We start from the raw sequence: 209,152 nt of genomic DNA, 5'->3' as shown, positions 1-209,152 counted from the left end.
TCAGCCAACTCCACAGGGAGACCTGGAGCTGCAGTGGCCCCACAGAGTCATCCCAAGTGGGGACAAGGGAGATGGGCCTTTATCCCACTATCTTGGTCAGGGGATACGGGCTACTTCTGGAAGTAGGGGAGACCCAGAACCAGGCAGTTTTCTTCAGGTGAGGCAATTCCCAAAAGGGCTGACAGCTGGGGTCATCTTGGGGCGATATTCACAGCAGCTGAGAAAATAGCTCTTCGTTCCTGAAGTGGGACCTGGGCAGTGCCTCACAGCACCCACAAATGCATCCAACACTGCCGACCCCTCTCTCCTGTTAGAAGCACTCTTACCTTGTCTAAAGAAACAGGATTCCAGGTTGGTTTTCCTTGAGACCATCCCTATGGTTCGCAAGCAACTTCACTGGCTTCTCAGCCCTGTCCACACTCTCCAAGTTCATCCACAGCCTTTTAGCTACCACCCTGGACTGCTCTGCTCACAATTTCCAGCTCTGATCTCTCTCCTGAGTACATGCATTTCCACTTTCCTACTGGACATCCCCACTGGGACTTTCCATAAGCCCTTTGCACGCAACATCTCCAAACTGAACACAAGCTTTCTCCAAAGAAACCTGCTTCTCATGACTCTATGCTGGCCAATCGCACCACCATGTTCACGGTTACAAACCAGAAATCTGGAAATAATCCTTGACTTTCCATTTATAACCCTGCTCCTTCCCCACAACCATATCCATCTAAAGAAATGGAAGGCCAGCAATTCCATCCTGCAATTCTATCAAATATGTCCATGATTGCTGACATCCTACCATCACCTAGTTCAGCGCCATCACCTCTCACCCACCCTGCTCAGTAACCTTCTACGTGATCTGCCTCTTACTGTGCTTCCTTCTGACCCGCTCTGTACTGTACACACCCCACCGCCTTTGGTAAATAAAATTGTACTGGAACACATACACACTGATCCACTGATATATTGTCGAGTACTCTTTCACACTACAGTCTCAACCTCTGCTCTATACTGCTGGGGGGACTCTATACTTCCAGGGGGCTCTTCTGAAATGGACAGCTTACCATGTTACTCTTCTGGAGGCAACATGATCTTGTTGAAAGAACATTGGCTTTGAAAACAGGCAGACCTGGATCTAAAATTAGGTTCAGCCACAAACTAGCTACATAACCTTGGGTAAAATATTTCTCTCTCTAGGCCTTAGTTTTACCATTTGTGAAATGAAACTCCTATACATCTTATGGGATTGTTTTAAGAATTAACTCACATGACAAACATAGGAGCTCTGGAGCGAGTTTGCACCAGCTCCCAGGAGCCAGTTGTCTCCATCTCTTCCCAACTCCGTGTTCAGTGATGTCACACTGGTAGCTTGAAATAGGTCATGTTGGAAGCATTCACAACACAGAAATTAGCATACCCTACAAATCAGGACTTTTTCCCCTCTAGAGAGCCAGTTGTTAAAGATTACCAGCCCACCACGGTATATAACATACCATTAGATGTCTACTAGAACACTGCTATGTATACTATATATAGTTGCCCAGCAGTCGAGGAAAATTAATCTTCGCCTCCATACACACACACACACACACACACACACACACACACACACACACACACACACACACACACACACACACACACACACACACACACACACACACCCCTCACTCCTCTTCTGTGGCTCTCTAATACTTGCAGCTTAAAGTCTAAAGTCCAAAGCCCTCCAAAATCAGTCCACTGGGCCTCTCCCTCCTCATGTCTTGTCATTTATGTAAGACATACGTTTTACATCTTATACCGTTGTTGTTTCCAATACTTTTGTTTATTTGAACCAAGCGTGCATTTCACAGCTCTGTTCTGTGCCAATACGCAATAAACTCAGTAAGCATAGCCTCCCCTGCTCAAAATACCCTTTGTCCTGTGGATCCTCACTCCTCCTTCAGGTCCCAGGCCAACTGGCTCTTTCCTTCTCCATGAAGACTTAGATGCAGAAACAGGAGGTTGGCTCCCTCACCCTCTTGGAGCAAGACTTACTGAAGGCCAGAGACACAAGAGCTGGAGGCCACATTTCCCAGATTTCCTCACAGCTTGGGTGCCACATGAGGCCCAGCTTCTATCCGTCCCACTGAACACTCTGGAAGGCGGAACTGAGGCCCAGGCACGCTTCCGCCAGCAAACACAGTACTAGAGGCATTTGGTTTTACTCTAAGGGCATCTGGTCTCTAGCTTCCTGGGGGCCAGGAGGCCATGTGAGGGTCATCCACTGTGTTAGCAAGGATCACAGCTGAGGCAACAGGATTCTGTTGCCCACAGTTGCGGCAGTGGCTTTCCAGGGCCCTGACTTTCTGGTCGCTGAAGGGCAGCAGCTCCCTCAGTGGGCCAGTTCTGCAACATTCTGAGATTTATTCCCAGAAACCCTGCCTGCAGCCTGCTCCTCCACTCCTTCCAACACGTTTGCAAACAACCTAACTCCCTACCTTAAATCCCTTTCTGTTTAGCCAGAAGGGAGTCAGTTATCTGCAACGAAACCAACCAAGATACCTGCCACAGCCTCCTCCCAAGGCAGAGCTGGCAATGCTATCCTGTGTGTTACTGAGATCCTTTCTGCAGATCCTCAATAAAAATTTTATTACCTCTATTACAGTGATTGGTTTCCATGTCTGTGTGGCCTTCTGAGGCGTATCGTATTTGTGACACATTGCTTGGCTCTGATTATACCCTCAAGAAATATTTGTTGAATTCATTTGAATGAAGAAATGAGGTGTGAGGATTCTTTTCCTGAACTGCTGCACTGCTGATGTTCAACCTCACAGCCCAAACCATAAATCTCAAAGTCCTTTTGTTAAAGATCGCCTGGTATTATTCTTGAGGTGAAAGGCGTTAGCTCACCTGGGCAGGCCAGGTTCCAATTTAAAGCACAAAGCAGACTAGGAGATTGTAAATGAAATGGGTTGTGCATTATCTAGAGAGTAAAGAGAGACTTAAGCAGAGAGAAAATGTATTACTTACAACCTACTAAGATGAAAATACTTTTAGTGACAGATGATTACTATTATTATTGTATAATTCCTTGGATTTTAGGCAAGTGCTTTGCAATCACTTGCATTACTTGTTCCTTTCAACAACTTTAGTAAGTGGTGAGTTGGATGGTTCCCTGACTTTCCATAAGGAAACTGATTCTTGCATACAATGGTACTAAAATAGATGTTTCATGAACACTGCTTAGGCATATCCAAAGCAACTAGAGATTACTTCCATAAATGTCTTGACAATTGAGATTTCTTTTTTAGCGGCCATGTTTATACTAATTATTGTTTACAACATATGCTGAATGTTTCATGACCACAGTAATTTTTGCTTCTCATTCTCTGTTCACAGAGAACATCAGGTTCATTCTTATTTTATGACTGAAGAAACTGAGGCATAAAAAAGCCACCCAGGTACTCCAGGGCCACACGGGGGAGAGAAAGTGGAACTTCCTTTCTTCATTAAGTGTTTTTCAAGAACCTACTATGTTCCTGGCATGCTTGCCAACTCCTGAGCAGGCTCTTTGCCATGTGGGTGGGCACCTCACCAGCTTGCATCAGAAGTTCCTTCCTCTACATGTGGCTAATGTGCCTCATCCCTGTACCTTCCAAATCACTGGGATCTCAGAGGTCATCAGTCATGGTTAAAGATGGCCCACGTCCTCTGGAAGAGGAGGAGAGCTGTCAACATTTAATGTTCAACTACCATCCTTTTGACTTGAACCTTTATTTGGGTGGTTGTTACTGACTCTCCCCACACAATCCCAAATACCTAAGTTTGCCACATAATCATGAATGTGCACCACCATAAAAAATGGTTTAACTGGACCCTAACAACCCTTGACCATGTAGCTCTTCTGCCTAGCCAATCTAATAAGAAGTTCAAAAATAAAAAGTGATTCAATTGTGGCCCAACAGATACTTCACATAAAATGCAGCAGAGGACCCCAGACATGGAAGAGCCATGGATTTTACCCTCAAGGACCTAAGAGTCAAGGAGGGGAGAAAAACAAGTACACAAAGAACCGAAACTCAAAGCTGAATGTAGAGAGTGCTTGAGGGAGGTGTACCCTGCCAGGGAAGCCTGACTTTTCACTGTGGGTGTGGACAGGATCAGGGTAGGTCTTATGGAATATATAACGTCTGAAATAACCTTAAAGGATGGGAAGAATGCATACAGGCCGAGCAAAGGAGGATATTGGCTTTCCAGATGAAGAACAGAACACAAGCATCTACACAGAGACAGGAAACTTCCAAATACGTTTGATTGGGGGGAATGGAGAGGACAGACTGTGTGATGGAGGTGGGAAGGTTGTAGGTCAATAATTATAATAGCTAATATGATTCAGTGCTTAGCAAGTGCTAGATACTGGCCTAAATGTTTTCCATAGTTTAGCCCATTTAACCCTCAAACTCTGCGAGAAAACAGAGCCTTAAATGAATTAAGTAACTTGCCCTTGGAATTTCAGACTCAACAAGAATAATTACTTAGGGGCTCTAGGGATTTGGGTACTTGAGAGAATTGCTCACCCAAATGGGTAAATAAAACTGGCCCAGATGAAAGCACTATGTGAGTTGAACTGGAAAAATTCATCAAATCATCAGCCCTTACTAAAAAGGGGAGGGCTAATGTCTACTGAGTGTACAGGAGCCATGCTAGTTGCTTTCCTTACATACATCTCATTTTCTCTCCACATCTATTAAGATGGGCATTACCTCCATTTTACAGGTAAGAACACTGAGGATCTAAAAGCATAAGAACCAGCTCTGGCTAGTAAAGTGGCAGCTCTGATCTCGCCTCCAGCTGAGTCCACAACGTTCCTTGCTACACCAGTGAAGAGTGGGGATTAAAAGTAAATCTCAGTGTAATTTCTTTTAATTCTTCATAGCTTACATTGTGATTACTATTTAAAGTGTGTGCAATGCTGAAGAAAATTCAGAACGTGTAAATGCAGATTTTGACATTTCAGACTCAAGAAACAAGCAGCCTCGTGTTAGTTCCACTATATATTAAATTATAATCTGTGTAGGCAGCAGTTTTGAAAGGTATCCAGGCAAGTAAGTTGTGCTTTTGACTGAAGTCAGACAGGTAGATGAAACTTTGATGACTTAATTCCCCCAACTATGAAAGGTATAAGCAGACCAGGACCCTGAGTTGGAGAGAGGCTGCCAGAAGATTTATTGAGAGCAGTAAGGTGTAGGGCCATAATTTCAACAGGTTATCTTGCTTCTCTAGCTAATTGTTTTCCAAGGTTTCTCAGCTCAGAACCATTCAGCATTCTTAGCACCTGGGAAATGTGATGCTCCTTAGGATATTTTCCAGCGTGCAGCCCCCTTTGTCCTCCAGTCACGGCTATATTTTTGCTCAAAGACCCGCTGATTAGATTTAAGAGCCGTCCCAGCCCCACAATGCTCAGTTTTGCTGATCTTCAGAGAGACGGTGGCATCACCTTTGATTCACAGAGAGTGCAGCTCAAACCCAGCCCTGTGCTTTATTAAAGCAGCTTTTAGTCATATTATACCTTCCCAGTCTCGAGCTCCAAAAGCCTCCACCACCTAGGAGTCAAAATCCCCTCGATAAACAGCATTTGGGGTGATCGGAAAGGAGGGCCTTTGCCTTGTACCCTCCCAGCATCTGCCTCCGACCCGCCAGGTGTGAGATGGCAGGCGGGGAGGAGGTGATGGAGACCCAGGCAGAGCCCTGCTCTCCAGGTGGCCTTTCTCTCTCTCCTGACCCTCTCTTGACCTTCTCAGTGTGGCAGTGTTTGGCCTGGGGCTGTGCCTCTTCAGGTGATTTTTTTCCATTCAGGCTTTAAAGGGGAAGCCTCATAGAGGTGCACCACACTGCTCTGGGACCCACTTTCAAAGGATCCTGTTCTCTGGGCTGTGTTCTGCAAAATCAAGCAACAGGATGCAAGCCCTCCGCAGAGAACACAGTAGAGCAACTAGCATATGGGTACCTGCGGGTAAATCAACTGTCAGAGGTGTCAGATGTGTGAAACCTGGCTTTGTCCCAGAGCACAGAACTTTGCCTCTTGTTATACCAGCCCCCTCCCCTAACACACAAGCCAGGCGTGTGCCACGAAAAGCTGGGGGTGGGGAACCTGAGCATCCTTGGCGGTGAGTGCCAGTGTGCCCTATGGAAAAGCAGGAGGCCCTTCCCAGGGACCCGGCATCAGGATATCCCCGTCCTTCCTTGGAGGTGTCCCCAGCTGCCTCCGGGGTCTTCGCTAAGACTTCACTGCTCTCTGCCACTCGGATCCTACACCATCACCCTGCCCCAGCCAACTCACCGGAGTGGGGTTGATGAGCAGAGTCACGTTGGGCCAGGGCTGGGGTGTACTACCCGGCAGGTGCACCCTCCACCCTCCCCCACTTCTCAGTGGGGGACAGGCCATCCTAGAGGCAGGCACAGTGGTGGGTGTGTTGCGAGTGGCTCTTGTATTGACAAGCTGCGGGACCCAGCTAGTTACTGACCATCTCTTGGCTTCAGCTACCTGTTTCTAGAGTGGTGATGATCATGCTGACCTCATAGGATGACGTGGAGAGTACACGAAACAATGCACATGAGGCATTTATTATATCAGCCGATAGAAGCTCGATGTTACTTACCATTATTAGCCCTGATTTTTGCAAAGAATCTGACTCGAGTTAGAACTTAAATAGCACACCACCACCATGAGAAAGTATTCCTTTCCAATTCTATGCTTCCTACAAGAAGAAAGACTGGGTCAGGTGCTTGTTTGCCTTCAAAACCCCTTTACAACTTGTTAAGCTCTTCTATTAACAGAGGGCCTGCCTCAGACTTCTGCGGGATCCAGTTTGAACTTTATAACTTTGTTTTGTTTTTACTGTATTTATTATATAATTATCTTGTATTTAGTAAAAAATGATCCTGGGTTTTTTCCACTTACAGTAGTGAAGTAAGTTTTCATTAAAAGCAAAATGATTTAGGTAAATATTAAGTAGATAATGGCACAAATGTGTACAGTAACAATCACGGAATGTTTAAAAAAAAAAATAGTGATGTTCAGAAACACTGTGCTAAGCCAGTGGCGGTGCCCCAGGGGCCTCGGAGGCTTCCAGAAGACAGGGCAACTTCTGTAGGATGCAAGCTGTTGGGCTGAATCCTAGGACCCCACGGTAAGTTACAGAGGAATGACAGGAAGCCAGAATGTTCTGAGATAGGGATTGTGCTGACCAGGTTGGTTTCCCTCAAAGGGGATCTTCCTCAGCCTTCTGTCCCTCCTTGTTCCTGGCTGGAACAAGGGACCCACCACGTCCCTATGGGTCCTTTCCTTTCTCTCACTTTCCAGCAGTGGTGACAGCAGGGGCGTTCGGATGATTCTTCCCCTAGACCCAGAAACAAACCAGACTGCACCCAGAAAAGTTTTCTTTTCCCCAAACATCAGTGTTAGTGTAGACATCAATCCCTGCCTCCGTCATTACATGGCATCCTACCTGTGTGCCTTTTTGCCCAAATTTCACTCTTCTTATAAGTATGCCAAGCATTGAATTAGGGCCTCCCCTAATCCAATATGACCCCATTTTAACTTGACTATATCTGCAAAGACCCTATTTCCAAATAAGATCCCATTCACAGGTACTGGAGTTCAGGACTCAGACATACCTTTTGGAGAGGCACAATTTAATCCACACACTACCCCATGTATAGAGGCTCTCCCCCTAACTCTGCACCTCCCACGAGCCTCCCATCAAAATCTTCGTCCAATGTGCGGCTAAGACTCATGCACACTGAAGTACCAATGACAGACTGCACAGACCCTGCTGGTACCTTCCTATGTTCCTTTTTCCCCCTTTTTCCTGAAGAGGTCACCATTTTCTTGGGACTGGGAATAAGTCAGCAAGAGATGGGGACGACGTGTGTCTGCCCATCCAGATTCCATATTCTATTAAAAAAAAACTTGCTTTCCTACACTCTCCTTCAACATAGGGGAGGTCACAGACCACTGTTCCAGCCAATGAGAAGTAAGCAGAAGTAACTGAATGTACTTTGGGAAGTGTCTGATTTCCATATACAAATAGCACTCCTGCCTCCTTCTCCCTTACTTGTCTCTTCTCTTTCCTGCCCAGCAACTGAATGTGATGACTAGAAGCCCAACAGTGATCTTGCAGCCATGAGGTGATAAGCATGAAGATATTAGATCAAAACCCAACATGTTAAGGATGGTGATGCAGAAATAATGTTTAAAATAGCCAACAGTTACTGAGCATTTAATATATACCAGGCATAGTTTTGGGCACATTAAATGTATTAACTCATTTACTCCATCAACCCCATTGGCTAAGTATGTTATTACCCCTATTTGCAGAGGATGAAACTTGTAAAAACCACACAATGGGCCACAGGGTCTATGCGATTAACTACCGTTGTATTCTCACTCTCAGCAAAGGTAGAAAGAGTCTAGGATCCTGACGGCATCACTGAGCTGCTCTGTAGATCATTTCCTTTTAAAATAATAAGCCAGTGTTGGTTGGGGTTTATGTTACTTGCAGCTGATTGCATTCTTGACTGACACTGATATTACCTCATAGGGTCATCGAAAGGATTAAATGAGAAAATATGTCTGTGGTTGGAGAAAAACACACCTACAGACAGTTAATATTGTCTAAAACACAATTCTCTACCAAGGTTCTCCATAAGTAGTTGGTTTCAACGTTTAACCATTATTTTAACAAATAATTAAGTCAATAATGTGGTAGGCAGAAGAATGTCCTCCCAAAGACGCCCTCATCCTCATCCCAGGAAACTGTAAACACCTCACATTATTTGGCAAAAGGGAATCTGCAGATGTGATTAAGGTTAAGGACCCTGAGCTGGGGAAATGATTTTGGGATTATCCAGGTGGGTCCAATCCAATCAGTCACATGAATCCGAAAAGCAGAGAACCTTCCCCAGCTGGAGCGAGACAGAGATTCAGATGTTGCTGCTCTGAGGGGTGAGTCTACACAGAGAGAGGCCTCCAGGAGCCACGAAACAGAGACCTCAGTCCTACAACACTTGGAACTGAAGTCTGCCAACAGCTGAGTGAGCCAATACACGGATTCTCCCCTAGAGCTGACAGAAAGGGACACAGCCCTGCCAGCCTCTAGACTGTGGCCTGGGAAGACCCATACTGGACTTCTGATGTACGGGACTGTAAGATAATATATTTGCATTACGCCATTGTTTGTGATAATTTGTTATAGCAGCAACAGAAAACGAACACAGAAAACAACGGAACTTCAGGCAACATCCAAAGCGTTAGCTTAGGGGCTTTAGGGAAGAAGCCGAGGAACTGCTCACCAGGTCAGTGAGAATCTCTCCACAGCATGGAATTAATCACGACAGTTTTTTTTTAACACCTTTTTTGGAGTATAATTGTTAGTTTCAGCTGTATAACAAAGTGAATGAGCTATATGTATACATATATCCCCATATCCCCTCCCTCTTGCGTCTCCCTCCCACCCTCCCTATCCCACCCCTCTAGGTGGTCACAAAGCACCGAGCTGATCTCCCTGTGCTATGCGGCTGCTTCCCACTAGCTATCTATTTTACATTTGGTAATGTATATATGTCCATGCCACTCTCTCACTTTCACCACGATTTTTGTATGAAGTCTTCTGGCCTGGTGGTGTGACTGAGCCTGTTTTAATGCAGCCTGCAGGGTTCTTCCGATAAAAGATTCAAGGGGCACCACTCACATAGCCCTGGGGGTGGCACTCATACAGAACACAGTGTAAACAGTGCCTCCTACAGCTGTGCAGTGCGACAGTTCTGCTAGTGAGAGGGGCCGTGTGGGATCACAGCGAGAATAAAGCTAGAGCTGGGTGGGCCAGGGATAACCAGGGCAGTGTCTGTACAAGGCTTTGTACAGCGGCCTCTCTGAAAAACACCTGCTAGCCGTCCAGTGATTTTGGTATTTGATAATGAGTGTAAAATGCCACCTTGTAATGTCAAAAACTCCATTTAAAAAGGGAACAAAAAGGAACGCTTTGGGGTTTTCTCCTCTCAGCTGAGCCTCTGCAGTCAGGTGAGCTGGTCAGTGTGGGCCTTGTGTGGCCCCATCACTCTCTCAGTCACAGCTAACGAGGGGCATGCCTTGAGAGGAAGACAGTTCGTTTTAAACCTGAAGGTTAAGTTGAGGACAAATTTGACCGTCCGATGACAAGAGTCTGCATTTTGAATAAAAATTTGGTGAAAGAAATATTCAAGCTCTTGAGAAGCACCTGTCCAATTTAACCTTCTTCCCAGGGAAGGTGTGTCCTCCTAGTCAGAGATGCGGAAACGCACCAGGGCCCACTTCCTGCAAGGATGCAGATTCCAGGGCTGCTGTGTCAGATACAGTTCTATCTGCTGACAAGAAACCAGTCATGTAAAGACGCGAGAAGTGGAAACGCTGCACCAATTTTCCAGAACAAAATCTGCCTCTAAAAAGGTGTAACTTCATGCAAAATACGCTTCATCATCTGAATAACAAAATAAGATACGCAAGGAAATAAGACTTCTCAAAGAGCTACTGCATCCAGGTTACAGCGAGTACAAGCGATACGAGGAATATTTCTTGTACTATATTTAAAATGTCTTCTGAGAAAATAATGTGCTTTAGAAATGGAGCTGAGATAATGCCACAGACTTTGCTTTAGTGACTATCAAATAAGTTTCCAGGCTGTTTTTTTTTTGTTGTTTCTTATGGATTCCTAGAGGTAATGGTGAAAGCTGCCCATTAAAATTCATTAGATGAAAAGTAAACATATTACAATTGATGACATTCTCCTCTAAATTGTTAGCCCTATTAGTGAGAAAACCTCTTGCCTGCCAAACTCTATGGTGTCGGCTTCTCTCTAAACAGTTCTCTTGCGTTTTAATCTCAGGAATGTTCCTTCAATGTTAAATTTCTTCCATGCGCCATATACCACCCAGGGCGTTCCATGAACTGTCCTGAGATGCTCCCCAACTTTTAGAAACAGGATGCTGAGGTTGCAAGGGAATTCTTCTAGCCTAGGCATCAAGGTTGGAAAAATTACTTAAGGATGACAGGAAGAGGTTTTTTTATAGGCCCAGTTACTAAGGTCTGAAACAGCAATCCATTCAGCTGAAAAAATATTCCCGTGAGCTTCCCTCAAGGCACACTGAAGAGCCATTTGCAAGGCCGTTCTTTGGGTTCAAAGCAATTCGAGAGCAGCGGAAGTAGAGGGGAGGCTCTGCCTCTGCCTGCTTGATCCTCAGTCCTGTTCTTTTGCAGTCAGACCCCTCCCTGCCACGCCTGCCATGGGTCAGATCAGGAGGAGACTAGAAAGTGACCAGAACTCACTGATGCAGTGACCCCCTGTTATAGACTGAATGTGTTTCCCCCAACTACCCGCCTCCAAAATCAAATGTTGAAGCCCTGACGCCCAGCGTGATGGTATTTGGAGGTGAGGCCTTGGGAACTAATTAGGTTTCAATGAGGTCATGAGGGTAGGACCCTCACAATGCAATTAGTGTCCTTATAAGAAGAAGACAGACAAGCGCTCTCTCCCCCTCCCCCTCCCTCCCTCTCTCTCTCCGCCTCCCTCCCTCCCTCCCTCTTTCTCTGCAATGTGAAAAGGCAGCTATCTCCAAGCTAGGGAGAGGGGCTTTGCCAGAATCCTAATACGCCAGCACCTTGATCTGGGACTTCCCAGCCAGAACTCTGAGACACAAATGCCTTTTCTTTAAGCTGCCCAGCCTATGGTATTTTGTTATCACAGCCCGAGCTAAGACACCTCTCACCCACAAAATGTGGCATGATCATTTCTTCTATGGTCATTTTGTTTAGATGCTTGTGCTATGACAATCTGAAGAGCGATTTTCAAATCTGCAGAGTGCAGTTTGGCGAGAGAAATATTCTATGGGTCAACACTTTTCTCTAAAACATAACGCTGGCTCACAAAAATGCATCACTCAGCTTGGCAAGCCCTAAACTAACCGGCTCTCCTCATGGAAAAGCCAATTTCAAACTATCTTAGGAGAGGCAGGTGACACCAAGCTCCTTCTCTGTCCCCAAACCTGGCTGCACCAAGAACTGTAGGCACAGAAATGGAACAGAAAGGCTCTTCCCTGTTCTTCCATCTGCCTCCTGGCTTCACCACGGTGACTGGAGGGAATCGCCCAGCAGCTCCAGCGGGGCAGCAAAGGTGGCGCATCAAGTCAGATGGGCGCGGGTTGAATCCCTGCTCCATCGCCAACTAATTGTATGACCTTGAGTAGATTATAAAAACTCTCTGAGACACAGAGTCTTCATTAATGAGGCGGTAGCCTCACAGGATGTTTAAGATGATGAATAAGATACCTGTGTAAACATACCTAGCACAGCAGCCAGCCAGCTTTCTTCCCACGGCCCCTCCCTCCTTGCCTCTCTCAACATGGATTAGGAACTCCCAGAGTTGGTGTGGAATCTCATCCTGTACTACCAGCCCTCACTCTTTCCCAGACTATATCTGAATGGCTCAGGGTTTGAGGCTATGTTGCAGAAGTTCACAGAGGCAAAACTAAACACCTGGATAGCCAGCCTCCCTCGAGGAAGAACCTAATGTTCATGGTGGGGCATTCATAGAAGACGTACTGGTCTCCATGGACCTGAAGTTTCGTTGTGGAGAAAGTGGCATGAACCTATACTACACTAAAGGGAACAAGAGTTGGCCAAACCAACGGACAACAACAAAATAAAAACTCAAGCTCAGGTTTTTTCTGGCTTCAGAAAACAGAAAATTAAATATAGGTGAATCATTTCTGCAAATCAGAGCTTAAAGATAGTACTTTGCTTTCTCCCCACTGAAACTGATGAGCAGAAGTTTGGGCCCTTGGTATCAGCTTCATACTGGCAATAAACCTAGCATAATCTATTAATAACCCAGCTCTGAATCTCTTCCCCTCAAAACTTACAGCAATAAAATAATAATAATAATAATAAAACCAGGGAGGTAAGGGTGAAGCAATCCAACTTATTTCATTATCTTGGATTTTACACATCTTGTCTGCTAGCTTAATAAGGGATGCTATAATCTTCTATGATACCAACACCCCTTTTTTTTGTGCTAGATGGTAGGGGAATTGCCCCAAAATTAATAAAAACCATATGCTGCGTTTTGATTAGAGATCACTTTGGAAGAAGGATTGATCTGGTTTGGGAATGAGAATAAGTTTCTCTCGCTCCTTTTCTTTTTTAATCATATGCCTTTCACAGTCCCTCTTGTCTCCTTCCCACCCCCACCTTTGCCTTTATCTGCAAAACCAGGGTAAGAAAATGGTCTTCTAAATCTCTGGTGTATATATTTGTTACCAAAACTTGCATTGTCATCTGAGCTATTGGCCCATCCAATCCTGTCTCTATTGCACTGGGGATAGTAATAACAGCACTTCCTGGTTGTGTCTGAATGTGTTGGGACAGCTGATATATGTGATGCGATTGGTCCTCTGAGCATGTGATGTGTGGCACTGGCAGGGACCCATCCCTCGAATCTCTAGAGAAAATGGGAAAATTCTTCATACAGCAGTAGAACGTAGAAAGTCTCCCAATTTGCTAGCCGCAACCCACCTAAGAGGATGTTCTCAAATTTTACGATGTTTCTTTTCAACAACATGAGTAATTGAAACCTACCAACAGCCAAGATGGTCCACTTTTGAAAATTCTTTCCTTTAGTCTCCACTTCAGAGTATGGGACTACTATGGAATACATAAAAATACCTGGGAAACTTGTTAAAACTGATGGATCCTGTCTCTAAAAATGTACTTTCACTAGGTTTGTGGTTGGGCCCAGGGATCTGCATTTTTAACCTGTGCAGAAGGTAGTTCTGATATAGATGGTCTCCAGACCACCCATGAAGAAACACTACCCTTACAAGGGACCTTCAAAATATCTCAGCTGTGGGACTTCCCTGGCGGTCCAGTGGTTAAGACTCACTGCAGGGGCAAGGGTTCGATCCCTGGTCAGGGAACTAAGATTCCCACATACCACACAGACAAAAAAAAAGACAAAATATCTTAGTTGTGTTTAAGAGCTTTCTCTCTGGAATAAAAAGGCACTAGGTACAAATGCCAGCTGTGCCATTTACTAACTATATGATATTGGCTATATATTTAGCTAACCACTCTTAACCCAGTCTCCTCTCCTAGAGGATAAAGATAATACCTACATCATAGTGTTGGTGTAAGGATTAAGTGATATACTATATAAACAACGCTAAGCACTGGGCCTGGTGATTATAAGCATTCTGTATAGAAAGCTATTCCTAAGGAAAAATGTTCCAAGGGGAGCATCAAAGAGTTAGCTGCTGTCTTGCTGTTAAGTTGATTTTATATCACAAAAACTATGGGAATAAACCAAGAGGAATATTGGTCTTACAGAGATTAGTGGGAGAGATTTGAAGAAAGTGAAGGTTAACAAATTATAAAAGAATGATAGTAAGATTGTGAAAGGTGATACAGGGAGTCAAGTTGTACAGATTTCACAACTGTTTTCCGTTGTCCGCTGGTGAGTTATATCGTGTTGGGTGGAAGCGTGACTTAGCTGATGTCTTGATTTGGAGATTAAGTGTGATTTAAGGAGATGTGTATGGGTGCCACGTTGACAAGAAGTGGACTGTGAGAGCTTTCTGATGCGTCAGCTTAGCTAAGCTACAGCCCCCACTTATTCAATCAAACGCTAATCTGGGGCTGCTGCAAAGGGATTTTATAAATGTAATTAAAGGCCCCAATCAGCTGACCTTCAATGAGAGAGGCTGTCCTGGTAGGCCTGGATTAATCAGTTGAAAGGCCTTAAAAGCAGGCTGAGGCTTTTCTTAGAGACAGAAGAGATTCTCGCCTACAGACAACAGTTTCAGCCTGTGGAGTTCTAGGTTATCTGTGATCTTCCCTTCCTGAGAGCCTGCCCTATAGATTTTTGGATTTGTTTAGTCGTATCCGTTATGTAAGCCAATACCTTGTACTAAATCAATATCTGTATATCTATATCTATACACACATATTACACATAAATATACATACATATATAGTCCATCCATCTAAATCAATCCGTATGTATAAAACCTGTCCTTCTACCTATCTACCTCCCTACCTATCATCTCCTACTGGCTCTGTTTCTCTGAGTGGACCTGACTGATACAACTCTTTACCTGGTCCATGTTGTAGAAACTGGATTTAAAGTAGAATCAAATTATATGACTTATAAATAGACACTCTCCCCTGCCCCTCTGCCAGTGTCTAACAGGAGAGATGAGAAATGTCTCTTTTGCCTTTAAAGTGGTTTATTTTTTTTCAAATGGTTTTCTAGAACCACAGCTGGGAATCCTGTCATAAGTACTAAGGAAATAACAAGTGCCTTGGATTTTTTAAATCACTCTGTCTCTCAGTAATCTAAAGATATTTGCAGCTTTTATCCTAACAAAACTCCGGAAATATCTCCGTGAGTGTGTTAAGGGCAAGCATGATTAGTTTCATCCTAGAGATAAAGAAACTAGAGGGTAGAGAAGGGACCAGCCTTTCTCACTTTGACTCAGCAAGTCAGCAGGTGAGACCCAACAAAACCGGGGAAATTAATTGCCAGACCTGGTTTGTCACTGATTTATGAAGGCAAATTAGAAAAAGGAAGAAAGGAAGAAGCGGGGGGGAGAGAGGACAAAAAGGCACCTCATTTTGCTTGAGGAGGCAAGGTTAAAAAGAAGTCACTCATAGACAATGGATTTTAAGGAGAGAAATCCAACAGGTTATCATGAAAATGTACACTACTGGAGAAATGTAGTTGCTTGAAGAGAATTTTCCAGTGCACTGTGGAGTTCTTTTTTCCTTCAAAATGTTAACATCTTATTACAATTATGCTTCTGTCTTTTTCCCCTAAAATGCATAGGAGAAAACATCTGAAAGGGCCTACACCAAAACGTTAAGAGTAATTGTAGGTGAATTTCATCTTGGTTTTGTTCCTGTCTTTTCTCAATTTCTCTGTTGAATATATATATATATGTGTGTTGCTTGTATTTTTAAAGATTTGTTAAACAAATGTTCTATTTTCTTGTGATGCTTATTACTCTATTGCAATTCAAAGAAGGAGCAATTGGACATAGGGACCTAATACTTCAGCTGCTTCAATGTGCCCTGAGCATCAGCTATAAGCTTGATAGATGCCAATTCCTGGGCTCCCCACCACTACCCCTCCAGAGCTTCTGATTGAAGAGGCCTGGGAAAAGCCGCAGAATCAACAGTTCTAACAAGCTCTCATGGTGATTCCATTATAGCCAATCCAGGGATACTTTGAGAAACGCTCTGATATTCATTACTCCTCATTGAGAGGACGTCTCTTCTAAGGTTACAAAACGCTCTATGTATTGAATATGGGTAAATGTGGGAAAACCAAGTGTCACCTTGGTCTGCCTCCAAATAACTGAAAGCATTTTTAAGAGTCCTGAATAAAACATGCCCTCACAGCTGTAGCCTCAGGCCCCAGCACCTCACTTCTGCATCTCTACATTTGTGCCAAGCACATTTTGCCATCCAAGGAGTGGTCCACAACCAGCAGCATCTTATTACCTGGGAGTCTGTTAGAAATGCAGAATCTCAGATCCAACCCCAAACCTACATTTTAACAGAATTCAGAAGCACTGGACTGGAAGACCTAGAGCCACCAGAAATGAGGGTCACAGTCCCCAGTTACAGACTCTCCAGACAGCCCCCTACTCAGAATCCCTGTGGACAGATTCTCAACGGGCACAGCAAATGCTCCTTGACCACCAAAGGGCGTGCTTGCAGGAGCCTGACCTTGGTCTGGGGTTCAGAGGCCAGGTCAAGGACATCCTTCCTGTGTTAGATGTGCCTGTTTTCTTTGTGTCAGGCCAGCCAACTTCCTCCAGTGGCCTCCCTCATTCAACCAGCCAGAGAGCCGAAGGACGCCCTTCAGAGCAAGGCCCTGTGACTAAGCAGGCTCGGTCCATTCAGTTCCTTAGCCCCCTCCTTCCCGCCTTCTAGAAAAACTCAGACAGTTTAAGTCATCCTTACCATCATATGAAGAAATGTGGCAGTGGGAGGGCAGAAACACAGGAAAAGACCAAGACAGAAAGAAAAAAACAAAACCCAACACCACACACACACATAAACACACACACACACATAAACACACACACACACACACACACACACAAACACACACATAAACACACACACACAGTACACACACACAGTACACACACACACACACAGCACATACACACACAGCACACACACATACACATAAACACACACACATAAACACACACACATACACACAGTACACACACACATAAACACACACACACAGTACACACACACAGTACACACACGCATAAACACACACACACACAGTACACATAGTACACACACACACACACACACACACACACACACACTCTAGTCTCTGCAAAGCCGGGTGTTTCTTTTTCTTGCCTAGCAGGATATGGCATCTCCGGCATATTTTTTTCCCCCTATTTGTGCTCTTTTCTCTTTTCCTTTTTAAATAGACACATTTCAAATGTCAGTGGGTGATAGGAGGGCCAAGTCAAAATGGATTCAGGAGACCGAATAGCTAAAGGGTTTGATCTTTGCAGCTGCCTCTTCAAGGGAGGCTCCGGGAGACTGACCAATGGGGGAGAGTGGCCGATAAGCTCAAGTGGGCATTTATTGTGCTCACTCGGGCTCCCTCTCAGTTTAACCTTTATTTACAGACTTGAACTGAAATGGTTAGACGTGAAAAGAAAAGTAGTCTTTCCCCCTCTTCCCCCTCTCCCCTTCCCCTATCCCCAGAGGGGATGGAAAAGAATCAAGGCAGAGGTTAAGTGAGGGAGACAATAAAAAAGGAGGGAGTCCTTATCTAAAATCGGAGTGACTGACAGTGAGTGGCAGCTCTGTGGCCAGTTTTCGTTTTTTTTACACCTTCCTCCAAAAATCCCAAGAGAGAGACTTATCCATATTGGTCCCTACCTTTCCAGGTCAGCCAAATGGAAATTAGACTCCAAACATGTCCCGGCCTCCAGAGGGGCCAAGGCTAATCAGATATCCTCTCAGAGGGACTGAGTGTCCAGGGACATCTCATATTTTAGCCACATAATTCAGACTTACTTGCCTAAAGCCTTACTGAATCTTGTCATCACAGGAGCCAAGTAAAAATTATATCTGCATGCCATGTGGAGCTGTAAATCCTGGGGCTGTATTCTCAGTCATTCCATATTTCAAGACAGGGAAGCTTATTTCTACAAGGCCATTAATAACCGAAGTGACTGGATAAGTAAGGGAAAAGTTTGTGTCTACCGTTGGTGCCCTCACAGATCCGTTCTGGGGACGGGAGGGAGCTTGTGAGGTACAATGCTTTCATGGGACTTGCAGCTGGGGCAGTGCTGTGATCCAACAGAATGTCCGCGGAAGGAGGCTCCAGTGTCCATGTCTGCATGGAAACAGGAGGTGCTTCTTCGTTTTTCAGAAGAGACTGAATGGCCTTTCAGTTTTAAAATGACCCTGGGAATCATCAAAGTTTGCCTGAGGGCAAAGGGAGCTGGAGGAAGGGAAGAGGACCACCAGGCCAGAGCATGTAACAAGGACGGAGGTGAAGATGTTAGGATCTGAAGAAAAGGCTAAGACTTCTTGGGTAGATCAGTAAGGCCAGGTGAGCCAGGCCAGAATACCGGACAAAAAGAAAGGTCTGTGTGACTCGGCCCAGCCTTCCCCAGACCCCGCAGGGAGACTGGAAACCGAGACAGGCTCTCCCAAGGTCAGTCCCATACCCTCCTTGCCCCGCCCCCTCAAGACTCACAATGCTGAAGCCTCAGGAACGGCCAGATGTTAAGGAGAGGGTAAGAAAAAACAGAAGACAAAAGAAAGGCAGAAGGGAAAGAGGGGGAGAGGGAGAGAGAGAAGCAACAGAGGAAAAAAAAGAGAGAAAAAAATCTGTTTAACTCGCCTAACCTGGGGCTTCCAGCTTTATTAGACTAGGAAATCATCTTCCCCTCGTAACATCTGTGATCATTACGCTGATTTACATGGATCTCACGTAAGTATCCCTAAGGAACCCACTTTGGGGAATTAATTCTGCATCTTATCAACATTTTTTCTTAATTTATTCTAAAAAGTATAGTGGAATATATCAATTTTATTTTAAGCAGGATGTGCACACTTATGTGTGTACCTTTAGGTCACTTGGCTCAAATTCTCACACAGTGTGTTAAATTTCCCCATAACAACTGCTCAGTTAAGTATCAAGTACTAACCAGTTTACATTAAAGTGTGAAATACATAATTTACATTAAGCTATAAAACACATTAATTAATGTTTCTGCATGCCCCATTTATTCTGTGTGTGGGCTATTTTCAAGGTTAAATGTTTAATTAAAGCTCTCTGCATTGACCAGAGGTGTTCCCCCTGAAAATGTTTGCTTAGCCAGGGATAGCAGACCCTGGCAGCTCTGGCCTAGCTTCTCCCACTCTCAAGCTGTGTGACCTTTGACAAGTCCGTTAGCGTCTCTGGGCCTCGGTTCCTTCAGTGGCAGGATGAGAGTATTGAACCACATAATCTCTAAGACCTATACAGCATCAACATTTATATTTCAAAACCCTCACCATAGCAAACCTCACTAACCATTACTGCCTCTCTATGATCTAAATATTAGACTTGTAAAATGCGAACAGATTTAATTTACTAAAAGCCTCTAATCAAGACCAAAACCTTTTACTTAAACAATTAGAAAACAATTAGCTGGGGAAATAAAAACAATTTTAATTTGCTAAATGGGCTTCCTCCCTCCTAATAGATATGGATAAGACCCTAACTAATGCTTCTGACCACATGGAAGCCACACGGGCATCGCTGAGTCTATGGGCAGAGGCGAGGGCTGGCTCGATTTTCTATTAGGGAAGTGAAAGGCTCTCACATTAACCTCAGCCTTTTTGCAGTGATTCATGTTTAAACATATGCCTAATGTTTTCGGGCCTTAGTGCTCCCTCATCATTGATCTATCCTGATGCCTACACACAGATGGATCCTGCACAAGCCCAAGACCATGCACACCTTTGTCATCATGCCTCTCGAACCACTGTGAACTTCTGTGCCTCTCCGCAAGACCAAACCCCCTGAACGTGCTTCTAAGTACATTGCGATACCCGACAAGAGCCTTTTTAATTAATGCAATGTGCGAGCATCTGGCCCCAAATTCCAGAAAATTTCAGCTAGAAAATTGCTTGATTACATGGCGCTCAAAGGGATCAATCAATAGGCAAACCTTCCCTTTTCACCATTACACAATAGCAGTAATAGAGAATACACTTCATAAACTGTGTTTATTTAATAGAAAGTAATTTTTCTTTCAAGTTGTAACACAAAATGGAGTATTCTCCATTTTAGAAGTTCTTTCAGGCAAGTTCCTCTCATTGTTTTCGTTCCTTTACCTCATCCTCTTTGAAGTACACATATTTTAATCTTGGGCAAGTCATTCCATCCCTCTCAGGGGCCGTACAGCAAAACAAAGATTTGCACCATCTCCATTTTAGAAGCTCTTTTAGTTTTCATTTTGCCTTCACTTAGTCTCTCAAAATACACATATTTTCATCTTGGGCAAGTTTCTCACTGCTCTGGGCCTCAGCTTTCTCCTTGGTGAAATGAGAAGCCAGATTCTCTGGGATCCCTCAAGCTCTATGGAATAGAGTATGATAGACTGATTTATCAGGCAAACATTGGGAGCTGGGGAACTGCCTTGTTTTTCTTTTGTCTCCCTTTTTATATTACTTTTCTGCCCATTTCCAACTTTTCTTAAATTTTCCTCTCCTTTTTCTTCCTCTCTGTCCTATATCACAGATTGAGCTCAAGGAAGGCTAGGAGGGTTAACTTTGAATTGAGACCACGCGTATGTGAAGAGCAGCTCTATAACTCACCATGCGTAGGGCCTGGAGCAAATCTCTGAGGCCCTTTGAGCCAGTTTCCAAGTCCATAAGAAGTAGTGATGATAGGAGGAGCACCTGTCTCACGGAACCATTGGGAGGATTCAGTGGCTTAGCTCATATGAAGTAGTTAAAACAGTGTCTGGCTCAATAAATGTTGGCTTTTGTCGTTCAGTTGGGACAAGACTGTTGGGTTGGCCATTGAGAAGTTAACTTGCATGAGTAGGAGTTCAGGAGAACTTCTTGTGGAGAGAGAAGGTTTGAGGGAGCCAGGGATGCATGCGTGGGAGACCCTCAGGTGGGGAGGCTAGCCAAGCGTCTGTTTCAGGAGTGGGCCCCTCAGTCAACCTCATAGAGGCCCATGGAGAGGGAGGATGCAGCCAGCAATGGGATGTGAGGACACACAGAGCTACTTTCAGGCTAGACAAAGCATGACACAGAGTGGAAGAAAAGGAAGTCTTCCTGATACTTCTGCACAGAACATGAAATTACTCTTGTGCAGTGAGGCCTGAAGAGAACCCAAGAAGGATGGACACAAGGATGGTAACTTGAGGGGCACCCTGAGAAAATTCCACCAGGACAGATATCAGCTCTCCCAGGGAGGACTCCACCCCGCCAGGGGCACTGAGGAACTACATAAGCAGGGACATCACGGCAGGCAGAAGCTGTATGTACATGAGCCAAGGGTGAGAGCAAGAGAAATGCTCCCTAAGGTCTCTCTGATTTTCAGGGAGGGGGGTTTTGCACAGGGCTGAAGTCCTCACATATTGGTGAGGGAGCACGGGTCAGTGACACTGGGGCCCACGGGTGTGCATGCATCCATGAGGATGGGAGAATCTCAGGCAGCACTCGGGGTAAGAAGTTTGCTGTTCCTAAGCTAGACACACATCAGCTCGTAAACTGCATACTAACTGTAGCCTTCACCACTGGAATCACAGCTCTCACTTTTTCTGAACTAAGTATCAGGATACCTGATGGAAATGTCAGCTTGCCAACTGAATAAAGCCAACTGAAAAACGTGACTTGAAACTGCAGCCAAGTCAGCTTGCTAACATTTCACCCCTGAATTAGGCCAACATGACCTCCTGGGTGCAGGCAGTGATGGACAACCTCAGTGGTCTCCTACAGAGAGAACCCTCACCTTTGGGTGAGAGCAGAGCCATTAGGGATCCTCCTGTAGGCAGGCAGGTCTGAAGATGCAGGGGCTGAGCTGGGCATGCCTGGGTCCTTCTTCCAAACGTACTAATTCAGGGGAAGGAGAGAAACCAGAAGTGTCACTCAGAACTTTCTCCATGTAGAAACACGAAAGTAGGGAGGTGATGTGCTCCCCTTTTCTACCTGGGGTCACAAACTCAAATGCTTCCAGTGTGATAGTGTGACTATGTGAATGTACAAGAGTGTAAGAAGATCAAGACCGGCAGTGGGCAGAGGTAGGGTCTGGGAGAAGATGGGGCAAGGGCAGAGGTCATGTTTAGGGAACAGGAGTACCCAAGCCCCACCCAAGGTGGCACCCCTACTCGACTCTGACCAACTGTAGGACCAGGTGTGGTTGAGCTTCTTAAACAGTGAAACTTCCCGATGGTTACATGATGACACAGAATTCAACCTCACACAGCCCATCCGAGAGCTGCCAGCTTGTGGCCTATTTTATAGCAACCAGGTAATGGCCTGGGAAGGGATGTATTTCAGGGATAATGGAAAACCAAGCCTGAAGGCATTTGCTCTCTCATATAAGGGCGGGAGAGAAAGGAGGGAGATTTCCTGAACAATAAACAGGAGGAGCCCAGGGCACTGGGGCCCAAAAACAGGGTCTCATAGGGACTACCAAGACCAGGGCATCTGAGAGACTGTTTTGTGGCCCCAGTGGGGGGATTATAGCCCTCGAACCATAAATATAGGAGGATGAAAGGGCTCCCGTCCAGGAAAGAGGGAGACCCTGCCAGAATCTGCCTTGCTCTCCAAGCCCACGCCCTCCACTGTTCTGTCCCTTCAAATGCCTACGGAGAGGCAAACCCAGCAGCCAAGTGAGTCACCCGGTCTGGAAGGACTTTTCTTCCGTCCTTGCTTCCCTTTGGCTCCCTTCCCCTCACTAGTTGTTTCCAGGGCCGGTGCTGGGGGCAGACACCATCCAAAGACCTGCTCTGTCCCCCCCCTCCCCCTCCTGAATGGGCCTCACAAGCTGCCCTGTGTTGCTAGTGCCCATTCATCTGGAACTAGCTGTTCACAGCCCCAGCTAAAAAGGCCTTTCATCCACTCATTATCCCTCCACCACAACCTCAAAGAGGAGGAGACTTCAAAGTATCAGGGCCGAGTTTGATTTCCAGTCCGCAGCAGCTCTCCCACAAGCAAAGGCAGGAGGGAAAAGCAGCCCCACTGTCCTCAGGTTCTACCTCGGCCGGCGCAGTTGTCATCTGTCCGTAGTAACACCCAGTGTGCTGTGTCCCTTCCCTTTTTGGATCCTTCCATGATTGTGTCTATTAGAGAAACAAAGCCTTCAAAGGAAGGCTCTCCCACAGTTCTGAACAGCCCCCTTGCTCTGTTGAGAATCCCCTTCTAGCAGCACGAGCTGAAATGTTCTGTCTTGGAGCTCCCAGTGAGTTGGGTCTTGAAACGAAGAGGCCCCCGGCACAGCTCCTGGATTTCTCCATCTTATCCTCCTCTTCCCCCTCTGATTTCATTTCTGATCAGAACCATATTTCTAAGAGCAGATCTAAAACAGGGCTCTGAACAGCAAGTAGAATGGTAAAGTGGTCATTTCCCCATCGTGATCTTAAGGGTCATGCCAAAGCCACCTGGTCTTTTTTTTTTTCCTGGTTTTTAAATTGAGGTGGGGATGTACTTTGTAATTTATGGATCTTTGAACATCTGTCGTATGGTCCTCAAGTCCCAGTAGAACCAAACATACACCAGGGTTTCTTCCTTACTCCTCATCACCACCTCACTTTCTTTAGTGAGAGATGCCCAAGTTGGTTAGCAATATTCCTAGACAGAAACGTATTCTCAGTTTGCCAACTGTCTAGACCAAACATTAATGAAAAGTCTTGCGAAGCTTTGAGCAGGTGCGTACAAGCTGTCCACGGGATGACCTTAGGCCTCTGGAATCTTAAGCAACCAATGTATGAGCTGTTTGGTAAACTGAGACTTGAAGGTAGCCAGTCACTAAGAGGAATTTACTATGTGCCCCACGAGCCAACTAGAGACTAGAACACAGACTTCTGACTTATTTAGTGTATTTATCCCCACTCCAACCCCACCCCATCCCCCATCCTAAATCTAGCCCTTACAATTTCTGCTTGGGAATACCCACTGAACTTGAATTGAATTATGTGGCTCTCTTTTGCCACAAAACAGTTGCTATTTACTTCTAGCACAAGCTAGAAATGCCTTGAATCCTTAGGGCATTCAGCACTATTACTCTCTGCCCATGGCTTCAACCACTGGTGCTTCTCCATTAAAGATAGCCGTTCTGTCCCTAGGAGTCCAGCCAGGCCCAAGGTGAAGGGAAGGTCTCCGTGTCCTCTACTGCTATTGCCTTTTCTCTCATACCAGCTTGGGTGATTTGACATAAGGTGACTCTAGAAGCCCTTAGCTCCAAGACTTAGATTGAAAAGAGTGCCTCATGCATTTCATGAGCTGGCAATCAGTCCCCTTTCTCAGCAAATGTGTCCAAGCCAGGTCTAAACCATCATTTGATAAGTTTAGAGCTTAGACTTATGAGTGGGTGGGACTAGAGTCTATGTTCTCAAATAGGTGTGGAAATCGGGTGTTCAGCTCAGCGGGGGGTCTGGGGGGACACTCAAAATCACCAGATATACATTGCACAATGTTCTGATAATTTTATTCAAAGACTTATTCTTGGAAGAAGAGTTCATTACAAGTTTAGAATGAAAAATGCTTCATGAATTTTTAAGCTAGAATCTGAGCCTTGACCAAAAAAGAAAACTACAGGCCAATATCTTTGATGAAGATAGATGCAAAAATTCCCAACAAAATATTAGCAAACCAAATCCAATAACACATAATAGAGATCATACACCACAACCAAGTGGGATTCACCCCAAGTTCACAAGGATGGTTCAACATATGCAAAGCAATCAATGTGATATACCACATCAACAAAAGACAAAAACCACATCATCTCAATAAATGCAGAAAAAGCATTTGACAAGATTCAACATCCATTCATATAAAAACTCTTACCAAAGTAGGTATAGAGGGAACATATCTCAACATAAAAAAAGCTATTTATGACAAACCCACAGTCAATATAATACTGATCAGCGAAAAGCTGAAAGACTTCCTGCTAAAATCTGGAACAAGACAAGGATGCCCACTCTCACCTCTTCTACTCAACATAGTATTGGAAGTCCTAGCAACAGCAATCAGACAAGAAATAAAAGGTATCCAGATTGGAAGGGAAGAGGTAAAATTGTCATTATATGCAGATGGCTTAAAACTATATATAGAAAACCCTAAAGACTCCACGCAAAAACTACTAGAACTGATAAATTCAGCAAGGCAGCAGGTTACAAGATTAACATACAGAAATCTCTTGCATTTCTTTACACTAACAATGAAATATCAGAAAGGGAATGTAAAAAAACAATACCTTTTAAAATCTCACCCCCCAAAATAAAATAATTAGGAATAGAGCTGACCAAGAAGGTGAAAGACTTATGCGCTGAGAACTATAAAACATTAATAAGGGAAACGGAAGATGATTCAAAGAAATGGAAAGATATCCCATGCTCTTGGATTGGAAGAATTAATATTACAAAAGTGGCCATACTACTCAAAGCAATCTTCAAATTTAGTGTGATTCCTATCAAATTAACCATGACATTTTTAACAGAACTAGAACAAATAATCCTAAAATTTATACGGAACCACAGAAGACCCAGAAGTGCCAAAGCAATCCTGAAGAAAAAGAACAAAACAGGAGGCATAACCTTCCCAGACTTCAGACAATGCTATAAAGCTACAGCAATCCAAACAGCATGGTACTGGCACAAAAACAGACATATGGATCAATGTAACAGAATAGAGAGCCCAGAAATAAACCCACACACCTGTGGTCAATTAATCTTCAACAAAGGTGGCAAGAATATACAATGGGAAAAAGACCCTCTCTTCAGCAAGTAGTGTTCAGAAAGCTGGACAGCCACACGTAAATTAGAACACACCCTCTCACCATAATAAACTCAACCAAAATAAACTCGCAATGGCTTAAAGACAAACATAAGACATGACACCATAAAACTATGAAGAGATCATAGACAAAACATTCTCTGACATAAATTGTACCAATGTTTTCTTAGGTCAGTCTCACAAGGCAATAGAAATAAAAATAAACAAATGGGACCTAATCAAATTTACAAGCTTTTGCACAGCAAAGGATACCATAAACAAAATGAAAAGACAATTCACAGAATGGGAGCAAATATTTGCAAATGATGTGATCAACAAGGGCTTAATTTCCAAAACATACAAACAGCTCACACAGCTCGATATCAAAAAAAGACAACCCAATCAAAAAATAGGCAGAAGATCTAAACAGACATTTCTCCAGAGAAGACATACAGGTGGCCAAAAAGTAAATGAAAAGATGCTCAACACTGCTAATTATTAGAGAAATGCAAATCAAACCTACAGTGAGGTATCACCTCACACCAGTTAGAATGGGCATCATCAGAAAATCTACAAACAACAAATGGTGGAGAGGGTGTGGAGAAAAGGAAACCCTCTTGCACTGTTGGTGGGAATGTAAGTTGGTACAGCCATTATGGAAAACAGTATGGAGGTTCTTCAGAAAACTAAAAATAGAATTACCATATGATCCAGCAATCCTACTCCTGGGCATATATCTAGACAAAACTCTAATTCAAAAAGATACATGCACCCCCATGTTCATAGCAGCACTATTCACAGTAGCCAAGACATGGAAACAACCTAAATATCCATTGACAGAGGAATGGATAAAGAAGATGTGGTACCTATATACAATGGAATATTACTCGGCCATAAAAAAGAATGAAATAATGCCATTTGCAGCAACATGGAGGCAACTAGAGATTATAATACTAAATGAAGTAAGTCAGAAGGAGAAAGACAAATACCAAATGCTATGACTTATATGTGGAATCTAAAATATGACACAAATGAACCTATCTGCAAAACAGAAACAGATTCACAGACCTGGAGAACAGACTTGTGGTTGCCAAGAGGAAGGGGATTGGGGGAGGGATGGAGTGGGAGACTGGGGTCAGCAGATGTAAGCTATTATATAGAGAATGGATAAAGAACAAGGTCCTACTGTATAGCACAGGGAACTGTGTTCAGTATCTTGTGATAAACCATAATGGAAAAGAATATATATAAAAAAAAGAATGTATATATAAGTATAACTGAATCACTTTGTTGTAGAGCAGAAATTAACACATTGTCAATCAACTATATTTCAATAAAAAATAATTAATTAATTTTTTAAAAAAGAATTTGAGTCCTGAAAGATGTTTTCTTGCCTGAAGCTGAAGACCCAAGCCAAACACTTCCACCTCAAGGCCAGCTCAGCTACCTTGCTTTGCCCCAGGGTTAGAAGTCTGGGAAACCTTGATAATCAGGATGATCATTAAAATCTGTTCCAGCTCTTGGATTCTAAATGTACCTTCTCCTTTCCTGGGGCACTTATTTTTTCAGAGATGAGGCAAAGGTATTCCATTAGGTGAAAACTACTTCTCCCCATGTTCATGCTGGACCATCTAAACCAAAAGCCACCCTGATGAGACACTGTGAGAACTGTGGATTCAAGGACACATAAAGCCCTGGGTGGTGAGTGCCCAAGGTCACTGGAAGCCGGGGTTCATTCAGTTCACCATCATCGGATACCGCTTCACGCAGAGCCACCACTTCCAGCTGTGTGACCTCAGGCACAACCCTTAACCTTGGCTGATCTCAGCTTCCTCGTCTGTAGAATGGAGATAATGATAATAGAATGCACCTCATGCGGCTGTTAGAGGACTGCATGACTCTGTAAGAAGTGCTCAGAACAGTGCATACATCAAGTTCTATAAAAGTGTTTCGATGAGTAAATAAAATTTACTTTGGACCAGCTCCTTTCTCAAGATATTTTCAAATCTTTAGTTCCAATAAAAAGCCTGCCCTTATTTACTGCTCCCACCAGAATTCCCACAGCAATTATTATATGCATGAGTGGCAGGACAGAGTTCTTACTCCCCGCTCACCATCTGCATTTTTTCCTCTCCTTACAGGCGGTGGGGTGGAAAATTTGCATATCAGCTTCTGCTAGTTATCCTAAGCAAGGCTGCCCATATTAGCAAGAGAAGGATGTGTTTGACTTATAGATGCTTGTGACAGGCCTGAGTAATGGCCTCCTAAAGATGTCTACATCCTAATCCCCAGAACCTGTGAATATGTAACTTTATACGGCAGATGTGATTAAGTTAAGGAATTTGAGATGGGGAGATTATCCTGGACCATCCTGGTGGGCCCAGAGTAATCACCAGCATCTTTATAAGAGGAAGGCAGGAGGTCAGGGAGGAGAGAAGATGCTATATTGCTGGCTTTGAAGATGAAGGGAGGGGCCACAAATCAAAGAATGGAGGCAGACTTTAGAAGCTGGTAAATGCAAGGAAACGGATTCTCCCCTGAAGCCTCTAGAAAAAGTGCAGCCCTGATTTTAGACTCCTGACCTCAGAACTATAAGATAATAAATTCGTGTTGCTTTAATACACTAACTTTGCATTAATTTGTTACAGTAGCAACAGGAAAATAATACAATGCTCTACACTAAAGTTTTTATCCAGATGGAACCTGGAAAGTTCAGAGGCCCTGACCTTGCAGCAAGATGCCCAGAGTGAACCACAGCACAAGTGCAAAAAAAACCCAAGAAGACAACTTTTTTCAAAGAAAGATTTGGTATCATCCTCTGGCCTCCGTTTCGTGACCAACTAAGAAAGAGATCATTTGCCCTCTGGTCACAGATTGTACCTGCAGGAGTTTCCAAACATAGCAGGAAATGATTTCCTTAGAACATACTTGAGAACGTCTCATTTTTCCTTTGTGCCATTTCTTCCACTGTTTTTGTTGACTGTTACCTAAATCTTTTAGTTACATTTTTACATATTTATATAACAGTACTGACAACCATCATGTATCACAGGCCTTCTATGTATCAGGAACTGGCCAAAGCATGTACATGAATTCATTCATTTAATCTCCACAATAACCTTCGAAGTATGTACTGCAATTATGCCCATTTTACAGATGAGGAAACTGAGGCATTGAGAGAATCAGTAACTTTCCCAAAATGGCACAGCTAGGAAGAGTGGGAGCCATCCTTCAAAACCAGGTCACATGGCTCCAGAGTCCACGAGCCTAACTGCTGTGCTACCTTGTCCCTCATAACAACGAGCTTCCTCGGGGCCAAGACCCAGTCTTATTTCCGCAGTGTTTTTACCTCCCCAACTTCCACCCTGCCATGCCTAGCACATTTATTGAGCTCCTGTTATTGCTAACGCGGTGGCAGACACGTCCACTTATATTACTTCACCTAATCTCTACTATAACTTCAAGTGCCTTGTCCAAGGCCCTACAAACACTAAAGTGGAAGAACACCAACTCCATGCTCTTTCCAAACCACCATGCTGAATTATAGAAACGAGAGCACGTGAGTGCTCTCTCTGATTGGAGCCTTAGCTCTTCCATTTATTACCAGCTGTGCAACTTGTGCCAATCACTTCACCATTTGGGCCTCTGTTACTTCACCTCAAAAAAATGGAGGTGATAAAACCTACCATTTCAAGCTCCTCCCAATGGGGCTTGTGGCACATCACAGCTGGAAGACAGAGCTGGCTCCCCCCCAAGGCAGCAACAGGTGTCTGAGGCTGGCTGATGGACCAGAGCTCTGGAGGGCACTCTACCCTTTTCCCAGTGAAGCCCAGCTCCGGTCCTCCTTCCTTGCCTTCTCCAAAAGAAGCCACCATCCGGTTGGAGAGGTTAGAGATTACTTCCTCCCTGGGAGCAGCACTGCATCACCCACCCCAACTCCCATACCATTCATTTGATGCAAATGCTGTTTCTCCCTCCCTCCACCCCCCAACCAGGGTCTCACTGACACAGGCATCGGCAGCAATGCAGAGAGCCTCACTGTCAAGTGGGTATGGGGCAGGAGGCTAATGCCCTATGCGACCCTTTCCTTCACCATGGTCCCAGACACCTATCCAGGCACTGAAGGAAATTCCAAAATGAAAGCTCTATAGGACCTTCTAGTTTGAAATGAGGGAGAGGGTCCCAGTGCCTGGGAAACAGACATGCCACCAGTTTCTACTACTTCTCCAACTCAATGACTAGGGAGAAAGGAAGCAGCCCAGAGCAACCTCCAACCTCAACTCCAGGAACCACGAAAGATTCTCAGCTACCTACCAAATTATTTAAAACATAATTCAGGAGAGATCAGCCAAAATGGCGGGGGAGAAAGACCTAACCTCACCTCCTCTCACGGGCACATCAAAATCACAACGCAGAACCACCATCGATGAAAAAGACCAGAGCCGGGGCTTCCCTGGTGGCGCAGTGGTTGAGAGTCCGCCTGCCGATGCAGGGGACACGGGTTCGTGCCCCGGTCCAGGAAGATCCCACATGCCGCGGAGCGGCTGGGCCCGTGAGCCATGGCCGCTGAGCCTGCGCATCCGGAGCCTGTGCTCCGCAACGGGAGAGGTCACAACAGTGAGAAGCCCGCGTACCGAAAAAAAAAAAAAAAAAGACCAGAGCCTACCAGAAAAGATCTTCTACAACTAAAAACATAAAGAAGAAACCGCAACGAGACAGGCAGGAGAGGTGGACTCATAATCAAATCCCTTTACCCCCTGGGGTGGGCGACACACAAACTGGAGAATATATTGCAGAGGTTCTCCCACAGGAGAGTTCTGAGCCCCACGTCGAACTCCCCAGCCCAGGGCTCCTGCCCTGAGAAGACGGGGCCCCCAGAGCATTTGGCTTTGAAGAGCAGCAGGGCTTACTTGCAGGAGCCCCACGAGACTTGGGGAAACAGAGACTTCACTCTCAAGGGTGCACACACAATCTCATGTGTACCGGGACCCAGGACGAAAACAGTAATTTGACAGGAGCCAGACCTACCTGCTGGTCTTGGAGAGTCTCCCGGAGAGGAAGGGCGGCTGTGATTCACACTGGGGGCCCTGGCGGCAGCCATATTTGGGAGCGCGTTCTTCCACGTGGATGCTGCCGCAAGCCAGGTGGGTTCCTCCTTCTCGCTCATTAACACCAAATTAACGCCAAGACCTGGCACTGCTCAACAGCCTGCAGGTGCTGGGATGCCTCGGGCCAAACAACTAGCTGGGTAGGGCAACAGCCACAGACACCTGCAGACAGGTTGCCTAAAGACTTCCTGAGCCCACAGTCGCCTCTAGATATGGGCCTGCCCATGAGAGGGCCTAGGACCCAGCTCCACCCACCCGTGGGCCCGCAGCAGTCCCAGAATCCCCTGCGTCCCGGCCCTGCCCACTGGCAGGCGAACGCGAGCTTCAGGACACTGTGAACCCTGTAACCAGCTGTGTCAGGAACCACCCCCCACCCCGCCCCCCACCCACCAGCGATCTGACACCAGCTCTGGGATCCCTGGGCCCTGCAGCCAGACTCCAGGAACCAGCTCTGCCGGCCAGTAGTCCGGCACCAACCCCAGGAGGGAGGGGGCAACAGCCCCAGAGTCTTCGGGACCCTGACTCCACCCGCCAGTGAGCCAGCACTAGCCCCGGGGCCCGCTAGGGTTCTACAACCAGCCTCCTCGTGATCAGGCCCCACTAAACAGCAGACAGCAACATCCACACAGGGCAGGGCCTGGCAACCAACCAGACTAGGGGCCAACCAAGTCTACCAGACCACCCAAATGGTCAGCCCACTACAACGGAAGGAGCCACGCAGCCCTCTTAGGGGAAATCCCTAGAGCGCACAGCTTGAGTGATGAGAGGGGAGGGCACTGCTAGGATGCATAGGACATCTCCTACAGAAGGCCGCTTCTCCAAGGTTGAGAAACATAACTAACGTACCACATACATAAAAATACAAATAGCAACTTAGGCAAAATGAGGCAGCAGAGGAACACATTCCAGATGAAGCAACAAGATAAAACCCCAGGAGAAGAACTAAGTGAAGTGGAGATAGGCAATCTACCCAAGAAAGAGTTCAGAGTAATGATCAGAAAGATTATCAAATAACTTGGGAGGAGGACGGATGCACAGAGTGAGAAGTTAGACGTTTTTAACAAAGAGTTAGAATATATAAAGAATGACCAAAGATGATGAATATAATAACTGAAATGAAAAACACACTAGATGGAATCCACAGTAGACTAAATCATGCAGAGGAATGGATCGGTGAGCTGGAAGACAGAGTAGTAGAAATCATGCCACAGAACAGAAAAAGAAAAAATAATTTCTTTTAACGAGGACAATTTGATACCTCCGGGACAACATCAAGTGCACTAATATTTGCATTACAGGGGTCCCAGAAGGAGAAGAGAGAGAGAGAAAGGGGCTGAGACCATATTTGAAAACATAATAGCTGAAAATGTCCCTTAACCTGGGAAAGGAAACATTCATCCAAGTCCGGGAAGCACAGAGAGTCCCATACAGGATTAACCCAAAGAAGAGCACACCGGGATGCACTGTAGTTTTAAAATGACAAAAATTAGAGAATATTAAAAGCAGCAAGGGAAAAGCAACAAATAACATACAAGGGAGCTCCCATAAAGCTATCAGCTGATTTCTCAGCAGAAACTCCACAGGTCAGAAGGGAGTGGCACAGCGTATTTAAAGTGATGAAGTGGAAAACCCTGCAGCCAAGAATACTCTACCCAGCAAGGCTCTTGTTCAGATTTGATGCAGAGATCAAAAGATTTACAGACATAATTCAGGATTTAAAATTGTTTAGCTCTCTGGACATTATAATATGAAATCCTATGGCTTGCTTTTTGGACATTTTCCTTTTAAACACATTTTCAGTTCTCATTATATGTGAATTAAAATAGAAGACTGCCTCTACCATATCAGGTAGGTGATTCGTAGCTACTCGTGGACTTTACGAGGGCAGACTACAACCCCTTGGTTAAAACTGCTATAGCAGGAGCAATATCGTCTGGCTCAGTGTTTCTCAGTGCTGGCTGCGTATAGAATCACTTGGAGAGACTAAAGGAGGTATCAATGCCCAGATCCCACCCTGACTAGGAAAATCAGAAAGTCTGAGGCCAGGCGCGAGTATTTTTTAAAATTCCTCCACTGGTATTAATGGGCAGCCAGGATTGGAATTCCTGCTTAAGAGCTCAGTTTTTGGAATCAGAAAGACCCACATTATTACTCACTAGCTGTTTAGTAACAGGCAAGTCACCTGAGCATTCCTTGCCTTAGTTTATTCATCTGTGGGCCAATAAGTAGAGCAGCCCTTCCCAATTTTTTTCATGTCATGGAAAACAGAGAAAATACAAATATTTGTAAGAGCATCCCAGGAACTCTAGGAACCAGTAAGCAAATAAGGGGAGGCGACCTTCTCAGGTGCTTCGACTCTCTCAAGGGCTGAGGGGATCAATAGGCTGAGTACCTATCCACACTCCGTCCCCTTCGAGGCATGCCGGTTGGGAGGCTTTGCAGAGAAGAGGAAGTAGGGGGATTTTTACCCAGTCATCCCACCACAGACCATTCAAGCTAAAAGGGGACCTAAGAAAATGATCTGTTCTAACTCCTTCATTTCAAAGAGGAGGAAACTGAGGCTACAGGAGTGGGGTGACTCACTCAAAGAGTATGCCAGATCTGTATTGGGGATTGCCCTTGGTCCAAATCCAACCCCCAGCCAGGAGGTGCTTACCCTCCCTTTGATCCCAGGGCAGCCATGAAACAACGCTTCCATGTCTTGTCAGGGGCTCTGACTTGCATCACCCTGGCTGATTCGCCACGTCGATTCCTCAGTCCCACGCTCTCCTTGCAGCCCAGGAGGCCGGCTGAGAGACAACTGTCTTAAAGCGTGGGTGCCCGTGCAGAATGACAGCAAGCAAGTATCTTTGCTCTTTGTTTTTTCCTTTTCGATTTGAAAAGCTGCAGTCAATGAATGTGTGCAGAATTAAAGCCAGGAGTACGGGAACAGAGGTATAATCAGAGAGCCACTCAAGACTGACAAGTCCACAGCTCGGCATGTTGAAATCATTTGTCTAGCTGGAGGACTGTCTTCCCCCTTCAGGTTTACTTCAGTGGCGGGATGGTTGGGGTTTGGGGGAGCTGTTTGGGACCTGACACTTGAGCTGCTTCTGCACTGCTCATTTGTAACAGATGCTTGATTCTGGAAACGCTGGTTGCCCGGTTTACATGCAACTCAGAATTCCATCCCCCGCCCACCCCCCTCAATTCCATTTCCCCATGCTGCATGGAGATGAAAACCCCGAATGCAGAATAGAAAATGTGCTGGTGACAAAGAAAGGCCAAGAAGCCACGGGTTACACAGGTTTGGAAGTAGAAGCCAGGTGCACCTCTCCAGTATGGCTGCAGACTGCCTTTGAAACAGATGTCACCCGCTCCTCTGCCATTCTCTCTGCGTAAGGGAGATGCCGAGCTCCAGAATGGGAGACAATAGGCATTAATATCCATTGGAATGACAGCTGTTTATGACTCGCTTTGCTCAGGACACGTGTCCCCCAAGCAGAATGATTAGCGCTCCGGCAGAATACGATATTTGTGGGTAATCAAAAGCGAATGGCAAATCGTTTGGACTAATGGGAAGCAGGGTCCTCATCAGCCTTTCTGGAAGCTCTCACCAAGAATAAATAATAACGTGAGCTCATAGCAGTAGCCTCCTTCCCACTTATAACACGGTGGATTTGTTTAGTATATCCTGGGGAAACTTGCCTACCTCGCCAGGGTGTTATAAGAATTAATTAATGTTTATAAAGTGCCTGGAATTCCACTGAAGAAATGTACCTTGTCGATGCAGATTATTATCATTCTATAGTGCCTTTCATCCCAGAATCTCAAAGTGCTTCCCCAACAATTAATTAAGCCTCGCTACACCCCTGTGAGGAAGGAGAGCGTCCTTCTGCCCTCGCTAATACAGCAGAGTTTCTGCACCTGAGTCACAGAGTCTAATGTTCAAGTCTCCCTCCAGGAGGGAGAGAGACCCCATTAGCAAGCATCCCTAAGTGCTTCATAATACATGACTTGCTAACAAAGCAAGGCAAAGCACTATGCCCGATTCTCATGGCCATAAAGACTTGTTTAATTTTATTTGGTCCCTAATCGTCTGGGCTGCTTGTTTTATTTTTTTCTCCCTCCCCTGTAAAGCAGTAAGGTGCTTTTCAGATGAGAGCCCAATTAGCAGCTGTAATGAGTTACAGTGTTCTGACTATACCACCTAACCCTGTTCCTTAGCCTCTGTAATTCCAGTAACAGTTTGTACCTGTCTCTCACCGTGCATATCCCAGAAGTTGACTTACCTTTTGCAAAAGATTTAATGGGATTATTAACAGGATGGACAGTCAGACGCCATGTTAGCAATCTAGAAGCCGCAGGCTTGTCTAACATATGAGCAGCTCAAGCATGTTCTGTGATTCCTTCTTCATTACAAGTGCAGTAATTCGTAAGCACAAATCTCTTGTATTGGCTCCTTTTAAAAGGGGCCTGGAAATCAAGTGAGCATGGGTAGCATTCCAGTGAGTGCTGGAGACAAATGAGCCTGCGGAGTCCTCACCAAATGTGTTTTGAAACAGAACTTCTGGCATCAGATCTGGACAGGTTTTAAGTCAGGAATTTCCTCAGGAGACCAACGTTCTAGTCATGAAAACCTGGGAGGAAAATCATGGTTTCCAACTCTAATCCTCTCTAAGGGGTTGAGTCGCTGTGTGATGTCAGAAACATTCCCTGAGCTCACATAAAACTCCCAATTTCTCTGATGTTCATCTCGGAGCTGTAAGACCTGGGTGTTCAGATGAGTTGACCACTTGCCAGGTATGTTACTCTGGATAAGCCACTAACCTCCCTGAGGCCCCGTTTCCTCATCTATAAAATGGGAATAATTATGGCCGTTCTATGTACTTTTCATGTTGTTGCGTGGATGAGATCATTTTTATGTGGAAGTGCTTTGTAAACCATGAAAACTGCACAAATGTAAGTGGCTGCTAAGAGCGGAAAGCACGTCATCATAAGAAACCCACAGCTATATGAGGACAAACGTGTTCATCATCATAATCACACAGAGGTAGCCATCTCCAGGTGTGGCACACTATTATCCATGCTAAGCAGCCCTGATAAGGGAAATGGAAGAGCTCTAAGACTTGAAATCCTCAGGCATTGTCAGATGGATCGTAGCAGTTATGGTTCTGTTGATCTAGCTTCTTTCCTGCTACCCCACACCAACCGCCCTCATCTCCTAGTCTCCTAATTCTGTTGAGAATTCCTTCCCAGCACTGTGTCGTCATGGTGGGGCTTTCATGTATGGAGTCTCATCCTCACCCTCCTATGAGAGTGAGCACGTGACACAGGCTGGCCAATCAGAATGCTCCATCCTCTGGCCTAAGAAATGAGCATCAACTCAGGCATGGCTAATTAGAGCCTTTTCGACGATTGGTGTTCAGATGTTAGGAAAGAGAAGTCCTATTTCCATTGAGATTGCAAAGCTGGAAGGATGTGGGTTGCCTGCCACCTGAACAAAGCCTGTTTGGGAATGTTACCAAGCAGAAACAAGCTGAGGCAAGAGAGGAACGTTACACATAGTACATGTGTGTACTGCGGGGCAATGACAGTGCCTTGACCACATTAGCTGGGTCCTGGCCCAGGTGCACAGGGAGACTCCTGGTTTCCTGATTATATGAGCCAACGAATTCCCATTTTACTTGAGCTAGTTTGGGTTGGAGTGAACTTACCAATGAAGAACAGACAAGGACTTCCCTGGTGGCGCAGTGGTTGAGAGTCCACCTGCCGATGCAGGGGACACGGGTTCGTGCCCCGGTCCGGGAAGATCCCACGTGCCACGGAGCGGCTGGGCCTGTGAACCATGGCCGCTGAGCCTGCACGTCCGGAGCCTGTGCTCCACAACGGGAGAGGCCACAACAGTGAGAGGCCCACGTACCACAAAAAAAAAAAAAAAAGAATAGACAAGATTTATCAGTTCACCGTTGGAAGGGAGGTGAGCCGCATAACCCCAACCTCTATGATTGGTGGAAGCAGGTGCTTTGTGAATCTTTTCACGGTACCTATAAAGTAGATAGAAAAGTGATTTGAAATGACCTTTTCATTTAAGAGAAGTTAACCTCCTCACAGGTCAGTTGCGCATCATGAGAAGTTTGGGGTCCACTCTCTTTGCCTGCTTCTTGCAATTGAAGCCATATTGTCAACCAGTAACTATTCTCCTGATATGAGGTCCTCTGTTTGGGCCTCCCCGTCTCTTCTCCTCTTACCCCGTCAGAAGTCTTTGTTCTCTCTGTTCTGCCATTTGCATCATATAATTCTCAATAGGGTTTGGTGCTGTCTCGTGACTAGATTGAAAGCTCTTTGGGAACAAGGTTGTTGCCCCTAAAAGTATACCATGCTGCCTGATACGTAGTGGGATTTTGCATTTATTAAATTGACATTGGCTGTGACATACTGCTCACTAGATTTAAGGGAAAGCTAAGGCACAAAAGAATGACTTGTTTATTCTGAGATTAATCTGATTGGTTAGACCAGTCAAGATATCTAAGGGTAACTGAAGTGTGTGTGTGTGTGTGTGTGTTTTAACTCACAGGCTTTTTGGTGACTGGATTGGGGTATATGTATACTGCATGGGTGCATGGTTATAAGCTCCATCTCTGGTTCCAGATGGCCTGAGTTCGAATCCTGCCATGCTGTATCATTTAGGGCTAATTATTGCCTCTCTGCATCCCACTCTCCTTATCTGTAAAACTAGGCAAAAAAATAAACCCACCTCATTATTGTGAAATTTAAATTGATTTGCACCAGTAAAGTAGTCGGAACAGTGCCAGGTCATAGCAAATATTTAATAAATGGAAGCTAGTATGAAGAGTGCAATCTGGCCTGTAATACTCATTCAACTGTGGGAGGGTGTGTAGAGACAGAATCGATCAGCACCTCACTGCTACATACAGCGCACTGAATAGTTTCTGTGACTGCTTTGCCTGTGAAATCAGGTGCTTGTTTCTCCACACTGAATCACTGTCCTTTGGGGTTGGGCAGCAGGTGGCAGGCTCATGACAGCATACAATGGTGTGTCACCACCATGGCGAGTCACAGATGGTGTCTGAGACGCGGTTCTGAAAACCAGCAAGAGGAGACGCATCAGGTTTCGGTTAAGAATCACAGAGCTCTTCTTTTCGTGCTTGTCAATGTTTTTCTGGCTTGTTCCCTTCGTGAACGTTTATTTTTCTTTATCGTGTCCCAATGGTAAGTGTTCACTCTCTGTTTGGGACATATCACGTTTACTTTTTCGCCAGTTTCCCTCCCCACTAGCACTCATCTGATCTGCCTTCGCATCCCCTTGCTTGCACGAGAAACAGTTGTTCACGAGTGTCAAACAGACGAAACGATTCACAGGGAAAGTTTATGTGTCCTCGGAGGCCTCCCACAGGGTAACTTCTGACCCCCATGCACTCTATTCACAGAGCTGTGAAATTTGTTCAGCTTGCTAACAAGTCAGACAGTATTTACAGAGGAGGGATAAGTCAAATGGGGACCATGAACAGATGAAGAAGAGCCAGTTGTTATGCTTCAAGTACATTTCCCACATTGGAACGCATGCGTCAAAGCCTAGCGGTATATACTGCATGCAAGGCACCCACGTAGGATAAAACTTGGTTAATTTACTACCAAGCGCTTTGTTTCTCCATTGCATAATCACTAACGTGCCCCCAAAGAGACAGCTCCTTCCACTTTCCTGCCAACGCTCAGGGTCCATTCTGATCTGTGATAGGGACATACCTTGATGCCACTCTTGTCTGTTGACTTGTCTTCCATGTACCTCACTGGTGAGGTGTGTGTGTTACTAGCCAGATTCCAGAGCAAGCTGGAGACATACAAAGGGTAACTGACCTGATGCCTTTGGGTGTGGAAGCGACTTCCAGCCCCGCCGCCCCATATTCTGCCTTCTCCCTTGCGAAAATCTCTGCTCTGAAAACACAACTCAGTGCAGCTTGAGAAGGGCCTGGAGAGGACGACCCTTGCCGCATTTCCCTCCAAGGCCTTGCTGTTAAATCTCCCGTAAGCTCTAGGAGCCGATTATCAGCGATCCACTTAGCTGGGCCTAAACACCTCAGCTGCCTCTACTGGATGAGGGAAATTGCTTTCAGGGATAGATGCATCTCAACAAAGTTGGCTACCAAATGGATTTCTATGAAGAGAATTCCATTTTCTCCCGGCTTCCATTACAAAATTGGAAAATTTGTCACACTGGGGGGAAAACCCTCTCAGGAGACTAAAATGAACTTTGGGGGTGAAAAAAATTCATGTAAAGCCACAGCAATGGCATGTCTCTCGTTGCAATGCACCGGGGCCTGCTGTGAACCACCTAATGGTTCCCTGTTCCTTTGAATCATTGCCAGCATGTTGTAGAAATGTTGGAACTCATGAACCACACACACACACACACACACACACACACACACACACACACACACACACACACACACACACACACACACATCAATCTTTTTCCCTCCTCGCCCAAATCTATTAGAATTGTCCCCATGACTGAAGGTCCCATTTCCATGTTCTCGCACCTCTCAAAACTTGGACTGTTTGCTCAAATTAGTCTGAATGTGGCATTAGGCTGCAACATAAGATTTTATTCATTCATTCACTTATTTATACCCTGCTTCATTCCTATAAACAATTTGAGGTGGCTTGCAGGGATAAAGATGATAAAATGGTATGTTTGCATTTCAGATTTACTTCTACTTGTTTGCCCTAATTAAGTCAATTTTGACATTTTATTGTCACAAGTTATAGCATTAAATAATAAATATTAATCTATTTGAGTTGCAAGAGTTTGTGAGGTTATCTGGCCCTTCCTCCCTCCCAATATAGCTCCTACCATAACTTGTCCAGTGAAATGGGGAGATATTTCTACCTACACTCTGTAACAGATGACTAAGAAACTGCACAATACTTTTCTCATGAAATGATCTATGAGAAGCCCTCATTTAGGACACGAAGCTTGGTGGGTTTCCTAGTGAGTGAAGAAAAGTTTGAGTCTATCTGGGAAGACTCTGTCACAAATAACCCAGATCATTTCCCACTGCCACTATCAGACGATATAGCATTGTTTTCTCTCGATAGCAACACCTGAGGCATTTCTAACTCCTCTTTCAGGTTTTCTTTCTTTTAAGAAAGTTTCCTGGAAAAGCAAATCTTTGCTCTCTGAACCCCAGCTCCACCACCATCCCCTGACGCCTGACAAAAACTGCTTCTCTCGTTGTCACCCACTCTCTGATTCAGTAGAATTTCCTGGACTCTGGCCACAGAATCCCCCTGCCCCAAAAACTTCCCCTTTTCTGGGTCAATTCTCCCAGTTATTTGAAGACTTTGTAACTATGAATAAGGTCCTTCTCTTACCACCTCCTGACTTCCCTGCCCACTCTGTGGGCCAAGGACACCTCCTTCTGGCAAGGACACATCCTCCCTCAGAACTGTAGTAAAGCCCATCCTATCATGTTGTTCCAGGATCACAGGGGCATCCTCACAATGTACAGTGGATTTATATAATCCGAGTTCACTAGATTATGCTGTTTTCACCCCAAGGTCTCCGTGACTTACAGCGCAAAGGTTTGCGTTCTGCTCACAGCATGCGCCAGCTCATATCACCTGCGGCTCAGCTCTGCTCCTTGTGTCCTCTTCGTGCTGGGATGCAGGCTAACAGGCAGCCCTTCGCCGACACATGCCATTCTCGCTCATGGCAGAGGCAAAGGGCAGTGGCTGAACCTCACGATGGATCTCCAAGTGTCTGCTTGCAGGTGACATAGGTCACTTCCACTCTTGTTCCAATGGCCAAGGCACATTCATGGCTGAGTCTGATATCCAAGGGGCAGAGACATAACCACACCTTAGAGAAGGCACTGCACACCACAGAACAAAGAGGGATGTAACCCTTTCGCAGCAAACGAGGTGGATAATTGGGACCAATAATATAATGTCTCAGCTGGTGACATTAAAGCTTGGGGAAGGCTCCCACAGGGGCGCTAACTTGTTTATTCCAACTATAAAGTATCATGGAGTTTCACTGTCTAGCTTTTGGGGGCATCAGCTCACTGCTATTTCTTCAGGCAGCATCGCGTGTCCTCCACAGAATTTCTTGTCCCTTCTTTATGCCACACTCTTCACTCCCTCCCTCCTCACCACACACACACACACACACACACACACACACACACACACACACACACACACACACACACACACATGCTCCCTCCCCTTCATTCCCAGGATCTAGTCCTTCCTCAAGCCTCCTCCTGTGCCTTGGAAATCTTTAGGGGTACAAGGCACAGATGCTCTTGCCTGGCCCCATTTCCTCTGTTGGATGAGGTAAGAAGAAAGCCTCAGGTCCTTCTGGTGAAGGAAGGAAGGACACAGTGTGGGCTGGACTCTAGGAGACAGCTTAGACAGCTTGCTGTCCTTCACACACTCCCTCTGAATGTCTTTGGTTATGGTCACTTTTTAAATAAATCAAATATCTCCCGCTGCAAGACCTTATCTTCTGCCAAAGGGTTTCCCTGAGTTTCTAGATGAGACTCATATTCTCCCTACTAGCAAAGCTTTTGTACCTTCTTAGGCTAAAAGGATACCTGTCTCCTTCACAACTTTGGTTACATAAAAATTACTTTTCTGTTAATTTATCCTTGAGAAATGTGCCCAGTAGTTGCACTTTTAAGATTTCTCAGTGTGTGTATGTGCATGTGTTCCTTTTTTTTTTGCTCTTTGTACATTTTTTTTCAGCAGTAAATGAAATCCCTTCTGCCTCTTGGTCAAATGGGAGCCCAATGCAGGGAATCTTCCACATCCGTCGAACTGTCTCACCCCTCCACCACCATCACATTTTCTCCTCTCTGCCAAGAGTGCCACTATTTCTTTATATTCTTCAGGATTTTTCTCCTGCCCAGAAGGTGCAGGTACAGGTGAGTATCTTCAAAGTCCTGTGCCCACGGGTGCTTCTCACAGCATTGCACTGTTCCCTGTCATTCAACCATGACCTCACATCACTGGTTAAGACCCCACATAGTTTAGGCAGATAAATAGCCTGGGATTCTTACCACCCTCTGACACTTCTAAATCATCTCCAAAACAATGCATGTGTGCACCAGGACTTTCCCTTTTCAGTCTGCCAAATTATATTTCTAAAGTCACGTAAAGAACTCCAGCCTGAGCACTGCTTACCCCACCCAGTCTCCCCTGGTGCAGAGCCCTCTATACCCGAAGTGGAAAGGGACCTTGAGACTGGCCCAGAGCAAGACCCTAGGACCGCTCAGGTATGCGGTTGTCTCAGTTTCCATCCAGAAAGATCATGATCTTTGACCTTCATGATGTTTGCAGTCCTGCCCCTGTGTCTAATCCTGCTGCTTTGGGACAAAGAGTGCTAACCTATGAATTGCCAGGCTTTTTCTTTTAAAGGATGAACGACGATTTGAAATAATGTAAAGCCAACCACCTAGTGAAAGAACACACATGGAGAGAGGGCTGTTTATACAAATGTCCATTGGGCTCACGCTTATAGACTCATGGAGGAGAAGGAAGGCGAATCTTCTAGGGAGACCAGTCTATTCCAATCCCCTCGTTTTATAGAGGAAGATACAGATACAGATGCACAGATAAAGCATTGAGTAAAACTCTGCTTGCAAGGCTGATGAATGACAGAAAGACTTCTCATCCCTTAAAGCAACACTTTCTGCTTTACCATGCCTCCTCCTTGGGCTAATTTTTTCCAGTAATTTTTTTCAGCAACAGGAAACTAACAAAAAGATATTTGAGATATTTCTATTTCTGAAACTGTTACGTGATAAATAATGGCAACTTGTTCCCATTTAGATAGGAGTCGGTTTATTTAACCTAGTTCCCAATGGAGCTAGTAGAAAAAGACATTCAGTGGTTCCCCTCACCCAAGCACACCCTATCTGCTCGTTCCTGGAGAGATCTGCCGCACCAACAGTAGGCAAGTTATCACTCGGGTAGGCGTGTGTATCTTACTATCTGGCAGGCCTGGGTCTTTCTCCGTCTTGCTCAATCTAACTCTGTGTCACGGATACCCTGAAGGACAAGCCGTCTCTTAGCATGGCCCCAACCAGGGAGCAATTAGGTGCTTAGTAAATGCTATTGCTTGGCAACATATTTTTACTACAGTGGTGATACTGTCTTTTTAAAAAAAATCAGCATCCTGGTGACAGACCCCGTTTGGCCAGCTGATGCTGATTTGCGGTATGTTGCAAGATTTCTTTTGGCATCTATCCCCAAGTTCTTTTGCAGGCGTGTGGGTAAACAGACCACGTGGAGAGAGATGGGGAGAGCTGGAGCTTGGACTCTGAGTGTTGCCCTGCGGTGGAAGTACAGAACTCGGTGTCAGAAGTTTAGAGCTTAATTTCCTGCTCAGCCAACAAGTCTTTGTGTGATAAATAGACTGGCGTCCCGTACCCATAGGCAGGCAGAAAGACTGTCTACACAGCTCTGGAGCAGGGGGATCTGTTGATTTTGCAATTAGCGAAAGGTAAAGAGTCTTGTCTGAAACATTTAGTAAGGATCCCAGACTTGACACTCCTTCCACTGACCGTAAGCATTGTCTTCCTCTTTAAACAACCCTCCCGCCGCCACATTTTAAGAGAGCCTTAGAATTTTTTTTTTAATCAACTCTAACGAATATCACAGCAGCGTTTGCACACATTGACTTTTTAAAAATTGTTTTCATTGGATCTGGGTTTTCTCTGAACATGTTCCCCTTGAACAGAAAGGATCAAAATACAAAAGCGATGATAACCGTATTTCTGATGGAATTGGCCGGGTGAGTATTTTAAAAATAGTAGCAGAGGGCTTTCCTGGTGGCACAGTGGTTGAGAGTCCGCCTGCCGAGGCAGAGGACACAGGTTCGTGCCCCAGTCCAGGAAGATCCCTAAATGCCGCAGAGCGGCTGGGCCTGTGAGCCATGGCCACTGAGCCTGCGCGTCCGGAGCCTGTGCTCCGCAACGGGAGAGGCCACAACAGTGAGAAGCCCATGTACCACAAAAAAAAAAAAAAAAAATAGTAGCAGAAGAGGCTTTGATTCTTCCCATCACGATGTTGCAAAAGAGTTTAAATACAGCTTTACATTCGTTTAACTGAAAGCTGCCATTTCTCAGTGTTGGTTGGGTGTTGCATCTCAAAATGATGAGCACAGTTAACTTCAGTTACCAAAAAATATATATATATGAGTCTTAGCATATTTACGTGAGACTGTCATTGTTAAAATGATCCTATGAAAGATTCCACAAGGAGAAGATCTGCAAAAACTGGAATTACATAGAGAAATGTATGGGATGGGTTTGCATTTGATATGACTTATATTTGGCAAAAACAAGAAACATGAATACATTGAATTTTCCCGACCTGGGAAAAATTTGTCATTAATAATGGGGGTAATAACAACAATAACAATACAAATAAAGATTGCCATAAAATGACGCAAAAGCCCTTCATGATTTTTACACCTTTTGATCTAAACAGTAGTAGTTTCGGAGCTGATTCCAAGCAAATAGGTAGTTCCAGGTCAATCTATACTTATTGCACTGGGGTCCTTACTCACTTAAAAAATATGGACTCCCTTCAAACAGTGTCTTCTTTTAGATTATTTATAATATACTTCGATTCACAAAAATGTGATCTCCTATGTTCTAGCTCAAGAGCACGTTTTTGCATGAGGCAAGGTACCCCATGATAGAAACACAACCCCATGGCCGTTGCATTGGGCTGCCCTGGGTAAGCAGCTGAAATGTGACTGGGATGTCTGGGCGCTGATGTTTCTTCTAGGTATATGTGTGTCTGCTCTGCTTTGGGAAGGCGGGAGGGGATGGACACAAAAGGTTGGGTATAGCAATCCTAAACTCTGAGTCAGCTTGCCTGGCCACGGATTTTCAGGCAATTAAGTAAATGGACTTGAAAATTAACTCATGGGCATGTGCAATGGGCCCTGTGCGGGTCCACTGGCGCTTGCCTTTCTTAAGGATGATGTGTCATTGATTCCTCAATGGGATCGCCTCGGTCTGGTTCTCCCATCTCAAAGGATGTCAACTCGGGTTCCAGGCAAAGAAGGATGGAAGACTTGGGTCATCTATTTCCAATCAAATGCATAATTTTAAAAAATTATTCTGAGACAGAGAAGCCTACTACTTAAGCCACAAGTAAGGAAAAAATAATGTGTGTAAAAGTAAGATTACTGCTGCTTAGAAAAATGTGACTTAAATGAAAACTCACAAGACTAGTTTTAGGAAGCCAGAATTATCTGGATCCCCAGGGACAAAAAATAGAAAAATTTCCCCACTAATTCTTTTCTTTCTGTAAACATCCTAAATGTTTATTGAATTACAGTTATAAGTTGAAAGAAGGCAGTTTGCCCTACTTGGAAGAAGAACATGTTAAGCTTTTTTTTTTTAAATTGTAACAGAGTTTCCGAGAATTCTAAGAAAAAGCAATTCCTAACACTGTAAGGGCAATATAAGTTTGAATTTGGTTTACAAGGTTGACATTTTGGAAAAATATAATAAATTATGTTGATACTCTGGTAAGTTATTTGGTAATTCATGTTGCTGTAGTTATTTTAAGACCTAGTGCATAAATATCATGTTTCCATTCATTCAAAAAGCATTTACCCAGCACCAATCATGTGCCTGAAACTGGGTTAAACCCTGGGATTCTCTGATGAGCAATACTACTATTTATTTGATAAAAAGTAAAATCAAGCAACAACTATGCTCCATTGGGCCCCTGCTATAAAAATTGAATAGAATCACAGAATTTGAGGGCTTGAAAATATTTTAGAGATCACCTAATCCACTGCAACCCACAGAAAGAAATATATTTTACACGTGACCTAGAACACATGTGTTTATGTGTGTATGAAATATATGTATATAAATGGAAACAGGTATCATGAAACAATAAATGCTCTTATTTCATTCTGATCTATTGCATTTTTTAAAAAGTGTTGATCACAAATTTATAAGTCGATTTCATAACCCACTGATGGATCTCAAACTGGACTTTGAAAAACACCAGTGTAACAAAACTCCTTATCTTAAAGATGAGAGATTAAGCCTGAGCTAGGTTACTTGCTTATTATAGAGTCTTGGTTAATGGAAAGACTAACCCACATTCCCTGTCTGCTGTTTATTGGTCTCTATCACATTATCTTGTTTTGTTTTCCTCTTAGAACTCACTATCACCATCTGAAATGACCCAGCTCATGTTGATTTGGGTGTTATCTATCACTCGTACTAGGAGGTAAATCTCCTGAGAACAGTCATCTTCACTGAGGTGCTCACCATTATTCCACCCATGCAGAACTTGGCATATAGTACCTGCTCAATAAATATTTTTTGAGAGCTCTAAACTGGACCCTGCTTTAGATTCACCTGAATAGTTTGATAAGGCCATTACTTTGGAATAACAACATGGCTCTGATGAGTAAGGAAACAGAATCACAGAGAAATGAAACGATTTGACATAAAACACACATGGCATTAACAGAAAAGCAAGAACCAGAAACTAGGTCTCCTGACCCAGTTCAGAGCCCTGAGTTTCCTCTGACATGTCTGTCATCTTACATTGTTAATTCAATTATTAATGTTATTAGTCTGACTTGCCCTAGAATACTCCTCACCCCCAAAGCGCAACTTTTCTATTTTCCAAGGGCTAGGGTAGCTCAGTGTCAGAGAAGATGAGGCCTGTGTATAGGGTATAGCAACATGAAAACATGCTTCCAAATGTGTTGAAAGGTCAAAAATTACATTTCCTTCTTCAAAATTATGATCAAATCAAATGGGAAATCAAATGGGAAGTGTTTTTACATCCTAGATCCTAGTCAAATTCTAACAAAGAGACAAACTTGCTTTGTAATTTAACTTTGGGGGCTTGTTTAAAGGGAAGTAAATTGCTTCTGGTCAGAGAGGTTTTTGTTTGGCCAAGTTTCCAGTATGACTTTTAAACCTTGTTAGAAACTAAACTCCAGGACTCCATGTCAAAGAAAAAGAGAATAAGAGAGAGAGAGAGAGGGTTGGAGAGTCTGACTTTAGGCTACAGATGAAAGCCCAAATTCTGCCAAACGACCACTTTTGAAATAACTCATACGGCAACTTACCCCAACTCACCAAACCTCCAGTGCCCACTTGAGAAAACCCAGCTTCATCTGGCATAGGGTTAAAGGGCTCCTCATGGCAAGTGCACCCCAGGCTTTTTCTGAGTAACCCCAGCAAGCCCAAAGCGTCCCCTGCCCATCCTGGGTCTTCAGTAATTCAATGAGTCTAACATCAGAGGCGAGTGATTGAGAACAAGTGCCTTTGATCCTAAACGGAAAGTTTCCACTGGATTTTGATGAGTGACATTGGGTGTAGGGTTTGGGACAGGCTGGGAATATTCTGTCTTCTGAATCAGACTCAGAAAATAATAAATACAAGATGCCAGGCATGCCATGTTTTATACAGTGACCCTAGACCAGGGTTTCCTCAAGTTTTTGTTGCCTATTTCAAAGTTGGGGAGGGGAAGTTTGGAGACTAAATGAAAAGTGATCATATTAATTGTGCTCTAGAAGCAATTTTCCATTTCATATTATCCCAGCATAAATGTGGCCCCTGCATTCCATTCACAATGAAAAACATCAGGGTACAGAGCTCCCAAGAGGGCTGGTTTCTGACTAATGTACCCAGGGGGAAAGCCTAGAAAACATTAAAGCGGTAGCTAGGAGTTTTAATGAAGTTAACCTGCTGAAACCAGGGGAGGTTTGCCTGAACAACACCTGAAAGCACTTTGATTATGGCATCGGCTTCAAAAGAAACGTGGTCCCTCATTTCTGAGCTCTGCTGCACTGAGAAATAGAATTGCAACTTTATGTTCAGGCTAATTTCGCTGCCTTGCTGAGGGCCAAAAGCATTCTTAAGCATTCTGAGGATGGAAGGGATGGGGGCTGGTCCTCTGTCCCCACCGTCCACATCATCACAAGCCCAAATGGACAGAGGGTGCTCTGAACCCCTCAGTTTGGAACAGGTCCTAAGAATGTAAAGTCCAGCATGATAAATGCCTTCCGGTTCAGAAGAAAATAACCTCCCACTTTCTGCTAACATTGAGCCAATTCAGGTTCTACAGGTTGGCTTAAAAAAAAAAAATTCAAATAATCCCTAGCCTTTATAAATTTCCCCTCTCTTAACACATAAACTCCCCTTAGCTTTTTAATATTACAACTTCCTGCTCCATTTCCTTTTATTTTGTGATGTGTTGCATTTGTTCAGTTCAGCTTTCTTTTCCATTTTTCTCTTCTGCTGGTCTCTCTCCTAAATTCCTTTCCTTTCACATCTCTTCCTCTTGGATTTTAGCTCTGCATTTGCTCCTATTGTTTTCTTTTCTGGTCACAGCTGCCCCCTAATGGTTTGGGCTGGAGAAGGGAAGCTGGGGAAAAATATAAAATGTACTTTTGCTTTTAACTTGGAATGTAGTCTCGGTATCTCTGGAAGGATCCCCCAAACCTGTATCAATGGGGAGGTGAACAGTAGAGGTGAACTGCAAAACTGAGAGACAGGGTGGGAGGAAAGTTTAAGTTTTCACTGAATACATTTGGCTTTAACTTTTTTTTTTTTTTTTTTTTTTTGCGATATGCGGGCCTCTCACTTCTGTGGCCTCTCCCGTTGTGGAGCACAGGCTCCGGACGCGCAAGCTCAGCGGCCATGGCTCACGGGCCCAGCCGTTCCGTGGCATGTGGGATCCTCCCGGACCGGGGCACGAACCTGTATCCCCTGCATTGTCAGGCGGACTCTCAACCACTGCGCCACCAGGGAAGCCCTTGAAAAATTTTAAATGATGTACATGTATTAATTATTCTCTTTTTTAAGTTTAGAAAATAAATAGAATCCAAGTCTGGAGATGGAAAAGGAGACCGCCTCTACAAATCATTTCTTGGTCCCTGCAGAAAGCAAGCATCATTCCAATCCCCCTCCCCATCAGGGATCTCATCCGGAAACTAAGAGTTGATTGGCAGCTCAGTAAACTGCATAAGAGTAAATATGAAGTAGGAGAGTGGGAACTAATGACTATGGTGGGTGTGAATTAACCCACCCTGGAGTATCCTCAATAGCAAAACGTCAGCTCCCTGACACTTGCCTTTCTGTCAGGACTTTCACGCTCAAATTAGCAACTATTGCCATCATAATGTAACAATCACCTGACATGTAGATGTCTAATTAAGGCACCTTAAGTCACAAGCTTACAGATCTGAAAACAGCAGTAACAAAAAAACCAAAAACAAAAACACCAAAAAAACCTTACAAATCAGTGGGACTTTAAGAGTGTAGGTATGCATGTGAAGGAAGGAAAAGGAATGCACACTCATGGAGGCAGGATGCACGTTTCCAGGAATTTTAGTCTATGAATTTAGTGAGAGAATGGGAATCCTCAGCTCAAAATATGATTTTCCTTACTGGTAACACATTTCAGATCATAACCCTAAAATTTCCCATCCTATCACCTATAAATGCCACGAAGTTACAAATAAGTTATTGGCCTATGTTGGTGATTGTCAAGAAGAATCTGTATTTTTTTAGGGGCTAGGAAAGGCCTTTGTCCAAAAATCCAAAAATATCTCCTCTGAAAACCCTGCCAAGATGCCTAACATACTTACTTTCTCTTTGTGAAAAGATACCCAATATAAATACTATGAAAACAGAATATCCAGTTAAGCCCCATCCATGCATTTACATCTTCTTGGGGGAAAAAAGGTTATCAGTTTCAACTACTGATCTGTCTATGAAATTAAGACTAAAACCAGCTTTAAATTCATGAATGAGGATGAAGTGCAGGAAGGTCCCAAGCCAGAATACAAAACTGAAAAGGGGTGGAAGTCATTCAAACCAACCCTTTCATTCCACACGTGAGGAAACTGGTTCCAAACTGGCTATCAGATTTTTCAAGGGTGGGGGAGACCTAAGGCCCATCCGCCCTGACCTCAGGTTTCTGCTGCCCCAACCTGCTTCTCTCCACTGTGGGCTGGAGCTGAGGCCAAGAGCCTGGAACACCGTGAAGGCGCTGATCCCTGGTGAGTGCTCTGGAAAAGCTGTCCAAGAGAGCAGAGAAGGGGCGCGTATAATACAAGCCAGCCCTTCTCTTCCACGCCAAACAGACACCATACATTTTCAAATGATACGTCTGCTAATACCGGGGTTCCCTTTTGGGTGAACAAGTGAGGTAGTCTCAGAGACTAACAAGGGTATGAATTTCTAGGACTTCTATGGGTAATCTCCTGCTCTGGTCTTTTGATTATCTAAACCCGAGCTGTCCAATACGTTCAATAGACCTTAAACTCATGTGGAATCCTCTTTTTTTGAGAGGCTAGGAAATTAAAATTGTTTAATAAAATTAAATACAATTTAAAATTCAGTTATCAGTCACACCAGGCATATTTCAAATGCCTAATAGCCAGGCGAAGAGCACAGATACCTCCTTCATTGCAGAAAGTTGTACTGGAGAATGCTGCTTTAAAGTGAAGGGTGGGGGCTTCCCTGGTGGCGCAGTGGTTGAGAGTCCGCCTGCCGATGCAGGGGACGCGGGTTCGTGCTCCGGTCCGGGAAGATCCCACGTGCCGCGGAGCGGCTGGGCCCGTGAGCCATGCGCGTCCGGAGCCTGTGCTCCGCAACGGGAGAGACCACAACAGTGAGAGGCCCGTGTACCGCAAAAAGAGTAATAAAGTGAAGGGTTGACAGGCTCCATTTTGAAGCACTGGTGGCTCAAATTGTATAAAAATGAGTGTAGCAGAGGAAGAGCTGCCTCATGCTTAAACCAAACAGTAGCGAGAGCATTATGACTTCTATATTTTTCTTTGCCAAGGATTTCAGGGACGTTTGAATGAATTTTGCACGTTTCACTCGTTTTGGGGTTTTTTCCTTATTTTTCATTCACAAGTCTCCCTTCTACCTGATCTAGTGTCTGTGTCTGAGAAAGAGATGAGACACACACACAGTTTAGAGTGAAGGAGATCTCAGTACTTTATGGAAATCTGCGAGGATTCTGGAAACCCACCAAAAATAATATCAAATAGAAACTATGAGGTGGTGTTGATCGTTTAAAGAGTGAGTAGGAAAAAAGCCTATTGACCAGAAACCTGGTCTTCAGCTTCAAACAAAAGAGAATAAAAAATGAAGACCTATTACATTTTAACTGAAGCTTTGCCTCTGAGACAGATGCAGCTAAACATTAACTAGGGCAGTGTAGTGAATTATAGATTAAGATGCAATTATGTCTCTTATCTCCCTCTTTCGGGGTGAGAGCTTGTCAATGTCAGGGCTCAGATAAGGGGAAGCACCATGTGACAGGTGGTATCTATTGTAGAAGCATGAAACTTCTGGAACTCTTAGATCTTGTGTTCCCAGGAGGCAAGACCCCAATGTCTTACTTGCTTGCATACCTCCTGCATAGTCATGCTTCCACGAGCATTTAATAAGCACACCGCAATAAACACAGATGGAAAACCACACCTGAAGCAAACCTCTAGTAACAACCAATGGTTGAGTGGGTGGGTGGTGAAAGGGCTGGATCCAGCTCCATAAACCCCGCCAGTTGGTAATTTGAACACGTTTTTGCAAACCTCTTGCACCCATGAGGTGAGGTTCTTGGTGTTTTCAAAAGGCTCTTTGCTGTCACTTCTAAATAAATGTTACAAGGTAAACCTGGAAACACCACCACTCTGGCATTTTAAGGGACATGTTCTTAGGGGCTTTTCCCAGATACTTGAAACATCTGCTCCCTATCTGAAAAGTTCCTGGAGTGGAAAAGTGAAGAAATACTTGTCCAGGGGTCCTTCAATGGAAGGGCATATATCAAAGGTTATGTGAAAACACAGTGTCTCAGAACAGAGGTTCTCAATTCTGGCCTGGTGAGCATTTACATCAGAATCACCTAAAACATGTGTTAAAAATAGAGATTCCCAAACCCAAGGAATCTGATCTGCAGGAGGATGCTGCCCAGGGATCTGAATATTTACCACTTTCCCTAGGTGATTCTGATGTAACCTTGGGTTGGGACTGTCGAGCTGGAAATGCCCATCTTTCCACTGGGGTGTGGCTAGGTTACAGCTTTCTCTTAGCATCTTTTACAAACCTGTTTTATGTTCCCCACATCCCTTCTTGTCAAAGGAATGGAATGTAGGATGGGATTATCTATTATTATTTCACAATGAAGGATAATGACGTAAAACGTCCTAGGTGAGTCAGTGATTCTGCCAGGAATCTCGACTTCACTAGTTAGCTGTTTTCTAGTCAGTTCAGTGTTTCTGTCAACTAGCCCATTGTTTCTGTCAATGCTACTAGTCTTTAGTAGGCAGGCTTCTCCATGGGACTCACACGAGTGAAAAATATGGACTCACAAAATAATGAAAAGTACGGTGCCTGGCTCCTCACCCCTGCACCTCTGGTCGAAACCAAACCAATTGTAGCCAAACCCCTGAGATTCCAGTCTAGACAAAAACTGGGGCTGGCAGGTCTGAGCCAGTCCCATTCTGGAGAATTTCCCTAAAGATTCGTTTTCCATAGGGCACAGGTGGGATTTGCGTTTAGTCCCCAGAGTTCTTGGAAGTCCTGAATTAAAGCAATTCTAAGTCCCCCTGAGTCCATGGGCTCTTGTTCAGAGTGGGCTGGGGGAGATCTGGTCTCAGTCTAAATCTTCCCTGGTCTGGTCTTAAAGGGCTGTGAGCTCCTGGAAGTAAAAGCAACGCCAGAAGTGCTACTGCAGGTACTGTTACCATTATTTATTGAGTGCTGCCCCCTAGAGGATTCAAAATGGTCTGGCCGCTGGGAGTCCCCAGGGCTCTGAACCAAAGACTCACCCTCTACCCAACTGCAGGAAATCAGGACTTGACTCAAGTGGACTGATTACAACTCTTGCAACAGTCCTACTGAGGACTCCCAGGAAGTAAGTTAGCTCCTTCTTAATGACTCCTCTGAAAAATTAAAATCCATGATGCTGGGAATCAGGTCCAGGAACGGAACACTGAGACTGACCCTTCTCCCTACCAGACCAAAGACCCTCGAAGCATCCTGATAGGCACCTCCAACCCTGAGAACCTGAGGGCAGAAGTCCACAGTTTCCTTCTTATGGTTTCCCAATGGGCTTCAGTTTACTTTTTCTTTGTCTCCCCTTCACCTGAACTCTGACTATAATGTTCTCAGAAACAGAATTCTTCCATGTCCGGCACTTGCTAGATGGGTTGGTGGTGGGGAGGTGATCCTAAATGACTCTCTTTATGAAACCTGTGTCACTGTAGATAATGTTATTTGTCCTTAAGTTAGTACCTTGGCAATGATAGAAGCCGAGATCACCATGTAAGTTTCAAAATCCAGACTGCCTCTTTACTCCATTAAATATTAGGGAGCAGTGGTCTTTCTTTACAACTGACATTTAAACAGGAAAAAAAGTAAACTTGGAGTTTTTAATAATACGGATGTGCTCTCAAGGCCAGGAAGGAAGGGGGGAAAGAAGGACAGGAGAGAGAGAGAGAAAATGAAAGGAGTGAGAGGTAGTCTTTAGGCCCGCCAGGGAACATGCTCACTGGAAAAACTCACCAGGCCTCGGTTAAATGCCCTTTAAAACCAGGCATCTAAGATTAACAGTGTGATATGCAGCCAGTGGATGTACACAGCACTGTAAAATCCTTGCACGGCTTGGCTCAACTATTTGCAAATGGCTTCTGATTCAATTTTGTTTTGGTTATCTCAGTGTAAATAACAGTTAAGTGGGAGTTACAGATTTTTCAAACACTAAAAGTGATAAACAAAGCTAATGGCAAGTCCAGATAAGGAGGAAAACCACCCAGAAGAATCCACAAGCACAAGCAAAGAAATAAATGGGAGAGTCAGATGCGTGTGTGTTTCTTGTCACCGAAACTTTATTTTTCTTAATCTGCAGAGTGGCAGAAAAGGTATCCGCAAAGTGTTATTTAGACTGTTCCTGTTAAGAGTCTGTATGATAATGTAGTAATAGGTGCCTAGTGAAGCGAGACGCTTTGAATCCACAAAGCCATCCCTAGAAACAAAGATACAAGTGTCTTCCCAACTGTTAGCTCGAGGCTCCCTCTAAACAGGCTTCACGCCTCCATTGAAAAATAGTTGGCATAATGCTGTTTTCCTTCTCTCGGCGTTGTGTCCACATCTCCGTGGGGAAGTGTGAATAGAAGTAGTTACAGTAGCATTTCGAGAAACCTTCATGTACCTGGACTTTTTTTGGAGAGTTGGGGGAATCCAATTTGTTTACCTGAAAAATTTCTTTGAAGAATGTCTTTCCTCTTCTTCTGATAGTTACAAGTTAGGAGCGCAGGGGAAACTACATCCTCACCCAGAGGAGAGGAGTATGTTTGGGACACAACAAAGGATCCGAGTAGTAAACGCAGGCAATGTTTGGGGTTTTATTCAGCCGGGGCTGACCGTGTGTGTCGCCGCCACGCACTGCTGCCTGTGCGAACGCATGGCTGAGCTGCCGCCTGGCTCCCTACTCCAAACACCGTACGCCACCCAACTCCTCTTGTAACGCCATTGCGCGTGGCATGGTGTTGGGTTCTACGTGTGTGGCACGGGAGTCGGGGAATCGGGGGAGAACAAGAATTTCCTCCGTTTCCCGCGGAGTCTTCCTCGGGCGGGGGCCGGGCGGCCAAAGGCAGCGCGCCCTGGAGGTGCCCGGGGGCTCTCCTTCTCCAGGGCATTACGCACGGGCGGCCCGGCGCAGCCAGGCGCGGAGGTGCCCAGGGTGGGAGAGTGGTGGCCTGGTGGGAGAGTGGTGGCCGGGTGGGAGCTGCCTTAACTTTGATCCGGCCGCGGCCGAGGGGGAAACCGCCGCCGCCCCGCCCGAGCCGGGTGCCGCCGCGCTCTGCTCTTCGCCGCGCGTCTCCGCGGCTGCCTCTTTAATCAGGAACACAGAAGGGGCGGGCCCTGAGCCGGCGCGTAATCGGATAGCTCTGCCGCGGCTCTGACATCCACCCGCTGCTCGGCCTGAAAAGGCAGGGGGGAGACGGAGGGGAAGCAGAGAACGCGAGCGAGGCAGCAGCCCGCAGCCCGCCCCCAGCACATCCTCAGACGCGCAGACACTCGGCAAGGCGCTAGGCGAGGTGGAGGTGAGGGCGGGCGCGAGCGAACTCGGAGAGGGGCTCGCTCGCTCCCAGGCGATCCCAGCCGGCGCCGCCGCCGCCGCCGCCGCCGCCGCAGCAGCAGCAGCCGCCGCCGCAGCAGCTTCCTTCCTCAGACTCCCCTCTTGAGGCTGGCCAAGCGGGTGTAGCCTTTGGGGGAGGCTCCCGCTAGAGGAACCCGGTGAGGGCAAGAGCTGGGCGGCCGCCTCCCGCTCGGGCCGTCGGGTGGTCTGTGCCTCCACCAGCGTGTCGGTCCCGAGTGCCGGGGGATGTGTGTCAGTTTACGCCTCTGAGATCACACAGCTGCCTGGGGGCCGTGTGATGCCCAAGGCAAGTCTTGGCTTTTATTTTTATTATATTTTCCTCTTTTTTTACTCTTGGCTTACGGAAAATACTCGTGATGTTGTAGGATAAAGGAAATGATACTTTGAGGAACTGGAGAGGGCATAGATGCGTTTTGTTTTTAAGAGAGGAAACCCGTCCTCTCTTCCCGGCTTGCTCCCTCTTTGCTGATTTGAAGAGCTACCCTCCTCCTGGTGAGGTGGGGATCCAGCAAGGATAAAGGTGAAGACGGGCCGCCAGGACCCAGGAGGGAAACACTGACCAGTAGAAGCCTTTGCAGAGGACACTGTAAGGAAGAACATAAGAGAGAGAAAAATACAAAGACTTGTAATTAAACAAGAAATCTACAAAAACAGCTCTGGAGAAAGCTTCCTTCTCCAAAATGGATATGTTTCCTCTCACCTGGATTTTCTTAGCTCTCTACTTTTCAGGACATGAAGTGAGAGGCCAACCAGGTAAGCCCCTGAAAGTTGTTGTTTTTTGTTTTTTCTATTCATTTCAATATGCCTTTACCTTTAAAAGCAACTGCTAATGCAGGGGGCCACACGCAATGGCAAAGAAGGAAGATCTCTCAATACTGAATAATTTAGAGAGAGATCCCAGCCGGCCCTCCCTACACCACCACCGCTGCTAAAACCCAACTTTTCTCTCCTGCTAGGAGTGTGTGAGTGTGTGTGTGTGTTTTGAAACATAGACAGAATTTGGCGGTGTTCAGATGTCACATATGGACTGAATCAAAGGTTTAAAAATACTACAAAGCTTTTGCATTACAGTTTCGGGGAATTTTTCCCCCCTGTCTTGAAGCAGAACACATCTCCCTTGAGTTTCTTCAACCTAGCCAGTGAAATATAAATCATTTGCGTTCCCTCCCCTTAGCCACAGTGAGCAATGTTAACTGAAGGGCTTGGGAACTGCAAGAGTCTAGTTTGGGTTTTCCAGTGCTGTAGCTTGTTTGCAGAACGTGTGGATGGGTCTCAGGATCACTGGGCTGAGGCTGATGGAGCAAGTGGTCCTGTGGCTGAGCTCGGGGCTTGGGGCTGGGTGCTTCTGGCAACCGAGGCGTTTGGTCATTCAGCTCTCTTTCCTGCTGTATTTTCTGGGGAAGAAAATCATGTGTTCTTTTAAAAATTATTATTAGATAACACAAAGTATGTGGCCCTCAAAGGTCTCTCATTCTTGTGAAGTGGTCAGAAACTTTTGAGTGGAATTTGTTCTCAACCACTGCCAAAAAGGGTGCGTGGACAGACTGCAGAGATAAGTACTGCAAGGCCCAGAACAGTGTGGGGCCAGTACTTGTGAGCTAGGGGCACACTCTCGGAGAAGGGCTGGTTCCAGGGAATCCAGTGGGGCATGTTCTTGCTTCCGCATACCACTCTCCCGGGTGAGCCTCTCTCCCCTCTGACAACAGTGTCGCAGTCTGACAAAACTCTTAAAAGCTGCTACAGGTGATTGAGAGTGGGGAAACCATGCCGGGAGGAAATGGGGAAAAGAAAGAGAGGAGAAAAAGCCTTCCTGAAGTGCCCTTACCCGCAGGTACTTCGAAGTCTGCCACTGCAGCGATAGCACCAACCCCTTGCAGCCTCCCGGGCCCTCCCCCATCACAGCGGGCTAGTGGGAGCCCGCTGGGGGGGCCCGGGACTCTGATTCTCACTCCCCAGCACTGGCACGCACCCCACTCGAAGCTTCGGTGATTATTTGAGGGGGAGAAAGATTCGCGAATGCCCTTGTTATCCAAATCCACACGTTTGCTGCGTCTTCTCGGCCATAACTGGTCTTCAAAGCAGTTGAAAATCGTATCAAAGAGATGGGTGCAGGTCCCACTTGGGGAGATTTCCTGTGGCTCCCCATTCCCTGTTGCCTTAATTCTAAGTTCCCAGCTTGAAGCGAAATTAAATTACCTCCCACAGACCTGAAAGCTGCATAAATTATGTATGTTTGTGTGATTCGCTGTGTGTATATATGTGTGTGTGTGCGTGTGTGTGTGTGCGCGCGCGCGCGCGGTGAGGATGCCCACGGTACATTATGTATTCAGGCACGGACTCTGGTAGGCCCCGGCGCGCGCGCACACACACACACACAACTTCAGGTTCCGTGTGCTCTGAGGGGCGGGGGGGGGTAGTAAAGCCTCGGGGGCCATCTCCTACCCCAGATGTTCTGACATCTGTCCCCGAGCACTGCGCGGAGTGTGTACGTGTGTGTGCGACGTCCGCTCAAACCCACTCCCGCTCTGCCACCTGCCTTCCGCGCTCTCTGCAGAGCCCCCTCCCACCGCAGCCCCGGGCCGCGCTGCGTCACTTCTAGAGAAGCCCAGAGGCGCGGAGCACAGGGCTGGTCGCCCTCTGTGAGGCCTCAGGCAGCCTCGGACCCAGGGTGGGACCTCCTGATGGGACGCGGAGCTGGGACCCGCCCGGGGTGGGTATTCTCACCCGAAAAGGCGATCGCAAGCCGCGGGCCGTTCCGGCTTTTCGTCGGAGCAGCGGACTGGCACCGGGGGAGCCGGCAGCGGGTGGCAAAGGGCGAGGCCCAGCTAGACCTCTGACTCACCCGGTGCGCGCCGGCCGGGAGGGGGCCGTGCCGGGGAGCAAGTGAGCAAATAACCTCGTGGCCAAGGCGGGCAGCTTCTTGCACTGGCGGGCGGCTGGGAGGCCCAGTGGGCGTCGCGCACCAGGCTCCCCCGTCCTTGCCACACCGACCGCCTTGCCAGCTCGCAGCGCCGCCGCCCGCCTGTCTCCCTCCCGCCCCGGCTCGGGGGCTCGGGGACTTGGGACCGCTCGGAGGGCCCTGCCCGGAGCACCCCCTCCTGCCTCGCGCACTCCACTTTGCGCTGCATTACCCCTGCTGCCCCCAGAGAGCCGGCTTTGAGGGGCTGGGGGCCCGAGCGCTGGACGAGCTGGGTGGCGGGAAGACTGGGTGGGATTCGGAGCGGAGGTTGGAGGCGCAAAGGAGGCAGCTTGAGCCGCGGGAATGAGAGCAACTTGCGCGGCCTCTAGTAGCGCTGCGCGCCGGGCGCCCGCGGGTGCGCGCGAACAGGTGAAGCGCACGCGGCGCGCGGGCATTCCACGTGGTGGGGACGTGGTGGCCCCCCAGCCTCTCCCCTACCCCGCGCTGTTTCTAACGCCGCATCGATTTGTTTGGGCTACGCAGCAGAAACAGAGTCGAGCGATCCATAAACATTCTATTAGGCAAAAATATTCCCAGCGAAAGCAAAACCGAAGCTCAAGCCTGGGCTAAGTGGGCCGCCTCCAGCTCCTGCAGCCTTGTCCCCTCCCCCTCCTGACTAAGGACACCTCCAGGGAGAAGCTTGCGGCATTTCCTTAACGCTGCCCATTGCCAGAAAGTTAAGTCGCCGCTGCGGTTCTCCGCCTGGGAGAAACCTCTGCAGTCGCCGGCGAGTTCTGCCTCCCCTCCCCCACCATCTCGCTCTTTGCTTTTCCGCTAGGGAAAGAGAAATATTCACGGCCAGTGCTTCATTTTCACTGATTGATTTCTCTTTAATATCAACAGAAGTTAATGGAGGCGGGGCGAGCTGTGATTAAACGGCTGCCTCCAGCCTTCGCCTCGGGCTAGCGCACCTCCGTTTTTCCCACCAGGTCCCCGGCGCCCGGCGGCTGGATGGGGGGGCATCCACAAAGCTAATATCCAGGGGCTGGCGGGGGTGGTGGGGTGGAATGAACCCCTCGCCCCTCCGGGAACCTCTGCGGTATGGGGGTGGGAATCAGCTTTCCGGGCCAAGCTTAGGGGATCTGGCTCAACCATGTCACCGCTTCTGCGGCTCCGGTTGAATTTCTCTGGAATGGGAGGAGATCGGCGCTCTGGTTTACTGGCGTGTGCTCACCACTCGCCTCCCTCCCACCACCTCCCTTCCTTTCGGTTTCAGACGGAGAGGAGAGCCCCCTGGCGCTAGCCATTCCCCGGTCAGAGCCTGGCCGCGAAACTCCCCTTTGCTGGACTTAATCTCGTGGTCAGCGGGGGGACGGGCTTTTGCTCAGGAAATCATCAGGCCCTGACAATGGGTTTCTTCAGATAGTGGCAACTCCCAGCCCTAACGTTTCCGCACCTCCGGGACACGCTGCTTGGGGCCAAAAGAGCCCGGACCCTGTAACCAAAAACCGCCCCTCCCTTACCCGCCCCCCCGCCCGCCCCTTGCCTGGAGAGCTTTGATCTGTGCTTGAGTTTAACACCATTGCCACGGACACTGGCAAACGCAGTCAATTCAACCTTCCGTCTGGACTGGATGATCAGATAAGAGGTGTAAATTAGCTGTGGGGGACAGGTCTGGTTCAAACAAATGCTGAAAGAGAAGCAACGGCAGTCTAGGCTCCGGATAAGAGTTTGAAGAGGGTTCCCTTTTTAGCCTGTCTCCACGAATGGCGGGATGGCTGTGGGCAGGCATAAAAATTTGCCAGCAGATCTATAAACTCCTGGATTCGGCACAGACAGCCTGCTCTAGGCTCTGGGGACTGGTCCCGTGCCCGCATTCAGTGGGTACCCGGTCAACTTTATCCCATAAGCAGCCACTGGAGGTAGTGAAGCTAGCGCCAGTTGCCAACAGAGCACACAGTGCAAAACAGTGGAAAGAGAAGAGCTCCCCATGAGGGCTCCAGGGCAAGCTCCTTCTTGTCCAAGTTGTGCCTGGTAGAATTGTGTATGCCCAGGCAGTACCGCAGGTCTGGACTTTTCATGTCATGCCGTGGAGCCCTCAGATGAAGCCACAGAGCACCCAACTGGCAAAATGAAATGTTGGAAGGCTGCAGTGACTGAGAACCCCAGGCTATCCAGACACGACTCCTGCTGTCTACTAAATGGCTCTCATCTCCTGCTGTTGAATGTATAGTTCATATTCTGCACCCAAAAGGTCAGTTCCTATCTTCACAGTGTAGTCGAGTCTAGGAGTCGAAATGCCAGTTCATATGCAATGAGGCATGAAAGCAAATAACAGTTGGGGAGAGGCCTCCGGGGATCAGTGGGGAGAGACACCATAGACTGGATGGTTCTGAGGGCCCTGTCTGGTGCTTTTCATTTGACTCAACTGCTTATTGAAGGAGCTGACTTTGGGTGACCCAAGTGTGAGACAGTTCTGAGTTGACACAATTCAGAGCCAGGTTCATCGGTAAAGAGTTTTCAGAATATATTCCCCCGAAGTCCAGTTTGGGAAGACTTCAGGAGCAGAAGCATAATATCTTTTTAATTGCTTGCACTGATGAGAAAAGACTTGAAAAGTGACATCTGGGCAGTAGTTTGTAGTATCATTAACATATTTGAGGTATTTTATCATCTGACCATCATTTGCCACTGGATAAGCTGTGAGGCACCCTCTTTGAGTGTCAGATTTGTGTTTGATCCCTGGAAGTTAGTCTTTGTATGGTTCCTTCCAGGTAAGGCATTCACTTTTTTTTTTTTTTAATTAACCCATTCGTGGTATTGCGGAAGTTTGTCCTAGAGAGCCTACAGCCTTTTCCAAAGCTATATCAGCTTCGATGAGAAATGGCTGAAGGCTTAATGGTCTCATTACCTAACAGGATTCAGTGGGGTTGGATTCCAGGACACAGTGGCCTTGTAGCATGGCTGGCCCTCCAGGAGAAAGCATCTTCTAAAGGTTTAGGAAGCTGTCAAGTTTAGATAAGGCTGAGCTCTGATCCTAGGGGACCTTGGTTGTATTAATAAGGAGAAATTAATTTTTAACCACTGGGAACATTGCCAAATTATGTGACCTTTGGCAGACCAGCTGTGCGGTAAAAATAAATCCCCCATCTTTGAAAACGCTGCTCTTCTCAAGTAGAACAATACCAACGTGGCATTTAGGATGGGGAAGAATGGGGTTGAGGAGACAGGAGAGAAATGGCAGCTGCGGAGGAAAAAACCCTCTGATGTTGTGACACATAGTTTCAGACTTGAGCCATCTAGTCACACCCCTACCACACCCTCCCCCCAGACACACACCCTGGTTTCCAGGACCCAGGAAAGAGGGCCAGGATGACAAGCTCCTGAGGTGCAGGGAGTGGAAACTGTTAAGTGCTTGCAGCTCACTCACACCCCAGCCTCAGACACATCTCTCATTGTTCACACACAGATTCCTGGCACGGGGGAGAAAAAGGAGTTTTCAAACAGGCAAAACATTTTTCTTGCCCTAAATGCCACTAAATAAGTTTGTCACTGAAATGTTTTGGGGAGACCTTCATCGGACTTCCCAGCTTCTGAAGCATTGGAGCCAGACCACCTGGATTAAAATCCAGCTCAGCCACTTGACAGCTCGGCGATCCAGAATCCTTAATCTCTCTGTACTTCAGTGTCTTCATCTGTAAAATGTATTTGATGATAATAGCTGATTTCTAGGGCTGTTGGGCTATGTCAGGTTACATAGAGTACTGTTTAGTACATGTTAAGCTGTCTATGCAGAAGTCATTTAATCTTCAAAACAGCTTCAGTGGGGTTAACAGTATCTGGTGATCATAGGAAGATAGAAAGGACACTAACACCCATGTGGTAAGTGGATGTTACTTTTATGAGTTTTTTTTTTTTAAATAAATAGATAATTTACGCATTCTCAGCTCTTACCCCACTAAACCTTTGTCTGGTTTCATAAGCGTCAGATGATCTCTCGGCACACTGTTCTTCAGAGACGGATGTTCTCTGCTGGGTTCTCATCTTAGATTTATGTCTGTTCTTTGCATTTTTTTTCTCACCTGGGTTTTCTACTTTCAGTGTTCTCACCTCTACTGATTTTTTAAATCTCTCTCTTTCCCTTCCCTCCTCTTCCATTCTTCATCCCTGAAAGGGTGCTCAGCAGGGAGTGCTGCGTGGAAGGGGCTCCCTGAATGTGTAATAACTTCTACTCTGGCATTAAGGCCCCTCAACAGCTGAACTCAAAAAAGTCGTCATAAAGACAAAATAGCTTTTACCCAGCAAGATTCTTGATAATCCCATTTCCCTCTGGGTCTTCATAAAGGAGTCATGATCTAATCCAGAAAGAAAAGGGAGGAGGCTGGGAATAACAAAAGGAAGGCGTGCAGTGGGTAGGGCTACTGGCCAGCTGAATGCACACAGCCAGTGATACCCTGCTCACTGCCTCTCGAGATCCCGTGATAGCCAGGGATCCGGGTTCTGGCCAATCTTTCAGCGAAGAAGATAAAGGGAATTGCAAATTACTGGACCAAGCAGCGATAATAATTGTTTTGATAAAGGGGAAAAATAAAACAGATGTGCCTAAAAGGCATATTGGGGGCCAGGGAGGGGAAGGGAGCCGGGGAGGGATGGGTAGAGAACTAAACTGACACCCAGCAAGAGTCTAGTGATGAAGGAGTAGTTTGAATCTTCTTGGTACTACTGAAAACAAATATCTAGAGCTTGCCTTTGGGAGGTAGGGGATGGAGTGAGGGGGCAAGAAAACCCTCAGATAAATTAATTTTACCATTATTAGAATTAAAATGTAATCTCTTTTGAACTTCATCATTATTATCTGAGGTTATTGTGTCCTATGAGATATAGTTCACACCAGCTCTACCCTGATCTGTGACTAGGTATTATCCCAGACAAGTCCTCTAAAGTCTCGGTTCACCAATTAAAAAACATTTGCATTTACTAGGAGCTGTGGGTCGGGAAGGAAGGGTAGTAGCTGGATAAGCAGAACAATCTGTGACGAGGCTTTCTTAGAATTTGTGATACCTACGGATACTTTTGGTGCTACGCCAGTCAGTTATTAATTCATCAAGCCTCATTGAGTCTGACTTCTGGGAAAGACTCTGGATTTGATGCTGTGTGGTTTGCCAAAGATAAACAGGTGGTCCAGCAGCATGGATAAGGCTCTCTCACCTTAGAAGATGCTAAAGAGCCTCAGCCTCAGAGGTTGGGAAAGGTCACTCGTGGTGTGGGGAGATCAGGGAGGGCAGAGGTGCCGTGTGAGCCTGGATTGAGAGGATAGATGATTTAGAGCTGGGAAAGGCATACCAGGGGAAGGGGAACTGGGAGCAGAGAAGGGAACACTTCTTGTCTGGGGAATACTCAGAAACTGCAGTTTAGACGGTGTGGAGGCAAATAATTGCAAATCAGGTTGGATATAGTAGCTTGTGCCAAATGCAAGGCCCAAATTGCTGTGCCGGGGGGGTGGATTTCATTTACTAACCAATGGGGAGCCATGAAAGTTTCAACAGAAGCCTTTAGTTAATCAAAATAAATGAAAAAAATTATATTACCTTTTGGAGAGGCCCTAAAATTATTCTTCTTCTATTTCCTTCCCCAAATGTCTGTTGAAAGGGTCCGGAATTGTAATCCCAGATCTCTCATGATTGGCATCAAAATTGCATTTGCAATGAGGGCTGGGAAAGAGTGGACATAAATATAAACTAATGATATTATATTGGCTGCCCTATTGGAATTGTGTTTGCTTATGATATAAGATGACAAATAACGAGGTTACCACAGGTGGCATGATTTGAGGTCAGGGAAGGTAATCGCCTCAAACTACATTTTAACGATTAAATGAAGGTTCATTTTTCGCATCCAGACTGAGGGGAAGAGACTTCCCAAAGGCCCTATTTCCAGACCCAACTTCCAGTTCTCTCCTTGGTGAATTCATCGGAGGTGTTTCAGAAGAGGAAGTTTGCCTCATTCCTCACTTCTTTTTCCATGCTCATCTGCTGGCTTCCTGTCCCCCTCTCTGATTCCCTCCATCCTGCCCTCCCAGACGCTTCTTTTATTCAGATTTTGAACCTTATCATTGCAGAAGTTCACAGGGATTTGCATTTGCTGCGCCTTCAAGAGTGGATCGCTCACTGCCACCCAGCCCCATAAATTGAATAGATTGCATCCCTTCCCAGTTGCCTTAGGAAGTGGTCAAACAGCCACATTCCTGGGCTGATGGATTGGCTCATTTCTTCCCAGCTTAAGCCAAGATACAGATTTTATGAGACTGTCTTGTGACAGGCTGAAGTCGCTTTGAATAAAACAAAATCCAGCCTCAGCCCACAGAAATCACTCTTTAAAAGCAGCTTATCCAAGGTTAGTGAGCAAAATTTGGTTCAAACCCTGAGCACAGGACTTAGATGATTTGAGTGAGAGATTGGAAGAAACTTTTTTTCTGTCTTTCTTTTCATGCATCACTGTTGTTGAGATGCTCACACACAGAACTGTGTATCCCTAATATTTATAAATATACAGCCACAGCCTCAGTTAAGAAAAGAAACCCACGTCTGTAGAACTAATGTGATTGAAAGAGACATTTGAACTCTCCATAATGCAGGACAGATACTTTCATCTGAAGAATCCTGGAGTTTTGTTTCAGGCTTACTAAGCAAATGAAACAGAAATTAACACCTTGCATAAATATCTTATTGTCTAGGAGGGTAGAGAATCTTTTAAATTTCGGGTTCATCTACGGGTTACAGGATTTTTACCCCCTCCTCATTATACAGGCTTTGAACTTTAGAACTGCAACTGACTTTTAGAACTACTCCCCTCCGTTTGTAGATGAGAAAACAAAGGCTCAGAGTTGTTTACTAACTTACCCAAGGTCACACAGCTTGTCAGTGGGGAGACCATACTTGAATAGCAAGGCTTCTTATTAGTTAAGTGGCAAGACTTCTCTTTTGAAATCATAGAAAGAGCTTCTTCTTTTCCTTGCTACCAATAATTAAATAAAAACAATGCTGTGGAAATAGGAACAGGATGGGATTGTGTTGTGAACAAAGGATAAATTATAAAGTAAATAAAGCGTATTATTTTTGGGGGAAATGAGACTGCTTTTCTCCACCAGGTGCCCTCAGGTATATATATGAAATTGATGTCTTCTAATCCTTCTACTCTTTCTCTTTTCTGTGGCATTTTAAAGTAACAAGGAAACTGAGATTTAGTGGGTTTCAAACCCAGTTCCAGGAAGTCCTGATGTTCTTACAGAGAAGCCCCATCAGAGAGGAGGGGAGGGACTTCATGGCGGGGATACTGCACTGATTCTGGTCACCCTCCATCCCCACACCCAAGAAGAGCTCCACTTTTAGCTGCTTTGCCCATTGGAGTTCTGGATAGAGTTCTGATCAAGGAAAACACAAACACTTCTAAAAATAACTTTGAAAACTACACACTTAATTCAATCCTCTCAATGAATTACAGTTTAGGAAGCTGAGACACAGGAAGGTCACAGGGAGTTGAGAGTCCACGTGCTGCGGGATACCCTCTTCTTGCTAATGTCAGCCCCCCTCCCCTCCTAGTAATCTGGTCCCCTTACCCCAGACCCACCTTTGACATCACCTGACTCTCCAATCCCCTATCCAGCCAGCCTAAGTTTCCTGTTTTTGCCAAGGACTTTTACTTTCAGTTCAGCTAAAATGAGTGATCTGATTCTTCTACTGTGGGACAGCCCACAGCCTGTTGCCTGGTGTCACCTGGTGTCTCTGGCCATGGCGAAGTAAGCCATTGTAATCTGATTATTTTCAAGTCCTGGCCATCCAGTGTTTCTTTAAAACAACTCCAGCTGAATTTCCTTAGGAGGCAGGCCAGATTTTTAAAGAAGATCTGTTACTCCTTCTTAATAACTACTTCCCAAACATCATATATTACGAAGGAACCAGTGCTTCGTCTTAAATTGGGTTCTATAGGAGGGTGAGTTCTTTCTGAAACTGGCCTTAGAATTGTAAGTGGATGGGTCCTGAATCCCTTTACCTGATCCCGGGCCAGGTTACCCCTAGGCAGCATCAGATGGTGCGTAGCTCACCAGCAAACAAGCGCATATAAGAAATACAAACAAAAAAAGAGAAAGATATGAAGGTCAGAAATAATCTGACCTTTTATATGTCAAATTAAAACACCTAAGTAGTCATTATGGGGGAAAAATCAAACCTTTGTGACTTTAGAACTTAGCATCCCCTTGATTTCAAATTATGTCTAGAGGTGTCACTTGAATCCTTTCATCCGTGGGCCTCTTTATCTGACCTGACCTGGCCCGTGCCTTACGTTTCCTTCCCAGATGTAGGAGAAAACCCGCTCTGAACCGGCCAGGCCTGGGTTTGCCTACTTCTCTTTGGGAAGTGAATTTGCCCCAGGTGAAAGGCTTTCACAAAATAGAGAAAGAAGTCAGTCGCTTGTCAACTTGCCAAACAGGCTCAGTAGCTAAAAATTCAACAGGGTCAGCTTCCCTTCTGTATGTGGAGATTGGCCTAAAGGCGTTTGCCCTTGAGTTCAGCCCCCTTTTGGCTGGGCTGGACTCCTCTGAAACACGATAGAGAGCACTTATGCTGTTCCTTTTGGAACGCGACAGAGACCTCCCAAGCCCTGGATGGTGTAGCTCTTCAGAAAAAAGTCTAGCTCATTTCTATTGGGAGCATGTTTGTATTTCAGAAATGGAAGGGTTCCCAAACCTGGAAATGAAAGATCACTGATTAAGAGGAAGTGTAGAAGGATTAAGTGTGTTTTCCTTACAATTTTTACTGATGAGAGATTTCAAGAATTCAGTTCTCTCCAAGAAAAATAGAGACAGAAATTCTAGTATTTATCTTGGTGGATATATGTCTGTGCAAATGATGTGTGATATTTTATGAGAGGGTGTGAAAGTGTGTACAGGACTAAAGTGTGAATTTCTAATATGTATACGTACCGGATATATGCTCGATATCTATGTTTGTGTGTGTTTCTGAGTGTGAGTGGCATCCAAACAAGAGTGTGAGTTTATAAATGTTTGGATATGGAAAAGGTTAACAACACGCAAGCGAAGCAGATGTTTTAATGAGTTCTTAAATATTTTAATAAGTGCCTTGATTTTCTTCAGATAAAGAAAGAACAGGAAAAAAGAAAGGGGTTACTCCTTTTTCCTTTGGCTAAGTGAGTTTTAACAGCCGAAAATGCAGACTGTCTGCTATGGGATATATATAGTTTAATTTTTTTTTAAGTGAGGAAATGATGACTCCTGGTGTGGGTGAGAAATGAAACCTTCCTATGAGGAAGTTTCCTGTCTTTATTGCTGATTATGTGTGCCTGGTCTAATGACTAAAAGCTTAAACTTGGGGGGGTGGGGTGGAGGGGGCAGGGAACTGAGGGAGAGAAGTTCTTTCAAGAGTAACTGGAGGGAAGCAGGGAAGGGATAAAGAAGGAGGGAAGGAGTTTGGATGACTTGGTTATGAGACAGGAGCTCAGCTCAGATTCCATCTGCTGAGTTCCAAGGTGAAAAATGTGGTTTGGGGTGAGTTGGTGGCAAGGCTGCAGTTTTCAGCAAAACAGCTGGCAGAGGAGCTGTACCCAGCAGAAAGTTTCCTCTCCCGTTAGCTTGGTCGGAGCAGCTGGTGATCCAAATCCCCACACCTCCACCTTTTCAGAGGGCCACCGCTCTCAGCCCTATTTCGCGCCCACGAACCAGGAGCAACGGGCCACAGTTTGACTTGCTGGAAGTCGTTGGGTGCCCAGCATGGCGGAGTGGTGTGGACACCTGGAAAGACTGCGGGACTAGCCGCAGAGGAACAGGCGGCACCCGGCTTAAGCTGGCCTCATCTCTGTCTGGGCGGGGAGGCTGGGCCCATTGTCCTTCTGGACTGGGGAGGGTGCGGGGTCATTAGTTAGAGGATGATGTGGTCTCTGCAAACCAGAGGAAATGGCCTGCTTTTGTTTTCCACCCAGTAGGAAATGGAACCTGAATCCATTAGATTCTGGGCGGTTCAACGCGGCACAGTTTGAGCTCTTAGAGGCATGATGCCTAAAAGGCTACTTGTGTGGATTTGTGTGTCCTAACCATCACTGCGCAGTGTGTCCATCTTTTATGCGTTTAAAGCCTGTCAGGCTGGTAATCTAAAGCAGAGGTCTGGACGACAGTAATGCCAACAGACACGGGGAATAGGAGAGTGCACCTGTAGAGTTAAAAAATGCATGACCCTTTCCCTCAAAGAGCGAGCACAGGAGAAAGCCCCGTCCTGTAGGGTAGCTGCTGAGCCCGAATGCATAATTCACGGACCCCGTGCTGCTCCATGCAGATGGCGATATTAAATCGTGATTGATGCTAAGAGAGGCACACATCTTAGGAAGTTCTCCTAGAGGCTTCTGAATATTTCCAGGTCTCTTGTGCCTTCCCATCTTCTGTTCTACCGTGGTATTGAGCCAAACCCCTCCATTTCCCAGGAACCCCTCCTGGGGATGACAGAGCTTCACTCCCAAATATGAGATGCTTCAAATGTCATCACCCACCTCTTCTGCCTTTGAAGATCGCCCCCTTCCCTCCTGGCCCACATGAAGCTGTTTACCTCCAGCTGGGCACTGCTGAGGGGGAGGGGAGCAGCTACTCCCCTGCAGCCTCCTTTCCAAGGCTGGTCACCACTGGACAAAGCAGCAGCACACTCTGGTGGTGGTGACCAGGCAGGAGGGACAGCGGCAAAAAGCTTGCAGAAAACACAGGCGTCCACTCAACACAAAGCACTTTTGTCAAAACTCTGAGGTCAGAGCCAGTGGATTCTCTAATGCAGATTTTTCCACTCAGTGTATAATGAAATAATAAATCAAATTTGTGGTGTATTTGGAATTAAGTGTTTGGGGGCTTTTGCTTTTTCTTTCTTAAAAAAAAAAAAAAATAGCTGAAATCACCCTCCACGGTCTGTTCTGGCCCAAAACTGAAAATGCTTCCTCCACATCACATATAATTGTTACCAGGCTCACTTGTGGGTCGGCACCACAAAACCACTATTGTCAGTTCCCGGAGTCTTTACTTCTGGCTCCCTGGGCTGGGCTGGGGAACACCAAATAACATGAAGGATTTATGAGATAAAGATAGAGATGCGAGGTTTGAACGAGGAGAAGAAGATGGGCCAAGCAGGGGAGACAGGAATGGGCAGGGAGGCATGTTAAGTTTTCAGCTTTGTTGTTTTTTTAAAAATCTCAGACCATGTAATTGGGAATATTTATGAGCATTTTCTGGAATATTTTCGTTTGGCAAGTGTGTGTGTGTGTGTGTGCGCGCGCGTGTGTGGTTGGGTGAGTGGGGGTAGGATGAGCTGAAATAATCTCTTCCACTGAATGAGTAAGTAGGTTAGTCTTCTGGACTGCCATAAAAGGTCTGTAAAACTGTTTTAATCAGCCACTGGTAGAGAGGAGAAACAAGGAAAGGAAAAAAAAAAAAAACAGACTGTAACATATTTGAAGTTCTTTGCTTCGTGTGTCTTCTCTTCCAGACCAACCCTGTGGAGGTCGTTTGAATTCCAAAGACGCTGGCTATATCACCTCCCCGGGGTACCCCCAGGATTATCCATCCCACCAGAACTGTGAGTGGATTGTTTATGCCCCCGAACCCAACCAGAAGATTGTCCTCAACTTCAACCCTCACTTCGAAATCGAGAAGCACGACTGCAAGTAAGCACCATCCTGTGCCATGTACATCCACGAGACACACACCCCCCCACCCGCTCCCCAGGCTTCTGCCATACCTGCCGCCTCGTGGCAGCTCCCCTGGCCCTAGGACCTGCTGAACAGTGGTGATCCTAGCCCCAGAGGGAAACCTCAAGAGATTTATTTCTTCCAGTGGAAATAAAAGCCTAGTTGATCCCATAGTATGGAGGAAAGCGCCTTCCTGAGTGAAGAGTGTAAAGAATACACCCTAAATTCAAAGGCTGGCAGTGGAGGAGAATTCCACGTAGGGGCGGGGGGGGGGGGTGGTGGTGGAGTACACAACGCCAGCTCTTGACTTTAAGATTGACTTTCCCCTTGGAGATCTCCCCATTTCCACTGCCTCTCCCACATGTAGGAACCCCAGCAGCTTCCTTCAATAAAACAGTAGCCAGATTCCCCAAGTGGAGACTTCCTGTGTATCCAGCCGTGGAGAATCAGGCTGTTATTTTAGGAAGCAGCGGCAGGTTTCCTTATAGAGAGGGAGCTAAACAGCTGAGTCTATACCGGTAGGTCTGAGATTCGCATTGATTCTTGGTATCGGTGCTGTACAGGTTAGAGTCTCAAAGCAGGTGCTATGGATTTATTTAACAAACACTCTTCTAATTGCTTTGTAAATATCAATCCATTCAGTTCTCACAATGGCCCTGGGAAGTTGGTGCCTCCATGTTGCAGATGAGAAAACCAAATCCCGGAGAAGTTAAGTCACCCGAGGTGACTCAGCTGGGCTCACAACATTGGTCCTGCCATCTTGGAAATGTGTGGCTTAGGAGAGACCAAGCAGACGTTTAGACATCTGTGAGTGCTTTAGAAATGCCATGTTGGGACTTCTCTGGTAGTCCAGTGGCTAAGACTCTGCGCTCCCAATTCAGGGAACCCGTGTTCCATCCCTGGTCAGGGAACTAGATCCCACAGGCCACAACTAAGAGTTTACATGCCACCACGAAGACCCAGCACGGCCAAATAAATAAATAAATTATTTTTTTAAAAAAAAAAAGGAAGAAAAAAGAAACACCATGTTAACACCAAGGTCCCTATAAGTTAAGGTGAGGGAGGAAGCAGCATTGCAATGTCAAGAGTGTGAATGCCCTTTGTACTGTCTAGTGGGCTCCATCGTAAAGTCTTTCCTCGCTGAAACCAAAGTGAGAGTTTTCTATACAGGATAGAATGTGCCAACGATCGTGTCCTGCTCCAGACGAGTGCCTAGAACATGCCACTGCTCTGATGGGTGTTCAGTGGCCCCTTATGATGAATAAATAGTCTGAGCATTCCTTGTGAGCAAAGCATTGTGAAGGCTGAAAAATTAATAAAGGGATGAGCTAGCAGGAGACATACAAGGGAGCAGGTCTAGGTCTGGGCCTGGCTACCTTGTGGAGGAGAACAAGGCTCCTCTTTAACCAGAGTTCGATCGGGAGGCACAGTGAATCAATGTCATTGTTATCCTCCTAGGACTCCTTTGCACCTTCATAATGGTTTTTTTCCTAACAAGAGGTAGTCTTTGTTGAAAACCGAAGGGTTTCCCGGGTGGACGCCTCATGTGACAAAGAGTCATAAGACGGAGTTATAATCCCAGATCCACTCTTGACTCCATGGATGACATAGGGTAACTCATCAGTTCCTCTTTGTCTAAGTGAAATGCACAGCCTGTGTATATTTGCACAGCACCTCAAGGCTGCCAATTCCCTGCCAGTGAACTTGACCAAAAATTTCTGTTAGAAGAGCTTCTTTATAAGGTATAAGGCTTCTGGTGCCTCTGGCTGGGTTACAGAAGGTTGGCACAGACTGAAGCGTGATGTACTGAGAGCTTGGGTCTGAGCTCAGAGAACTTTGACTAATCACCTGTCTCAACAGAGGGCCAAAATCTGTTATGCTTATGCCAGCAAATCTCCCAGGAAAATTGCTGAGAGGTCATCTCATGTATATTCATAGTGGCAGAGAGAGAAGGCATGGCTTTGGGAAGGGAAAACTCAGGAACTGGGGAGCATGACTTAAAACATGTTGGAAGCACACAAGGCCAGGGAAGCATGTTCCTGCCCAGTTTGGGGCTGTGGCGTACCCCTTGCCCTCAGGACTCAGCCCCAGGGATGGAGCGAGCGCAAGGTCTCTGAAGCCACTGGGAACAGAGGAACCAAGACGTTGCCTCTGGCTGGAGTTGGAGTAGGGGAAGCAGGTAAGTTACAAGGTTATGCTGAAGCTTCTGGTGCTTACCGTCAGTACCAAGAAGCTTCCTGTTTTTCTCCCCACTCCCCCAATTCCATGCTTCCAGCGTGAACTGAAAAGTTCAGGGAGGTCAGAAAAAGATCTTTCTGGAGTCTCCTTGCCCCAGTGCCAAAGTGTCAGCAAGACGCTGTTGGGGTCACGCCTCTGCTACTTAACCTCATCCTTAGTTCTCTTAGCCTCCCCCATTTCTCCTCCACTCCCCATTTCTCTCTCATCTTCATTAATTTCTCTACTTAGAAAGACACATCCGGTTCTCTCCATCTCTCACCCTGCAAGGTATTTTTAACAGTCTTCACTGCCACCTGCATTCAGGGTTAAATGGGTTCCTCCTCCCCCACTGCCTTGTTTCACTTTCTTGTGAAGGGGACAGTCCTGAAGATTCTGTCCTGTTTCTCTTCTCTCCCGCTCTCATTTTCCTTCCAAGGGAGCTCCCGGGTTGGAAAGCACTTACTATCAGAGGAAATTAGCATCCTTTCTCTTTTCGTTTCGGTGCATGTTTCCAATTGGGTTTGGCTCTCAAGGCCCGCAGGGTAGACACGTACCAAGAGAAAACGGCCCAAAGGGCCTTCCGAGGAGAGCATGCAGCAGCAACATTCCCTGCAAAAAAAAATATGAGTAAGAACGTCAGGGAAAAAAAAAAACCCAGCCCCACTGTGCAAAAAGGGCAGTGGTCAGCACGCCTGCCCTTTTCTGTTTTCCCCTCTTCTTCCTTTGTGCAGGATTAACTGCAAAGATGGCCCCATGACCTGGGCATGGGCCCTGCTATGAGAGGATTAGTCTGGCTGGTGGCCCCTAAGCCTTTGGCGGCTTGTCCCTCGAAATCCACATCCTAAAGGTGGAGCCCGTGGGTGAATAAACCCCAGACAGACAGACCTTTTCCCCTAACCGTCGCTTGCTAATTTTGTTCCGTTTAAGTCTGCCGTCTGCTTGGAAACTTTCACTCACCAGCCCTGGTTTTGCCTGAGTCAGTACAGTCCGAGGCCACCATCTGCAGTGAGCTCCCAACTCCTCCCTCTGGCCGTCCGCAGGAATCCAAGCCCCAGCACCCACAGGCTGCTCTGAGGCCTAGTCACCGACTGCAGGCAGAAACCAGAAACCCCCGTGGACAAAAGGGCAGGACTCAGGGCCATCTGAGCAAACAGGGAGAAGCCACTTCATTCCTCGCGGTGGGCAGGAGGACCGTGCTACTGCCTTTCACTTGAGTCATCAGACAAGTGGCTGAACCTTAGGGCTTTAGGAGCACATGCATGCAAACCTGAATATTCTTTTTTCCCTTTCTGAGATCTAAAGTATATGTATTCTTGAAAACACCCACCTGTGTAGGATACACAGCTTATTCACGAGCCCTCGCACAAGCCTAGCATCCCACCCCATCCCGGAGGCCCAAAGAAAACCAGAATCAACAGTCTAGGTCCTTTTAAGAACTGGTTATTTCCAGATGGATATCTTGAAAAACATGCTTCAGAAAGTGCGAAAACCACTAGGAAGACTTGACAGAACATTGCTTAGGCTGAAAAACCCACACAGAAACCTATACTGATAATTTGATGTGTATGTTCAGCACAACGAATCTCATTTACCATGCCTCATTGAAGTTTCCAGATTCTAAAACATACTCCTCCAAAGTTCCAAAAGTTCCTCTTTAGAAAGATTTCTGATTAAGAACATTCTAAGTCATGTGCCGTGCTTCCTTGTCTTCTTAAACAAAACTAATGCTAAGGTGAGTCAACTTTTCCTCAATGATTCAGGCTTCTAATTCTAAACTTGACAGAGGCTGGGTAATTTCATGTTTGGGTCAGATAGATCTAGATATGAGTTTTTGTTGACATTTTAAACTTCCCAGGCCTCAGTGTCGTCATCTGCCAAACTTTGACAATGGTAACTACTTTGCAAGATTTCAGTCTCTTGTTTACGTAGATACACAATAAATTCACAGCTGGGTTAGCGTCTTTGGACGTTGGGGGAATGTGTGACTTTTTTCTATCGATACTCTTGCTGTCATCTTCTGTTGTGAGTAGACCCCTCTGACCTCTTTTTACCCTTTTATTGTGGGTATGGATTTTGCTTCAGGAGGTTTTGGTGTCTGTTGGGAAGTGTTTAGTCCTGGGGTCTAAGCTATCGTCCCAGGCCAGTGCAGTCCCAGGGCCAGCATGTCTGGTTTGCTTTAGTCAGCCACGCTCATAGCAGAGTACGTACTAGGGTGGTCTCCCGGGGACAGAGTGTGAGAGCATCAGTGCATGGAGTCCTCGGCATTATTGAGCTGCTCACCATCTTTTCTTCTGAAACTATCCCCCCACCCCGCCCCACCCACATTCTGGATATTTGAGGTTTGGGGGGATATTTGGCCTCTAGCTAAGTGTGCTGGATAAACAAAGTGCCCTTGTGTTTATTTACGGCCAGAGGAGCTCTCTAAATCTTAGAAGATGCGTGTGCTTCTCCCAAAGTAGGGGATGCTATCTTAGGAAGGGGGCACTTTCCCAGGTTGATAAGTTGACTACGGGCAACAGAGGGAACATACCAGACCTCAGTAATCTGGCCCTTCCCCAGCGGGCCAGCGAAGATTCCCTGTGCTCAATAAACATCCTCCACATACAACCCCGTACAACCTTACTACATCTGCAGGAGACCCTGTGAGGGCCAGGGGTCAGACTCTCCTCCCTCTCCCCTCCAGTGCCCCACGGCACGCTCCCCTCCATTCCCCCTTGGAGTCCTTGATTCCTCCAGCTCTCTTTCAGGGCCCCCTACTCGGAACTCCCCAAGCGTTGCCTATTGCCCTGATTCGCTTGCTGTTTGTTCGTGCGTGGTCATCCTGTGTTCTGAGCACGTAAGTTCTCTAAGGGCACGGGCCACGTGTGTCTCACCTCTACCCTCTAAGGTGCCTAGTCCTAGAGGGGGCTGAGCAGGGGCATGCAGATGATTGTGTCCGTGAGATTTTTACATCTGGGTTGCCAGGATGTAAGTCAGCATGGCATGAACCCGCATTGGAAGGTCAACAGAGGTGTCTTCCCTAGTCGTCCATCTTGTGATGTGACATAATGACAGCAGGAAGGTAAGACACGGGATCACAGAAGTTACTAAGCTCTCTGTGACTTGGTCTTTCATCAGCAAAGTGGCAATAGACCTTTCATTCGTTCCTAGTTATTAAACATCTACTGTGTGCCAAGCATGATGATAGCCTTGGGAATTCAGTGATGAGTAAGTAAATTGTACTCTTTGACCCTATGAAATTTAGAGTTTGGAAGGAGGAAGCAAGTAAAAAAATACGTGGTTACTGATGATAAAGTTGCCACATGTGAGCCTGACACTGCCAAGTGCTTTACATACATCATCTCATTCGATCCTTGCAACAGACCGTGAAATGGGAAGTGGTTGTTACTCTTCCCATTTTACAAATGAAGAACCTTGGGCTCAAAGAAGGTAAGCAACTGGCCCAAGTTTGCACTCTTGAAGGTGGCAGAGAATGGGACGAAGTGAGAGAGTGGCATGGACATATATAAACTACCAAATGTAAAACAGATAGCTAGTGGGAAGCAGCCTCATAGCACAGGGAGATCAGCTCGGTGCTTTGTGACCACCTAAAGGGGTGGGATAGGGAGGGTGGAGGGAGATGCAAGAGGGAGGGGATATGGGGATATATGTATATGTATAGCTCATTCACTCTGTTATAAAGCAGAAACTAACACACCATTGTAAAGCAATTATACTCCAATAAAGATGTTAAAAAAAAAAAAGTGCAGAGAAGGGATTTGAAACCAGAACACACTACTTTGCAACCTGAGCTCTTTACTCTCGTGCTCTATGGCCTCCGACAACACCATGCATTCTGACCGGGGACGTGATATGAGCCCTGGGATCTACCCTTGGCTGAGGAGATCAGGGAAGGCTCCCTGGAGGAGGCGATGCCTGCACTGATGATGAAGAAGTTAGCCAGGCAAAGGGGATGGCGGTAGCGCTGGTGGCCCAGGCAGAGAGCATCATGTCAAAGGCAAGAAGGGGAGAGAATTTGATGTCTTCAGGAACCACAGTAATGTAGGGCCATCCTAGTGGCTTGTTGATACAAACCTCCTTCTCGGTGAAGAGATGACTGGGCAATGCTATTTAATTTTATTGCCTGGCCAGACAACTTCCAGCATCTCAGAGAGGGGCTGTGGTCAGGAAGCAGGAAAGAGTGAGATGATGGGGACTCTCTGCTGTCCCACTCTCCCTGGTCAGAGAGTTTCTGCAGTTTCATACCCTATATCCAGGGACCATCCCCCCCTGCAATTTAATGCCTAAAAGTGGGGTATGGCCTGGGAAAGTCCGGGTAACACTCTGCATTAAGCTCCGCTCGTCAGTTTACTCCTACACAAGACTCCCTGTGTACACACATCTCTTTCCTACGAATAGAGGGCAGGAGGGCACAATGCCCAATTAGACGTGTGGCTTCAGCTGGTCTCTGGAACTCAGAGCAGAGTGAGAGTTCTCTGTGGTTCAAGAGGGTGTCTTGCACTCAGGAGAGATCCTCAGGTTGATTACTCATGACATTGTTACAGATTTACTGCCCGCTCAGCCACAGAAATATTCTGATTCCCCCAAGGAACCAATGAGCAGCAATACTTTTCTGTATCACGGCAACCCTGCTAATGACAGAAACAGATCCCCTCCAGGTACGCGGTGCAATAAACGGGAACAGTCCTGCTGCCTCGAGCTCAGCTGGCAGCCAACCCCACACTCACCAGCCTTGACCAGGGACTCCACCCAGCAGCTTAGCTCGCTGAAGAAGTGGGGGAAAACACCGCAGATTGTTCTCCGCCTACCAAGGTTAAAGAGCAGTTGGGACAACGGTTATTTTTGGCAGTTTGTTTTTAAATATGCGATGTTGCAATCGCAACTCTCCAAATGCAAGCTTCACTGTGGATGTCCTTCCTAACAATGCATTTTTATCTTCTCATTGAGAAAATGACTTGAGGTTTTCTAGTACACAATCCCACTTGTTCTGGCTCTCAAGCCTGGCACCTTCTCTGAACCCAGAGGTCCCAGAGGCCCAGCATCTCACCCCATGTAGCTCCATGTAATTCTCCCATCTAATTACACCGGGTGAGAGTCTGTCTTAAGAAATTCAGTGGGAGCTCTGGGTGTGGAGGGGTAAACAGGAGAAGGAAATAGATGAAGTAGAGAAATTAGATTTTTCTATAAAGGGATTTGTGTGTTTTCCGGTAGTCATGAGTCGTTTAGAAAAAAAAAAGTATTCTCTTTGTTTTGTCCTTTTTAGTGGCGGGGCAGTTGAAACCTTTGGATCAAGAGAAACTCAACAGAATATTTAATTCCATTCTTCTACTTTTGCCTGGATAAATCATCCCAGAAAAAAAAAAAATTAGCTGCCCTTGTCTTTCCTTCTAGAAAAGAGCTTCCATAATCGTCCTTCATTATGAGACCTGCGCCTCACACCTCATCTCAGCTGATTGCAGAGTAGATGGTTGTATTTAATTTACATAATCAAAACTTTTTTTCCTAGAAGGAAAATCCGTGAAAAATGTTAGCTGGTTCAAAGTAAAACTTGAAAAAGAAGAAGAAAGAAGAAGTGTGAGTTGGGCTTAGGTTTAGGAGGGCAGCAAAAAACTCCACATGATAAAGGAAAATTCGCATGATTTTTTATGCTTTTTCCCTGGCTTTGTAGCCAAGCATCTTGGCAGTCTCTATAAATGTTTCTGCTCTGCCCCATTAGGGGCTCCATCGTATGTTTGTAGGTGGTATGGAGGGATTGTCAGTTGGACAATAATAGCAAATATTTATTAAGCTACTGACAGGTGTCAGGTGCTACTACACCAAGAACTTTCCATGTGTTACTCTCATAACAATGCTTTGGGGCTGGTACTGCTGTTATTCCCATTTAACAGATGGGGACACTGAGGCCCAGAGAAATCACACAGATAATAATGGTAGGGCTGGGATTTGAAGCCTGCTGCCCAAAGCTGCCTTCGTATACGTGTGTCCTTGTGCCTAGAGCTGTCATCTGCTGTCCCAAGGCTTAGGTATTTGGGGCCTCTCTGATTTCCTTAGATATACTTGACGAGTCTTTTCTTTTCCTTTTCTCTTTCTTCCTTTTCTTTACCTCTTCCTGCCACGTGGTCACCTCCGGGTGCCGACAGGGCAGTCAAGGAGGGAGAGAGAGCTTTCTGTGTCTTTAAATGCGAGCTGGAGGCCTTCCTCTCAGTCAGTTGTCTCTTTCTGCCTCTCTGTCATCCACCTCCACCCCTGTCCCGCACAGCCCCCCTCGCCGTCTTCTTCAAATTCCCTGTCATTCCCCCATCACCTCACTCTCCGTCTGGAATCCGAAGATGTGAGGGCTAGTAATAGAGTGTCAGCGGAAGTAATTGATTCCTCACACAGAGAGAATTCTCCTGCCTTTAGTGTCAGTGGAGCTGCACCGGAGTCGTGGAGGGTGAGTGAAGCCTGTAAACAGCCCACGGCTGAGCTGTCAGGGTGAAGCCAGACACACTGGGGAGTGAGTGAGAGGGAAAACGGTGGAACAAATCATTGTTTCGTTGGAAAGGAAAGGAGTCAATAATACTTCAGCCCAGGAACTGGTAGTTTGAAAGAGATGGTTGAGACCGAGGAGCAGAGGGAATCCGTGCGGCGGGTTTTAACGGGAGGATTTTTCTTGGTCTCAAGGTAGGAGGTTTTGTTCCCGCCCCATACCCCCTCCGCCCCGTTATCATCATTATTATCATTAAAATAATTACCGTAACAATTACAGTTGATGAGACCTCGGGTTTATAGAGCACCTTTCATCTAAATGTTCAAAGTGATTTATCCCTGTGTCATCCCTTTGAGAGCAGTAGGAGGGTAAGAAAGTATCGTTATTGTTTTGGTCTTATCTGCTGGGAAACTGAGGTCCAAGCAGATACAGGATTTAGTCCCAGCCCCCGGGCAGGCCGCTGGGTTAAACGTCGGGGTACTGACTCCTCTTCTGGGGTGGGTAGGGGGTCGGTCTCTACTGCCCTACTGCCCGCAAGGGCTCTTCTCCTTGTGCAGCCCCCAGAGCTCTTCCCTGGCGCTGATGCTGCCTCCCCACGCTGTGAGGACCCTGCCGGCCACCGCAAGGAGGTGGCCTTCGCGCCAGCCAACGGCTCTGCACGCAGAGCAAAGAGCGTGCTCTGGCTGTGGGATAAATAGAAGTGTTTTAAGGTCTGACTCGCACCGTTCCCATCCCGTGAGGAGACTTCCTGCAATCTGGTTCCCTTTCCTGCAGGAGCTGGTTCCTTTCTAGGCATCTTTCTTTCTGGTCTGACTGAGCCTTCAGCCAAGCGCATCCAACATTCTGAACCTTCACAGCTTCTACTCCACCCCACCAAACGGCAGCTGCTTCTTTCGGAACAGAGGGGCGTTTCCATGATGGGGAGAGGCGAGCGCTTTCATGCGTCCTGCGTGGACAGGCCTGCTTTTGCTCTGACAGCCCCGGGGCCTTCAGAACACGGCCATCAGCGAAAGCTTACCAAGCGGCCGTTTGGAGAGGTGGAAGCAGTCCCAGCTGACTGGCCCGCGAGCACTGGCCTCGGTCTCCACCCTGGCGTGGCAGCACCCCCTTCCTGCTTGGACGTTAGTGCAGGCCCATCATTTCCACACCACCGTGCTTTTTGCATTTGCACAGTAGTGACAAGTTTGCCCCTGGAGCCGGGGAGAACCTCTGAGCTCTGTAACCTGAAGCTCAGGGTGAATGAAATGCAAGGACAGGGCCCGTCACACCTGCCACCTACTCCCCAAGCTGTCCCCTGCTTGCATTTCCGCATGGCACGTTTTTCAGACAAGTTTTGTACTTTCTGACTTTTGTTATGGAGGCTGGATGCCGGCAATGGGGGATAGAAAAACGACTGGGAGCCTTGATCCCAGGAAAACACATAGAAGACTTTTTCGATGCTATGATTGATTCCCTAGTGCTCAGCACACCTCGTTCCCAGCAGGCTCCCATTTTTCAGACAGATGGAGAGGTTATGATTTACTCCCACAATTAGACCCTCTGGGAGCCAGGGTTGGTGAACACCTGTCCCAGAGGGAACTGTTCACCTGGCCAAGTTCAGGGACGCTGCCGGCACACCAGGCCGAGGAATGGTGTACTCTGATTTCCCCTCAGTGGCTTACCCATCAGCCCTGAGAGGCACAGAGGCGTGGTCCCTGTAGCCATTTATGAGACGAGGCAAACTGAGGCATGTTCGATTGACCCAGGCCAGCTTAGAACAATTCAGCAAGTCTCTGGCCCTGCTGCAGTTCACCTTCCCATCTGAGCACCAGCCTAGTGGTGAATGGACACAAATTGTGGGCTACTCTTATCTGCTTTCTACCCTATATTGTTACAGAATGCTAGCATGGGGTCCTCTGAGCTGACTGCAGAGGGTGAGGATTTTATAGATGCACAGAGCAGACAGAAAGCAACACGCAACAGTCCTGCTGAAAACAGCCTGCCCCAAAGCCTTAAACTTCACATTAGCACCGGTTGCTTCGAAAATCCTTCCTTGCATAAGCAAATACGTCCCATCCAAGCCTGTCTGCAGGAGCAGAGGAGGTCTGTGGCCACAGGACCTGAGGAACGTGCTTGCTGGGGAGCCGGTCAGTGGAGGGAGTGGTGTTTGGCCAGAGGGTCAGGGAGAAGTGACGCCGGTCTTGCTGTGTGCCCTTGATTCTCTGAAAGTTCATCTACAGTGAGACTTATCAGACGCGGTGTCTGGAGCGGCCTCCTTCCTCACATTGCGAGGCGTTCTTGGCAGCCTGCTCCGCAGGAACAATGAGACCGGCGGGCCCTCTCCATCATCCCAGGGCTTCTGCGGAAAAACCACCAGCAATTATAAATAGATGTTGTTTGTAGTTTCCATTTTCTTGCCTTCAGGGTTTTTTGGAATAACTCCTTCAGTTTGTTTTGGGTTGTTCTCTTTGCATACTTCCTTTGCTGGGTGGTCAGATTTCCTCCCTTCTAAAGAGCCCTGGTGACCCCTGGCTGTGAGGGGATTGCTAATAAGCTCAAAATATCAGAGATTCGGGATGGGAAGAAATAAAGGAAGAAAATGAAAGTGCTAACAGCTGCTATTAAAAAGGCACTCGGCACCACGCAAATACACAGACCGATGCGGTGTGTGAGCCCTTGGAGTTAGAGAGCAAATAATGGTAATAAGTTAGGTAAGACATAATAATGATATGGAGTTAGACAACACAACAAATGATGATAGCAGCAGCAGCAGCAATAACAACTAACATTTATTTATTGAGCATTTACTATGTGCCTGGCCCTGTGCTGAGCTGTTGACGTGCATTAACTCACCAAATCTAGGGAGGTTGAGTGCCTAGCTCTTCAAGACCCAGCAAATGGGAGTGGAGGTGGTTTTGAACCCAGCCTGGCTGGCTGGTTCCATAGCCTGGGTTCGGAAACATGAGACTGAAACGAATTCTCAAAAACTCAAGTGATGAAGCACTGTTGATGGGTTTGTACAGGAGGAGGATTTTTCGAAACCACCCTCTATAGCACTGAGGTTGGGGAACACTGAGACTGTCTGTAAATTTATTACTTTTCATTTCATCTTCACCTGTTCAGTTTCCAAAGCATCGTGTGTATGTAACTCTTCTCTCCCCCAAGTCTGCCATCCTATTCTGTAGAACCCAGGTAAGAATCAAAATGGCCAGTGCCTTGCAGGCACTCTCTAAGGCACCCAGTGCTGTGCTGGGCCTGTACATACCTTCACGAACCTTTCAACAATCCCACAAGGTGGGGCGTATTATTTCCATTTTATAGATGAAGAAACTGAGGCTCAGAGAAGATCAATGCCTTGCCTGAAATCATACCACTAGCATGTGCCAGGAACCAGCTGGGTCTGTCCACAAAACCCATGCACTGCATTTCCCAGAGTACGCACAGCCCTGTAGACAGATATGTTTCTGTGCAATTAAAAAAAAATTTTTTTTGGTCCCAGACCCCTTCGCTAGGAAAATGTGCGTACACACAAACACACAAAATTTCTGCATAGGATTGTAGGGGTTCCCCAACCTACTGAGACTCATCTGTGGACCCTACTGGAAATCCATGGGCTGAAAAATATCTGCTCTAGATGATACTATAAGAGCGTATAAACACACAGGATACTGTTTTCTCACCCAATGGACCATATGTTCGCCTATGGGTATATATGTACTTATAAAAATACTTCAGTTACAAAAATTAATATGTTATCCCATCTGAACACTTACAAGCTGGATTTCTACTGGATGAGTCTTGAAACCGTGAATTCCAAATCTGTTCACTGCATCTATGGGTGATTTGTCTATTAAATTTGGCAAGTCCTACAGGCTTTGTTTAAACAAAACAGCTAGATAAAACGAGTGAGATTCTGTTAAGTCTCTAACTGAGACGGAGAGCTGTCTTTGCACCTGGCACCTTCTAATGTTACAGTGTTCTGGCAATCTGGCATTCCCACTGCTCTCCAATCTTCATGCAACAACGAGGCCAGAGGACAGAGGCGAGGTCCGTGTGCCCTGGAGTGAAACCGCCTGGGCAAAGCCTGCCTCTGGCCTTTCCTTGTCGTGTGACTTTGGGCAGGTCGCTTAATCTCCCTGAGCTTCAGCCTGTACATCTGCAAATGGATGGTAATCATTATCAGGGCCTGGTGTGTATTAAGTGAGGATTGAATGAAATACTGTCTACATGGAGTGAGGATCTAGCCCACTGTGAAGGCTCAGTAAATGGGAGCTCTTCTCATTGATATACCAGCTTCTTATAAAAGTGGTACCAGTGAAAGGGAAAAATTCAAGGCTATAAAAATGGCTTCTTGGGCTTCCCTGGTGGCGCAGTGGTTGAGAGTCCGCCTGCCGATGCAGGGGACACGGGTTCGTGCCCCGGTCCGGGAGGATCCCACATGCCGCGGGGCGGCTGGGCCCGTGAACCATGGCCGCTGAGCCTGTGCGTCCGGAGCCTGTGCTCCACAACGGGAGAGGCCACAACAGTGAGAGGCCCGCGTACCGCAAAAAAAAAAAAGGCTTCTTAAAAAACCCAACCTGACAGCTAGCTGATTTCTCCATAAAAGCTGGATGTCCCTACTAAGCTGGAGACCAGGCGACCTGGCTTTGGGCCTGAATTGACCAGAAACTTCGGCATCATGCAGACCTACCTCACAGCCTCTTAGGCTCTCAGGCAGCTTCTTTGTTGAGAAAGTTGTGCATGACAGTGTTGTTTTTTCCTCCTGTTGTCCCTGCAGGTTTTAATGCAAGGATTAATAAGACAGTGTTTGTAGATGTCTTTGAGATTCCTGTAAGAAAGGCACTCCAGGAGGTGGTAAATTCTCTGGCCTGGATAATCTACTCATGAAATATGGAACTTTGAAAGTGTGAGAAAAATCTCAAATCACTTTGACAGCATTTTAATTATAGTTGATTTGTTTGCCGCTAATAGAGAAAACGCTGTCAGCACGATTTGAGATATTTCTTCCACTCAAAATGTTATATTTCATGTTTTCAAGTCACAAGGCAACATTTTGGTTTCCAGATACAACCAGAATAGCTGAGTGAGTGTGTTGGTGCCCAAATGCAGAGTGTGAAACGGACCGAACCCCTCAAAAGCAGAGTTCGTTCTTCTTAACATGTAACGTCAACCTCAGGTCCCTCAATCGTTTATTCACTCAACAAAAAGTTAGTGAGCCCTCCTATGTGCTGGGCACCGTGCAAGTATTATAAATTCATCCGTGAAAAGGTGAGGTTCTTACCCTCGTGGTGCTTATTGTCTAGTGGAGGACACAGATTCTAAACAAAGAAAGTATATTGACAAAACCTTACAGATTATGGTAACAGCCAGAAAGGCAATGAGAGGGTGGTGAGGTAGAAAATAAGGGCATGCCAGATGAAATGAGGTAACTAGGGCAGGCTTCTCAGAGGAGGTGACATTCGCACTCAGAAGAATGAGAAGTTACCAGACAGAGCAAAGCCTAACAAAGAGTATTGCAGGCAGAGGGAAGAGAAAGTGCAAAGCCTAGGGGCTGGAAAGAACTTGCCATGTCCAGAACGTGATGGCTTAAACATTCATGATGCAAGTAGCATGAGAGGAGGCATTGCCTGGCTGGCAAAGTTTATGGCTTCAGGACTTGGTTGCAGAGGTACTTAGATGTGTAGAGAAATCCCATAGAATGGGCACAGCGTTCTTCCTTGGAGCAGCTAAGTACTCTGCCTACGATATAGAAATCCCCTCACAAGCAGTTCTATGTGACGTCCATAAAGGTAGACTCTGGATGGGGCTAGACATTATCCAGCCCTGGGAGAAGAGGCCTCCACGTGGTAAATCTTCCAGCACAGCCTCGGTTGGCTGACCCAGCCTTTGGTGGCCTGCTGGGCAGCATCAAGTGTGGGTAGAGTTATGGAAAGTAGAAAGCTTCTTTTCATGTCTGCCTAGTGATGAGAAGAAGAGATGAGACTGTTGCTTTTTCATATCTCTCCTGTGGACTCTTATAATTAATTCCACCATCAAGATTCCCACGCCCAAAATGTGGATTTGGGGAGAGAAATTAAGACTTTGAAGTCAAGAAAGAAAGTACAGAAAGCATTCATTAGACAAATGCTCAGCATACAGGTGTCGGAATCTGTGAAGAGTAAAAAGGTACTTGGGGAACCATTTTAGAGAGAAAAAAAGAACTGGAGTAGCGATGACTACTTCAGCTTAGGAAAGTAAATAAATAAAATAAGAAAAGGTAGTGTTAAAGCTTTGAAAGAAATTTTTTCATCTGAGGGAGATTAGGAACAATGAAATGCAAACACAATAGTTAATATGTCTGTTAGCTGGTTTCTGTCTCCTTCCAGAAGATGAATAAGAGGAATGGCTTTTCAGGTTATCCTACATGACTATCGTTGGGGTGAGCTCTGAGTTTGCAGCCCAGATTCCTTTACCAAACAAATGCTGGTTATTAGATGCTAGATGCAAAGTCAGATCTATTCCAAGGCCACAAAGTTCCTAAGTCTCCGCTAGGTCTTCACAAATGAACCTGACAACACTGAAATTTCTAAGGAGATTTACTCCAGCTGTAGCAAATCCCCGATAAGAAAAAATTTCCCCAAATGAGTCAGTCACACAGGAGGTAAATGAGACATTCTGTGTGGAGTCAGCATGTCAGTTGGAATATGCCCTTCATACAAAAACCCCAGCCAGAAGACCTGGTGGTTAGCTGGGGCTTGTCTACAGGGCAGAACCCCGACACTGAAGGGAAGGGGGGGTGTTACCTGCCTAACTGTGACTCGGCCGCTTTCCCCTCAAGCAAACTGGATAGTTTTTCTAAGAAGTTGAAGTAAGGACTGATTATTTACTTCGCAAAAGGACTCACCAGAGGGGTCCTTTAAATAACAAGCTCGGAGGGCTTCCCTGGTGGCGCAGTGGTTGAGAGTCCGCCTGCCAGTGCAGGGGACATGGGTTCGTGCCCCGGTCCGGGAGGATCCCACATGCCGCGGAGCGGCTAGGCCCGTGAGCCATGGCCACTGAGCCTGAGTGTCCGGAGCCTGTGCTCCGCTAACGGGAGAGGCCACAACAGTGAGAGGCCCGCATACCGAAAAAAAAAAAAACAAAAAACAAAAACAAGCTCAGAGAGAAACTGTATGATATGATTAATTTATATAAACCTTTTCCAAAAATGCCTCTCTTCACTATATGTGTACGTAGTTATGTAAAGATGTATTTGCAGCTGGCTGCATTACCCAAAAGGATTTGGGTGGTATATCCGTTGAGTAAATTGAGGCAAGTTCATAGCTATGACATGTGCTGGGTAGCCTTGCTTCATCTCTGATTCTGTTAATCCCCTAGATTACTCCACAGGTGTTTAGGCAACCAGATAAAACCCTCCGCTTCTGATGAACAAGCCAGTGGGATGTCAGGGCCTTTTTTTGTCCTTCCTATAGAAATTGGCAACACAAACACTGGAGCTATCTGGTAGTCTGTAAAAACATTTTTTTTAAGTATTCACTGAGTGTGGGCCATGTCCCTGGTATTATTCTAGGTGCTCCAACAAGCTATGTCTTATTTAGTCCTTACGGTGATTCTGTGAGATGGGTGATGATTGTCATGATGACGATGGTATTTTTTATCTTTTGAGAGCTGGATTATTTTTCTCAGCTCTTCTACTTTGGAAAAAATTCTTTATGGAAGTATAGTTATTTTATATATTTTAAAGAAATGCAGGCTCGCTGTAAACAATTCAGATAATAGAAGAAAGTAAAAATTACAAATTATCCCACCATCCATATATATATTTCACCACTGTTAATATTGTAGTCTATATTCTTTTTTTTCAATTTCTTTCTTTCTTTTTGGCTGCGTTGGGTCTTCGTTGCTGCACGCAGGCTTTCTCTAGTTGTGGCGAGCGGGGCCTGCTCTTCCTTGCGGTGTGCGGGCTTCTCATTGCGGTGGCTTCTCTTGTTACAGAGCACGGGCTCTAGGCACACGGGCTCAGTAGTTGTGGCTCACGGGCTTAGTTGCTCCGCGGCATGTGGGATCTTCCTGGACCAGGGCTCAAACCCGTGTCCCCAGCATTGACAGGCGGATTCCTAACCACTGCGCCACCAGGGAAGTCCCTATTTTAGTCTATATGCTTTCAGACTTTTTCTGTATGTATATGCAAGGAAATATATATACCTATATATATTTTAAAGCATACTTTTTTAAAAATCTACTTTTTTTCAGCGTAACAATATGTCGTGGACATTTCCTTAAAAGCAAAAAAAAAAAAAAAAAAAAAACTAGACCTATAGCACTTTTACTATAGCAGTGGAGTATTCCATTTTATAAATATCCAAAATTCATTTACCCGCCACTGCTGTTGGACATTTAGACACAATGCTGTTTATAAACAAAGCATCTTTTTACTTTTCACATGCTTTTTAAAATATATACACACAAAGATGCATATACATCTTTGCACAATTGTCTGATTATTTTCCTAGGAAAAAATCCTAGCAGTGGGATTGCTAGGATCAAAGGATGTGTACATATTAACTCTTTTCACATTTTTGCCAAAATGCCTTCCAAAATGTTTGAACAGATGTACATTCCCTCTTATACCGCATCTCTGCTCACTTGCTCTGTCTCTTAGAGAAAGTCACTTCTGCACTACGGCTCAGCTGCTTCTCCTCTGAAATGGGTGTGAAAATACAAGAAATTCCCATGAACACTCATGAGGCACGTGCTGGGACACTTTATATAGATGATGTGGGTCACTTAAATTTCAGAGAAACCCTAGGAGAAAAATTCTAGTAGCCCTATTTTGCTCTTATTTTCCCCATTTCTGAGGCTCAGAAAGGTTGAGTGACTTGCCTGAGGGGACCCAGCTAATAAGTCTGAGCTGGGATCCAAACCCTGTTCTGTCTAATTCAGGGATGAGGGTGGGCTAGGGGGACACTGGCTCCTCCAGGCAAGCTGGGTAATGTCTGCTCCATGGATATAGGTGCTTCTCCACCGTTGTGCACCCTGGTGAAGAAGGCATCACCAATACTCAGCTGAGAGTGACTGTCCAACAGTTCTTACCTCATCGTGGAAATACAAAGGAGGGGTTTTCCAGAAGGTTTGGGGGAATTTCCTTTGAGAACAAGCTAAGTGTCTTTTCACTGTTGTTTTGAAAGTGAGGAAGCACATTTTCAAAGTCAGCACCATCTCCCACACTGAAATCACAAGACCTAAACAGATTCCCCCACCCACCCCCGCCTTTCCCAATCTGTGTCCATCTCTTCAGAGCTCCTGGGGGAAAACCCTGCCATCTCCTTTTCTCTGGACTCTAACCAGCTTCTGCGGTTCTTTGGACTGTAGGATTCCAGCCCTCTGGGGTTTAAGAATGAACTAACCCTGGTCTGCTCCATATACTCCCTTCGAAGGCCTATTTATTGGGAAGTGGCTGAGCCATCTGAAACATGGCTCCCAGGGGCGGTGGTGAGGCCTCAGGCCACTCCAGCTCAAACAAGCCACTTCTGCAGACCGCCGGCTCCCACAGACCCTGTGTGTGTGGCACATCCCAGGGAGGGTAGCCTTCCCGGTCCCTCTCTTTACCCCAGAAGAAGAGATTTCCGACATGTTGTTTTAACAGGTTGATGCAAAATAAATAAACAGGGAGAGAGAGGGAGATGGATGGTTTTCAGTAAATAATGGTACAGTGGCCAGCAATTTGAAGGAGCTGGTGGGGAAGAAATGTTCCACGTCAGCAGTTGTGACAGGAGTATTCCCTGGGAGCCCAGACAAGGAGCACAGACGCGGGACAGTGAGGATTGCCAGACCACACATCGAAGCTGAAAATGTGCATCTGTACTGATACAGTGGCACAGTAGGTGCGCCGTCCCGTGGACCTAGCCAAGGGTGTCTTTGAGGTGTCTTCCCCAACCCGGGCCAGTTTGGTTCTGTTTGAAATGAACTCAGGCCTCAGGGTGGGGAAGGCAGCCCGCTCTGCCTCTTGCTGAGACTAATAGTTATATGCTCAGAGATGCTGGGTCCCCAGGGACTCACCCCCCTGCTTTTGGAAAAAGGTTTTTTAAAATTTTTATTTATTTATGGCTGCATTTGGGTCTTCGTTGCTGCGCACGGGCTTTCTCTACTTGCCGGGAGCGGGGGCTAGTCTTCGTTGCAGTGCGCAGGCTTCTCATTGTGGTGGCTTCTCTTGTTGCGGAGCACGGGCTCTAGGTGCACAGGCTTCAGTAGTTGTGGCACGTGGGCTCAGTAGTTGTGGCTCACAGGCCCTAGAGCTCAGGCTCAGTAGTTGTGGTTTACGGGCTTAGTTGCTCCACAGCATGTGAGATCTTCCCGGACCAGGGCTGGAACCTGTGTCCTCTGCACTGGCAGGCGGATCCATAACCACTGTGCCACCAGGGAAGCCCCTGGAGAAAGGTTTTTATTGCCTTATCTAATGTGGTGCTGACTCCTTTTAAAAACATGTTGTTAACTAGATAGACACTGCTGTTGTGAACTTCGCAGAGTCATCTCAGGGAGGCAGGTGGCCCACGGTTGGGGAGTCTTTGTCACTAAACGTTAAAGAGAAGAGCAAATGACCCAGGAGAGAACTGAACTTGGGGAAGAGGCAGGAAAATAAACAAATCTCTCTGAAACAGCCCCCATGTGCCTGACTCGGTGCCTAGCACCTTCCTTACGTTTTTTCATTCCATCTCCATCCCAATCCCCTGAAGTGGATATTTTTATCCTCATCTTACAGATGAAGAAATTGACGCTCAAAGGGGTTAAGTAACATGCAGAGACACAGAGCTAAGAAGAAAAGACTAAGATTCAGAGAGATCATAATGGAAATAAAAATGGTGCTACGGCACAAAGAAAAAAATATTTGAGACATTTGATAGAATGACGCTACTGCTCTTATGTAAGCAAGAGACAAGGCCTTAAAGTCTAGCCATCCACTGAGGTGCTCGTTCTGTGTGGCTTTCAGAAAGCAATGCAACTTCCTATATCTATGTTTGCCAGTCTCTACAAGCAAACGTAAGTGCCCTTTGATGAATACGAAACACCTGAATGTCTAGAAGTGGATGGAGGTACCTGAGCTGGAGGGAGAAAATAGTCCTTTTCATCTCCTAAAACTGGTCTTTTCTCATATGTGCCCCTTTGCGCCATCCGTACCTAGGTATGACTTCATTGAGATTCGGGACGGGGACAGCGAATCCGCAGACCTCCTGGGAAAACACTGTGGGAACATCGCCCCACCCACCATTATCTCTTCGGGCTCGGTCCTCTACATCAAGTTCACCTCCGACTACGCCCGGCAGGGGGCAGGCTTCTCCCTACGCTATGAGATCTTCAAGACAGGTCAGTGTGGTCATGGGTGGAGAGAAGATGGGACTCTGCCCTCTGTGTCTGACCACGGGGTGCTGTGTGCGGGAACTACGTACTAGGTATGTGCTCATAGATGGAGCCCAGTGGGTTGACACAGGTGGTAAGGGTTCTAATTTTATCCAGCCTAAGTAAGTTGATGGAGGGAAGAGAGGTTCAAGGTGAACCTGGAGACAGCCTGAGATGAAAAGCCAGTTTAAGTTACCAGCCAATTTAAGAGGGCGAGCTGCCAGGTTAGTGCTTGGGTGCAGCATGCTGGGCAGATAAACATTGTTTGTGGCAACGAAAGAATAGGAGAACCTGTTACATAGAAAAACACTTTTGGAAAGAATTTGATTTTTGTGTGTCTTTTTAAAAAAATCACAATAATCTTCATGGTAAAAACAAAACTTGGTTAAACGTCCTCCTAATTACTTCATGATTTAACACAGCCTTTCTGTGGAATTACATGGGACGGAAGGACATCATCTTTTCAGTGTTAGGAGTCTCTAAAAATCTTACTATGATCCACCACCGCCACTACCACCAACAAAGTCACACAGTTGCTTTTACACCCAAATATGGCTCCTAGGAATTCCCGTTGCTGTTCCACTGCATCACGTCTACCCATTGAACCCACACTTCCTAAATGCCGATGAAGCCAACACCCTGATAAAGATAGCAGAAAGAGAGGAGAAGCACCTTGCCCTTCTTTTAAGTTGACCACTTGCTTTCCATTAGGTCCCCCTTAGATTACTTTAGATCCTGAGAATACGGGCCAATCCTTCATATCCATAACTGGGTAGAGACAACTTTGATTCACAAGTCGATGGTTCAGCATCTCCATGGAAGCACTCCAAGCAGCGTGCCCTTCCCTCCCATGTGTGAGCTCATTATCTTGAGGCTAAGTGAAGTTTATCCTCCAGTTCTCCCTTCACCCCTGCCCATCCCCCCACCTCAGGGGCTCCCACCCCATCTACGACTGTGTTTCCCTCGCCAGCAGCCCAAGTTTTACAACTCATGGACAGAGTCTGCTGAAAGGGGAGGCTGTCAGCCTTGTCATCGAGGGGCCCAAGTCCGGCGCCTGTTGAGTTCAGGGTGAGGGGAACTGTTCATATATATTTTCTTTTTCGCCAAACAATTCTTGAAAGGAAGTGGTAGCTGTTGAAAGCACTTTTTATATCCACTCTGTCTAAATATTTGCCAGATTTGTCCGCCTGAGAACAAGATCGTAGAATCCAGTGAAAGGTTGGAGCCAGAGTGGGAGCCGGGAGCATCCCAGGGCACAAGTCCCAGGAAAGACCGTCTGCCCCGGGTCGTCATGCAGCTGACTACATGAGGTCACAGGGACTGACAGTCTGTGTGTCCCGTGGCTCGGGCTGGTGTGAGGCACCCAAATCGCCTCATCCACATTCCCCTGAGTCCTGTGTGAGATTCAGATCAGTCAGTGCCACTGGCACTGATGGACCCCTCATTATGCCATCCTCTGCTGGGGACTAGTGGGGAGAGAGAAGAGAGAAGGAAGGAAACGGGGTGTTTGCCCTCTTCTGATTGGGGAGACAGTGTGTAAACCCACAGCACAGAACAGATGCACAGTCTATGTTATTGGATGAATGTGTAAATTGATAGGTAACTTGCAAGGTAAACTATTGTTACAATATGAGGCAGAGTGAATAACTGTGAAGGTAGGATTAACATGCTGTGGATGTGAAAATGAGGGAGCTGCTGAGTGGCTTGCCGGTAGGTTACCTGGGAAGTCTATTAGGTAGCTAGGTCCCCAGTGCTAAAGCTGCCATTCGGCTCCACTGTGCTGACCACGAAAGGAAAACAGCTCCAAGCAAGGGCATCCAGGGAGCTAGCCACCGGAAGTCAGAACAAGGGTGCGGAGGACCATTCCAGCTCATCTCTGTTTCATGTTTCCCAACTTAGTATTTCACAAAGGATGGTGCCATATCCTCCAGAAATCGACACAAAAACGTGAATGTTAGCTCTATCCATCATGCAAATGTGAAGAGTCGATCTTAAAAGCCAAAACACACAGAGGGTATCATAACTCAGCATTGCTCTTTTGAGGACAGGCTGACGTAGGATTTTGAATGAGGCGGCAAGCCTAGAAACAAAGGAGCCAGCCAAGGAAGGTGGCTTGGGCATGGAGAAGTGGGGCAGTCTACTTTAAGGCCTGGGATTGCCTACAGAAGGAAGAAAAAGATTACTGCAGCAGCGGGAGGTAACAGACCGCCGACAACAGCCATTCTTCTGGGGAATGTAAGAAAGAGGTGAGAGCCCAGTGGCCTCGGCGCTGTTCACACATGCCATCATGCCCATTGGAAAGAACAACTCTCAGCCTGAAAGTCAACCCTCGTAAAGCACGTATATGTGCAGGGGGCGGGGTGTGCCAAGTTCAAAACTGAGACGTTTAGGAAGATGAGTATTCTTCCAGGTGCCACGTCCCACACCCAGATCTCCACTGTTGGAGCCCTGAGAGAAAACACACAAAGTTATGTCATCCACAGAACACGAAAGAAACGCATGAACATCCTGAAGAAATCTAAACAAACACAGTTTTGTTTGCTAGTCAGATTCATAAAGAGAGAGAAGGGGGAACTGTAAACAGATACACAACTGTACAGAGGACTCTGGAAGCCTTCGACAGCACATCGCCCAGGCGGGGCTCTGCTGCAGAGTTATACTGACAGAAATAAACTCACAATTCAGTACAGATGGGGGTGAGCGGCTGGAGAGGGAGGTTCGTGTCTGCCCTGAATGAAGAGGTTTATGAAAGAGTCTGTATGACCAGACGGTCCACATAGAAAAGGGTAAAGCAAACAACTCGCTGACTTAAGTGATCCCAAGTCACCAAATCATAAGCAGAACAGAGAAAGGAATTTTAAAATAATTTAAAAAGTAACATTGAAACTGAATCACTGGAAAATGTGGGGGGTTTTGTGTGTTTGTTTCCTGTCTTCTGACCAAAGTTCAAGATCAAGTTTTCTTTCGTGGTGCCCAGTGACATTTTGGAAACTGAAATCTCGGGTTCTTCACAGACAGAGAAAACCTGGGGTGCCCCCTACTCCCACTTCCTAAATTGAAGAACTGGATTTACCTTTGTGGTCAGCCTCAACTCATCTTTGGATAAATCCACCGTGTTTTCAATAGGCTTATGTGTGCAGATTCTTCTTCCGCTTGCAGAGTTATCGTACAATTTACAGTGAAAAACCACGGAGTGGGCATTTTTCATACCAGAGTCCTTTGGTATGAAATCATTCACTGCAGCCAAAATCCCCCAGCTTCTATGGACAATTTTAGCATTGCATGAACTTGAGTATTTATTGACTGAGCTATTTTTTTAACCTTTAATCCTTTTAACACATTTCAGAAAAGCCTCTTGGATTAGGTAGATAACTGCAAGACTCAACCCTTGTCCCAGGGATGGTCACCCTTTCCTGAGATCTCTTCTCCACATTTGATATTCAGCTGCCTGCTTTCTGACACTGACCATAGTCCAAACAGCAAGATGGTGCAATTATAGATGGATGCACGATTGTAATGGACAGGCTTGACTTTTCTGCATGAAAAGGATAAAACTGTTTTTCTACTTCATTCAAAATAAGCCACAGGATACACCCGTGTATAGCCATATGTCAGAAGATAGATACACACTTTTTTTTTTCTTTTTGCCTTAAGGACGTCAGATCGAAAAAAGTCCTTCCAGTCCATTACAGGACCACAGAACCTTGGAAACTGTGGGTACTTTAGAATCTCACATTCTCCAGGCCTCTCTTGGGCTTTCTAAGTGTCCTTTGTGGAAGCGCCTGTCCCCCATGGATGACAGGGACTAAAGAAAGATTCCACTATAAATTCCCCACTCCGGGGGGTGGGGGTGGGGGGTGATTCCCCTTGCCTTGGAAAGGAATGACAATAGGGCAAACGCTAGGAGGGAGTGTCAGGATGCCTTTTCTAGAAGCAACTTGTGAATAGGGTTAATTTCCTCTGGCAAAGTGGCTGGGCAGCCATAAACGCTAACCTTTTCAAAATCCCTCTCAGCCACCTGAAGACCTGCCAGCTGGCTTGGCTTTGCTAAACTGCCTCATCCTGGACCATGGAGGAGGCTTTCAGAAGCTGGGGTTCTGATAGTAAAAACAAACTGGGAGAGAGGTCATCTCATCTCCTGCCTCCAGGCCTGGCTGCCCACTGGGCCACCTGGCCTCCGAATGATGGAACGCAGAGCCTCTGGGATGCAGCATTAGAGAGCCTCCGAAGAAGAATCCTGAAAAGATTAGCTCTCGCCCCAGGTGTCCCGGGTTCCCACCCTGCCAAGGCTCTGCTGGCTGGAAGGGCGGAGGTGATGGAAGGGTGAGCAGGGATATTGGAACTTCCTGTCTGATGCTAAAAAAAAGTTTCCATCCCCTCCCCCACTTATTTGCATGGCACCTTTTCCAAGTCAGACATTTGCCGCTTTCCAGAAAGCCATCATCAATAAAGAGACCCGTCCAGGGGCTGCTGCGGGAGCCATGGATAAAGACATTGCTGCTGGCTAAGATCACTGTATTGACATCACGCAGTTATATTTCAGTGGGATCCCCAGAGGACACTCCCTGCCAGTAAACACCTAGTTTATCTAGTATTTCTGTGTTTTTTCTTCATGCTTAGAGTGCCTATTATTCCCCTCATAAATCCTGCTCCCTTTTTCAATTTTAAAATCAGAACGTAGCGAGATCAATGCTAATTGTGCAGCATTTACATTCATCGCGGTAACTTGCAAAACTTCTGGCTCCGTGCAGCTCCCTGGGCCCGTGGTCTGGGCTGCAGTGTCCTGGGACCGTCCCAGGCGACCCTGGCAAATGGTGGCTGGGTTACAGCACACGAGGGCCCTTTTAATGTGACTCCACCTTGAGGCATTAGGGGAGACAGTGGCTGTAATCCTTTTACGAGCTCCCTCCCGCTGCGGTCCAAGCCTGCACCAGCATGCGAATGTGAGCATTTAATAAGACGCCTCCGTGAGCCCCAAGAAAGCAGACACAAGAGCTTAGGAGAGAAAAAAGGCCGTCCCCACCACAAAAGAACCAGAAGCCTTCCAAATGTCAATGCACTGCCACATTTTTTCCAAACTTGCTGCTGGAGCGGCCTTTAACATCCCCAAACCCTGCTGTGATCCACCAGCTACAAACCTCAATTGTTAATTGTCTGGCCACTACAGAGCCGCTAGTTTTAATATAGTCATGACATGAATGAGACCCGAGCTCCCCTTTGCCCCTCCCCTGAGGCACCTTGGATCTTGGAGGGAGTTGGGGGCACCAAGTTGGCTCTGGTACAATGGGGGCCAGTGTTGAGGTCAGCAATAAATAAGGGGTAACATTGTTTTCCCTGCTGGCAATCAGCAAGCCTTCCTTGAGGATTGAAATAACTTACATTTCTGGAGCAAGCAGCTGAGTAATTGAGAAAGAAGACTCTGTTCCTCTTTTCAAGAGAATCCGTCTCTCTCTCCCCCTCCCTGTATCTCACACACACTTCTTTCTACACCACCCCCCTCCCAAATCCTCCACTGCTGCTGTTACTCTAATATGTAGAGCAAGCCTGCTCTACTCCCTAATTTCTCTCCTAAAGATGGTCTAGGCTTTATGGCTTGAAACGTTGATGTGAAAAGTATGTTGCTTCAAGGGCCACTCCAGTGGAAACAAAAACTTTGTGAGGAGGGAAATTTGGGCCCAAACATTTAAATAACCCATGTGACAGAGGCAACAGAGAAAGGCATCCTCTTCCACTCTCTTAATGCTATGGTTCTCATTTACATACAGGCTCCGAAGACTGTTCAAAGAACTTCACAAGCCCCAACGGGACCATCGAGTCCCCCGGGTTTCCCGAGAAGTACCCACACAACTTGGACTGCACCTTCACCATCCTGGCCAAACCCAAGATGGAGATCATCCTGCAGTTCCTGACCTTTGACCTGGAGCACGACCCTTTGCAGGTGGGAGAGGGAGACTGCAAATACGATTGGCTGGACATCTGGGATGGCATCCCCCATGGTGAGTGATGGCGCCGTCACCAGGCATTTCTCAGTAGCTTCGCCTTTGCCTGCTAATTGCTTTAGGAGCAATAAAAAAAAAAGAGAGAGAGAACAAAGACTTTAAAGTTCCTCAGGGTTTATCTATGACCCATGATGACTTTCTCTTCTTATCCTTCACCAAGGATGACTTCAGAGACATTGTAGAAAGACAGTTTTCTCTCTTGGAGATATTTCTTTGGAGAAGGATAGGAGGAGACTGAGTAGATACTTGGATGAGGATGAGAAAACCTATAGGTAATGTTCTTTTCTGCTCCAAATCATCAGGCTTGCCATAGAGAGTGACTCAGTGGCCACCCTCTGTGCCCAAATAGGACTCTAGAGCCAGATTGACTAAGTTTGAATCCTGGCTCTGATATTAGCAGCTCTGCAACCTTGGGCAAGTTCCTTAACCTCTCTGTGTCTTATCTGTATAAATAAGCTGCTATTATCATCACTGTAATTACTGTAATTTTATTATCATTTATATAGTCATAGATGCATAAAAGGTGCATCCCCCAAGGCCAAGAGGAACCTGTACTTCTCAGGTGGAGACCAGCATAAGTCTTGGGTATATTTGGTATCAGCAAGGAAACCAATCTTTCACTTTTGTAGTCTTTCTAAGTATTTTGCACTGTAAGGAAGACTTGATGGCTAAGCAATTTCATTTCCTGAGAAAAGCATAAGATTTAGTCAGGAAACTTGGGTTGGAGTCCCAGCTCTGCTATTTCCTAGCTGTATGAACAAAGAAAAGTCACGTGCCCTCTCCAAACCTCAATTTCTTCTTCTGTAGAACAGGCATTATAATGATACCTTTCCAGTCCATCTCCCAGGGCTGTGAAAACAGAATGAGGCCAGGTCAGTGAAAATACTTTCTAATGTGCAGGAAAAACATTAGCCATTGCTCTTAAAACAAATCTCTGGTCGCTCTTTTATGCCAAGGCATCCAAAGTGATGCTCCATTGAATGACTTGCGATTGTGGGAAGGGAGAATGTATGGCCAATGGGGTTTGGTATGTCCATTTCTGTGACCTCTCTTTGTCCTGCATGTCCAGTCGGACCCCTGATTGGCAAGTACTGTGGGACCAAAACACCTTCTGAACTCCGTTCGGCCACTGGGATCCTCTCTCTGACCTTTCACACGGACATGGCAGTGGCCAAGGATGGCTTCTCTGCACGTTACTACCTGGTTCACCAAGAGCCGCTAGAGAGTGAGTTGGCCGGTTGGGAACCTCTGTCCTGTCCTCCTATCAGGGCTGTGAGGGTGTGTGGGGAAGAGAGGCTGACCTGCAAGAGAAGGAGGTGGGAATTCTCCAGAATTTGCAGTGACATCTGAGCTCAGGGGATGGGAGCTGTGTCCTCTTGCTAGGCAGAGATTAATGAAAATAGGATAAATGTCCATCTGGCTACTCATTTCTTTAAAGAAAAGGTATGGGGGCTTCCCTGGTGGCGCAGTGGTTGAGAGTCCGCCTGCTGATGCAGGGGACACGGGTTCGTACCCCGGTCTGGGAAAATCCCACGTGCCGCAGAGCGGCTGGGCCCGTGAGCCATGGCCGCTGAGCCTGTGCGTCCGGAGCCTGTGCTCCGCAACGGGAGAGGCCACAGCAGCAGGGGGCCCGCGTACCGAAGAAAAAAAAAAGAAAAGAAAAAGTATGTATACCAAGAATTAGTTATTCCCGTGGAATGTCGCAGGACCATCTCAAGGTTCAGAATGAAAGGGAGGTTAGTTAGGATATTTATATCGAGTCCCCTCCTGTGCTAACATTTTTTGAGTCTGGGGCCATTTTCTTCCCTCTTCAAGCCTCAGTGACCATTGTCAAAAAACTGAGCAGTTTTCAACCTCTCTCTATATACATATATTTTGACGTTAAACATCTCTGGCCCTGGCTAGAGTTTCTCTCACTAGGCTGGTACACTGCTTGGACTTTCAGTTCATTCTTCTAATAAACACAGTTTTTTGAGCTTCTACTATGTGCAAACAGAGAAAGTATAACCCTGACCCCAGTGGTCATGGAACCTGCTGTCTTTGAACCCAGACCATCAGTCTCTTGCCCTGAGCTACGTCTTTAAATCAGCTCCTCTTGGACATGTGCTTAAGATGTGCTGCCATTTTCACCAAGCAGCCCAAATGATAACTTGAAGGACTAAAGGAACACTTTCAGGATGATCGGAGCTGGGCAAATCCTGCTATGGCTGTAGACAGCTTACCACATGCATACCTGCAGACACGGCAGCCTGGCCGACTGATGGGTTTTGTTCTGGGTTTTGCTTTTGTTTTTTTCTTCAAAGAGCTCATGAAGATTGAGTGACAAGAAAACAGTATTGTGAGTTGCACCAAGTTCTGCAAATGGCCCGTGTGGTCACAGAGCTACAGAGTAGGTTTGATACCTGAAAAAGATTGCTGGTCCTTATCTGACACATGCACACACAAATATTGACCAGTGTCCGTGGAATCCATAGGAAGGACAGCAATTAAGCTGACAGCGCAAGCCCAGGGGAAGTGACTCCTGGGTCCGTTTGCCCAGACAGGTGGTGCAGGGTAATACAGAGTGACACACGTTTGCTTACAGAGAGGTCTCCCAAAGACAGGTATTTATTGCTTTGGAACGTCTGTCTTCTGTGCCAGAACTCATGAGACAGTTGAGTGAAACAAAGAAAGAAACAAAAGTGCCTCCTGGGTGTTTATTAATAAAGCAGGCTTCCCACGATGTATCAGCCCACCCAAGTCTATCACGCGTTTACCTGTATTTCAATAAGAGTGCATCTGGAAACTGTGAGCATCCGTAGCCTGTAGCACTAACAGTTCTTGTGCTTTAGTTTGTATTTTTAATTTGTATGATGATTCTTATTTATCCAGAGCCTGATTTCTTTTAGGTCAAGTTTAGTTCCTTTCAGACCCAGAGGGGGTGTCAATCTCTGTGACTTGGCGTAGTTGTTTTTAAAATGTGAGTGTATAATTAGGTCTTTAAGATGAGGGAGTGCCTGCAAGGACTCATCCCTAGAAGGGAGCAGCGTTCTGGGGGTCCCAGGGGTTTAAGGTAGAGAGACCTAACTCTGCCCTTGACCATTTCCATCCCCCAGACTTTCAGTGCAATGTCCCTCTGGGAATGGAGTCTGGCCGGATTGCTAATGAACAGATCAGTGCCTCGTCTACCTACTCTGATGGGAGGTGGACACCTCACCAAAGCCGGCTCCATGGCGATGACAACGGCTGGACACCCAACTTGGATTCCAGCAAGGAGTATCTCCAGGTACTGACTCAGATACCAGAGGGTGTGCAGAGTGTGTGTGCATTGGTGGGCAAGGGGGCTGGCTCCTTCGCTAGAGTGGACAAAGAAACACAACATACTTGAGAACTTCTTTCATCCATCCATCCATCCACCCATCCATCCATCCATCCATCCAAAGAAATCCATATTCCAGCCACAAATAGACTATACCAGGCACTGTGCTAAGTGCTGGGATAAAATAGCAAGTCAGATGGACACTGCCTCTGCCCTTGTGAAGATTACCAGGCCTTGGAGAAGTTGCTTGGCTGGGAAGCTGTTTGCACTGTCACTATAGTTATCCAAGGAACTTCCATAAACAGTTACAGAGCGTCCTCATTCTCAGCATAGGGAGGCATCAGAGACTTAGGGGGCATTTTTCCTAAGGGCAGGCATGAGAAGCACGGCAGCTTCTCATGATCTTTGCTGTTCAGAGGGAGCCCTCCCAGGAAGGTTTTGCCTATAGCTATCAGGAGAACACACGGGAAAATGTCACTGCCAGGAGTGAAACTCCAGTTGCTCCGATGCCCTGCAGCATCTTTTCAGACTATTGTTTGCTTTCCTTCTTTCAAGACTTGCAGCTCCTGTTGAGTAATCCTCCCTTGCACTACACACTGGTCCAGCTCTCATCCCCAGGGAAGAGCAAGCTGCTAGTTCCATGCTAGAGCAATGACTGCTTTCATGACACACGGCAGACAGCCTCGTGACCCACTGACAAGCCTGTCCTAGCTCTGATGCGACACGGCGACCTCTGCTCTGAGAAGGACGTCACAGAGCAGACAACAGGAAAGGGAGAATGACCACTTAGACACTTCCAGGGAGTCCACAGAGGTTCTAACGCCCAACCCTAAGGCCATCTGTCACTATCTCTCCTCTGCTTCTCCAATAATGCTTCTCACCTTGCAGAGCTTCCAGAAAGTTCTCCTTTCTAGCCCGCATCCTGTTGATTGTAGTCCTCGTTTTGGGTCCTAATCATATACTTTCTCTGATTGCTCTCCACCTGTTTATGATACACATACACAGCATTGTGTACTCCTTTCGAATGCTTAATGGTGCTGAGCACATACTAAGTAGCCAATAAATGCTTACTGAATCAAATTTTACCGGTGTGTGCTGGCTAAATTTTGATCACGCAGAGATTGCCACTAAGAAACACTGTGGTCAGCAAAGGAATAACATCCAGCAATTTCCAAATGTGCTTGGTGTGGTGGGAGGGGAAGTGCCTCAAAATGTTGGCCCTCCTCATCGGGCAAAAGGTCAGGACGCGGTGCATAAGCTTAATTGCTTGGGCAGACTCTGCATGCCCTCTGACCCCTTGGTGACCTGAACCACTAAATACACAATGGAGTGAGGAACTGAGGGGAGGGGAAACAGCTCTGAGCTGAGACTTTGGCAACTAGGGCATCGAAAGTGAATTGGCTTGAATTGGACTGGAGCAGAGCGGAGTGGATTGGATTGGATTTAGCCGTTGTTCCTTTAAACCAGCATCCACTTTCACTATCCGAGGCAGGTCGTGGTTGAGTAAGAAGGGGTCGTGGTTCTAGATGTTCAGTCATTCCTTTAAGATAAACATAATCCTGTCTGTTCAGATTTGCAAAAAAAGAGAGAAAAGAAGAAAAAAAATCAAGTTCCAATTTCTAAAGGTGTCCAATGTAGTTCAAATATATTGAGTTCAACTGTCCAGGGGACGCAAACAGATACTGATCACCAACACCTGTGAGCGAATCACAGACACGGGTTGTGAGCTGAGGATTACACGTGTGTCCTTTGACGAAAAAGCCAGATGCAGCCCTGTGTCAAGAGAGTCAAGGCCCCCTTCCTTCTCCGCCTGTCTTCCTCAGGTGGACCTACGTTTTCTAACCGTGCTCACGGCCATTGCGACGCAGGGAGCGATTTCCAGGGAAACCCAGAATGGCTACTATGTCAAATCCTACAAGCTGGAAGTGAGCACTAATGGTGAAGACTGGATGGTGTACCGGCACGGCAAGAACCACAAGGTAAACCCGTTTCCCCGCTGCCTGGGCACGCCGGGGTGGGGCAGGAGGGCTGACACAAGAAGGGCTGCAGAGCCAGCCCACATGGCCAAGGAGGCCTTGTTCCCTGAGGCTCCAATAATTGATGGAGGCATCGGAATGCTGGCCCTGCAAATATTCTTTCTTATGCTAAAGTGATTGGAAAACACTTTTGTCTCTCCGACAGCCTGGCTGCTGTCACATTGCACAGCAGAGAGAGAAAGAGAGCTTGCACGGTGCTCTCTGACTGCAAATGAAGGAGAAAATGTGTTCCCTGTCTGAGTCTCCCCATACAGGATTCATTGAGCATTTATGGCCTGAGTCCCTTCCACATGCTGGGTTAAGAATCACAAAACGTCATGAAACTGCCATTCGGGAGTTACCGAGGTCTGGGAGTAAAAGGGCACAGATCCTGAGAGGGAATCACAATGTCCCGAAGAAGAAAGAGGATAATAAGTAATGAGGAGAAATTCGGTGTGTCGGGGATGGGATCTGAACTGGCAGTCGTGTGGCAGCGAGGCATTGAGTTCGCTCGGCTGGTGCCTTCAGTGTCTGGGGCTCTCGGAGGTGTGTCCGCATGGGTGATGTGGGGCTTTTGTTGTACATGTGGATGAATGTCTGGCACTCCGCTTTCCTAAGACACGTGGCACTCTGGCGGTGATCAGGCCCGCAGCTGGTGCCCGCGAGGTGCATACTGGCTGTGAGGTAGACTCAGCGTATGGGGGGCTTATTGGAAACGGCCGGTGGTCTCACGTGGGCAGGGCAAGAACTCCATTCGTTGTGGGTTGGCTCTCGGGTCTCAAAGGAGAGCGCTCATCCTTCCCAGTGGAATCGGGAACTGAGGGAAAGGGTCTCTCCTCTTACTGCCACAGTCCCAGCAACCTCCTGGTCGGTCAGGTGTGAATTATCAAAAGGCGACACAGGTGGTCCAACCTGGAGAAGCCAAAGGTCTTTTCCAAACAGGGCCCCCTTGGCTCCTGTCACTGCCCCAAGGCAGCTTGCTCTTGCTGGTGTAACTGGAAACTTAGGACCCAGAAAATCCTAAACTATAACGTTGGCACTGTTTCACTTGGGAAATTTGAGTTTTTAAAGGAGTGGATTTTAAAAAATTAAGATCGCCATAGTAACATGGCACAATTCATCTGAAATCATGGCTTCTAGATATTACCAGGTGTCTCTCTCTCTCTCTCTCTCTCTCTCTCTCTCTCTCTCTGTCTCTCTCTCTCACACACACACACACACACACACACATCCCATTTCACAGATAAAGTGAGAGACTTAGCAATTGAAAGACTTCCCCATCTTGACGAGTTGAGCCAGGGCTGGTTTCTCATTGCCAGCCTTTGTTTCAGGAAGAGTTACCAAGTGTCACTTGGACATGGCAGGCCAGAGTCTGGCATGGGCTGCTGGGAGCACCCTGGACTGAGTCCTCATCCCAGCCTGCTCTGTTTCATACCCTTTCTCTCCAGCCTCCCTTTTCAGTAAGAAACTGGTAGAACCCAGAAGGTCAGCCAGGCGGGCGAGGGCCAGCAGCTGGGTCGGGGTGGGTACGGGGGAGGGGGAAGAGATTCCCCCAGCCGTCTCCCTGTCTAGGCTCAATGACTAAGCACCACTGGCCAGAGGGATACTGTAGCATAAGCCAATTTTAAAAGCATGCAGATGGACCGGGATGCTATTTAAAACAGCATTTGCTGGAAATCTGCTTTTGGAAATACCTTAGCACTGCACTTTTGGATAGAATGCTGTCCTCCCTGGCTTTATCCCTGGTATTCGTTCTGCAGGGAAGATATCCCTGAGGATGGAATTTAGCTCTCTGGGCTCCTTTAGAACCATTCTTCTCAACTTCTTCATATCAGATACATCCTCCTCTCTCTCTCTCTTTTTTTTTTAAATACATGTTACATTTTATTTTATTTTTTAATTTAATTAAATTAATTTATTTATATTTTTGGCTGCGTCGGGTCTTAGTTGCGGTATGTGGGATCTTAGTTCCCTTACCAGGGATCGAACCCAAGTCCCTGCATTGGAAGGTGGATTCTTAACCACTGGACCACCAGGGAAGTCCCCCTCTCTATTTTCTCTCTCTCTCTCTCTCTCTCTCTCCTTTGCCTCCTCTTCTCACCCGTGGCTAGATTTCTTTCCCTAGGAGCCAAGGGGTAATTTCATTTTTATTTTGTTGTTGTTGTTGTTTGGCTTTTTAGCGAATCAGTCCTGTGCACATAAAGGACGCCTGGGCAGAGGAAAAGCCCTTTCTGTCCCCATTAGAAATTCATTCTCTTGGTCCCTAGAAGGAGGCAGGAGAATGGAAAGCCTGACAATTAAGCATTGCGCCCGCTCCCCCCCTCCAGCCCCACATGCTCCCTCGTCCTCCCTCGGGTGTGGCAGGCGAGCTAGGAGACCTGCCAGGTTCTCGCCTCCGGGGGTGATCTCTGCTGCTCCTTCATTAGCAGATCTACTCCCAGCCGACTGTATTTCATGTGCAGATTCCGCACCGTTCATGGCGCGTCAGCGCGGCTCTCTGGCTGTTCGGGTTGAAATAGTTGAGTGAACCGTGCCAAATAGATTTGTCAAGTCTGCTGCAGTTTGATTCGATGCCATGAACGGGAGGTGGGGTGAGGAGGGGACTTGGGGGCAGTGCGGGGAGAGGCTTCGTCTGCGCCCCGGGCGCTACCACTGAGCTTCTCTTTGTAGCTGCGGGATGGTGGGCGCTGTGCTCGTGGTGCTCAGTGGTGGGCTTGAAAGCAGAATTCAGCCAGCAGGACCTGTGAGCAAAGCCCAGCAGAGGTGGAGGCAACAGGCTGCTCTACTCCGTGGGGCAGGGGGAGGGTTTGCAGGCACGAACCAGGGCACGGGCGTGAGGAGGGGATGGTGATGTTTGGGGCAGAAATGTCGGAACTTGATTTCAATCCCCTGGTCACTGTCAACACCAGTGCAGTATACCAAAGACCGGGGAATTGGGGAAGTCAGAGAAAAACACGATTAATGAGCACTCAGGGTAGTGGAGGATGGCTGTGCTATTCCCTTGCAAAACAGTATTTACAGTTTGGACCCAGACTGGGCGGAGGCAAGGCCTGAGCCTATGGGGGAAAGATTTCCTCGTGGCCGGGAAGCAAGGACGACCGAGGAACTCTTTTGCACTCTACCACAGCCTGTGAGCAGCCTCTTCTTAGTCTCTTTCCATCCAACAGGTAACGATGAGGCTGCCGATGAGAAAGGCATTACGCTGTGGCCGGGAGTGTTGCAGATGTCCTCCTGGCAAAACACAGCCCAGTTACGCAGGCCACATGTACAGCACATCTCCAAATCCTCATCCAACTCCACATGCCATAGAAAACAGAACCTATGGGCTTCCCTGGTGGCGCAGTGGTTGAGAGTCCGCCTGCCGATGTAGGGGACACGGGTTCGTGCCCCGGTCCGGGAAGATCCCACATGCCGCGGAGCGGCTGGGCCCGTGAGCCATGGCTGCTGAGCCTGCGCGTCTGCAGCCTGTGCTCTGCGACGGGAGAGGCCACAGCAGTGAGAGGCCCGCGTACCGCAAAAAAAAAAAAAAAAAAAAAGGAACCTATGATTTTCATTTGGGGGGACCCTCCTTACACGTATTTATGGAGTAACCACAGGCAGAGAGCTCTTCTGCCTGTTAGAGCCCATGTCCAGTCCACGTGCCCCCTTACATTATACAAATTGCTTCACATATATTTCTTCAGAAACCACAAGCATAAACTACTGCTTTGGTTTCACCAGCTGTATTAATAACACCCCAAACGTAGACATAGTGTTGTAAATACAGTAGTAGAAGGTTCGTGTGTGTGTCTGTAATTACAGGCACAATTATGAACACACGGACCAAGGGAGGGGCGTGGAGAAAGATGGGCGGAGCTGGAAGGCAGGAGGCCTTGGCCAAGGTCCTGCTCACCTCTGAGATGCTGCTTCCGTGAGTCTGCACTGGAGGCAGTGAGAGTGAGGCTGGTGTCAGGGCAGGAGGATAGAGGCCATGCCCTTATATGTCTAAGCAAAAGCCCTTGATTTCGGTTCTCCTTTATTCGGTAGGCATGGGCATCTTTCTTGCTGACACTGCTCTGGTCACCTTGCTCTTAGTCACAGTGTTGCTAGGCTGTTCTGACGTATTTGGAAGAAATCCCGGCTAAAAGAAAGGGTCTGTCGGATGCTACCTGTGTCCTGATGGCCAGATTGAGGATGGGAGGGTGAGGACGGAGATCAGGTAAGGTTTGGGTCCAAGAGTTTTCAGAATTACCCTGTAATGAGTAACAGAAATGCACTAAGGTCATCATATTAATGTAATGATGACTTCCAAGGGGCTTGGAGAACCCTCAGGCACTGGCCCATTTGCTTCAGAATTTAACAGTTTTTCAGACTGTGGAATTGAAGCTCTCAAGGCAAAGTAATTTGCCCCAGGGACATGGGGAACCGTGGAGTCCCTTGGAAGGCACCGGTCACCAGGCTTTGACTTCAGGCCGGTGTTTCCATAATCTGATCCAGGTCTGGCTCGCCATCTTGCCTCCAGAGGGAAATTGGCTTCCTCCATGTTCCGTCCACGGGTCGAGAGGTGTGCATATTCATGGAGATCTGAAGTCAAGTCGTGTTTGGTGGGCATGGCTCCTAGCACGGGCTCAGCATTTTGGATTTGGGGCCCCATCATAGAATCCTGAGATGTAGCGTTAAACGAAGCTGCTTTGCGTTTGATTTGGCCACGTCCCTTCAGAACAAATAAACCCCCGCTTCAAAAATCCTCTGTACTACATTTATTTTCCAAATTAAAATGAATTGTTGTGAAAGCCATTTGAGAATTTAAAACCCTCTGTGAAATGATCAGAGACTTAAGAGGAGAGAGAGTGGTGTCATAAAACCACACCCCCAAACCAGTCGGCTAACAGTTAGAGCCACGTGGCCAGACCTTCTAGGATGACGCGCTACGTGACCTTGGAAATTTCTCTTCCCAGCTCCGTGCCTCAGGGTTTCCGCCTGCCCTAATGGAATGGTGCTGTAGCTACTGTTGGCAGAGCACTTTGGGATCCATGGCTGGAAGGCTCTCTGCAGATATAACGAATGTATTAGACCCGCAGAGCTCTTCTTGAACAGAAGGAAGTTATCAATTTAAAAAGTAACAAGGGATCTCCCATGGGATATTTACTGCCTCCTTTAAAATCATAGGTCTGGAAGGGACCTGGTGAGTCATCCAGACTTCTCCCTGCATCTGATGGGGCCTGTGCTTGGGCTGCCTCAGATGAACGGTACCCCTCATTCTTCAGTTAGGAGTGCAATTATTCCTCCAATGAAAATTTTTAGGTTTTCAAAAAATACCTTTTTTTTAAGCTTCCTGGTGGATGACTGGTTTTTCCTTTTCCTTTTTTTTTTTTTTCTTTTTTGCGATACGCGGGCCTCTCACTGTTGTGGCCTCTCCCGTTGCGGAGCACAGGCTCCGGACGCACAGGCTCAGCGGCCATGGCTCACAGGCCCAGCCGCTCCGCGGCATGTGGGATCTTCCCGGACCGGGGCACGAACCCGTGTCCCCTGCGTCGGCAGGCGGACTCTCAACCACTGCGCCACCAGGGACGCCCCCTTTTCCTTTTTATTGTAATAATTTTGTTTACTGTCTATAAGATTAAGACAATGACTCAGACCATCAGCTAGTAGTGGGCATCAGACTTTAGAAGTCATGGATGTGATTGCATCGTCTAGGGTTATATATGTTTAGAAGAGGGCTGATGACCTTTTCAAATTCAAGTCCCCCCAGTTTATCTGTTCCCCTCAATTATAACCAAGAATAATCCAAGGCCCTTGGTAATTAGGTTTGTCCCTTATCCATTTGCCATGGGATGAGCTCAGACCTTTAGCCTCTCCACTTAGGAAGCTCCAGGGAAATTTTCATTATACACAAGCTTGGAACCTTTTCTCCATCAGGCCCCCATGGCTGGCTTCACCCAACTCCCATGGGTGCTGAATTGTCTCCGGGAGCTGAGGCCAGCCTCCCTGGTGCTTACAGCCTTGATGCTAAATTCCTCGTGCTTCCCAGGCCCCACTGTACGTAGGGGCCAGTGGGGCAGAGCAGATAGCAGGGGATGTGGAACGGCGCCGTGATTTTGCTTGGGCTGTGAAAACACGCGCTTTGCCCTAACCTCAGCATCCCTAGATGAGCAGTGGGGTGAACGCCTCTCCAGGTGGATTGTCAGGTTCTTTGCCATCACCGGTTCCCTGCTCTGTGCTTTCCTGAGATTTCACCCGGAAAAGGAGTGCAGGTGGCAGGTAGACTCAGCAACCTCATTCCCCGTAGCTTTTCTGCTCTCTTTTCCCCACCTGGAAGTTAAAGGTGCCTCCTTAAATAATGTGGCGGTGTCTTTGTAGGAGGTTTTCAGTGTGGAGGCCCTTCCCACCCAGGTAGAATGTGTGTTTCTGCCCCACCTTCACAGGAGGACTTCCGGCCCCTCGTTGCTCTGATGCTCCACTCTCTCCCATACCATCTCTCCTCCAGCCCCAAATCCCTGAGCTGCCCTCCTCGCCTCTCCTCCCTCATGCTTTCCTGTCTCAAATCCTGAAACCCTGATCCTGTTAGTATGCTGTGTTCCAGGGCTCAGTGTCTCGTGGGGGTAACGTAATCCCGCAGTAAATCTAACGGGCCCCGCCAGGCACACACAGAGGGGGATGTGCACATCCCAGCACCTCAGCCCCCAGCCCCAGAAAGAAAGCGGTCTCCCTGCCCTACAGCCCCCGACCAGCTCCTGCTTGCTTCTCTATCTCCTCCCTCACATCAGCAAAACTGCTTGATGACGAAAGCAGCCCTGAAGTGAAGGAGGAGGAGACAGGAGGGCATCATGGTCATAAACGAGCATTTGGTGGCTAGGGAATTTCTCTGCCCTACCCGCATCCCTTCCCTCCCTTAAATTCTCTCTCTCTCTCTGTCTGTCTTTCATATGTGTGTGTATATATATATATATATATATATATATATATATATACACACACGTATGTATATATGTGTGTGTGTATATATATATATACACATGAGAGAGACATCCTTTCTGATTCTGTATCTGGCTAAGTTCCCACATTCACTAGAATAAGAGCAGCTTTAAAAAATTTTTATAGTCTTTAAGGAAGAGTTTTAAGAGAGAAATGTCAGGACCATGATTTACAAACAGGAAAAAAAAGGTCCATTACCTTAGCATCATTTCCCGAGTGCAGCATTCACCCTCACCCACACCTGTTTGGTGCAACAAATTAATTAAACAGGATGGCATTCATTGATTAACAATTTATTTCTACGTGTAGCCCCAATGGCTAGCTTTAGAGAAAATGCAAAGGGAGGAGGTGGGAGTGGGAGGGCTGGGACTAGGTTCTGCAGTGAGGATGAGTCGGTACCATTGTTTCTGAGACAGATTTTTTAAATGCGCTCCTGGTTTCCCCCGTCTCTGCCCTCGACTCCTGTCATCTCTCTTCTCTGCCTGCTTTGTTCTCCTCCTTCAGTGTCTGTGCCAGGGAGATTGAAAAGGAGAACTTTGGATGCGACGCAACATGTATTAGTGGAGAGAAATATTTATTCTTTAAAAAAGGAAGAAGAAGGTCTCCTGCACAATTTCTACCTCAGGGCTCCAACACTATGTTGTCTTTGAAAAATGTCCTGCTTCTGTGCAATCCCTGGAGCTGGCCACGTTCAGATATTTACAGCAAAATAGAAATAAACTATAGGTCACAGCATAGGAAATGAAGAGACAGGCATGCGCAGGTGCAATACTGAAGCCCTATCAGGAGGGAGGCTGTGCACAGAATGAGGGCCTGCCTCGTGGCGGGAGGTTAAACAGCCAGGAACACTGTGCGGCTGCACCGTGTCCTTCCGCCAAGGAGCTCAAAGACTGACGGACATGGAGCATCTATACCGGCCTGGGCACCCGGATGTTGACGGCAGAGATGAACGGTGTATGGGAGAGGGATGTAGGGCTGGCAGAGAATCCCCCCACATAGAGGCCTCCAAGGTAGGCCGTGAAACACTCACTGTTCTCAGCAGTGCCTGAGTCACTGCATTCTCTTCAAATAGGACTTTGGGAGGGGTCAGCAGGGAGAGGTGGTGTGACTAGAAATGGGGTGAAAGAGAAAAGATGACCTCAGTGATGCTTTCTGGCTAGATGTTTCTTCTTAGAGTTTATATATTATTTTCTTTAATGTGTTTTTTACATAGTATTAGAGTCCATGCCTTACGAGCTCACAGGAGTGGTCACAACATGTTGATTTTCTTTTCCTGGGGGGAGAAGATGGCGGAGGGGGGTGAAGTTGTAGATAATAACCAAATTGGGATATTGGAAAGCAGCCAATTTAACTGGCAGATGCCCCCCTCCCCCCTGAGGTGCAAATCAGAAAATGCATGACGTGCTGCTGGTTTCTGATTCTGTCTTACTGAAAATAAACCAAAGGTCTCAGAAATCAATTGGAAAGTGTTGGATTATGTTCAGAATTCAGCAAGGCACCAAATGGATTATCCAAACCACTTCTTGTCCTGAATTGTTTTTTAAACTTGGTTTATAGAAGTGCACTTGAAGAAATCTTTATGTTCAACATAGCTTCATATATATATATATATATATGTCATTACAACATTATCAGCGCTATCCCCACCTCTTAAGAAGGTTAGGGTCACTTTGAACACACCTCTGGTTTTCCTTTGGGCAGGAAAGCAACCATATTAACATTTCTCTTTTAAAGTTAATGAAACTGTATACCATGTGTGACATCCAGCTTTTAAAGCAGACGTTAAAATGTGATCACCATGTTTGATATACGTCTATCTGGGTACGCCATACGCTGACAGGCCGCTGAGTTTTCTCAGCAACATGGACTCCTCACTGCAAAGTCATGGCCTGAAAATTCCTGGCCTCGAGGTGGGACTTGAGAGTCAGTGGCTTTCAGAACTTGAACTTCCCCAGTTGAACAAAGACCTATTTATTGCTTGTGACGTGGCTTCCAGTCCAATATCTGTCCTTGGTATCGTGCAGGCCCTGGAGCCAGCAGGGAGGGCTGGTAGAGTTTAGTGTCTACCTGCAAGCGTGTTATCGACTTTATTTTCCTGAAGGAGAAATCAAGGTATCTAAGGTTTATTGATTGGCCTATAGTGATTCAGTGAGTCGGAAGGGAATAGGGAGTAAAACCAATTCCCTGGCATCATCTCCCAAGCACACAACCCCTTACCTTGCAATGGCAGGACTGGAAGTCAAGGTTCCATCTCAGAGAATTTGGTCAGAAAATATATGAAGGGTGATTCTGAAACCACAGAAGCATTGAAAAAGTCATAAAGATGTATAATGTATGATAGCATTTACCAGCTATAAATAGGGCAGTGCAAGGAGAAAAAATAGAGACCTTGGAAATCCATTGGGTCAGGAGAAATAGAAACTGCTTAATATTTCATTAAAAATGGATCTTCTTAAATTGCACTTTGATATCTTCGGGCGAAAGACGATATGTAAGAACTAAGGTGTTGTTATGTATGACTCTTTGTTATTAATCATTTGGACTGTTATTGAACTAAAACATCAACAAGATATTTTCTCCCTCTGAGTGGGGCAGTCACCATGTGTTTTGGGCACTGTTTGAAGTATATGAAAATCCACTTCACTTGTCCACAAAAGCACTTAGGCTACAAGGGACAATGGTAACTAAAATGCCATGCTAGAAAGTGGACACTTCTGGGGCAGTTCTAAATGAGAAACTCTTGTGAGGAAAGCCTTAGAGTCTGGAGGCCAGAGCGCACCTTGCAAATCAGCTCATGCAATCCCCTCATTTAATGGAGGAGGAAATTGGGGCCTGGGGGAGGTACAGATATTTGCCCACACCTAGGAGCTAATTAACAGCAGAGTCTGGTTCCTGGTTCAGTGGTGTTTGGACTTTTTTTTCTCACTACACCCACCTCAGAGTGAGAGGTATACAAAAAGTTTATTAAAATAAGATGGTATTCCTTCAGCCAAGGGTCCAGAGAGCGGAAGGCAGATATGAGCCCAAGGTCAAGAGCAAACAAGACACCAAGAAGGACCTAGGCTTGGAAACGGGAAGGATAGCTCACATTGAAAGAGGCTTCACTGGGTTCCAGGGGTGGGAGAAGAGTGAGCAAAACTGAATAGCAGAATGAAGGTCAATTTGAGCACCAGGTGGATGTCCTCAGGGACATCAACCACGTGCCTGCCTCCCTTTCTGGCTGAGGCCATTGTAGACAGAGATCCAGGGGCTCACCCAAGCCTGTGGCCACACGCATGCATGGGAAGACCAGCCCCTCCCCAGATGTATACCCACACGTGTGTGCCCCCCGTGCCCACGGGCAGCCGGCCTTCCCAAGGCAGTCCACAGACAAAGTCGTTTCCTTACTGAGGCAGGAGAGGAAAGGTTTCTTGGTGTTGTCCGCCAAGGCTGAGAAATGAAGGGGTCAGATAAGATAAAATTGGATATTAGAAACACGAGACGTGCTGTGTTTCTAAACGGCACCAGCGTGGTGTGTACGCTGTGGATTAGCAGCTGTTAAAGTTCAGAGCCACTCAACACTCCAATTATATATTCACGTGGGAAATCAAGCCCCCACCCCTGCCCCCTCGCTTACGGATTCCTCAGCATCTCCTGTTGGAGGTCACACGCAGCCACCATCACCATCCTCAGGGAGTAGGCCGGTGGGGACCCACCGCTGCTCACAGCAGCCGTCTGAAATGAGCAGAGGGCTGCATTTGCTTCTTCCCTGCCAAAGCAAAACAAAACAAAACAAAGCAAAGAGCCTCTGCCTCACGCTGAATTCTCGCAGAACTGATTAATCTCTTTCCCTTGGATTCAGTTCCTCCTTCCCTCTCCTCAGAGCTTCAGAGGAAGCCAAGGAACGGGCATGGCGAGGCTGAGATCGTGCTGGGCCCTGGGCCCTCCTGCCGGTGGCCCCTCCCCAGATTAGATCACAGAGGTTCAGGCGCCTCTCTCTTCCCTTAGGCCTTCTCCCAGGTGTCTGGAACTAACCCTCTTTCCTTCTGCTTTCGTGGCCCTTCTTCTTCCTCCGCTTTGTCTTTCGCCCCTCTGTGTCCTCAGTCACTATGCAGGAAGCAGCCAGACCGAAGCTGGGAGGGATGGGTGGGCACACAGTCCCGCCTTGGTTCTCCGTGCGGTCCGCAGGGAGCAGAGGAGGAAGCTGGTGGACTGGGACCAGGGCAGAGGCTCCCCAGGGGAGGAGAAGGAGTGGCAAGGCTGGTGCGGGAGCTCCCCTGGAACCAGTGGGCTCAACACCAGGAACGAGGGGTTGCAACTGAATACCGTGGTCCAGGGAAAACTTGTTTCCTCCTCTCCTTCCCTCTGTTTCTCTTAAACAGGCCACTTCCCCTCATTTGGCAAAAGCTATGATGGCTCTGAGCCTTCACCCCCACCGTCAGTGGGGTGCTCTTAACAGCTCTAACTTTTGACCTTAGTAAGTGGGAAATATAGAAGGTTCAAGGTTGCCAAATGGCAGAGTTCCTGGTTACAGTTCCTGAGGAAGCAAGGACCACGTTGTTCATTAGCTCTAAGCTTCTGTGCTGCTCTTTGCTGTTACTCGGGTCATTCTACGTTGGGATTATGAACACCCTGGGAGCAAGCACATGACTGAACAGCAACTCTACTTCCATTCCACCCATGCTTGGGGACCTTAAGGGCTCCACGACTCCTAGCCACCAACATAAACGCTGCAGATGTAGACGAGACGAGAGTCAAGGGAGAAAACCACAAGCCTGAAATCTAAACATGTGGCAAGGGCTTGAGATCTGGACAGACATCTCTGAGCCTCAGTTTTTTCATCAATAAAGTGGGAATAATAGTACTTACTTCCCGGAATGTTGTAGGCCTAATTATGTTTACACAGTGTCTGGCTCAATGAGATTCCAATATACCATTTTCCCCATTCCCCTTATCCCAGGTCTGTCAGTGCCTAAACAGCTCGCATGTTATAGGTGCCAGGAGCTGAAGGAGCTTGTCCCCCTACCCAGGAGAAATTGCTAGTTGTTGCAGAGTTGCCTGTGAGTGGACTTACGGTCACATGGTTGTTAGAGCTATGACAGGTATGATCTAGAAGCGATGGTTAGTTGGTCTTTCCCTTCACGCTTATCCAGGGAAACCAAGAGAAACTTACATATATTTGTTGCAGCTACTGTTTCCTTTTTTAATGGAGAACACAAAAAAGCCCAAGGCCGTTATTGATTTGGGCCATCTGGTAAGCTAGGACTTGCTCCTACCATGTTGGATTAGAAGCTACTCTGGAAAGCCTTTCCTCCCATAAGAGGTGCAGTGGTCAGATGGGGACAGGGATGGATTTCATTACAGGGCAGGGTCTACAGTGAGAGAAAGCCAGAGCAGGGCTCCAGCGGCCTGTCTGCAACCCTGACCCTACAACAAAGACCAGAAAGAACCAAGCAAGTGTTGACTGACACGGGGGCACCGGGGGTGGACAGCGCTCCCACCCTCTCACCCCTCCACGGAGCAGGGAGACCTCTAGGGAACTAACAGAAACACCTGTGAAGCACTTTCTGATTATAAAATACCCGGAACTCTTCCTATAGGCCTGAAACCTGAGGAAAAGGGAGAGTCAAGTTCAAGCTAGTGAGAGAGGTCCACAACCCTAAAAGATGACATTGTCGCTCCATTTTTTGTTTGTTTGTTTGTTTTTTGTTTTGTGATACGCGGGCCTCTCATTTGTTGTGGCCTCTCCCGTTGCGGAGCACAGGCTCTGGACGCGCAGGCTCAGCGGCCATGGCTCACGGGCGCAGCCGCTCCGCAGCATGTGGGATCTTCCCGGACCGGGGCACGAACCCGTGTCCCCTGCATCGGCAGGCGGACTCTCAACCAATGCGCCACCAGGGAAGCCCTGTCGCTCCATTTTTAAAGGATATTCTACTTTCTTTTTCCTCTCTCTCTCCCTCTCTCTCTCTCCCCCTCCCCCCCCTCCCCCCTCCCCCCTCCCCCTCCCCCCCCCCCTCTCTCTCCCCCTCCCTCCCTCCCTCCCTCCCTCCCTCCCTCCCTCCCTCTCTCTCTCTCTCTCTCTCTCTCTCTCTCTCTCTCTCTCTCTCTCTCTCTCTCTTGACTTCTGAAAGTGTTTTCCTTTCATGGTGCCTTCCTCTGCTGGCCCTCAGGCCCAGAGGCAAAATTTTCCTTCCCTCCAAAAGTTTTTGTGAAGACCATGTATTGCTTTCAACTTAGAGCAGTGTGAGAAATTACATTTTTTTCATGGTGTTTCTAAAACAGCACCAAACAACAAACCCACTGATTATTTCTAAGCTTAAGGGAAATAAAATTGGACAGACCTTTCCCTCTCCATCAAAGGCTGCGTGGCTCACCTGCATACGGGGATTTTGCTATAACATGGATTCGTGTGTGATGTTACAGGTCTTCCAAGCCAACAACGATGCCACGGAGGTGGTTCTGAACAAGCTGCACTCACCGCTGCTGACACGCTTCGTCAGGGTCCGTCCACAGACCTGGCACTCGGGCATCGCCCTCCGCCTGGAGCTCTTCGGCTGCCGGGTCACAGGTGAAGTGGGGCTCCTGTGAGGTCGGGGAGCTCTGCGCCCCCTCCCAGCCCTCTGCAAACGGCTTGATTGTACCACGTGACCTTAACAGAAGGCTGGCTCTTACCTGTAACTCCCTGTATGGGTATTGAATGCACACCGACTCTAGACCCTGCCTTGCCGGCTACCATTTCTTCACGCACACTCCACTCACTCATTCGCTGCACAAATACTTATGGAAGGCCCGCTGTGTGCCAGGCCACACATTGGGAGCTGGAAGTGAATAAGAGAAGGGAACGAGCAGATGGGGTCTCTGACATGCTGGAACTTTCAGGCGGGTAGGCAAGATAGATAATAAACAAATGTAAGTACAGGGGTAATTATACACTAAGATGCGTGTGTGAAGGAAAAGGACAGGATGCTCTGAGAGTGAGTGAGGGGACCTCACTGAGTGTTGATTGAAAGTTTGGGGACAGCCTTTCTGAGGATGTGACACTTAAATTCGGGGATGAGTAAAGAGTAGTCTGATGGTGACTGAAGGGAAGAGCATTTTGGGTAGAGGGAACAGCATGTTCCAGGATGCTGGCAGGATGCAAGGCAGTAAAGAGCTGTGGTAACACATGTGAAATTAAGATCTGGTCCCAGGAACGGTTCCATCTAGTTCGGGAAATAATCCCCTGGGTAACAGTTCAATGCTCAGCTGAGCTGCCCTGCACTCATTGCCCCTAGGAGGATCAGTAGGGACTGTGTCACCAAGGATGTGAGAGTCCTTGGCTAACAACATGGGACACTCGGCCATGCCAGGCACCACGCTGAGATCTTTTATATTGTAACTAACAGAATCCATGCAACAACCCCCAAGAGGTAAGTACTGCTGTTAGCCCTCCTTTAGGCCTGGGGAAACTGAGGCACAGAGGACGTCGATTATTTTCCCAAAGTCAAGCAGCTAGTAAGTGACAAAGCACATGTGAATCCAGCTAGCCCAGCTGAGCTCTTAACCACAGTGCTATCCCACCTTGAAATGCAGAGAAATCAGTGCTGACTTCAAAGTGTTTGATAGTCAGGTTCTTCGACAGTTCCCTACTGGTTGGGGGTGGTTCCCGTTAGCAGGGTACCAGCATGACCTCTTGTACCTTCCTCCCTCTCCGCAGACGCCCCCTGCTCCGACATGCTGGGGATGCTCTCGGGACTCATTGCCGACTCCCAGATCTCTGCTTCCTCCACCCGCGAGTACCTCTGGAGCCCCAGTGCTGCCCGCCTGGTCAGCAGCCGCTCAGGCTGGTTCCCTCGGATCCCTCAGGCCCAGCCGGGCGAGGAGTGGCTCCAGGTAGACCTGGGAGCGCCCAAGACCGTGAAAGGCGTCATCATCCAGGGAGCCCGCGGAGGAGACAGCATCACTGCCGTGGAAGCCAGGGCGTTTGTGCGCAAGTTCAAAGTCTCCTACAGCCTAAATGGCAAAGACTGGGAGCACATCCAGGACCCCAGGACCCAGCAGCCGAAGGTAGGATGTTCCCGGAGGACTCCCTAACCTTGCCCCAAACAGGGAGGTTGATTTGGGGGATGTTGATTTCCCATCTAGATGGTCATCACCAACCCCTGCCCGTCAAACAGATATTAACTGAGAGATTACTTTGTGCCAAGCCCTCTGCTAAATGCCTTATTTTAGCCTTTACAACATCTCTAGAAGGTAGGTCCTTTCGTTCCTCCCATTTTAGAGGTAACAAAACTGAGGCTTGATGTCGTGCCAGGGTCATACAGTACCTGTGGTAGAGCCATGATTCAGACACAAGTCTCACTCCAGAGCCCAAATGCCTAACCACTGCTCAACACTGCCTTTCTACTGTCTTGGACACTCTTTCTACCCTGTTTCAGATAAAGTGTCCTTGGAACTGGCCAGACATCCAAAGGGGATGTGGTTTTTGGAGGCTCAACTGTAGAAACTAGTGAATTACTTCCAAAAACAACTGTGTTTTTCTGAGTGTTGCTGCACTCCTTTGTATTTTCCTGGGCTTGACTACTTAGATCTTTCTTGCCTCTCACATGGAGGCTGGGAAGAGGCCAGAGAAACTAACTCCAGTCCAGAAGCTCAGGCCAGTGTAACACCCCCTCCTGCCCTCGGAGGAGTGAAGGTCAGCCCTCAACGAGGGGCACGAAGGAGCCCCAGGAAAGGGAGAGGACATCACAGCCCTGTCCCTCTCCAGGTTCATTGCCCAGTCAGCCAGGCTTTCCGATCCTCATTGCTAAGTTACCCCTCATTTTCCTCAAAAGAGCAGGGCCCCTAATAAGGAAGGGGTATCACATGTCTCTGTTTAGCAAATGTTTTCCACTCTTAATGCAGAGGCAAGGTCTGGGTTGGAGGTTTTGCAGTGCTGATGTAAACTCCCAGCTCATAATTCCAGCGGCTTGGAAAGGCTCAGTGCTTGGTAACTGGAACCTTCAGTGGATGGAGCAGAGGTCGGACCACTGGCTCCCCCAGGGACAGCTAACCCTGGCTCTTCTTTTTTTTTTTTTTTTTTTTGGTGGTACGCGGGCCTCTCCCTGTTGTGGCCTCTCCCGTTGGCAGAGCACAGGCTCCGGAGGCGCCGGCTCAGCGGCCATGGCTCACAGGCCCAGCTGATCCGCAGCATGTGGGATCTTCCTGGACTGGGGCACGAACCCGTGTCCCCTGCGTCGGCAGGCGGACTCTCAACCGCTGTGCCACCAGGGAAGCCCCACCCTGGCTCTTCTTGACTATTCTGGGGGCCTTGGAAAGGAGATGATCTTAGCCAGGCTCAGAGCCTGCCCTCCCCGTGACAGTGCCCCCCTTTTGGAATTGTGGGCATCCTGCAAAATGAGTTGGCTCTGCCTCATTCCTAGATGCTAATCAGCTACAGCCCCTGGCACACCTGCACACCAACAGTCCCCTAAGTCACTGGTTCACAGGTACGCTCTGGGTTGGGTCCCCCACCCGGCTTCAGCCAGGGCAGCCCCACTGTCATCCATTTTATGAGGTGTGGCTTTAGGTGAGGTTTCTTTGGACAGAATTTCTTCCACTAAACCAAGGTTGGGGGAACACAGTCTTAGATTATCAGGGTGTGACCAGTGGAAATTGTCATTAGCCTAGAAAAGGGATGGTCACTTTCCCTTCAGCCTCTCAGTGACCTGGCATTTTCTAAACCTAGACTTTCAAGCTGGGACTTTCTAAATCTAGACTTTTAAGCATCTGGGAAAGAACTTCTTTTTCTAGTAAACCGAGATCTTCAGAACAGGCAAGACAGCCTAAATGCCCTTCACTCCTCTCCAGCCAAATCCAGCTTAAGACTCACGCAGAGCCGAATTCTGAGTCCTCAGTTTCACTCCAAGGATAGAGAACAGAACCCAGCAATTGCCACTTTCATCTGCTCCCCATCTGCCATGTTTCTCCCAAATGAATCAAAACCTTGGTCTGAGAATGGGGCTCCCACGGACCAAAACGGGCAGTGACCATGAATTAACTCTGAAGCTGCCTTCCGGTTGGATGTGAGGGGTGAGGTGGGAAGGGGGGAGGAAGGAGCAGAAAGGAGGAGTGAGGAGGGCTCCCACCTAAGAAGGGCTGAGCAGCCTGTCTCCCCTGCAGCTGTTTGAAGGGAACATGCACTACGACACCCCTGACATCCGGAGGTTTGACCCTGTCCTGGTGCAGTACGTGCGGGTGTACCCTGAGAGGTGGTCCCCGGCGGGCATTGGGATGCGACTGGAGGTGCTGGGCTGTGACTGGACAGGTAAGGCCCTCTTTCCACTGTGGGTCTCACTCACATGGTCTCATGACCCCGGCTTCCTGGGATGGCCTGGGAGGAGGTCAGACCACGACGGGGACGGGGCAGAGGGGCAGCCATCCCTGGGGTGAAGCCCCATTAGTTCAAAACGCTGCTGCCTCCTGCCTGCCCTGGGCTGCACTTTGTTCTGCCTCAAACCACCGGCACTGCGGCCTCTGGACTCAGGACAGCTCCTCGAGGGATGTGCTTTGTCATTTTTAAAGGATCATTTCAGTCCTCCAACCCCAGTCTCTCAAAAACAAATCATAACCACACACTGCCCACCCAAATTCAATTAGACCCTGACTCTTCAGGCCAGAGGGCTGTGGCTGTTGATTTAGGGAAGAAAAAAAAATGCTCATGATAATAAAGTAATCGGTTTATGTCTGAATCTGGCCTCCAGATGTCTGTGGCTAAGAGACTTCATTTTCATTTCGAAGCCACATCTGTAAAAGGCATTTATTTGCTCAGGAGGGACCCTGTTGCAGGGGAGCTGCCGAGAGCCCGACTTCTTCCCCGTGTGCCGCAGGAGGCTCGCTGGGCTCCACCCTGCGTCGCAGGCCCTGGGAGCACCTCCGAGTCTCCGGAACGAAGATGAGGCCCGCTGATCATGGCCACCCTCCAGGTTTCCCGGGAAGCACCCCATCCACCCTTCCGAGTCGGGTCCGCCTCCCCTCCAGGCCCCGCCCTCCTCCCCGGGGCAGGGCTGGGACAGATCCCAGCTCAAGCCGGAGCCGGAGCCGGAGCCGGAGCTCGCTCGCTGCCTGCCAAACGGAGCTGGGGGTGGGGTGGGGTGAGGCAGCAGGCAGGACCCCGGCCCCAGGTATCTCCATTTTCCTGTCTGTGCCGTACCTGTCAGCAGCTCACCCAGCAGGGGATCGTGGAGGATTAGTAAGAGCATGTCGGAGAAGTGCTTTCGGCTCCCGGGGAGAAAAGTGCTGCCTGTGTGCCGTTATGATGGCGCCGAGGAAGTGTCCCGTTGAGGCACGGAGGCTGGGAATCGGGCCCAAATTAGCCTTTCTCACCTTTCAATGGAAGGCAGCTCCAGTGAACATATTTTAGTGGGAAGACACTTTACTCCCCATCACGGAGTGAGGCAAGGTTCCCTGCAGCCCGCTGAGTGTTCCTCACCTGTCCTCCCGCAGGCGCTGAAAACTGCCCTCCAACAGTGACACAAGCTGGCTTCTTCTGGCCAGAATCAGAGGCTTAGAGATGCAGGGGACCCGAGGGCTTCTAGGCCAGTGGCTTTCAAACGTTTCTGACCACCGTCCACAATTTAAAATAAATTTATATCACGAGCCACTCGACTTACAAGCATGCGTGCACACAAGCGCACATACACGTGTGTGCTTGTGGGATATAGTGTATCATTAAGCACCTGGACTCTGGGGACAGGTCGCCAAGTTCAAGTCCTGCCTCTGCCGATCTCGGTTATCCTAGCTGAAGAAGGGGGGGTGGCCATAGTATATCTACACCCCCCAGGGTTATCATGAGGATTCAATCAAATAATGGATATAAAATACTTAGCCTGCTGCTTGGCACCTAATAAACTTGTTACAGTAAGTAAGCGTGACTGAAACAGAAGGTTCCCAGAGCGGAGCTCATCCTTGCCACGTGAGTATACTCTGAAATATTATAGCCCCTATTTTAAAACGCTAGTCCTGACTCATGAAATTGATCTACAACCTGTTGACAAGGGTGACATACAGTTTGAAAAAAAAGTCACCGATCTAGGCCAATGCCTCCTTCACAGAGAGGGAAACTGAGTCCCAGAGAGAGCAGCCACTTGCCAGAGGCCGATAGCTACTGACTCATACTTCCCCCCTGTCCATGGTCCTCTGTGCCACGCCTCTTCCCAGGCTGGCCCTGCTTTATGACCGGCTGGACAATTGCTATTGGCCTTTTCCTCCTATTGCCCCCTGCCAAGCTGGCCCAAATTACACCGGTGATGGTCAGCAACAGGTTTCTCATTTCAAAGTCCTCCTGGCTGTTCCTTGGAAGATCAGAGTAGGGGCTCCATACCCTCCGCCCAGCCTCCTTCCCTTTGAAGTCTCTGACATCTGTTTTCAATTGCCGGGGAGCGTAGTTTGATGGGCAGTTAGCTCTAAGTGTCCAGTACAAACACAGTGGACACAGAGGCCGGCTACCATTTCCTCACTTTCATTCACACGGCCTGCCCTCTCATTGCCTCACCCGCCCCCTGTGCCCCTGGATTGAACGTTATCTCTCTGCCACCCAGCTCACCCACTCTGCTACCTAACGTTTCCAGGAACCTCTCTCCCAGGCCACGTGGCTTTCTGCTTGTCAAATTTCCATTCATTTCTGTGACTTCTCCTTGTTCCCTTCATTCCTACCCCAAAAGGATAACAGGGAAGATAATGGGCTGGGTTGAGTTACTGCAGCTAAATAATTTGACAGGGCTGCTTCACCTGTTCATCTGTTTGAATTTCAAATGATGACTTCTTGCCTTGCTGACCACGGTTTGCTTTACAACGGAGTTTGCGATTCTGTGGCACAGTAACAAATATGAACTTACAAGTTAGGACGCTTTGAGGTTATTTGCCCAGCCACGTTTGGTCACCTGCTACTTGTATTTTGAATAAGTTGCCAACATTGACAGGGCTGGAGATTTTCCCTGGAGATTTTGTTTGTTTGTTTGTTTCATGCGAGGGGAAAAAAAAGATCTTTTTGCGAGATCTGGCCACACTGGGCCACCTCGCCTCGGTTCCTCAACCTGCTGGAACCAGTCACGTGGTGGCCTCCTTTAAACCAGGTGTGCAGGACCCCTTCTGCCATCTCCTGTCCCAGCCTTTACTCTCCCAGCCCCCAGCAGGCCATCCTCCCTTACAGTAGCAGTTAGCCTCCTAGAAGCATTTGAATTTGCCACACCCTGATCTAAAGGCACAGCCCCAAATTATTTCCACTGAATGGAGTCTGAGTCACTTTGAGCCCATATTCTTTTCCATCCGGTTTTGTGCAAACGCGAACAACGATGTCTGGGGTCGCACCTCCCAGGCTGTCTGGCTTGGCCGTGACTTCAGCCGTTGTGCTTCTGGTTATCTTGTAATAGGTGGGCCCCCAGGTCGGGTTAGCTTTGGTTCCGTCTGACTCAGAGAAGGCAGAGAAGAGAAGGCCCGTTCCACGCACAAACAGGGCCCGTTCCACACGCAAACAGGGCTGAGCCCGAGACGCGACAGCAGTCACCCATGGGGCTGTGCTCAGACAGGTGTTTTCCACAGGACGGAAGCTCACTGCATTAACCCCGATTGTTTTCAGACCATTTTTGATGGGTGTCCTTCATTGCTTATGTGTGTGTGTCACCCACATCTGTGTCTGAAACAGAACACCCAGAGCACGTTGAGCCCTGCCTGTGGTCAGTGTCGCCCACATTCATTACTGCCTGGTGCGCATGGCCTTTTGAGCCGGCCTCAGGGCCTCTGCTGTGGAGTAGAGTGTGGGTTTGTGTTCTTGCCTCCATTACGGCTATTTCTACAGCTTGGGACCGTTCTCCTTAACACAGGCCATGGTCCTGACGTCATCACAGCACACAGAAGTGACGTCATGGGTGTGTGTGTGTCCATCTTGGATTTCCTTTTTTCTTTCTTCTTGAAAGGCCCACCCTTGGAGAGGAGACTTAGTATTTGGCATCCTCCTGCTGGGTTTTGACACAGGCTGCTGCATGTGGTCTTCACTCCCCTTCCTTTGCCTTTCTGCAGACTCAAAGCCAACGGTTGAGACACTGGGACCCACCGTGAAGGGCGAAGAGACCACCACCCCGTACCCCATTGACGAGGAGGCCACGGAGTGTGGGGAGAACTGCAGCTTTGAGGATGGTGAGGATGGGGCCAGAGCCGTATTTCGTCCAGGATGGTATGGGTGCCGACCAGTCGCAGTGGAGGCTGGCCCATGGCTGGGTCCGGGACCTGGGGGTCCCCTAGGTCAGAGGTCAGGGAAGTGTGGTACTTAGGGGCTTGGGGCAGTGGCTATTTCCAACCAATCTAGAAGCATTCAGATATTGGCACAACCAGTACAGCCCTACATCAGCTGAGGTAAGGGGCCATCCAAAGAGGATGGCTCCCTTGAGTAGTCTCCTTTCCTAGCCCTCACTTCGTATCTTTAGAATGCACAACTGTGATCGCCCCTCCTGCTAAGCTTGTCTCCGGGGCACAGTCAAGGGAAGATCCGGCCGTCATCTGGGTGACTTGGTCAGTGGAGCGCGATAGGTTAACTCAGCAGTTAACCATGATTTAATTGCGTTGCCCTGTGTCTTTTACCACCACCGGTTGAGAAAGCCTGACAATTAGGATTATAAAATAGGGCACCGCCTCCTCCACGAGGCGAGCGCAGGTCAGTGACATAGACAGAAGTATGAAAAGGCACCTCACCCCTTCCTCAAAACTCAGGGCCACCTATTTGCGATTAGTCTCTTCACATGGGAAATCGACTGCATTTTCATTTTATCTTCTAAGCATATCCAAGTTAGAGAAAAATAATAATTGGAAGAGCCCAAAAGGACATCACATTTTCAATCTTCCTGCTAAGGTCGCAGAATATGAGGACATTCCTTAACAAACTACAAAGTTTGGAACACCTGGCATTTGGGGCTAGAATTTAATGCTTGACAGCCTCAATTTACAGTAAATTACCGATCGTTATTAAACGTTCATTAAACCAAATGAGGGAAGATTGGTGAAGAGGCTTGGGAAGTGATGGAGACATAAAGACGTAGCGCCGAGTCGGTAGGTAGATGGTGAAATCTGTGGATCCGCACCCTTAGCCACTTGACAGTATGAGAAACTGCAAGGATGCAGTGGACGTCTCCCCAACATGGCTACAAAGAAGAATGGGAGGGGAGCCAAAAGTAAATGCTGAAGTTGTGTGACTGCAAAATGGTAATTTAATGCATATGCTCTCAGGAATGTGCTTTTGTACATTGCGTGGGCCGGGGGACACTCTTGGTCAGGGATAGTTGAATACAGAATTCTGACATTTTAATGAACTTGTTTTTGTTTTATGAAGAGGAGAAAGAGACTTGGAGAATCTTCCAAGACATGTTGGAAAGAGTTGGAGAGCCAAAAGTGGGGCGCTCTCATTTACTGTGTGCTGTTGGATCAGCAGGGTTTGCTCGGTGCAGGGCAAAAGGAGGGGGTTTTGTCTAAATGGCAATCCAAAGGAAAATGTAAGGACTTTCAGAAGTTTAATATAATTTTCCCTTCTATAGTGGTTTGTTTCATTTGGGGTTTCTTTGGTGGTTCCTCCCCTCTCGCTTTTTTTTTTTTTTTTTTGCCAAAGATCTCTTTGTGGAATTGGGTTCCTGAGATACAGTATGCATATAAACATTAGAGAGGAATTATGGTATATTGAATTACTCCATATTTTTGAACGGAAAAATAGAAACTTAGAAGTTGTCGGGAAAAGGGGATGGGGAGGGCTAAGGGCTGACTTTTCCAAGCCACAGGTTGATGCTTCTGTAATAGATTCCATGTGTTTCTTCTCAGTTCAAGCTGACTTTGGCCAAGGGTGGGCAAGTATTAAATATTCTTTCTTGGGAAGGGGAGACACGAGCAGGACCCGGTGGCAACCTGCTGCCAAGGCCAGCAGTGCCCTTCCCCTCAGAGGTGATCCGTCCTCGCCCCCCGGGGCGGGAGCAATGTGTTTCCACCAGTCGACTGTTCCCTTTAGACTTCCTAACCTGCCTTCCCCACGGAAATTCCTCTCTGGGAACCCTGAGAAGGGAAGTGAAAAGGCCAAAGACCCCACTTCCTCCCTCCTACCAGCGTTAGCCAACACTTTTCCGCTGTCTCCGCAGCTACTGAGGACAAGAGTCCAAATCTGGGTTCCCGTTTCCTCTCTTTCCCCACCTCCACCCCACCCCCGACTCAATCATGTGTTCGGCACCAGCTCAGACTGGATTTGTAGAGCTGAGTGGAACCTCCAAAGAAACCCTTTGGGTTCGGTCTGTTCGCTTAGAGGTGAACAGCCGAGCAGACGGGGGCGAGCCATCGTGTGGTCTCTTAGATTTCCATTCTCTGCCGTCCCTGGAATCCTGGCGTTCAGGCACTCGGAGCCATGTAAAATTATTTTTCCTCCTGGTCAGCGCTGAGCTGGGCGGCAGGCTGGTCTGGTGCCCTCAATTTGCCCTAACATGCCAAATCGCCCACCTGGCAGTGCCTCCCCCGGCGATGCTGAACTGACCCGGTCTTCTGAAACAAGAGGCCTGGCACAGGGAGGTGAAGGGCAAACAAGCCTCCCTTGTTTCCAAGATCACTTTCTCCTCCCTGGCCAGCACCTCCTGCATTTTGAATTTCAGCCTCTCCGGATGCCAACGGGCTGTCCATCACTGCTGACAGCCAGGTTGGCAGGATCCTGCCTTCCACTGAGGCAATGGGGAGACATTCTTCTCTGGCATTTTAGGGAACAGCAGTTTCCACATTTGTCTGCTCTCCAGAGTGGACAGAAGAGGCCGATTAGAGCCTGAAGCCGTTTGGTGGCCTCATTTATAATCGCTTACTATGGGAACCGCTGGCAGCCTTGGCTTTCATGCCTGGGAAGGATGAGACCAAAGGCTGACCCTAAAGCCAGCCATCGCCAAGATGAGTTAAATGAATAAGCAAAGGGAGCCTCTTCTTTCTCTGCCCTCCCCTTAGGCCCTGCCAGCCGTTTAAATAGCACCACGGTGGCTGTTCTCCAAACCCATTTCATTTGCCTTGTTTCGGGGTTCTTGTTTTCCCTTTTAGACAAAGATTTGCAGCTCCCTTCAGGATTCAACTGCAACTTTGATTTCCCCGAGGAGCCCTGTGGTTGGATGTACGACCGTGCCAAGTGGCTCCAAAGCACCTGGACCGGCAGCTCCGGCCCCAGCGACCGGACGTTTCCAGGTAAGCCAGCCTCGAGTTAAGCGATGAGAGAGTTAAGGCCAGCCTGCGCCATGTTTTTCAGCTCCACATTCCCTGACAGGCTTCATAACTTCACAGAACAATCCTCTGCTCTTTGCCTGCAAACCACCGGCCTTTACTGACAGTGTCACCCGACAGAATAGCTGGCTGGCGGTTCCTGGCCCTCTCTTGTGATCACAGAGCAGCCTGGAAGCTGGGAGGGAGCGAGAGAGGCCAAGATCAAAGACGAGGAAAGAAAGAGCAATTAGGAGGTCCTAGGAGAGGGGATGAGTCAATGTCCCTTTGTTGCCGTAGCCAGCTCTCGATGCCACCATCACAGAGCCCCTTGTGACTCCAAGCTGGACATTGTTCCTAAAATGGCTCATTGGGAAACTCCTGGCCCCAAGTCTGACTGATTACTTTCTGGAGGGTATCATCACTTCTGTTGAAAACCAAGTCGAGGGCCTGAAATGCTGCCACACCCATGGGTGTCTAGCAGAGCTGCCTGGCACTTGGCCTCCTGAAGAGTGTTGCTGCCAGTCGTTGGAATATTGTGAAGCCGCCCTCTTGGTGTCAGAGAGCCCGATTTCAGAGGCTCTCCTGGCACTGTTGGTAGAGAGGGGCTGCCTTTAGCCCTTCTAAGCAGGAGTTGTCCACTCTTTCCATTGTGGCATGCTTTTACAGTGATGTTCTGGTAAATGTTTCACGACCGGCTCTCCAGGTTTAAAAAAAAAAATCTGCTTTGTAATTAATGTTCGCCACTGTCCGTGGTGTAAATCCTCCCACTGTGGTTGAATGCAAGCTACCAACATGACATCATCGGAGGTGGAGTTGAGAAGTACAGCAGCACAGCCTTAGATAGTTTTTTTCCCTCACACAGATAACAGAGATATAAATAACTTCTGAATCATGCATACCAGTAAAATGTATTAAAATAATTAGGAAGTATTGCATTTTGAGAATTTATTTCCTTTCTTTTTTAATATACTTTATTTCATTGCAACTTTATAGAATTCAATTGTTAACAATGCTTGAATTTCACAGTAGGCTTGCAAACTTCCAGAAAACTCCACAATCGGCTCTCACAAGCCAGTACGTAGCATACGTTGCTCTAGCATGTCACGTGTTAGCTTTCAGTGTTCCTGGATCTTGGGCCCCCTGTAAGCGTTTGAGAGGGAAGGGCTTAATTCTGGAAATTAGTAGATCATATGTTGCCTGCCTAGAGAATGAAAGGGGGGAGGGACCTCCCCTTCTTCAGAGTCCCCCAGAGCCGCTCTGCTGCCCCTCACCCCAAGGACTGGCCGTGTCCCCTGTCTCCAGGGACGGCAGTGGGATGGACGCTCTCCGCGGGCTGCCTCCTGCGCTTGCTTTCCCGGAGGGTCACAGCATCTGCTCCGGAGAAAAACATTTTCATATTTCAAGTGTTTATCTCTTCAGGATTTGAGTGCTCAGAGAGATTAATATCTGAAGATCACCACGGCCTCAGGCAACAGGAGAGAACACTTACCCTCATCCCAGCGTTAATCACCCTCCCCCCCTCGCTCACTGCAATAATGTTTAATTAATATAATGAGCCTCCTGCACGTTGGAAAAAAAATACTTATTTTTATAACCCAGCCTGGATTTTTCATTTCATTTCCTCTCCTTTGAGACTTGGCCCAATTAATTGGTTGTTTTCCCAACCTCCACTTTTTATCCAAACGTAAAGAAAATTTGCCGTGGGGGTGGGGTGGTGTACGTGTGATGTTTATGTGTGTGCATTTGTGTGCTGTGTGTGTGCGTGTGATGTTTATACGTGTGCATTTGTGCGCTGTGTGTGTACGTGTGATGTTTATGCGTGTGCATTTGTGCGCTGTGTGTGTACGTGTGATGTTTATGCGTGTGCATTTGTGCGCTGTGTGTGTACGTGTGATGTTTATGCGTGTGCATTTGTGCTCTGTGTGTGTACGTGTGATGTTTATGCGTGTGCATTTGTGCACTGTGTGTGTACGTGTGATGTTTATGTGTGTGCATGTGTGATGTTTATGTGTGTGCATTTATGCACTGTGTTACATGTGATGTTTATACGTGTGCATTTGTGCGCTGTGTGTATATGTGTGATGTTTATACGTGTGCATTTGTGCGCTGTATGTATGTCTTTCTTTCTCAAGGTATTTGTGGGTTTTGTGTGTATGTGCATATGTTGTTTTTATGTGTAGATCTTGTGTGTTTGTAAATATGTATATGCATGCGTTTAGTTTGTGTGCATGTATGAATCTGTGTGTGTGTCTGTATGTTTATGTTTGAGTGTGTCTGTGGTTTATATGCATGTGTATGTGTGTGTCTGTACATTTATGTTTGAGTGTGTTTGTGGTTTATATGCGTGTGTGTGTGTGTGAGGTGTTTGTATAAGGGGGCAGCTTGGCAAAGGCACGTTGAATAAAGGGATGCAGGTGATACAGCAAGGGGAGATTTACTGGCTCTTATTCAGCATCCATCCTCAGGTTCTTTCTAATTATTCCACTTCCTCCCTTGCACTCTTCTGAGCAGATTTTCTCTAAGAATGCCTGAGGTCAGCCCTGTCCAGACTCCAAGGCCACCAGTTAGCAAGTGACACTTCGGGGAGAGATTAAGCTACTCTCCATTTGACGCGGTTCCCCTCTGCCCCCTCTTCGCCCAGCCCTCACCCTCACCTGATGCCCCGTGGGTTGACCCCGGCTACTGGCTGGGAATCCTCGTCCTGCCCGCGTTCCACTTGATTCATTACACCCTGCGGTTTGGGAAGGCTCTTCAGAGCAATCTTGTAGAGCGGGCAGAAGTCCAACCTTTAGCTGGCTGGCTGGGGACAGAAAGAAAATTAGGGCCATAAGGAACTGCTAGATCTAATGTTGTTTCTCCCTTAAGAAATCGAAAAAGAAAATAATTACTTTCCTGTTCCAAAGGAATCCCTGAAGTTAGGAAAAGTGGCCCTTGGATGTTGCCTCCAGAAAACAGAATCATAATGTTGTCTTCAGAGTCCTTCTGTCCATCCTCTGATGATTTAAAAATCATTTGCTGTATTTCCCATTATCCTTCCCCTTACAAAACATGATACTGGACTCTAAGCAGGAGAAGATAGAGAGCCCTTTCTGTTCAGGGTGGTCCTTTCTTCTTCAAAAAAAAATTGGAGCCCCGAGGAGAGCAGTTGGGAGAAAGGAAACAGCTGTGCTTGGTTAGGGGCAGGGCAAATGCTAACGGGTTCAGAGTCCCGAGACCTTCCAAGTCAAGCCTGAAAGTGCTGTGTCACCCGCACTTCGCCCCTCCACAAAGAGGAGACCACTCCACTCTTTAAGAAAAGTGTGCCATGTGTTTTATCTCCTTGTTAGATAGGTAAACAAAAGTAATTACATAAGAAGGGAGGTGTCCTCATCCAGTGCAGAGGGAGAAGGGAGGAAAACAGGCAACAGCCATGTTGAAATATCATACACAGACTACGTGATTAGAAGTGTCTGTGGAAACTACTTACATTCCTTAGATGTTTTCTGATTTAGTTCTTTTCTCATGTTTTGTTTTGTTTTGTTTCTTTTCCTTTTAAGTAAGCAATTAGTTCTGTTCTTTTGGCTAGTGGTAATAGTTGCTTAAGGCTGACAAGACACCCACTGGTTTTATTCCACTGTTTTTGTTTTTCAAGATAGTCTTTCAAGACATTCAGAATTTCTTTTTTTAGCTCTTTGCTTGTGGCTTAGAAGCCTGGAGTGTGTTCATACCAGCCCCTGGGGACCCTGTTCCGAATTCAGTGACCCCTGGTGGTTGCAGAGGAGCTAGTACCTTGTTCTCTGAGAAAGCACTTTGCCTTTGCACTGTAACTACAATGACACAGAAAATGTCTCCCCTAGTGGAAGCAGCTGTATCTCCCACAGATATTCGTAAGTGCATTGATCAGAAACAGAATTTTGAGGAAGATCAGATTCAGCTCTTTAAGGAACAAGGCAAAAATGCCTTGAGATGCTATGGTGAGCCCGTGTGTCTAGACCTGCCCTGTGTAATACGGTAGCTGCTAGCCACACGTGACTACTTTAATTTTAATTAAAATTAAATACAGATAAAACTTCAGTTCCTCCATCACATCAGGCACATTTCGAGAGCTCAGTACCCACTCTGTTTGGGACGGTGCAGATAGAGAACACGTCCATCATCACAGGATGCTGTCTTGGTCAGCACAGCTGGAGGACCTTTTGGCGTGAAGAGTAACTTCCAGGGTGCTTGCTGACTCTGTTGCTCCTTGGTTTGGTGTAAACCAAGAGAAAATAATTAGGGAGATGTGCCTTCTCCATGATCCCTTGGTGGGAGTGTTCAGTGCCTGGCATTTTTTGTCACTGTCATTGTACGTCAGTGAGTAACATCATAAAGTAACATCCTATTAGACAGTATAGGAACTATTTCATTCAATCAAAAAGAGTAAATACGGGGCTTCCCTGGTGGCGCAGTGGTTGAGAGTCCACCTGCCGATGCAGGGGACATGGGTTCGTGCCCCGGTCCGGGAAGATCCCACATGCCGGAGCGGCTGGGCCTGTGAGCCATGGCCGCTGAGCCTGCGCGTCCAGAGCCTGTACTCCGCAACGGGAGAGGCCACAACAGTGAGAGACCTGCATACCTCAAAAAAAAAAAAAGAGTAAATACTAAGTAATAGCAATAATAGTAATAATTGTTTTATTTTTATTGTTGTTCTTTTTGTTGTTCTTGTTGTTGTTGTTATCTTCAGGAAAGAGACAAGACTAGGGATAAAGGGTACTGTTCCAGGTCAGCTTCAGAATCCTCAAGTGTGTGGTTACCCTAAATGTGTGTTCTTTTATATATTTGTTGACCTAACGAAGTATGACTACAATATTACTTCATTTCAGTAACTTCAAATCATGGAAGTGACATAAAGAAAACAGACAAAGGCTATTTGGAATAGTGTGCCTTTATAAAAGGACAGAGCTTTGGCTACCTAGCATTTATATGCTTATTGGATTGAGAGACCAGAACCTTTACTCTGGGTTCAAAAACAAGTGAGAGTAAGTCAAGAATACAAGGTTCTGGAATATTCAAATTTTACAAATGGCGGCTCTTCCATCAGATGTAAGTGGTAGTCCTGTTGACTTTTCGTAGGGCAGTTTTGATGCAGATTGGGTCACTGAATAAACCCCATGAGAGTGGAGGACCAGAACTGTGGTTCACTATGGGACATACACACAGAAGGATTAAGTGTGAGTGGGTATGGTCAGTAGACAGTCACAAAGAAATCAGTGAAAGTGACTCATGAGTCAACTTGCTTACAATGGGCTTGATTTTGGGCGGTGAGTTAGCAGGGACTCTGTGAATTAAAAAGCAACTCTCTTAACTCAAAAGACCTTCCTCATAGGTGGGACCGATGGCAGCAAACAATCCAGACACGGGATTGGCATCAGCTTGAACTGCCTTCAGAAAGAGGGTGCTGTGGCGTGTCTGGGGCACAGCCACTACAGATAGGGAGACGGGAACTTCTCGGGCTTAGAGCAGGCTAGATAATTAAAGACCAGGAACAGCTGGGCTAAAAGAAAGCCATATTTAAGGAGTAACTTCAACTGGAAAAGGAAAGCATAGAGGCCCTTCTTTAAGGAGCGTAGGAAGGAAGACATCTCTGACTTTGTAGAAAAGACAGCAGTAGAGAGGAGAAGCTCTTCCTTTTATTCTGAACGTCATGATTGGTTGAGTGTGTAAGATTGATAATGAAGGGGCAGAGTGATAAGAAGACTGAGTCGATTGCAAACCTTCATGAAAGCCGACATACCAAAAAAGCAGCTCAAGATAGACTCCTGCAAAGCCCAGGCCTGAAACCTCAAATGTCCACAAGATGGTCAATCGCAAACCTTGAGAACATCCCGCCGAGTTCATCCAAAGCCCGTGTTTCCCTTAGCCGGTTGTTAATTTGAGGACCTTAGCAGAGATGGTCTGACCTTGGGAGGCCAGCTGAGGGGCTGACTCATGTCTTAAGCATGACCTATACAAAGAGACTCCATCTCCTGCAGCACTAAATATTCTTTCAGATGGTTGTTCTAGTAGGAGGGCAAGATGCTAGCCAGGAGATGCGTGTGTTGGACAGATGGTGTGTTTGGCTTTGCGATAGCCTGGAGGATCAGACTGGTGATTTATCTCAGGCTTTGGTAAGGTGTCGGCACCACTGATTCCATGGCTGTTGGGCCAGAAGTGGTCACGTGATCCGCTGAAGCCAGATGTGGTCATAAATCGCCAGGTGAAGCGTCAGGAGACCCTTTCTAGAGACAGCAGCAGGTTAAGACACTGAATGACCTTGTCCTCTGCACTTCCTCTCTGCCCTTTTGAACTGTTATTCATTCCCATGCGATTGTTTTCCCTGCGTCATGGGCAACAACAGATGTTTTGAGTCAAGAACCTAGCAAAACGCCTCCCAAACAGGTCAGGTCTGGGGGGGAGACGGATTGTATCTCTGGAACATTTTTTCTTCATTCTCTTTCTGCTGCTAAATGTATCTCCTCTGCATTGTTTCCCGTTGGAAGCTATCCATTGCCGACATCACTGCCATCAGCTACAGAAACAAGAAGACAGCCTCCAGCAGGTAGAGCTGACTCTTAGCTGGCCATGTTTGGGGACCTCATAACAATCCAAAGGGCTTTTCCCCTAAAGTCTAAGTAAATCAATAAAGTAGCCCACCCATGCCAGGCCAACCCTTTGCTCTATCAAGTCACCAACAGCCACTGTCTGTTAAAACTTCCTCTGTGTTTGGCAGTGGTAAGCCATACGTTAGAATGTTCTAGAAGAACAAACTCCACTGATAGCACACGTGCTTCGCTCACAGCACATATATGGGTGCCATAACTTCAAAGAACTGAAGCACTTAGCTTGGCGAAGGGTCAACGTGGAGACCTGCCACAACCAAAGCCCTGGATAGCGGCCATTTAAAGAGGCAAGGGTTGTGTTTCCTGAGGAAGTGAAGACCAGGGTCTTAATTCTTCGCGAGTGAAAATGTTTCTAAGTCAGAGGACACAAATTGGCTGCGCTCCGTCGGGAATAGAAGGAGGACATGTGTCTAAATGACAGTAGGAAAACTTAAAAATGAAGTTAAGAAGTTTCTGACAGTTAGGGCTGTGACCCAGAAGACACATTGCCAGCATGGCCTATGGAAACTCCTCCTCTGGAGAATTTAAAGCGAAGGGTGGACAGCTGTTCTGCGGATGTTTTCAGCATGGTTCCTCTGGGCAGCAGGGCTGGCCCCATCTAAATGGTCTTTTGAGGTCCCGCTCTCATTCCAGAATCATGTATTATTTTATTTCATCTACTGTAGATTGACCCAAAAGCATGTGGTAAACAGTGTCTGATGTACAACTTGAGGCTGGCTGGTTTCTGGAGTTAGGATGGATCTGGGAACCATCTTATTCCAGAGAATATCTTTACTGTCCTTGAGCCAAATCTTACTTCCTTTGAGTCTTGGATCGGTCCTCCCAGGTTATTGGTGCTCTTTGGACCCTTTTTCTTTCTAAAAGAAACAAAAAGGCCAGCACAGGAGGCAGTGGGTGTAGTGATGGCAGTGGAAATGAAGGACAGAGCATTTATGGAACGTTGTTCGTAGGCAGAGCACCTTACAAGGCTCTTTCCATTTCCTCCTCCTCACGACCCTACGCAGTATTGCTGTTATTATATCCATTTCACAGATGGGAAGGCTGAGGCTTTGAAAGACTAGCGAACATTAGGATTCCAGCCCAGATGAGAGGCGAGTTTCTGGCGATTTTTCTCAGTCCAGTCAGGGCTCAGATCTTACTTCCATCACTCTCTAGCAGTGGTCTGGGACACATGACTTCAATTCTCTGAGCCTCTGTTTCCTTTTTGGTAAAAATGGAGAACGTAATACTTAATTCACAGGGAAGATTACGGAAGGCAGCAAAGCCACCCGTGTGATATCTGGCACACAGAGGTGCTCAGGTCACAACAATTCTCTTGCCCCTACTCTTCCTCTCCCCGTCTCTGGGCTTTTCCTGGCCGAAGCCATTCCTTCATGATGTCCTGCTTCTAATCAGTCCCCTGTCAGTGACAGACAGGGACGTTTTGCAGCTCAGCGTCCCTCTGACTGATGTCTGCTGCTAATTCCTTAAATTTACATATCATCTTTCTTCCCTCGAGCTCATAGCACTTAACAGACAAGTGGGGAACAAATGATTTCACTAAGTGAAATTCAGAGGCCTGCTTGTCTTGAGATTCTGCAAACTAGTGGATTAGCTCAGATGTCAGCACTGAATTATGATCCTTCAGCTGCTCGTGCTTAGCATGCCACCAGCATTAACTCCCTGGTCTTCCAGTGGTCCTTTAAATCATGCACAGTGATTATCATCTTATTGTGAGAGAGAGAGAGAAGAGAGGAGAGGAAAGGGAGGGAGAGAGGAGGGGGCCAGCTCAGGTCCCCGGGAGAGGCAGCCTGCGAAACCTTTGGCCTCATCATGCCTGAAGTTTTAGCAACAGGATGGGTAAATAAAACAGACCGGACAAAACGCAGCCAGCCCAGCTCTTTACACCTCCACACACATTTTACTTACTAAATTCTAACCATTATGCTATGATTCCCCTGCTGCTTAGGAATGTAAATTCACACAAGTGACAGTATTTCTGCCAAAGCAATTTTCAGGCAGCCAGTGGGTCTTATTTGTGAAACTGTGAAGGAAGAAGGCTGAATGATAAGTCTCTGAAATCTGGTTTCCTTTATATACGAGTGGAAACAGTAAAGGCTTGGAAATGCCTGGAGCGTGGGAGCGTTTGGGGGGTTCGCGCTGGTGGCTCAGTGGACTGGATGCTTCCACAGGTCACCCTGTTTTGGGATCTACCTATTGACTGTAGGTATATTCACTTTGCAAAAGCTATTGTACCTTTTTCTTTATACGTACTCATACTGCAGTATAAATGTTCCGTAATAAGAAGCAGAGCATCTCAAAAAAAAAATCCCCTCACCTTTGAAATAGGCTGTTGGCTCAGTAGACTGGGAGGGAACTGTGAGAGAAGATTATATGAACCTGAGGGCTTACCGGAGGCCAGGTGGTTCCCCCTCTGTTCTTGTTTCCAATGGGCAGCCTCACTGCATTCTTTATCCATGTGTTTGTCATTCATTCATTCATGGGAACAAAATTTTCCTGAGTGGTGGCACACATTTGTCACTGTCTGGGGACAGGGAGAAGAAGCATTATTAACCCTTCTATGTGTGAGGCCAGGACCTTACATCTAGCCAGGGCAATAGGAAAGACACACACCAAACAGTTAAATTACAGTACAAGGCAGTGGGTGTTTACCCGCTGAAACACATGAAAAATGGTCTCCAGTCTCTTTTAAAGCAAGGTAAAATCAGTGGTGTGGTCAGTAGATGCTCGAGTTGTTGAGAGAAGAGAGGAATTAATGTTGAAATGTGCCAGAATGGTTAGGAGAAGAACTGGCGAAAGGGGTGGGATGGGGGTCGGGGAGCAGAGAATTACAGGTAAATGGAGAAAAGGCAACAGCGCTCAGCAGAGAAGCCAGTTTGCCTTGAATAGCATGCGATTGATTACACGGACTTGGGACAAGGTACTGGGGTCACAGCTTAAGTGAAGGGCCTACTGCGTGAATGTGGGGAAACCTGGAGTCAAGTCCAGCTGTACTACTCACTAGCTTCTCTCCCTTGGAAAGTCACTTGAGCCTGTCTGAGCCTCAGTTTCTACATCTTGTGCAAAATAAGATTAGTAAGACCTAGCTCGCAAGCATATAGCAGTGATTAAATTATGAGTGCATATCAGCGTGCTTGGTAACCTGTAAAGCATTATGCAGATAGGGCTTAGAATTATTACCCTTAATAGTGGCAGTAATGAGATCTGATAGGAGAAGCGTAGGTTCAGGAGTCCTTTGCGTGTCTGCTTGTGGCACCAGTGTCTCCTCCCTCAGCAGATCGCTCGCCATCATTAAAATGCTCTGCTCCAGACAGCTGCCTACTCATCTGTGCTGACTTTGGCCTTGAAGAGGTCCCGTGTTGTGGGATATTAGACCAACGTGGTTCTGGATGGTTAAGGGGTCCCAAACTGGAATCCCGACTCTGCATCCTAAGCTGGTCTAATTTGACTTCAGGGGAGGGTAGCTTCTAGAGCAATAACCCTGGAGAATCTAACCAGAAGGGACTTAGGGGAGACAGGGAGGAGGGAGAGACGTGGCCAGGAGGAGGAGAGTTGAAAGAGCTGTTTCTGGGTCACTGATGACTGTCACAGGCTCCGCTCTCACTAGAAAGATGATGTCAGCAGGAAGAGCAACAGCAAACCGGTGGTCCAGGAGCACCCTGTCGATTTAGCGCTCTGGAGTGCCCGCCTGTCCTCCCCTGATAAGCCCGGGAGGTTCACAGTCCCTGTTGAGTAAGAGAGCTCTGTGCCCGAGTCTCAGATTAACCTGATCCTGAGGTGTCTGATGTGCTGGGTACGTGGTGCAAAAGTGCCCCCGCCATCTTGCAGAAGTGTTCAGCATAAGATGTTTCAGGGCCCAAAGGAGGCCGTGAGACTTTCTTCTCAGATGCCATCCTGTTCTCCGTGCAAGTGGCCGGAATGCTCCTCCACGAGCTGGATTTGCTGGTGCGGGTCCCCAGACCTGTGTCTGCAAGGCATGGGGTCTGCCAGCAGGAACGGGAACTCGGCCTCCCACACAGTGCCTGATGTATCTAAAAGCTAATCGGCCAAAAGACACGCTCTTCAAACATTTGGATGGGTGAAACCTTCATTTCCCAATATGTGTATGTTCTCGGCTAAACACTTGGCCTTTGTTAGTGATGATGACAGCACTTGTTTTCATTGGGGCTGCGTTTGCCTGGCTCTCTAAGGAAGGCCAAGTTCAGGCCTCCCCAGGCTGGTCAGGGAAGGGATCGGGGTCTCAGGCCCCCTGAATCACCCCTGTGCTGCCACCATTCCCTGTTCTGCTTGAACAGGGATGTGAGTCTTCCGAGTTGCAGTTACTAGAGCCCAGGCACCATCCAGTAGCACCGTCGGAGACAGAAGCTTTTAAATGTCTTCCATTTGGACAGTGCCCAGCCAAGATGATAAAGGCTTGAATCATAAACCACCTGGCCAGAAACATCCTGTAGTCTAGCAGCCATGTCACCACTTTATTATCCAGTTCATTAGAGTGCACTGGCCCTTTGGGTAAGCCGATGATGCGTAAAACGTAGGTCTGGCCTCTCGGAATCTAGGGGGGGAAAGACAAGTACAGATACAACCAGCCAAGACCTACGGCCAGCGGCGCCGGGCGCCGTATGTAAAAGGCACAAAAGAAGTGATGCAGGGAAATAGGCAGGAGGGACCTTCTTGACGGAAGGACCCAAGAAAGGGCTTCAAGAGGTTGCAGCATTTGAGTCCGGGTTCCAGAGACCTAAGAAAGGGACACAGGGCCTGGAGAACTAGTTCATAAATAAAAGACACCCAAACTCTGCCCCAGCTTCCCCCCGGAGGGACCACAACTGCCAACTGGTGTCTTTCCCAGTTATTTACCAGGAACCCCTGTTTGGGTTTGTTTCCCCCCAGATGACAGGAGTTTCTTGCGGCTGCAGAGTGATGGCGGGAGAGAGGGCCAGTACGCGCGGCTCATCAGCCCACCCGTCCACCTGCCGCGGAGCCCCGTGTGCATGGAGTTCCAGTACCAAGCCACGGGAGGCCGCGGGGTGGCGCTGCAGGTAGTGCGCGAAGCCAGCCAGGAGAGCAAGCTCCTCTGGGTCATCCGCGAGGACCAGGGCGGCGAGTGGAAACACGGGCGGATCATCTTGCCCAGCTATGACATGGAGTACCAGGTGGGGTGGCGACGGGAGACCGTTGCGGAGATCCGAGGGAATCGCTGTGATCTGTGTTTCAATATTTCAAAGGGCCGTGCCCATTCATCTTTAGGGAACGCGGTTAAGCGCCGCTGTTTTCATTGTGTTTCTCACGTTGCCATGGCAACTAAATGACACTCTTATTTGTTATTCAGAATGTGCCTATCTCTACACCCAGACTTGGTTCTTTGTTCCTCCTATCGCCTTTTATATTGCTGAAACCTTCTCCGACAAATGTTTCTTCTCTCCATTTTATTTTAGATTGCTATCAGGTAGGCTGACAAAGGGACGCAGAAGCCAGGGAAATAAACACAAACAAACCCTCCACACACAAGGGAAAGAAGCCTGTGGAGCCCCTCAGACTCCGAGGAGGAGAGGGAAACAGCCTCCCACCCCTGTCCCAGCAAGTGTGAACACGGGAAGGGGAGGGTCGCTGTTGGTGCTTAGTGGCCAGCAGAGCAGAGAGACTCCTAAGTGAGTGGTATCTCTCCCAGCAGCTCCAGGAGTTGAGTCCTATTATCTCTGCCCCACAGAGCAAGCGCCGAGGCACAGATGGGTATGCACAGCTGGGGCTGAAACTTGGGTAGGAGTAGGCATACTGTGGAAGAGGTGACTGAGAACCAGCCATAGCGTTAACCTGCTCCTCCCCAGACGAGAAACAGCAACAGATGGCTGGTGAGGCAGCCAACTGCTCGCTCAGCTTGCCAGAGGACATGTGCTCGTTTGCAGAGAGAACCTGGGGAGGGCGAGAATGAGGGCGGGTGGCATGGAGACCACAGAGCAGAGGGGCTCCTGTGTGCTGCCTGCAGTCACTCTCGAGCTTGTTAGGCAGCCTGAGTCCCTCCCCCCCGCCCCCCCCCGCCCCCGCACCTACCTTCCCACTTATAAACCTCAGTGCACGGTGTTGTGAGTACCTGTTGGCATTTTTGTCTCGCCCACTAAACGGTGAGATTTCCTTGTCAGAGGGTCTTCTCTTATTAGGCTTTGTAACTGTCATGGTGCCTGGCACGTAGTAGGTGCTCAGTAAACTAGTGGTGAAGGAAAATCACTTCCCTACTCTTGTAATAATGGAGCCAAATGACAGTGTTACCCCAAGGCGACACAAACCTGTATACTACATTTCTCACCTTACCCCCACCTGCTTGTGTCCCCTGAGTTTCCAAATACCTGGATCGGGCATTTGAAAGATTTATGAGAAAAAATATCAAAAATGGCTAGGGAAATTTCGATTCTCCATTAAATGTGCTCTGATTATGGTCCTTTTAGTCAGTACATTCTGGTTACTGGACAACAATATCCATCACTTTGTTATATATGTATTCTTTAATCACCTCAAATATGCATTTGATTTGAACCAACTCTTTTTAAATTAAGATTTCAAGCACCATAGCCATGTGGTCAACAGATGTGTACCAGGTGCAGTCACGCACACGCACACGCACACACACATACATTTTAAGCTGCAGTTAACAGAAAATTGGAAATCTTTGCACTGTTTGGACGAGGAAGCTCAGTTAACCATGGCTCTTTTTCTTCCGGCTTCTAGATCGTGTTCGAGGGAGTTATAGGAAAAGGACGTTCGGGAGAAATTGCCATTGATGACATTCGGATAAGCACCGATGTCCCGCTGGAGAACTGTATGGGTACGTGAATATCTGTCTCTTTGTGGCTCTTCCAAGGGCTGGGATGTACAAGAAGAGACAGCACATCGTTTTCAAACACAGCTCTTACCCAGTGGGTGGGGCAGCTCCAGTCTGTGCGGGAGGCGAGGTGTGAGTGCAGTTATAGCTTGGGCTGCATTCAGGACGGGAGAGGGGTGAGATGAGGTGAAGTCTTATATCCCCGTTCCCATTCAGAAATAGACACGCACTAAGTATATGAAGATTCAGGGTGCCAAGACCCCATCATCAGACTCCAGCTTTTAGCAAAGAAAATGCTAGAGGGCGAGAGCAACTGTCAGTCAGAATTACATGATGGAAAGGTTTGATGGATTTAATGGAAGCCTTCACTGGTGAGCGAAAATAGTACATATGTTATACCAGAGTGATAACACAATTACCCAAGTAGCTCTTTTACATGAATGAATTTCAGGGCAAGGTATGGCATGTGGAGTAAGAGTTTAGATTTTGCTTTGAGGCTAATATCTCTAATGCTTAAGATGCCAAAGTTGTAAGTTTAAACATTGCATGCCAGGTGACCAGCATAGGAAGGACACTGTCACCTTGGACAGAAGTGCTGAGCACACCTAGTAAAATGTGTGCATCTCAGAGCCTTGGACGTTCCCCAAAGCAAGGGGAAATCCTGACAAGGAACGAGACCTACTTTCAGTCTGCAGAGTAACGATAATAACTCACCAAGTGCTTTTCTTGGCACGTGGGTCCCAGGTGTGTGTGTGCCTGATGATGTCAGAGCACCTGGGACCACCCTAGTCTCTTCAGGCAATTCTCGGGGCCCCAGGCATCTAAAAGTAATCCAGGCTCTGAGAAAGTGATCTGTGGTAAGTGACTGATTACAATGCTTCAGGGACCCATTACTCTATAAAGGACTTTTTGTTCCAAAGCAACTTTGAGAATCTTTTCCCCACCTACCCGGCCCCCATGATGATGATGTGTTAGACATGGGCTAGAGCATGTGGAGGACATGGGATACTTTCCGTGGGATATTATAAAAACCTTGATGAAATTCATCTTCATCATACCCTTTGTTCACCCTATTTCTTCCCCTTATCTAACTCAAACTTTTTTCTGGTTTTTTTCCAGAACCCATCTCAGCTTTTGCAGGTGAGAATTTTAAAGGTAAAAAAAGTTCTTTTTAAATTTCTGCATGCCTTTTCCTTCCCCCCATGTGATACGAATTTGGTGGGGGCAATAAGCCTCCAAATTTGACAACGCTCACAAGAGAAAATAGATGTCACACCTTCTCACCGCTAGGTGGCGCCAACAACACCTGTAGATGCAGGGAAAGGGGGATTGAGATCCTCACTGTCTCTTCTTTAATTAAAGTTTAGAAACCTGTAATAGAGACAAATAGGTTACAGATAAACCTTTCAGCCTTGCACTGTCCAACAGAGAGCAATGAGGCTGAACATGCATGAGTGGTGAGAAACGAGAGGCTGTGGGGAGACTGAACAACAAAAAAAGTCAGTAGTAAATTAAAAGTGAAATGAGGTGGCAATGATTTATTTTCGCCTGAAGATGGTTTCTTTCCAGTCACAGGGTACCAAGGCAGCGGTCTCAATTAACCCTCAGTGAGGTACACTGGTGGGCAGTTTTGTGAGGGAAGAAAGTTAGGGGAAACACACAAGGAATGATAATCCAAAGGAGGGAAAGTTGCAAAACTCAGGAGCTGGTGTCTGATTAAGGGAAGAAGGACGCTCATTTGGTGACTGAAGTTAGAGCACTTGAAATACAAGACGGAAGAACAGAAAAGAGCATTTTATCCCTAATAAGGTAAATAGAGAGCAGGGCAAAGAAAGAGGAATGTGGGATGCTTGCCTTATCCAGGGAGGGAAGAAAGACCTCCAAACTTGGGAATGCTAATGTCTGTGCTGTTTACTGCAGTGGATTTCACATTTCACCCTCTTTGCAGTCCTCCTGGTTGACACTGCTAACGTTTCCACCCGGGTTCCAATGCTAAGCATTTAGAAGCCACTCTATAAATGCTTCACTTGAGTTGGCTGCGGGGGAAAGCGCACTCAGAGACACTCACCCTCACCTAAGGACGGAACCCGTTTTATGCAAATCATTGTGAGGGTTTCGGTGCCCTGTTTGTATTGGCTGGCCTTAACCCCACAGGTGACAGCATTTCACAGGTAAGGGAGGTCATTTTCGTGTCTGAAGTCCAGACTCATTATCTTCACTCTCAGTAACCTGTCCAGCTCCTGGCTGGAGACAGATGACTTCCTGGGTTGCCACCTAGATGTGCTCTGTGACCCCAGATCATCTCACCCAGTTTGCCGCTCCTCAGCCACAGCCCTGAGACAGCAGCTGAGGAGGAGGGCAGCAGCACGGGGAACGGCAGACCTACCTACGTAGAATATCCTTTCTTTCCTTTTCACCTTCCCTTGCCTCCTAAACCCCATCCTCACTCCCCCCGCTACACATTTTACAGTATTAAGAGTATTCATGTGCATTTGTTGGTGCTCCTTGGGTGTGAGATTTATGTTAATATGAATCTAAAAGTATTGGAAGGAAAGCTGAGATCAAAACTGAACGGCTTGGAGTACAGTTGAATTCAAGTTCTAACTTTCGGGACCCAAGGTAACATGGACGCTCGGGCAGTGAAACTTGCTTATGTTGTTTCACATGACTTTGACTGACTGTTGAGACTCAAAGCTCCCAGGAAAGGCTGGTTACAGACTTACAGCCTGTGCTGCAGACGCTGTGCTGTGTGAGCACACATGTCTGGGTCCGTGAATGACACGTACGGTGGCTAAGCACTTTGCTTCTGTAAAAGAATAAACAAACCAGGGCACATGTGCTGTCCCGGAGGCTGTGTTTACCATGTGCGTCACAGGCCGGTCATGTTCTCTTGTAAAAAAAAATATATATATATAAATAAAACAGCCTCAGAGCCGCAGTGCTCATTTAGCCAAAATAAACACAGGGCTTAGGGACTCGAAGGTAAGAATTTCCAGTGCACTCCCGATGGGCTGCTTTGGGGGTTAAGCAAAGGCAGCCCACGAGTGGCATGGATTGGCCCACGGCTGTTGTCCTGAGAAATAACGAACATCTTTGGAAGGAGGAAACCAAGCTGTGGGGAGCAGAGACTCGGCTAAGAAGTCAAGAGCAGGATAGGAGTTGACGATGGACAGTTTCAATTACATCGGCAAGTTTTATGTGGAACTCTGACTCGGTAGCCAGATGAACCCAGGGCCAGGGAGGATTCTATTGGGTTGAGGCACCTCTGACCTCAGCAGGCACCTCTGGATTTTGACTTGAGCGAAGCCTTCCATTTGGGCGAGGAAAGCGGACCATTCGCTCTATCTAACCTACTCACCTCTCCTGGTCAGGGCGGCAACAGCCCTCTCTTGCGGGGGGTGTGGATCCCTTGGGGCTTAAACCAGGCTTTCACTCAAAAAGAGAAACAGACAAATCAGGTTTGGGCAAGCAGGATATGGAAAGTTGATGGTGAAACAATATTATCAACAGGCGTATATATTGTTAGTATGTTTTTTTGAATTGGAGTTGTTTTTCTTTTCCATTATATATTAACCACGAGACAGAAGCACTCTTATTCTTTAGGAGAGATCTATGTGTACCAGGTAAATCTTTAAGGAAATGCAACAAAAGTGGCCTCTGGACCGGGGCTTATTAGATAGTCTTAATCTTTTATATTTTGAAGTGTCTTTCATTTTCTGCCTCTTCCTCATTTCTTGCCATAGAACATTTTCTTTTAATTCAAATCGCCTTGTGTCTTCTGCTTGGGGTGTATACTTCGATTGCATACTGAGGTATGAGTCAGTAGTGAGGAGAAACAAGCCACGGAGAAAAAGAGAGCCATGTAGAGAAGGGGCGAGGAGGAGAGAGTGAATAAGCTGTGTTGTCATGTGATGTCTAAAGAGACTTTTTTTTGCTGTTGTTCTAAACAATGTAGCCTGGGTGTGCTTTTCTTTTTTCTTTCTCTCTTTTCTCTTTTAAATCACTGACTATGGACAAAGTGCCGTCACGTATCTTGTTCTAGAATTTGAGCTTTTACAAATGAAAAACTGCGTGTAAGGGTCGGGGGATGGGGGAAAACCAAAACGGGGTGTAATTAAGGTGATGGATTATTTTTTCTTAACCAACGCTTTCTTCTTTCAATAAAAGTAAAAAGAGTAATGAGGAAGCCAGTAAAAATATATAAAGCCCATAATCAGAGTACTGTCGTTGTTAACTAGCCAGTTATTTTTAGCAGGTCGCAGTGGAAGCAAGAGTTCTTATTCATGTTAGGGGCTGTGGGCTTTGAACAAAGCAGGAGCAGAGAGACAGAGTCTGATACCCTACCCGTCAGAGACCCATGGAAATCCCAGTCCCCGGGTGGGGGGGGCGGCGGCAGTGAGAGTGAAGGATTCAGAAGTGCTGCGTCTACCACGGATAGATGCTAAAAGGAACATCAGTAGCTCCTGTTCAAGCCTGTGAACATGGGTTTTATGCCTCAGACCAGCTCTGAGGGCTGTCGGGCCCATCTCTTGGGTCTCACCTTGTGCAGTCCTCGGCAGTTTTCAACCAGGTAAAACCAGGAGAAAGTGGACAGCACAGGCTATCTCCTGGGCATAGAGGGGGCCCATTTTGAGCTAATGACAGAGCTGGCTTGGGGTTGACCCTATGCATCAGGTTTTCAGTTCTGTTTATTTGGTACCAACCGGCCCATCTCCGCCATTTCCCACCCCCATCTCTCTGTCCCCACCCTCATCCCCGGTCAATCTACCAGTCGGCTGCCTCCCGAGGCTTCGTCCCCCAGTGTGATGAGCCACATCCCAGGGTACAGGACGTGGGGTTGGCCTCAAATTCCCTCTTTCTCTGGCGTCCCTCCCTCCCACGGCTCTCTCCACTAGAAGCAGTTGCGAAACACATTGAGGGTTAATGGCGTTCCTGCAGTAATCCTCTGATGAGAGGCGGAGTATTCCTAAACCCTGCCAGGGCTCCAGATAGGCAGCTGTGGGGTGTGACTCCTTCTCCTTGGCCCCCTCCCCCTGATGCGCCCAGCTGCCAGATCAGGGCTGGGTATTGCTGAGCCGGGAAGCCTGGAGATGAGAAGTGTGGGGCCCGCTCACTGCCTAGCTGTGGCTGCCCGCCTGAGGGGACGCCGAGGCATCCTCTGTGAGGTTCAAGGCACAGAGGCCTGACGCGCTCCCTCCCCCCGCACGTTTACCATTCATCTAAACAGCCATAACGTCAGTTTCTCTAAGGGGAGAAGGAATTTCTTTTCGCTGGCTTTTCCTCTCTCCAGGAGCCGGAAGGACAAGCCTTAGTTTAAAAGAAGTAGCCTAGGCGTAGCGCAGGGAGATCAGCTCGGTGCTTTGTGACCACCTAGAGGGTGGGATAGGGAGGGTGGGAGGGAGCCGCAAGAGGGAGGGGATATGGGGGCGTGTGTATACGTATAAATGATTCACTTCGTTATACAGCAGAAACTAACACACCATTGTAAAGCGATTCTACTCCAATAAAGATGTTAAAAATAAATAAATAAAAGAAGTAGCCTAAGTGCCACCAAAGAGGGGACAAGCGTCTGAGACTTCAGCCAGCCACAGATCTGAGTTCAGGGGGTTAGACAGATGTGGGAGACCACCAGGTCTCCCGCTAACCTAGTGGAAACCTTCCGGCGATCCCCACACACACCGAGTGCAAGGCAACCCAGAAGGGTCATTTCACAGGGAAATTTTGCACTCTGCATTCTTCTTCCCAACAGATCAGTGGGTGTGACCACATTCTTCGACTCTCTTCTGTAAACTTTTCTAGAGAAGCCAGCCTTCTCTTTTGTTTGTTTAATCTCACAAATTACATAAGTCTTTCATCTGAAATGCCCCTTCACCAGCTCTTCGTTTTCAACCTATGCATAAAAGACCGCAGACAGGCCAGGCCTGAAACAGTTCTGATTTGCACCGAGCCTTTTTGTTTGTTCCCCTCTGAGAGAGATAATTTACCTTTGGTGTCTTTCGAAACATTTCTTTTGGAAACTTGGGTGACTCCTCCAGGTCCGGAGGACATGTCATAAACTTAGCTGTAGGAGATGCTGTCTCTTTCCGGTGATTCAGTGAGAACGCGACTGAGACAGTCCTCAGACAGCTTCCAACAGACGTAAGAGGCAGAAAGGGGGAGGGCTGCTTCGTGTTCCATCCCTACGTGGTTAGAACAGGGGTCTGCACACTTTTTCTATAAAAGGACAGATCGTGAATATGTTGGGCTTTATGACACTCTGTGTCACCACTACTCGCGGCCACTGTAGCACAGAAGCAGCCAGAAGCCATATGTAATGAGGGTGGCCGTGTTCCAAGACGTGCGGAAATAGGCAGGGAGCCAGATTTGGTTATCTGACCTCTGGGCTCCAGCACAGGCGGAGGATTGGGTCCACGTGCTTCCCGTCCTGACCCTGCCACTTCCCAGCGGTGTGAGCTTCCTCTGAGGGCTCTGGGCCATCTCTAGGGTTTCACTGTGTGCTGCCCGCCCCCCCTCAGTTTTCCTACAGGTAGAACTGGGAGAAAAATCACTTATCCTCTCAGGTTCTCAGCTCTCCCATCTGAAAGTCATGAAGAATAAAGATGATTCACCGTATAGCCCAATGCCCGGCACCCCGGAAGTGTCCGTTCATTATAGTTGTAGTTATGGTCACATTTCCCAATTGCTTATTCATTCTGTAACCCTATTTGCACAATAGGAATGGAAGAAAGCTACCGACAGTGTCATTTTTTCCCCGTATTTTCCTTCCATGCATGGCTTCTTAGAATTTGTTTCTCAAACTTCAAATTCTCCACCTTCACATTACCGCTTTCTCCAGGTGGCTCAGAACTTTGCAGGTGGAAGCCTGCTCAACCTTGCAAATACACTTGGAGTTACTGACTATTTAAATTTCTGTTTCTCATTATCTCACACGATGAGAAAACTTCATGGAAAATTAGAAGGTAGAAATTAATGGAAAATAGAAGAGGCGTTGAAAGCAGTTTTCAGTTGGGTGGAAAACAAGGCATGTGAGTAAGTGGGGGACGTTAGAACAATCAGAGGGGACGTTCAGGTCCACACGTCACCAGTGCTGGGCAATGTTGAAGTCACCTGCATTCTTTCTGCCATCCTGGGGGACGTGGCCCTGGCTCCTGTGTTGTGAAGCAAAGGCCCAGCCATCCCATAGGGCTGAGGGGGGCAAGTGGGGCTAAAATGCAGCCACTCACCAACCTGGGTACCTGGTGCAGGCAGCATCTGCCCAAAGGGGGCACCTTTTTGCAATTTGACACAGAGGCGTGGTATGAGCTAACAGGATCTAACACTTGGCAAGAATAACTATTCTATGAAGTACCATTAGGTCATCAACATTTTTTCCAGGGAGTCTGAATGTAGGTCCAAAGTTCATTCCTCCATTCATCTGTCCACTCATTCATCTAATCACCCACCCATCCACCCATCCATCCATCCACCCATCCACCCATCCATCCACCCATCCACCCATCCACCCATCCATCCATCCATCCGTCCATCAGACATTCCTGGGATCGCTGCTGTTATCTGCAAAGACGCTTTGAAAGGGGATTTAACCCCTATTGATCTATCACCTTCCTTTTCTCTGGCTAGCAAACCACAGCCTCGTTAGCACACAGCCCCTGAAGACTGCCACAGAGCCAGGTTCCAAACCAGCGAACCACCAGCCTGTGGGAGCTGAGTCTCTTTAGCTGGAGAATGTCCTAAGAAACTCTGGCCCCGAACTGCAGGTCATCAAAAATTGCCTGAGGGGGGTGAGAGGAGGGCTGTTAGGTGTATCCTCTCTTTTCTGACTCCTTTAACAATAAAAGCACAAATTCATATAGTATGTTTTCTCATTTCTCCAAACAACTGTCCAAGGAAAAAGTTTAAGGAACCAATGTGACGTCCACCAAATGGCTTTTGTCTCTAAAATTTTCTACATGGCAGTCATTTCTGGGGAGGGGAGTGTTAGCGGGAAAGGGGAAGAGGGCTTTATAATAAAGTGGGGTTTGTCTTCCAAAGCAGAGCAGAACTTGAGGCGAGGGGTCTATCTCTGATTCTGAATCTGAATCCACAGAATGCGATTTCTTCTTCTCCAGCGGGTCCCCTAGATCCTCCCCACCGTGCCCCAACTTTGTCTCTACCATAAGCCACACTTTAGGAGTCACGTGAAGGCCCCAGCCCCGGCGCGTTGAGCCCTAGGGGATGTATTTAATGTTGAGAACCAGCATTTTGGCTGAGGGAAAGCAAACCTTTGAACCGAGACTATGCGGTGTTGGTGAGAACGTGAGCAGTTGTGACAGTGTTCTGCTTGACAAAAATTTGTGCTCCTGCTTTGTGGTCTCAGGCGCTTCTGAGGGGAAAGTTAATCCCTGCGGATTTACCGCCTTCCTTTCCTCTCACGGTGAGCTGCAGCCTCATTAGAGAACGGGTTTCACCGTGGAGAGGTGGTGGCACAGAGGAACTTGGAGCCCATCCCTGCACACTTTGCTGTTGCTCGTGCATTCTTCTGAGCCCACATGAAAATCCAATGGCAGGATGGTTGCCAGGCAGCAGATACTCTTGGTGACCTGAATAATGAGTTGACACCAGCTCCTTGTGACTCACGAGCTGGCCATTTCAAGGAGCCATTTTCAGTGCCTTGCTTTCTCTTTCAGTTTCTGTGCATAATTTTCAATATGGTCACAGAGAGAGAGGGAAGGAGGGAAGGAGGAAAGGAGGAAGGGAGCTTTTGCAGCTACAGTAATGAAATGATTAAAAGATGGAGGGCTTCCCTGGTGGCGCCGTGGTTGAGAGTCCGCCTGCCGATGCAGGGGACACGGGTTCGTGCCCCGGTCCGGGAAGATCCCACATGCCACGGAGCGGCTGGGCCCGTGAGCCATGGCCGCTGAGCTTGCGCGTCCGGAGCCTGTGCTCCGCAACGGGAGAGTCCACAACAGAGAGAGGCCCGCGTACCGCAAAAAAAAAAAAAGAGAAATAGGAGTCTTCACCTCAGTTCAGTCTTTTCCTCACCAGCCTTTATAGAGAGCCTTCTTGGAGCATACCCTGAGGTAGAAACCAAGATGAGAGCGAGTTCTTCTGCTTGAGAGCTCCGCGTCTCGTGAGGGAGGCGTGAAAATATAAATGAGGCTTGTCTGCATCTTGAGCAGAGACCCACCCACAGAGTAGGACCAACGGCGCACGGAGAGGGCAGCAGCACCTCCCGCCCGTGGCTCCCACCTGGGGTATCACAGGGATGGAGGCGATACATCTTTCTGGACCCCTACTTGACGGAGGCAGCTAGGAGGAATGTTTCATAGGTTAAGCATACACCATTTTTCAGAAGTAAGGCTCATGTCTGGTTTTGGCAAGCTCAAAATCTCCTAGTCCCACTCTGGGCCAGATTCTCATCTGATGTGAATGGTTGGGGGAATCAAGCTGTAGCACCGTTTTACATCAAATGGGACTCTAGCCAGTCGTTCCCCAGAGTTACCCTGGGCTTAAATCTACAGCATCATCTCCATGGCAACCAGAGACTAGCCAGTGAATGTGGTTGCCTTCTAAATCCTCTGCTAGCTTCTCTTCCGTCCTCTGTCTTTTCCGTGATTAGAATGTGCTCTCACTTACTCTCGCTCTCACATACCTACTATCATTTTGCATTCACATTTCTTCGTTGCAACTTCCTTCCAATCAGTTTTTTAAATCCTCCATTCAATTAAAAAAATGAAGATGCACTACTCATTGCTTGACAGTGGTAATTGACCTGTTTAGACAAGACCAGGCTGATTTTCAGTGGGCATGGAAGCCTTGGCAAACCAAAGTGGAATTCGCCTTCAAGTCTAGCCAGCCTAATTAATACATTGTTTGAGAATGCTGGCCAGCCAGACCAAATATTGTATTTCCGTGCATTCGGAGAATCAGTGCTATGGAACCCAGAAGTCATATCAGCATCACTTACTTGCATGTATTCCTCTGTGTGTGCGTGTGCGTGTGTGTGTGTGTGCGTGCATGCGCGCATGTGTGTGAATCATAATGCTTCTATATATTATACGGTAATTGTGGTTTAACAGAAAGAAGAAAAGAGTTTTGGAATCACACAACTCTTGGTTGAATATCGAACTTCCCACTTACTTGCTGTATAACCATTCATTTAACCTCTCTGAGCCTCTATTTCCTCACCTGTAAAATGGGTCTGACAGTACCTACCTCATAGGGTTGTAAGTAGGAAATAATATCAATCATTGAAAAGTGCTTGACACACACTACTCAGGACCATCTTATTCCCCTGTCCCCTTCCCTCTCCACTCCAAAGCATGTGTGTGTTTCTTTTCTTTTCTTTTCTTTTTTTTAATTAAATTTGGATTAGTCTGCATGCTCTCAGCCTAGCAACACTCTTCTGTGTCTCTCCACCAGGGGGCACCCTCCTACCGGGGACCGAGCCCACAGTGGACACGGTGCCCGTGCAGCCCATCCCAGCCTACTGGTATTACGTTATGGCCGCCGGAGGCGCCGTGCTGGTGCTGGTCTCCGTCGCGCTGGCCCTGGTGCTCCACTACCACCGGTTCCGCTATGCGGCCAAGAAGACCGATCACTCCATCACCTACAAAACCTCCCACTACACCAACGGGGCCCCTCTGGCGGTGGAGCCCACCCTAACCATTAAACTAGAGCAAGACCGCAGCTCGCACTGCTGAGGGCCGAAGCAAGGACGGCACCCAAAACAAACAAGAAAGACTGCAAACACGTTGCCTCGATTTTGCACTTTTTTCTCCTCGCCTAGTCTCTGTGTGAACGCTCAGACATCTCTCTCTCGGGGCCCAAACCCTGTGCGCTCGCTCGTATCCATCCCGACCATTCTCCTTGGGTTCTTTTGTTTGTTTGTTTTCCTTTTGTTGATTCCAATGCTGCATCTTGGAATACGAGAAGAGATACACCCCTAAGCACTTCACCACTCAAAGCTCAGCTGGTTTCCTTCCAGAGACTGGTTCCCTGTTTCTTCCCCTTGCCTTATCCCATCCCTCCTCTCAGTGGGCAGTCAGTCTGCCAGGAGACTTGAGGGGAGACCCGGATCTGTGTGTTTGTACATGGTATATACATTTGTGCGTGTGACTAGCTCTGTGTGTGCATGGGTGTGAGAGAGAGACTGGCTCATTGCAGGGGGGGAGTGTGTGGGTGTGTTCAGAGAGGGCCCCCTTTAACTCTTGTGTTACTTCTCCGGGGGTACATGTTCCAGAAAATAATATACTGTACTAGTTTTGTTTACTTGGAGAAGAGATTGAAGCTTTTTGTTGCCTTATCTAGCTCTGGCTGGGTTTCTGTTGGCTACCATTGTCATCTCCAGGTACCTAAAAAACCAGAGGCCATGTGAAAAGAAGTGTGGCCCCTCTCATTCCTATCCCCATGCCCAACCCACCTGACCCAAGAGGAAGGTTCCCCCACTGCACTCAGACATGACCCCTTGTCCTGTCTCGGGCGTCTTTGAAGTCACATGACAACAGCCATTGGGTGCGTGTGGAACCATCTCTACTTCCAGCACTGAAGCAAATCTGTCTCATGTTGCCTTATAAAAGAGAAGCTCATAATGAATGTTTAGCTTTTATTGGTTAAGTCCAATCTTGGAATAAGTCATAGAGAATAACAAATCTGAGACTGATGTAGGAAAAGCAGTAGCCTGTTGAGAGCACGAGGAGATGGGGGAGAAGGAAGGATGAAATGTTGTCTTTGAAAAACGTCCTCACCCCTGGGCATTCATTGTGCCCTGCTTAGGGTGGGATAGAGTAAGAAGGTTAAAAAACGTATTCTTTGGTGTCATATTGATCATTGTAATAGCGTTTGTAAAATGTGGGGGGAAAGGGGTCATTTGCTTTCCTTTCATGGTGTAAATGGGTGCCTGAATGTATAGCCACTAAAATATATGGCTGTTCACCTGACTTATTTGAATATTATGAGATAATAAAAAGTTATCAGTTTTCTAAAATGTACCAGTGTACTACCCCTTAAAGCGTTCATGGCATCTGGCAAATACACCCTTAGAGGCTGGCCTGGCATTTCCAGATGTTGCTGCATCGTCAGGAGAAGGTATAATGAAGATAAATCCTTTGCTGCCCATTCGTCCTCTCTAAACAGCACAGGGAGAGGGATATTAGAGATAAATTGCCTAATGATATTTACGAAGGATAGATTCGATAATGAAGTCAATTTCATTGATAGAAAATGCGTATTTTAACGAGATTCTCAGTGTACTGGGGCTCAGCCTTGGGAGTGTTTATTTCTCACCTTCCTGCTAGGAATCCACTGAGGAAGTGTAAGATTCTCTCCAAAGATGGTTGCCTGGGCTGAAAGCCTCCAGGTACCTTCTGAGAACAAAATACTAATGATTTTTTTTTTTTTTTTTTTTTTTTTGGCTGCTTGGGAGAGAGAGACTCTTAGCATTCTTTCGGAATATCCACATAGATCCCTCCAACACACACACACTCACTTTTGCATCTGCTTTGTTTCATCCTCCTGAAAGAATGGTGCTCTCCCACTCTTATTCTATTTCAAAGAGCTGGTCTGTCTCAACCACAGCAGCCCTGCCAGGAAAAAAGATGAAAGGCTAGAGCATGAGCTACCTTGAGATTTCAAGAAGTGTCTTACCCCAGCTGAAGATGGAGAAAGAAAGACGGAGTGAGGGAGGAGGGGTGGCAGGATACCATGGATACCTTGTGATGACTTCCATGCCAATCACTAAGGGCTTTTTGTCTCAGGTATCTGTATCCAGTGATGCATTTGGGGTCAGGCATCCCTTGAAATGATTGACATCCCTAAAGGCACCCCATGGAGGCGTGGTGTCAGTATATTCCGAAATTACACCTGGAAAGTCTAGCCAGTGTAGGAACTGTCTGAGTTACCACACACCCTTGAGGATTTCCCTTCTTTAAAAGAAGATGACAACAACTTTGTGAAATTTGCTGTATCTTTATCTGATGCCCCATGTGGCATCATCTTTATGTACATGCTGTCGTTGAGAATATGAGACTGCTCAAATCTCTGTGACTCCCATGATGCACTTCAGCTGGGGATGTCACACTTCTCTCTCTGTCTCTCCCTCTCTCTGCTCTTGCAGCCCAAGTGACTTTCATAGTATTATCCAGGTACTATGCTAAAAGGGAAGCTCTTCTATTAAATGTCATGCCTTGCAGCTTTAAAAAGCAAAATCTGTATTTCATGGAGGGAGGGAAGGGTCCCTCTCTTCCAAGAAAAATAGACCGGACAGGTGAATGCATGCATGCATGTTTAGAGCTGCTTCTCAGAAGACAAAGAGGTGATGGCAACTATTAAAAAATTACTGAATGAATGAATTGAAGGTCTAGCTCAGGCTGGTACAGTATTTGCCTTAGTAGAGCTTTCATGTTAACAGCTCCAGGAGAGGAAACCCTTACCTCTGGGTTAAAAATCCCTTCCTTGGTATTACGCTAGCAATTGCTATCCCCTAATTGCCAGTGAAGGCAGAAGAAAGAATAAAAAGGATCATAGCATTGCCATTGACAAAACAGAATGCTGAAAATAAATTGTCTTTTCCTTTGTCCCACATTTTTGGGATTAAAGCCAGGATAGGATAGGAAATCCAGTAATATTTCTGAGGTTGATACCCCATCTTTAAGAAGACCCTGTCTTTAAAAATGAAACTAGCAGGCAAGTAAACACCTGAATAATCGAAAATTACCAAAGAAAAACAACAAAACAAGAAAACTTAAAGACTTTTACTTCCTATTCTTATCCCCTCGCCCTATAACTGTGACATCTCTTGCATTGCTCAGTTGCCTGTGTGTCAAAATAACTTGTGGACGTTGGAAACTATTTGAATGTGTATTGTGTGGAATGTAATAAAGTGATGATATTTTTATACAAACATCTGGGGTTTTTTTTTCACCTTGGCTTGAGAGAACAAAGTTGAAATGTAGGCTGTGAAAGAACTGATGTTTCCAAAGTTTATACATCGCCTTCTGAGCCACAGGGCATTTCTATGGGAGGTAGGTTCTCCTTGAGGCTGAATGCCAGCTTCTCCTTCTTTTATTTTTTATTACTGCTTGTTAGGAGTTTTATCCAATTTGTGCAGCTGAGCCAATTTTTATGATTGGTGTGGGATTTTGCAAAAGTTGCTAAGTGCTAAATTACTCAATGTGATTCCACAAAATTTCTCTTGATGGTAAATCCCCGGAGATTGGACTCTACTTTCAAAGGGCCCCCGGGGGGGCAGGTGGGATGAGAGAAGCTGAATCATGTACTCATCTCTGCAGAGACAGATAGCTTCCTTTGGAGAAGAAGTAGTGACGTCTTACGCCTTGCCTACCAAATGATTACTTCCACGGGGACGTCGATGTCCAATTTATGAGCACTTTCCCAGACAAAATGGGAACTTGTAGCATGTTCAGGCTCGAAGATATTCCAGACTTTGGAGCAAGTAAGGAAGATAATAATATGATTACTGTGAACCTGGAAATATCATGGCGGAACATTTTATAAAAGGAACAATTCTATGACAACTGTGAGGAGGGGGACTTGGGGAAACTTACTCAAAAGCCAGAGCTTACTGACGAGTATTTTTCTTTTCGGTCTCTTTCTTGAGTAGTTAGTGATATAGTTATATAAAATAGTTCTCTCTGAGGGGTATTAGGGGCAAAAAATCTAGGAAAGACAGCCTCCCAGCTATTCAGTGTTTCTAGATGGTGGTCAAAAGAGGTGGTGGAAGAATTTTCCATCACTCCCTATTCGTGGGGTGTATTAGAAGCATTCCATCAACCCAGGAGCCTTCCTCGGAGTCTGAGAACATCCCTAAAGGTCCCAAGAAAAGGGGCTTGTCCAGGAGATCCTATTTCTGTCAGAATCCTGCTTTTCTTCCTTTCTAAACCTAGATCCAGGAAGGAGTACTTCTTACAGCTATAAACCTGCCCAAGTGGTGGTAAAGGAAACAGGCTTCTGGGTTTTCAGATATTACAGGAAGTGTTGTCAGTACAGATGGCTCAGTCTAGATGTCACTGTCTGTCCTCTGCAGGAGAAAAGAGCAGAATGTCCATGTTTAGAGCTTTGTTTGTTCCTCTAATGACAAGCGTCATTACCCATTTTGTCTACATAACATTTGGCCATTCTTAAAGCCATTAGTTCCCATTAGCAAAAGATGAAATGAAAGCATCTCAGAAGCGTTTATTTCCAGCAAAGAGCCAGGCTCAGTCAACATTTTCATGAGCTGTCCTGGGACCAAACTTGCCCGAGTGAATGAAATTAGCCATCGCTTATGCTTCGTTAGCAATACTGCCTTGGGAGCCACCTTTGAGAATTTCATCATTGCTTTTCCCACCTTGGTTCTGGTCCCAAGGCTTATTCTACGTGCACTCTCTCTTCCCCAAAATAGCAGACTGTTACGATTCTGATCTTAGGTGTCAAACACAGCACTGTTATCAGTATGGTATTTCAGACCTAACCCAAGCATAAATGTTACAGAAATTGTATTTCCATGGGTCATAAACACCAGATGTCAAGGCCCAGGATCGTCTGTCTTGGCTCCTACCTGGCCTTATGATAGTTTAAATGTGCGTTCTTGCAGTTGAAGCAAGACTCTGCCCTCCTAAGCCCAGATACCTGCAGCCTGGCCAATCGGCTGTGGCCCTGTGTTTGTTTTCATCACCTCTCTTCACTGACTCTGCAGTTGTTTTGCATGAACATTGTTGGCCTTTCTGTAATCTCTGATGAAAAGAGCTTCATTTTTAAGTTTTAATTTGTCCGTGTTATGGGCTCCACATCTGAGCCGAACTGCAGATCTGTAGGTGCGGCTTGTTTTCTCTCTTTGATTGTGTGCATCGCTGGGGCTCTTGCAGCTGTAATTTGCCTTTCATCCACTTCAGTGACGGCCCAAAGAAAACACAAAAGAAATCCAACCAGAGGAAAAGGAGGGGAGAGGGAAACACCAGCCAATGGTCTTATAATCAGCAGGGGAAAGATCGGCTTATATAAATAAATTAACAGCTAGGAACAGTGTAGGATTTAATGAAGCCTGACACAGATCAGGTGCACTGGAGTATGTCTCGAGGTTCGATATAATCAGAAACTTGCGCCTTTAGAAGGCGTCAGGCCACAGGCCTCAGCCAGACGACATTTGCACTGTGTGGAGGAGTTCCTTTTGGCCCCAAACTTAAGCATGGAAGAGGTGCAAGATTTGGGGACTTGCCAAACAGAAAACCCCCTTTTAGCATGGTTTCTGCATGGCACAGGGCAGAATCTTGGTGTTTCAGGGCAGACAGCAGAAACCATTCTTGCCCCAACCCAGTGGACAGGACCCCCAGAATCCTTCTGTTCTCTTTCCAGTAAAGTAATTGTTCTTGGGCTTTGCTGTCACTGACTTCCAAGCTCCCAATAAAACTGAAGTCCCACGGCATCGGACCAAGAAATAGGAAAGGCCATTTGAAGAGTCAGCAACAGACGTGCTGGAGGCAAGACTGGCCCCGGGTGGGGAAAACACCTATTCTTGGAGGCTCATGACCGGAGTCATTATGATACTGAAAAAGGCCGTTGGGGAAAATTTTAAGATGGTCTCTGGTTCGGTTTCTTTTCATTTCTTTTTAACTTACAAGTTATACGTGACTATATCCTCCAAAAGTGCAAATAATTTTTCTAAAAAGAAGTCCATTTCATTGCTAACCAGTCCCAGCCCCCTCCCCAGAGGGAACCATGAGAAATTGTTCGAGGTATATATTTCCAGGCCTTGTTTTATACCTTTACAAATGTATATGTTCATGTCTAAGTACGCAGTTTGCTTTCGTTGGGGTTAGTTTGGTTTTGTGTAAACAGTATCAACATTTGCTCACTGTGCTGGATAACCTGCTTCTTTCCATTTGATAAAGGTCTTGAGGATACTTTGCTGCACACTGACAGGTTTACCCCATCCTTTTCAGATATTGTCTAGCATTTCGTATCATGTCGCTGTACCGCAGTTTATTAACTGCTCCCCTACTGGTGGTCATTCAGGTTGTGTCTAGGTTTTCTTTCTATGATAAACAATACTGCAGTGAACATCCTTGAGGTTGCCTCTTTGTGCAAGTTTCTCTGGGATAGAATATCTGGGTCAAATGGTGTGCCTGTTTACATTTTAATAGATGCTTCAGGTGGCTGAGTTTTACCTTTAAAATGAACCTGCCCCCATTTGAGAGGGTAACAAACCAGCGGACACCCTGCATTATATCCCCTGTCATGTGCAGAAGCCACATAATCTCTGTGACTATCTCTCTCTCTTTCTCTAAAGTGGGCGGAGCGCTTGCAAGGGAAGACTGAGGACAATTTTAGTTGAAGGGAATTTTAATCACAGGGACTTCTTTTAATGCTGATTTGCGGAGAATGTGAGCCTGGCTATAAGATGCAGCTCGCTGGAACTGTGGCCACCGTAGCCCGGGAGTTAATTCTATCCCTGGTTCAGCGGGCAGAGCTGTTCTCCATGATTAATGAGTTCCACTTGGTTTCTTCAAAGAGTGACTGTGCTGTGCCTTGCTGTTATTTATTTATGTTTTCTACTAAAAAAATCGTGTCAAAAACATCCTTTAAGGTCAGTGCACGTTATTGTGCTGCAGCCAAAAATACTCCAACAGCCACAAGGAGGCCCACGTGCCAACAGAAAGTCCCTAATCCTGTGGCCTTGTGCCCAAGGGCCCCATAACGGCCCTGAGAAGAGCAGGCCTTCCTGGCTGAAAGGAGGCACCCAGCTTCTTTCTGAGGAGGGTCAGGGCTAATGCGACCCGAGGAAAGGTAGTAGGAAGTGCGGTGGCTTTCCAGTGGGAGGTTTCGATGTGCAGGCAAAGCCGCTAGCCCCAAGTAGCTCCAGAGAGGAAGGACAAGTAGAAGAGAAGCCAAGGGAGCCATTAGTTCAAAACACCGTTTCTTCTAAGAGTTGCTGCCCTTGTTTCTACTGTGCGTTTAGACCAAGGGGTCAAAGTAGTGTGACTTTGACGCTGAGCGTAGTGGATAGTGTGACGGCCATATGTGACCTTTGCCAGCTTTCTCCAACCTGCCAGAAATCCAGGACTGCTGCCTCTAGGGCTTGAGACTTGGGTATAACTCTTGGTGGCTCAGGGGAAAAAGTAGCACAAGAGTGAGGTGTGGGTGAGAGACACGGGCGTGCACACACACACAAGCTTGTTTTGTCTTCTATGTGTAATTGTGCAAAATTGAACCCTTTTAGTATCATTAACTGACACACCCGAAGGCAAAGGCTCTGATCCAGAACGGGAATGGTAGGGACCACATCTTGGCTTTCAGCAGCAGCAGTTTCTTTCTCAGGCGTCAGGACTCATTAACCGGATGCTGGACTGGATTTCGGGACTCGCTAGAGAGCAGCCAACTCCAGTAATGAAGGGAATGCGGAGAACGCTTTGAGCCTGAGGTGGCCTTGACCGAAGTCCTATTCTCAGTCGGCCTGCTGGTTACTGAGGCTCGTTTCAGCACAGTCTGTTACGAATCTTTTCCTCTCTTTGCATCTCCCTGCTGCCACCAAGGGGCTGGGAGAAGGGATACAAGGACCCCGAGGGCCGTGTGGTCTTCCGTATCGCTTCTCTGGGCCACTTCCGACAGCTGGTACCGAGGTGGGAAGATAGTCACTAGGACGGAGACTGGGGCTGACGTGGGTTGTCAAAGGAGCCCCCAAGGTGCCTCATCACCTCGGCCAACTGCACACCAGGATCGCGAGCTCGGGAATGGCGTCCACGGGAAGCCCTGAGCTCTCACCGCCGTCATCATTTCCGGGCTCTGAACTCCTCACAGGGCCACCGTCCCCTCCTCTTTCCCCAAGAAGGACCCGTTTCCACCTACCTATCTACCTCTGGGTCGGGTGTGGTTCATCTCCAACCTCCACCCTCCCCTTTCTGCAGCTGCCCCCTCTCTCCGTGGCTCCTCTTCTTCTCTCTGGCATTCCTGCACTTTCTCCACCTCCCTCCACCAAGGCCTCCTGCCAGAAGAGCCCGTCAGATTCCCAACACAGAGGCTTCATTGCTTGCTTCCTCCAAGTAGCTGCATTTTTACAGGAGACCAAACCTAAGGTCGGAGGAATTACTCTCTTGTGTTATAACCACAGTTCTCAGCCACCAGCAAACTTTTGGGGGAAATCATCTCTTGGATGGGCAGAGAGAGGTACCTCTTTGGAAGCCCTAAAATCTTATCACAAGGTCATGGATCCTTGTGTTCAGAAGAGCCCAACTTTTAAGTAAAGCAAACTCTCTCGGTGAGATACATGTGTGTAGAGAGTTTTTTCCCAAAGACCTACAACATAGAGGGACAATCTTTAAGAAGACATTGCTTTTCACGTTGGAAGTGCATGCAGTTTTGTTTCTTCTCCATCCTTTCACTGGGCCCAGGTAATACCAAACCTCTCCACCTGTGCAGTGTTTCCATTTATGCACTTCTTGAACCTTGGGACTGGAGGAGAGGAGAAATGTTAACGCCTATTGGCCAACTCCCTGAAATGTGAAGATATGAGACTTTTTTCCTAACATCTCAGGAAAAACATCAAGAACGCAGTGGAAGGGGGACACTTTTCTCTGAACTTTTCTTTTCCCCACCTTCATACCCTCAGAGAAGGTAGCCAACAAAAGAAGGCCCTCTTTCTTGTGGACATACCCACTTACAGTAATGGAGAATATCTCTGATTTCTCAAAGACCTAGAGCAAAGCAAAGATTCCAGAATTTTCCTCCCTCAGCCTTACTGGTTTTTTCCAGCCTACACAATCATGAAGCCTATGTTTATAACTACACATTTCTGTGGCGTCTCCTTTTTCTTATTTTCACGCCATCGTTGGGGCTCAGTGGAGCCATTCTGGCCTCAGCTGCTCATCTGCCTCTGCACTTGGAAGTATTATTAGGTCATTTCACGGCCTTCTCATTTGCAGTCAGTATTTCCAATTCTTTTTAGTGTTTCCTCCTGATTATTCAACTAAAAATAATAGAAAATCATGTTCAAAGTCTTCTGGTATCACAAACCGAGCCCCCTTTTCTTTTCCAGCTTGAAACCATTTGAAAACTTAAAAAAATATATACTTTTTTCCATGACTTTGCATAGATTTGGCTATAGCCCAAGAGATAAAAAACCCACGATAAAGGATCTTCTGGTGGTGTTTCTAAACTCAAGCCAAACCCAGCACGGGATGAATGGTTCTCAAGTAGCCTGACTCTAATGGAGGAGCTTTGGCAAACGTTCGATCTACATCTGAACTTTTGGCTCCTTCTAGCAACAGGGGATGAACAAACTGAATTAGGGAAATTAAGTGTGGTAGGGAGTAGGAACCTTCAGCCAATACTAAATATTAAACTGAATTAAACACGTTGAAGGGCCAAGAAATATCTGCTAGTCCTTCATGAGTTCTCACTTATTGAGATCACAGTGTTGTGTCTCCTGTTGGGATCAGAACAAAGTGACTGAGAGCACTTTCTGAAGGCTACTCCCCTCTGAAAGGTCCAGTGTGATTTAGTTGGCTCGGGGGGTTCGGGAACTTGGAATCAAACTCAACAAGGGCTCTAAGTGGCCAAGAGCTAATCCCAAATAAATCACAGCCCCAAACAAGGTGTCGAAAAGGTGGCTGACTCTCAGTTCTACTGCCGAGCTCTTCAATGACTTACTGCATTTTTCCACCCTCCTTCCTCAATTTCTTTCTCCTTGAAGAAGACCCGATGACCCCTGGTATCCTTGAAAGTGAATGGTTGCAGTGATTTCCTCTGTAGGCATCTCTTCAATCCTTGCTTTAAAGGCTGGTTGCAGTTTGGTGGGTTGAGTGGACGTGTGGGTTAACTGGCTTCTCACCAGGTCTTGTCAGCCCTGCCTCAGCTAAGGTGGAGGCTTCAAACTTGGGGAACCATTTACTAGCTCTGTCAGTTCCTCAGTTGCCCCTGAGCAGGACTGGTTCCTAAGCTAAACGAGCAAGCATGGAAAACATGGAACCTCATGGCTTCCTTTCACCTGTCCTTTGCATGGTCTTCTCCTTCCACGGGCACCTTAAGGTGGAGGCCTTCAAGTGTGACCACCTCCAGGAGAGGACAGACCCGGGGTGAAGACGGGTGGCGAGCCCTTTTCTGTTGAAGTTGCCTTGTCTACAGCCAGCCGCCCTTTTCAGGGAAGCCTCAGCAGAAAGGCCATCAGAGCTTTCTCATTTTCTTCCTGTAAAGATGAGTTCTCAAGCAGGAAGGAACATCAGTGCTTACTTTACAGAGGAGCAAGCTGAGACCCAGGGAGGGTCAGAGACTCGTCCCGGCTCTCACACCTGGGCGAAGTGGCAGAGCTCAGGGGAGAAGGAGGAAGCCTGCTCCCAGTCTAGCGCGCCTCCATATTCCGTGCTGCTCCCCTTTGGGTACCGGCCTTAGGGTGTGTCCGCTACACATTCTGGATGGCCAGCCTGTCATCAGCTTCCACCGGGCCTCTTAAGCCACTGCTCGGAGTTGGTCTGGAAGGGACTCTTCAGAGAAAGCCAGCATGCGTTGGTGTCCTGATGGGTGTACCAGTGATCCAGGGACGGATGGTCTTAAATCATTTATCTAAAAGTAGCCAGTGGTTTGGGGTACACTCCTCACTCTCTTAACTATCTTGTGAGGCTCTTTTTTTTTTTTTGATGTAGAAAGTAAACAGAACAATGTCAATGAAAATGTACTCACAGCAGGGTCGCCGCATCCCTTACTGGCGACCAAAAGGATGAGAATGTGCTTTAGGCATAGGAGATGTGGTGAAAGGGAAGGTCGAAATTTTTCTGTAACTGCAGAAAAGCAAACTAACCCCAAAGGACCCTAATTTAAGAGAAAAAAAAAAAGAAGAAAATAAGGGAGAGAGAAAAGATAAAGTGTGTGTGTGTGTGTGTGTGTGTGTGTGTGTGTGTAAAGAGAGAGAGAGGGTGGGAAGGAAACTCTAAATGAGAGAGGGCATTCTTGTTTTAGACCTCAACCACACTCAGGGGGAATTTTCCGTTTACAGGTTGGAGTGTCTGGGGCACTTGTCTTGCATGGCATGTGTGATCTTACAGTGCCAGGCAGTGCTCCAGACCCTTCTGGGAGAATCACATCTTTTTAGAGTAGGCAGAGCTCATGGCTGGGTATGGCTGTTCCCCATTTGTACTGTAGGGTTGCAATGTACTGACAAGGGTGCTGGAGAATATTTGACTTGTGAGCGGGCAGGGCAATCTCTGAATGCCTCAGTGGATCTGATAAAAATGAATACAAGCCCCACACCAAGAGATCGGTGTGCGAGTAAACAGGCTCGGGTGCCGGGCTTGAGGCCATCGCCATCCCTCGCAGCAGCCTCCATTCCAAAGCTGTCTCCTCCTCCCTCCCACGTTTTTTCCCTGCCTTGGCACAGCCTCATCTGCCCAATCCCTGCCCCAGACTCGTCAGCACTTAGAGTCCCCTCCACAGCACCCCGCTTTTTTTTTTTTTTTTTTTTTTTGCGGTACGCGGGCCTCTCACTGTTGCGGCCTCTCCCCTTGCGGAGCACAGGCTCCGGACACGCAGGCTCAGCGGCTATGGCTCACGGGCCCAGCCGCTCCGCGGCATGTGGGATCTTCCCGGACCGGGGCACGAACCCGTGTCCCCTGCCTCGGCAGGCGGACTCTCAACCACTGCGCCACCAGGGAAGCCGCACCCCCACTTTCTTTTATGCTATTTTGGCATGGGTGAGTCCTTGCTTCCCAATCACACTGAAGGGCCTCGATCGTGGACACCGGGTCCCATACATCTTCCTTTCCCAAACTCCTCCGTGTGGTTTCTGGGCACGTAGTCAACCCTCTTAATAAGTGAGGGTTGGTTGATCGGTTGGTTAGTCAGTAAGTGAAAACTGCCATTTGGAGAACAATGTAAATCAGCCTTCCCTGTCTGGGGATCATGGAAAAATGTGAAGTCCCAAATTTCAGATCACGGCATCCTCACGTTCGTGAGAAGTCTCCGTGAGTTCCCATCCAAGTGGTGAGCCAGCAACGCAGGCAAACAGCCAGGGGCTGTGTATCCAGCCCACTAGGATGGAGACAGGGCGCACCCTTGGGATGGGTTAGGGATGATAATGGGGGTTTGCCTGAGTGCACACCTGCGGGAGTCGAGGGGAGAGGGTGTCCTCTGGCCCTGATACAATACTGAGTGTCGGAATTCAGATTTTGGAGTCAGACGGATCTGAGTTGAAATCCGAGCAGGTGCCCAGAAGGAAACAGGGTCATGTGAGGACGAAGATTGAAAGTGGAAGTCTGTGTGGGTGGGAAGATCCATGTTCCTGATCTGTGTTCTCTTAAAGGTGGGGCTCCTTCCATTCTCCCTCATCCGTCTCCCATTCACAAACACACCCACCTACTAAAACAGAGTCCTGGAAGGTCCTCTCCAAGTTTTTCCTCATTAAAAACAAAAATTTAATTCCACGTCCCTGGTCTCCACAGTCTTTTGCCATCTACCTCACTTCCCCAGCCAGGTCTCCATCCTGTGGCTGTCATGTCCCCTTCCCAGGGAGGTGCTGCCTCCTCCACTCTTTGCCTTGAGCTCCTGGGTCACCCCTTCTCCGTCCAACCCGCCCTTGCCTTTTTTTCACTAGAACTACAGGGACCCGGTGGACATCCACCTTCCCTGCCAGCATCCTGAGGAAACAGGCTGAGGTTTACCTTCTGGGCTCAACAGAAAAGGAAAGTGACCCGTGCAGGGCAAAGAGGCTTCTGAGAAAGAAAGCTCTTAATCAAACACAGATATCAAGAATATTAGCAAGGGGACTAGAGAAAATTGCTATCAAAGTAAATTGCTTTTTGTACAAATGTTCCCTTTACTGGGGTTTTCCCCAGTGTGTCATTCTTTCTTTAAGGCTTCGTGAACAGATGCTCTTTTGAAAATGTTGATTAACTTATCCTTTTTTTGATCCCTTCCCACTCACCCAAACTCCTGGGAGCAGTGATTATGCAAAAAGCCAAGTCGAGCCTCTAAAGTGTTCTTCACCTGAAGTAGGCTTTGATCCTCCAGGGGCAGAGATCTCAGCCACATCTGGGCCATCAATTTCATAGAACCTTAAAAGTGGACCTATTCTTGGGAGGTCATCTCATCCCGTCCTCTGCTCACAGAGCCAAGAGGCTGTGATCTCCTGGGACAAAATGTTCTCATAGTCATTACCATCCTCTTACCCGTTTTCCACTGAGATCAATGCCACATCTACTCCTTTCCAGCCCATGATCGATAGTGTCTTAAGAGTTCTTCCCTGAGGGTGTGAGATGGAGCAAGGTGGCGTTCTAGCCTCCAAGAATTTGTCACATCCTTGGCAAAGACTGAATCCCTAAAAGCAAGAACAGGATTAGGCCCAAAAGTCACTGGCAGGAGCCCCGCAGTTTTCGTCCTGGGCTAATCCACATATTCTTATCCAATGTTCTGCATCTTTTAACCGTGAAGCTGTTGACATATGAGCATCCCATAAAAATGATTAATTGTTGGAAATGTGATGGTTTTCTTCCGTGTTTTTTTTTTCTCATAAGGTTAAAAAAAAACAGCTCCAGGTTGATTTCCACAAGCCAGATTTGATCCCTATGACAGACACCACCTGCCTCTTGTTGATTCATTTTTACATCTTCATTCCAAGGACACAGCCTGTGTTGTAGAGTCCTGGAGAATAACACAGGGGCTGGGCATTGAGGTGGGGAAGCTGTCATGGCCTGCAGGTACCAGTTGTTGTGCTATAAACATGCCAGGAACAGGCTGGATTTTTGGAGGATTGGTGCCACGTGGCAACCATCTTTTCAAGTAGGGTCTTAGCAAGTGGTTTTCCGCATCCCTTACTGGCGACCAAAAGGATGAGAATGTGCTTTAGCACTTTGGCCAGGAATGAAGAAGACTTCGAACATGATGAAAACCACTGTCTCCAGGGAAAGACTGAATGTCAGGTATGGCAGTGATGGATTGGTCCTCAGTTCAGGTCATAGTCAAGTAGATCTTCCCCGAGGTGTTGTGCAGATGAGGGAGAAGTTCAGGCTGGTCTGAAGTTCTTGTATTCCTCTTGTTTGATACTCTAGCTGTTTGGAATTTGGGGTTTGTGTTAAGCCTTGATTTTTTTAATATAAATTTATAGTGCTGACATTGAGGTAGTTCACCTGACTTGGGGTTGAAACTCCTGAAGGGCCACATACATTCACTGGAGCCATTTTGACCTGACAGCAGACGCAGGTATAATTAACTTGTGAGACAGGAAGAAATGATAAGACCCTTTTCTTCACCACATATTTGATTTTCTTTTTTAGTGTTTTACCATTTTAGGCAGGTAGTTTCCATTGGCTCTGATTTCTGTAAGATGGACAACATGGTGAATAGAGACCTGAATAATCCTCCCCATTCCCCGAAAGATTATCATAAAAAAAGAAAAAGATAGCCAGTGATAATACTGGAGAAAATTCAGAGTAAATTAACTTAGCTCTGTTCAAGCCTGGGCGAGTCAGATTGGATGCCCATGTTTGATCTATTCTACACCGTGAAGAAAGCCAATGGGAAAAATAGACTGGGCAGAAAAGAGAAGGGATATTAGCACAGACGTGGAGGTGGACAGGCGTTATAACATTCTTTCCAGTTCTAGTTCTACATTAAAGCATGTAATGATGAAATGTGATTTCCTTAAATTACTTTACATTTATTTGAAATCCAGAGGAGAAAGACTCATACTTTGTGCCCGCTTAGATGCACGCATATGAGGAGGGGCAGTTTGCTATCTCAGATGAACGTCGCAGTCATGGCAACTGATGACGGACATGAGAGGCCACTGAAGGTCCCTTAGATAAAACTCAGACCTACGTCGGTTGTAAACAACAGTCACTATAAAGACACACGGGAGCATTTACTTGGCGCTAGAGGCCTTTCTTATTGTTTCTGTTCTTCTGGTTATCGTTGGAAGTAAAGACAAATCATTTGAAGGGGAAAGAATCCAGCAATGTACATGATAACTGACCTAGAAGTGGAAAGTGACTCTAGCTGCCTGCAGTGCTGGGGAGTCATCTCAGCAAGGTAACATCTCTGCCTTTTAGCCACGGCAATAGAACTTGTTATAACTTGATTTGTTTTGTTTTCTCTTCTCTTATAGTGGACATCCCGGAAATACATGGGAGGGAGGGCTACGAGGATGAAATTGATGGTGAGTACTGCTGTAATTTAGAAGATGATCATGACAGTCAAGTTTGGCTATAAAAACAAAAATAATGTCCGGGGTATTGGAGGGCCAGAATTTAGAACTATCGGCCAGGAATATAAGTGAAAATGAATCCAGAGAGGAGTGTAGAAACTATCAATTGCTCTCTCAAGGTCAAATTTAGCGATTTAGAAAGTTTATTGAGTTCCCTCTGCCCAATCGGAAACAGGTCTCCTACTTTGGGCAACTTTCGACACTGATGAGCTTCAAATCTGAATAAGCCCTTTAGAAGTGAAAGCCGGGCTTCTCTACACATGTCTCTGCTTGAACCCACTGACCTCCTTCCAAAAAGGGCCGAGTGAATGAGCGTCACTGTGAATATTCTCTCAGGCCTGCTGTGGTTTCCAATTCCATAGCTTTCAGGAACCCTTCTCACACTGTCCATGACTCCGAGTTGGGGCTTGTTGCAGGAATTAGGTTTCTTGTCCACACTGCCCATCTCATGTTATCATATTTATTCCAAGCTCGATTTTCCTACTTCAAATACACGTACTTCATGAGGCTGAAGCAGGAGTCCTGACTGGAAGGGCACTGAGCAAACACGCAGACGTAATACCTTCCCTCGACTCAGAGCAACGCAGGTCTCTCTGGGAGTCTCTGAGTGCTAGAGTTGATCCCCAAGAGAGATCACCAAGGTTCCCCTCAAAGAACAGCTTTAGACCAAGATTGATGCCTTTAAGAAGGGCAGTTTATAGAGCAGCTGTTTTAAACCTGACCTTAATCAAACACTTCAAGTGTAGCTATAGAAACAGAGTGACTAACCCAAACAGCACCTTGTTAACTGATTGCAGACTCTCCCTGCAAAGCCCGGTCTAACGTTCCTATTATGGGCAAAACTGCACAACTGGCCTTCACAGAGAGGCTGCAATAGATCAAGCAGCAGAAGCCCTAAGATGGGGTGGAAAGAGTAAAGGATGTGGATGGAGAAAGCCTGATTTATACTCCTAGTTTAACTGCTCGTTAACTGTGGGAACTCGTGGTACCTACTCACTTCATCTCTTAAAACCTCTGTTTCCTCATCTATTTTTTAAAATTATAATATCACCCTGCCTTCTTCATGGGATTATTAGGAAATCCCACAAAATTCTCCATGAATATGGTCACGCCTTGGCCACACTATAGAAATATAAGTATATTAGTTTGCTGGGGTGGCCATAACAAAGTACCACAAACTGGGTGACTTCAACAACAGAAATCTATGTCTCCAAATTTCCCTTTTTTATAAGGACAGCAGTCATACTGGATTAGGGCCCACGCTAAGGACCTCATTTTAACTTGATTCCTTCCATAAAACCCCTGTCTCCAAATAAGGTCACATTCTGAAGTAAGGGGTTAGAATTCCACATCAGATTCTGGGGTGGGAGTAGGGGGTTGGGACACATAGTACGTAGCAGTAAGGTTAAGATTTAGGTCGAGAGGTCTGGTGGCTCAAAAAAATCTGCTGCTTGGATGGCCAGGAATGCTAGCTTGGGAAACTCACTGTGTGAAAATAGCCCCAGCCTGTTCTTTGATTTAAACTGAAGCAGTTGGAAGTCAGGACGAGGAGGCAGAGAAAGAAGGGTGCCCAGAACACAGGGCCGCCCCAGGCGCTCCAAGGGCTCCCTGAAGCCTCTGTGAAAATCTGAGCTTACCTAATGTGAATCAGATTCTTTAAGTATCTAATCCTTAGACCATACTTACTATGTGCTGGTCACTGAGCACTTTGCAAATATTAATTCATTTAAACCTCCTAACAAGCCAGTGAGGTTATTAGTAACGCTATTTCACAGACGAGAGAACTGAGGCAAAGAGAAGTTAAATAACTTGCCCAAGTTTACAGAGCTAGGATGAGGCAGGCCTGGGCTTTGAAGCCAAGCCATGTAGCTCCAAGAGTCTACAGCTTAGTCCTGGGCTCTGAAGAACCTCTGAGCCAGGCTGGGGGAGCCTCAGTTATTTCACCCTGAAAGAAGCAGTGCATTCAGTCTCTCGTGTCCTTTATGTCCTAGATGAGTACGAGGTGGACTGGAGCAACTCTTCTTCCCCTACCTCCGGGTCTGGGGCTCCTCTGGCTGACAAAGAAAAGAGCTGGCTGTACACCCTGGATCCCATCCTCATTACCATCATCGCCATGAGTTCGCTGGGCGTCCTCCTGGGGGCCACGTGTGCAGGGCTGCTGCTCTACTGCACGTGTTCCTATTCAGGCCTGAGCTCCCGCAGCTGCACCACGCTGGAGAACTACAACTTTGAGCTCTACGATGGCCTCAAGCACAAGGTCAAGATGAACCACCAGAAATGCTGCTCAGAGGCCTGACGGATTTGCACCCAAATCGCATCTGACGTCTCATTCCAGCAAGAGGGGCTAGTGAAGATGACAATTTTTTTTCCTTTGGAAACTGAATGCCATAATCTTGATCCAGCCGATCCAGAATACTGAAGGTGTGGACAGAACAGACAGGCAAGTCGAGGGAGGAGGGGAGATGCAGCCTTTCAGGGGGTTGTGACCCACCTAGGACCACGTGGCTGAATCATTGCTGGGATAAAGACAGGAGCTCATCTCTTTGGGGGTCACAGTTCTATTTTGTTTGTGAGTTTGTTATTATTATATTTCTTTGGTCTATGAGCAACTCAAGAGGCAGAAGAGAATGACTTTTCCAGTATAGAGCAGAGCAGGGATCAATAGTCTCTGCTTTCTCTTTCTAATCAACACTTGGAAAGCAAAGGGTCTTTTCAGACTTTCCATCTTTAGAAAAATTCCAAAACAAAGCCGTTCAGTTTAGCCCATCCTCTGATCGTCTTATGACTTCCGGGATTTGCTGTGGTATAGCTTCTGCCAGCCAACTTGACAAGCTGCCGTTTCCAGTCCTAGCATTTCAGTAGGATGTTGTTGCCTTTAACTTTTTTTATCCAGGGGAAAATTGCCATTTGAGGGTCAGCATGAACAGCTCTTTCTTACATGAGATTTAAAACAAACCAGAAAGGAAACTTCACACGTCAAAATCCATAGACGCGCCTCCGTGTTAGAAGCGGACAAGCCTTAACGTGCTTTGTGAATAGGAGCCATTCATTCAATCTAGACCCAGAATTTGTGGCTGTGAGGCTACTTTGTGGGGCCTCTGGGGGTGGTTTTGCTTTTCCTTTTCCTTCCTCCTTGTTCTTCTAAACATACACACATGCACACATACACACATGCACCATACGCACACACACACAAGCACGCACACATATACACACATGCACTCATGTGTCAGGTCTCTAAGCCCCAGGAAACAGCATTATCTGATATTCTCTGAGATGGGGCTGGGGAAATATAGGCTACTAGTATGTTTCTCCATCAGTGAGATGTAACTGGCGACCACTGGCCGGAAAGGAGAACAGTGGAAAGAGCAAAACAAGTCCATCCTCTGGGATTATGCAAAGGCTGAGAGGACCGTAAGAGACGTTGTGATAAATCCGTCTCTCCGACAGGCTGGTAAACACTGACTTCTCCTTGGGATGACAGCCACCACCTCAACCTTTCAGAAGCATCAGAACTAGGATGTCCGTGAGCTGGTTGTGACCAGAAGTCTGCAAGCACTACGGACCAAAATGCTAATTCTGCTTCAACCCCAGAGAGACCTATGTTCTTACACACACACACACACACACACACACACACACACACACACACACACACATTTATGTATTTTTTTATTAAGTGCCTTGAAAGAAAATGAAGAAAACGTATTTTCCTTCTACGTAGAAATCAGTGAATACCATACAAGCTAAGGCATTCCTCTGTTCCTCCTCCCTGACCCAGCGGCTCCACGCCCAGTTTCCCCCGCATAGCTGATCCTCCTGATGGAGTAAGCCCTGCCACCCGAGTGCTAGTCATAGCCCTAGATGACTCTCAACTGCTCTAGAAGGGGAGGCATCCGGAATCGCATGAAACCGTGTGAAGGATAAGATTGTCCACGTCAGGATCCAAATCTTGACTTTGTAGTAACGCCTAAGGATTGCCTGCGTGCTGGAAATACATTTGAAACCCAGACAGTATGCCCAGCCTATTGCTTATCAGTGGTTAAACTGTCGGACCATTTTTGCTGCTATGGTCACCCACAATTCATTTGTCTCATACCCAGGTGAAAGGGGAAGGTTCACCTGGCTGGTTCCTTTACATGATAACTTATGGAACTGCTAGTTCAGGTGGTTCTGTATGCAGAGAGGGAGAGTTCATGCCGACAGCTATTTATTCATATGTGTGTGTGTCTTTGCCAGCCTTTGAGTTCTCTGTATCTACTGTGTATGTGAATGGTCACGTGGGACTCAGTGATGTTGTTGTGACATTGACCTAGGGCCCGAGAGTCACCGCTGATCTCGGCACTCATTGGCACAGTGGTAGTTAGAGGTGAAAAGTAAAGCTGTCAAGCCCAAGGACTTAGCTTCAGGGCCCGCCTGAGCTGGGCGTGCAGCAGAAGCAAGTTCTTAATTAGCCCACCTTCCTCTTCGGCTTTCCGTGTAACTCAGTGTTCAGGAAGCTAGCAAGTCCAGGGGGTTCCGGAGTTAGCCTGCAGAAGAAGAGAGTTCAAAAGCCAACACGGGGTGGGGTGAGGGATACATCCCTTGCGGTCCAGTGGTTAAGACTCGGCACTTCCACAGCAGGGGGCGCGGATTCAACCCCTGGTCGGGGAACTCCGATCCCACATGCGGCGTGGAGCAGTCACACACACGCACACGCACACACGCACACACACACACACGCACGCACACGCGCACGCACACACGCACACGCACGCACACGCACACGCACACACACGCACACACACAAAGCCGACGCCGGAGGTCCTGGCCGTCTCATGTCCCTTGGGCCAGTTTACAACTCCCCAAAGACCAGCCCTGCCTCTGGCCTGCAGTTCACCTGTAAGTTATGTACAACTCGACCTGCATTCGTCTAAAGTCCTGTCTCCATACTCACCATCGGCTGGTTTGAGGCCCCACGTGGGCTCTAAATGCTGAACAAAAGCAGGGCATCCAGGGCTACGCGTAGATACCTCACCAGCACTGGAGGCTGGTCTGCTGGAAGACAGAAGGACAGTGGGGCCTGATTATAACCTGACCAGGGGACACCCCGGTGCACTTGTTGTCTCTATCTGCAAGTAGGCTAGCTGACCCCTCTCCTTGAGTCCTTCCCTTTGGGAAACCCTACTCACAGTACTGATCTCCTTTTTTGCCTTGTACTGAATGACACATTACCTCCACGCTCTCCCGGACTAGGCGGTCAGCAGGGCCACAGGGCTGCTTCCTCTCTTAGGTGGAAGTGGGGAGTTGACAGGAATGAGGGTCCGAGGAATGAGCATGAATGGCAAGAAAACAAGGGAAAAAGTTAAACTGTCACACAGAAGGTTAACTTTTCCAAGGTTTGCAGTTAAAGGTATTTGACCATTCGCTGGCTGAGCCAGACCAAGGGAACTTGAGAGCTTCTACTGTGATTCGTCAATGTAGAAAATAAACAACCATGTCAAACTGTGTTTATATGATTTGTATAAAGCCTTTTTAAGATTACTATTTAAATAAACATTATACCAGAGATATTCTTCTGCGTGTTTCTTTATTGGAGACAAAGAGACTTGGGTTCTGGGTGACCAAATCATCCCAGTTTGCCTGAGACGTTCCTGGGTTTTAGCACTGAAAGTCCCGTGTCCCGGGAAACCCCTCAATCCCAGCCATATCAGGATGGTTGGTCATTCTCTTGGGACAATGTTTCTCAGCACTTTTATGTGAAGTTAGTAGGTAGATTGGCTAGCTGGCTTTTTTTTTTTTTTTTTCTGGTACGCGGGCCTCTCACCGCCGTGACCTGTCCCGTTGCGGAGCACAGGCTCCGGACGCGCAGGCTCAGCGGCCATGGCTCACGGGCCCAGCCGTTCCGCGGCATGTGGGATCTTCCCGGACCGGGGCACGAACCTGTGTTCCCTGCATCGGCAGGCGGACTCTCAACCACTGCGCCACCAGGGAAGCCCTAGTGGCTTTTTATAAGGTGAAAATATGATGTAGATGGGTAACGGACTACCTGGCCAGGTGGGCTACTTTAGCTCAAAGCCTTGCCTGGTAGGTTTCCGAGACTGTGATCCCTACAAACATTCCTCCTCCGTAGACATCGCCAGTCCCTTGCAATTTTTGACTCTGCTGCTGCCTTCCTGCTCAAACGTTTGCTTGTCAATATCTCTGGTAATTTCAAGGTCTATAACATTGCTTCTCAAAGTGTGGTCCCTGGACTTGCGGCATCAGCCTCACTTGGGAACTTGTCAGAGGTGTACATTCTCGGACTCCACATCTACTGAATCAAAGACTCTGGGAGGAGGACCTAGACATTTACATTTTAACAAGCCCTCCAAGGGGGTTCTTATGCACCTTCAAGTTTAAGAACCTCTGGTCTAGGAGAAAGGAGAAGTAGCCTGGCTTCACAAAATGATTAGGGACCTTCTCACCTATGGGTTGTTGAATGCAAAACAAACTAGACTTTGGCCAGAGAAAACTAAAGGAGGTCAAGTACACTCTTAGGTCGTACAAGTTTCCAGAGGATGAGGAAGGAAAAGCCTTACTATGAACTTCCCACTACCCCACACACGGGAGACTCAAAGCTGTGAACCAGAGCCGAATTCGCCCCCATCCAGAAGTTCTGTTCACATTTGGTTCAATCGTGTATTCAAAAAATGTTTTTGAGCACTTCCCGATTTTGTAAGCTCTTGGAGCTTATACTCCAGTGAAGTGGACGGAAAGCAGACAGCCAAGCACAAAAGGTAAGGATTGCTTATGGTAAATTCAATGAAGGCAATAAACACGTAGCTCTGACAGAGAATTACTAGATATTAAAGGTATAATATTTGTGTCACTTGAGTTCATATTTGCAAAACATGGCTATTTATTACTGATGTTACAGGATTTGGGTTAATAAATTAAATACAACTTACCCGTTTTATAGTCGACAACACTTATCATAATGAAACCTAATGAATCTGATATAACATCAATACAATATATCTCTTGGAAACTTTTTTAAAAAAGAATTACCAGGGTCACTCCCTGTAAACGATTGATCAAGGAAGACCTCCGTGAGTAGGTGATGTTTAAGCTAAAACCTGCAAAGATAAGGAAGTCAGCTAAGCAAAGTAGCTGGGACAACTTTTCCCAATTGAAGGGACAGCATATAGAGATCCCGCTTTGGGAAAGAGTCTGCGGTGTCCCTATGACCACAAAGGAGAGCAATGAAAGAGGAAGCATGATCAACGAGGTGGGGGGGGGGGGGCAGGGTGTAGAGATCGGAGAGGCAGGTAAGATTCTCTAAGGCAGTGAGGACGTGCTACCTTGCATCACTCGTTGGCCTTCCTTAATTTACAGAAAAGGCAGCCCTCAAGTGCACCCCGTCCCCATTCCTCACTGGCCAGTAAGGTCACCCCATTCATACGGGGCTTCCCTCTCAGCCCCTCTTGTGATCTTTATGCTATCACGTGTCTCCTGAGTTGCCTGCTTCTATCGTTTTACTGACCCTCACGACAATTACAGAGGTGAAAATGAAAGCAAATTCCTACTTTCCTTTAGTTGAGTTTGTGGATATTTTTAAAGCCCTCATAATCTAAGATCTCCTGGTCTCTAGCCATCTAAGGTTTACATACGATCTTTTTTTTCCCCCCCTTATCTGCATCCTTCTGGAAATGTTTATAGAATCCTCAGGGAAGGCAGTGAAATGAAGCTGGAACAGGCCCAGCCTTGAGGGAAACAGGACCCATCTGGATGCCGAGGCGCTTTTGCCCCTGCAGCGTTAGTGGTGGTGATGGAGGTGGGGAGCGGGGCGTGAAGAAGACATGAAAAGATGAGTCCATTCCAGTCCTCACAGGCTTCAGCATCCAGTCGCAGGCTGAGCTAAACAAAACTCCTAAGGAAATGTTTCTGCAGTTTATCCAGAGAATGATGCCTGTGTCCCCTCTCTTCCCAGCCAGAAAACCCCATAGGACAATTTTGTGTGCAGGGAGCGCTGTTTCGGTCACAGCCGGCTTCCAAGTGCAGCCAGAGAAAGAGACCCTTGGCCGCAGGTGAGCGGTCCCGCATCCCTCCTCCTGCACACTGGCGCCAGGTGAGCAGGGCCCCTCTCTCCACAGAGGTACCGCCCGAGCCGGCCTCACCCACGTGCACACAGAGGTGCCCTGAAAAGTCCTGCACCAGCAGAGAGGTAAAGCCCAGGCCCCTTGCCAAACCAGCAGGCCCGGGCAGCTGTGGGCAGGCGTGGCCCCTCCTCTACCCTAATTCAAACAAACCTCCCCTGGAAACCCGGGCAGTTCTGTTTGCAAAGGGCTGGCTGCAGCCTCCGCGGCTGCCCAGGCCTCTCAGAACCGTCAAAAGCCAGGTTGCCGTAGTTTGGAGCACAGCTCTGCTAATAAATCTTCATCCCCAAGCCCTTGACTGCCTCCACTGGGAGCTGAAGCCCAGCCTTGCCGAGCGCCCCCCGGCAGCCCTGCTGCATTGCCAAGCCTTGACTCCAGGGCCCTGGCAGGTGGCCTTTCTGGATTTGCCTTTTTTCTTCACCTTTCTCCCTCCTCCACCCCCTCATCTCACCTCTACTTGAGCATTCACATTTCTATTTCCAGTCAACTGATTTTAGAACCTATGGGAGTTCAGAGAAACCTTTAGAGGGTTTTGCAATCCACCGGTGCTCCTCGCCCCTTGAACCTGGACATGCTGAGGAGGTGGGAGAACACTGGTCGCAGAGCTTGGCACCCAGGGTTCTCAGTTCTGCCTCTAGCTCTGTGACCTTGGGAAAGTCATGCACATCTGGCGTTTTCCAGGTGTGATGACCTATATATACTATCAAAAGTAAAATGGATGGCTAGTGGGAAGCAGCTGCATAGCACAGGGAGATCAGCTCGGGGCTTTGTGTCCACCTAGAGGGGTGGGATAGGGAGGGTGGGAGGGAGACGCAAGAGGGAGGAGATGTGGGGATATATATGTATATGTATAGCTGATGCACTTTGTTATACAGCAGCAACTAACACACCATTGTAAAGCAATTATACTCCAATAAAAATGTTTAAAAAATAAACAATAATAATAAAAAAATAGTGAACATTTGAGTTAAATGAATTTTGAGCCCCAAACTCTACCATCCTAGCCGATGGAGTAGTTCTTTTCGGTCGTCTGAATCTGTGCTGTACAAAGCAGTGAGGATAAAGCTTTGCAGATGCCTCCCCTGTGCAGAGAGGCTGGGAGCGCATCTTCGGGCTTGATCCTACTGTGGAGCTGGCTCAAGTCCAATCCCTCGCAGCAGAATTGCTCTTTGTCCCATAGCCCTTCACTAATAGCTCTTTACATAGAAACTGACATGCTGACTTGTCTATCTCCCACTAACTCTTATGGGAAGGATACATGCATGCATTCATTCATATAATCAACGTGTTTTATATTAAATGCCCCCTATGTGCCTTGCTAGGTGCCAGGAGACAATGATATGCATAACAGATGTGGTCCTTGCCTTCAGGGAGCTTACAATCTAGAGAGAGAGACATAGGTAAAGCCAATAAGCACACAAATCTGTCATGACAATCACGGCGGGAGCTATAAATTGAAGTTTAGAGAGCTGTGAGTGTGTGAGAGGCTCCGAGAAGCTGCCCCTGAGCATCACGACTGATGGGAACTGAAATCCCAGGGTGAGTCGGAGGAGTAAAGAAGAGGCTGGGCTTCCCTGGTGGCGCAGTGGTTGAGAGTCCGCCTGCCGATGCAGGGGACACGGGTTCGTGCCCCGGTCCGGGAAGATCCTACATGCCACAGAGCGGCTGGGCCCGTGAGCCATGGCCGCTGAGCCTGTGCGTCCGGAGCCTGTGCTCCGCAACGGGAGAGGCCACAACAGTGAGAGGTCCGTGTACCGCAAAAAAAAAAAAAAAAAAAGGGCAGAGGGAAGAGCGTGTCGAGCAGAAGGGCCAGCAGGTGCAAAGATTCAGAGGCAGAGGGAAATCTGGCGGCAGCAAAAATGAGGGACAAGGGGAAGCATCTCACTCACCTTTGCATCAGGACCCCCAACTCATACCTGACTCTTACTGTGCAAGCTCAAAAAATGTTTGTTGAATGCATGAATGAGTGAATGACTTGTATAAACTCCCCTTTCTGACAGACGTCAAGCTGCCTATTTTGTACAGACTAAAAGATAAATGCATCAGTTTTTCCTTATTGCTATTGTGCTTCACCATAGTGGAAGTAAGTTTCCTAGAGTCTGAACGACAGATTATGCCCACAAGTTCCATGTGGAGATGGGTACTACTTGTTTCAATGTGATAATTTAGGTTAAATATATACAGATTAAAATACTGTTGGAAGGTTGGAGAATCGCCAGATATAACAAATAAAAATATTCCATGAGCCACTGTGGAAAACGGTACGGCAGGTCCTCAAAATGTTAAACACAGAATTACCATGTGATCCAGCAATTCCACATCCAGGAACATAGACTCAAAAGAATTGAAAGCAGGCAATCAAATAGATACTTGCTCACCCACATTCATAGCAGCATTATTCACAGTAGCCAAAAGGTAGAAACAATCCAAATGTCTATCAGCAGATGAATGGAAAGACAAAAAGTGGTACGTACATACAATGGAATATTATGCAGCCTTAAAAAGGAATGACATTCTGATACATGTTACAACATAGATGAGCTTTGAAAATATTATGCCAAACACAAAAGGAACACTAATATGAGATACCAAGAGTAGGCAAATTCAAAGAGAAAGTAAATTAGAGGTTATCAAGGGCTGGGGCAGGGGGGTGTTATTATTTAATGGGTACAGAATTTGGCACATTGAATAAGATCTTGAAGTGGAGGGTGGTGGTGACGGTTGCACAGCATGTGCACGAACTTAACTCTACTGAATCGTACTTAGGGTTGAAATAGTCAATTTTATATTATATAAATTTACCACAATTTTTTAAAAGCACTTTTCCTTCAAAGAAAAAAACCCATGTAATACTTGGGACATGCGTAAACTGAAAATGTATTTATTGTTTATCCAAAATTTGAATGTAGTTGGGCATCCTGTATTTTCTCTGGCAACCCTAATTGAGAAGCTTCCTGTTCACCATGGGCTTCCTAGAACATTTCCAGGATTCAGGAACCATCCTTTCAAAAGCAAAAATCAGTGCTTGTGGTCTGATAAGAATGAGAGTACAAGCCAGGTGCAGAAAATCAGGGGGGTGCCTGCCCTAATCATAGACTCAGCCCTAGACACAGGCCATGAAGCGACTCCCTCAGCCCTCGCTCACTCCATCAGTGAAGAAGTGAAGATTAGAAATCTTGGTTGGGTTTCCCATCTGTTGTTTAATCACCGTGATCCACAAATGCAGTAAAAGCTGGTTATAAAGCCCTCTTACGATTGACCACGTGGCTAGAATTACAGTTGCACATGGCGACGCTCACATGATAGCCTTGTCCCCCACCATCAATGCATCTTCACACCAGAGTTGGTAAGAACCCATGGGGTGCCCAGATGCCTAATTGTACAATCATTTGCACCCATGCCTTCTCAATGAAAGAAACAGCTCATCGTGCAGCAAGAAACAACAGGTGTAAAAGGCAAAGGCCACTTTGGAACCATTTGGACCAAAGAACATGGCTCAGCGTAACAAGAGCACCCACAGACTTGGCACGCCTGCGCTCATCTGCCTGCGAGACGGGCCTGAAATCAGACCACAGCGCGGAGTCTACGGCTGCTGTTCCAGGTGGTCCCACCCACTCCTGCTCTCAACTGAGACTAAAGGCAGCTGGGGAGGGCACGGCATGAAGAGATGGGTCGTGTCCAAGTCATTTTTACTAGGTGCTGACGAGTCACCGCGAACGTCTGGAAATGGCGTCGCACGGCAGAAGCACACAGGTCACGATGCACTGGTGAATGATTACTAGAGGAGAAATTCATTACAGGCTGCTCTCAGCTCCCATCACATAAGGAAGTGTTACATTAACAAGATAGAAGGTCCCTGCAGTCCCCTCCCCAACACAGCCCCCCACCGCCACCGCCTGCCACCCCACTATTTCAGTTTGTGTTGCATGGAGGGAGGGGAGCCCAAAGGCAGGGGGGAGTTAATTCAGCTACACTCATCAAAAAGGGGGTCACGGTGGCAGCCGAAGCCAACGGAAGCAGATTCGAGCTGCATGCCCCAAGAGGTTCTTTCCTTGCCGCCTGCACCAGCTCTGACCACTGCAGTCTGGCAACGATCTATGACATTAAAACAGAATGTCTTTTTTTTTTTTTTTAGCTGTTCATGTCACTTGCTTTCCATCCTGGATGTGTGTGTTTCCCCGTCCATGTACCTGGCCTTGTCTCTGTTGGCCCCGAGGTTGCCTGGTATTTCTAACCTTTCCTGGTGAATGATTATCAGAGGAGAAATTCCTTAGAGACTGCTCTCAGCTAGACACAGGCAGATGTAAACACAGACAGATGTAGGACGTGGTAGGCGCCAGCCTAGAACCCGCACTGGAGACTGCGGGAGACTGGGATGAAAAGACATGCTGGCTTTGGAGCCTCTCTGGATCAACACGATCTGGGGTGATGGGCACAAGAAGTCTCCCTTTTGTGGCAGCCAAGAGGACATTATAGATGGAGTGGCCTTCAAGTCCTTGGTAGTCAGTGTCACAGGCCGTCATTGTCTTGTTCCTCTTTCTAATCTCTTCTCCAGTGACCACTTCCCACGTTAAAGAATCACAGGGCACAAACGGAAGGTCAGCAGAGAGTCAAAAGCATGCAGACGGAGGGGTCAGTAGTTCTTCTTTAATGAGATTTCTGCTCCTTCAAAATGCCATTCACATGCAGAGGGGCCAGCCAGTTGAACATGCTTTTTTTTTTTTTGCGGTACGCGGGCCTCTCACTGTTGCGGCCTCTCCCGTTGCAGAGCACAGGCTCTGGACGCGCAGGCTCAGCGCCCATGGCTCACGGGCCCAGCCGCTCTGTGGCATGTGGGATCTTCCCGGACCGGGGCACGAACCCGTGTCCCCTGCATCGGCAGGCGGACTCTCAACCACTGCGCCACCAGAGAAGCCCTGAATCTGCTTTTAAAGTCAAATGCAGAGCCAGGCCTGGAACAAACAGTCTCCACCGGTGCCCTCCCCAGGAGGCCAGAAAACTCAGCACCTTGGCCTCGCCCCCGCCCCCGTGCCAAGCCCCTCACCACTCAGAGGCCCTGCCCGGTTCCTGTTGCAAATGTTAACCTAAAGCGGGAGAGGAGCCCCAGCGCGCCCGCCAGCCCATACGATGTTAAATATTACACACCTCCCTGCCTGGGCCTGGGCTGAAAGCCGCCATCTCGTTATGCAGCTTCCTCTGGGTTACGGAAAAAAGAGCACGCCTCTCCCAGATGCGCCCCACGGAGACCCGCCCTCAGTCTCCCCAGCGCTCGGCAAACCTTCAAAACTGTTCAATTTGTCTAAGCCCCATCCATCTTTCATGTCAGAGTCAACATTTTCTCCTCTCCTCCTTTTTCAAAGCAGCCAAAAAAGAAAATGTCACTGCATTTGGGGCCCATTCAAAAGTCAGGCTTAGACGGATGTTCCGTTTCATTCTCCCCGTGTCTTTATCTCCTGCGGAGTCTTTAGGGGCTGCATCTCGACCCCCCACCTCCATTCCTGTGTTCATTTGGTGTCTTGATGTCTCCCCTCTCTCCTACGCTCACTTGCCTTCTTCTAAAGCATCAGCGTTAGAACTCACAAAACTCTCTGTGACTGCAGCCCCTGCTAAGAGGACATCATGTTGATTTGGCCCGGGGGGGGGGGGCGGGGAGCTTGCTAGGTGAGGCTGTCACCACCCCTATCAACATCCTTCCAGGGATTTGGAGGTTGAACAGCTAATGTAGGTAAGTGTCCTCAGTGCTGCCTTTTAGAAACCGGATTCTCCAAATTTGTGCAAAACACATGGAATCACCCCAAGCTGTGACAGTTTGGTTGGGAACGGTGTATGCACCTCCTCTCCCCGTATGCCTTAGAAAGACCCTTTAAGCCATGAAGGGCAGGCGGCAGTTCTGATGAAGATGCCTGTCGGAATGCATCTCTGACAGCCCCGGGCTCACCCAGGAGTGGGGAGCTGATGCACTGATTGATACCTGGGGGCGAGGCTGTCAGCTGGGAGGACACAGGAAGGAGATAAGGGACTCAGTCAGTGTCAGACCGTCCTGACACACGTCGCTGTAAATCACTTTGGGGAAACATTCTAACCTGCCAAGAGCAGAGAAGGGCGAGTAGGTAATAAAGAAACAGGGTGAGAAGCAGCTGTGTGGGCTGCTGGCTCCCGGATGGACCCTGGCCTTGGCTCTAGATGGAAACGTACAAAACTCTCAGAACTCCATCCAGCCATCCTCAGCCCAAGCGGAGGTACAGCCCTTAGTTCATTGCAGTGGGTTAAAATAGAATGCAGGGTGAATTTTAGAGTATATAAATTATGCCTCAGTAATACTGCTATAAATATAGATATTCCAACCAGTAGCCCAGGATGACTGCAGTAAAAATCCTCCGTCCCCACCCCTGCCCCCTGCCACCATCCACCGCCTGCAGGAAGGCAGTAGAGACCACTGTTGACTGTTCTCACCCTGCCTTTGCCCACTGATACCTGGAGTGAGAAGTAGCCCATGGTGAGCTGTGAGGAAAACAGGCCTTAAAGGTGCAGCGTTTTGATGAGAAAAGGTTCCTCCAATTCCAGAAAGCCCCAAGACTGCACTTCAGCGTCCCCCAACCATGATGCAGATGTGATTAGCACTGGCCAAACCCATTTTAGAGATTGTCTTTCAATGTGTTTTAACTAGACATTTAAAAATAATAACCTTATTATTTTGTCCAGGGGACAGAGTTGAAAATAATGAACGGATTAGTGATTAATTAATTGCTGGCAGGTGTGGGGAGAAACCATCTATGGCTTCTTAGCATTTTCTCCCTTTCTCTCTTAAGATCATTCTTTCTTATTTTAATTAATTTTTGCCACTGCAGCACTTCTCTTATCAAATTTTCAAATAAACTAAGCAAATAGAGTGTACTGAGACCAAAGTACTCAGTGTGACATTTAATTGGAATTGCAGCCTTGCTTTCTCCCGGTGGAATCTCAGGGCACCTGGAAGCTTGCCCTGGCAGTGGAATTGGACTCCAAAAGCGCATTGTTAGCATCTAGTTCATCTTCCTTTCAGGTGCCAAGGGCATGGCTTGATTGAAGCAAGGAGCCGTAAGACGTTGGGTGTTTGTGGTACTCTGGTGAGGAACAGAGGCAGGAATTTAACAAGGCTGTGGACCTTCTCCCACCCACCTGCCTCACCATTCACTTCTATGTGTCTGCGCTGCATGAGTACACACCCGTGGGTGCACCTTCCAGCTGCTGGAAGGGTCAGGGCCCAGTGGCAACCACGTGCTTCTGTTTGCAGCATCTCTCTGGGCTCTGCAGGAGGGTTCCCATCATTTATCACTCACACGGGAACAACTAGGTCTGATGCAATGATGCTGAACCCAAGCCATGGGCAGAGGACGGGTGACAGGCAGGACCTGTGCTTGTGTACAAGGCCCCGAGCACTAGACTCTCAAGGAATGTGGGCTTCATATGAAGCTCTGTTCTTTCCAAAGGGACAGCTGCTCAGAAAGGCTACGGCGAAGTACACTTCCGACTCTGCAGAGCTGTTTCCTGAAAGAGTGAACAGGCACCTCTAACTACCAGAGGGGATTTTGGGGATGTAGGTCTGTAATGGAGACTGAGCTACTGGCTGCTTCAAAATAAGTTATGAGTTTCAGGACATTACTCTGGTGCCTTCTCACCATTGGGAGATTCCTGAGGACCAAGGGCCTAGGCTGTCTTCTCAAAAGCAGGCAAATTGTTGAGCCATGACCATAGATTTATCCAGAAATGATGATTAGGAGAAATAGAGAAGGAATGGAAGGGGAGTTTTAAAAGTGGGTCTCTGGGACTTCCCTAGTGGTGCAGTGGTTAAGAATCCGCCTGCCAATGCAGGGGACACGGGTTCGAGCCTTGGTCCGGGAAGATCCCACATGCTGTGGAGCAACTAAGTCCATGCGCCACAACTACTGAGCCCGTGTGCCACAACTACTGAAGCCTTCGTACCTACAGCCCGTGCTCCGCAACAAGAGAAGCCACCGCAACGGGAAGCCCGCACACCGCGACAAAGAGTAGCCCCCCCTTGCCCCAACTAGAGGAAGCCCAAGTTCAGCAATGAAGACCCAACTCGGCCAAAAAAAAAAAAAAGGGGGTCTCTGATGGCCACTATGTCCTTCAGCCCAAAGTATTTGTCTCCAGATAGAGGCAAAGATAGAAGTAGTTTGCTTTGACTGATGGAGCCCAGATGATGCCTTGTCATCAAGCATTTCAGTAACTGGGAGTTGAAAGGTAAAGTAGGGAGGGGGTCACAGGGAAGGAGCCATGGGGGTGGGGACACTGCTGGCCGGGAAACTGGTAAAGAAATGAGAGGTGCTTCTGAGGGCTTCTAAACCATGCAGGCGGAGTGAGGGACCCAGCCAGAGGGAAGATTCTCTGGTACTTCTCTCAACAAATCTTTTTCTCTCTCCCAAGTTTGGAAGCATCGAAGAACTGGAAAATTGGGATTGGGATCCCTAAGGGGTTTTCTAAAGTAGCCACGTATATAGTTTTTTAAATCCTCACAGATAGACCACTGGGCAACCATAAGAAGAAGGAGGTGGAGGAAGAGGAAAATTCTTTATATATAAATGTGAAAAGAGCTTTAAGATCTTAGGAGTTCCCTGGCAGTTCAGTGGTTAGGACTCTGCACTTTCACTGCCGAGGGCCCGGGTTCAATCCCTGGTCAGGGAACTAAGATCCTGCAAGCCGGGGAAAAAAAGAAAAAAAAAAAAAAGATCTATAGTTAAGCAAAAAAGCAAAGTGAAGAACCATGTCTAGCACGTGGGACAGGCTCTATAAGTTGCAGGGTCCAGTGAGAAATGAAATTGAGGGGGTTCAAAATTTAAGAATTTCAACAGCGCAAGAGCAGACATTAGCCAAGCGCAGGGCCCTCTTGCCCCTGGGGCCCTGTGTGACAAGGGCACATTCGCTCTCCACACCCATGAAGCCAGTCGTGCTGGGATGCTACCATGCAGTAAACCTGAAATGTTGCATAAGAAATAATGAGGTTTACTTATGGAGGTGGTGAGAACTAGTAGGAATGAAGAAGGAGGAAGGAGAATTTCCACTCTATGCCTATTTATACTTTTTAATGTGTGAGCCGAGTTACCAAGTCAAAAAATGAGGGCTTCCCTGGTGGCACAGTGGTTGAGAGTCCGTCTGCCGATGCAGGGGACACGGGTTCGTGCCCCGGTCCAGGAGGATCCCACATGCCGCGGAGCGGCTAGGCCCGTGAGCCATGGCCGCTGAGCCCGCGCGTCCAGAGCCTGTGCTCTGCAATGGGAGAGGCCACAACAGTGAGAGGCCTGCGTACAGCAAAAAAATAATAAAAAATAAAAATAAAATTAAAAAAAATGAAATAATTTATAAAAGTCCTCAGGGCTGTAAAGAACCGCACGCAGACTCTAAGCAATACATGGGTTCCCATTCACATTTCTCAGTGATTCCATGTTGCTACGTGGAGGTCCTGGGGATGGGAAGAAGCTCAGAGAACAGAGGCATCTGACGGAAGCCACAACTGTCCTCTTTCTCACCATTCACGCGCTTGCCACTGGACTTAGATTTCTAAGAAGCCAAATAAAGTGAAACATGTTATCTCCTCTGTGATCTGTGAGGTTCTCTTCAGCCTCCTGGATGTCACTAGGCCTCAGGCACATGAGCCGGTGGCTACTTTCACAGCTGCCTTGTAGGGTAATAAGTGCTATTCTTGTGAGCAGAGGGACTCCAGATCTCTTTAAATGCATGCGTTGCATGAGTGTATCAGTAATAATGGTAGTCATCAGTAATAACAACATGTTCCAAGTTTAAAAAGACACCTTATGTAAAATAGCTAGCTAGCAGGAAGCAGCCGCAGAGCACAGGGAGATCCGCTTGGTGCTCTGTGACCGCCTAGAGGGGTGGGATAGGGAGGGTGGGAGGGAGACGCAAGAGGGAGGGATATGGGGATATAGGTATACATATAGCTGACTCACTTTGTTATACAGCAGAAACTAAACGCAACATTGTAAAGCAATTATACTCCAATAAAGATGTTAAAAAAAAAGACACCTTCGTGTATCTCCAGAATGGTGCAGCCCGGAGAAATGGAAGCAGAATGTGGAATACTCCCATACGACAGACAATCATAATCGTTTGCACAGACTGGGTATCTACAATGTACTGAAGGAAGTATTCATTTAATCCTCATGATTCCCCTCAAGGCAGGTCCTACTATTTTTCTCATTTTATGGATAAGGAAACTGAAGTCCGAAGAGGAAAAGTAACTTGCCCAATATTACCCTGTGAAGAAAGGATGGAGCCAGACTGGAACAAGGACATTCTGGCCCCAAAGCCCACACTCTTCATCATTAACCACATAGGAGGAAGCCCCAATTTTAATGTCAATGATCTATATAATATTGAAATAAAATGGAATCATTCTTCTCAGCTGTTTTACCAACAGAATCTTCCTCTGTCCAGAACACAATAGAGCCAATTTGGAAGTAAGGGCTACCTACTAGGTTCACCACTGTTTAAGGCCCAAGTAGTGCTCGGTATGGACTGCACCCCCTTTTTCTTGGAAACATTTCTTAAATTTTGACAACTTGACAGCTCTTGGGAACAACTCTCTCAAGACTTTCCACAAGCTCTCCAAGTGATGTAAGAGGTTGAGGTAGTTAAGAGGAGTGATGAGGAATTACTTCCAAGAGTACCAATAAATCAATAACCCAGAGTCACAGAAGGTCAAGACCAGAGGCAGACGTGGGCATTCCTCAACTGAGAAAAGAAGACTCCAGGACTCAATTCAAATTGGCTGGAGAAGTAGTATGAAAGTCAGACCAAACCCCAACATTCCCTTGGGAACTTTTCCCCTTCTGAATTGCCTAGGACACCAGGAACCAAGTATCTCTGTGAGAGAAGTGTATCGATATACACATGTGTACCTTCTATCTAGTTTTGCATTTATCTTCCACTAAATCATGGTGATTACTTTGATGGAAAAGCCAATTTCAGACATATCTTTCTTTCCCAGAACCTAAAACACTATAAAGCAAAATAGATCCTTGATATACGTTTGTTGAAATGATGAGTGAATGAATGAATGACTCATCAGTCAGTTGAGGTACTTCCATATTCCTTAATGGCCAGGTTATATAAGTAATATCTCATCATGACAATCCAACCCCTCCCTGCAGCCAACCAATGATTTCAAAATCATATGAAATATTCAAATGATTTTTATTCTGTTGACACTTTGTGATAATTACTAGAAATTCTTTTCCCAGTAGGCAGAAGCTGGAGATGAAACAAAACCAATATTAAATTTCTTCATCAAGAATTGGAAAGTGCTGGGCTTCCCTGGTGGCGCAGTGGTTGAGAGTCTGCCTGCTACGGGAGAGGCCACAACAGTGAGAGGCCCGTGTACTGCAAAAAAAAAGAAAAAAGAATCACTCGTTTTGAGAAAAACAGAAATGCAAATAAGAAAATCTAAATATAACTCTTAAAATAGTGAAGGTAATATAGAAAGTGATACTCTGTAGAGAACTTAGAACAACATCCAAAGAACTACTGTAAAAAAATCTATGTTCGGGTTAAGTTCTTTGTCCCACTAGACTTTGATTATTATCAATCATTGTTTATTTATAACTTGACTTTTCCTTTTTTCCCTTTAAGCAAAACTTCCCGATTTTCAATTACTCTTAGATTGTAGACAAATCCCTTGGCCTCTCCTCACAAGCTACTGGCAGTCTTTCTCATCCTGCAGCTTTTACTGGAAAACTTTAGGACATTGACCTCCTTATAGTATCTCATCACCTGGCCAAGATTCAGCCAGTCTCTTTCCCAAGAAATCCTGGCTTTATTAATCTCATAAAAGTCCTGAGACCACCTTCCCACTTCTTATGTTTCATCACTTTGAAGCAGAAAAAGAAATACATAAATAAATAAGGATAAGACCAAACAGTAATTTGCATAAAATTAAGAATTTTTTTTCCAGGAAGGAAAATGTCCTTTTGGCAACCAAACCACACCTTCCCTTCTGCAACTGGTTCCTCCAGACGTGGCAGAGGAATTATTTTTGCTTAGCTGGATGATTATTCTTCAGCTAAATTAGCAACTACACAAATCCCAACTGTTTTATTTCCTTCCATACTACTTTGGATATTGAATTTGTAAAAATCAACCAAACCTCTTTTCTCTCTGTTAGTATTTTAAATACTTATTTATTTATTTGGCTGTGCTGGGTCTTTAGTTGCGGCATGTGCGATCTTCCTTGTGGCACGAGGGAACTAGTTCCCTGACCAGGGATTGAACCTGGGCCCCCTGCAATGGGAGTATGGAGTCTTAACCACTGGACCACCAGGGAAGTCCCACTCTTAGTATTTTAAATTTGAACAAGCCAAAGAAGCTTTAAAGCATTTATTGAGTAGTTACTTGACAATATCACACAAATACTTTCAGGCATTCCAGGGCAATATATTAAGCAGCTCTGCAAAATGTCCCTCTTTTACTATATTCAAGACATTTTGTTTTCACTTTCCAATTCTTTTTTTTTTTTTTGAAGATGTTGGGGGTAGGAGTTTATTAATTAATTAATTTATTTTTTGCCGTGTTGGGTCTTCATTTCTGTGCGAGAGCTTTCTCTAGTTGTGGCAAGTGGGAGCCACACTTCATCGCGGTGCGCGGGCCTCTCACTATCGCGGCCTCTCTTGTTGCCGAGCACAGGCTCCAGACGCGCAGGCTCAGTAGTTGTGGCTCACGGGCCCAGCCGCTCCGCGGCATGTGGGATCCTCCCAGACCGGGACACGAACCCGTGTCCCCTGCATCGGCAGGCAGACTCTCAACCACTGCGCCACCAGGGAATCCCAAAACAAGTGATTCTTGAAACTTATCTGTGTCAGAATCACCAAGGAAGCTTTTTAAAAATGGAGATTCCTGAACCCAAGGTCCCAAAGAGTCTAATTAGGTGGATATAGGGTTGGGGCTCAGGACTCTGTGTTTTAACAAGGAAATAGGCCCTAGGTAATTTGATGCAAGGAATTCACATCTCACTTTTGAGAAACTACTCTTATGATTTATGAAGCAGGTAATGTCCTGGGTCTATGCATCTGGAGCAAGGAATTACCACCAGATGGAAATTTATCAAAATTACAAGCATAATGGAAAGGAGAACTCTGAGAGGTCAGAGGGTAGTGATTTTATCATTTAAACATGATGTCGTCAAATAACTACTCAATAAATGTTTCAAAACTTAGTTTATTCAAATTTAAAATATTATGAGTTTAGAGATTTGGATGAATTTTACACATTCAGTACCAAAAGTAATGTGGAAGAAATATAAGCAGTGGATTTGTATAATGGCTAATTTATTAGAGTTTGAAGTCCAGGACACATAGAAACAGAACCCAGAGAGAAGGCTGGAGAGCTACAGAAACTCATTTTACCTACTTTTCAATTCTGCCAGGCTCTCCCTAGAAGTAATGACTTGATAATAAACTTCAAACTAATTTTTAATGCCCACAATTTAGAAATCACCATGTGGTTGCGAATTCACCTTCCTCTCCAGGTGAGGCATGCCCAAATCTGCCTTACAAGTTCAAAGCATGTTCTTCTGATTTCATTGCAACCCCTCCCTCAACTGAAAAGACAGGGGAAGAAAACTGAATTGAATGAAAAGGAACCTAGCCCTGGACAGCATTTTGCCCCGTCCCAAATATGCACATGCCTCCTTCTCTCCCTCCTTTTATGAGTATGAGAGTTCCATGTAACAGTACAGTCCCAATACCAGGAATCTTTGTAATTTTCCTTTGTGGAATACCTGGGCTACTGTAGGTCAATAGAAAAGTAGAAAGAGTGGCTTCTTACCTAGATTCTGCAGAGGAAGATCTATTTTTCACTGACCCATCAGGATACCCATTCACCCAGAGAAGTAACATGAGCTGAGACATACTAAGACACATCCCTTCTTAGAGAAGCTCAGCCCGCACTGGCTCTGTAGAATCAAAGGTTTCTCAGAGGGCCCGTTTCCTCAAGCTTTTGTCATTTCAGAGGCTCTTCTGGCCCCTCTCTCCAAGGTCTCCACCTCGGTCATGCAGCTGTTAGCACCATGACAGCCATCAAAGAGTACATGCTTTGGGCAACGCAACCTCCTGCAGTGGGGAAGTGTTTGACTCAGAAAGTCACAGTCTTCCATACGGATCTCTCGTCTTCCCGTTTGTCAGTGACAGCAGATGGTACAAGGCATCAAACCCTTGCAGGAAGCCGCTGCCCTACAGCATGGTATGAGAAAGCATGGAGCATCGGGCTTCAGACACGAATTGCCTGACCAACAGCAAATCACTTAGCCTCTTAAAGCATCATTTTCCTCCTCTATTAAAGGGGTATTCCTACCTTCTGGGTTTGTGAGAATTTGAGATCATGTATTCAAAATGCCTGGGATATAATAGTTGATCAATTAATGGCAGTTATTATTTTATGCATGAGCCTTAGGCTAAGGTATGTGTGAACATTTAGTTATTAATTAGAAGGTAAATGAAAGTTGGCTGGGAGGAATTGCATTTGACCTTTAGCAAATTATTTCATTTAGATGCACTGATGCAAAAGTATCACATCTTATGAAGAAAGACAAAAATAAATCTGGCTGACAAAAGATATTTTAATAAATACTCAACCTCCCACCAACATCACGTGACAGTCTATGGCCACCCCACTGTAATTTGTATGCCATTTAGGGAGGCTTTGTGTCTTTCCCTCTCTTGTCAAAGTCTGGCTGATTGGGGGCCGGATTCAGCTCGTAAAATCTTTTTTGAGTGCCTGCATCTAGTGACTGCTCCAAAAAAAGGTACTCGCGATGCTTTTTCCCTTCAAATAAGCTTGCCACCAAATCAACTTGAGTGTACTGGGGTTGGTAGAGTCTCTCTAAATTATTCCCACACTGAGATCAGTTCAGCTGGTATAAAGCGATGCAGGAGCCTGACGTACCCATCCTTACGTGTCCCATTTTATTGACAGGCAAAGAGAACCTGCCGCAGTCCATATAAAGTAGTGATACTTTATAACATGTGGGCAATGTTATGAGATTTACTTTGCTTGCAGAACTATGGTCTATTACAGGGAGAACAGCATAGCTGTTCCAGCTGATGAGAGAAAGGGAGAAAGAAAAAATGACCAGGGCTTGCTACAGACTGGAAAAAGAAGAGACACAGACGCATCATGACCTTATCTTGGAAATCTAGAGACTAGATTGATGAGTGAGAAAAGAAGGAGTGTCCCAGGGAAGGATGAGGATCCATGAAGGCATTTCTGGGGAGGGCAGTGCACAAAAGAAGAGGTTGAGGGGGATAAAGAGGCTGGGGCTGCCATTCTTTGAAGAACAGGCAGGGAGAAAGAACTGACTGGCAGCCTTGGGGAAGAATGGAGCTAAGGCTACCAAGCTTAAAAAAAATAGAACTAGAAAAGAAAAGAAAGGGGAGCTGTAAGAGGAATCAATTGCTGATACTATTCTGTTAGAAAAGACTTCAGATCCCATGACTAAAAGAAAAGAGATTTGTGTTTTTCACGCGCAATCCTCTCATGCAGAATCACGTGTAAATGGTGTTATCGGGGCCTCATCTGGAGTGTCTCTGCCTCTCGACCTACCTACCTGGGATGAGGATGTGTTAGAAAGTCCAACCCAGTGAATTCTGCAAAAGGGCTCTGATTAACCTTAGAAAACTCTGACTGTACAAGCAGCCAATATAATAAGCTCGTATGTTGTGACTGATTACGCCCATTACCATTCCTGCATGTTTCTGCCTTCTAATGCTCACAGAAGAGCGGGAAGGAGAGTTAGGCAAACATATTTGGGACTGGTTTTATTAGGCTAATATACCAGGCATTGCCCATTTTGCATCCTGAGAAGCCATCAATCGCTTTAAACTTAGCATTTTCATTAGAAATCAGCTATTTTAAATAATCATACAGTAAATCTTTGAAGTGCTTTTTATCCCAGGACCTCAAAATACATTACTATTGCTGCTGAATCTCAGCATTTGGTAGATAGTATTACATTAATTTTCTAGATGGTTAAACTAAAGCATCTAATGGTGAAATACAAAATCAGCTATAAAGGTAGGAAAGGAGTTCAGAGCACTCTGGGCCAAGCGCTTACCATTCACCTATATAACTATGCTTATTGATACACGCTGCTATCCAGATGCACAATTATGATCTAGGGGCAAGCGAAGACTCTGACCGTCCATTTGGAGAGGACATCAGTCATGTTGGTGGCTGCCTGACATGTCTTAGATATGCTTCTTATGTTTGGGGAGCAGCTCACTTTCCTATCTCCCTTGCAGCTGCAGGGAAGACATGTGACCTGGGCTCTGCCAATCGGATGCACTGGTCGAGCAGCAAGTCTAGTTCCTGGTGCAGACGTTCAGCAGAGCAGATTATAATGTCAAGTGCATGGTGGTGGCAGCACTGGCTTCCCCATCAGACCAGTCTGAAGGCACAGCTGTAGGCATGTTTCTGGAAGTTTAGCCTCTAGCCTGGTTCTTTTGTCCTCTCAATGACTGTTTGAATTCCCCTGTACACTTTTAACAAACCCCTTCCCTGCACAGTAAGCCAGACTCAGTTTCTGTCACTTGCAGCTAAAAACCCTGACAAGAATTCCTTTACATCCTATGGAAAATAGAGGTTTGCAGACTTCCTTTGCACTTTTAGAAAGGTTGATAACTAATTATTAATTCTTTTTCGAAATTGAATGTCAATTTACTCAATTGATATTTGGTATTTATAAATACCTAATATTTATTGAGCACTGACTAAGTACAAAACTCTTTGCTAAGTATTACAGGAAATATTTGCTGAATGCCTACTATGTGCTATAGATCACACTAAGGGTTAGGGATATGAGGAAAATAAGCAAAAGCAGATGTGGCCACTACTCCTCAGGAGTTGACAGTCTACAGGGAAAGGCAGACGATAATTGAGGAATCACACTCAAAACTGTGAAATTGCTACAGTGATAAGTACCGTGAAGGGCTGAGAAAGCATCCCTGAGGGAAATATACGTTAGCATGAGATATGCCTTTGAAAAGAACACTCTAGGGTTAGTCAGAAAACGAATGGAAGGGAAGTGAAAACAAATGCAGACAGACCAGTTAGGAGGTAGTATTAGTTACTCAGGAGGGAGATAACGGTAGCCTAGACTAGGGTGGTAGGGGTAGAGTTAGAGAAATAAGGACAGACTCAAGAGATATTAAGGTGGTAAGATCAAGAGGACTTAGCAATGGACTGGATATGGGAAAGGAGGTAAGGTCATAGATGACTCCAGGTTTCTGACTTGAGCCACTGGTTAGATGGTGGTATCTGTCCCTGGGAGAACACTGGGAGAAAATCAGGTTTTATAGGGACAACATGAGCTCCATCTCACATGTGTTAAATGAGTTGCCTTTAAATCATCCATTAGGTCTGGAGCTCAGAAGAGAAGACTGGGCTGAAGGCATGAAAGGGTCCTTGTGTAACTGAAGTCATTGTATGAACGGGATTTCTTAAGGAGGAATATAGCCCAAGACCGAAGGGATGGCCTTGGTCCTCATCTTAAGGAGTGTCAAGTATAGGTCTAAAAATTCAGGAAGCCACCCATCAATGGTTAACAAAAGGTAATGATAGTCTGCCTAGAAAACATCAACAAGGTGAAATGCCTTAATCCAAGAAACACATCTAGATTCTCTAGCTACAAACTCCTCTATGACAGGGATCACACACTCAAGGGCCTGGCCAGTCTACTGCTCAGTTAAGGGGCCAAGCAGGGGCTGTGGCATATAGTAGAGGACATGTCCCATCTAAAGTGGGCAGTTGCTTCTAAGCTCAGGCAGGTTATTCCCAGATATGATACCTGTATCCATGAACCTCTGTTGAGTCTCCCACTTTTTAAAATACCTATTGTGGCTGATGCAGGGGACGTGGGTTCGTGCCCCGGTCCGGGAAGATCCCACATGCCGCGGAGCGGCTGGGCCCGTGAGCCATGGCCGCTGAGCCTGCGTGTCCGGAGCCTATGCTCCGCAATGACAGAGGCCACAACAGTGAGAGGCCCATGTACTGCAAAAAATAAATAAAATAAAATAAAATACCTATTGTGTTTTACATGAACTTGAAAGGACCTTGACGGAAACAGTATTTAACCAGATTTCTAGAGTCAGAACCCAATTCTCTGCTTCTGACTTGGAAACAATGTTTAATTACTGTAAATTATTTTCCCAACTGAAATCCCTTATCTTTCCCTTTCCAAATAGCATTGACAGCCCCAGAAGACTATTCTCCTATCCCAAACACTTTCCCTGGCTATTAATACTGTTCCTAAAACTATTTTCCACTGTCTAACACTCTACCATAGTTGGTCCTCCCTAAAAGCCCCTCTATTATTCAACTCTATCCTGAAGATAAGGGTATCACGGCTATCACAGCCCCGTGGTGTGGGATGTAGGGATAACTGAGCAGATGAACAAAGACGAATCATCTCCTGCCACTATAGAACAGCTTGGGGTCAGGACCGGGAAGGTAGGCTAGCCCAGGTGAAGGGACAGTCTGGAAGCCAACGACACAACTGAAGAGTTCTGGAGTAATCTTGAAGATGACCTAGGACAGAGGGAAAAAAGAGAGAAAAACTAGAAAAGAATGGGAGACACTAGCTCTCAATGTTAATTAGTTCTGGCCTCTGATTTTTTATTTATTTATTTATTTATTTTTGCCACTCAGCTCCAGTATATCTACCTGCAGGTCTGGAAGGTATTTTCCATTTATGGGCATTCAGATTTTTTTTTTTTTTTGCCTTCTCAATATTCCTTTGCAGTGATACATTGCATGTGCTAATTATAACTAACTGCCAGCTATTGACTAAATCTGATATGTAGATGAACTGCATTTATTTCTTAGATTAGTATTATCACCCACACACATAATTGCTCACACAAAATCAAAACCTTCCTTTCCCATTCCTACATCTCTAGCCCCAAACCGTAATTATTATTATTATTATTATTATTATTTTTGCGGTACGCGGACCTCTCACTGTTGTGGCCTCTCCCGTTGCGGAGCACAGGCTCCGGATGTGCAGGCTCAGCGGCCCTGGCTCACGGGCCCAGCCGCTCCGCGGCATGTGGGATCTTCCCGGACCGGGGCACGAACCCGTGTCCCCTGCATCGGCAGGCGGACTCTCAACCACTGTGCCACCAGGGAAGCCCCCCAAACTGTAATTATTAAACAAAGAAACATGAAACAGACCATCAATACATGTGTGTAGTAAAGCAACTATTGGGATTTGCTCTGCCTCATCATATACCAGGTGAGTCAACCACACACCTTGCTCTGTGTTGCAGCTCTCAAGGTGAATCTCCTTTGGGAGACATTACACAGCACCTGAAACAGAACCACTGTTGGTATTTGCTAAGGTATCTTGGTGTAGGTAAGAGCTTCCCCCAAAATTCCCTTTCTGTCAACATTTGGCAGGACTTCTGTCAACAAAAATTACAACCACCAACACCTAACAGAGTGTCTGGCACATAGCCAACACTCAATACTTCTTTTTAAATCACAAGACAATCAAATGAAAATGAGCCATGTCTAATCTGACAATGAGTGAATATAGTAACGCACTTAGTGCCAAACACATAAGTACTATATAAATATTAGCTATTAGTGTTATTATTATTATCTAGAGCCACTGTTGCCTCTTGTTCACATTATGGGAACCCAGAAGGGCCTCTCCCACTTTCTTCTCTCACTCCATGCCTCTTATTTAAATACTATCAAAACTTTCAAATTTAAACCACCCCTCTTTCTCTCCCTCTTCCTCTCCCTCACCCTCTCCCTCTTTCTCTCTCTCCCTCCCTCTCTCTCTCTCTCTGTCACACACACACACACAGTGAGAGTATGTGGTCTCTCATGCATTGCTGATGGAAGTGTAAGCAGCACAGCTCCCACAGAGGGAAATTTGGACACATCTATCAAAATTACAAATACACATACTTTTCAACCCAGAAGGTCACACTGGAGAATTTATCCTACAGATTCACTCATACCCAGGTGATAAACCATACGTAAAATGTTATTCATTTGCAGACTTGTCTGAAATGGCAAAATGGGAATCAAACCAAGTGTCCATCAATAGGGAGCTTATTAAGTAAACCTTGGTACAAGCATAGAATTTGAATACTATACAGCAATGAAAAATTTTAAATGAGGAAGATTTCCATGTACCTTTATGAGATGATCTCCAGGATATATTGCTAAGTTTAAAAATAATAAGGCAAAGGAGAACAGTGCATAAAACATTCCAGATTTGGCATAAAAGCGAGGGGGGAGTGGATAAGTATATATACTTCTATTTCTTTTACATTAAGAAACTCTGGAAGGGTATGGAGGAAAATAAGAGGAATGATGGTCATGGCAGGGAATGGAGAATTAGGCAGGTAAGGGAGAGAGGAAGCAAGGAATGAAGGGAAAATATTTTACTATAATATTTTTAATTGTCTGTTCAAAATAGATATAGATAGATGATAGATAAGTGATAGATGCATGGATAGATAGACAGGTAGATAGGTAGATATATAGATGATAGATAGATAGATAGATAGATAGATAGATAGATAGATAGGTATAGATAAATAACCCATCTTTCTTTTAAATGAAAAGAAAATCTGGTCTTATGACTATCTAAGGAGTAGATTCACCTGCCAGTGCTCTGTAGTTGGAGTGGATGCCTAAGAAGTTCAGCATCTGGAACAGTCTGTCCCCTCCCCTCCAGGCTGCTTCCCCTACTACTGTGGGATGATGGGGACTTTGAGATGGGTAACTGTGCCTAGAAAGCTGGACACCTGTATTGGTTAACTTAATACAGTCTGCTGGGCTCTGGCCCTGTTCTCACATCTATATATTCCTTCTGGGACATAAGAGTATAAATTAAGAAGAATCTCTAGGGTCACAGACTCAATATTATAACTCTTCATTTCTTGGCTTTCATCAGAAGTTTAAATTCAGACTTTTAATGTGATTTGCAAATAGCTTTGTGTGATATGACATTGGAGGTCAGAGGACTTCTCAATCCATCTGAACATACATAAACACACCGCAACAAAAATTCATTAAAAGTAGAAATAGCTAATCCTTTACATGGGGTGAATAAATAATTCACCTCCAGGCTCTCCCGCCATGAATCAGCTGTGCCGTTATCAGATGCCAACGCTGGAATAGGAAAGCAAAGCAGCTGTATTAAACTTTGACGATAAAAAAAAAAAGAATGGATAAAGTGGAGATGAACCATTTGTTTCCTTTCCAGGTAGCTGTCTAAACAGACTATGTAATGAACCAGCTGGGAAGAAACCAGTGACTTAATGCTCTTCTGATGAAAATGTTTCCTGATTTTTTTACCTCAGGTAAAGGACGGATCTGATTCACACTTTAAGGGCTCCAGTAGCGGCACATGCCAACAATCTGATGTGACTCAGGCCCCTACACAGGCTCATCCCTGCTCCAGTGAGAGACCTACTGGCAACTAGGCTCCCTCAAGCTCGGCTGGAGGAGGAAGGGAAGGCGCAGGGACAGACTAATGCAGGACTCATTCTACACCAAAAAGGCCTAAGGAAGAGAGGCGCTCCCATACCTCCCGGAGTCAGGAAAAGTCAGGAAGGCTATGGAAGAGCTTTAAGGATGAAGAGGACCCAGGCAGGAAACGAGGCTCAAGTCAAGCCAGCCACGTCCATGCAGATGACCCCTTACAGCAAGACTTCTTAAAATTCAGTTAGCAAATGTTTACACGGGGCTTGCTTTGTGCCAGGCACAGTTCTAAGTGCTTCAGACACCAATTCCGTAAATCCTCACCACATCCCCTTGAGGTAGGTTTTATTGTTAGCTCCATTTTACTGGGGAGGAGATGAAGGTACAACATAATTAAGAAACCTGCCCAGTTTTATTCAGCTGTGGATGAGGAAGCCCAAGGAAAACAAGTGACTGGAGATATGAGCCTTAAGGTTAACAGAGCCGCCCTGATAATTATCATTAGCAATTCCACTCCAAGGTATAGACCCAAAATAGTTGAAAACAACCGTTCAGACAAAACCTGGACACAAACATGAAGAGCAGGACTATTCACAATAGCTAAAAGGTAGAAACAATCCAAATGGCTATCAGTGGATAACAAAATATGGTATTTCCATATAAAGTAATATTATTCAGCCATACAAAAGAATGAGATACTACATGTCACAACATAGATGAATCCGAAAAACATTATGCTAAGGGCACAGAGTGTGTAATCCCATTTACATGAAACATCCAGCAGAGGCAAATCCATAGAGACAGAAAGCAGATTCGTGGTTCGCAGGGCCTGGGGAGAGGGAGGAAATGGGAAGTGATGGCTTAATGGGTTTGGGGGTGTTCTTTTGGAGTGATGAAAATACTGGAACTAGGTAGTGGCGATGGTTGCATAACTTTGTGAATGTACTAAATGCTACTGAATTACATACTTTAAGATGGTTAAAATGTTGAATCTTAGGTGACTTTTACCTAAAAAAAAATACCTCAGTGGTTTTATAAAATAATTATTTCTTCTCAGTCACATATCTGTGGGTCATCTGGGGGTAAGGTGATCTAGTGTGAGCTAGGCGGGGCTTGGTTCTGGGCTACAGGTTGGATCCAGGTCACTTCATATGTCTCTCCTCCTCTCACCAGTAGGCTGGACAGGGCATATTCTCCTCACAGTGACAGCAGAAGCACCAGAGGGCACCCCAACACTCAGACACATTTAAATGGCTTGCATCCCCTTGGTCAAAACAAGTCACACGGCTGAACTCAAAAACAAAGGGCAGGGAAGCGCACTCCACTAGTGGGGAAGGGAACTATCGATACAAAGATGAGTGACAACATGGATGAACCTGGAAGACGTTACGCTAAGTGAAATAAGCCAGACACGGAAGACAAATACTATACGATCTCACTTAGATGTGGAATCTACAAAAGTCAAACTCATAGAATCAGAGACTAGAATGATGGTTGCCAGGGGCTGAGGGGTGAAGGAAATGGGGAGATGCTGGTCAAAGTGTACAAGCCTTTGGTTATCAGATGAATAAGTTCTGGGAATCTAATGTACACCCTGGTGATTACAGTTAATAATGCCATCTTGTATACATGAAATTCACTAAAAGAGTAAATCTTAAGTGTTCTTACCACAAAATAAAAGGTAACTATGTGAGATGATGAATGTGTTAATTAACTTGATTGTGGAAATCATTTCATAATAAATGCGTATATTAAATCATCACATTGTACACCTTTAAAAGTCACACTGTACATCCTAAATATATACAATTTTGATTTGTTAATTATACCTCAGTAAAGCTGGAAATAAAAAAATAGGAATGATTTTTTAAAAGTTGAATGGTAAAACACAAAGATAAAGAAAGGAGTAAGGAACTGGGAACTTGAACGCAATCTACCTCAGCTTTTTCCCTACACAGATGACCTCTTCACTCTTTACTCCTAACTGGCAAGAATTCCTCCATATCTTTTCCACCAGCTTTCATGATTTTTTAGAGCAAAAGTCCTCCTTCTAAGGAATGTGACCCATTTTCACTCAAGGTCCTCTTATTAAATTGTACAAAACACAGATCAAAGTGAGTGTTTATAATTCAGCTGGGCTCTTCTAATGTTTAGCAGATGGAATGGATGAGCTCCAAAGCAGTTATAGGAGCCTTGGTATTAGATAGCACATTTTCAGGTGTGTGGATCTCCCCACCATACTTAGTGGCATATTTAAAATCCCACCGTCAGTCACGGGGAAGAGAGAGGACATGGGGGATTGTGTAGGAATTTCATGGGCCAGTCCTAGAAGCAGCAAACAACACTTCTACCTACATTCTACTGGCCAGAATTCAGTCATATGGTTGCAAATTTCATAGGTGCAAAGGAGACTGGGAAACGCAATCCAGCTATATGCCTAAGAGGACGAGAGAACCGGTAAAGTGAATAGTTAGCTAGTCTCTGCCGTATTCTACATTAAGCTGTCTTTATTTGAATGTCAAACCATCTAAAGTTGGCTTCAGAAAAATGCGAATCTCTTGTTTGTGGGAGTTTAGAGGACCACGTCTCCAAGGCTGGAGGAATAAGGGAAAGTCTGGCACCAGGTTTGAGGACACTGCGCACGCAGCTAGAGAGGCAGGGACCACAATAGCAGGAAAAAAACTCGGCTCAAAGAAATGTAAAACTGTACCAGAACTTGAAGAAAAAGCATGTGAGGCACCAATGACCTTCAAGATTCCAATGCCTGGAATTCAAACAAGAAAACTAAGTGAGTTCTTAGAGGCAAATACCATTCAATGACAAAAGCCTTGATTTCATTTCACTCAAGTCTGCCCTGGGGAAGCAAGACTTCCGTATATGTTACAGATTTCACCATTCCGTTGATGGCTTGCTCCCTAGACTTATACTGTCACCCGAAATAAATCGAAGCTTGAACAAGCAATGTAATCAAAATGATTTGGACACAAAAGTCTTTCTTTCCCACTCCTTTTGCCCACCTCCCCCCTCATAACAGCTGACCTGAAGGAAGTAAAGGAAAAGCGAGACTGAGGATGCTGTTAACACCTCCAAGGCCAATGAAAGACAAAATGAATTCAAAAATTATACTTCCAAAGTACTCATCATGCTTCCCCAAGCTGGCAAGCTCCTTCTTTCTAGACAATGACGCAGGCTTCCCCCCTGAAATTTCAAGCCGGTTGCTGTTTCCACCTCTCTCAACTGGAGGCTTTATTATCTTAAGGTGAGAAAAGCTTCTTCAGCAGAAGTCTGCCTGGGAGAGAAATCCGAGTGATTTAAGCAGTGCTGAAGTGTACTGGAGATGGAAGAGAATCCCCAGCTGACACACCAGAAAGAAAAACTGTAAACTCAGATGCATTCATTAAGGTAGGTTGGATATCTGTTCGCCAACCCTCTTTTTTTTTTTTAACTCTCAGATACTATTGTAATGAAAGCCAACACAAGTTTTCAGCAAATCACAGCTTCGAAGGAAAATGTCAATCCCTATCAAACCCCGGTGAATTGTTGCAGCTGCTGGAAATCTAAATTCATCAGTTACTTTCCCCATTTCCCCCTCCATCCGCTCCAACCAACTGCCTCCTCCTCCAAATCACCCAAGAGCGCAGGACCAGAGATGCAAATCAATGCCTGCGGGACATCCCATCAGACAACGGGAAGGTCTAAGGAAAGGTTAAAGCAGAAAGGGAACGAAATTTATAGACTTAGCGTTAAAATCTTAAAGGACCTTAGGAACAGCAATGAATCTGATGTTAGGAAAGGCAGGAGCTGCCAGAGGCCATGGCAGGAAGGCCTGACACAGGCCATAAATCTAAGCTTAGGAGCAGAAAAAATATAGCCTTCTTTTCAGGCTGAGGCAGCATGATGCAAAGATTCCAACCTGGACTTGAAAAGAGGCAAGGCCACAGAGGAATGGTGGGGAAGAAGCGGACCGGGGACTGCAAATAAGGAACGAAAAGAGCAGCAGATTGTGTGCGTGGGAGCCGGGAGCCAGCTCGGGCCTGCAGAGGCTGGCAACAAAGACACCAGCAACACACATCTGGCTGTGGGGGGAGCTTGAAACTGATCCCCAAAGAAAGAAACAGAAAAGCTGTGGTTGCTCCTTGTTGCATCTATGAGATGGAATGCAGACTAACCTTGTAAGCGACCAGAGTCAACAAGAAAAGCCAGGCAGCTGGGGGCAAAACAAGGTTGTGGAGGGGTCAGAAGATTGGGGATGGGAGGGTCGGAAGATTGGGGGTGGGAGGGTCGGAAGATTGGGGGTGGGGAGGGTCAGAAGATTGGGGGTGGGGAGGGTCGGAAGATTGGGGGTGGGAGGGTCAGAAGATTGGGGGTGGGGAGCTTGGGAAAGGCAGCAGTATCCAATGGTTATGACACAAGCTGGGCAGCCAAGAACTCCCAGGCTTGTCGTGAATTTTCATTCACTTATTCTATGTATTTTGGGGTTTTGTTTTTGCTTCTTTCAATTATGCCCTCTGGGGCCCAGATATTCTACATTAAGACACTAATTAAAATGTATAAAACCACTGCAACTGAAAATAACATACCATGAATTATTACAAAAATGCCAAGCTCCAAGTGGCCTTCGCCCTGGGACAGGGCTCACTGGAAACACAAAGTTGGTACCACTTTGACTGCCAGGGCTCACACCAGCTTCACCCATTTCCTAGAGTGAGGCATTCTTTTCTCTGCCTCAGTTTCCCCCAGAGGACGAGAAGTAAGGAGATCTCTTTCACAGTTCACAATCATCAGGAAAGGACTGATTGAATTAATATCTTCACAGTACATTTCAAACCTTTGAAATTAAGTTATTGCTAATGTTAAATAAATATATACCCAACTCACTTATGTAATGTAACTCTTTCAGTGTTTTAAAATATAAAAATCAATATGGCTTTTCCATGTCTTATATCCCTCTCCACTCCATTTACTTTCTATATTCTGCATTTCTTCTTTTTGGCTTTCCTAATGGCTTTCCCCTACTTATCAAATTTGTGTCCACTTCTCTTTCCTAGTGTCCATCATGTCTCTCCTTTCTGCCATTCGACTCTCCTCAATTTCTCACTTCTCCTATTTGTCTTGGAAACTAGAGTGCCCCTCATATGCAATGTCATTTCATAGGTGAGTACATATGGTCATTAATATTCATTAGTTTTCTTAATCTCTAGTAAAAATAGATTAAAACATGCTACCTTTCCATGTGTCAGACTAGCTGATTACCAGAATATATAATTAAAGTATAAAACTCTCCTTCTGGAGAGAACCTAGAGGTCAGAAAGCTCTGGGTGGTTGGTGCTTTCCTTGGACCAACCAAGAAAAAGGGAAATCAGCAAAGTTAAGAGATAATCTCGGGGGAGAAATGTAAGCCTCAAAGGGATCAGCATAACTAGAGCCTTCAGCAGCGAATTCACCTGAGTGATGATCATCTTTTCACATCTTAGACTCACCGGCAGATCAAAGGGATTTCTGCAAAAAGTTAAGAATCTTAGACTCTAGAACCTAACCTGCAGTGTTTCATGTTGCCTGAAAAAAGTCAATGTGGATCAGGAAAAACCTGGCTGTTATGAATCACACCCCGCATGTACTATGTTAAAACCCAGAAAGAAGACAAAATGTCTTTGTAAAAGATAAAGGCTGGGGCTTCCCTGGTGGCGCAGTGGTTGAGAGTCCGCCTGCCGATGCAGGGGACATGGGTTCATGCCCCGGTCCGGGAAGATCCCACATGCTGCGGAGCGGCTAGGCCCGTGAGCCATGGCCGCTGAGCCTGCGCGTCCGGAGCCTGTGCTCCACGACGGAAGAGGCCACAACAGTGAGAGGCCTGTGTACCACAAAAAAATAATTTAAAAAAAAAAAAGATAAAGGCTGTGTAAAGAGTAAAAAATAAAATAAAGAGATGGAAAAGTAAACACTATCTCAGATGTAAGGATATTCAGATATTTAGGACCTCCCATAAGAAATAACTTCTTTTTTTTCTTAAGTCAATGGAGCCATAAATAAATGAACTTAATCTGACTTCTAACTAGCTCATCTGGTGAAAAGCTAGTGGACTAGAAGTTTATTTGCAGAACTGGGATCTTTCAGCAGCTCAATAACAGGCTTCCTGTTTGACTTCGGGCAAGTTATTCAACTACTTGATATCTAAAGTTACTCATCTGTAACACGAGTAGAACAATATGATAGCCATGTTATTTTTGGCTGCTGGGCTGCTCCCAACTTTGAATGTGTAACTGAATCTCACAGAGGAGTTTCACAAAATTAATGAATATCTACAAATGCTGAAGGGCCTCAGGTCAATGTTGACTTCATGGAGTTATAACTATAGAGTAGCTGTTAATAGCCCTGGTGCCACCACCCTCTCTCCTAATCATTACTACTTCTGTCTGGTGTGTCCCTTCTGTTTAAGGATCCATCTGTCCCTCCCCTCCTAGAAGACTTTCTCTCCATTCCACCATCCATCTGAGCCCTTACCACAGATTTCCTCTAGAATGCATAAGAGACCTTGACTTGCCTCTGCTTCCTCCCTCTGTAACACCTTATAAGCTGGCTTCTGTCCATCACTCTATACGGTTTTCTTTGTGTCAAACTCAATAGTTCCCCGATGTACAAATTTTCCTACAAAGATGTGTTCTTCTCACCACTTTTTCTGGTGCTGTGAAGGTTGATGTCTAGACTTCAGAGATGCTTCCATGTAGTAGATCACCTCCAACCTTTCTGGTGACTCCTTGGCCAATTCTTATTTCTCTTCCTGCCCAACGATCATCCTTTCTAATTCTTTCTAATAAATGGCTTACCTAATCATGTACTTTTTCTATTAACAGAAGCTGGAGCTTCTGTTCTTTATCTCTTTTAGATCTGTAGCATGAATTCTGTTGAAGATACATGTGTCACTTATCCACTGTCAAAATAGTAATGCATAACAAACCACCTTAAAATTTACTGGTCTAGAGGGGAGACCTTCAAGATGACAGAGGAGTAAGACAGGGAGATCACCTTCCTCCCCACAAATACATCAAAAATACATCTACATGTGGAACAACTTCTACAGAACACCTACTGAATGCTGCCAGAAGACCTCAGACTTCCCAAAAGATATATATATTTTTTCCTTTTTCTTTTTTTGTGAGTGTGTATGTGTACGCTTCTTGGTGTGATTTTGTCTGTATAGCTTTGCTTTTACCATTTGTCCTAGGGTTCTGTCTGTCTTTTTTTTTTTTTTAGTATAGTCTTTAGCACTTGCTTTCATTGGTGGATTTGTTTTTTGGTTTGGTTGCTCTCTTCTTTCTTTATTTTTTTAAATTACTTTTTAATTTTTTATTTTTAATAATTTTAAATTTTTTATTTTAATAACATTATTTCTTTTTATTTTATTTCTTTTTCTTCCTTTCTTTCCCTTTCTTTCTTTCTTTCTTTCTTTCTCCCTTTTCTTCTGAGCATGAGGCAGACAGGGTCTTGGTGCTCCCGCTTGGTGTGAGGCCTGTGTTTTTGAGGTGAGAGAGTCAAGTTCAGGACATCGGTCCACAGAGACCTCCCAGTTCCACGTAATGTCAAACAGAGAAAGGTCTCCCAGAGATCTACATCTCAACGCTAAGATCCAGCTCCACTCAACAACCAGCAAGCTACACTGCTGGACACCCTATGCCAAACAACTAGCAACACAGGAACTCAACCCCACATAGTAGCAGAGAGGCTACCTAAAATCATAATAAGGTCACAGACACACCAAAACACACCACCAGACGTGGACCTGCCCACCAGAAAGACAAGATCCACCCTCATCCACCAGAACACAGGCACTAGTCCCCTCCACCAGGAAACCTACACAATCCAGTGAACCAACCTTAGCCACTGGAGGCAGACACCAAAAACAACAGGAAGTACGAATGTGCAGCCTGTGAAAAGGAGACCCCCAAACACAGTAAGTTAAGCAAAATGAGAAGAGAGAGAAACACACAGCAGATGAAGGAGCAAAGTAAAAATGCATCAGACTAAACAAATGAAGAGGAAATAGGCAGTCTACCTTAATAAGAATTCAGAGCAATGATAGTAAAGATGATCCAAAATCTTGGAAACAGAATGGAGAAAATACAAGAAACGTTTAACAAGGACCTAGAAGAACTAAAAAGCAAACAAACAATGATGAACAACACAATAAATGAAATTAAAAATCCTCTAGAAGGAATCAATAGCAGAATAACTGAGATAGAAGAACAGATAAGTACCTGGAAGATAAAATGGTGGAAATAACTACTGCAGAGCAGAATAAAGAAAAAAGAATGAAAAGAATTCACTACAGTCTCAGAGACCTCTGGGACAACATTAAACACACCAACATTCGACTTATAGGGGTCCTAGAAGAGGAAGAGAAAAAGAAAAGGATGGAGAAAATATTTGAAGAGATTATAGTGGAAAACTTCCCTGATATGGGAAAGGAAATACTAAATTAAGTCCAGGAAGTGCAAGGAGTCCCATACAGGATAAATCTAAGGAGAAATATGCCAAGACACATATTAAGCAAACTATCAAAAATTAAATACAAAGAAAAAATATTAAAAGCAGCAAGGGAAAAACAACAAATAACATACAAGGGAATCCCCGTAAGGTTAACAGCTGATCTTGCAGCAGAAACTCTGCAAGCCAAAAGAGAGTGGCAAGAAATATTTAAAGTGATGAATGGGGAAAACCTAACACCACAATTACTTTTCCCAGCAAGGATCTCATTCAGATTCGACAGAGAAATTAAACTCTTTACAAACAAGCAAAAGCTAAGAGAATTCAGCACCACCAAGCCAGCTTTACAACAAATGCTAAAGGAACTTCTCTAGGCAGGAAACACAAGAGAAGGAAAAGACCTACAATAACAAGCCCAACACAATTAAGAAAATGGGAATAGGAACATACATATCGATAATTACCTTAAATGTAAATGGATTAAGTGCTCCCACCAAAAGACGTAGACTGGCTGAATGGATACAAAAACAAGATCCATATATATGCTGTCTACAAGAGATGCACTTCAGACCTAGGGACACATACAAACTGAAAGTGAGGGGATGGAAGAAGATATTCCACACAAACGGAAAACAAAAGAAAGCTGGAGTAGCAATTCTCATATCAGACAAAATAGACTTTAAAATAAAGTCTATTACAAGAGACAAAGAAGGACACTACATAATGATCAAGGAATCAATCCAAGAAGAAGATATAACAATTGTAAATATTTATGCACCCAACATAGGAGCACCTCGATACATAAGGCAAATGCTAACAGCCATAAAAGGGGAAATCAACAGTAACACATTTATAGTAGGGGACTTTAACACCCCACTTTCACCAATGGACAGATCATCCAAAAAGAAAATAAATAAGGAAACACAAGCTTTAAATGATACATTAAACAAGATGGACTTAATTGATATTTATGGGACATTCCATCCAAAAACAACAGAATACACTTTCTTCTCAAGTGCTCATGGAACATTCTCCAGGATAGATCATATCATGGGTCATAAATCAAGCCTTGGTAAATTTAATAAAATTGAAATCATATCAAGTATCTTTTCTGACCACAACACTATGAGACTAGATCAATTACAGAAAAAATCTGTTAAAAATACAAACACATGGAGGTTAAACAATACGTTACTTACTAACCAAGAGATCACTGAAGAAATCAAAGAGGAAATCGAAAAATACCTGGAAACAAATGACAGTGAAAACACGACCACCCAAAACCTATGGGATGCAACAAAAGCAGTTCTAAGAGGTAAAATTATAGCAATATAATCCTCAAGAAACAAGAAAAAACTCAAATAAACAACCTAACCTTACATCTAAAGCAATTAGAGAAAGAAAAACAAAAAAACCCCAAAGTTACCAGAAGGAAGGAAATCATAAATATCAGATCAGAAATAAATGAAAAAGAAATAAAGGAAACGATAGCAAAGATCAATAAAACTAAAACCTGGCTCTTTGAGAAGATAAATAAAATTGGTAAAACATTAGCCAGACTCATGACAAATAAAAAGGAGAAGACTCAAATCAATAGAATTAGAAATGAAAAAGGAGAAGTAACAACTGACAGTGCAGAAATACAAAGGATCATGACAGGTTACTACAAGTAACTCTATGCCAATAAAATGGACAACCTGGAAGAAATGCACAAATTCTCAGAAAATCACAACCTTCCAAGACTTAACCAGGACGAAATAGAAAATATAAACAGACCAATCACAAGCACTGAAATTGAGACTGTGATTAAAAATCTTCTGACAAATAAAAGCCGAGGACCAGATGGCTTCACAGGTGAATTCTATCAAACATTTAGAGAAGAGCTAACACCTATCCTTCTCAAACTCTTCCAAAATATAGCAGAGGGAGGAACACTCCCAAACTCATTCTACGAGGCCACCATCTCCCTGATACCAAAACCAGACAAAGATCTCACAAAGAAAGAAAACTAAAGGCCAATATCACTGATTATATGACAAACCCACAGCCAACATTGTTCTTAATGGGGAAAAACCGAAACCATTTCCTCTAAGATTAGGACCAAGACAAGGTTGTCCACTCTCACCACTATTATTCAACATAGTTTTGGAAGTTTTAGCTATGGCAATCAGAGAAGAAAAAGAAATAAAAGGAATCCAAATGGGGAAAGAAGAAGTAAATCTGTCACTGTTTGCAGATGACATGGTACTATACATAGAGAATCCTAAAGATGCTACTAGAAAGCTAAAAGAGCAAATCAATGAATCTGGTAAAGTAGCAGGATACAAAAGTAATGCACAGAAATCTCTTGCATTCCTATACACTAATGATGAGAAATTAAGGAAACACTCCCATTTACCATTGCAAAAAAAAAGAATAAAATACCTAGGAATAAACCTACCTAAGGAGACAAAAGACCTGTATTCACAAAACTATAAGACACTGATGAAAGAAATTAAAGATGATACCAACAGATGGAGAGCTATACCATGTTCTTGGACTGGAAGAATCAACACTGTGAAAATGACTCTACTACCCAAAGCAATCTACAGATTCAATGCAATCCTTATCAAACTACCAATGACATTTTTCACAGAACTAGAACAAAAAAAATATCACAATTTGTATGGAAACACAAAAGACCCCGAATAGCCAAAGCAATCTTGGGAAAGAAAAAACAGAACTGGAGGAATCAGGCTCATTGACTTCCGACTATACTACAAAGCTACAGTGATCAAGACAGTATGGTACTGGCACAAAAACAGAAATATAGATCAATGGAACAGGATAGAAAGCCCAGAGATAAACCCACGCACATATGATCACCTTATCTTTGATAAAGGAGGCAAGGATATACAATAGAGAAAAGACAGCCTCTTTAATAAGTGGTGCTGGGAAAACTTGACAGGTACATGTAAAAGAATGAAATTAGAACACTCCCTAACACCATACACAAAAATAAACTCAAAATGGATTAAAGACCTAAATGTAAGGCCAGACACTATCAAACTCTTAGAGGAAAACATAGGCAGAACACTCTATGACATACATCACAGCAAGATCCTTTTTGACCCACCTCCTAGAGAAACGGAAATAAAAACAAAAATAAACAAATGGGACCTAATGAAACTTCAAAGCTTTTGCACAGCAAAGGAAACCATAAACAAGACCAAAAGACAACCCTCAGAATGGGAGAAAATATTTACAAATGAAGCAACTGACAGAGGATTAATCTCCAAAATTTACAAGCAGCTCATGCCGCTCAATATCAAAAAAACAGGGGGTGGTGGTGTGAGGAATTGGGCGATTGCGATTGACATGTATACACAGATGTGTAGAAAATTGATGACTAAAAAGAACCTCTGAGACATATATATATATATATCAAAAAACAAACAACCCAATCCAAAACTGGGCAGAAGACCTAAATAGACATTTCTCCAAAGAAGATATACAGATTGCCAACAAACACATGAAAGGATGCTCAACATCACTAATCATTAGAGAAATGCAAATCAAAACTACAATGAGGGTAGTAGAGGTGTAGAATTGGTGGGGTGGGATGAACCGTGCTCCTGGTGGAAGCAGAAGAGCCGAGTGGGAACCATTGCCAGTACAGTGGTAGGAGTTGGACTGACCATTGCTGCTGCAGGATTTGCAGACCGTTACACTTTGCAAGACTTGAAGCATATGGAGCCTCAAGTGAAACAAGTTTTTCAAAGTCTACCAAAATCTGCCTTCAGTGGTGGCTATTACAGAGGTGGGTTTGAACCCAAAATGACAAAATGGGAAGCAGCATTAATACTAGGTGTAAGCCCTACTGCCAATAAGGGAAAATAGAGATGCTCATTGACAAATTATACTTTTAAATCACCCAGACAAGGGAGGATCTCCTTATATAGCAGCCAAAATCAATTAAGCTAAAGATTTACTAGAAGGTGAAGCTAAAAAATGAAGTAAATGTATGATGAATTTTAAGTTCTTACTCATTTATGTATATGAGTACCAGCTTTTTATAATAAAATGCCTCAAAACTACACATTTTAAAAATTGGCATAAGCTAAATCAAAGCCTTCATATAAATTTGAGGATTTAAAATCAGATTATAGAATATTTGTAGGTTAATACTCAATAATTATGGATAAATGCATGCCATTTGAAGTGTTGTTCATTAAAAAAAAAATACTACAATGAGGTATCACCTCACATCAGTCAGAATGGCCATTATCAAAAAATCTACAAACAATAAATGCTGGAGAGAGTGCGGAGTAAAGGGAACCCTCTTGCACTGTTGGTGGGAATGTAAATTGATACAACCACTATGGTGAACAGTATGGAAGTTACTTAAAAACTAAAAATAGAACTACCATACACCCAGCAATCCCACTACTGGGCATATACCCTGAGAAAACCATAATTCAAAGAGAGTCATGTACCACAATGTTCATTGCAGCTCAATTTACAATAGCCAGGGCATGGAAACAACCTAAGTGCCCATAGATAGATGAATGGATAAGGAAGTTGTGGCACATATATACAATGGAATATTACTCAGCCATAAAAAGAAATGAAATTGAGTTATTTGTAGTGAGGTGGATGGACCTAAAGTCTGTCACACAGAGTGAAGTAAGTCAGAAAAAAAAAAACAAATACCGTATGGTAACACATATATATAGAATCTAAAAAAAAAAAAATTGTTCTGAAGAACCCAGGGGCAGGACAGGAGCAAAGACGCAGAGGTAGAGAATGGACTTCAGGACATGGGGAGGGGAAGGGTAAGCTGGGACGAACTGAGAGAGTGGCATGGACATATACACACTACCAAATGTAAAATAGATAGCTAGTGGGAAGCAGTCGCATAGCACAGGGAGATCAGCTCGGTGCTTTGTGACCACTTAGAGGGGTGGGATAGGGAGGGTGGGAGGGAGACGCAAGAGGGAGGAGATATGGGGATATATGTATATGTATAGCTGATTCACTTTATAAAGCAGAAACTAACACACCATTGTAAAGCACTTATACTCCAATAAAGATGTTTTTAAAAATCTATAAAAAAAAAACTTAGTGATCTAAAATACTAACCAATTTTTATTGCTTGTGAGTATATGAGTGCTCTGAGTAGTTTTGTGATGTGGGCCTGACTTGATTTATCTCAGTTAGGTGTGTTCATACATCTGCCATCTTCCCAATCATTCTACCACAACACCTCAGCATAAATGTCCTGCTGTCAGATAAGGCCAAGCAAAGAAAAAGATAATCTTTTTGCCTGGTCTTTTGGGCAACACTATCGTAATTCCAAGACCCTAAGCTCCCTACACTTTAGAAATTTAAAATCATCATTCAGCCTATCTCAAAATTTCAGCATTATCTCAATTTTTGTTTTCTCCTTATCACATCCTGCCCAGGCTCTTGGAATCGTTTCTTTACAAACCTCCACATTTCCAGGGATCCAGCCTCCCTACATTCCCCTCCTGTGAGCGTCACTTTGACCCTCTTAGTCTCTTGTAAAAATCTCTTCTCTTGCTCCTGTCCCTCCACAAACATTTGCATACATATGCACAGGTTGGTGTACCACATCTTAAAATTAGAAGGAAAAGGGAATCAATAGCAGAACGTTTTCAAAAATGAAAAATAAAAAATTTAAATTAAATGACACAATAGTTGAAATCCATTTTATCTATTTCTTCCAATTAAGCCAAATCCTGGAAAACTCTGAAAATGACATATTTACCATCTTCGGTCCATTCACTCATGCTGTATGTCCATCACTGACTACTTATAATAAACATACACGATTGTTGGAAAACTCACAAATCCAGACCTTGTTGATATGGCTACTGTCAAAATTAATCATCTCTTCTCAAGCAACATAGTTTTCCCTTTGTTAACTTCATTAGAGCCCTTGAGCTAAATAAAATGTGCCCGGATTTTCAAAAG

The 209,152-nt window shown here is 46.4% G+C and overlaps 1 protein-coding gene, 1 long non-coding RNA gene and 1 pseudogene across 7 annotated transcripts; 2 read left to right on the top strand and 1 right to left on the bottom strand.

The window, feature by feature from the left end:
- The first annotated feature begins 55,091 nt into the window (after positions 1–55,091).
- Positions 55,092–170,623, top strand: NRP2 (neuropilin 2). Of its 6 annotated transcripts, none has more exons than XM_060152236.1 (17): positions 55,092–56,112; positions 69,790–69,967; positions 89,815–89,996; positions 95,795–96,025; positions 97,098–97,253; positions 99,124–99,293; positions 101,150–101,305; positions 114,698–114,842; positions 115,971–116,320; positions 118,415–118,559; positions 122,309–122,425; positions 125,330–125,470; positions 136,990–137,138; positions 138,820–138,916; positions 140,033–140,068; positions 164,973–165,023; positions 167,063–170,623. In XM_060152236.1, the coding sequence occupies exons 1-17, from the start codon at positions 56,040–56,042 to the stop codon at positions 167,365–167,367; spliced, it is 2,682 nt and encodes an 893-aa protein (XP_060008219.1). In that variant the 5' UTR covers positions 55,092–56,039; the 3' UTR covers positions 167,368–170,623. The 6 variants fall into 6 exon arrangements, with proteins under 6 accessions (XP_060008219.1, XP_060008218.1, XP_060008217.1 ...); XM_060152232.1 differs by having other exon boundaries at positions 55,093–56,112; positions 136,990–137,252; XM_060152233.1 differs by having other exon boundaries at positions 55,094–56,112; positions 136,990–137,252; positions 140,033–140,053.
- On the bottom strand, positions 56,368–58,298 carry LOC132522149 (uncharacterized). The gene is made up of 2 exons (XR_009541095.1): positions 58,084–58,298; positions 56,368–56,753 (listed from the first exon to the last, which is right to left on the bottom strand). It is a non-coding gene; the product is annotated as an uncharacterized LOC132522149 (long non-coding RNA).
- Positions 170,624–206,794: 36,171 nt separating the features above from the next.
- Positions 206,795–207,170, top strand: LOC132521511 (mitochondrial import inner membrane translocase subunit TIM14-like; annotated as a pseudogene).
- Positions 207,171–209,152: the final 1,982 nt, after the last annotated feature.

Source organism: Lagenorhynchus albirostris, chromosome 6 (genome assembly GCF_949774975.1).
Source record: "Lagenorhynchus albirostris chromosome 6, mLagAlb1.1, whole genome shotgun sequence".
In the NCBI taxonomy this organism is placed as follows: Eukaryota; Metazoa; Chordata; class Mammalia; order Artiodactyla; family Delphinidae; genus Lagenorhynchus; species Lagenorhynchus albirostris.
The sequence above is the reverse complement of the archived record's forward strand: the minus strand, read 5'-3'. Positions and strand labels throughout refer to the sequence as shown.

Excerpts from the sequence above, each read along its gene's own strand:
- NRP2 (XM_060152232.1), top strand. The coding sequence starts at position 56,040 with ATGGATATGTTTCCTCTCACCTGGATTTTCTTAGCTCTCTACTTTTCA. Across the intron at positions 69,968-89,814 it reads ATCGAGAAGCACGACTGCAA|GTATGACTTCATTGAGATTC; the intron begins GTAAGCACCATC and ends ATCCGTACCTAG. Across the intron at positions 125,471-136,989 it reads CAGCGACCGGACGTTTCCAG|ATGACAGGAGTTTCTTGCGG; the intron begins GTAAGCCAGCCT and ends GTTTCCCCCCAG.